General features: G+C 41.3%; 15 protein-coding genes and 2 long non-coding RNA genes across 40 annotated transcripts in view; 10 read left to right on the forward strand and 7 right to left on the reverse strand.

Moving 5' to 3' along the window:
- Positions 1-2,340: 2,340 nt before the first annotated feature.
- neflb (neurofilament light chain b) lies at positions 2,341-4,954 on the reverse strand. The gene is made up of 4 exons (XM_086312858.1): positions 3,849-4,954; positions 3,571-3,695; positions 3,048-3,451; positions 2,341-2,940 (listed from the first exon to the last, which is right to left on the reverse strand). The coding sequence occupies exons 1-4, from the start codon at positions 4,917-4,919 to the stop codon at positions 2,747-2,749; spliced, it is 1,794 nt and encodes a 597-aa protein (XP_086168984.1). The 5' UTR covers positions 4,920-4,954; the 3' UTR covers positions 2,341-2,746.
- Positions 4,955-7,768: 2,814 nt separating this feature from the next.
- cabin1 (calcineurin binding protein 1) lies at positions 7,769-45,299 on the forward strand. 5 transcript variants are annotated; one of them, XM_086313599.1, is made up of 39 exons: positions 7,769-7,924; positions 8,373-8,403; positions 8,516-8,608; positions 8,728-8,841; positions 10,105-10,239; positions 10,334-10,514; positions 10,607-10,736; positions 10,851-11,000; positions 11,796-12,103; positions 12,207-12,384; positions 12,481-12,614; positions 12,706-12,923; positions 13,066-13,138; positions 13,409-13,596; positions 13,685-13,822; positions 14,080-14,268; positions 14,347-14,589; positions 14,705-14,858; positions 14,963-15,078; positions 15,239-15,400; positions 16,285-16,491; positions 16,660-16,805; positions 17,002-17,263; positions 17,483-17,653; positions 19,007-19,096; positions 19,228-19,388; positions 19,486-19,697; positions 21,995-22,060; positions 22,786-22,965; positions 23,864-24,258; positions 25,919-26,032; positions 33,247-33,410; positions 33,497-33,593; positions 33,703-34,389; positions 36,942-37,016; positions 40,656-40,917; positions 43,103-43,264; positions 43,394-43,596; positions 43,679-45,299. In XM_086313599.1, exons 1-39 carry the CDS (start codon positions 7,872-7,874, stop codon positions 43,820-43,822), a joined length of 6,786 nt encoding a protein of 2,261 aa, XP_086169725.1. In that variant the 5' UTR covers positions 7,769-7,871; the 3' UTR covers positions 43,823-45,299. The 5 variants fall into 5 exon arrangements, with proteins under 5 accessions (XP_086169725.1, XP_086169721.1, XP_086169723.1 ...); XM_086313595.1 differs by having other exon boundaries at positions 7,770-8,403; positions 40,659-40,917; XM_086313597.1 differs by having other exon boundaries at positions 7,770-8,403; positions 19,486-19,583.
- Positions 45,300-49,952: 4,653 nt separating this feature from the next.
- tbx16 (T-box transcription factor 16) lies at positions 49,953-54,082 on the forward strand. 2 transcript variants are annotated; one of them, XM_086312860.1, is made up of 9 exons: positions 49,953-50,959; positions 51,066-51,222; positions 51,316-51,418; positions 51,807-51,971; positions 52,216-52,362; positions 52,450-52,520; positions 52,647-52,729; positions 52,815-53,028; positions 53,124-54,082. In XM_086312860.1, exons 1-9 carry the CDS (start codon positions 50,764-50,766, stop codon positions 53,554-53,556), a joined length of 1,569 nt encoding a protein of 522 aa, XP_086168986.1. In that variant the 5' UTR covers positions 49,953-50,763; the 3' UTR covers positions 53,557-54,082. The 2 variants fall into 2 exon arrangements, with proteins under 2 accessions (XP_086168986.1, XP_086168985.1); XM_086312859.1 differs by having other exon boundaries at positions 50,911-51,222.
- A 1,569-nt stretch (positions 54,083-55,651) lies between these two features.
- On the reverse strand, positions 55,652-65,746 carry klhl22 (kelch-like family member 22). Of its 3 annotated transcripts, none has more exons than XM_086313602.1 (8): positions 65,461-65,746; positions 64,940-65,200; positions 62,842-63,007; positions 62,424-62,735; positions 61,903-62,312; positions 60,257-60,449; positions 59,892-60,125; positions 55,652-59,580 (listed from the first exon to the last, which is right to left on the reverse strand). In XM_086313602.1, the coding sequence occupies exons 2-8, from the start codon at positions 65,185-65,187 to the stop codon at positions 59,239-59,241; spliced, it is 1,905 nt and encodes a 634-aa protein (XP_086169728.1). In that variant the 5' UTR covers positions 65,188-65,200; positions 65,461-65,746; the 3' UTR covers positions 55,652-59,238. The 3 variants fall into 3 exon arrangements, with proteins under 3 accessions (XP_086169728.1, XP_086169727.1, XP_086169726.1); XM_086313600.1 differs by having other exon boundaries at positions 55,653-59,580; positions 62,412-62,735; XM_086313601.1 differs by having other exon boundaries at positions 62,412-62,735; positions 64,940-65,746.
- A 9,197-nt stretch (positions 65,747-74,943) lies between these two features.
- LOC147317030 (uncharacterized) lies at positions 74,944-78,799 on the forward strand. 2 transcript variants are annotated; one of them, XR_015131797.1, is made up of 5 exons: positions 74,947-74,983; positions 75,105-75,721; positions 76,080-76,232; positions 76,597-76,687; positions 77,299-78,799. It is a non-coding gene; the product is annotated as an uncharacterized LOC147317030 (long non-coding RNA). The 2 variants fall into 2 exon arrangements; XR_015131796.1 differs by having other exon boundaries at positions 74,944-75,721.
- Positions 78,800-88,540: 9,741 nt separating this feature from the next.
- On the forward strand, positions 88,541-90,998 carry npy8br (neuropeptide Y receptor Y8b). Its single transcript, XM_086312861.1, has one exon. The coding sequence runs from the start codon at positions 88,655-88,657 to the stop codon at positions 89,741-89,743; it is 1,089 nt and encodes a 362-aa protein (XP_086168987.1). The 5' UTR covers positions 88,541-88,654; the 3' UTR covers positions 89,744-90,998.
- An 8,744-nt stretch (positions 90,999-99,742) lies between these two features.
- LOC147317032 (progonadoliberin-1) lies at positions 99,743-100,493 on the reverse strand. The gene is made up of 4 exons (XM_086312862.1): positions 100,451-100,493; positions 100,201-100,351; positions 100,012-100,110; positions 99,743-99,893 (listed from the first exon to the last, which is right to left on the reverse strand). Exons 1-4 carry the CDS (start codon positions 100,459-100,461, stop codon positions 99,846-99,848), a joined length of 309 nt encoding a protein of 102 aa, XP_086168988.1. The 5' UTR covers positions 100,462-100,493; the 3' UTR covers positions 99,743-99,845.
- Positions 100,494-102,434: 1,941 nt separating this feature from the next.
- Positions 102,435-108,875, reverse strand: kctd9a (potassium channel tetramerization domain containing 9a). The gene is made up of 12 exons (XM_086313603.1): positions 108,669-108,875; positions 108,250-108,371; positions 108,126-108,169; positions 107,932-108,028; positions 107,782-107,840; positions 107,559-107,687; positions 107,347-107,414; positions 105,503-105,598; positions 105,268-105,417; positions 104,783-104,888; positions 104,528-104,661; positions 102,435-104,029 (listed from the first exon to the last, which is right to left on the reverse strand). The coding sequence occupies exons 1-12, from the start codon at positions 108,714-108,716 to the stop codon at positions 103,913-103,915; spliced, it is 1,170 nt and encodes a 389-aa protein (XP_086169729.1). The 5' UTR covers positions 108,717-108,875; the 3' UTR covers positions 102,435-103,912.
- Positions 108,876-109,305: 430 nt separating this feature from the next.
- On the forward strand, positions 109,306-112,387 carry ankrd39 (ankyrin repeat domain 39). 2 transcript variants are annotated; one of them, XM_086313612.1, is made up of 4 exons: positions 109,306-109,740; positions 109,880-109,983; positions 110,087-110,290; positions 110,384-112,387. In XM_086313612.1, the coding sequence occupies exons 1-4, from the start codon at positions 109,650-109,652 to the stop codon at positions 110,528-110,530; spliced, it is 546 nt and encodes a 181-aa protein (XP_086169738.1). In that variant the 5' UTR covers positions 109,306-109,649; the 3' UTR covers positions 110,531-112,387. The 2 variants fall into 2 exon arrangements, with proteins under 2 accessions (XP_086169738.1, XP_086169739.1); XM_086313613.1 differs by having other exon boundaries at positions 110,087-110,218.
- An 8,078-nt stretch (positions 112,388-120,465) lies between these two features.
- Positions 120,466-149,930, forward strand: fgfr1a (fibroblast growth factor receptor 1a). Of its 7 annotated transcripts, none has more exons than XM_086313604.1 (19): positions 120,467-120,806; positions 120,919-121,131; positions 124,952-125,132; positions 134,561-134,803; positions 135,366-135,455; positions 136,004-136,176; positions 137,949-138,072; positions 139,069-139,259; positions 139,529-139,679; positions 142,953-143,152; positions 143,751-143,896; positions 145,329-145,450; positions 145,875-145,985; positions 146,508-146,698; positions 146,779-146,901; positions 146,989-147,059; positions 147,165-147,302; positions 148,472-148,577; positions 148,683-149,930. In XM_086313604.1, the coding sequence occupies exons 3-19, from the start codon at positions 124,979-124,981 to the stop codon at positions 148,857-148,859; spliced, it is 2,511 nt and encodes an 836-aa protein (XP_086169730.1). In that variant the 5' UTR covers positions 120,467-120,806; positions 120,919-121,131; positions 124,952-124,978; the 3' UTR covers positions 148,860-149,930. The 7 variants fall into 7 exon arrangements, with proteins under 7 accessions (XP_086169731.1, XP_086169730.1, XP_086169734.1 ...); XM_086313608.1 differs by having other exon boundaries at positions 142,953-143,146; XM_086313607.1 differs by lacking the exon at positions 139,529-139,679 and adding an exon at positions 140,822-140,966 and having other exon boundaries at positions 120,470-120,806.
- Positions 149,931-155,577: 5,647 nt separating this feature from the next.
- LOC147317036 (uncharacterized) lies at positions 155,578-158,484 on the reverse strand. The gene is made up of 5 exons (XM_086313071.1): positions 158,375-158,484; positions 157,555-157,649; positions 156,966-157,012; positions 156,499-156,591; positions 155,578-155,862 (listed from the first exon to the last, which is right to left on the reverse strand). The coding sequence occupies exons 1-5, from the start codon at positions 158,482-158,484 to the stop codon at positions 155,578-155,580; spliced, it is 630 nt and encodes a 209-aa protein (XP_086169197.1).
- A 4,891-nt stretch (positions 158,485-163,375) lies between these two features.
- Positions 163,376-175,503, forward strand: lgi3 (leucine-rich repeat LGI family, member 3). The gene is made up of 9 exons (XM_086313614.1): positions 163,376-164,131; positions 164,917-164,988; positions 165,601-165,672; positions 169,284-169,355; positions 169,497-169,568; positions 169,874-170,043; positions 170,153-170,317; positions 170,413-170,503; positions 173,325-175,503. The coding sequence occupies exons 1-9, from the start codon at positions 163,929-163,931 to the stop codon at positions 174,052-174,054; spliced, it is 1,647 nt and encodes a 548-aa protein (XP_086169740.1). The 5' UTR covers positions 163,376-163,928; the 3' UTR covers positions 174,055-175,503.
- A 203-nt stretch (positions 175,504-175,706) lies between these two features.
- On the forward strand, positions 175,707-179,791 carry chmp7 (charged multivesicular body protein 7). Its single transcript, XM_086313615.1, has 10 exons — positions 175,707-176,298; positions 176,375-176,546; positions 176,865-177,050; positions 177,147-177,280; positions 177,427-177,475; positions 177,591-177,710; positions 177,794-177,892; positions 178,656-178,713; positions 178,812-179,027; positions 179,107-179,791. Exons 1-10 carry the CDS (start codon positions 176,036-176,038, stop codon positions 179,160-179,162), a joined length of 1,353 nt encoding a protein of 450 aa, XP_086169741.1. The 5' UTR covers positions 175,707-176,035; the 3' UTR covers positions 179,163-179,791.
- Positions 179,792-180,697: 906 nt separating this feature from the next.
- ccdc92 (coiled-coil domain containing 92) lies at positions 180,698-189,093 on the reverse strand. Of its 6 annotated transcripts, XM_086313620.1 has the most exons (6): positions 188,956-189,083; positions 188,586-188,773; positions 187,740-187,861; positions 185,802-185,974; positions 185,275-185,316; positions 180,699-182,687 (listed from the first exon to the last, which is right to left on the reverse strand). In XM_086313620.1, the coding sequence occupies exons 4-6, from the start codon at positions 185,935-185,937 to the stop codon at positions 181,879-181,881; spliced, it is 987 nt and encodes a 328-aa protein (XP_086169746.1). In that variant the 5' UTR covers positions 185,938-185,974; positions 187,740-187,861; positions 188,586-188,773; positions 188,956-189,083; the 3' UTR covers positions 180,699-181,878. The 6 variants fall into 6 exon arrangements, with proteins under 6 accessions (XP_086169742.1, XP_086169746.1, XP_086169747.1 ...); XM_086313619.1 differs by lacking the exon at positions 187,740-187,861 and having other exon boundaries at positions 180,700-182,687; positions 188,586-188,723; positions 188,956-189,093; XM_086313617.1 differs by lacking the exon at positions 187,740-187,861 and having other exon boundaries at positions 180,700-182,687.
- Positions 188,616-208,366, forward strand: LOC147317040 (uncharacterized). Its single transcript, XR_015131800.1, has 3 exons — positions 188,616-189,094; positions 189,523-189,753; positions 207,490-208,366. It is a non-coding gene; the product is annotated as an uncharacterized LOC147317040 (long non-coding RNA).
- Positions 208,367-250,244: 41,878 nt separating this feature from the next.
- rflna (refilin A) lies at positions 250,245-258,614 on the forward strand. Its single transcript, XM_086313622.1, has 4 exons — positions 250,245-250,659; positions 250,770-251,113; positions 255,241-255,350; positions 255,454-258,614. Exons 2-4 carry the CDS (start codon positions 250,895-250,897, stop codon positions 255,785-255,787), a joined length of 663 nt encoding a protein of 220 aa, XP_086169748.1. The 5' UTR covers positions 250,245-250,659; positions 250,770-250,894; the 3' UTR covers positions 255,788-258,614.
- Positions 258,615-264,264: 5,650 nt separating this feature from the next.
- The window catches only part of ncor2 (nuclear receptor corepressor 2), a 91,495-nt gene continuing 70,719 nt past the window's right edge, over positions 264,265-285,040 (reverse strand). The window contains exons 21-46 of one of the 4 annotated variants that reach the window (XM_086313626.1): positions 284,371-284,491; positions 283,537-283,798; positions 282,319-282,483; positions 281,722-281,849; positions 281,496-281,595; positions 281,205-281,312; positions 280,657-280,760; positions 277,927-278,077; positions 277,641-277,790; positions 277,450-277,542; positions 277,071-277,276; positions 276,641-276,977; positions 276,270-276,461; positions 275,871-276,116; positions 275,078-275,212; positions 274,696-274,980; positions 274,424-274,604; positions 273,921-274,303; positions 271,940-272,058; positions 271,559-271,728; positions 271,291-271,425; positions 270,260-270,405; positions 270,104-270,157; positions 267,202-267,390; positions 266,288-266,467; positions 264,265-266,197 (exon numbers count right to left, since the gene is read on the reverse strand). In XM_086313626.1, the coding sequence (XP_086169752.1) occupies positions 265,995-266,197; positions 266,288-266,467; positions 267,202-267,390; positions 270,104-270,157; positions 270,260-270,405; positions 271,291-271,425; positions 271,559-271,728; positions 271,940-272,058; positions 273,921-274,303; positions 274,424-274,604; positions 274,696-274,980; positions 275,078-275,212; positions 275,871-276,116; positions 276,270-276,461; positions 276,641-276,977; positions 277,071-277,276; positions 277,450-277,542; positions 277,641-277,790; positions 277,927-278,077; positions 280,657-280,760; positions 281,205-281,312; positions 281,496-281,595; positions 281,722-281,849; positions 282,319-282,483; positions 283,537-283,798; positions 284,371-284,491 (4,543 nt within the window). In that variant the 3' untranslated portion in view covers positions 264,265-265,994. Of the gene's footprint in view, positions 266,198-266,287; positions 266,468-267,201; positions 267,391-270,103; positions 270,158-270,259; positions 270,406-271,290; positions 271,426-271,558; positions 271,729-271,939; positions 272,059-273,920; positions 274,304-274,423; positions 274,605-274,695; positions 274,981-275,077; positions 275,213-275,870; positions 276,120-276,269; positions 276,462-276,640; positions 276,978-277,070; positions 277,277-277,449; positions 277,543-277,640; positions 277,791-277,926; positions 278,078-280,656; positions 280,761-281,204; positions 281,316-281,495; positions 281,596-281,721; positions 281,850-282,318; positions 282,484-283,536; positions 283,799-284,370; positions 284,492-285,040 lie in introns of all 4 variants that reach the window. The other 3 variants (XM_086313625.1, XM_086313624.1, XM_086313623.1) reach the window with 3 other exon arrangements.

The following is a 285,040-nucleotide window of genomic DNA, read 5'->3' on the forward strand; positions in this document are numbered from 1 at the left end:
ACTTAATTAATATTCCATAAAAGACCACAAAAGATTAGTAATGCTGGGATTCTGCTTTGTAGATTAGTGCTGTGCCAGACTGCACATTTTGGTCGTATCAGTCACCCTAGTATTGAGCCGATACCAATATCGGCATTGATATTGAAATTATCGATACTTTCATGATATTTGTAACAATCTACAAACCACTATTACTCCTGAGATTTTTACCCTTTGGAAATTATAATGATAGTGATCATAACAGAAGGTCTATATTCAATTTTTAATGTTGACTATGTCAAATGATCCAGGGTGTTTACACGGGAGTGGATGTATATCTATTGACTAGTAATTTCTTTCTAAATCTGACACAAAGTTGAATCAGTTAATTTCATCTACATCATAAAACAAGAGTTTACACTTACTGTACAATCCTGACACTTTTTTTAGCTTGGTTTTTGTCAATATCTCCTGCTGCACCTCCAGCTCTTTGTTTTCTCTCTCTCTCTCTCTCTCTCTCTTTTTTTTTTCATCAAAGGGATGTAACTCTTGGAGGTCTCCGGTGGGCCCCGGTGATAGGCCTCCCTGCCTCTAACATAGTGTTATGCCCAGAAGAGGAAGAGGGCCATAAGATTTATACACCAGTCCGTTCACAGCCCAAATGTGACAGATGAAACACGAGCTGAAAGTCAGTATCTGAGAGATGAAATGTGATAAAAAATAATACAGCCTTACTTTGATATGCTGCATTTACAGGGGATCTGTGCCCCACTGTGCCCTGAGCTGCTTCACACAAGCTGTAGGCACATACATGCACAAAACCTTGCGAGGCTCCCTAGCTGTATGGAAGGCAAGTGGGAGAATACATCCTACTGGTGGTTTACTATTTCTGCTCCGAGGAGCCTTATACCCTTTTCAGCATTCTATGTGCAGCGTGGTTTGTGTGTTATAATCCACCCAGTGGTACGTAATTAGTGGTCTTTTAATCCAGTAAAAAAAACATTTGCTGTATTGCTCTGTCTGAGTGGTGAAAGGTGTGTGTAACACAAAGCCAAATTCACTCTAAAGTGGAATTTCTAATAATTAAACGGAGTGCTCCTCTGGACCGACTCTACTGTGGCAACCAAGAGCAACATAACGAGGAGGATGGCGGTGTGTGTAGCAACGAGTGAGGTAAATTGAGGACATGGGGGATGGCGAGAGAGTGGCAAAAGATACTGCACAGTGTTTAGGGCATTGCCTTTATACATGCGACACTGAGTAGGAAATCTGCTGAATGAATTAAAAGGGCCATTATGTGCTTAAAATTATATGATGCAGCACTTCTAACCATTTGTGTGTCCCATTTGTGTGTGTGTGTGTGTGTGTGTGTTTGGGGTTTACTTAAGTGATAAGAACTGCATCTCTGCAAATGCCTAAAGGAAGCCCTGAAATCCTCCACCTATTTGCTGGATAAAGACAGTCTGTCCTCTGTCAAGGTTTTAGTGCAGCAAGCTATTCCAATGCCCCCACCCCCCGAGTCCACACTCAATCTGTCTGTCTTTCTCCCTAATGAAATAATGAAATTGCTCTCTCTTTTTCCTCCACTCCTCGCTGTTCTGCATGAGCTGACACTTTGCCAGATTCTTTGGTGCAGCAGACTAGCTGAGTCATAAAGGTTTCAGGGCGCCCTGATTTATGGACAGTGATGTGGATGAGGGTGAGGCAGCAGGGAAAAAAACACCGGTGTCAGCTCGCTGATCAAACACAGACGGGACAGCGGACGACCTGCTGACTTAAAAAGCCTAAAACGCCAGCTTAACACAATTCGTTAACACCAGCCTTTGGTTTCACAAGTTACTGGAAATCTAAGGAGACTTTATTGGCTTTGTCATGTTGAAAAGCTAAAAGATTAATGCTTGCCCGATACACTGAAAATTTATTGTGTCGTGTGTTGTTTTTCATGCATTTTAATTGTGGACTGGTGTGTGTTTTTTTTCTTTTTTTTTGCTGAATAAGACCTAAGATGATCCAGACTTGCTGACCATGCTGGTTTGCTGCAGCCCTCCTCCTCTCAGTCAGTTGTGAGCTGATTTATCGTGGTGAACAGAAGCAAGGCCCTCTGGCTGCCATTTCTGTACTTTTCCATTAACCTCCATTAACATTCTAGTGCAATAGTAGCATTTTGCTTTAAGACTCTGAATGAAAGAAAAAGAAGCTCAGGGGCTAATTAGGAAGGAAAAATTTCCATCCTGACATGTGCAAGTGAGTCACAGGACTTGGACACTGAATATGATTTTCTTTTTATGCGTTTTATTTATGCTAAATGTGACTCGATTTAACACACCATTGCAAATTATTTTTGTATGGAAAAATGAAAATCCAGGAGATAGCTTCTGGTTAAGAAGGCTTCAAGGCTTTATTGGAGTTTAATGCAGCACACGATGGACTTGAAGGCTATTGCACATACAAGGCAGTTACATAAGCATATTTTGGTTAAGGTAAAGCACCAGCAAACATTTCTCCACCAAGCAGAATTCCTACTCCTGACACATCCTGTCTTTGTAAATACATTTTTTTTTTAATCTTTTGCAGAGTGTACCTGTGCATACATGCTTTCAGGTACAAGCTTTCATTCGTGTCGACCACACAGAGGTGAAGGTCACCAGCACTTTTTTAAGATATTTTCATTTGGTTTGAATGAGACATCAGAGCAAATAGGAGCACCAGAGGATTTGGAACATCCTTTTAGCTACAGGCTAGCACTTTGTTTTTAAAATGAGTAAAGTTAGACTTTTTTATCTGTTGTTTTCCTATTTTTCTCTTCAGCCTCTGCTTCCTCTTCTTTTACAGTTTCTTCCTCCTTCTCACCCTCTTCATCGCCCTCTGTTTCTTTCTGTTCGGCATCTTCCTCATCTTCAGGCTGGCCGTCCTCTCCTCCTTCCTCCTCATCTTCTTTTTCTCCATCCTCTGCTTCAGCCTCTTCACAATGAAAATGAGGTGAAGAAAGATAAAAGGTCACATTAGTTTCCCACTACATACACACAGGGACACGCACAGGGGCATACATGGAAATTTACCACACTAACCTTCTGCATCTGCCTCTTCCTCCTTCTCTCCCTCTTCTTCTTCTCCTTCCTTCTCTGCTGTCTCCTCCTCCTCTTCTTCCCCCCCTTCCTCCTGCTCTGTCTCTTCTTCCTCCTTTTCTTCTTCTTCAGCTTTCTCTTCCTCTTCCACCTGCTCTTCTTCCTCCTCTTCGGGAGGGCTAGCCTCTGCCTGCTGTGCTTGGCTTGCAGATATTGTCTCCTCTGTGGGCAGCGATGTAGTATACAGGCGGGAGCTCAGCAGGTATGGAGCTGCAGAGCTCAGCTGAGAATGCATGGAGATCTGCGTTCTTCCATAGGACGGAGCAGAAAACATGGCTTGGGAGTACCCAGTGACAGAAATCGGTCCTGCCACATTCAAACGATTCTCTTCTCCCTCAAGAAGCTTCCTGATAGGATAAAGCACACATTACAAGAAGATGAAATGCCTAATTACCCATTTTATTGTGTATTCCACAATTACCATCCAGTATATAAGACAGTGGGACACTATGTATAAGACACTTACCTGTATGCAGCAATTTCGATATCCAGTGCCATCTTCACATTCAGAAGGTCCTGGTAATCTTTCAAGTAGCGAGCCATGTCATTTTTGTTTGCCCTCAGCTCTTCTTCCAGTTCACATATTGTATCCTGTACAAAGAGAAATGTTATATGTACATAAGTTAAATATCTGCTCTGTGACTCCTCTGAGTAACAGAAAATAACAAAGGATCACTTCTTCTTTTTTTTTTATCACAGGAAAGAGACAGAGGTCACTGCACTTCCTTTGTTTCTGTGCCTCACCTGCAGTGCAGCAATCTCACCACTCTGTTTCTCCTCCACTTCCTGTAGTTGGTTTTCCAGAGCTTGGTTCATCTCGCGGCAGGCATCAATCTCCAGCATTTTGGCTTTAAGCAACCGGCGGTACTCTCCAACTTCATCTTTGGCACTGCGTGCAGTCTCCGTGGTGCGAGTGGCGCCCACTGTCATGACATTCATCTTGTTGCAGAACCATTCTTCGGCTGACTGCAGGTTGCGCTGTGCCAGCTTCTCGTACTGCACTCGGATGTCACGGAGGGCAGCAGACAGGTCCGGTTTGGCAACCTCCATCTCCACTGACACCTCTGCGCTGTACTGGATTTGGGCCTGCAGCTCCGCAATCTCACTCTCACAGAGACGCTTCAGGAAGGTCAGCTCCTCCAGCAGGGTCTCGACTCGTTTCTCAAGCTCGGCCTGGCCCAGTGTGGCTTCATCTGCTCCCTTCCTGGCATCCATGAGCCTGCCCTCGGCCTCCTCTCTGCCAAGCACTTCCTCCTCATACTGTTTCTGCAGGTTCCTCAGCACATCCTCCATCTGATCCCTGTGGTCCTGGGCTGCTTGCTTCTCATGGCGGGCCTCTTCCACAGCTACGCGGAGCTGGCGGATCTCATGCTCATACAGGGCCCGAATGTTGGATGGCTCCGTCTGCCTTTGCCTAAGCAGCAGGAGCTCAGTCTCCAGCAACTTGTTCTGCTGCTCAAGTTCATGGACCCTCTCAATAAAGCTTGCAAAGCGGTCATTCAGGTCTTGCAGCTGAGCCTTCTCCTGGGTCCTTACTGCTTTGAACTCAGAGCTGACTTGGGCTGCTTGGTCAAGGCGTAGCTCAGGAGCAGGTGCAAGCACAGGAGCAGAAAGAATGGTGGAGTAGCTGGAAGTAGCTCGGGCGTATGCAGGATAACTTCTGCGTGAAGATGCATAGGAAGTTACTGGGGCAGAGTGGGTGGAGTAGACAGACCTAGCTGCTCCCCCTCCACCAGTCCCATATCCTCCGCTGCGCACAACTCCCCTCTTCTTGTAAGCAGAAGAAAAGTAAGGGTCAAAGCCTGCGGAAGCCATGACTAGTGAGACGGGCTGCTCTGTGTCTGTGAATGTTGCCGGGCCGACTGCACAGTGAATCTGCATCACTCTGACTTTTATAGGGCCAGTAATGACTGTGACGTAAGCTTTTTTTTTTTCTCTTTTTTTTTTTTTGTTGCAGGCATGCTGACAGAAAGAATTGATAATAGTGCCAGCCAGCCGGTCTCAGCCAAGGAAGAGATGGGGTGGGTGAGGATGAGTGTAGGGATGGAGAAGGCGGGGGAGAAGCAACGAAAGAGCAACAAGGGACTGCAACACACAGGGTCAGTGAGGACAAAGATGATATACTGTTACACCTAGAAGCTGCAGTTTTCTTGCAGTTCGTCATCAGAAACCCTGACAAAGACCTCATCTCTCTATCACATATCTGTGCAAACTACAGAAGAAAGGGGAAACCATCTTTTAGCCACTGCTTTGCATAATTTTATACAATTTGTCAGCAGTGTCTGAAAAGGTATCAGTGAAATTTCTATTATGATCCAACTATCACAGCAAACGTTTGCTAAGGTAATCAGCTCAGCATCTTGGGGTGCTGAAAAAAGGGTGAAACCCCCCCCACACACACTGGATCTTCTCATGATTATAGATAAAAGTTTGCCCTCTAGTGGTTGATTGTTTCCCATGCATGTCACAATGTTGATCACAATGTTCAATTTCCAGAACTTCATTTAGACCCTGATCCACGCCTTTAAAAAAAACCCGAGTCACTCGAATGGTTCTTAGTACGTGAGGAAAGTTCCCATGATGGAAACAGGGTTATAAATATTTAAGCACTAATGTATAACAAACGTTCACGTTTACACCTTGTTATCTCCTGATTTAGGCTGCTGGGGGATTCCCATGATGCATTGAGTTTTTCCTTTCCAGTCACCTTTCTCACTCACTATGTGTTAATAGACCTCTCTGCATTGAATCATATTTGTTATTAACCTCTGTCTCTCTTCCACAGCATGTCTTTTATCCTGTCTTCCTTCTCTCACCCCAACCGGTCGCAGCAGATGGCCGCCCCTCCCTGAGCCTGGTTCTGCCGGAGGTTTCTTCCTGTTAAAAGGGAGTTTTTCCTTCCCACTGTCGCCAAAGTGCTTGCTCATAGGGGGTCATATGATTGTTGGGTTTTTCTCTGTATCTATGAAGCGCCTTGAGGCGACTTTTGTTGTGATTTGGCGCTATATAAATAAAATTGAATTGAATTGAATTGAATTGATTTAGCCAATATGAACTGTATATTTGGTGAATAAATATATATATTATAAATTAATTCAATAATACTCATCGACTGTATGTGGTTGGTGTTACATTCAAAATGAAGCGATATTTTTCATAAAACAACATGTCTCAGTTTCAACATTTTATATGTTATGCACACGTGCTGCTTATGCTGCAACATCCACGCTTTCCAGGAAACGGTTGCATTTTTATCTTGTAAATATGGGGAATTGGATTCTCAAGAACATATGCACGTCCATCCATGGGCAGTCAGCTTTATAGTGCACAGGCCGAACTACAGAACCGGTCTAAAGACGTACTTGGAAAAAAATATGAGATGGCTATGTATTTTACTACAAACTTTGCGTGTATTTCTGTTAGTTTTGCAGTTTACATACAGTTTTGGAGTGTCGCAAATCAAGAAAAAATATTTAATTAATAAATGTTGCCATTATTAATGCATAATTGATAAGTTATGAATGGTGCAGGAGAAACACAACATTTTGCTTAGACATTTTTTTGTCTGATTGTACACAGTTGTTTGAAGATTTAATAGCTTGGACTTTGATGAGAACAAGTAAATGTACAAACAAACAGGTACAAGGCTACTGGTTTTCTGCTCAAAGTATTTGTTGCAATAGGATGTTCCCAAATCCCTCGGTGTTATCTTTACCAAATCTGTGCACTTGCTTACCTATCTAACTGTGGACCATGACACTAGTACACACTAACGAATGGACCTCTGCGCAGACTTGACATACTACTGTTAGCCTAGCTTCTGATGAAGTTATTTTAACTTTGGTCAAGAGGGGATAAGCATATCTCTGCATATTAAAAGTTCATATTCGTTTTTAGGAAGCTGGCACAGGTATTGTAACGAGCCACTCATGCACATCGTGCTGTTTAAATAGCCTGCTGCCCCAGTGAGGCTTTAAGACCGCAGAGGGGCTTTTTAATGGGCTACTTGCTGCGAAAACCGGTCTATTCAATTAGTATGATTGATGATCAATGATAGTATAATTACCAGCAACAGGATAATTTCTTCCCATTTTAATTAACCACTAAAATATACGCACGACACTATTATAAAGATATAATGTTATTTCGCGGAGCATCCACATTTGGAAAATAAAGATATAACCAATAACAAGTGCGCATCCCTCTGACCGACCTGATTTTGCCCCAAACTTTAATTTGCAATTTTATATATAGAGGTTCCTGATTGGTCACCGATGTAGTTTAAAATAACACTATGCAAGAGTACGCATTTGGCAGGTTGGGTTTCTGTTGCACAGATTAGGATAATATACAATATTCTTTTTAATTCCAACAATTGGGCCACCTTAGTGTATTCCTTGGGTAAGGTGTAGCTATGTAATAAATGCTCTTTCAGTCGGCGTGCTCTTTTCCTTGTCGGAACTCAGGATATCCGACACTTCAAATGCCTTGTCGCGCTGCCCCTCCGGCAGGCGTACGGCGATGTAGTAATAAAGCGAACCCAGACGGTGTCACCCAATATCATACAGTATCGTTGGTCATAAGAGTACGCCCACTGGGTATTGACCAATCAGTGACCACGTTACTGATTGGCGGGTGGCAAATGTCATCCAGTGACGCAAACATTCTCAGGGTCTCATCCATATTTGACAACAACAAAGGATGATGTATAGGTTAAGTTTCTAAATTGCTTCGTGCTTCGTAGCCGCGGAGTTTTCAGGGTTTGTTATGTTGCTCGAGTACCTGAAACTTTACAGGTGCAGTTTAATTGAGAATGAATGGTAAGTCGCTGAGCTCTGGAAGTGACGGTCGTCCGGCGGACCACAAGCTACAGTTAGCTCACAAACGTCTCTGCTAATTTCGGCTAGCTGGAGAAACTGTGAGCTACGTTTAGCATCTACTCTCCAGAGTTCTGTATATTTGCTAAGAGCGAAATATCGTTTACAGAGAGCTAAGTTAACCAGATTTGGTTTTGAATGGCGTGTCGGTAATGTGAGCTAGTCGGTCCCAAGTGGTCGTAATCTCCTCTTTAAAGAGCAAATACGTGGCGTGATAGAAACGCCGGCTCGCATTGCTTTTCTGTGTTGTAGGTTGTGTACGCCCAAAGCTCTCACATACACTCAAATGAATAGATAACAGTAAATGGAAAAGACACAGAGGACATACTAAATGGCTTTGCAGTGTATTTTTTGTTTTTCTTGCATTCAACGAAATCTGCGAACCGTGAAGGCAGAAGAGCTGCTTTTCAAATATTAAAATGGTAAGACCTTGAATCACAGCGTCAGCTACATCCTCACTGTAACTGCGCACACTCCCTTGCCTAAGACAGATTACTGCATGGTAAAGCGTTTTCTCTCTGCCCTTTTACACAGATTCGCATAGCAGCACTAAATGCTGCTTCGGCAGCTGCAGACGAGTCTCAAGATCCCCTGAGAAACAGCAAGAGTCAGACAAAAGAGGCTCAAGTAGGCTACATACTATATGCTGATGAATAAGCAATATTAGTTCTATCTGCTGATGCAGTCGTTCATCTCTGTACATCCCATTAAGTCAGTTGTATTCCCCCGTTTGTTTCTGTCAATAGGAAGCAGAGGCATTCGCTTTATATCACAAAGCTTTGGATCTGCAGAAACATGATAAATTTGAGGAGTCCGCCAAGGCCTACCATGAGCTTCTCAAAACTCCACTGCTCAAAGAGGTAAACACACCAACACAAACTAATAATATGGTTGCACAGAACAGCCCATCTATCCATTCTTTTACACTTTTCAGGGTTGTGGGGGTGGGTGGGCTATCCCGGCTATCCCAGGGCAAGAGTCAGGGTAAACCCTGAACAGGTCAGCAATCTATCGCAGGGCTAACACATTGAGACGGTCTCTGGCAGGAAGCCGGAGTACCTGGAGAGAACCCACAAAAACATGGGGAGAACATGCAAACGCAACACAGCTTTCCCCCAATCAGATGGTGGATTCGTAATTAGGACGTAGTAGCTGTGAGGCAACAGTGCTAACAACTGTGGCGCTCCTTAAATTAAAGCTGTTCTAAAATTAGCGCATTACCTATAGAGGTCATTTATTTTTTTCTATAATTCCACCATCCAGTCAACAGTGCGCCGGTATTTTCATCACTGACAGCCATCTCACCCAAGATCCTTGTCTGTTTCCATTCTGTCAGTCTCCATGACTGATTGAATGTGGTGAAACCGGCATCAGTGGATGTGTGCACGCACAGAAGTCCATCGCTTGGTCAAGGATGACCACGGGAGACATAAAGAATGAAGCAGACGCTGCCTCACTTGCTCCGTTGGCTCTCTACGCTGTGATGTTTCTCTTTAAAGAGCTGGAGAAAATCAATTTATCAGCAGCGCAGACCTTAACAACAGCTTTTATAAAGGCAGCGAAGGAGACCCCGAACCTACCCAGGATGCTGTTATCAAAATGTTGGAAAAGAAAAACTTAAAAATGAACTATTAAGAGGCTATAATTTGCATGGCTGCAGATGATATGGAGGAGTTGATAATTGACAGGAAAGTGCCAAAATTCCAGGAGCTGAATGAAAGGGCTCAAGCTCTGAAACTCATCCTAAGCACCCTACCTGATGAGCTCATCCTGCATCCCATGTTTGTGAATTGCAATGAGACCAGTGCAGTGCATTTAGCATTCAAACTGAAACGCCACACGTAGCCAGCTTGGAGGCTCATTTGATCATGAGGACTAAAGTGGTGATCTGTGATATTTAAAGTTTCACACATTGTTGCAGATTTTCTTCCATTTGTGTTTCTCAGGACATACATTTTCATACTTTGTGTCATTATGAACATATCATGTTAACCATTTTCTGTGTAGAATTCAGTTTCACTGCGTAAATAAAATTGGCCATGTTGACATTATTTACCTTGCTTGATCTTATCAAGACCCCATGGGTTTGGTGTTGAATCTAATGTATCCTCTTAATATTTCAGGCCATGCCCTCTGATGATCAGAGAGTGGGCCTCAAGCACCCCGGATTGATGCTGAAATATTCAACTTTTAAAAATCTGGCTAGTATGGCTGCGTTACGGGATGACCTGGAGACCGCTATGGAGTTTTACTTAGAGGTAATGTGTCACTTTAACTTGATTAAATTCAATGACCGAATGAATAACGCTGGCAGGTGTTCTTACTATAAATTCTGCTCTGCTCTGTTCTCAGGCTGTCATGTTGGATTCCACTGATGTGAACATGTGGTACAAAATTGGTCAGGTGGCTGTGCGACTGGTGCGCATTCCTCTGGCTCGTCATGCATTCCAGGAAGGATTGCACTGTAACCCTGACCACTGGCCCTGCCTGGACAACCTCATAACTATACTCTATACACTCAGTGACTACAGCTGTATGTAACATGTCATCATAAGCTTTTCACGGTCAGGTTAAGAGCTCATGTATGGGGGGGAAAGTAGCTAACATTTCTCTATGTATTTCCAGGCTGTTTGTACTTCATTTCCAAAGCCCTAGAGAAGGACCATTGTTACACCAAAGGTCTGGTGTTGAAGGAAAAAATATTTGAGGAACAACCTTGTCTGAAGAGGGATACGATGCAGATGTTCATGAAATGGTAAAGGCAACTTTCTTTTAAGTTCTTAATCTGTTTACGAGTTGCACCATACTTTTCCATGACTGACAAACTTGTCTCCGTCTTTTTTTTTTTTTTTTTTTTAACTTTTCTCAGTGATATTTCTATTCACTATGTGGAAGTAGAAGAAGAGGAACGCAAATCCATTATGGAAGAGGCACTAGAGATAAGGAGGCGCAGGCAGGCTCTCTCTCTTTCTGAACCAAAACCTGACCTTGTACTCATTCAGCCCATCCACAGCTTCTCGTGAGTGCTCTGCTGTTGTTGCTGTCTGCGTCATTTCATCACACAGTCAGCATTTAACCATAGATTATTTGTTTTAATGAGAACAGATTATTGTTAATTATTACAATGCTATGGTTTACATCAGCAGAAAATGCAGAATCTGTTAGATTTGTATTGTTTATTGTCATTTATGCTTAGAAAAATTACTCATATATGCTTAGAAGTATATAATCATTTGTAGATTGAAAGAATGTCTCATCCTAGGAGGTCTGTAACAACTCTGTGTAGCATGAAGAGGGGGGTGCGTTCACTCCTCTACAGAGTGTTCTGGCATAGATCACACACCTCCTAGGAGAGGTCATATCTTCTCTTGGTGATATATGGTATAGCAAACACACGTATATCTGTTTGAGTGTAAGAGCCTTTTGTTTAGATGGACCGCTAGACTCCTGGCACCAGCTTTGGGGAGTCGCATCTTGACCCCACACACGCACACACACATACTTATGCAACGCACAGGCAAGGTACTCTTTGTGTGTATGTAGACGTCTTATGTTAATGAACCTATGTATATTCATGTGAGCTCAATAAAAGAACAATGTTATGGGGGAGCGGACGAGAGCGACTGGGGTCAAGCGAAGGAACGGCGCTTGTTGTGGTTCTCTCCCTCATGCATGAGTAACACAAAGAATTTTGCCTACTTGTGTCTTGCTTTTGCTGTGTAGTAAATTGTCCTTAACGTTCCAGCGAATAGGTTTATGCTACAAACCTATCACCGGACCAAATTTTTTGCTATATCTTCTGTATTTATTGCAGATGGAAACATCTGGGTGAAAGTCTCCTTGCAATGTACAGACATCAGACCACGTGTGAGCTACCACGCCCAAGTCTTGGCCACAGAATTGACTTGTCAGAGTACCGTGACCCAAACGTCCTCCAGAACATCCCCCAGCCAAGCAGCCCTGTCAGTATGGGCCAGACCACAGTGCTAAGCAGCAGCCCCAGTTCATCCCTGCCTCCAGTGGTCTTCACTGAGCCAGCAGTGATGGCTCAATCTGGCAATCAACCTCAAATTGCCACCAGTCAGTCCACTGTAGAGGTCAACACCTTTGTTCCACCTGTTGGTCAGTGCTGTTTGTCTTGCCTCTCAATGTGATTATTTGTATCAATTAAAAGTATTATTGTTGTTGTTATTGTAGCCATTTAAATGTTCTCAAATCTTCACAGCTACAGCAATGGAAGTGTCGCTCACAGATAAGGTGAAGAAAGCGCCGAAACGTAAACGCGTGGTAGAAGATAGCGGGGAAACGGCAAAGCGGCGCTCTGCACGTGTTCGAAACACTAAATGCAAGAAGGAGGAGAAGATTGATTTTCAGGAACTGCTTTTTAAATACCTACCTTCTAGGTAGCCGCTCTTTACTGAACCTTATGTAGAATGCGTAAATCTTACAGGTCTATTATAGTTTTGTTGATGTAAAAGTATTTTTCTGGTTTCTCTTAGGCTAAAGAAATTTGATCCTGATAATGACGATGAGAGCCTCAGTAATCTCGAGACACAGTGTGATGGCAAGGATGACATACAGCCTCTGCATGGGAGTTGCTTACCTGTGGACTCAGTTGAATACATGAAGTCTGGTATGTGGTGCATCCTAAATGTGTATTCACAATATCATATCTCATTTTGGTGTTTCCATCATATTAACACACTGTCCACTCCTTCCTCCAGAACAACAAGATGTCCACAACTTCCTACTTGACAATATGGCCAATGGTGGTATACTGGACCTGATGATGCGCTATCTGAAAGCAGTGGGTCAGAAATTCATGGAGGAGTGGCCCCGGGGCTTGACTGCTGTGGTCTTGGAGGTCTATCAGACCTGGAGGAAGCACAGTAACGGTCTTCCTAATCCTCTCCTTCGGGACTGCAGCAACCAACATATCCGGGTAAATGAAAGTTGGTTAATTTTATGGTTGCTTGAATGTCTTTTATCATCATGCTTATGGCTTAACATTAATTTACTTTAAGCCCTTTAAGGCTTTTCTCTAAGGATCTAGTTTTGTTTTTTTGTTTTTTTAACGTATGCAGGGGATGTTGACAATGAGCTTGGCCTGTATGGAACTGCAGTTGGAGCAATGGTTACACAGCAAAGGGAAGGCTGGTAAGTCTGAGTGAGCTTCATAATTTTTCTCATAGCCTAGTAGATTTTGAAAAGATCAATTTGGACAAATAACACTACTGAGCAAAGCATTCAAGAGCCTGAATGTGAGAAATGTGTTGCCATTTATCTAGCATTTTAAATTTGGCTTAATGATCTAAAAGGTGTTGGAGTCACTGTTGAAGTTGAACATGATGATATGTAGTATTTGTTTTACAATGGAAATTCATTGTTTATTTTTGGCTTGCATTCATATTTTAATTCCTTATCCAGTTACTCCTAGAAGAAGCAGCTGTGGCTCTGGAAACAATACCACTGACTCAGAATTTCCTGGGCAGCACTTCCAGGGTGATTTATTACTTCTCGCTCTTGGTGCATCTCAAAGAGATCTGTTTGAGGATGACTGGCTGGATGTCATGGTGCGAGTATACTGGCTAAAGGCACGATTCCTGGCCCTGCAGGTAAAGTTTATATGTCTATTTATATTTTACTTGATTATTATTGAGTTATTTTTTTCACTCAGTAACAGTGCATTTCTTGTTTTGACAGGGGGACATGGAATTGGCTCTGGAGAGCTATGATGTCTGTGTAGGCCTTTTGCAGAGCAAATCAAAGAGCCCAGATGGGAAACAGTACACAATCAACCTGCCTAACCTTCGTGTAGATGCAGCAATCTCTGTAGAGGAGGTTTGTGTGCTGGCCAGTATATATATTTTCTCTTTTATTAATATATTTCCCATTTCTCTCTTATGGGGTTTATCAGAATCAAAATACTTAATTATGTAATATATAAATGTATGTATATATGGCGTATGTAAAAGAGAGAGGGGAATTTTTAAGCATTCATTTCTTTCATAGCAATTTAAGCTTGAAAATATCGAAGTGCTTATTTTGTAGATGTTTTGACTGTGTTTTTGGTGGGTTTTCTCTGTTCCCACACACAGATTGACAAAAGGCTAAAGTGTCTGGAGCGCTGTCAATCTTTGGAAGAGATCCAGCGCCTCTTTGAGTCATCGGACTTCGACTCAGTGGTGCGTCTGCTGCAGCCCACCCTTAATTATGGGAGCAGGAGCAAACCTCTGGAGTTTGTGAGCTCAACACCTGAGCGTCCCGCACAGTTGACGTTACTACAGGTTAGACAAACTACAGTGATATCAGTGGAATCGCTAAACGATTTGAAATGCGTAATTATTTCTAACCCTGTGTCCTAGAACTCACTATTGAAGCTGCAGGACTACCAGCAGTGTTTGGAGTGCAGCGAGCTGGCCTTGAATGAAGCCCTCCAGCAGCTCAACTCTGCTCCAAGCAGCTCTCCACCTAGCAAGGAGGAGTGGGTTAGCACCATTGTGAAGTTGCTAGATGGCATCGAGGTCTGCTTCAATAAAGAGGCGGAGCTTCTGAGCAATGTCCCCCACTTCTCTAGTATGGCTCGACTGGCAAACAACCTAATCCAGGTTCAAAGAGAGTTTCTGTTCGCCTTAAGTAATGCTTTAATTCACGCAACATTAAGGTACCGATACACTTAATTTTTAGATTGCTAATTTATTGTGCTGTCGGTTTGCGTTTCAGCTGATTGATCTTAGCATGACCATTTCTGATGATCCCAAGGAGCCATTTTTCTTCTCAGTCCTGCCTTGGATTATCCTGTATCGCATTATCAAGCACGAAGAGGCTGCCTTTGACTGTATGCTTCGACAGCATATGTCTGTAGGGGATGATGAAGGTTTGTTGATATCTTGCTTTTATGCTTTTTAGTTTTCCTTCAGTGTACTGTATATGCCATGTCAGTTGTTACACTGAGTGACACTGTCAAGTCTTAATTTTTAGAGGACTCAGACACCCCCATGCTGCCCTCCTCCCTGATGCTTCTAAACACGGCCCACGAGTATCTTGGCCGTCGGTCCTTGTGCTGCAGCTCAGACGGAGCCCTTCTCAAATTTTTTGTAAGTTTGTTTGCTCTCTGCAAATGCTACATCAACACCAAAAAAAACAAAACAAAGTAATGTACAGCCTGACATGTAGGCTGTACATTACTTCGTTTTTTTGTTCTTTTTTTCAAAAACATATGAAAATGTTTTTAAATATTTGTTTTTGTTGGTTTAGGTGCGAGTTTTGGAAAAAGAATTTGCAGCCTCTACTAGCAGTGACTCTCACCCCTACAAGGAGGAGTTGGAAATGGCCCTGGAACAGTGCTTTTTCTGTTTATATGCCTACCCCAGTAAGAAGAGCAAGGCCCGCTACCTTGAAGATCATTCATCTCCACAGGTTATAGATGCTTAAAACACTCTGCTTGATTTAACGTGTTATAGTTTGGTGTTTGATCTACAAGCGGCTCTGCCAAGCAGAAGTTAATTAATTTAATGACATAGTCCAAAAGTCAATACCTGAAGAACAGGCAGAATTGCTGAGAGGTAACTTAAGGTCGGACTATTTTGTGTGATTTCCCAGTGGTACTGACAAACCTGCATAAATAGTGAGTTGTTTAGCTGAGGGCTGATGACTCAGACAGGCCCTCATGACACACAGAAAAAGTCTGTTATATCCATTAATGTTGTTTTGCTGGTGAGGAATACACTTCTGATGTCACTGAAATAAATTGCACCGGTGAAATAGCGTTAATGGCACTGATTCAGTGTGTGAGGAAAAATGCAACCACATTTAGATTAACGACTTACCAGCAGAATTGTGGTTTGTGGGCTTTTAGACTTTTACCGTAATTTAGTGAAATTGTCTTTGAGTAACTCACAAGATAATGAAATATTTAGTATATAACAGCATGCTTCCTTTATTGCTTTGTCACTATAGGAGATGCTTGACAGAGTTCTCTGTAAATAGTTACATTTGATTGAAGATAAAGAGTCAAAGGGAGCGAAAAAGGTAAACTCGTGTTATATTATAAGAGATAAAGTGACTCAGCAGGAGGTTTGTGTGTAAAGTACCCAATCTCTTGTATTTTTGTAGTACTTGCGTTTAGCCACGAGGTGGGGGTCATTCCCACAGTTGTATGTCATTGGTTTTCAGTGGCTGGAGTCCTAACTGTACACTGTAACTAATGAAAGAATAGTCTTATTGGGACCTTTTAGCAGTAATTGCTGTAGCCATGTATGTTACACAGGTATTAATTTCCCGTGGTATTACTCTGCTTTAAGGTTGAGCTTCTGTGGAGCGATGCCCTCTTCATGTTTCAGTATTTCAAACCAAAGTCGCTGCCTGAGTTTGACAGCTATAAGACGAGTACAGTGTCTGCAGAATTGGCCAATTTGCTGAGGAGGTTTGCAAGCATCGCCCCCCCAAGTGACACTCCCGTCCTCACAATGGATGAAGTGGCAGCCTACATTGAGGACATGACAGAAAAGGTCAGTTTGTGGGGCCATGGTGAAGAAGTGAGAAGCACTAAGTGACTTGGACGTTATAAACAGGGTCTTCCTTGCTATAATATTTATATATATTTAATATATTTTTTAAAAGCCTTGAAGTCAGTAACAGTCTCGTCTAATTAAGATTTTTTTGTTTCTCTCTTTAAGGCTCCATGCCTTCCCGAGGGCAGTGCTCCTGCACCTCCGATCATCAATGAGATCTACTACCTTGTGGCGGACTATCATTTTAAGAACAAGGAGCAATCCAAAGCCATCAAGTTCTATATGCATGACATATGTGTTTTTCCTAACAGGTAGCTCATTGCACACAGTAATCAATTTTTTGTTCTTAATGTTTTAAAGTTAAGGTTTACTGTAATTTTTGTTTGAAAAAAGCACAAAATTGGATGTGCAGAGGAATTGTTTGTATTTGTTTGTTTTTATAAAGTAACATAGTGTACTTTTAAATGCAGTGAGAATACTGAAGTGTTTTTCCTCGTCTTGCTTTAGGTTTGACTCCTGGGCAGGTATGGCTTTAGCGAGGGCCAGCCGTATCCAAGACAAGCTCAACTCCAATGAGCTGAAAAGCGACGTTCCCATATGGAAGCACTCCCAAGCAGTGCTTAACTGCTTTAAGAGGGCTCTGGAGATCGACAGCTCCAATCTGTCATTGTGGATAGAGTATGGTACCATGTCATATGCACTGCATTCGTTTGCTTCACGGCAGCTCAAACAGTGGCGCAGTGAGCTTCCCCCTGAGGTGGTTAAACAGGTGAGGCATGCTCTGACATATAACTCACCTGTGTTTCCTATCCGTTCACCTTTTTTTTTTTTTTTTTTTTTTAAAGACATTAACTCACCGATTGCATTGGGCCACTTCTTGCTCATTCCATACTGGCAGTCTTTATAGAGTCAATTAATCTACCCCCTTGAGCTACAACGTTCATGATGTTTCCAACATGTGCATGTTTGTGTGTCTGTGGTGTTTCAGATGGAAGAAAGGAGAGACTCCATGTTGGAGACGGCCTTTCAGTGTTTTCAGGGCGCCTCCCGTTGTGAGGGTGACAGTGACGAAGAAGAGTGGCTGATTCACTACATGCTGGGAAAGATAGCAGAGAAACGTAGACAGCCTCCGGCGGGATATCTGCAGCTTTATAAAAAGGTGAAGTGGTTTGGTGACAAGAAGCTAGACCAGTGGTTCTCCCATTTTGTAAAAAAAAAAATTTAAAATATAAATCGCTAACGTTCAATACGATTCATCAATGTTCCATCAGAAAATCTTACCATCATATTTTCCCCTGGTTTTGCCCCACCAGGGTTGCTTACCCCACAGTTTGAGTATCACAGGGCTAGACACATTGTTTAAATCAGGGGTGTCAAACTCAAATACACAGTGGGCCAAAATTCAAAAGTGGCTCAAACTCGCGGGCTAACATTAATATTCATTGAAAAAAAAAATCTTCCTCCAAATATAACAAGGAATCATTTCTTATGGACTCAAACAAGTTTTGCTGAAAAACTGAATATGGAACAAGCAAAGCTTAATACTAAACAATATATATAACTTATATAAATGTATATATAACTTAATATTGCACACATGCAAAATCAAAATTCCAATTAAATAATACATCAGTGGAATTAATTTCTTAAATAAAAATTGTATTTGCAGCCTTCTGAATTAAATTGTATCATTTTATCAGTTATCAAATTTTCATCATATTCTCCCACCTGTCCAGAAAGCTCCTGTTTTCTGACTTTCTTTTTGCCATTTTGGGATAGGTAGCATGGCAGTATTTGCATGGTTGCTATGACTATGGTCAACAGAGGAGAGGGTGCTAATGGGTCCTGTCATGACTGACGTGCCAAAACACCAACAGAGCATTCTGGGAATTGTATTATTAGCAGTACATGCACTGTATAATACTGGCAGGCCAGCTCTAATGGTAATTTTGTATGGCTTCGCAGGCCAAATGTAATTAGGCTGCGGGCCAGAGTTTGACACCTATGGTTTAAATGATCCTACATACTGTGTGTGTCAGGAACTCTTTAAATAATTGATGTTTAATAATAAACATTGGTATTGAGGTGTGACTAGCCTGGAACTTTTCTAAGGATAGCACAACGTTAAATGTATTCCTTTCAGTTTCATTAGATATTAGTTAAGTAATAACACAAAAACCACGAGGACTGTTCCAGTCATTGTAATCAACCTTTGATTGCCGATGTATTCTTTTTTTTCTTCTCTCTGGTGTTGTTTCATAATCCACCTACAGAAGCAAAGATCACTGCCCTTCCACTCCCGCAAGATGTTTCCTTCTTTTCTTTTTCTTGTCTCTTTCTTCCCTTTGGCAGAACAGTTAGTCATAACTCTGTTGTTCTGATTAGATTGTTGGAAGCACATGAACTGTATGACCCGTGATTTCAGCAGGCATTTTTTTTATGCGTTTAGGAGTTAATTTCATTTGGCAGATGATTGTCAGGTTGGTGACTCTCACCTTTTCTGTGTTTATAGGCAGCAAACTATCTGCACGAAGAAGCTGCCAGATACCCCCGTAAAATCCATTACCATAATCCTCCTGACCTGGCCATGGAAGCCCTGGAGGTATGCTATCTGTGACATGTGGCTCCCAATAGTTTCTAGTTGTGTTACATCAGTGCTGTGTTATGTAAGATTACTGCCTGGAAACATTCACATTTTAAAGACATTCTCTGCATATATTAAACTTCTTCTAGCTGCATTTCCGTTTGAGTGCCACCATCCTGAAACTACTAGAGGCTGATGAGCCAGATCTGGAACACGAGCTCTTGTTTAACTTACTGGTTGAAGCAGCTACAGGACCATTTGCGAGGGGAGAAGAGAAAAGTATGCCAAGCATGCCAAGGGCCCATGAGAAGTAAGTTATAAAAAATACAACACAAGAAGTGTGATATAAGAGTCAAATTTAAAAAAATCATGCAGAAGGACTTATTCTTGTTTTTGATTTATTTCAGGGAGAAACCGCCCTCTATGATGGATGAAGACTTTAACTGTCCCTCAGTCTGTATAGGGAATGTCCTTAACTCATCCATTCCATCAGTTGTCACCCCAGGTCTGACATCACCTCCTTATGTGGCCACGCCGTTTGACCACGATTACGCCAAACGCAAAACACTCCGAAGGCAACAGTGGCAGCAGCAGCGGCATGAGGAGCGGCAGGCTGATGGTACAGTCCCAGTCCTAGACACTGTCTCAGGGGTCGGGCTCTTTGGAGCTCTTTCTGCGCTGGGACAGGACGCCCACTGGGGAGTGTTCCGATTGCTAATCACCATGCTTAATTGCTTTGGTTTCAGTTACAATGATTCCTGTGCACTGGGTGATTGGGATGTGGTGAAATGGGCAATATGGCTACTGATTATTTGACTAATTTGCAGCAGCAGTGTGGAAAGAGACAGATTTCAAGGTTGGGTATGACAGAGCATTAAGGCCTGTGGGTTTGCATATATCTGTGTGTAGGTGTATTGGTGGCATATCCTTCTCTTGTGGCTCTTTATTGCTGGCACCATGTTCTTTCCTAACTATCACTTTGCCCCTCCTAATATGTAATAGTTGTTGTTGTGTTGCAACTTCCTCAGGCTTTTAACATCCAGCATTTGTTCTGTTGCTGATATAGGGGTTGCATACATGAGCTGCTGTTTATCACACCAAGAAAAGCTGAAAATTCTCAGTGATCTGGATTTTTATTAAGACTTGTGACTGGTACTTGTTCAAAGTCTGCTGCTAAGCATAACCAGTTAGTTTACTTTAACCTGGTAGATTCTTGAATTTAAAGTCCTATAAATATTTATGCATGCCTTGCACAGCTCAGAAGTGAAAGGTTAGATTGATTAAGTTGGATGATGTATTTGAGGGTTTTTTATCTGTAATTAAGTGCATTTAGTATTAAATAAATAAATGGAAGTTCAGTATTTATACACACACATTTTTAGACGGCAGAGGTCAGATTAGTTCGGCCTGCAGGTAGAAAAACTTGATGGTGTTTGGATTTTATTATGCAAATAAAAATCTAGTTTAACATGTTCAGAACGCTCGATGTGCTCGACATGTCAGCGCTGATAAACAGAATTGTTTTTGTGAAATGTGATTTTTCTCATGAAGCTGGAAATGAAAGTAGAAAATTTTAATTCTTAAAAAAAAAAATTTGATAGTTCTATGTAGTAATGTGCTAATAGCACAATATTGCTTTCAGCAATGTAAATATACTACCGCGTGTACAGTTAACATTATAAGAGACCTTACTGACTCACGCGAACTAACCATCTGTTATGTTCTTGCGGTGTGTACTGTAAGCCTAACTGCCTTTCTTTTAAATTAAGGGACAACACTTTAAGTATTGCAAGATGGGCTGTTTTTTTTTGTTTGTTTGTTTGTTTGTTTTTTTATTCCAGTGGTTGTTGCATACTTACACAATGACTGTGCAGCAGAGCTGATTTCAATTTCCTGAACTGTAAAGGCCGAGTGCTGTTTGGACCAAAGAGTCTTGGACATTGTTTCCATGTGACAAGAACTGTGACATCTGTCCACCCACCCCATGTATCATGTTGAGCTTGAATGTGCAAATAACGCAGCCATATTGCCCATGTTGCCAGTTTTGTCACCCTTTCCAGATTCCTTCCTACCTACCTACCTACCTGCCTGCTACCTCTTTGCCTGCTTGCTTTTACCACCTGCTTTGCCATTTATATGCATGTAGTTCTAATGGGGTGAATGCCTTCACAACTGGACAAAGTCCGTCCTTTTATCACAATCCACTAAATTGTCTGGTGTATCATATGGTCACATTTTTATGTGGGCTCAGTGTGGGGGGTAATTTTGCAGAAAGTCAAACTTCTGGGAGAGATTTCAAAACCTTGCGTGAGTCATGTTTGCTATTTACCACTAATTGGATCTAATTTCTAATTATGGCCAATTAGTGTGAAAATGTCAAGTCAGAAAGAATGTGGCTGCCCTGTTATTGGCACTCAAAACTGAGACTGAAGCCAGAAAATGCCCCACTATGCACATTGCTGCTTGCAGGTGTCCAATTTCTCTGTCTTGAGTCCTGCTTAAAGTGCATCAGCGTGGTAAAACCGCAGGACCAGATTCAGACATGCATTTATGAAATCTTTATGTTCATTATTGACTCTTCGACACTTTTCGAAGAATTCTTCCTGGACTACTCCCATGATTTGATTTGATTTTTAAAATTCTAATAGTAAAATGGGAGAAAATTTATTCTTGGTTTTATTCATATTGCAGATTCTGGACTTAGTTTGTAACCTGCAGATTTTCTTATAGAAAGAAATGTGTGTCTGAATCAGGTTCTACACTTTTAAGGGGAGTGGCATTAAATTTGCATTCAGTTGTCTAGAAGCATAAATGACTGATTTTTCTCTTTCTTTTTTTAATAATCTTTTCTATAAATTAAGAGGTGCAATATTTGCTTGATTATATCTTAAAACCAGCTCCCCGTATCTTCAACAGCCTCACCAGAGTTTGACCATGATTACTGCCTGCCCAGGTCTTCAATATGGCTGGCTTCCCTGAATGGTACTGCTCTTCAAACCCACCAAACCTTTTAAGAGGCTATATTTTGAATCTAGAGTGAAGTGCTTTCTTGTAGGAAGCACTGAATGCACAGCTGTCAGTTTACACAAATTTTACAGTACCATAGTAACTTGGCTGTTGACTCATGACTGAATCTTTTGAAAAGTCCTTTGTGTGCATTATTCTCTGAAATAGCTAAAGCTTGTTGCCCTCTTGATTCTTATTTACAGTTCTCAGCCCAGGATTATTTTTTCCTGAGACTGCAGAACGTAATTAGGAGGAACTGTAGCATTTAAAAACCAAAACAAAAAACTGTTTTACTTACAAAAACAGACCATCTCTCTTTGTGCGATGCACTAATAAGAATTTCTGGCTCATGAGTTGTTGTTTTTTTTCTCCTAAATATGTATATACCCCCCCTCCTCCCCACATTACAACAGGAAATGTTTGTCACATTACCACCAATTCCAAAAAGGCATCCACAGCATGCTGTTACATATAATGAATTATTATGAAAGTTTTCACTGTACAGTATTTTCACTTGATCTTTATGAAAGATCACTTCACCAGAATTACCTTTTTGTACACAAAAACTCACAAATATGAATAATTCTCCATTTTTATCCCAAATACTGAAGTTATCTGTCTGCGGCCATGCAACTGGCAGCATAACCCTTGTTTTCTTTTCTTTTTTTCCTTTCCTCCCCCCTCTTTGTTTGTTTTGCCAGAACGCAGTCAGGACAGTGAGGTTGTCTTGCTTTCTGACTCCAACTCCACTCAGGATGCCTTCACAGACCCTGCTAGCTCACAAGACAGCAGCCACAAACTCGCCTCCGGGAAAGCAAGCTCATCGTCATCAGAGAGTACAACCCCGGTAAAGGATGGCCAGCCAGCATCTGAGGACACAGGTAATCAGAGATTAAATGAGCCTTTTATTGCTTCAGGCACATGTTGGCCCGTTCCTCCGTAAAGTAGCATTTTGAAGATTTTTATTCAATTAAATGAATGTAGTTAAGGTTCCCAAATGAGGGAACACAAACTTAGTGTTTGATATGAAATAAATTTTATTTGAAAGTTGTTTTCTCTTGCCGTTGTTTAAATAGATCATAACATCACTTAAAAATGACATCTTCCTTCTCTCACTTCGAGCCAACAGCCTGTGGACTTTCAGTGAGAAAGAGTTGAATTTGCTATAAAATTCAGCCAGAATCCAAAGGAAGCAACACTTATGCCCTGAACATTGCAGAGTTCCCAAAAGGCTCTGCTCTTCCACTTCACTCATTTCACCTCAGATAAAGCAGGAAGTGAAGGGGTGGGACTTTTTAGGTCAAAGCCTATTGGTTATCTGCTTTTGACATTGCAAGAGGGGGAAATTCTTTCTAGCTTGTGAAGGTTTTAGGTTATGTAGGTGTTTCTGGGTAGAAAGAATTTTGATATTTTCCCCTTCAAGTTCATAAACATGTCAGAAACTACAACATGGATACTTAACTGCTGGATTTTTTTAATTTCCGTAATCTCAGCTTAGAGGTAAACAAATGCAAACAAACGGCAGGACTGTGAATGTCTTTGAACACTGAAAGCTTGTTGTTTTGAGACTCATAATAAAGAAAAATGCTAATAATTGGCCAGTTTATTTATTAAAACAATCAAAGTTTAGTTTCCTGCCCAAAGAATTGTGTAACCCAAGCATTAAAACCACATTTGTTTCTATCAACATTGACCTAACCAAATGCCCCACAACTGAAATCTTTGAGACTTTTGCGCTAAATTCAGGGTCTAAAGTTTTGATTTTGTGCTGTATCTTAGCCTCACGTGGTGAGCACACTGGCATCCAGACAGAAGAGAAAGTAATCCAGGAAGAAGTCGAAGCAGTGGTGGTGGTTGTGTCTGAGGGTTCAGCTCCCAAAGTCTCTTCGGACCCCTGTCCTAACCTGATGCCTGTGCCAGCCACACCTCCAAAGCCAGCATCTTCTCAGCAGGCCACCCCCCAGACCCCGGCCAGCGAGGGTAAGAAGAAGCCCGAGCCCCCCGCTGAGGTGATAGAAGTGCCCAAAGCCCTGCCTCCAGATCATCCTGATCAGAAACGAATGCTGGTGGAGATGTGTGTCCGGGCTCTGTTTCTCTGTCTGGGGCGCTTCCCTCAGCACTACAAGAGTCTCTACCGCCTGGCCTTCTTCTATGCAAACAGCAAGACCCATCAGGTCAGTCCAGCCCTGTTAACTGATGGCCAAGCCACATGCCTGTTCCAACAGTTTTGACAGATACTGTCATGTGATTTCAATCGTGAGCCCTTCCGTTCCTTCTCTAGGGAGATATTCTTTTCTTCTGCTCATTCTGATCCTATAATCTAGTCTCATCTGTCAAAAATAATATTATTCCAGTCTAATTTGGCTGTTAATTTCTTGATCTTTAACAGTTATTTACAACTTGAGGTTAACCTTGTGCTATTTACATTCATAAAAGGGTTAGGGTCCTTTTGACTGTTCAGTATTATTCTACTACCTCTTCAAGAATGTGCCTGATTTGGTCTTGTAACAGAGAACTGCGCCTTAGTTGTCTTTATATCTTTGGCGGTCTTCCAGGTTCTACTAAGACATCTCATGTCACTGATAGGCTTGTTTTGTTTTTTTCATTTGGATGGCTGCCTTCACCTGAATAGACACCATGTTTTAACATGTTCTTGTGAAAATCAGTGAATGCAACTTCAGCATTTCAAGCCAACACCATGAAATGTCAATAAAACATACCAGGTTTGAAAGTGAAGCTGCTTTGTCCAGTAAGCCTGTGGGAAAACGTGGGACTCAGGAAAAGATGTCACAGACAACACAGCTGTAATTAAAGATGACACTAAAATGAAATGAAAATGAAAAAATGAGGTTCCTCTCCAATTACTTATGTATTTATCTGTATTTCTATAGTAATTACTCCAGAGCTTTCCATTTCTTTGTTTTTCTTTGGTTTTCTTGTGGGACTGTGAGCTCTGCAGTGATACATGAGCTGCTGAAACAGCTTGTGTTGGCTATGAGGCTTTGTGGGCAGAGGTGTGTGTGGGTGGTGCGCAGTGCTCTCTCAGCCAGTTTGGCACAAGGAGACTGCAATGAGCTTTACTTGAGATGGCAACCTTCTGTTACCACTTTAGTTTTTGTTTTCTTAAATAAATACAGTCTTTCCCCAAACTGAATAAAGGTAAATTGGGTGTGGTAAAGTGTTAGGTGTTTTCTATATCCTCATTTGACCTCGGTAGTCTAAACAAGCACTGAAATCAAGTTCAGTAAAGGAAATTTCCATTAGACTCAGTTTAGTGTACAATAACTTTTGATTGAGGCTTACCTAGTTAGTATTAGGCTCAAGGAAACCGTTGGTAAGGTTTCCTTGAGGTTTAACATGGAGGAAAGCAAATGTACCCCGGCACTGAGTGGATGACAGTCACTTGATGCTGTTGCCACAGGTTGCTTAGACACCTCCACAACGTGACACACTGAGTATTAAAAGCCTCTGTTCCATTTACATTGGCTGGTCATTTTTATTCTCACATTTCAAACTTGGAAAGAGGGGAAGCCTGTTAATTTTATGCTATGGGCAGTGGGATTGTGACAGGTAGCATGAAGTGGTGGTGGTTTCCAATCTTGTTTTCAACAGGGCACTGGTTAGGCACTGCTTAGTTTGTGAGTCATCTCGATATGAAAAGATGTTTACATTGCAAATGTTTTTCATGCGTTATTCATATATGTATGTGTGTGTGTGCGTGTGCGTGTGCGTGTGTGTGTGTGTGTGTGTGTGTGTGTGTGTATATATATATTTTAAAAAAACAGATAAATGTTGTACATTCGAATGTATGTTGTTGCTTTTTTCCCGACACAGAACCTACAGTGGGCTAGAGATGTGTTGCTAGGAAGCAGTGTCCCATGGCAACAGCTGAAGCACATGCCAGCACAAGGACTTTTCTGTGAAAGAAACAAGACAAACCTGTTCAATGTAAGTCAGAGTTCACTAAACACACACACACACACACACACACACACACACACACACACACACACACACACACACACTTCCTCCTTTAATATGTCATTAAGCCACTACATGTTTAATGTGTTTTTGAACAGCCATTTCATCACTCGATATATTGCCAACCATCAAGCATTTGCACCAAAGACTTTTTTATTTTATTTTAAAGTTAAAATATTTTACGTGAGTCATGGCTATCAAGGCCAATATTGCATAAATAATGGGGCCGGGTTATGACTGTACAAGCATGCCGAAATTAATTTAGTGAATATTCCACATCGTATTCTAATAAATATAACCTAAAATTTTGAACAACCCACAAAATTTACAGTCATTATCTTTTACAATATTTACAAATGAAAAGGAAAAACTTGAGTGCTATAAACACATCAGAGAAATACGAAACAGACTTCTCCAAGATGCTTTTCAGACTGTAGCACCTGTGTGTAGCTGTAGATTATATACAAACAATGGCCATATCTACCACTAATACTCCATTTTGAACACTTGGCATTTAGTTGTTGTCTTTTGCTGAATGTGAGCATGTTTTATAAGAGGGTTATTATTATGCCATTAAAACAAGCAGCAGCCTCTGGAACTGAAAACACAGAAGTGCAAAAAACTGCAGTTCTTGTTGTGGCCACGTAAGACTTGCTCCAAAAACGAGTCAAGAATCATGTCACATAAGAGATCCCAAATTACTTGCATGCATACCCAGGTGGTTGTTGTCTCATCTGTATAAAGTTTAGCCTCAGCATAAGAACGTAAGAACATTTATTGACATTAAGTGTTCAGATCATTTGGGACTCGGTGATCTGTGCAGCTTGCTGTGAATAATTGGCATTCCATAGTTAGGTTTACACACACGAATCAATTGGATTCACAAAAATCAGCCCTATATATGGATCACTAAAGACAAGCACTACTATAATCTGAGTCACACAGTGGGCCATCACTGCATTATCTGCCTTTCAGAATTATGAGACCTCTGTTGAGTACCAGAGGAGGAGATTACTGTCAGAATCTGTCATCTGTTCTGCATGTCAGTCTGTTTACCTCTTTTCACTTGAAGCACATACTATGCCTTCTCAGCATGTGCAGAAAAAAGGTTACTTTTTTATTTGCTCTTTGTGTGATTTGTCAAAGCGTAAAGACTCTCACTAACATGCCAGATAATACAAACAGAATGTTACATCATGTCAGCACCTTGTATCATTCAGTTGTCAGGCACGTTTTAGCAGTGAACCTTATTTTGGACATAATTGGTTGTGTGGGCTGTAGAGTCAAATGTCGGCTACAGAATGTTAACTGACTGGAAACGATGAGGGCCAGGTCTGAGCTAGAGGAAAGCTTTGCTGCTCTTTGGCTCCCACTGGGTTGTTTCAGAGCCCCTTCTGTAGGCAAACCTGCCACCCTAGCATACCAACTGTTGGAGCTTTACTGTTCACTTTGAACCAAGCACTCTGTATCTGCCATAAGACAATCTAAACCTTTCTAAATATGAATGAGAAATGCCTGTTTTCCCCTAGTCTTTAAGTTTAGGCGCACACAGATTTGCTGGCTTGAAGTGGATTTGAACCGTTCAGGAAAACTATACCTTTAGGTGAGTAATTTTCAGCAGACAGTCAACAGCTGCATTTGAGACAAACTAATCACTTAGTGTGACTTTTTCTTAAATATTCTCTGTGTGTTCAACTCATGTCTTCATCTGCAGCAGGTCTGATGTGCTAGTGTGATTACATCAAACATGTGGCATGATGCGTGGCGCCTCTTGATGTCAAAGAGACTTGACTCTCAGCTGAGTACACACCTCATTGAGCCTGTTGGTGAATACTAAGTTCCCTAATGTAGGTCATGATGCCCTACTTTTCCCTCTCGCATTGGCAGGGTTACATTAACTGCACAAAGTAACCTACATACTGCTGTAAAGAAATGATCCAGATGAAGTTATGCTGCATAATTTATCAGTGTGGTTGTCAGCACAAGTGAACCAGTATAAGGTGGGATGTGATTATGACATTAAAGTAATTGTGATAGAAAGAAAAGAAGAAGCAAAACACATTAATAAAGCACATCCATCTGCAGAAAGAAGCATACATAAGAAGCATAAATGTCTGTCTAGACAGATTCTCTTTTATTTATTCATTTATTTTTAACAGAGCACTTCTCTCAGGCTGCAGCTTTACTTGTGGTTCCTAGGATATTGAAAAGTAGAATGGGAGGCAGAGCATTGAGCTTTCAGGCCCCTCTTCAGCTCCCAGTTTGGATTTGGGAGATGAACACCCTACTTTTAAGATGAGGCTTAAAGCTTTCCATTTGTTAAAGCTTACAGTTAGAGCTGGATCAGGTGACCCTGAATCCTCCCTTAGTTATTCTGCAATAGACCTAGACTGATGGGGGATTCCCATGATGCACTAACTCACCTCTGTGTTTATACACCACTCTGCATTTAATCATTAATTATTCATCTCTGGCTCTTTTACTCTTCTCCTCAGCAGAACCAGGCTCAGGGAGTGGAGGTTTCTTCCTGTTAAAAGGAAGTTTTTCCTTCCCACTGTCGCCAAGTGCTTGCTCAGAGAATGTCGTTTGATTGTTGGGGTTTTCTCTGTATTACTGTAGAGTCTTTACTTTACAATATAAAAAGCCTTGGGACGACTGGTGTTGCTGGCGCTGTATAAATTAAATTAAACTAATTTTTAAAATGTTTGGCTTTTCAGATGCAGGGAATAGATGTAAAATGCAGTTTGGTTTTAAGGGAGCAACACGTACACTTTGTTTTGACTAAGTCCCATGTCAGTTTTATTGGGTTTGAAAATATTATTAGCCCAAACGCATTGCTCGGAAGCTTCATTCAAACAAGGAGTATAACATACTATATGTTTTTGTTGAATAATGATTAAACTTGGTAGCAGATACCAATATATAATTTAGCTTTACATTATTGATGTGTGTATTGTCACACTTCATACAAAGCAGAAATGTTTCCTCTTTAGTCTGCAATTTGTTATTTATGACCCAAGTGATGTCACATGTTTATAATCCAGTGAGCATGTTATAAACTCAGACTCGGCTGCCACCAAAGACTCATTAGTAACAGGATTCAGTATATCGTATTTCAGCCCTTTAAACTATACAGATAATGTGATGTAACATCAACATCACATACTGATTTTTCTGAATTTCCAAATCACCCTGTTTGGTTTCAGTGTCGTCATTACAGGCATGTAGTGGGATTATTGTAGCCATTATTTCCACAGTGGTTTACAGAGTGAGAAAACTGAGTTGTAATGATATTTCTTGTAATGCTGTTGTAACAGCAGGCGGCTTTAGCTACAAGACTACTGTTGAGTAGTCGTGAGGAGTCCCTGAGTATTCACTCAGGCACATTTACCACCTCCTTCCTTCCCCCGCCACACACACGCACTCATCTTACTTGAATATTCTTCCACCCACTCACGTAGCTCCAGAGAAAATGGGCGTGCTTGTTGCTATATTTCAGACAGACGTAACTCCGCTTCTGTCATGTTTTGAAATGATACCCTTTTTTGTGCGTGTGTGTCGGGTGAGCATTCACGTTTAATTCAACCACTTGAATCTAACTTTGTTTATGGGTGAGCTTCGCTGTCTTGTTATATTATAGGGTAACACAGTTGAGTCAGTTGACGTATGACTCAAACATTTGTGTGTTCAGCTGTGCAGCGTGCTGTAGGTGGAGCCTCACTTAGGAGAACCTTGTTGTGTTTTTTTTTTTCTGCCTCTCTTAGAGGAGGCGTGTTGGCCCAATGAATTCATTTTGTACAAGTTGATATTTGGATTTGCATGTTGGAGGGTTAACTCTGGCTGCAAGTCTGTTTTTCATTGCCTTCTCCTGCTCTGTAATTGAGTGAGCTCGATATTTTTCAGCACTTCTTTTTACACTCACAACAGGAAGCGGGAAAAACAAGGTGTGTTTCCTTAGTATGTTTTTGGTGGCCAGCTGGAGAGAGACGACCAGAGTTAAAGGAGAGGAAAACAAGAAGGTGAGGGCTGCTGTTGCTGTGCTGCTGGCTGACTGAGGAAATATGTGTACACAACACAGTCTGTTCAGGCAGCACCGTTCTTCACACTGTTTTGTGTGGCTGATTGCGGGGGGAGGGCTTTACTTACACAAACCTTGAGGGACTTTTTTTTTCTGCTAGTTTTGCCTTTCCTTTCTCACTATTGGTTTGTCATCCTCTTGATGCATCACACTACACAGATGAGGTAGCACTGAATTCATTTTTCAGCCAGTTTATGTTCTTTTGTTCTTTTCCTGTTGCTCTGTCTTCAGGCTGATCACGCTCTACCCCTCCCCCTGGCTCTTTTTCACTCTACTCAACTCCTCACTCTATTGCTCTGCTTCCTCATTACTCTCTCTCTCTCTCTGGCACTCCCCTGTTTGTGTGTATTGTGTGGGTGTGCACTAATGGGCGGGAGTTTCTCCACCAGCCTCCAATTGGCTGGCGTAGACCTACGAGGATTGGATGTATGCTGTGTAGAGTGAGAGAGAGAGTGAGTGAGAGAAGGGGAGGGGGGGGTGGAGAACTCCAGCAGGCTGGGGTCAGGGGGAAAGCGGAGATGGAGTGCGTGGGTGTTTTTGTTTTGAGATGGCAGGGTTTGAAATCAGGAGAAGAACGAGTCAGCTCTACTGTCAGTGGCGTACTGAGCTTATAGACTCCGGCACAGTCTCTCCTCTTGCCATTCTTTCTCTTTTCCTGTTCTGCCATGTGCAGCTGTGCTTCCCTCTTCTCCTCTTCTGCAGCTCTTGCTGCCCTAGCACCCAAATGCAGCCCACCCCTGGCTCTGAGAGCGTGAGCCTCTTTCAGGGTGGAGGCACTGCTGGTGCTGCCACCACCAACAGGAAACTGTCCAAAAGAATACTAACACAGGCGTCGTGGAGTAGCTTTCTTTGGTGATGGTGAGTTGCCTCCTCTCGTTCCTTCTGACTTTTTTTTTTCTTTTCAAAATCAAGCGCAAATTTGTGTTTATAGTAGCTGTACCTTGGAGTAGAGCTGTTTTTAAATCTGTGATGTTTCTGTTAGATTGCACAGAACTGTAAAGGACACTCCTGGAGTCTTTTATTCTTTAGATTCTTCAGATTTCTGCATGTCAGGACTAATGCAGAGAAGAATTTAGGAAGATATAAAATTACACCAACAACCTGCCAAATGCTCATGGCTTTAGCAGGAGACCAGCCATCTTGGATCCCCCCCACCCCTCGAAATCGTACAATCTAAAGTTGTAGTTGGTTATAGTGAAACTGTAGTTGATGTAACATGGGATAGCGTTGCTTTAAGACACAGCAACGCTTAATTTGTGCAACTTTCCTGCCTTTTTACTTTCTTTTTTCATGCCTTTCCTTGTCCATGGCATGTTTACACATGAGAAGATGAAGTAGATAAGACAGCCAGTTTTTTTTAATTTGGCTTGCAAACAAAGAATTCCCCAGTTCAGTATAACTGTAAAGTCCAATAGCTGTTTTTTTGCCTTTTTTCTGCTTTTCCCTTTTAACCAGCTTATTATTTAATTGGAAAAACACATCTAAAGTATGAGTTTGTCTGCTGTGCGTCTTACCCCTTGCCTGATTCTTACGTGATCTACTGGCCACGTCTGGGCTTAAGCTCCAGATATCAAGCAGTGTTCATATTTTCTGCAGCAAAAAGGGGGAAAAAAGATGCTTAAAATTATTGCAGTTAAAGTCTTACAAATCTGCTTTAGATGCTGTGCTGCTTCATAATCTGTGTAAACCCATGGCTCTGCTTCCCTAAACAGATTTGCTGAGGTTGGATGCTACTGTAAAGAACAACTCTTCTCCATGAAATGTTGGAGGCTTATTGAAAGGTTAAAAACCTTCCCAAGCCTGGCCTGATTGCGTCGCATGACATCATAAATAAATCTTCTTGTCTTTGTGCAGACATTTGAGCAATGTTCGTGGGATTTCTTTCCTGACCTCTGTTTTTTTGGGGTTTTTTTTAATTATCATCACAAAAGTTGCTTAAAAAACAGTACAAAAAGATTCCTATGTACAACAAAAATACTAACAGAAATTAGGAATGCTTAAAAACAACATGTATCAGGTTTTCTGGGATTCATTTGCATTTCATTTAATTTTCTAGGTTAAAAGGCTCTAGGTGCATCTTCAAGCATGGATTTTGTTTTGATAGGTTTATCTCTCCTGCTTTGTTCCTCTCCGGTGGATTTGAAAATGTCATCTGACAATCTGGAGCGGTCTGTTAGGAGGAGCGCCATGCTCCCCATGCCTCCAGCAGCTGATAGAGCCATCTCATTTGTTTTTGTTCCATCCTGATATGGTCATCTTTATTTGTCTCTCTCACTCTCTCTCACACACACACACACACACACACACACACACACACACACACACACACACACACACACAGAGTCTGTAACTGTACTATGTGCCATGTGCTTTGCGACTGAAGCCTGTGTGCTGCCTAGGCCACCATCTGCACTCGCATCAGTAGCTTCAGAGTGCAGATCCTCTCCTCAGTTTACCTGCTGAGTGGACATGTGCTCACTGAAAAGGTGGAGTGCTCCATTTAAAAAAACAAAAAAGAAGGGGGGGGAAGAGGACGTTGTTTGTTGGCAGCTAGTCTGTTGGTCTGTTTCATTGCTTGGACAGAACTGAGCACTAATGAGACTGCCCATCATGTGCACCCAGAGAGAAAGCCCCCCTCTCTCTTAATATCTCCTACATGGCAAGCTAGACCGCTAGATCTCTCCTGCAGCCTTTCCATCCCCTCATTAGGGCTTTCTTCTTTGAAAGCCATGTGTTTCAGTCACATTAATTTTTCTTGCTTTCCCCACTACCTTCTTTCCTTTCAGCTTTTCCACATGTCCCCGTTAATTGTTTCCGTTGTGTCATGCCCTCCACATGCCTCTGAGAACTTAGAATAGCAGCAGAGAGCATTTATAAAAACACAAACTTTCAGAATTTTACAAATTGGACTTTTGGAATATTGAGCGGTAACTTTTGTTTGAGCTGCTGGAGATCATTTGGCTTCACTGGGAAGTTTGAAATACTCTTGGGTAACTGCACTGTCTCTTTTGACTGTTCCTACTCCAACTGCTAGCAACAATGATGAGTAAAATAGTCAAACCTAACTGTGCATTTTCCTTTGTTTTCTCCTTGTCTTGTCCAGGGCATCTGGCGTATTCCAGTAGATGAGATTGATCGCCCGGGTAGTTTTGCATCTCATATGAACCGATCCATTGTCCTCTTGCTGGAGGTGCTGTCTCAGCTCAAGGATCACGATACTCTGCTGAAAGTCTCTTTTATGCTGCAGAGAACCCCTGACCAGGGAAAGTAAGCACCACGTTCTGTGTGATGATGTTAATTCTGTCATATGTCTTTTATTCGTTCCATGACATCTCTATTCCTTCTTTCTGAAGGAAGTATTTACGGGATGTTGATCGCCAGGTTTTGGCCAAGAGAGCATTTTTCCTAACTGTAAAAGTCCTGGAGGACAATCTGAACAGTCTCACTGGGGTAAGACTACTACAGCCCACTGTGCACATGCACGGCCGAGAGCCACTCAGTGTTTTACACATCTGGCATGCACCCACTTCATGTTTTGACAGGTTCTGTTCTTTTTCAGGTGTCTGAGCAGCTTCAGAAAGCGCCTGCGCCCTCCATGGGGGAGATGACCACAACAGACACATCCAACAAGCCCAGTTCAGATGACAGCAAACACACCGTGCCTAAGAAGCCTGGACTCACAGAGGGCGCCTGTGCTACTGATCCAGGTCCAAGAGAAGCCTCCCAGGCGCAACTCACCCCATCACCACTACCGTCAATAGATAAAGGGAGTAAGGTTCAGGAGGGCTACCCTGGGAAGGCAGAGACTCCTGGGAATGAGGGGCATAAAGCAGGGCCTGCAGAACCCATGGACCTGGACATCTGCCACTGGAGGAAACCCTCTAATGCCACAGATTCTCAGGGCACCCAAACACAGGCTGAGACCTCAGTGAGTGGCACTGAGCCTCAGCAGAAAGTCACTGACATCAGCCGGACACCAGAACTTTCCCTGGAGGAGCTAAGTATCAGTTCCAGACAGCAGCAGCTTCAAGCCTCAGCACCCAAAATCACCGTGGCAGCGAGTGGGACTGATCAGGGGTTACTACGAAAGCCAAACAGGAAGAGGAAACTTCTAGAGGATGTAGAGTCTGGAAAAACCCTCCTGCTTGATGCCTACAGAGTGTGGCAACAAGGCCAGAAAGTCATGACCTACGACCTGGGGCGCATTGAAAAGATAATGTCAGAGACTTATATGCTCATAAAACAGGTAAACCTCTTGCAGATGTGCCACACCACATGTCTTCACTGTGCACATATAGGTAACATTATTGTTGCAATAACCGCACTGCATTTTTTTTAAATGATATTTTGCAAAGTCATACATTCTTAATGAGAATCCTCCTAAAATAATTTGGACTCGGGAAACCCCTTTTCTAACTGAATTAGTAACAGTACTCCTATTGACAATCAGGGACTTTCCCACTTTGAGTTTTCGAGCTCTGCAGCAAATACAGCTCAAGGTGCGGTTGTTTTTACTCTGAGTAACCCAAATTCAACCTCGGTGTGTCCCGTCCTTTTGCTGTTATTTCTAAAATAGATTGCTGACTCTAAATGTAGTTTGGTATTTTTAAATAGGAATAGCCATATTTTCTCTCTTTCGCTTGTCTCTCTCTCTCTCATGATATATATATCCACCTCTAAAGCATGCAAAAACCACTTTGGCTCAGTCACTGCTGATTTAAAGATACAGTGAAATTTATCACTACATTTCACTTTATGAATTCCTGTGATTGGCCTCTTAACTTTTCACATTGATATATATTGATATCAGGTTCTGCACTGAAAAGCAAATTGTTTTCTCATGTCAGCCCCGGCTAGTTTTTGCCATCAAAGTATAATTGATAATGAAAGATTGTTTTTACACTGCCAGCACAACTGATGCAAAGTGTGCCGTGACAAAGTGCATACACAGAAATGGAAACTTTGTAGGATATTTCTAGAAACAGAAAGCTTCTTTTAATGAATTATGTTAAGATAGTTAAAATAGAATAGCCATGTGGTTTCCATTGGAAAAATATAAACTTTGAAAATACAGCAAGAATGAGATAAAAAATTGAATGGAGTGGTTTACTGTCTGCATCGTTTGCTTGGTTTTTCTGGGCGCTTAGCTTTGCAGCAAGATCCTTTTTCCTGTGCTTTTTAAGAAACAGCTTAGAGAATAATTTTCTCAGAGCCGTACCTAAAAGCCAGAGCCAGGCGCAACATGTTTCCTGTCACCAAATCACGCAATTAATAAGCCTGGACATTTTCCAAAGCCATCTTGTGGTTGTGTACCTACTTACACAAACTGCAAATGCTTTGTTTTCTCTTTTCTTTTTTCCCCCCCAAAACACACCTGCACATGGTTATATTTTAAATCTGTACCTTTTGATTTTTTTTTTTCATTTTTGTTTATGTCAGCAGTGCTGCATATCACACTCAAGACATTTTTCAGTCTCTAACCTCTCTGCTGAGGTGTTAAAACAAAAACCCACTAAGTGTGTATGTAGATTGAGCATTTCCTGCCATCAAAGTATTTCAGCTTGACGAGTAGAGAATACTGGTTGCTCATTACTACCTCAAAAAAGATCCTCAAATGCGCATCATCATGTGAACATTGCGTTGGTTCAGAATTTGTTCAAATGCTCAATTGTTTACAAACACTGTCTGTTAATGATGCCATTACAGTTCTCTAGAAAGTGGCGTTGGTCCTCCATACCTGTCAGATATTTTTTGGGCTTTTTTGTGGTTTTTTTATTGGGGGGGGGAGTTTGCAAGGGATTTTTGAGAAGTTCTAACTGGCAAATAAGCATGCACACACATGCATCCTTGTGTGTTTGTGGGGAGGAAGTTCAACAAGTAAAGAGTTTGCAGAGAGCTACAGATGAAAGCAGAGGGCTGTCCTCTGTGACATGTTGAAGCTTGACTCAATCTGTTTCTACAATAAGCAGTTTGAAAACTCGATTGAGGATGCTGTAAATTCCCTCCCTTTGGGGGTCCCTGAATTGCTGCAGACAGCGAACGTCGCTGTAAACATGCTCACGCAGCTGTTAAAGCTGCCACAGACCAAAATTCGATAGAGGAAAAATAAAGTCCCCCTAAATATTTGTCCTCTCACAGGCCTTACGCCCACTCCTCTGAGTGGAAGTTGTATCCTTAACTCATACAGACAACTATGTCTCGCAGTCACGGAGGACCTTTAACACATGCCTATAAACTGGAAAACATTTGGACAACAAAGACCTGTGATTGCCTAAATTCTCCAATCGGGGTTTAATTTTCTAAAACCTGAAAACAATCAGTGGTAGATTCTAGATCTTTCTCAGAGTACTTGAGTTACAATATGCTGAAAGGTTATTATCCAATTTGTGTCCCCGAAGATGCCAAAACCTGGCTGCCTACTCCAGCTTCGAGTGTGCGGTGTTGTTCTCTAGCTAAGCTTGCCAACTCCCACACATCCACCAGCTGAACTACGCCTTTCTTTACTTGTGCTAATGATCAGATGTGAAAGCTGAGGAGAGAAAAAATCGTGCTGGCTCAGAATCAGATTAAGTTGTTGTCGGTTTGGCGTTGGTGTATGAGGATTAATTAACACTGTATGTTTCTCAGGACAGGTCACTTCAGAAATCTGATGAATTTGTGGTGCTATAATCATTGCTTCTGTATTTATACTGCACGGAAACGTATGTGAACAAGTTGACATCGTGGAATCTGATTATCTGTAGATACACTGCGTTCCTCTGCTCGAAAATCCTTATTCTGCCTTTTCTCCTGTCTCAGGTTGATGAGGATGTGGCTCTGGACCAGGCTGTGAAGTTCTGTCAGATACAGTTGGCCACTTCTGCCCAAAGACAGGTAAGCCTTTGTAACTCAGCATGTTCATCTGCCACCTTTCTGCTACACCCACACCTTCACATTTTCCCTCATCCTTGTGGTGTAGCTCCCTGTAGCACGTGCTTAACTATGGGTCTATTCCTTCATTATAAAAGATGATGCAAAAAAAAAAGAAAGATCCTGGGATGTGCGTTGCATAGCAAAACACAAATTTTAAGGTTTTCTTTCAAAACAAATTAACAGGACACCAGAAATGTCTTATAAACTACAATCGTCTAGCTCACCCATCTGGCGAATCCAGGAAGTTTAATTCTAGTGTTACATGTCTGCTGATTTAGCTCATAATAGCACTTGTTATAATATATGTTCTGTGTTATGTGTGGGGTTAAGTGTGCAGCATCTGTAGTAAAATGTGCTAAAGTGATGACTAACTTGGTAATTCCCAGACTTCAAGTCTAACCTGCTCCTGCCTGCCAGTGCTAAATATAGCCCAAAGCGTGGTGTGAATGCTCCCTGTTGTCCCTTCAGCCTCACTCAGTCGCTGCCAAACTTGTCATCATTTTCAGCGTGACACTGATATTCAGGTTGTTTATTTGCACAGGCAATATGCATATGATGTCTTTCATTTTTTAAGATAAAGTGAAAGAAATGAGTAAATACTTAGTATTTGTGTAATCGCAGACAATCAGCTAGTGCCTAAGCACGTTATCTCAGTTTTGTCTCCAGTACACGGATTCCTCATCGAATCATTACTTGCTCTGCCTCACTCTGGTTCAGTGTCTCTCTTCCCCCCCCCTCTCATCCCTCCTCCTGCCCACACAGTCATCAAGGGTCTCTCTGCCCACATCCTGTTGTCACGGTGATGTTCCCTGAACTTCAGGCTCATGTGTACCACAGTTGTAAGCAAAATAAATCTGTGGGTTTTTTTTCCCCAGTTCAGCGATCGCACCATCTTATTTTCTGCATGATTCCTTTTGTTCATCTTGGTCTTTTTATTCGTTTGTCTACTTTCCACGCGACGCTTGACTCATAGATGATTGCAGAGAGCTGGAAGACGCCATGTGTAAAAACTACAGTTGTTAATTAGTAGCAGTAAATTATATTTTTGTTTTTATCTACATGTATTTAATTTCACATTATTTTGTTTATCTTCTTTTTACCTTAAAGAGGCTAATTATAATGTGCATAAAGAAGTGAATTCCTTATTTAACTTATACTGGGCCTTTGTGCAGCCACCTCAGTTCACCATCTGTCTTTAACTAGGGATCCTCTCCCTTTAAGACCAATGTCCCTTTAAGACATTTTTATTTCTGATTTGCTGCACTTCATAAACAGCATGCCACAGAAATTCAATTTCGCTGACATCACACAGAGCCAGGAGTAGAAAAAACGCTGTAAAGAGCCTTTAGCTCACTTCGGGGACTGTATGCTGACTTATGTTATTTCAGTTTAGAATAATTTAAATGTGAGAAAATTGAAATGATGTCTAAATAATGCCATTATTACGGTTGCAGAAGCCTAAACCCAGATGCATCCACACTCAAAAAGAATTTAAATTTGACCACTTTATTTCATCATGATCATTTATATTGGATGACTAATACTTAACAGCTCATACATGGATTCTTAACAAGACACAGTCATGCCGCCTGACTGCCAGAGCCAAAGGAAAATCACCAGCATTGTAATTTATTTTTTTAACCACCTTCTCAGATTTTTTCCCATATAAGCTAATACAGACGTATTGCCTTTACTATGTGCATAGTCATCTGCCCAAAGGCCCATTGTGAGCCAGGAAAATCAGTGGATTACTCTGATAGGTGGCCTGTATGCACTGGTGAGTGTCCTTGCATGCCCAGGATGTGACAAACGGAGGGTGCTTTTCTACATCAAAGCTCATTCTGTAGTCTTATCTAACTGCTGTTAATGTGTAATTATTGTGGCACCAATACCTGTCATGGTTTGCATTTGCTTACATTTGTATGTGGTGGGTAATGTAGATCGTAGCTTGAGGAATATTTTTTTTTCCCTGTCGCTTGCAGATTCACACATTTCCTTCAAGCCCCCACAAATAGAGGGGGAGGGAGAGGGAGTCCTTTGAGTGCTGAGCTGGAAAATCAGCTGTGTTGTCCTCTGTCTTGTTTTCACTGGAGGAGTCCATACAATTTGCTGTCAACTGGTGAATGTGAACTGAGGGGCTATACAAAAGCCCAGGATAAGTTAAATAAGGATAACACTGAATTGGTGGAGGTATTTTATTAAAAACACTCCTGTATTTGAGCTGGAACATTATGGGTTTACTTCAGTAAATACGTTTTGTTTGCTTCACAGTGAAATGCCAGTATTGCTTCATTTTTGGAGGGCAGTTTAATGGAAAAAGTTTGTTTCCTCTGTGTTGGAAAGATCTGCCGCGGCTCTAATCTGATCGACAGCCCGATCTGTGATGACAGAGAACAGTCTTTCGGTTCATTGTTGGACCTCGACCACACGGGAACGCTCAACCCTGAATACTGGCTTCATGCTACGTGCTGCAATCTAATGTTTTTCTAAGCGCACAGTCCAGCTGACTTGTTGGTGTCTCTATTGGGGATGTTTAATTCATGAGATATGAATCATCAAAGCCGGCTACGGAGCTGCTGCTTGCTTTAAGCTACTGTGCTGCTCTGCGTTGGGCTGGAGGATCTTTTGCTCTCCAAGCTTTGGGAAGGCTACTCTGCTTGTTTAATTTTGCCTGTTCTCTGCTGTGTGAATCCCATGGGAAGCTTCACTGCACGCAGCTGTGAAGCCGAGCACAATTTGACTTCATCTCCCTGCAGACACCCAGGGAGAACTGGGACGAGAGCTCTGTTATTGCCAAATTTTCTTGAGCTAACGTACTATATCTGTCAAAGGCCACTTGTCATGACAGAATATATACTATGACCCTAGATGTCTTAACAGAGCTGTAGCAGATGCAGTTTAGCTTTGACAGATTCTTTTGCAAGTATGAAGTCATATTTGCCTCTTTTCCATCCCTGCATAATTAATGCTGTACATGTCGGTGTAGCCTTCTAGTCAATATGAAATGAATTCATTCCTGAATGTCTCACATTTTGGCTCGGTTTGCACAATAGACCGAGCATCTTGTGTGTCATGTGCTTAGAAAAGCTGTTTTTCATCCAACTTTTTATCCATTTAGATATAAAAACTAGAGGAGAAGGTGTATTCATTCCTTTTAACTGTGCTCCTCTGTGTTGCCATGACAGCGGCTGTGGGAGCAGGGCGGCTGTTGTCATAGGTTGTTTGTGCAGCTCTTGTGTTTATAAGTGGTCCTCAAAAGGACATCCACCAAAGTGGCTCAGATCTGAGCTCACCATAACCCAACACACAGTCCAGCGGGCAAGTGCTGCCAGCCCGTGAAACCCCGAGGAGCGGCATCGAAACTCTGTAAAGGATTCATTACTTGTTGTGTGAAAGAGGCAAAACTAGCACGGCTGATGTGTGTTTGAAAAGTGCAGAAATATCGACTCTGCTTCTCTGAGTCTCGCAGCAGTTCTGTCTCAAGGGGAGAGGATGTACAGTACTCAGAAGTCTGCCGGTGCAGGGGGTGGTTAGCCAAGGTCAGTCACACCTCCTCATGAATGCTGCTTTGTCTTTTTTTTTTTTTTTTTCTGTCTTCAGCAGGCTTCGAGCGATGCCCCGACCACACCTAAGTACACAAAGGAGCAACGAGACCTCTTCTTCCCCGCCTCCCTACCGACGCCCGTCCTGGTCAGCCACTCCACCTGCCACCCGCTGTCCACCCAGGACAGCCAAGCCAAGGTGGTGTACGAGCCCCTGAGCAAGCTGCCCAGACCTCAGACCTCAAGCTTCCACGATCAGCCACAGCACAGGAGAGGAGCCAGCCACTCTTCTGCAGCCATGGCCTTCCTGCCACAGACAGGTACAGCGGCCTCCTCCCACACACATCAAATGTTGCGACGTCCTCTGATTCTGCAGACAAAAATCAATGCAGTTTTTCCATTAAATTCTGCTGCTTTAAGTGGAGCTCCAGTTTCTAATGATACTACAGTGTCCATGTGACCAGCAGAGGGCGCCTGTGGGTTTCAGCAGCTCAGTTACATAACAGCAAGCTCTGGCCTGGTTATGTTTTGCCTTTTGGGTTTTGTCAGTCCACCAACAAGAGTTTGAGAAATTCACATCCTCCAGATTGTGACTCTGTGTGCCTACGTGAGCTCCTCGAAGGCTTTGGCTTAATCACCGCAGATCTCATAATGAATATTCTGCTTATCTCGTGTTTGCTATCAAAACATGTCATTCTTTCCTCTTTAGGTTTTTAGGATGAGTAGAACTGACATTTCTAAAGGCTGAGAGCTTGAATCTGTAGTATGCAAATTCAGTGTGTGAACCTTTTCTTTGTGGTCAGTAGATTTAGCATCAGTTAGTTAGAATAATCATTTGACGACATTTGACGACGGTCATGATGTTGTTGACGAAGTTTTGGGTTTTTTTTGTTTTCTTTTGCCTTTCTTACCTGTTTCTACTCTTAAGACACAGAAAGGTAGTTTAAACGAACCTTTTATTTTCAAGGGGCAAGCTCCCTCAGGGTTACTACACAGGTAGAATAACAGACATGGATACATGGATACATAGAAAATGAATACACATAGGGATGTTTAAGTTGCATTGACAGACATGAATGAAACATTTGATCATTCATTAGCTGTTAACCAGGCGGTAGTGAAGGAGGCTGCCAGTCAGTCACAGGAAAGACCATTATTCACACTCACATTCACACCTGCAGGCAGCTTAGAACCAGTGAATCTTTCATGTGTGTCTGTGTACAGAGAAGAAAACACATGTGGCCAAACCAACTCACAGTAGGAGTTATATTTTCTTAACCATGAACGCAATAACGGAAATATAAAAAGACAAAGGCAACTTGCAGTTTAGTAGTTTTTTAGGGTTTTTTATGTTTGACTAATAAAGCTGCATTAAGTCTCAGAATACCGGGTATTACACTTCTACCACCATCACAGATTTCAGATCAGGGTTCTTTGTGTGTCTCGTCTCTCTGTCATGCCTGGCATTTTGATGAACATTGCTTCCCATCATTGTCCAACCATTTGCAGCAGACAGCTGCCCCTCCCTGAACCTGCTTCTACAGGAGGTCTCTTCCTGTTCTTCCCCACAGAGAATTAGAAATTGTCCTTGAAGTACAAATATCTCTTGCCGTGACACACTGGTGATTATTATTATTACTTATTGAATTGCATTCATCATTCATTTAGCGAGAGCGTAACCAGGAGCTGCATATTATGAAGTTGTATAGCTTCATGTCCATTTCCTAAACTTGCATGACCTTTGAAGTCTGAAAACACATGCAAAAGTGTGTTTGCATGTGCGTGCAAACACACACTGGTCGGTATGAAGCAGCACTGCACTGATGTGTGTTATGTAACGGTTTCCTAGGCAACATTATGGGTGAAGACTGAAAACGTATTAGATAATTTTTGTTTTCATATTTGTGTCCGTGTCTGAGCTGCAGGGGGAATTTTTGCAGTTAGTGTTAGCAGCAGTGTTCCTGCATTCATTACAAATGCTTGTCTAATGAATGAGGCTGTGAGGTCCCAATCAAAGGGAAACTTGTTACTGTCAATTGTCTGCTAATAAATGCCAAATATAAGGAGATTTATTACGAAATAATCCCCTCATTCATCGGCGACCTGTAAACAATCAGTCGCTTGTGAGTGTTCCTGATGACTTTCATGGGACCCCTAGTCAAAAACACATTTCTCTGCGTGTGCGTGCGTGTGTGTGTGTGTGCGCGTGTGTGTGTGTGCGTGCGCAGCCTCTAGTCGTGCTAAAGAAGGAAAGCAGAGAGGAAGTGAAATGGTACGCAACTTTAAATCAAAAGCACTGGAAACCATTCTGAAAAGAAATGTTTCTTGTCAGTGTCCAAATGATTTGCTATAAAAGCTGACATTTTACAATTTGCTGCAATATTTATTCTTTTTATACACTGATTTATTTGTTTTGTTTTGTAAATTGAAAGCACAGTTTTTGCGCACTTGCAAAGTTTTTTGTTGGGTCGAATCGATCCCTAACATGTTATTTGTTGCTCGCAGAGGAGCGGGAGGAGCCTGCAGAGGGACTTTTGTACCGACAGCAGGAGTCGCACCTTTGCCAGCAGATGAAACTCGCCACTGTGTCCCAGCAGGGGCAGGAATCAGCAGCAGGCTGGTTTCAGGGGGAAACTGCCACATGTAGCACAATACAACCTTGCCCAGGTCATTACCTAAGAATCAAAGTGTCTTACAAAAACATGCGTAGATTGGATTCAACAGATAATGCACATAACAGCACCGTTAGTGACTGTGCACGCCTTCTTTCTTTTTCTTCCACGCTCTTTCTCTCAGACCAGCAGCAGTATGCCAGCAATGACCAGTCGAAGCTTCCAGACCCCAGCCGAATCCGCTCCCGAGTCCCGCCCAACATGCCAAAGCTTTTCATCCCTTCCACCGTTACCAAGTTCCCGCCAGAAATCACAGTAACGCCTCCGACCCCCACGCTTCTCTCCCCCAAAGGCAGCATCTCAGAGGAAACCAAACAGAGACTTAAGGTAAGCACTCTCAATTACCACGCATACGGCTCTCTGTTGTCCCAGCACTCAACAGTGACCCCTGCTGTCTGCTCCTGTACAGAACGTCATCCTGTCGTCCCAGTCCGCAGCCACAGTCAAAAAGGACACTCTGACCCAGCCGGCACTGGAGGTGCAGGAGACATCCAGCCAGGAGTCGTCTCTGGAGAGCGAGTCGGACGAGGAGGACGACTACATGGACATCTGAGCCTCGGAAGGCCTCTGAACTCATGACACATCCAGGCCTGACTTTGCCAAACTCCACTTCCCCCAATTCTTAAAAGCAACAACAAAAAAAACAGGATGTTCATACCTCTGCAGCTGTCTGTGTTGATGCTCTTGTCCCCTCACGTGCATTGCAAAACAAAAACAAAAAACCCCGCACTCCCACTGCAGTATTCTCATCGGCTGTCATGTCGCAGTGTTGCTCTGGTGATGATGTATATGACAGACAATGATGGCTTTCGTCTCACAGCATGTCTGTAATGTGCCATTTATGCATATCACTCTTTAGCTTTTTGAGCTCTCCTGTGACAACTTGGGGAAAAAGGAAAAAAAAAATCAGCCTTTAAAGCAAGCCAGTCCCGTGTTTATGCATCTTCTCGTATGTTGTGTGCTAACTATATCGCCAAGCTGCAGCTTTCCAGTTGTCTCACGAGCCCATCGAACTGAGGCGCCTCGGTCTGGATGGGCGCTCAGCAGCATGCACCTGCTGTCCTCCACTCTGATAGTTTACTTGGGCATGAGATGTTCATCTCCAGGACACAATGCATTGCTACACGAAATATTTCAAAGGACACAAGAACAATCGGCTGCGTTTGATGTTCGCCCGTGGAGACAACGAGCCACGCGGCCTCATGACATGTAGCAGGTTGAAAATGTTTACACTTAACATTCGGGATGTTTTTCAGTTTGCACTTAACTTTGCGCTATTTTTGTACTCACTGTATTCCTTGTACTATTTTTTTCTTTCTTTCCTTTCATGTGCATTTGTAGCTAAGAGGAACAGTTCTTACCAGGATGGACCTCCATGTCACCAGCATTGATCTGTATTCATATGGGAAGGGGTTATTGGAAATTAGCTTTTTTTTTTTTTTTTTTTTTTTTTGGTACGTATCAAAATCCAAGTATCTTTCTGACATGTTTTGGCTTTCAGCGGTCAACTCTTAAGCTCGAGAAGCACTTTTCGTGATCTTTCCCGATCTTTGGCGCGTCCCGAGGAGGACTCTCTAATCCCGATGCCTTTCCATTGAAACCATTTTGGTAAATTTGTCACAATCTAGCTTAACTCAGAGGAAGACAACAGAATGTTTTTTAAAGATTGTTTTGTTTTCTATACAAGATGTTAAAGAAAGTTATTTACTGATTATGTTTCTTGAAAGTTGTCTAAAACATAATTTTTCAAAGAAAGCGTACAAGTGAATAATTGTAAACTATCACCCTTGATAAAAGAAGAAACGTTTTGTATTTTATTTCACGATTATTTTTTGGTGTAAGATAGTTTTTCTATTGTTCTGCCGAGCTTCTGGGAATGTAACGCGGCTAAAGAGGGCGAGCGGGTCAAAGGCTTGAGCTCGAGCTTCGCCCAGCTCCCCTCTGGTGCAGGCTGCTGAAGTGGAACTGTTCTCTGTGTCTGGACTGAATGCATTATAGATGTCAAACCAAAAATATATTTGAGAAACACACGATCTGCACTGTGTGTGCTGTTTGTTATCAGGTGCAATGTGTGCATCAAATTAGATGGTTTGTTTGGGGAAACCAGCTGTAACTTACAAGAGTCGTGGATGCAGACTGATATGGTGCGGATGGAGATTCTCATCATACAGTGTAAGTACTTACATGCTGTTGCTTGACTTCACTTGATTGCTGAAAAAGTTGTGACGTCAGAAATGTTGGGATGCTGTGTAAAATGTAAATAAAAGCTGAATGGAATTAATTTTTAAAATTAATTTTTTTTGGTAATTTGCCAGCACCCTGGGGGAGACGGTAGCATGTTGACCGCTCTGTTGCATCACCTGTTCTTTTGTTCTTTTAACACTGCTGACATATTTTCCAACTTTTGCATTATAATGTTTCAGGCTTCAGAGCGTCCTTTGTTCTATCTTTAATTTCTTAAGGCACCAAATGTTTTCACTGGCTGACTGGTCTAGTCTGCAGACAGCCCAGTTTAGCACTCAAGCATGCTGCTGTGACATTTGCAGACTGTGCTTTGGCGTTGGCTTGCTGAAATAAACGATGATTTCCCTGAAAGGAGTCTGCATAATAGAATGTGTCACTCCTAGTCTTGTAAATATTAATGGTGCCTTCTCAAACCTGCTGCTTACGTTCAAGTTTTACCCACATGAACTCTGAGCAGTGAACTCCCCACGTTTACCTCTGAAAGACTCGGCCTGTCTTATGTTCTTTTTATACCCAATCATGTTACTAATTAACCTTATTCATTCTGAGATGCTTTTTCAGGTGATTTCTCAGTGTTAACTCTTGATGTGTTTTCTTTATAATATAAACAGTTTTATTTCTTTTTTTATCATATGCCTTTTGCATTTTACACAGCACCCCAACATTTTTTGAAACTGTACGTTAGTTTTATTTCCAAGTATAAACACTCATTGTCCACTATGTTACCTACACCTTGCTAGTACTGGTTTGGACCTTCATGGCACAGATTCAACAAGATGCTGGAATCCTTCCTCAGAGTTTGGTTCATATTAACATCCCAGATGTTTTCTGTCGAGTTAATATTTAGTGTCTGTGGAGACCATTGGAGTACACGACAACTCATTGTCATGTTCAAGAAACCAGCTCGAGATGATCCGAGCTTTGTGACATGGTGTGCTATCCTCTTAGACGATGGGTGCACTGTGGTCATAAAGGGATGGATATGGTCAGCAGCAATAGGATGTGGGGTTTCAGCGGCATGTCAGTTGGTACTAAGGGCTCAAAACTGTGCTAACAAAATTTCCTCCACATCATCACGCCACCAGCAGCAGCCTGAGTCACTGACACAAGGCAGGATGGATCCATGCTTTCATGTTGTTTACACCACATTTTGACCCTGCGCACTGAAGCTGCAGCAGATATTAAGACTCGTAAGAGCAGGCAGCGTTTTTCCAGCCTACTGTTGCCCGGTTTCAGTGAGCCCCAGCGAACTGTAGCCTCAGTTTTCTGTTCTAAGCTGACAGGAGTGGCACCTGTTGCACTCCTGTGCTGCTGTAGCACATCTGCTTCAAGGTTTAACATGCATTCAGAGATGCTCTTCTACCTTCAATGTAACAAGTGGTTATTTGAGTTGCTGTTGCCTCACTGCTCAAAGCATTCTCCTCAGACCTCTGACATCATCAAGGCATCTTTCTCCCTAAAAACTGACGATTCTCTGTAAACTCTACAGATGGTTGGGTGTTAAAATCCCAGCAGATTTTCTGGCAACAACAACAACTATGCCACATTCAAAGTCACTTAAATCACCTTTCGTCCTCATTCTGATGCTCAGTTTGAGCTTCAGCGGGTCATCTTGACCACATTCACTTGCTACTATGTGAGTAGCTGATTAGATATTGGTGCGAGCAAGCTGCTGTACCTAATGAAATGGCATATGAGTGTCCTTTTAATAATACATTTACAATAGATTACATAAGCATTTATTATTCATGTCAGACAAAGTAACACATTTAGCAAACTGTATTGTAACAAAGTCACGTTTAAGCAATCTGACAACTATGAGTGCAGTTTGAGGCTGTTGCTCTAATGTTGAGTCAACTCTCTGTTTAGTCAGAGGAAAGCACCATAGAAGTGTTAAGACACCTTACAAACAACTCTCATTGGACAGTATAAATGTCCCACACTTAAAGAAAGCACAAACCTTTGGGGGGCACACATGGTGACTTGGATTTCCCACTATTTCCCGTTGTCTGCATTTTATTTTCTGTTGTGATCAAATAACTTAAAACCAAAAACTCCCAAAACTCATTTCAGGACAGCTGAAATTGTGTTCTTTTCATCTTGTGCAATGTCACACATCTGCCTTAAGGAGATTCACAACTGGGGCACTGTGCACCTCCTAAGACTCAGCTCTGGTGAAGATGGATTTCTCCTCTTTGAGTCCTCCTGCTGGTGGTGGAGCTGCACAGCCTCTGAACTCCTGCAGCCATCTGACCACACTGACTGCGGTCAAAGGGCTTGTGCACAGTGGTGTGAAATCTCTGACACAAGGGAAGCCATTAGTCTTCATTAGCAACTTCCAGGAGTTTCTTATGAAGTGCTGTGAAGTTGTCATTTGCCCTCTTTGCCAGGCAAGCTAGATGTGAGATTTGTTTTCTTATGTGGTGGACCAAATGTGAGGTCCCCCAGCCCCAAGTTTGTGTAGATGAGATCACGGCCACTCTGCATTTAGGACAGGGATGTCAGAGGGGGCATGGAAGGATCCTCTCTCCCATTTTTCCTCAACTTTTTTCTTAAAGTGACCAATCATAACACAGCACCTCCAACGATCTAAAGTAAATTGATCGTTCCTCTCATTCGTCGTGTTAGTTGCCGGCTGCTGTCTCTACAAACCACTCAATGTGGCTGATTTAGCATCAAAAGGACTACGCTGCATGGCTAATGTGAGCAAAAGGTGTGAGATTTCTCGTCATTGCACTCAAGGGGGCGTTTTATTGGGCTGCCAGAGAGCCGTCTGATCCCTCGGCCCTGGCTGTATATTGGCAGCTGTTAAATGCTGAGCACAGGGAGATCTGTGCAGTTAAAGCAAATGGCCAAAGACTGACACCTGGTAGGTAGAAGAGCTCTGCTGAAGGTGATCTGGGAGTAGGAGTCACTGCGACACAGCGTATCTCTGATAAGTCTTTTTTTGCAGCGCGAGACCCTTTCTGTCACCCTCGAACATTCTTTAGTAAAAAAGCGTTATTCATGGAGTATATTTGGGCTTTGGCAGCCTCTATCAGTCTTCTCCAGACAGGCTCCCTGATTTGTCATCCAGCCTAAATCTCCCCGGGCTTGCTCTTACATAAGCTCTCTGTCATGGCTCTGTACACCCTGACTTTTTGTCGCCTGGCCCCGCACTGAGGCCTTTAGCAGTCACACCTGTCGCCTTCAGAACCACTGCATAATGGGATTGACACTGCCGCTGCTGAAATGTACACCTCCGCTCTGAAGCTGACATGCTCTCCTCTGCTAAAGCTGAAGTGATCTAAAGAGAATTCAGCCCTTCGCGTTGCTGACAAACAGCCAAAAAAGTTGCGTGACCCCTTCTCTGGTCCCCTGAAACATGACCAGAGAAGAAGTGTGGAGAGCATCAGTGTATTTGTGTTTCACATAAGGTGGGGGGGGGAGGGCCAATTCCACAGAGAGAGTGGAGAGCCCTGCATCAGGGCATTTAACATAGGTAAATTATCAGACCACGATCTCTTAAGTGTATCATTAAAAGCTGAATGTCACCCCTCCTCCTTTTTTTTCTTTACTCTACATCGACCCTCCACAAAAGTCTTAAACAGGCTGCTCAATACTTTCACAGGGGAGACTTTATTTCTCGCGCCTCTTTATGCACACCCAACTGCCAATTCTGCTGTCTCATAAACCCACCTCTGTGTTTCGCTCCTCACCTGTAAAAGCCGCTCGTATATCACACGCAGTTTTGTGCCCGGAGCTGTTATCCATACAGTCACACGTGAACAAAAGACTCCTTGGTGTGTGGGAGTAAAAGGGTTTGGGCCTACAGAAGGCATTGTATGCAGCACACATACATGGGATTACAATTAGAAACCTGACTGGAAGTGATGTGTCTGTGCTAGGAAAAAGAAAAAGAGGTTCAATGAGATGTGAAACTCACTTAATTCAAATTTGTGAGTGTGTGTGTTGGTGGAGGCAAGAAGGGAAACTGTGGTTTTCTCTCTCTTTCCCTTCTATGCAAATACTTGCAGTTTTCTAATAAATTCTTTTGCCTGCAGCGAGTGGCATGATGCAGGAGGAGACGGGCCTGCGAGCAAAGACGCAGCTGTGGATTTTGTCCCATGTGTGGAGGGCTGGAGGATGGCTGGATTGTTGTGCCAGGTCTTTATTCTCTGACCCCTCCTGTCCCATTCGAGGCTGACTTGGGCCTTTGGTGCTAACTGGCTGTTAATTGCCTGGGCTTTCTCCATGCTGCAGAAACGTGCTCATTTCAAGGGGAACCAGTTTAATGAGATTATCTATCAGGGGTTGTCTAGACACCTGAATACACATACCCCCCCCCCCCTTCTTTCCATGCAGTCTTCACTACCTGGCAGGCTTCACACAAAGCCCTCAGGTGAAAGTTACCTGCAGAAAGAGTGCATGTTGTCATCGTCATTATGGGTTTACATAGAGTTTCCCACCCACTGCTGTGGGTGCCTTTGATGGAAAGTGTAAAGGAGATGATGAAAAAATGTATTATATATAGAATATGAAAATACATATATGTGTGTGTATGTGTGCATTTCCAGACCAATATGTCAGATTTATGCAATGTATTTATGAGAAAAGCCTGTGTACTTTAACTAAGCTATTGAAAACACTGCTGATTTTCTGAAAAATGTAAAAAAAAATAAAAATAGACCCTACCTGTATGCACACACAGACCACAGTGCATTAACCCGTTTACACAGACCTTCAGCTGTGTTTCTCTCAGTTGTGCCAAATGAATTATAATGACTTTTTTCTAACCACAAACACACTAAATGGCATTTTCATGAGCAGACTCTGTGTGTGTGTGTGTGTGTGTGTGTGTGTGTGTGTGTGTGTGTGTGTGTGTGTGTGTGAAATATTTACACAGGTTTTGCTGGACTGAGTTATGTGTTCTGCAGCACGGAAGTCCATCTCTATTTGTTTTTAAAGTCTCTTAGCAGTTAATAAAGATGCATTTCTTTCACCCCCCCCCCCCCCCCACCTTCCTGTGGGGATGGTATCAAGCCTCTGTTAAGTCTCTTTGATTTCCAGCACTCTCCAATCACAGTTGGACTCCAACCCATCATTGTGCCACTTCAAAAGGATGGCCTCCCTGGCCCCACCCACTCCTGGGCTACCCTTAAAAGTCATGGTCATCCCATCCTGCAAGGACTCAGCATCTCTGAAACATCTGCAGCGAGGACTGATTTGACCTTCTGACTTCCTTCCTGGGCTGTTGGATTTTTCTTTTGCATGTGTGGAAAGAGACCCAGGAGACAGAGAAGAGCTGAAGACGCACTTTGGATATCACACACCTGGACTGAGTTCTCTGTCTTTTCTTTCTTTCTTTCGTTGTTTTGTTTTGTTTTTGTTTTTTTTTGTTTTTTTTTTAAAGCCTTTTCAGTTAAAAACATATCAAGTTTAATCCAAAGGATGCAGTCCATCAGAGGTGAGTTGATGACTACTTCTTAATATCAGCTTTGCCTCCGTAAGCACACGTGTCTTCTTCTACCAGTTTTTCCAGTAAAAAATGCTTATTCATGTTTTTCTTCTAGACTTGAAGTCCAACTTCAGTGGGCCTCCTCCGGCCCACATAGCTCCCGGACCTGATGCCTATCTCCAGGGCAATATCAGGATGTTTCTGGAGGACACTGAACTGTGGACGACCTTCCATGAAATAGGGACAGAGATGATCATCACTAAACCGGGAAGGTAGGGCAACAGAAAAATAAAATAAAATGTTAAATGTTCACACCTTGCTCCCCCACCTTTTACAGAACTCATTCTTTCTCCCATGTTTACCAGGCGAATGTTTCCACATTGCAAAGTGAATCTATCCGGGCTTATTCCATGTGCCAAGTACGTGTTGTTGGTCGACATGGTCCCAGAGGATGGTTTCAGGTATAAGGTAAGACACCAGTAGCTTTCTCCTTTGTGTATTAATGAGTCATGCATGAGAGAAAATTCACTTCCCAAGGCCTCACTAGAGTCATAGGTTTGGCTGTAGATAACCCAAAGTGGTAGCCACTAGCCCCAGACAAGACATCCCCTGTTTATCACCCACCCCCACCCCCCACACACACCCCCAACATTGTACATCAAAGGATGTTATCTCTTCCTGTTTTTCTATCCCCTGCTGTGAGCCCACTGTACTACCCCCCGCTCCCCTCCCCATCTCTGTGGGTGGTACAGGCCAGCCACCGCTCTCCAGTCTATGGTGGAAAAGGAAGGATTTGAAAATTCTTCCGCTACTCACCTTTTTCAAATTGACTGACTCATGTGTCTCTTTCCAACAGTGGAATAAAAAGAAGTGGGAGGTGGCAGGAAAAGCAGAACCTCAGCCACCCTGCAGAACCTACCTCCACCCAGACTCTCCAGCACCAGGGAGTCACTGGATGAAGCAGTCCGTCTCCTTCCTCAAGCTCAAGCTGACCAACAACACGCTCGACCAGCACGGCCATGTGAGTAAAAGCAACATCTGCAACACTTTGACGTCTTTAGACCGAACGTTTTGGCAGTGCTTTTTTTCTAACATTTGGCTGGAGGATAGTTAATTCAACAACCTTCCGATTACAGTTTCCTCCCACCGGGGATAAAAGCGGATAAAAAAGACAGCGTGGTCTTTAAGTCGACATGTCAAAAGCACACAGTAAAACCGCGTTCAAGGAAGCGAAAAATGTTCAAAAAAATGTTCCTTGTCTGCAGATCATTTTGCACTCCATGCATCGCTACCATCCGCGCTTCCACATTGTCCAGGCAGACGACCTGTTCAGTGTGCGCTGGAGTGTTTTCCAGACCTTCACCTTCCCGGAGACTTCCTTCACTGCAGTCACTGCCTACCAGAACACTAAGGTCTGTTTCTAGCACTGCAAGTATGCCGTGTGCCGAGAGACAAATCACAAAGTTTTAACTTTGACTTTGTGTCTCCCTCTCCTGCAGATTACAAAGCTGAAGATCGATCACAACCCATTTGCAAAAGGCTTCCGGGATGAAGGCACTAATAAGAAAAGGTGAGGTTAAAATGCCAACGCGAAAGCTCCAGTTTGGTCCGTTGACTTGAAAGGATCTGAGCTCATTTATTGTTCAGTGTATTGTAGTTTGTATTTGTTTTTAATATAACTGATCTACTGCTGCAGACGTGCCAACAAGGACCCATCATGCCTTGAGAAGAGGACCAAGGCATCAGACATTTTGAACTCTGAAGAAGACAGTCCACCAGGTACCGTTTTCACACTCTTCTCTCTTCATGTTGATGCTTTTTTTGTTTTGTTCTTCCTCTCATTTGATGATCTGTGGCTCCTCAGACTTCTGCCAGTCTTCGTATGAAGGTTTCGACGGAGAGGATGAAGAGCTGCCCAAAAGAAAAGAAGAGGATGGTGTCAAAGAGGAGCGCTACTCTCCTTGGGATGCTGAGAGAGAGCACAGAGTGAGGACTGACTCTCCTGTTGGGGCAGACACAAGAGATCTCTACAGCACAGAGCAGCTTGTTCCTACTCCAGCTTCCTACCAGTCATACAGGTAAACAGCGATGCAGCAGATCATATTATAATCATGTTGTTTTGATGAATGCCAATCAATATTTGTTCTTTTCTTATTTTTTTTTTACTCCCCAGGTTCCATGAGTATGGAAAGTCCCCGTCCCCCTCCTCCAGCATTGGCAGCAGCAACAGTGGATCCGGACGCAGCAGCTTTGAGTCCAGAGTTCCCGACATAGCCACGGTCCCTGATCACGACTCCTCAAAGGCCCGTGAGGTTGGCCCTTCCAGCTGTGGCCCCCAGCACCTCCCGGGCCCCCAGGACTACACAGGGGTGCTCAACATGTCTGTGGCCCAGGCCAGCAAGCCAGGGGTCATCGGTCACCACATCTACAACCCCTACAGCACCGAGCAGCCCCTGGGCCAGTGGGGCGGCCCAGGTCCTTCCCAGTATCCCCCTCCTCATCATCTGACCACTGACTACACCACGCAAGCTGTGCATCACAGCTATCACCATGGCAACGTGACCGAGTGGAGCCAGTACCCGCTGTTCTCTTATTCGTGCTGGTGAAGGAATCTCCACCGTCAACTGAGAGTTACTTTACCGCTGCCATCTTAACAAAAAGCTGATCCCGGCACTCACAGCTGTGAGAGCGCATGACTATACAAGGCTGAGGGCCCCAACCCTGCAGCCAGAGTGAGAAAAACTGAGAGGAGAGAATAAGAAAAAGGAGTGGCTCTGTCTGCTGCCCCGACTGGCAGGATTCAAACCGGCCATTTAATGCTGAGTGCAACTCAAGTTTGTGGTTTAATTGTTTGAAAAAAGAAAAAAAAACTATTTATTTTGCATTTCACCTCATTTCCCAGTGTAAATAAATATTTTTGTAAAAAGCTAAGAATAATAATGTAAGAGTTAATCATTTGTGTGCAATTATTGTTTGACAAATTGTGGTGTGACATAAAAAAACATAAAAAATAAATAAAAGTCTCTGGACTCGAAGTCTTGTGTGTGAAATCCATATCATTTTTACACTGATGTCTTATTAACTTGAGATACGAAAGTGTACAAAAAGAGACCAATATGAGGTATGAAACAAATATTTTTCTATCCTGAATCTCACTCTTATGCATTTTTCTTCTATTCAAACAAAACTGTGACAACAAAGGTTGTGGAGTGTCTCTAGAATCGTATCCTTTTTATTTACTTGTGACCCTTTAATTATTTCTCACACCAGCATCTGCCCGTTGACTTTGATTTCCTCCCAGTCGATGTTCACGCATGCAGCCAGTCTCCTGACTGAATGGATAAGAGTTTGTAAAAGTGCCTGAACTCCTTGGCCTTCTCCCAGTGGGTGCACATCTGCATGCTTTGTACCTGGCCACCCCTGATAAGAGCCGCAGCCTTTGGTGGTGTTTGTTTGTATTTCCTTTTTGTTGATCTAATGAGGCTATACTCTGTAGTTTCGACAAGCACAGCATGCGTTAAAGACGCTGTATTACTGCGACTCTGGGTCACCTGCTGTGGTTTACCCACCGGCACATAAAGCATCTCCACGGCCCTCGTTCTCCATGTCAATGAGCCTTAAAAAGCATGAAAAAGGGGGAGGCTGTTGGCTCCTTTTCACAACTGAAAAACACAGGCAGAACCCACTGTCTCCACCCTCAGGGGGATATGGGCTGCTAATGACTTTCGTAAAATCCAAGGGGGGTAAGAGGAAGAGTGGTTTGGGGGGGGAATTATCCTTCAGGAGAAACCCAAGTCTAGTGTGGATTTTATCCAGTGCAATTCATTATCCGAGCGCTTCCCTGAACTGGCGTTGTCCACCCACAGGCTTCTCCTGCTGAACACACTTCATTTGCCCATTTAATGAGGACGAGAAGAGGCTGATCTTTACAGGAATCTGACTGCCCGGTGAGCAGGTCGGAGCAGAGGGAGCTCAGATTCAGAGAAACAGTTTGCTTAACCTCTTCCACCCTGGGCTCCGTTGTACAGGAACAGGACTGTATCTGTTTTTTGCTTTCATCACCACATTTTCTACCTCTGCCCACAATAACTAACATTTCTGTTGCATTTTAATTAATCTACAGTAGCAGCTGAGAGTTTTGCAAACAGATTCACGACTCATTGTCACAAAAGGTAACTTTTTTAAAATCTGTCTGACCTGATGATAAAGATCAGGAGACTTGCAAACTGTGCAGCTGCTTTCCATGCAGGCTTTGAGGTTTTCACACTTTAAAGGGTTGAACTAGGTGAATATAGGCTCATACTGCATGGATGAATGCACAAGGGTGATTTGTCTTCATGCCATCTACACCTGCAGGAAACCTGTGTTCTAAGCCAAAAACATGTGCTAAAATACTCGTCAGTGCATTACGTTAATTTGCTTACAGCATTACAGTGATGTCACAGCTGGTCTCCGTTCATAATATGGTCTCATAATCTGTCTAATAACATGTTAACAACAGTAAAATCCCATCTTTCATGCGTGTCATACTAATGAGACCCTCAAGTTGCATACAGTTAAGTAGGTCTGGACTACACATGTAACTTAGACATGCAAAATCAAATAAGTAAAAAAAGAGAGAAAAAATGGTCAGTTTTATTACTTTATAGAAATCTTTTCTGAGTAATTAAAGTATAAATTAATATATACATGTGAAAAAAAATACAAATTACACCTGGGAATAGTTCACGAGGAAAGTGCAAAGCAGGCCAAATGTTCAGCAACTGCATGAAAAAACTTTGTGATACAAAATACATAATACAACTTTTTGCAGGACTTCAAGCAAAAACAGGGGTTACTTAGATACTAGGGCTGGGTATCGTCACTGATTTCTAGAATCGATTCGATTCTGATTCACAAGGTCCCGAATCAATTCGATCCATGATTAGATTCAATTCGATTTGTATCTGGGAAATTTTGCCTCAGACAGTCAGAAATATTATAATTAAGATCAGTACATTTACATATTTTTGTATCTATAAAAAGGAAGCTGACTTTATCAAAGGTGTAAGCATCACAGCAGATGCCTTTGTGTCAAAGTAGCTGAAGATAAAACACAGAAAAACCTGAAGGTGATTTTCCTGGCCTGGGATTTTATAAAAATATTCTGTAGTAGATCAAAAACGAAAGAAAACCATTAATCAACATGGACATTTCCTCTGAAGTTACAGCGGTTTTATCAGAGACACAGCTAAGCGTTTTGCATTTTGCATAATTTAAAAAAGTTTCAATTTGTTCTGTAGCCCATTGAACAGCAGAAATTAGGTTTTCTTTTCAGAAGTAAGTAAAAGGGAAAAAAACAGCAGCCGACAGCGCTGTAAACAACGGCAGTCTTGTGCGTAACAAGCAAGCGAATAATGCAGAAAACAGATTTTTAGACGGGAAACTGTTCTTGAAGTATTGTGTTCCTGCTTTCATTCACTGTTTTAGCTGTTTGGTGGTTGTTGAAATGTTGTGAGGTTTCACCTGAGATTCTGGCATTTCAGGCAAAATAAATTTATATTAAAAAATCGATTCAGGATTTTAATGAATCGATATCACGTTATCTGAGCTAGAATTGATTTTAATCGATAAATCGATTATCAAAACCCACCCCTATTAGATACTGGTGCAAACATAAATGATAAACTCATCGTTTTATGCTCCACGATATAAAGACAAAGCCCCCCTATGACTCTATATGTCTACACTCCAGTGTAATATAGAAGTGAAATCGTCTGCGACACAATGATAGGCAATGTTTTGCAGGCCAGATCTTCGTCTACAGGTGACTTTCTTTGTTATCTATTGAATTGACTTCCTCCTCTCCTGCAGAGCAGGAGAAAGTAGAGGATACAAGTGGGCACTTAGCAAAATCCCCTCGGCTCATACATCCTCAACTCCACTGGGTTTAATCTGCATAACTCTACATCACAGGCTAATGTGGGCCTTTTAATTGCTCTGATAATGGTCCAGCAAAGAGCACCAGATCGACCCGCACTCAGATGTCTGTAACGGCCGCTGACGCGGTTAAGAGCGTGACTGTACGTTTTAAGTGGCCCCGAGGTGGTAGTATAGTTTTAGAACACAGAGATTTGATGCGTAAACACAAACACAGATCCTGGATGTCCAGCGCTGATGTCAGCAGATCCTGCCAGACTACTTGCTGGGGGCTGGCACAATAGTGTGAAAGAGAGGGGTGTGTGGGAGGGAGCACACACACTTAGTGCTGATGGGGGGTAACAGATGTAGATGAAACAGCCTCAGAGAGGAAAGTAGCAGTCAGCCTTCATAAAGCTGATGGAGTTTAGAGCCAAATGGAGAGGAACTGGTAGAGACTGGGAGGAATAAAAGGCAGGAGGCAGCAGTTCAAACAAGGAGCACAATCAACTGTTGGGAGCTGATGTTAGATTTATGAAATGGGCTTTAAATTAAACAAACAAAAAAAGACAAACTCAAGTCAGAGAGTTGTCGAAGCCAAAACATCTGCTTCTTAGTTACACGCCTGACAATTTCCTGTAACTTTCTCAGCAATTACTTCTTCTTTTCTTAAGGAAAAAGCAAAACAAAAACTAATATTTCTTAGAAGTCAGTTTCAGTTCCGTAGATGTTTGATTCCCAAGACATATAAATGGCGCTTCCAGCTCAACGCTGGCACAAAATCCAGTCCATTGTAAAATCCATGTAACACTTTTCCCTATACAACATTCAGACGTGACAAAAGCAGGACATATATTTTTTAATCAAATTTAAAAAGTTATCTTGTTTGCATATGTTTGACAGTGTTTCCAGCAAATCATGTGGAAAAGGCGGGTACATTTACAATTACGTGGGTTCAAATGAAGCGTTAACAGTGGTTGAGTCCAGTGTGAAACAGGGTTTGCAATGAACCATGGCAACACACACTCACACTCTCTCATACACACACACACAGTGCTAAGCGATTCGGTGAAGACAAATATTCTGAAATAAACCATCATGAGGATTCCGATTAAGCTCAAGTGATGAGCGGATCAGTGAAAGGACACACATGCACAAAAATAATGGTTAATTTTCACATTTCATTTACAAATAAATGGCAACTTCAATCTGTAGACCCCTTCCTCTATCTAGCTACAGACATAAATAAATTAAATTATTATTATTTGGAATTATTCATTATTTATATGATGATATCAGAGGCACGATAGCTAAGGCTCGTCTCTGTTCAGACATACGCAGATCACATATAAACTCAGGCTAAGAGTGAATGAAAGCAAGAAAACAAGGCACGATATTTGCAAAACATAACGATCATTCAGAGGTTTGGAGAGATGATAGCTCCACTGAGCAGCTGTCTGGGGGATGGAGACAAAACCCACTTCTTGTATGCTTATTGTTGTGCACTGACAATGCAGAGAACCAGCTGAGGAATAATGAGAGCTTAACTGTGTGACCCCCGCCATTCTTTTCACAGATAAAACACGTGCTTGGGGTTTTTTTTGTTTTTTGCAAAACTGCTTTTATAGTATTTTTGTTTTAGAAACAGGAACTGTTATTACTACAGAATACAACTTCAGTGTGTGACATTGCAGAAAATAGAAATAAGGAAGAAGTCACTTCTCCAATCTCCAAGTGGCTTTGTGACCCATTCAGCTTCAAGTTGTCACACCAGAGCACACTCTGGTCTGGGATATGCCTGGTCATAGTTTTTGCTCTCTTGTTTTGGTAGTTGTGGATTTCGGTGGAGATTCATCGTCGGGTTTTGAGTTTCTCCGGCAGTCTCGCCACAGACTTGTCCTTGATAGCAGTGAGCAACATGTTGCTTTTATGTTTATTTAGCCACACAGTAATACTGTTCCCACAGTAATAACTCGGGGCCCCACAGTCTTAAAGGAAAAGCCCACATTCGTGTCTTTACTCCAAAGTACCATGTTATTGCATAGCTACTAATCTCGAAAGCGTCCTTTGCTCTCTGTGATAAGCGTCGCAGAAACACCGGTGGTTTTAAGGAAATTATGACGAGCGATCAGTAACAAACAGCAGCGTGAACATTTGTTCAGAGAAGAGATTCCCGGACGGGGCAAGAGTACCTAAGGTCAGATCAGAGAAATAAGAAAAAGGTCCTGAATGACACCTTTGGTTCAGAGGCACTCCGAGTTGTCAACATGCATGTGACCCCCCCAAAAAACTAAATACATCCGAAACTCAACATGCAGAGTTAAATGAAAGAAAGAAAGAGATCGCAAGGAGGTCCTTGATGATGATGGAATCCAATTAACACGGCAGCTTCAGTCCACACTTGAGTCATCCGAGCTGTCCATGTCCACTTCTTCCCACGAAGCCTTGGTGCGTTGCTCCCAGCTTCTGGCCTGGGCAATCACAGCGGGGGTCATGAGCGCTACACAGGCTGCCAGGCCGGAGACGTGCGCCTTAAACTTCGTGCCGTTTTTCCACTCGTCTTTGTCGGCGTTGTACACGTGAACGTATTTCATCCTGTTGCCTTTGTCGTGCGTACGCCCTCCCACAACGTAGATGTGACTGTCCAGCACAGCTATGCCGGGTTCTCCGTGGCCCGCAGGGAGGGGGGACATTAAAGACCAGGAGTTGGCTGTGGGGTTAAAGCACGCTACCTGAAATTGAAGAAAAAAATAAAGCAAGCAATAAATGACTTTTTATTTCATAAAAGTGCTGCAGGCAGAGCATCAAAACGTGCTGCTCTGGCTCGTACAGATTTTAATTAGCTTGAGAAGTCAAAGCTTCTGGCCTGTATTAGTATGCAAAATAATGTCAGTCTAGAAAAGGCCGTGGAATATTTTTAAATTTAAATTCATACTATAGGAGGAAAAAACAGAGGTGAGCAGGCTGAAAAAGAGGCAATACTTTAAACTGCATGAGAAGCAAAGAGCCAACGATAAACAGCTGCGATCACTCAGGACGATACCTTCAGGACATCCCTCCTGTATCCGCGCTCGTCATTACTTCCTCCAATAACGTACATGCGGCCGTTAACGGCTGCCATGCCGTGCCACGCCCGCTCCACCGGGCCCTCTGCGCACCCTGTCCAGCGATTGGCTGCTGGGTCAAAACAGCAAGTCTCTCTGAGGTACGCCACGCCTCGGCGCCCACACGTTATATAAATTTTTCCATCCACCACTGCTCCAGCATGGGCATACACCTGAAAGGGTAGACTAGTATTACAGTGGATGTAGGTCTCAGCACAAATGTGAGTAAGCAGCGCCATCATGTGGACAGTAGAAGAATCAGATGCACTCATTTTCAATCTTTCACACCTTCAGGTTTCCATACCTCTCTCTTTAGAGGAGACACAAATTCCCACGTGTCTTTGTGTGGGTCATAACGCTCCACCGACTCCAGCTCGTGGTTGTAGTCTCGTCCTCCAATGGCATAAATATGGCCGCCCACAACACAAACACAGTGGTCGGCATGCTGCTGCTGCAGAGGCTGGATGGTGTGCCACTTGTTGTGACGGGGGTCGTATCTGGAAAGAGCAGACGAGTCTCAGAACAGTGAAGAAGAACCTTATGAAAGATGAGCTCATTTGGAAGCAAAGTGGAAACTCTATTAAAACAAAACAGAACCGTTAGGCTTCTATTGATAACGTTTTAAAAATCTTTAAGGATTTAGCAGCTCTTTTGTTGTTGTTTTTTTTTTCATCTTAAAGCAATGAGCCAATCCCCTTTACTCTAACCTGTACTCAGTTCACTTCTTCAATTTCCAATGTTCATATAAAAAAAAGGCACTGGCAACATTAGTAAATGATTTTTAGTTGGGGATGTTTGTGTGCAAAGTCTCAGCATGAAGTCAACTTTCTTCCCCCCACTTCATTTCTCCACCTCCCACCAGCCCTGTCAACTGGTGTTAAAGCTCAGAAATTACGAATATTCAGCTCCATGACTTTATGATGCGGTGCACAAGTCAGTAAGACATCTGACGCCAGCAAGTAACATCAGTAATGTGTCAGCCAAAGAAACGCCTCCAGAGACCGACAGCTGCTCAGAAATCCTCCACCACAGTAACTGTGAATCAGAGAACACCCCTGGAGCGATGTATTTAGTATCTTTACACTGAATTAAAAGCATCTAAATTAAACTATAAATATCAGTGTCTAGTTTACTTGAATCAAACCTGTATCCCCATTTGCATCTAATTAATGCTTGAGCCCTTTTAATGTTGGTCGCTGTTGTGGCAAACTACTAGTAAAGATAATCTTCCTCACCAGAACAGCAGTGTAAGCACATCATATTGACCATTCAGACCGGTAAACAGGAAGAGCAGGTTTGCTTACTTAAAGAACATCTCTGAAAGACCAGAGAGTTCTTTGCTCGGGCTTTCATGTGAAAGCGTCACTGAAAATAACACCTGAGTATGAGGCAGTCATTCTGCAACATAATGGAGACAGGCCGAGAGCATCAAACATCACCGGAGATTGCTGAGCAAAAAAGGATGAAATCACAAAAGGTGTGTGATTTCAGTCATTTTCTGCTTGTCCAGAAGAAAACTCCCTCCCTGATATTTCTGCAGCTGTGTCTGCTTTCAAAGCTCCCAAATCACCACAGTATTGTGAATGCTAGAGGTGTGGATGTACCTAAACGGATGTTGTCAAAATATAAACTGTGAACACATCATTTAAAAAGCAAACACGGAGAAAAAGTTCTTTAAGATACTGAATAACTGTAACATGGAAAATCTACATTTCCATGACAACTAGGCAAACTCCATCTGCTGGCAAAGATCCTCAAACTCCTTCCTTCCTTTCCTTTTATCGTCTCGAGGATCAAATCATGCAAATGAAAGTCCAGAGCCTCCTGTAAGATTGCTTCCTGTATTTATAATTTAAAAATTCAGTAATAAACTGATTAATGAGATTAATCAGCTGCAGCTTTAACTCCACCACAAAAATGAACCATAAAGGGCGTATGATAGGCTCTCACCTCCAGCAGCGGGTCTCTGCATGAAATCCACTGGTGTTCATGTCCCCGCCAATAAGATAAACAAAGTTGTTGAGCACGGCGATGCCCTGGTTGGACATCCGGGGAGTGTGAGCTGCAGTGAGACTCCTCCACTCCCCCCAGCTTGGGTGAAACACCTGAAACAGGTGATCGGTGTATGCGAGGGAGCTGGAACTAAACATTCCCCCGAAGCCCAGTATGCAGTGGAAAGTGGACCGCGGCTGGGTGAGAGGAGTCTGGAGGACAGGCTGCAGGAGCTCCTGCTCGTGGTAACGCAGTGCAGCTGAAACAGAATCCTTCAGCGGACACTGCTTCAGTCTGTTGTGCAATCTCTGCAACATGTGCTTCTCAATCAGGCAAAATCGCACTGCGTCGAGCATCTTGAGATTGTCCTTCAGGTGAGGGAGACAGAAACATAAATGCAACACTTTAATAGAGTGTAATTAAGATGTGTGCTTTATTTAGATAGATGAGTATAAATGCAGACACACCTTTGGACTGACCTGCAAGTACACCTGGTCAGTTTCCACCTGCTCGGGACTGTAATGATAGTGAAGCGCTGCCTCGTACACCTCATTCTCGCTGTTCACCTGGAGCTCGTCGCTGCTCAGCGCACTGAACACTTCATCCTGGGGCAGCTGTCGGTACACATCTGTTCGGGACAACGTCTCAATGTTGCTGAGCATGAAGGAGTGCACTTTGGCCTTCAGCTGTTGCAGTGCGTAGAGATCGGCCAGGTGATACAGCTCTAAAATGTTGCTCTCGTCCATCCAAGAGAAAAGGAAATCACAGCAGAAGCCTATGACATTCTCGAGCTGGAAAACACAAAAGCTGCACAGGTTAACTGAAAGAATTAAAAAAAAAAAAAAAAAAAAAAAAAAACAGAATAAGAATAAGAAATAAGTAGGAACAACAACCTACTTGTACAAGTGTGGCAGCTATCAGGACTTCCTGCACGCACTCTGGGTCTAAGTCAATCTCTGACGTGTAGATGTAATCAAGTATTTTCTTCATGGCCATGTAGGACACTCCATGAATTGCAATCTCCTTTTGCTGTGTTTCCCGGAGGCCTCCTGCAAACATCCCCCTAGTGGAGAAGGGTAATAAAGTATTATGCTGGGTCATCCTGGTCGCCCAGTAATGATAAGACTCACAGGGAGAGATGTAGCAACTCAAAGAACGTTGAATTCAAATGTATGGGAGAAAAAGCAAAAATGGTGCCAGCAGAGGGAGAAAAGGCCTTATTTTAGGATAAGCCAACAAACTGTTTTTAATATAACTGATTATTCTATATACGCACTTTTAAGGTCATATTTACCAGTGAAATTAAATTGAATTTGACAATGCTTAATGGAAAATCATTATCTGTAAGGGGGTTAGAGGGCAACCTGTCAAGAGCAGAGCCTGGGAGTTTACTGACACGTTGCATTACCCTGAAAATATTCTGCAGTCCTGCACTGACTACAAACAAGCATTCAGAGCAAAAATGTTGCATTGACTCTTGGCTTATGCAAACTACAGGCTGACGTTTTCAGTGAAACGTCTAAAATGTTTCTCTTACAGTTTTAGTTTGAGACATGACGTAGGAAAGAAATCGCAAGTAAAAGTAAAATTCACCACAGACCTAAAACGAAACTGCAGCTATGTCACCTTACTGGTTTAACTAGCTGATGAAACATTTGGGGAGATTAAAACACAGATGCAACATTGGGCCTGATTGTATTGTCAAAATCAGGTGCAATGTTGCAATCAGCTGAACCAGCTGCCCTACATTGAGTGCGAGTGAGTCAAATCACTGCTGACTCCTCACAGCAAGAAGGTTCCTGCTTTTAACCTGCCAGCTGGTTGTGTCTGCATGTTCTCTGTGTGAATTTGTGGCTTCTTCCCACAATCCAAGGACATGCATGTTAGATTAACTATTTAATGTAGACCAGCTCCAGGTGTGAATGTATGTGTAGTTGTTTATTTCTCTTTGTGGGAGTCCTGTGACGGACTGGCAGCGTCCCCAGGGTGTATCCCGCCTGTCACCCTATGACATTTGGGACAGGCTCCAGCCCCAGAATTGGATAAGCAGTTAATAAAATGAACAGAAGGATGGGTTGACGAGTCCATCTTTTTATCTCTGCTTCACACAGACATCTGCAATGTTTCCATTGTTGTTAACATTTCCAGGCTGTTATGGAGTAACTCAAGTGAATAAGAACACTTATGCTCAAACACTGACTGTGATCTGACGAACAGATAGCCAGGAACAAATACCAACAAGTTAGGTTTTTACACGTTTTTGAATCTATAGCATTACCGCACAGTAACTATGCTCACAGTAATACACTCGAAATTATCTGGTGGTGACATTTGTATTCCAGTCACAGTAGCTCTATGGTGACCTTGTAAGCAGTGGACTTAAAGGAACAAGTGACACTGGTTTTATTACCAGTAAATGTTTTCAAGTTTTAGGCTTTAGACGGTAATAAAAACAAACCAGAGTTATATCACAGAGAAAGAACTCTTTAATTTTTTTAAAAGTTAAATCACCTCCACAGAAGTTTTGATGTGACTACAGTACGCAGGGAAAGACTAAATCACAGGTGCAATTCAAGGCCTCTGAGGGCAAAGCAATCATGTGACTGGTGGCAGAACCCAAAATATGCAAACCACTAGTAATCATATGACAATGTTGCTGAGCTTGAGGATACATTTGGTTTCAACTGGACTGTGCAAAATGCCTAGGCTGTGTCTTGTGACACGGGGGTGCCAGAGTAACTGGTCAGATTTGCTAGTGAACACATTAGCATATGTTGTGGTGTGTGTTATAGGAAACAACTTATTCATTCACTAGCCTGGAGGTGGCTGACTATTTTGATGGTCAATGGCATGCATATGAATGCTCTTGTATGATAATTTTGGATCTCTGTGGAAACAGGCACAAAAGATTGCATACAGTACTGTCGTGTGCACAGAGAGAAAACAGCAAAGTGAAGATGAAAGCAAAACAAAAAATAACTCCTGTGGGTTTTACCTGAAATAATCACAGGAGGCTGCCAATATTATACGATGGGCTTGTATTGGGCGACTTTCCACAACCAGCACAACATCAAACAAGGTCCCACTGTGTCTGAGAGACAGTAGGCCGTCCAGCAGGCTGCAGAAATGCTCTGAACTTCTGTAGGACTGTCGGCGCAGGCGGCCTGATGACCCGGCGCGTCCCCCTACTGGACTCAGAGCTCCATCCTCAGCCATGACAGCACAGCGGCGCTCGGGCTTCATCGCGTTTGTCTGCCTGATACATACATCACGCAAAGCTGCCTTCACTTTACTTCTAAAGTGGAATCATACAGCACAGCGACATGTGGTGCAAACAGGATGAAAAATGTAGCTAGAAGCTAAACACTCGGTGTGGGTGGCAATGCTCGCTTGGAAATGGCACTGCACAGTCAGTGTGAAATTACAGAATCATACCACATTAAATGCCCGATAAATACCACACGTGAACCCAAAGAACTGTTAGAAAGCATATAAATTACAAACAAATCTCCCTACCTTCGGCTAGCTGTCACTCCGCGGCAGAGCTGTTAGCTAATGTTACTTTCGTATAAAAGACAGCAACCAAAACAAGCTAGAGGCTACTTAGCGCGCCAGCTAGTGCAACGCACTCTGTATCAGCAGGATGTACGCTTAAAAACACAACCAAAGCGACTGCACAGAGAAGAGTCCTCGTATTGTTCAAAACCAGACGGGTGTCTAATACTACACGGCCTCAGGAACACCTTCACTTCTGCGAACTGAGTTGCACCTGATACATAAAAACAAAGTCTGTTTACTTTTTGGTATTTTGGCGTTAGATCAACTTCCATTGGTCATTGCTGCGCTATGTCCCACCCATTTCTGAAATCAAACCAATCAGAGAAATCTTTCACATTGCCGAGAAATAAAGCGAGAGCTCCACCTTTTCCTTTAAAATGAGTGTTCAGTGTGTAGACATGATCATTTTTACGATGGGCCACATTAAGAAAAAACAAACAAACATCATTTTGAGAATAAAGTCGAAATATCGAAATTATAGTCGAAAATCTATGTGGAGGAAAAAACAGTCGAAATGTGGAAATTACAGTTGAAAAAATGGTGCAGAAAGTTGCATCTGGTCAGACATACCCACACACAAGCCTAGAAGAGTGGATTTGTTCAAAATGAAATGGCTGGTAATGGACAGATGCGATCAATGGTCACACCTTAGTATAACAAGAGGATGTATGTTGTATCACACGACGGCTTCTTTTTCTTCACTAACTCAGCTACACAAGGCATTTTGTAGAGCAGCAGCCGTGGCAGTTTGTCTCAAAACAACTGTATTCTGCACATTTCGACTTTTTTCTTGAAATTTCGACTTTATTCTTAAAATGATCAATAATATTCTTTTTTTTCTGAAAATATCTGCATTATATTAAATCTAGCCGTTTAAAAAAGAAATTAAAATGATATGAATAAAAATTTCTTTAACACTACTTTTAAAGACAAATACATGCTTGTGATATTTTCTGACACAAGATGGCGCTGCTTCCTTCTCAAACAACTTTGAAGCTTCTACCTGTCACACCTGCACCAGGGGCTAGGAATTAGCATATTTACTACTTTGTCCCACTTTTGTGTTTATTTTTCTAAGGTTATTGCTCAGGGAAAATTGTATACAATTTACTTTATTGTGTTTTGGGAACTCTTACATAGACTGACCGATTAAAAAGCAGTAGTTAGGCTACACAATGCAAAAAGATAATATAAAGCTCTTCAAGCCATATCTGTTCTTTTTTTTTTAAGCCTCCAGTATTTTTGCTCTCCTTCATCACAGATTGATTTCCCACAGTTTTAGAAGCATGTGCTACCAGATAGATTTTCCAAGGGAGCAAGTCATGATGCTTTTTTTGTTTTTAATTTATTGTGGCTTCCATGTTTCTTGGGCTTTACAGTTTCATTCATCTTCTGCTGACATTTCATTTTGCATACATCATTCCCCGACACTCAGAGCAGTTATTTTTCCCACCTGCGAAAAAAGAAAGGAAAAAAACACTGCTGGAATAATCCATCACTTGATGTATTTTTCTGTCCAATACACTGTACACAGCAGCACGGTGCACGGGGAAAATTGAGAGTGGGGCTTCTCCGAGGGGTTTCTGTCCCGGGTGTAGAAATGCCCTTTATAAACACCAAATGAATTTTTGTTTGCATATATATTTTCCATCTGGGTGAAGAAGTGCCCTCCCACAGTCCTGTCTATAATAGATCCTGCTGCCTTTGTCTGAACAGCAAGCATAGGCACCACATATACACTACTGTATTTCTGTCAGCGTCATTCTTCAACCGCTAGACCTGAAAGACTCCAGCACTCAGTTAATCAATTAGTTGTTGCAGATTTCCATTTATTTCTCTCCTGCCTTTAGGCTTTGCAGAACTGATTGGACCAAATTGATTAATCATTTCATTAGAGGTACTCTGATCTCTGATACTGTGGTATGACATCACTACAACCCCCCCTCCCCCCCACCACACACACACACACACACACACACACACACACACACACACACACACACACACACACACACACACACACACACAATAAAAATATGTCACCAGGCAATGAAGTTTTTACAAAACCAATATTGCCTTTTATTTGTCCTCTGACTTCAGGCTGATAATGTACAGCAACACTAAGTCTTTTTTTTCATTTTAACTCCTAACATCAGGTGTCAAGCAGATCACACTTATCACTTCAAAGAGACAAGCATTTGCTTAATAATTTTCACATGTCTTGCGAATTGGATTTACATAATAACAGGTGGACACTGAGTAAAAAAAGAGTTTGTGGTGTGAAATATCCAAAAGCCTGCTTTTCTGTATAGTAAGTGTGGTATTACAGAAAGTACAGCATTCCAGTATACCAGCACAGCAGCATCTCCTCACATCAGGAAAAAACTAAATTAAACCGTGCAGACGACGCACATAGGAAGAGGAAGAGAAATGACAACATAATGAAAACAAAGTGGGCAACATTTACAGAATTAACTGTGGGTGTATACCACAAACACTCAGTTAGAAAGACATAAACTGGCCCAGTCCATGACCTTGAGCTTTTATTAGCAACCCTGTTACGCAAATCACGCAACTATTATTAATCTTCATCAAAATAATCCTCGAAGAAGGCATTTTATGCTGCTGTTACTGAATATTGAGCCTGTTTTGCAGTAAGGACAGGCACAGCATGTCTTTTGTCCATCAGCCTGCTGAGATGCAGGCTGATGGACAAAAAAGGGAAAAAGAAAAGTTAAAGTACTATGCTCCACAGCGTGGCCCCCTTATACTTTATCTGATAAGAGAAGGAGCTGGCAGACCAACAGACAATACAGCTGATTAGATTGGGACAGTGGAGCTCCAGTGGTGCCATTCATTCTACCTGCACCCCATCTAAAACAGTTTCCATGCCAACTAACTGCCATCTTCAGTCTGGCGCAGGAGATGTGAGTTGTAAAATGTGGTAGAAAAACATAAAAATAGAAGAAAAGTGAGTATTTCTTGCACACGTGACTTGAATCCATAAGAGCGGGCATCGTTAGGAACGGCTTTAAAGTTCTGATGACTGAGGGCTTATTTAGGGATCCAGCATACGGTTGAGTGCGCCACAGGAAAAATGCATCATATAAAAACATCTTGATGGTGTTTGTAATCCATTACGACTAAATCATATGTCTAGACGCAAGATGCATTTGTTAGGAAGGCTTAGGTTGCCCTGCTTCATTGTACCACACTAACTGCAGGTGAATGAAATCCACAACAGGGTAATCTTTCTTTGTCAACCTTGAGGGCACATCAGATTTTAGTGAGGACCTCTTGTGGCCAGTTGCCCATACTTTGAGAACCACAGCTGCAAAGTTTGTATGAGCTAAAACCTGTCGTAAGAGCACGAAGAATGCATGGCAAGACTGTAAAATCAGACGGCTTACAAAGGAGCAGGAGCAGTGCCAGGTGAATTGTGTGTTTTGTTCGAAAGGGTGGTTATAAACTGACAGAGGTGGCAGGTGCAATTTTCCCAGGGTTACTTGGCTGTTTGAAGCGAGGAATCAATTTTCCTCCACACCACAATCCTGCAAGACAAAACTTTTCAGGTTGTTGTTTGGTGAAGCCAACTGTCTTGGGGCGACGGCTGCTCTGTGATGCACGGCTCTCCCAGAATGATGAACAGCACAGGGTCATTTACACCGCCATGAGAATTGAACAGATCTGTGTCAGTATTTTGTTGTCGTTATGAAATCATGTGGTGAGAAATCACATTTGGACACTGTAGTGGGCTTATTTGGATACAAAGAAAAAACAACAACAATACATTTCTGAGGAATGATTAGAATTAACACAGCATGGGAAAATAGTGACCATATTAGCCGCTGAAGTCAGCTAAAGCAGTGGCACGACCTTCCTCGGGTTTGTCTGTCACTGAGGTCTGAGCCAGCTCTGGAAAAGGCAGAGATATTTCCCTGCCTCACTGGGGTAGTTAGAGAAAACTAATAATGGTGAAATATTTAAGCCTCCCAACTGTGTTTGCTGCTGTGAGTGGAAGGATTTCACTCACTCTCGATAAAAAAGAAGAAAACTGGGAGTAGAAGTCACTCAGTTTTCTGCACTGTTCACTCAGACATCGTAAAATCCAGGGCAGCAGCCTTATAGCTTATAGCGTCTTGCAGTGACAGACAGTGGGTGGATCATCGCTTTTTCACACATGGCCCACACTTGGCAGGAGCTGGGCATTTCCCTGTGGAGAACATTATACAAGACAGCAAGCAGAGGCTTGATAACTCAACTGGACTGTCCTCTGACACATGCTCTCAAAGGAGAAGCACAGCCTGTGTGTCATATTACAGTTTGCCTATACTGCTAATGGAAAATCTAAGAAATAAAAAAGTCTTTATGTCTCTGGTTTAGCATGTGTATGATATGATTTGATTGCATCATGCTGGACACAGCACAATCACACAATCAGTGATGCATGATGCTTTTAAACATTTCAGCCTCATACAGCAACACATGATGACTGGCATCCTCTCCGAATCTTGCAAAGAGGCGATGTAGCAGTGGCCAAGAACCCCCGAGTGGGCGGATGGTCATATCTGCCATGTGTCAGCAGACTCATATTGAACAAATGCTTGAGTGGATCAATAACAACTTGCTGTCCCCCGCTATCATATTATGCTGCCTCTGAATTCAGTTTTCACCTCTTGCCATTGGGGGGAGGGCTATTTTGAGGTGTGACATCTACCATTCTATTTGCAGTGACAATATTAGTGTGAATTAGGAATCCTTCACCAGCAACAAGGAACAGGGAGGCGAAAGCCAGGCGGCAAGAAAGACTGTGCATGCTGCACACAGACACGAGCTGAGCAGAATACATATGTGGCTTGAGAAAGCAGAGAGGAGATGCAGAACATTTATATGAATTACACGAAGAGGGTCAGAGGGACTAATGCCTGCCGCTAATGCAGCTATGATTTAATAGACCCCAATCTCGGGCTCCTCACTTGTCTATTTATTTTTCTTTTCCCTCTCAGTCTATTTGTTTTAAAATTAGGTTAGCGCATGATATGAAAAGCAATTCTATAAGTAGCTTGAATCAAAATTGAAATGAGTTTTATTTTTAGCTTGCCTTATTTGCAGACTTTCCATTATGGCTGTGGCTTGGAGACTGATAAATTAGGTGAATTAAGTAAGGGAAATACCAAAGATTAGAAGATGCAAATATACAAATATTATATGTTACGCTACATTGGGTTTAGCTAAACTGCTCTTAGCTTGAGGCTTCACAACTGACGTGGCTAACAAATTGGTGACATCACATGGATTATGTGTCTTATATACAGTGAATTTTTTATATTAGCTTAAGCTTTTTAGGTTAGCTTAAGCTAATCTGCAACTTGGCAGAAGTTCACAGCTTTATACATTCCCACTTTGTGCACTTCTGCGAAAAACTAAGCATGCCTTTAATGCTTTCATAAAACAGTAAATATCAGCCACATGCTGCATGTCATCAAGTTACTTTCACCAACTGTGAGCACTGCTATAAAAACACACATTTTGTCAGATTGCTGGTCTGGAGCTTTCAACTAATTAGCTCCAAGATCAGACCATGCAACATTCAGAGATAGACAACAGTTACATCTCACACTCTACAGGCCTCAGTCAGTATGTTAAATGTTAAAGTTCATGACAGTACAATTACTGAACAAGGACGACTTGTTTGGAAGGGTTGTCAGGAGAAAGCCTCCTCTCTCTAAAATGAGCGTGGCAGCAGCATGGATTAGGTTTGCAAAGTTGCAACAAATCACAAGACTGCTGGAACAATGTCCTTTGGATAGACCGGAGTGCAGATGCTTGGCCATAATACACAGCACCATGTTTGGTGAAAACCAAATATCAGCACAAACACCTCATATCAACTGTGAGCATAGTGGTAGAGAGGTGATGATTTGGGTTTGCTTTGCAGGTCTAGGATCTGGGCAGCTTGCAGTCATTGAGTCAACCATGAACTAAATCTTTGCTAAAATTAGGTCATGCAATAGGACAATCATCCCAGTCAGACCTGCCTACAACAGAATGACTGAAAAAGAGAAGAATCAAGATGCTGCAATAACCCAGTCAAACCACTCAAATGCTGTGGTTGTACCTTAAGAGAGCTGTGTATACCTGAATGCCTGCAAATCTCAATGAATTGAAGCAATGATGCAAAGAAGAGTGTAAAGAAGTCATACTGCTGCTAAACCTGGTTGAATAAGCTGCTGAAATGTGCACTGTCCTGAGAAAACGTTCTTCATCACATGACCGTAGGCCTATTCTGCACAGATCAGAAAATGTTATCAATGAGTTAAAAGAAACGATTCTCTTTTTAAAACAAAACAAACTATAACTGTGAAGGACAGTAACACTATATTCAAGTTTTTGTGAAAAACGTGTGGTCTCTCACCTGATTGTGAGGCATGTTTATGTTTCAATTACATTTAACAGCTCACCTTTTTCTAACTTCTAACTCTGCCTTAGCTTCCTCTGACTTCCAAAGGAAGCATCTGACTGCTTCACATTTAGTTGAAATCTTTTTGTCCTTTTTAAAATATTATTTTCGCTGTCCCCGAGCAGACCAAAACCAAGGTTGATGATAATAAAGCGAAACTGTGAAAACAAAGCCGTTAGCTGGAAGACACTAACAAACTCGACAGACTTGAGGGGACCGCATGCAGAGTCAGCTGATGATTACCTGTGGGCTCATCACAACACCAGTGTGATCCATCTGTTACAACATAAATGTGTGACTTATTGAAATGCTGAACATTGTACTTGTCAGTGCTGAATAATGTGCACATCTTATATGTACCGCCCACCGTGTGCTGCTCCTTTAAGTCGCATTTTAAGCGAAGAGCACCGGGGTGAGCTCGATGTCAGATGTGATCTGTGCAACTGATGAGGGTTGTTTGTCATCGCAAGCTACCTGAGGCATTGTGGCATTTGCTCATTGCTGGGGTTATTTAAAGCCTCGGGGGATTTGTAGAACTGTGTTGCTGTGATGGTGTCAAGGATCACTTCAGCTTTATTCATGTAAGAGGCTGCGATACTGCAGGGGAGATTGTGTCACAGTTCAGACAGGAATTTAAAAGCACAGCACCCAAAAAAGGCACATTTGATTTATATGTAGTTTACTAGATGTTAGTAGACTTACAAGACGGTGCGAACGAGACAAAGGGAGCAGGCAGCGATCGGGTGTCCAACACAAACAAGCAACGACTGACATGAAAAGCAGACAATAGAGGAGAAAATTGAATATAAATAAAGGTCATGACAGAGTTTCCCTTTGTGGCTTTGACAGCAAAGTTCAAGTTTATCTAGTGTTACCATTTCATTCACATGATAAATATGTTTTTGTTTTAAAAAGTTATAATGTAGGATTGCTTTATTTAAAATATATTAATGTTGGCTATTGATTTTTAGGCCAAGGGTGTCAAACATCAGGTCCTGGGGCGTAAATGTGAAGGATACAAAATGCAAAGGAGTGGATAGACTTTAAGCTTTAAATCAGGAATGTCAAACTCATTTTATATACTGACCACTTTAAGTGGACCAGACTGGTAAAACTTTCTGTCAGTGAAAAGCAGTTCAACTTCATATTTAATATCACAGACATCTCAGTACAAGAAAAACAAGTTCACTTTCATATATCAGTAAGCCTCTACATGATAAAGAAAATGTTTTTGTAGTTAATGAAAGAAATCAGTCAGCGCAACTCTTTGGGCTTACATTGTAAGAAGTGAATGTGTAGCCTGTTGGATTACTATCCTGTAATTATAAAGCAGAAAGTTTTTGTTAATTCACAAAATATTTATTTTATGTTATTTATTTTTACTTTGCAAAAAAAAAAAAAAAAAAAAAGAAATCCCAGGAATTTCTATAGTGGTGAAAATGTTGCAGGATGTGGCATGGTGGAATAATTGAGAGAATCTCCCACTAAACATTGGGTTGGCATCATTTTCCATTTCAATTATTATTGGTTTGGTGTTTTTGTGGATTGGCCACACCAATGTAGGAGTGGAGTTTCCACTCTAGTCCAGCTATTTGGAGTTGAGTACAGGGAGTAGTTGATTGGTAATGGGTTTAGGCCTTATCTATAAAGGAGAAAACAGGAAGGAGTTTTTTCTGTAGGACACAGTTGCAGCAGGGAAGCTGGTTTAAATTTGGAAACTCCAGTGAGAGAAGTGAATATTTTAAAGGAAAATAGTTTTAATCTGGCCTGGAAGGTTTTGCTTTTAAAATAATCAAATGACACTGGAGGGAGGACTCGTTTTAATCAGGGTTCATGTGGATTTGTTGTCATAAAAAGACTGGATTGGAAACTGTTGGTATGCTGGGTTCAAGGAAGAAAAGCCTACTCCGGAATTGGGAGGTAACCAATGAGAGGAAATTGATCAAGACGTGTAGAGGAGGAGCTTGAGAGCTGAAGTGCCAGGATTTGATGTGGAAACCCACTCCCTAGCAAGGCAAGGTTAACAATTCTGACCGTGCCGACTGTGGGCCTTGGATTGCAGGCCAGAACTGCATCTTCAGCCACTAGTCTGCTTCAGAGGAAAAATAAATCTTGTGTACCCCATTTCCAGTTCATTTTCATTAGAACTTATTGCTTTCTTGTATGGAGGCCATTTTTATGGCCCACTTAACAAAAAATAGGAACTTTTCTGTCATTTAATTGTTTTCACTACTTTGGGTGTATTATCACTGTGGGGAAGGTCTTTATCAGAAAGACAAGCTGCAAAATTGATGAAATTACAGTGAAATGTCCAAAATTCCTCCAAAGTTTCCAAAGACCGCATGGGGTCAAAATTCTTGCCCCTGAGCGTCGTGTTTGACAACCCTGTTTAAAGCTTTTCCTATTGTTAAAGTCTCCCCCCTTACTGTTGTGAGGGACCAAGCAGCCAAAGCAAAGAGGACACAGGCAAAAAAATATCTTCAAAAAGGGTTTTCTTTATTTTAACCCTCAAAAAGTCCAAAATTAACAAAATTCAAAACCATACTTAGCAGGCCCATAAAAGAGGTCAACTAAATATAACTCTACAAAAAAGAATTTCCAGAAACTTCAACAAAACAAAGTGAGACACAACTTAACTCACAAACTGACCTAATTACAAAGACACATGAGGGTAACTTTTATAATGATTTGGCCAAACCATTTGAACACAATAAGGGGGAAAAACAAAACACACACTAATATTAACTAAGCACAGAATAACCTAACTAAACCTAAAACACACCTGCTCCTGGTAAGCCCATGGTTGGTCCTGCTGAGCAGGCATTTTGTCCCCAGAGTCCTCAGCCACGCCTTTTGCCCAGACAGGAAACAGCCACCGCCCAAACCCAGGTAACTCAAAGAAAGAGAAACATAATTAATATAACAAAACATTTTAGAAAAACCACACAATGTTACTATGTGCGCGCCTCATAATACCAGTGTTACACTGAAAAAAAGGGACTGGCCATCTCTTGGATTTATGTAAGCATCTTGCATGTATTTAACACAATTGCCTCATGTTTTAAAGTTAAATGTAACTATATAGTGTAAAAACTACATGATATGCAGAAAGGGTGTATTAAATTGTTCATATCATGTTCAGGTGAAGTAAGTCAATAAGATAGCAACGTTAAATCTCGTGAAACCACGCGTGATTTCATCTCGCGGGCTTTGGATCGTGGTTTAAAAAAGGCATCCATCTCAGTCAAGTCGAGCAGCCAACTCTACGTTTTTGGTATGTCTTGATTTTTTGAATTAATATTTACCATATTTCAGACAAATGTAGTTAAACGTCTAGAGTGTCGCCATGTAACATGCTAAAAAAGAGCCGTTAGCTTATTTGCTGTTTTATCTGTTGTCAAAGAATTGGCGCTTTTTCATTTGAATTTGTCTTTGGCACAAGAGCCGTAATATCACATTAAACCTAATTACGAGGCACTCATAACATAATTTGGTTTTCTGTGTGAATAGATTTGCCAACTGACTCTTCAGTTACATTGTGTATTTACTGCACCGTGGTGTTAGTGAGATTTTGGACATTGAACAGCTTTAGCTAATATCATCAGCGGCATTATGCTAGCTTACATCCCTACCCCTCCTGCCCTCACCTGCTGTCCTTTTGTTTTTGTTTTTGTTTATTTTTGCTGCACATTGAGAGACGACCTCTATTCTGCATTTCACCAGAAGTCAGCTGATGGATTGTGGGTTCAAGGTGTTATGGTAAGAAAGTATATTCTATTTTCGTTTCTGTAACTTAATTATAATGGGTTTTTTATAATTATTAGGTGCATGCATACTCACCCTATTAATACAACTGAGAAATCCAAAATCTGCCATAGATTTAACTTATACCTGTATGTATTGCCAGAAAGGTGATTACTGGACTCACATTAATGCACACTTGAACTAAAATGAGGTTGTAACTTGTGGGTTGTTGGGTTGCAAATCAGAAACAAACATCTTTGGATTTTTTTTAATCCCATAAGATCTGGAAACACAGTTTTTATTCAACAAAACATTACTGATTAACCAAGCACAGTGCCTGCTGTTATTTCAAAATAATTTTATGTCATTTCAGATAAAATGCAGCATTCCAGTGCATCCCAACCATGCCTTTACAGTCAAGGTTTCTGACGGAGCTGAGTTTCTCTCTGACAGTCTGCTGAAAGTGTTTGCAAAGTGATCGGGGGAACAGGGCACAAAGCTAAAGGATGTAGCTGCCATTATGACAGTAAGAACTTTAAAATTCTTTAACTACAAAGTGTATATGTATTGCATTAGGTCAGTAAAATTTTTATGCTACATCCATTGAAACAGTCAACTATTACCTGTGAGTAATGATTCCACTAAAAGGATGCCATAATTTTCGTCATGCATTTACTGGCCCACTGAGAAAAATTTATCTTTTTTTAAAAATAAATGTTCTGGAAACTATATATCCATAAAGTTGATGTCAAACAGGAACTTTTGATATTGCTTTGTAGATGCTGGTGTTGCATGTTGACTGGTTTAAAAAGTCAAGAGTTTTTGTCTGGGATCATTTTCTTCTGTGCTACTGAAAAGTTCACAAATCTCTGTTTTCTTTGTTATAATAGTCAAGGATGACATTAATGCTCGGAGTCCCTCATCAAAGTGCTCCGCATCTGTGTGAAAGACAATTGCAACGTCTTGGTGCAGGAGTTCATGGTGAGTGTTTTATGAGTAGATTGTGGATTTGCAACCTTTAAAAATGCATTTAGTTATCCACTTGATCCTCATTGGACTGGTTAGGACCAGTAGTCCTCTTTAATAATTTGAAGTTCACATGAGGCCTGGTAGTGAACTCGGCCGCCGGCCCTTGAGGCCCCACCCCCACCCCTGTATTAGGGGTCACATCAGTGTGAAAAAACTTTAAATTTGTCATTCTAATGAACAAAGGAAAATCCCACCAGTATTTACATTAGCTTTTGTTTGAAAAAAAAAAAAAAAAAAAAAAAAGACCAACTGACCAACAGCTAACCAAATTGTGGGGCTGAAAGTCTAAATTCTAACATCTTCTGAGTGACATAGCCTGGATTTCTGATGGGCCGGTGTCTTTCTAACAAAAACTAATGTAAAGCATTTGAAATTATTATGTTTTTCACCCTCTCTTAGAAACTCTGTTAGACCATGAATGGCAGCATGGCAGGCCACTCTTTGGCTATAGCTATTTACTATGTTGCTTGCATTGGTTTAAATTACTCTAACATTAGAACTGGTAGATTCAAAAGAGATGAGTTTAAAAAGGAATCTTAAAGAAATGTTTTGTGTTTAACCAGGACTTGACTGAGGCCACTGCACAGATTGAGAAAACCACAATGAACATCTGTCTCCAGAGATGCGCCAGGCAATGACTTTTCTGATGTTGTTCTTCAAGATCTGGATAACGTGACCTTTGCAGTAGCCATGCTGTTTGGACCTTTTTTATTCCTTCAACATGAGTTACCCATCACAACTCTGCTACACTTTTGAGGTGATTCAATGGGTGGTAATGGAGTTGGATGCAACTCAGCTCTCAAGAAAAGCTCACAACTAAGACAAAACTGCTCCTGCAACGAAGCTCACTGTTATGCATGTGAGGTGACCAGCTCTAGGTGAGAGGACATTTAAATCTCACACTTGTTCTGCTGCATTTTTGAAGCTCAATTCCAGGAACGGATCGCAGGGTTCATTTTTATATACTCTGCAACTGCCATGAGGACGAGCTGTTTTTTGTTGTTGTTTGTTTTTCCTTTTGCTCTGTACAAGTTCTCTGTCTGTTTGGCAGCATTTTTAAATTTCTCTTTGTATTTTTTCTTTCTTTTACTAGTGAAGAGATGTAGCGTGAACAGTTATACAGTCTAAATATCCCATATGGGTCGTGTGAAATGGTATTTTCAGTTTCATTCAGTTGAAGTAAAGAACGTTGAATATTTCTAAGTGTGCTGTTTTGAACCAAGATGTCACAGTATGATCAGTGCTGTAATTTTTGACAGTCACTGTATCAATGTTATTTTTGCGTCTCTTGAATAAAGTTTTTGACCTGCAAGTGCTAATTTCTTTAGTTATTGGGGTAAAATGGGTAATGTTAATAGGAAGGTGTTTGCCAATTCAGTAACCTAATTTAATGTTAATGGAAACTAACATTACCTCAAATTGTTTAGTTATAATTGTTGTTTAACTGAATCTTGATGTCAGAGGCCTTAAATAGAATGTTTTGTATTGTTCTTTCCCAACATTTTTCAAAAGAAACAGTCTAATTTCTTTGCTGTGATTGATTCCAGAGAACACGGAAGAACTGACATTATTTAACTGTTGATTTATATAGATTCAGTGGAGGAGTAATGTCAGTTTAATTCTTTACCTACTGCAGTGAAATTAGACATGTTGTTTTGAAAGGTTACTGGTGGATGCCAGCAACCATCTTGGAAGAGAACAATACAATCTGTTATAAGGCCTCCATTTGAAAATTGTGTATTTGATACTAGAATATAATAGCAAAATGTAATTTGAAGATAACATGTAGTATTTAAGTGACCAAGTAGTATTGGGTAAAAGTTATTGAATCGTGTTGGGATAACGTGAGAAAATTGTGAAGGATTAAAATATTCCAAGAGCTCAAATTACTTCATCAAAACATGTTTAAGTCACATTTTATCAACACAAATTGCACAGGTTTATTGAACATGAATAAATTGTGTTAATTTAACTCAATGGTTTAAGTTGCTGCCAAAGCAAAACATCTGTGTGCAACAAATGTCCACCATTGAATTAAGTAAATCCAACAACATATTTTTTTCAGTGTAGGTTTAACCAAATGATTAATGAAGAAAACTGCAAAGCAAACTAATAAAGTGAAAAATGGACTAATTTACCCCTGTGTGGCTGATGCCATCACAACTGTTCATAGTAATTAACTAACAGATCAACAATTAAATGACAGGAAAGTCCCTGTTTTCCTTTTATTTGAAAAGTCCACAGTTTAAAATAAAAGGAACATTTTCTGGGAACTATAAAAAACTTTACATTTCATAATTACAGGACAGTCTGAGCAACAAACTAACCACTTTTCCTGTAATTTTTCACAAAAGGTTCATCATGTAGTTTGATGGGTACGACCCACTTAAGGTCACCATGATATAAGTTTGACATCCTTGTTTTAGGCCAGCACATGATTATATGTGAGATTTGCTGTATTGTTTGGCAGCTTTTATCATTTAGAATTTGCCAAAAACAAAAATTGAAAACAAAAGCAAAGTCGTGTGTAAAAACTAAATACACCCATACAAAACAAAATAAGTGTTCCAGATTATTTGCCAGTGATAAGACCCTCCTTTGGAGAGTGACAGGTGGGAGCTGTCTTATCCAAATCTCTGACATCTAAGATGTGGTGTTCCCATTCTTAGTGAAGCATCTGCTGCTTTCCTACCAAAATACAGAGCTCTCTTAACACCTTAAAAATGGCAGAAGCTATGCATGAGTCTGTCAAGATGTCTAAATACTTTGAAAGAAGTCTCTCCCTTTTGAAGAAAGAAAACATTTTCTGCCAAAGTACTTTCTCAATCTGCATGTGGCAGATGCAGAAAGGTTTCAATCATCTGCCGATTTCTTTGGGACCTCTCCGTATTCAGCCGAAGAAGAGCCTCATACCAACTGTGAATCATGGTGGTGGAAATGTTATAGTTTGAGGTTTGCTTACTGCCCTCGGGGACTGGGCAGCTTGCAGTCACTGATTCAGCTAGAAATTCTGCATCATATCAAGTGTGAGGCCATCTGTTTGAAGGCTGAAGCATATCCTTCCTTACTCCTTTCATAAAAGCCGATTACATCTCTGGATATTTTTGCCCCATAAATTAGCTTTTAAAAGCCCAGTTTGCTTGTGGTTATCTTCACTTATGACACTATTATATATGAAAGTGGATCAAGTATTTCATTTCTCATAATGTCAAAACACAAAAATTAAATTTAGATGCATATAAAAAGACTGTAATTAAAAAATAGTCAGCATCCCACTTTCTCAAAAAGTTCAATTTCCCCATCTCTGAATGACAGCATGGGTAGCAGGACAGCTTTTAGTTAGTGCATAGATCACACTTTACAAAATCAGCACATACATGTATGCATAAGGTTCCTTATCACTGCCTGACATATGGATGTATTTATACTAACTAATATGTGCTGCAATATAAAATACTGGCATGGAACAATATTGCTGTAACATGAGTGACTGATCCGTTCTGTCCTGATCATTTCATGCTTACATCATAGGTGAGCTGTAAACAGGGCCATAAACTAATTCCCTAAAAGAAAGACCTTGATCTAACCTGACTGAAACGTGTGTGAAAGGTAAACATGAAGTGTTCAAATTTACGACGGTGTCACTATCAATACACGGTGTGTCTCTAGCACCTTGAGCGTCATTTGTGGAACAAACAATCATAATTCCTTTTAGTCTTACAGATTAGACAGTATCAGCACTACGAGACCGGTTACTACGCCAACAAGGTTAATAAGAATAAGGTTAATAAAGCTGAATAAAAGAAAAAGGAGACACACAGCAGTAAAGAGAGATGCTTGAAATAGCTTGGCAGTGCCAGGAGTTGCACAATCATGTAAATGGAGGTTTGTAGACCTCTATTCTGTTCTGAACACGTGCAGGCTGATTTAAGGAAACCTCTCAATTAAGCGGATTACAGTGTCACACTTATAAAAGGGTGTCTAGAAGTATGTTTGTGCACACAGCGTGCTCAAGCTGCGATTGATTTTACTCCGGGCCAGAAGAAATGCATCAGCAGTCTGTTCAAAGACTTTGACTCCCATGTGTCCCGCCAAGAATCTGCCAGATGCAAAATATCAAAGCGATAAGGACCTGGAACAACAACTTGGCCCAGAGTGGTCCAGTCACCCTCATAAATCATCACATATTCATAAGCACACTGTTAGTGATAAGCTATCGCCGAGAAATATCGGATGTCATCCTTAGCATCAGATCTTAAAATTTACATGAAACTTTATTTAGCTCTCACTCTTCTCTATATTTTGTTTAAACAAAATATAGTCCACACGCCTCCACAGGTGTGGGAGGAGTTCACTCACTGAACTCCTCCCACACCTGAGTTTTTGTTTCAGCTATAGGTGCCTGTGCGACGTTCCGGTTGGCCTTTATCTGTTAGCTCCCTCCAAGGTCCCACAGGCTAGCCAAGCCTGATAGGACTCCTTTAGCTTAATAGCTCCCTTCAGCTCTGATGTCTTGCATCTAGTTTGGAGATTACCACCACGAGAGGTACCAGCCACCTTACAATCCGTTCTTCATCTGTGTCCCTAGTCTCTTTTGGAATACTGTCCAAGTTCTCCCAGTCAGAAAGTTAAAGATTTCACAGGCTGCCAGGCATTCCCAGCAAACCCTCACTATACGTTTAGGTGTGGCAGAACATCAGACTAGCATTCTCCCACACTACCTGATGGGTCTGTCTAGCACAAACCCCTATTGCTGGAACGCCAAGACAATTCTACTATGACAGCAAAAGCAAGACGCAAGTCACCAGAGCTCTTTGTGTTACTCGTGCACGAGGGAGAGAACTGTGACGAGCGCTGTTCCTTCCGCTCAAACCCCAGTCGCTCTTGTCTGCTCCCTCGTAGCACTGCTCTTTATTGAGGTTACATGAATATGCATAAGTTCATTAACAAGTGACGTCTTACATAGGCATACATGTGAACAAAGAGTACCTTGTCTGTGTGTACGTATAGGCATGCGTGTGTGTGTGGGGTCAAGATGTGACTCTGTGAAGACTCCCCACACCTGCTGGTGCCAGAGTCCAGCAGTTCACTTAAACATAAGGCTGTTTCACTCAAACAGATATAGGTGTGTTTGCTATACCATATATCAGCAAGAGAAGATACAACCTCTCTCATGACCCTAGGAGGTGGGTGATCTATGCCAGAACACTCTGAAGAGGCGTGAACGTACTCCCCTCTTCACGCTACACAGGGTTGTTACAGACCTAGGATGAGACATTCTTTCAATATGCAATCGATTATAAAACTCTAAGCATATATGAATATATATTTCTAAGCATAAATGACAATCAACAATATAAACCTAACACTACCTGAACCAACTCCCCACCAGGTGTTCATCAGCTCCTCTTCACCTGATTGTCGTGAACATATAGTCGCAGATCTGATGATACAATTACAGACTCAATCATCAATCTGTGACCTAGGGCGTCCTGGTGCCTCGTGCACTTATAAACATCCTAATATTCGAACATTGTTTTCCATATAGACAAACTGTGATTTGCACAGAACTTGACTCGGTTCAGATCAGACAGGCTGTTCCTCCTAATCGTGCCCCTATAGGTCTTTCATCCACTGGCAAGCTGAGGGGACACGAATACCCACCCCTGCCTCCAACCTCATCATGGGCAAGTCTAAAGGAGGAGACTGGTTCCAGAGCCCAAGTCATGTGTTGAGGTGAACCCGACTATATCTCAGCCTCAGACACGAGCTCAGGTTCCTTCCCCGCCAGAGAGGTTACGTTTCATGTCCCCCTGGTCAGCATTAATAGAATTGCCAGGTCTCCGCCCTTGGCTGCTGCAAAACACACATTGTACCCAATTCCTACAGCACCTCCTGAAGGTGGTGGGCCTACAGGAGGGTGGTCTATGTCTTTTCTTCAGGCTGCATCCAGCTGGGTCCCATGGGCTAAGGCACAATCACCAGTTTGCCTTGGAGACCCTATCAGGGGCAAGCACAAAAGCCCCAAACAACACACCCCCTGGGATCACTGGAACACACAAACCCCTCCAACACAGTGAGCTGGCAATTCGACAATGGGCCTGAGCACCATTTAAAGCTCAATTAAACTCTAATTTGAACCTAGGCTGTAGTCTAATATCTTAAATTATTTTGTTAAGTTATTAAGTTTCTGATTTATGTGGGATTTTTCTAATGGTAATAAAGTGCATGTCTAAGTAATCTGTCGATGTGACTAGTTTCATTTATCAGACTGCCTTGCACAGCAGTATGACTTTCTTTCTTTCTTTCCTTACATACCTACATACAAATGCAACTGAGCAAAGTGTGACATTTCACAGCACCACCCTTCCTTCCTTGTTTTAGCTTGCTAGTGTTAAAAACTACACACACTTGTACACATACCTTATGTAATATAAGCTTTCTGTCCAAATAGGGCCCTATTTGAATCAAGTGTTGTGTACAAGCACAGGGGGACTAAATAGCAGATATTGTGTACCAACTGCAGTAAGTGATCAAAGAGTGCTTAAATCTTTTAAGTGACAGCAAGATGATGTTTCCAAAATGTTTAGAACATGTTGTCTGTTTCTTGTTCTACCTTATCATGTCATGTGAAACAAACCTCCCCCTGCTTTCTGGTTGTGTGCACTGTGAACTGCGACACCATTTTTGGCTGGAGAAGCAATGTTCCCTTATCCACTCGAAGTCTTTTTAGACTGCTCCGACTTCACCGGCCACACTTCCTTTTACCGAATCAAGCTGTCGCTTTTCAATCAAACCGACATGGTGACACATGCGGTCAGGAAACACAATTTCAAGTCATAACAGTGCACAACTGTCTAGACATTAGAGATTTGCTCCAAGAAGTGTTTTCTTCTTCTCCTTCCATCAAAACAGCTCCAGTTCAAAGAAAACTCAAAATGTGACTGACAGCAGCGCTGATTGCACAGAGAAAGGGCGACCGCGGCCAAATAATATGGCAATATTGCAGTCCTGGAGCATTTCTTTTTTTCATTTCAGCAGTCCTGCTCTCCTCTGAAAAATATGTGCATAGATTTGTCGTCTTGAGTGACTTGAAACTCGTGTCTCTATGTCGAGTAAACACCCACAGAGCTCTGGTGGCAAGTCATTACACAGTTCTGCTTCTCAGACAAACAGCTATTACTGTTGTTTCAAACAGGCTCCTCTTCATACAGGAATGTGTGGGGACAGTGTGAAGATGCAGTTAAGAATCTGTTGCACAAGCAAGGGAGGTGCAAAAAAAAAAGGGTTTAAAATAGTTCTAGGTGTTAGCTGCAGAGGGATCAGAGCTGCGAGCTTATTCGTGATGATGCTTCAGTCGGTTTGGGTGAAGAAAAGCCTGTGATAGGTGCATATGGCAGATTCAGAGAACATTGCCCCTGGGTGGTTAGCAGATATGCAGATCTGAGACATCTCACAGACAATCACAAAGGCTGGTGATCTTTATAACTAATGGGGAAGTCAGCTTATGTCTTAATGCAGGCAGTGTCTATCAGTATTCATTATCAAACTCTGGCAGCAGATGATTTTAAGATGCGTCTCACTGGCTTTGGGGACATAACACACAGAAAGTTGTAGGCACATTAGACGCTGACATTCACATCAATCCAAAATTCATTCTGCAGAACTATAATGAGTGAAAATTGTGCCTGAATTTCTCAGTTCCATATACGGAAACAAAAGCACAATTATGATATACAGTACCGTACAAAACTCTTCAACCACCCCTCATTTATTTATAATGGGAAATAGGTGCTGTGCAGTGATTCATTGAAACGTTTGCAACATAGCATATAGGACAAAAACAGAGTTTATACAATTCTAACAAGCTTGAAAGTCAGTACTTGCTATGATCACTATTATTCTTCAACACAGCCTGAACTCTCTTAGCTACGCTTTCTTGTCATGTCTTTAAGGACTCTTCAGACATAATTCTTCAGGCTTCTTGAAGGACATTCAAAGCTCTTCTTTGGATGTTCCTGCTTTTTGTTATGTTCACTGTTGAGATGATCCAACACTCCTTCAATAATAATATGGTTCAGACTCTTGGAAAGACTAATCCATGACACTATCCATGTATGTTTTTACTGCATTAGAAGCGTTTAGAGCAGGGGTCCCCAACTCCAGGCCTCAAGGGTCTTGCAGTTTTTAGATGTGTCCGTGATGTGTCCACCGTGTTTTACAGATGCTATAGACACTTTCTTCATAAGGAGGTGACTTTCACATACTGTTTGTCTGCTGTTTTCTGTGTGTTTTACACCTGCCACTTCTTCTCCTGTCCTCCAGTTGTCAAGCTACCCCTCAAAGTTTTTAAGCACATGGTGAGATATGCCAACTTTTTTGCCTAGTTGTTATTTGTGTATTGCTTTGTTGGTGTAAAAATACTCTTTTATACCTGTCAAACTGTGTTATCACTGTCAAAGGAGCTTGCAAAGAAAAGCGTCTGGACTTCTTTAAGTTACTTGAAGACGTTTCACCTCTCATCCGAGAAGCTTTTCTTTGCAAGCTCCTTTGACTACGATGATCTGGATGACTGAGAACCTTCACAGACATGTGTTATCACTGATATATATTTTTATTCAACTAAAGAAATGGGAACAAATTACATGTTTTGTGACAGACTGCTCTCCATTAGGTACAATTTTTAAAACTACACCTTTGCTGAATTTCTTGTTATGTGTGGACAAAACACTGGTTCATCCCTTAAGTTAATCACCTTTTTTCATGCTTGAATGCTTGTAAGTCAGGGTTAAGTGAACAAAAAAGGGGGAAAAGGTCAGGAACAAGGCCTGAATTCACAAGACTGAAAAACAGTCAGTGTCCAAAGAAAAACTCTGAAATAGTTTCAGAAAGCCTGGAGAACCACTGATCAAGACCACTTTAAAGAATTAGCAGAAACTCAGGCTCCCTGGAAGCCAAACACAAAAAAAGGGACGACCGGCTCAAGACTTTTGCATAGTACTGGATTTCATTCTATACTTTATTGTTATACAGCAAGCACTGTCTGGTTTTTTAAAATGCGCTAAAAAAAAAAATAACACGTGAATATAAATTTACTGTGATATTACGGCAATTCCTCATCTGGGAGACATGAAAGCTGACGTCGTTACGAGAAACCTCCGCGTGCCCCTTTTCCAAGAAACAAAAACGGATCATCTGATGTCACTAATACATGTCTCCAGGCTTCAGGTGGGTACGGCCAGCGTCGGTCTGGCTGAACCAAACCATATATCAAACAGCTGAATTTCCCCATTGGCCCCCGTGCGTGTGCGAGAGCGCGTGAGTGCGCGCGCCTGCGTGCGCGCGTGCCAACCACGGAGAACTTATTATGTAAGATGTTCCCAGTCGCATCTCTGCCTGCAAGTGTGAGGCATGAGGTCGCTTTAAGAGACATCTCAGCTCCTACCAGTGGTCCTGGCAGGACACCACCTACCTCCTCCTCGACCACAAACTCTCAGCTTTGTCTCACTTGATGCACAGCGGCGCGAAGAAGTCCTGGAAGAAATAAGACTCGGTAAGAAACGGTGGCTAATTAGTGTGCCATTTCCTCTGGCTTCTAACTCTTGCAGGTGGCGATGGGAGTGAGTAATTAAAATTCCCAGGACGGTTATTTATTTTTCATCATATGCTAAAAGAAAGCTCTAATGACCTTTTTCTAGGTGATGGCTCTCTGTAGGCTCGTGCGTTCTTGCGCGTAGAGTTTTTAATAACCTGATCGCTCGCGCTGGGATTGTTGATTCCCGTCGCTTGTCGGTCTCCCCAGTCCAGTGGGATTTCCTTCCTTCCCTCGAAATATTTGCCCCCCTGGTCAGACTGATCTCCAAAATGACATGCTTAAAGTCTAAGTGGAGCTTTATATTGGACATTTACCGGTTTGTGATGTGGAAATGATTGACGAGTCTCCCCCCCCCCGGACAGAAAAGCAGTTGGCATCTACCAACAGAGGTCTCCTTCACCTGTCCGGAGCTGAGAAAGTCCGCCCAAGTGCGAGCAGACGCACAGCTGCAGAGAGACAGTGGATCCAGGACAGAGCTACAAAGACCGAGGGTAGGGCGCGCGCACACAATCATACTATCATACTTTTCATTGATTTATGCGTTTCAGCCTCTGTAATAATTCATGTGCTGACTTTGTGTCTTGGCAAAGTTGTTTGGTTTGGTGACAGAGCAGGGATAACAACACAGGGTGGGGGGAATCTACATTTTGCATTCATCTCTATTTCGAGATAAATCCCCACGAGATATAATTTCTCCTTCTGTGTGTTTTTTTTTTTTCCCCCTGCAGTGACTTCACACATTCCTCCCATTCAGACTATTTTTATTGTTTCCCCACCCAGCAGGTTTCCTACTTGTGTGTAATCTGGAAATAATCGGTATAATTTACACATTAAGGATGAAATCTAATGTCAGCTTTTAGCAAAATTTCTCGTTACTTTTGCTTCTACTCCTCCGCCTGCAGACACCGCACAATGGGAAGCACTGCATCGCTTCACAAGTCCAAATTCTGTCATAAATATTCTGCATCAAGGCTCTGAAGGATGGGTCTTGGCTACATGTCCGCCATATGCGTTGAAACAGAGTCAGACTAAGTTTGGCACCCAGAAAAAGATTGTGTACCACAAATGAATTCAAGTCATTTTAGCCTCCAAGTTCAAGTATATACCTGAGTTATTCTGGTTCTATCTGTGTACCGCAGACGAAGCGACACATTCTAATAGGACATCAGAGCTCATTATCGAGACAGCCACGAGCAATTAATGTCCTACTTGTCAACATTTATCATTGTTAAGGAGTGCTCAATTAAAATGATAAATACTTTCCATCCTTTGGTGATTTAATCCTGTCAGCATGTTTGCAAAATTATTTTCTAGGGAACTGAGCTGTGGGCAAACATCTCAGTTAATCAGGGCTCTTTTTACTGCTGTGCATACGCACTTACAATAATTATACACATGCGGATACACACACTACTCAGAAGTCCTTGGCCTTGGTGGAGTGGAATTGTATTTCTGCTGTTTTCCAGTGCAGCCGTTTCTCGGGAACTGTAAGGACTGTGAGGCTTCTGTGAATGTCCAGTGACGATGAAAGCTGTTACGGACAGAATAAATTCCCATCACTTGATAAGAGTGATTGGAGGGGGGGTGATTGTTTCTGAAGGAGCAGTCATTATCACTGTTATTGTGATGGAAATTTGAACCAGCATGCCATTACAGCGACGCCGCAAAAACCTAGATCTGTGCTTTTTCTCTTATGATATTCCATCAGTGCATCATTTATTCTCATTGCCTGCTTGCAAAGATTTATAATTTTAAAAAAAGTGGGGGTCTGTGTTCTGCTCGTGATATCTGCATAGCGAGATTAATTATCCCCTTCATCAGTTTCTGTTTTTGTTATATGGAAACTACCTCTGCTGCGTGCGAAGTTGAATCTCCAATACTGAACACACTCTTTTAAAAAGACACTTGTGGAATGGCATCCTGATGCGCTGCACATTTTAAAATCCTATCCTGCAGCATGGCAATCAGTTCTAATGGGTAAAATGAGCTTTTTAGCGAGCGAAGGTCAATTTCCTGTCATGCTGGTGTGTTTGTGGTTGCTACATTTAAATTTGAGCAATAAACCGAAGTCTTCATTTCTTAAAATTCCATTACTGTGAAAATAAAAAAAACTCCAATGATGGAAAATTTTGTTAAAGGTTGCACATTTCTTTTCCTGTTTTCTTTTTTCCAGGCCACAAAGGAAGACTGCTTTAAAGACTGGCTGAGCTTAAGGATTAGGGAAAACTCTTATATCATTCATAAAATAATTACAGCAGGTGCTGCAAAACAATCTGGTTCGATTGGTCCTCTGTGTTCGAAGCGAGCCTGGGAAAACTATTGCCATGGAGCTGCAGCACAGCACCAATCACAACCAAGCCTCGTGGAATTCGACCGAGGACTGCTTGCTGTCGGTGAGTGGCACCACGTTACTCATCATTGCTTACAGTACAGTCATGGCAGTGGGGCTCATTGGAAACTCCTGCCTGGTGTTTGTCATCACACGGCACAAAGAGATGCACAACGTGACCAACATCTTCATTGTCAATCTGTCCTGCTCAGACATTCTCACGTGCATTATATGCCTGCCGGTCACTATTATCTACACACTGATGGACCACTGGATCTTAGGAGAGACCCTCTGCAAGCTCACACCTTTCATCCAGTGTATATCAGTCACTGTCTCCATCTTCTCCCTCGTTCTGATCGCCATGGAGCGCTACCAGCTTATCGTCCACCCGACAGGATGGAAACCCATGGTAGCCCACTCCTACCTGGCTGTGGCTATCACCTGGATTGTGGCCTGCATAATCTCAGTGCCTTTGCTTTCCTACAACGTACTCATTTTGCCTTTTCAGAACTTCAGCACTCCACTCCCAATAAATGACAACTTTATTTGCATGGAGCAGTGGCCGTCAGTTAAGGAACGGCGAGCTTACTTCACCTCCCTGCTCGTCTTTCAGTACTTCCTCCCGCTTATCCTCATCATGGTCTGCTACCTGCATGTCTACCTTCGCCTGAGGAGGAGGAAGGACATGGTGGACCGCAGCAGGAACACCGCTCAGAAAAAGAACAAGGGCTCCACGAGAATAAATGCCATGTTAGTCGCCATAGTCGTGGCTTTCGCCCTCTCCTGGCTCCCGCTCAACGTCTTCAACACGGTGTTTGACTGGCACCACGAGCTCATCCCGTCTTGCAGCCATGACATCATCTTCTCTCTGTGCCACCTCACTGCCATGATCTCCACCTGCGTCAACCCGATCATCTACGGTTTCCTCAACAGCAATTTCCAGAAACAGCTCAAGTCCACGCTGCTGCGCTGCCGCTGCTGGGCCGTGGTGGAGAGGTACGAGAGCGTGCCGCTCTCCACCGTCAGCACAGAGGTCACCAAGGGGTCGATTTTGAGCAACGGCTCTGTCAGCAACAATACGTAAATCCATACTTTTTTTCTTTTTTTTTCTTTTTTTTTAACTGAAAGACAAAGAAAGCAGCTGGTGCTCTTCAGCCTTTATTGTGTCACTCTCCAGAGATTTTCTTTCTTTCTTGGTTTGACATTTGCAAAAGGTAGACTCTTCAGGACGGCAGTCCAGAAGGAGCAGGCTGAAGAGCCCTAAGCAGGATGGCAGGTTGTCCTCCAATCAGTATGAGTCCACATGTAAGAGGAAAGAGAACGCAGTGATGGTGCAAAGGTTGGACAGGTTTACAGGATATTTACAGTATGTATAGTCTTTTCCCCCACGTGCTGTCGCATATAAAAAAGAGGAGATGCCTTTTTACTCTGTTACACCATGTTTTCTCTCTGCAATGATCTGTTTGGAAATCATGTTTAAATGCATATTAGCACCCCAAGAGAGTGCTGGAAGGACAAAAAAGCAGGTGGGTCGTGGAGCAGCAAATGTTTTTATTTTTATTTTTATTTTATTTTTTATTTTTTTTATCTGGTGTTAATAGTGATGACAAAAACATCGAGGGGTTGTGAACTGCAACATGTAAATGATTATCAACAGAGTAGCTTAGAATACAACCAAAGGAGGGAACATTTGTGCATTAGATGTAGCTCTAGGCGGAGGACTTACCGGCATCATTTTAATGCATTTCTTATTACCTAAACCCGCCACCGTTGTCGCTTTAATGGTCTTTTGCAGAGAACCTTGGCAAAAGATGAATGCATTTCATGCTGTTTGATACGTCCATGCTCCCGTGTGTGTGTGTGTGTGTGTGTGTATATAATACAGATGTGTAGGGGGGTCATAAAATGTGCGACACAGCCACCATTTCTCAATCGCAATAAAACAAAATAGAAGTGGCAGTAAAGGACAAGAGCGGGCTCCTTCCGTTGTATATAAGATAAAGCACAGTTTTAGCGTGTGGTGTGCAATAAAAAGCACTGTGTAGCATAGCACTATAGAAAGTATCTCTAGGAAATGTGTTGTAATATTTGCTTCATATTTAGCTCTTGTACTGACTTTTTTTTTTTTTTAAACTCTTTTCTTTGTTTCTGCCTTGCTTTACATGCTGGTTTGAAGCTGTCATCTTGCAGGTCAAGTTACCCAGGAAAGTAAATGCTACCCTTTGACCAGAAGGCTGGTCATTTAGCGCTGGTTTGATATATTTTTTTGTGTTATATAGTGTACATGGGGGGACCCTCCAAACCCTTCAACTTCTAAATATTAAATATTTCAAACTCTTTGTTTCTTTCTGAGGTCAAATTCTGTGTGCTGCCTCAGTGTGCATTATTTAGAAGGGGGAAGTCTGAGATCACAACACATTTTAGATGCGCTCGTAGTGTTGAATAAATCAGTGTTGTGTTTGGTGCAATAGATGTTAAACAGCACGGGAAGGGGAGGAAAGTGTATGAGAGATCAATGGGAATTAGTGCTGAATATTCATATTCGGGGAATGCCTGCTAACGCTCATGCTTCGTCCTGTCTGAAAGGGAGATCAAAGACCAACTGCGAGAGATTTTTTTATTTTTTTATTTTTTATTTTATATTTATTTTATTTTTGCTGCCAGGTGCCTTGTAGCTTTTATGATATTTCAGGAGGTCGAGTGTAAGATGTTTTCACACTTTACAAAGACCCAAACCTGTTCACCTGCCATGCTGTTTTCCAAAAGGCAGCTTAGCCCTGAAGAGAGCTCTCAGGTCCTTGTCAGCATAATTGACTGCATGCTTCTGCTGGCCTGTGCTGCCCTTTGCTGACTTCCAATCCCCTCTCCTTTCCCATATTTCACTCCTCTAGTCTGTTTCCTTTCAGAACACCAGCCGAGTGAAGCAGAAGTGTTCATTCCCCCCGCCCTTGCAATAAAGGACCCAAGATGCCAGAGGTAGTTGCAAACTCCAGTGGCACTTGACAACGAGTGGAACCTAAATTAGCCCCCCCCCCCCCCCCCCTTTTTTTTTTTTTTTTTATTACATTGTTACCAATTGTAACCCAGTCTACAAGCACATTACTGCACTACGAAATGAAGCTCAGCTGGAGACAAATACTTAATGAGTCCACAGGGCCAGTCTCTCCTTGTCAGTCGAGCTGTTCCAGGAAGACTGGGATCTTGGCTCTGTGCATTTTAATTTAGAGAGATTCTCTTTTTTTTTTTTCTTTTTTTTCTTTTTTTTTTTTTTTTTTAAAGGGAAAAAAAGAAAAAATCTCTCCAGATCACAGGAACAACATGAACTAGTTGGCCAGAGATTTGCTCAAGCTGTTGTTTTGAGCATTTCAATTCTCCTCAGTCATATTCTTGCTTTCCTTTCAACAGTGAGAATGATGTATAATTCATCTTGCTTTACCTTGTGTCAATATTCATAGCAAGAGGATCAATATTACAGTGGAAACCTGAGGGGTTTGTGCTGCCTGTGCCAAAGGATTTGTGAAGAATTACAATATAGATGTGCTACAGAATGATTTTTCAGCTTGTACTCTTTGCTGCAATCTCATGAGACAAAGTCAATGGCACCTCTGATCCCGGCTGAGAAAGAACTAATCTTTAGACTTTGGCAGATGAAAAGGTCAAAGGAAGACCAGCTGCTGATTTTCGAATCCCAGTCCTGGTGTTATGCAAATACCGACATCCGTTAGACATGTAGGTTGTTCATTTACAGGTCAAACACATAGATCGGCTAGGTCAATATTTTCTTGTTCCCTTATCATTCTGCTGAATTGCCCTAATGGTCCTCCCACATTGTGTTCATCAGATCTTGCAGGGAAGCTTTATCGTGACAGTGTTCAGTTTCATCTGCTGATTAGCAGATGAAACTGAACAAACACCATGACAGCGAGAATACATGACCACCTCCAGAATACAATTCTGCGTGTCTCCGGTATTAAAATACATCTGGAAATTATTTTTTTTTCTTTGTAGACTGCAAGATATTTCTTGCCTTCATTTGCCTATGTGTCTTCTGTACTATTCAAAATAACACACACACAGTTGCTTCTTGCATAATGCAAGCAGACTTGACAGCTTGGAATAGCAACTCCCTGATTGGTGTCGGCCAGGTTGTACTCACGATTTTCTGTTGCGTGCATGAAAAGATAGATAGATAGGGTCTTGGCCTCTGCGTCCGGCCTTCCATTTTCTTTGAGGAAAAGACCACAGCCTCTTTTAGTTGCCTGGTTACAGCTTCCTCGGGGTATTCAATGGGTCTCCTTCAAGCTGACACAGAGCACCAAGCTATTAAAGTCACTTTATTAAACACTGACAGAGGAGCTGCACAAGGCGGAAGCAGTTCAGTGGACCCATGTCAGCCAAACAGTCCTACGTAAGACATGATTGCTGAGGATGCTTGATGACGCACAGCAACTTTCCTTTTGACTTGCACTGGCTTGTGATAGTTACATCACAGCAAGCAGGTTTTTTTTTTCTTAAAAGAGCATTTCTGGAAGTTGTAGCAGGGAAAGCACAGGCGTGTGTAGCTACATTCATATTGGCAGTATGTCATTTGCCTGTGTCAAGGCCAGTTAATATTGCATGGTTTATTGCAAGGACACCAGGAGGAAAGGCTTTATTAAAGGAACATTTTCATATTTTGGCAAAGACACAAGAGTCAGGTTGGAAATTTCATTGCAATTCTCACGCCTGAAAAGCAAATATGAGATGGAGCCAGGAGCCGAAGACACTTTAAAATCTGATCCAGATCACCAGAGACAAAACCTTTTTGTTTCTGCTTCACAGTCAGATCACATATTAGCCATGGGTTTGGTTTTGTTTCTGCTATTTTAAATCCCTTTATTATTATTTTTTTTCCAAGAATGGATGATATTGAAGAGTTAATGTGCGTTCACAGACCATTCAGCTGGGGGAACAGTGCACCCTGGAGTAGCGCACTCCCAGCAGACAATATATAAGACCACCTGCAGAAGCTGTTTATAGCTTAAAGACTAGAACATTTAGGTCCTGTTCAAGATTGCCTGAAGTATAAAAATGACCTTTGCACAGAGTCAAGTCTTTTCCAGCCTTTATATAAAAATATAGCAGATAAAACAGAGTTGGTTTCTTTTCTAACTCTTTCCAAGGTTTTTTTTTTTTAAAAAAAGAAAGCTTACTTCACTGTAATTTCTTCGCAATACACTTTCTCTTTAGTTTCACACATAAAATTGGTCTCCAGATTCAAAGCCTACAGAGTCTGCCAGCTCCATGACTAAGGCCCCTGTTCTCTCTTATTAGTTCATCTATTCTCAGGCTGGTCTCAGTGAGACTAATTACAAGTAACCTGGTGGACCTCACAGCTGGTGGGGGGTCCATGCTCAGCAGCAAGGAGCTCGTTTCCTTGTACAGTGTGATTTAAAATCTGCTGCTGATGTTCCTCTTGAGGGAAGCAACAAGAATAATAATAGCAGAAGTTTCTTATAGTCAGTAATGTTTGACATTTCAAATGGAGGGTGGTTACTGTACACGAGGGCATTGATCTCCGGTCGATATTTCATGTCCTGCTGCGCTGTTGCGTTTCATAGATGATTCAGCCCTTATCAAAGCTCTTTAAATAAAGGACAATACTTGACCCATGTGGTGTGGACTGTATGCTCAACCAAAGTAGCAGCAATCTCATCAGTAACTACGGAGACGATTTTCTGTCGTGTGTGTGTGTGTGTGTGTGTGTGTGTGTGTGTGTGTGTGTGTGTGTGTGTGTGTGTGTGTGTGTGTGTGTGTGTGCCCCAGTAACACCAGAGTGACAGACAGATTGAACTACTGTGAGAAAAAACAAAAAACACTTTCCATTGAAGATAAGAGTGCGGCAGCCCCACTCGCTCTTCAGCAGGATATTACAGGCTGCTGTATGGATGTCAAATCGTCGTGATGAATAAACTTCGATTTCTTGTGCAGTTTGTTTAAAATTCGAAGCACACATTGGCCCGGCTGAATAATTGTGCTTATCAAACCATAAATAAGCACTTTTATAATGCAGAGGAGATTGCGGAGTGCACATGAAATGGACTGAGCGAGCAATGAGCTGTTGCGATACAGTAAATTGGCTTCGGGCACATGTCCTGTTGGAAAGCAAACACAGTAATGTACAGTAAATGTCATTAAATGGTGCTCTTGACGGGATCCGGTGCAGTAGGGAGGGGGCGGCAGTGGCGGTCCTAGCCTGTTTGGCGCCCCAGGCAAATAGGGTTTATTTCTGGGATTTCACACAACCCAGGATTCAAATCATGAATAGATAATGGGCTTGGATTTACAACATTATGAATGCAATGTGCTCTATTTGGAAGCAGCAGGTCTCCCTCCCCTTTCGACTGGTTGTGTGTGAGACTTTAAATCATCAAACTGTAAATTATAAATTTTCAATTGTTATTGATCCCTTTACCCCGAGTCCTAAAGTGTAGGCTATATTTATTTTCTTACTCTTCTTATATTTATTGTTTGTTTACTTGCACTGCTGTAACTGGAGCCTCGTCGTCTCGTCTCTCTATATACTGGACTGTATGTGGCAGAGATGACAATAAAGTTTACTTTGACTTCAGCAGCAAGCAGGCATACCGAGGGCTCTCGCGATCACTTTTCGCGTATAGAATTCCGAAAAAACATCGGCGCAAATTACAAGTCTGTATCATGATGTCTGGTGTTTTCGTGTTTGCTGTTTTGTTTTTATTTTGTTTTATATTGTGAGTTGGTTATTAGATGCTGCTCCAGCCAGCCAGAGAACTCCGCCCCCCACCACGATGCCGCCCCGTGTCGCCCGTATCAAAACCCTCACTGGGGGGCGGAGTACAAGTCCACGCAGTAGATAAAACCTCAGAGGTACTTGGAGAGAGCATGCAGACTTTACAAAGTTGCAGCTCAATTTGTGAACATGACAGCTACAAAAATATCACACCGACACTAAAACATGGAAAGATGGACTGTCATGTTGTTGTCTAGTGACCCCTGGTGGCTAGAGACGCTGCATCAGGCTCGTGTGTCCTGCTGGAGCCAAAAACAAGTATTTAAAAAAATAAAAATTTAAAAATAAATTTTAAAAAAATAATTATATATTATTTATATATTTATATATATATATATATATATATATATATATATATATATATATATATATATATATATATATATATATATATATATATATATATACATACATACATACATACATACATACATACATACATACATATATATATATATATGGGTTTTTTTTTTACCACAAAACTACATTAGTACACACGCCCTTATTTTTATTCGACTGACCAACACACACACACTCCTGCTGGATGGTTTTAGTTGTGGGGTGGAAAGAAATGTGTACTGGAGGACCAACTTTTGTTTTAATGCTTACAAAACCTACATGCAAAAGCTGCGTGGGAACAAACTGTGTTACCACACCCTGCGATGCATTACTAGGACAAAAAAAAGACAAGTAACAGCGGAAGACAGACTGGTTGGGCTGGGCTCCTCCCAAAGAGAAATAAAGGTAGGCACACAAATGATGGCAGACCAGCACAGTCCTCAGACTTAAACCCCAGTCAAGCTTGTTTGGGATGAAGCAGACGGATGGGAGCAGCAGTACTGACTGAACTGAAAGGTTGAAAAAAACGAAGAGGAAACAGAAGATGTGAGAGGGAGAATTTAAAGCTGAATAGAAAGACAAATGTATAAGAGTATGAAGAAGTAGGGTGAAGGAAAGGATGGTGAACTGAAGGGATGAGGGAGCAAAAAGACCGCTTAAAAAAAAGAGAGAGAGAGATCCAGGTGGAGGGCACAAATGGCAGGTATAGGTTCAAAGGGTAGGAAGATGACAAAGTTAGTGGTGAGAAACATAAAGGATTATGAAGATGAAGGAAAAGGGAATGATGAAGAAGGATAGGAAGCTTCTTCCCAAGCATGACCAATAAGGTGTAATTTATACTTACATTTGCATATGTCTTTCTGAGGTAGAGAGATGTAAAGGTCAATGAGTGTAATAGAAAGAGAACAGAAAGTGTGGAAATTTAATATTAATAAGGAAAAATATGGCTAAAAGGGTTGAGAAAGATAGGTCGCTCAGCGAGAAGCACAAAGATGACATCAGTAGAAAGAAAAAGAAGAGGGGTAGTAACAGGAGAAACAAAAAGAAACTGGATAAAATGGAAGAAAGATGAATGTGGAAAGAAAAGAACGGGGAACAGACAGAGTAGTCTAATCCACAGAGTAGACGATTAGTAAAACTGATCAGAGAGAAAGCAACTAGTTGGAGGGCTACACTCCTCCTCCTGAATAAAGATGAAAGAAAATTAAAGACAAAGTGAGAGAGAGTGTGGACAAGAGATATTGGAAGATTTTTTTTTTTGGTTTTTTGGTTTTTTTTAAAAAAAGCCAGTAGAAGAGAAAGACTGACAATAGAGAGGTCGAGTTAAAAAACAACAACCCAGAAACGAGCGGAGTGACAGGCTACAGAAAAGTGGATGAAGATCTGTTAGATGGCTTGGTGAAAGATTAAAAAAAAACAAGGCTGAGTGAAAAAGTAAGACAATCAAGATAGAAAGATCAAAAAACACAGAACAGAAGGTGTAGACATGAAAAGAGTGCAGAGGGTCCAAAATAAGGATGTAGGATACAAAGTAGAGAGAGGAAGGAATGAAAGTAGACAGAAAAGGAAGGCAAAGAAGATGAACGCACAAAGGCGGGGAGGGCAGAATGGGAAAAGAAAATGCTAGGAGACAGGAGAGGGTGTGACACAGAGGCAGAAGAAGCTGGAGAAGTGTATTAGAATTACAGAAGGTGTGAGGTGAAGCTGGAAGAAGATGAAGAGGACACAACAATGGCAGAGCGATGGAGGTTAGGAATGAATTGTATAAGCAGAGCAGTGGGGAAGATGAACAAAAGAAAGAGAGGATGATTAAATGATGGAACAGAAGCACAGAGAGGAAAAAGTACAGACTGTGACTGAAAGGGAGATGAGGACGGGCCGATGGTTTTAGGATAGGAGGTGGGGGTGCAGGATGAAGGAAAAGGTAGATAAAGAAGGTGAAGACTCAAGGGAAGATGAAAGAGGGGAAGGAAGATTGCTGAAGGAGCACACTGGAGAGCAGTGGAAGTGTAAAGGAAACGGAGAGCAAGGCAGGGTTCAGAGGAAGAGGGGTGCCAGAGGCCATGACAACTCGATACAGGATAAGACGATGTAAAAGAAAAATGTCAAACAAAAATTGACAGCTGGATGGAAGAGAGAGAAAAGCCAAGGGGGTGGGGGATAGAGGGGGCTGGAAATATAAGAGGGTTTGCATAGATAAGAAGGAAAGTTAGAAATTTTGATGAAGGGAGATGGAAAAAGAGAACAATATGGCTGAGAAAGTTAGAGGAAAGGCAGATAGGGAGATAAGAGATACATCATGTGATCGTCTGTGCCAGAAAACAAGCAATGTTGAGAGAGGGGAGCTGAAAGCAGGAGCCAAAGAAGACAGCCAGAGAGAAAGGCTGGATGGACGAAGGCGGGAGATACTGGAAAGAAAAGAGACATAATAATAATAATAATAATGATAATACATTTTATTTGAGGGCGCCTTTCAGAAACCCAAGGTCTCCTTGCAAAAAACACAATTAATAAAAGGAACAGTAGTCATAAAATACATAAAATAAGTTAAAATTACAAAACAGAGCGTGACAACAGATAAAATCAGCATTAAAGCGAATAAGCCAGTTTAAACAGGTGTGTTTTGAGCTGTGTCTTAAATATGGAGAGGGAGTCAATATTTCTTAGTGCAGGAGGAAGAAAGTTCCAGAGCCGGGGAGCAGAGCGACTGAAAGCTCTGTTCCCCTTAGTGATAAGGTGTGAGGACAGAACGGTAAGATGAGTAGCAGATGATGATCTGAGAGGGCGGGAAACAGTGGTGATATGGAGCAGGTCACACAAATATGAAGGAGCAGATTTATGGATACATTTGAACGTGAGAAGTAAGATTTTAAAATTTATCCTGGCTTCTATGGGCAACCAGTGAAGCTGCTGAAGAACTGGGGTAATATGAGCACTTAACAGAGTGCAAGTTATGAGCCGAGCTGCAGAATACATGGCTCTTTCCTGCTTTCCAGTTGGAGTCAGTCACAGCATCTACTACTATACACATCTACTAAGTCAAAAAAGGTAAAGAGGATTTAAATAAAAAATATATACATATGAAAAATATTTTTCATATTATAGTGCCATAAACATACATATATATATATATATATATATATATATATATATACATATATATATATATATATATACATATATATATATATATATATACATATATATATATATACATATATATATATATATATATATATATATATATACATATATACATATATATATATATATATATATACATATATACATATATACATATATATATATATATTTTTTTTTTTTTTTTTTTTTTTTTTTTTTTTAAACAGAAGAACTGGTAACATTTTATGTTCCAAGAGTCAGGTGTAAGGTGTACAGTAATTAAATGGATTTTCAGTGTATTTTATTTGAAATTATTATTAAATTATTATTATATTTAGATTTAAATACTTCAAGGTCCACTGATGCACCAAAAAGTATCGCGTATTTGCGATATTAGAAGCAGAAATATTGTTTTTAAGCAGAATTAGCAAAAAATACATTAAAAAAATACATAAAATTACTATTTTCTAAAATTATAGTGTTTCTGAAGAAGAATTGTATTGTGTCATTTTTAGTTGCCAATTTGTAACAATCTTCCAAATCCCTACACGACAATACTTACTGTACATAATACCATTAACTATCCCAAATTTATGCATATTGTTGTCATTGAACTGTGGCTGTAAATTTTCTCCTTAGCCAAACTTGACTAAAAGAGAAATTGTCCATTTGACATCAAATACAAAGGGCTTTTTTTTCCTGGTACTGTTTGCTTGGATTTGGGTCATAAGATGAAAATAAATTAATAAATCGAGGTGCTGTTGCATCAAACATTACAAGCAAACTTAGCAGAAAACAAATTCAGTGAGTTGAAAGCTTTTATTTATATTTTAGATAATAAAACAAGAGCAACATTCACAAAAAAATGTTTTATGCTTATATAAAAAATGAAATGTAGAATCAAAGAAATCTTTCATTTCTTGAATGTCCGGTGTCCATTTTCCCTTTCGGCCACACTCGCCTGAAAGGAAAGGAGAAAATTCTTTTGAAAATGAGGTCAGGTCTTTGCCTGCCTTTTGACAGCAATGACAGATGCATCAGTGAATCTAAACATTGAATTATTCAGGAGAAAAACTTACAAGAAGTCCTTTCACTCTGTACATTTTGGCAAAAGGTGATTCCTCTGCACAACCGAAAACACTGCAAGGTGCTTCGACGCGTGGGAACTCTTCAACCATCTTTTGTTGAGGAAAAATGAAGAAACATTGCAGTGAAAAGCAACAGCTGCTAATGTACAGATAAAGAGTTGCTGTTAGACTAATGCTTACATTGCCCAGTGTGTCTGAGAAGTTGTCCAGATCCCTCTTCCCTCCTGGGCTCAGTCCGTATGACCAGTGCTGACAGCAGCCCTGTGGAAACACCGTCCCTGCGAGCAGCAGCCACAGTGCCAAGATTTTTGCAGCCATTCTGAGGATAAAGCTTCACATTTTGCACGTAAGCATGTTAATGATAGAATTTTTCCCCCATTTAACTCCAGATATTGTTTCAGTCCTTATCACATTTCAGATAAGACCTTACCTTCTGTGCATTAGACAAGAACTTCTGATCTCTTCTGCTGTCCTTTGTGAAGTCTGCTGCACATGATTTTCCAAGATTTATATAACTGTGCTTTGTTTCCTCCAACACTTCACTACAGGGGGTCACAAAGTGGGATTAAGCAACACTTGGCAACTCTGGCAACCCACAGAGCTGTTTGAACAATTGCACCTGATGTGTGATTTTTGCAGTTTCTGATCATTTTATGATGTACTTTGAACTGACTTCACAAGATATATGACAGTTATTCCAGAACTGCTTTGGTATGTTTTTCACCTCATGTGTACCCTGATGTACACAAACATCTGTTTTACAGAGCTGCACGTCTCTGGGCAAAGATGCTATGTTGATGTGAGAGAATGGGCAGGCTGCTTTGAACGGATAGTAAGGCAACAGTAACCGAAATAACCAATTATAACAACCAGGGTATGCAGAAGAACATCTGCAGCAGCTGAAGAACACACCAGGTGCCACTACTGTCAGCTAAGAGGAGGAAACTGAGGCTACAGTTTAAACTGGCTCACCAAAATTGGTCAGCATAAAATTTGCAAAACATTCTGATTCACCAGTCTCAATTTCTGTTGCAACATTTGGATGGTAGGGTCAGAATTTGGTGTAAATAATGAAAGCATGAATGCATCATGCCTTGTATCATGTCCATTGACCGTGTTCATCCCTTTTGACCATAATGTACCAGCAGGATTATGCGCTAAAATCTCCTGAAAGTGGTTTCTTTAAGATGAAAGTGAGCCACTGGGGTTAAATGGTCTCCACAGTTCTTTGTTTTGTCCCTAGCTGGCGGTCAGCAGGGGAGGTCGAAGTAAATACGTCGCTGTGGGTGCCGTAGGGTTTCCATCTTGGTCAACAATGCACTTCCAGTCATTGCGATCTGTGTCCTTGACCTTTGCTTGCTTGATGGTTGTTTAAGATCGTCTTCAATTTGCTTGATCCAAGTCGTCTTGGGTGCATCACACTCGATTCTCCAGTGGGCGGTGCACTGCTGCAGCAGAAGGCGATATGGTAGGTGATGGTTGCTCATGCAGCAGACATGGCCAAACCATTGCAGTCGTCACTTCAGGGTCAGCTCTTCCATTTAGGGCTGCTGGTGACATTGACTACGTGTCACGCTGTTGCTGAGGCGGTCATGGAGGGACACTCGGAGAATCTGACGCAAACGGCCCATTTGGGAGACCTCGAGCTTGTTGAGGTTGTGTTTGAGGGTGACCCAGGGCTCGGATCAGTAGAAAAGAATGGGCAATACCAGTGAGCAGTACAGGCGGATTTTGGTGATGAGGGTGACGTTTGTCTTTTTCCAGATACACCATCGTAAGGAGGGGAATGCCGCCGCCGCTTGACCGATTCTTGAGTACATTTCCGCTGTAGATGCAACTTTTCTTGCATCAGAGAGCCGAGGTCTTTGAATTCCCGCAGTTGTTCGATTTGCACGGTGGCTGCATAAGGTCTTCTCAGTTACCAGCTTTCAATCTAACAGAGCATCTTTGGGATGTAGCAGAATGGGAGATTAACATCATAAATGTGTAGCCGACAAATCTGCAACAGTGCGACACTACCACCCTGGTGCTAATAAGGTGTAACTAATAAAGTGTCCAGCAAGTGTATGTTTTCCTAATACTCACAACATAGACCTTTAGTCTTTCCAGCTGTTGGTTGTCAGATGTTGTATTTCAAAACATATTCCAAGTGTGTAGAACTATTCGGCCGATAGGAACATTATCCATTTTGCTCATAAAGACAAGTGCAACTAATGACAGCTCAAGCTGTAGACAGCTGTGCTGAGTCATAGGCCAAAATGTCTAAAAACATTTGCAAATTTTAACAAAGAATGACAAATGCTCATTCAAATGAGCACAAGCAGCAGTTCTGAAGGATGTGACATGTTGTTTAGATGACTGTCATTCGAGAACTGAGCCAAAGCAACCGAGAAAGAAAAACAGATGACAAAGACTTTTTCTTCATAGCAGTTTATTTATAACAGTCATTTATGGAAACATATTTCCATGGTCGAGTGCAATATTCATAGACAGGGATAACTACACAACTCCCTGCCTCAAACAAATCAACCCCAGCCCCATATTGCATTCAGTGAGATGTATTAAAATAAATAACCATAGCTCTTCCATTGGTTTTCACACTCAGGGTGAAATACACATTATGATTGCCTTCATCATTCATTCTCACAGGCCGGGTACCTTCCACTTCATTGAGTGAATAATATTGCATCATTGGTGCAGCTTCGAGCTACAGCTAGAGAAACTTCACTGGTCAAAGACACAGCTTTCCCCCTCCCCCCCTCACATGCAAACGGACACTGTGGAACAAGAACTGAAGTTAGATCCTTCAGAAAACAGCTGACAACACCTCTGTCTACTCTAAGAATTACTTTTTGGGGAAGTTTTGGAAGCACTGGATTTGCTTTACACAACATTACATAAGAAAAGCACCAAACCTTTTTGGTGAAAGGATATACCACGTTACACGTTAACATATACATGTGCAAACAAGTTTAAAGCATGATTAAGTGACATACATAAATACACGAAGCACGTTTCCAGGCAAACCCCACTTTAACAACATGAAAATGGACTCTCCTGCCGTACTGGGGATCGGATAAATAACGGATGATGTGCATGAACATTACGATAAGCTTTGCCACATCCGAATGCATGCAGTTGTGGATCACTCACACCTCGGGTTAATAAGAGGTAGATTCACAGAGCACAAAACCAGGGAAAGCTTTTTTTGTTTTGTTTTTTAGGAGACAGAAAAACATCAAACTAGAAAAACAAACCTCACAGCTATACATCTTGTATTGCATACTCGAGCTGTGTTTAAAACGAGCCTGTAGCATAGTTTTATGTTGCTCTAACAGCACTTTTAGCCTGTTAGACTGTGCTAGTGTATGGCTTTGGCTTGCATTATTTCTTTTATAATAATATGTTGTATATCCAGCAATATTAAGTTACATACTTAAAGAAGAATATATATATTGACACAGTTATTGGTAATTAACCCTCTTCCATTTCTGCTACAGCAGCATGCAGTGAAGCTCAATGCTCTGAGCTTTACTGCTCAAAGGTAAGCTTTGATTCCTATTAACATGTCAAGTAATATGAAATAAAAGTATGAAACTAAATGAGTATAGTCACTTGATTACATCCAGACACATCTACACAAACTAGGAACCTTTTACTTTTTTGGTGATAAACGCAGCTGAACATTCTCAAAACACCCTACCATACAAACATACATAAGACAACCCTGGATAAATTCTAGTGCAATATATTTAAAGCTAACATAATATTGGTGGAATGCCAGGGGTGTGCATACATATACCTGTACTGCACTGATAGGTATAGAGAGATTGAAAAGGAGCGACTTGGGGAAAGCTGTGGCCCGCATTGGACTTGCAGGTGTGGTGTTGAGTTATCTAACACTCTGTGACATGTGCAGAGGGGTCAGCATCTCTTCAAAAATGGCTCCCTTGACATTGGACCCTCTCAGGTTAGCTTCTTGTAGATCGCAGCCAGATAGATCACAGTTCTGGACAGGAGAAAAAAAACAAAACAAAAAAAAACCCAATGAAAATTCCTAAGTAATGAGGCGAGCCTTGCCGTCTTTGGCCTGTGCTGTTAACACTGTGTGGATTGTGACAGATCGACCGGCTTCTTGTAAGTTTAGTGAAGCTTTTAATCATTTACAAATGTGCTTCAGGTCAGTGTCTATTTGCTCCACAATCATTCGAAAAGCACAAAGTTTGAGATCTTCAAGTTAAAATGAACATAAAATGGAGAAAGAGCGATAAATTAAACCTGTTTTTGCATGTCATCTAGTTTTAAGATTTCAGGAAACATAAAAAACAAACAAACAAACAAACAAACAAAAACGTGGGACTTTGCTTTTCGCGAGCTGCATCACATATTGGGAATTTTATTCAGATTCGCAGTGTCATTATTTCTGCTCCTGATTTTGATGTCATAAACAAAACCTGCCACCTGAGCCCACTTTATTCTGTGCTTTTAAAGATAATCCTTGACTCACCTCGAGATCTGTCCCTGCTAAAGTAGCTCCCCGCAGATTACAGTTCTTCAGCTTTGCATTTTTGAGAGTGGCCACACGCAAGTTGATACCGGTCATTTGGCTTCCTTCCATGTCGACTCCTTTCAGGTTAGCGCCTGATTTAAAGAAAAAAATAAAAATGATAATAATAAAAATCGTACAGTTAAAACAAAAACAAAAAATAAAAACGAAATTAAGGCTGCCTCCTTTTTCATCAGAAAAGCTTTTAAAGATTACCTTCCAGGTTGGCCTTCAGTCCAGATGGATCTTCAAAATTGCATCCTTTGAGAGAAGCTCCCTCAGCATTGGAACACAGCATCTTCACCCCTTGTAAGTTAGCACCCTGCAACCAGCAGAGCAAAGAGCAAAAGTTTTTATGATAGTCTGACCTAACCTCTACAAATTATTAATGAAAAGATTATGGAGAAAAAAAGTGCCGTTTTTTTTTAAATAAGCTGAATGTGAGAGGAAGATTTGTAGCAGTATCTTTAAGATATTAAAGAACAGAGTAGTCCTTTTTTCTACACAAGTGAGGGGGCAGCAGATAGAGACCAAAAATCCTAAGACAAGTACATTTTTGCATCACCACAAGGCCAACATTTAAAAAAACATAACAAACAAAAAAATAGCACATTAAGATACACGGAAGGAGGAAGCATTTACAGACGTGAATGGATATGTATAAGATTTAGCCTGAACAACACCAGAGCCGCCACGCTTACATCCAGGTTGGCTCCAGAGAGATCAGCCCGCTCCAGATTGGAGCAGCACAGGTTGGCATGTGTCAGATTGCAGCGGCTGAGGTTAGCCATCTTGAAATTGATGTAGCGCAGGTCAAGTCGGGACAGATCGGCGCCACTGAAATTGAGTCCCTAGAAACATTAAGAGCAATAGGGTCAAGTATAAATTTGATCAGATGATATGAGAGTGAATTAAAACGGTTTCATCTAACCGTACCTGACAGCGGAGCTCTGACTTGGTCGGTGTTGCCAAAAGAAAACGGACAAACTCTTTGCGGGAAATAGGAGAGTGGTCCTCGGGTGGCTGCGAGTTCTGTTTAAAAAGAAAGCATGCAAGGGAGAGATCACATTTTTAACAACCATGTTTCCAAAGAAGCAGAGGTGATATGTAAAAATCAAAATTCTCAGTTAAATTTGGGCTTTCAGTGAGTTCCAAATGACTCCATACTTTCTGCATTTACAAAGACAGGTTATAATTCTGATAATAAAATATTAATGTTAAAACAAATTTTTTTTTATAAATAATTGAAAAATATATTCCGATATTGAATTTCCCAAAAAACTGTGGGGGGGGAAAAAGCAATCACGTGGCAGATCATAATATCAAAAAAAGTTAATTGACAACAGCTCATTAGCATAAATGGGTATTTATCCATTCCACTGCACACAATGGACAAGACCAAAAACTTGTATTGTTGTGTTTTAGTAACACAGACATGGACTCAGGAACACGTCTGAAAACAAATGACGGTAAACTGTTTCCAGGTGCACCCATAAATGGAGCGTCAATACGGAGAGAAATAATAGGATTAGCCGGCTTATTAAGAGCACAGCTCAAAGTCAGCATGTGTGGTGGAGGTGCATTAATGCACATGGCATGGGTAACTAGCACATTTGTGAACGCACCATTTAAGATGAATGGTATACACAATTTGACGTGACATATTCTACTTCCCAGTTGATTTGTTTCCTTTTCAAGGAAAGCCTCTACACCATTCATGTAAGACAATGCCAACCACATTCTATGGCAGCTGTGACTCAGGAGGTAGAGCAGGTCGTATATCAGTCGGAGCAGTGGTCCCAAACCTTTTTTGCACCACGGACCAGTTTAATGTCAGACAATATTTTCACAGACCGGCCTTTAAGGTGTCGCAGATAAATACAACAAAATAAAATGATACAGACAAAAACTGTGGCATTATGTAAATATAATAGTAAATTCAGCTGTGTAATTGTGTAACTTTATTAGCAGCATCCTCCTGAAATGCGCCAACAACATTGAGAGTAACATCCTCCTCTCTGCTTCTTGATGCTCTCTGGTTGCTATAGTAACACGTAAATATTTCCTTCAAAATAAGACACACGACTACAACACGGGAAAAGACCCAGGGAAACCGACTTAACGATAAAAACCATACATTTCACACCCGAGCCTCAACTCTCGCGGCACGGTACCAAACGACTCACGGACCGCTACCGGTCCGTGGCCCGGGTGTTGGGGACGGCTGAGTCAGAGGATTGATTCCCCAGCCGGGGGTAGTTGGGCAAGATACTCAACCTCGATTTGCTCCTAATGCAACCATTGGTGTGAGTATAAATGCTAGACAAAACGCTTGGGTGTAAGAAGAAAAAAAAGAAGTGGTTTTATAGATATATGTGTAACGGGTGAATGTGGCTTGTAGTTATAAGCACTCTGCATGCTCAGTTACAGTTTACCAGCTTCACATATCAACATGGCTGCATAATAAAAAGCATCTGAATGTGAAGCAGGCATGGACTGAAAGACTAAAAACAAAAACATGCACAAAAAGTACAACAATTGCTTTCCCAGAGTGTTGTTTCTTTAAAAAAAAGAAAAAAATAACATTACAGTCATCAAATTCAAAATGAGTATGCAATTTTAATACTTCTTGTTTTTTTTTCTTCTTTGTACTGTTCTCTATCAAATATCGGGTTTAACTGGTTTACAAATTACTTCAGTTTGTTTTTATTAACATTTTTAACAGCATAAAACGTGATTTTATTGTAAACTAGCTTTTTGACTTCCGCATTAAAAACTACCTTGATCGCTACTTCAAGCTGTTCAGCAAGCTGCTCAATTCCAAAGAAGCGAGCCTCCTCGAGGACACCTGGAAAACATTCAGGAGATTGCTACATATCCCTCCATTTTTTTTAACATTTTAGACATTAGATCACTTGCATGCAGGTAGACCTCATCATTTAGGAATAACATTTTTAAAAGAAGGAAAAAAAAGAAAAAGAAGAAAGGTTACCTCGTATATTTATGCCTTCATTGATAATGAGCTGACCGTGTCTCAAGTAGTTGAGAATAGGCTCAAAGTACTCAGGGCTGCGGTCAATGAGGTAAGCCCCATGCTCGTCCTGTTTGTTTCCCCACACATCTGAAAACAGACACAACACAGAGCTTGACGAAACTTACTCAATAACATGGCTGAATAAGAACTGAAATGCTCATTGATCAGCTGGTCTCAGTACCCTTCTCTCGAAACATGTGAGCGAGCATACTCTCCGGCTCCTTGCTGACCAAGGTGCTCCTGATTATAAAAGAAGATGCATTCAGCAACCAGAGAACAGAGAAACAACGAATGAGATATGGCATGAAAGCTGAATTTAAAGCGCAAATACCTGGTGGTGGTGAAAAGACGGCCACCAATGTTAAGGGTTAGCCAGTCAGTGTGAGCTGCCAGCGGATCTGATGTAATCTTGGCTTCATTTTGAGGGTCTGTGATAATAAAGTGAAGGAAGACAACAGAGACATTGAAACCTTTGGACACTCTGACAGTGGATGAGACTCCAGCAGCAGACATGCCAGCACTCACCAATAAATGGATCTCCTTCTGACACATACAGCACGTCGTCATCTCTGGGAGAGGCACAGACGCACATGTCAGAAACATAATGTAGAGAGGAGACCTTCAAATTTGTTGTCACAGCTGAGCTTACCTTATAAGGGCAATGTCATCAATGAGACCACCCTTTCCATTGTACAAACAGGAGGCTTTGATTCCTAACTTATTGCTTGCTACAGATAGTAAGTCAGACAAGGTTCCGTATACTGCTACAACCTAAAGAGAGGGGGGAAAAACGATGGATTAAGGACTGAAAGCAAAAGGGTCACTCCAGCCTAACATACACATGACATAAATGACTCACGGTGGAAATGGTGATTGACCTTAAAGTTCAACGGTAGTTTATTTGTGGAAAAAAAATGTAATAAAGTCAGAGATTAACCCTGTCATCATATGAGTACATGATGTGGCGTTTGAGTATCAGCAGTTAGCAGTGCATCCTGAAACACCTTAGGTACGTACAGTGGAAAAAGCCAGTCATTCTGCGGCCCAAGCTCTCACACTATTACCCACCTTGCCATTTTTACATGTCCCGTTAACAAATAACGTGACTCTTCTCATTCTTCACGCGCTATGGCTGAAGGTCTAGTAAGGCTAAAATAATAGGACAATGACGTATCCTTTCCCAGCTACTCTCCTTTTCGTGTGCCGAAACAAATGAAGCTGACTAGCTTGCTGCATCAGACAACAACACGAGACAAAAGATGCCTTCACAGCTGTCGGGAAAACTAGATATTTTTTGCAAGTGTAACTTGGAGGAATACTTATAGGCACAGCTGAACTTGGGAGTGTTATTATTATATTTAAAAAGCTCAATGTGTTTTCTATTGAGTCAACTGTATTAATTTATTGGATCTGTGCTGTTGTCAAGCATTAAATAGAGCTGATGGTGTGATATGTATAAGTTTCAAACAGCATACGTAATTTTTGATGCTTATAAAATGATAGTGCAAGCGTGAGCAGTTGCAGTCGCTGTAGAAGTGCATCACTGATAATAATTATGTCACCGCAGGTCAAAGTTAACCGCGGCCGCTAATTTGCCTAAACAAATCCATTAATGTAACGCTACCAAATCTGAGAGCATCTGAAGGGGCCTGTAAACAGCTCTGTAATTGGCTGAGAGGCTTCTACGTAAGCACGTTTCGTGCGTAAGTTATTTGTAGCGCTAGCGTTTAGCCATCCTGAAGGTTTTCGTTTCGTGTGAAGAAAAGCGCCACTCATTCGCATCGCATCAGCCTTTATCTTATTTCAAATGTAACATCTCAACTTGTCATCGGGCCAAACATTCATTGGTTCACTAACAGCATTTTTGCGGCTTGTTTGTTGCGACGTAGTCCTGTTGGTGGTGGTAATGCGCCACAGAGCAGCCCAACAATAGCAGTAGAAGAAGAACAGTGTTACTGTCAACAGAGTAATCTTTGACAGCATTTCTGTAACTATAAACTTGCGTTCACCTTCAGGTTTGAATGTTTTCATTTATCGCGTTTTTAAGAAATGTCTGACAGACAGCATTGTTTGTGCTGCTCTCATCCCGTCTCCTCTGCTGGTGTTTACCAGACGCTGTACGAAATGGATTTTGAACGAGGTTTGCATTCACCTTTCAGGCATGTGGTGACTGAGTTAAACCGCACTGCTATCAAATATGTAGACTAGGCCAAGCAATACTATTTTGTTCTGATTTGAAAGATGTGTCAGTGAAGTAGGGTGCTGTGCGTCCTGTGCAGGTATCTGGTCTGCTGCAATGAATGGAGACTTGGAGCGGGTAAAGTACTTAGTGCAGAAGGGGACAGACCCTAATTTGAGAGACTCAGCTGGATACACCGCTCTGGTCAGTTTACAGAAGACACGTTTGGCTGCACAGCATGAGCTCATGTACCTAATGTACCCATGTACCTAAACTTGTAATTTACTAATGCTGTTTTCCTTTTTAGCACTATGGAAGCCGCAGTGGTCATCTCTGTGTGTGCAAGTTTCTTCTTGAGAACGGTGCCTGTGCGTCTCCGCAGACGCCAGGCGGGGCCACGCCGCTCCATCGATCATCTTACTGCGGTCATCTGAATGTGGTAAGACTCCTTCTGCAACACAGAGCAGATCCAGCACTCTGTGATGATGATGGCATGTCCCCTTTACACAAGGTACAGAATTTCCAGCAATAACACAGCCATTCTGCTGAGATATAATCATTTAACTTGTGTCTGCATCTTTTACTCTCTTACATGGTTGAGCAGGCTGCAGAAGGGGGCCACGAAGAGGTCTGTCAGCTCCTTGTTGAGCACTGCCCAGCACTCCGCAGCCAGATGAACAAGAGGCTCCAGCTACCCTACCAGCTGGCACAGCAGGGAGACCTGCAGGAGCTCTTAAAACCCCCCTGTTGATGGCAGATGCACTGAACCTGAGGCATGCTGTGTTACTAAGATCACACGAATGATCTCCCACATTTTCCTTAGCAAGCATCAGCATTCATGTTTGGAAGAGAAAGTTACAGCTGTTGATGAGAACTGAGACATGGTGAGGAAATGGATTCGGAAGTGGGAAGAATCAATCGAACACGCCCACCTTTTGAGCTGAAGTGCTCTTGGTGGCTTAATGTTAAGATAACTGGTGGTGCATTATAAGCTTTGATGTGTATTTGTGGAATTAAGTTTGTATCCAGACTCCTACGTTTGGTACAAGACCCAAAACAGTCACACAACTTAGCAACAGCAAGACAAGGACAACATGCCAGTGCAGAGTACAGAGATCATTTGAAAGGTGCAATGATGTCACAGAACTTGAACACGGAGTGCAGCTTTTAAAAGCTCACAGAGGAAACCCCTTGTGAGTGTTACACAATAGTACGAGTCACCTGTTACAGTCACAATATCAGTTTTTATAATTGGCTCTGTTGAGCATATGGCATGTGTTTCTATTAAAACTGTACGCCAACTTCTCGCCTGTTTTTGGGTCGCTTTTATCTAAAAGTGATCCTTGTTGAACTTTTAAACTCTTAACAGTAGGGGGAGCTGTTGTCCTAAAAGGGCTGGACACTTTCCCTGGGACACCATCTGAATTAGATGGCAACAAGCACAAAGTGACCTCATTCAATCCTCCCAGCACATTGCTGGAGAACTAAACAGCGTAACTGTGAGAAAGAGGGAAATCTGTTACAGCTGATAGCAAGACATCACAGAAGGACTCTAGTGTCCAGGCAGTTTATGTTTATGCAGCTGTACTGCTGATATATTAGTGAACTAATGCCAACAGGTTTTTTTCTGGTTTCTGGTCATTTAAAAAACAAAACATGGGCCAGCTTAAAAAGGGTAAATGGACTGGTACGTATGTCACACTTTTTTACCCAAACTGTGCCTTCAGAGTGTTGTTCACAACAAGCCACATTCACCCATTCCTACAGCACTTTATTCTGTGTATTTAAGTGCTTTCTAACTATAAGGCTCACAATGGATGGCAATTTGGGTTTCGGTATGTTTCCAGGGATAATTTAACACATGAGCTGGAGGTGCTGGGACTCGAACCACAGAACCAATTGGCCGACTTGACCTCCTGAGCCACAGTGGGATGTTCGTTGTTTCTACTTTACTAGTTTTACGACTGTATTTGAGGAAGCTTGTGGAACCTTCTGCTTCTGGTGCAAAGCATTAACACTTTTCTGCACCGAGATGTTGTTAGTTGTGAGTCTCAGGATTTCAGAATTAAGTTAAACCATATGAGTGTCTCACATTCTTAACGGTCTGCTGATTTTTAGCATGTAACTTTTAACAAAAAAATAGCAATTATTAGCTGTTTTTGTTTGTTTTGTACTGAGATTACTTGTTCATTTTTAAGTAATCAGACACAGGTCACATGACTGAAGGAGGCCCGGAGGTGAAAAACCTATGGAAGTATTTCCTTATACTGAAACAGATGGAAATACTTGTGTGACCATTATCTCACATACTTACTTATTCAAAGCATGTACAATAAGTAACACATGCACATAGGAGAGATACATTTTCCTCTCAGCCTCCTACAGATGTGTGGGTATTAGTGCGGTCTGCACAGATACAAACCCATGACAGAAACCTCTCTCTGCAGTCTGAGGAACTTTCATTGGGTCCGCTGGTGGGTGGTGTTTCCAAACTACCTTCAAACCACATCCATGCCGTGACTGGAGGGGTGCCAGGCCACATCTGGAGCTGATTGCAGCTGACGCCACACAGCACAGGGAGATAGGGTGTTGAGGGGTAGATGGGGTAGGATTGGGGGTATTTTAACTCCGAGAGCTAAGCCAAGAGAGCTGTTTATGCTCAGTGACAAGTTCCTCCTTGCACACAGCTGAGGAACTGTATCTGGGATAACCCGCTTTGATTGCCACATGTCTATAATAGCAGGGTGGTTGGCTCGCCTTTTTTCCCCCCTTTTTTCTTTCTTGTCTGAATGGCATTATGGAGGGGAAAAAAGCACATTCTGCTCTTTGAGTTGAACCAGTAATTTTGACTGGCACACAGACTGTCGGACCCACCCACAGCACCCTGTGATTGCTCCCCTGCCAGGCTGTATGGAACACAATCAGAGTTGATGGTGATGCAGATTTGGTAGCAGTGAGTGAGCTAATGAAAACCCTCTGTGTCACTTGATAAAACTGGAGGAAACCTTAAGGGCCTTGGTCTTTAATTTTTCATGACCTGGTTTGAGTTTGAGAGTTGTTTATGTGAGAAAAAATCTGGCCTGTATGAGTGAAAATCAAATGCTTGGTCAAGAAAGACCCATTTTTTGCCACACACTTTAAAAATCTCTTTGAAGCATCTGTGCTGCTTCATTTTTCTCAGATTTTTTATGTTAAAGCAAAGGAAGAATGCAGCATGATTTTAACGGCTGTTTTCTGAGAGGCTTCGCATAGTGTGAGGACTTGGGAAGGACTCCACAAGATGAGGAATTTGGACTGCAGCTCTGTTTAGCGAGATTTATTTGGAAAGCAATGAAACTTCCTGGCTCTGGAACCCACTTCCACCATAATGAGCCCAAGTTAAACCAGGACTGGATGTTATTTTCCTCAGAAATAGAAGGTGGTCTGTGTGAAGGATTTAAAGTTGGTGTTGGGAACTTTTTAGTCTAAGTATTGAGAGCAAATACTCCTCTGTGTATTTTTCTACAGATTGAGAATAATGTTAAAGCTGTAAAAAGTAGTGGTTTCAGTGGTTATATAAATATTATTTTTAATGTTTTTATTTAGATTTCTGTTTTCACAGATAAAAAAGGTCATCTAGTCCTTATCTTTCCTGTGTTCAGCTGAACAAAAATAATGCTATTCTCTTGCCTCGCAGCTGCCCTGGCAGAGCCGGACCTGTCTGAGCTATCCCAAAGTAATCAGGTAAATGGCTGGCAGATGGGCACACATTAGGAGGTGCAGTACCAGAGTCTGGCATGGAAGACAGCTCCATGTTATCTGTTGTGTGTCGCGGAGGTAGGCGTGTGGATGTTGGTTCAGGGGGCGTGTGTAATCAAATATATGGGAGCTGTTCCTCTGAGATGCTGCATAATCCAATTTAGGTCCACTCCCACTTCAAAGAAGCATGTTGTCTGCTGGTTGATGTGATGTTGCAGATCCTACGCTTTCACTTTCCAGGTCAGCGGGTGATCAGATCCATGAGTCCAGAGGCTGCAGCTTAGCTCTTCCAGGCAGTCAGCTCAGTGACCATGGGAAATGTCAGGGTTATCAGGTGATCACCATGTGACACATGCTTGCTAGCTTTTTATTTCTATCTGCAGGCCAGGTTTTTTCAACCACATCATAGATCAGATAGTCATTTTAACATAGGACATGTTAGCAGTGTTTTGGACTAAAATGGAGCTCTCACATCTGGACAATGTCAAAACTTCCTTGAGTAATTGTGTGCAGTGAACTGTGATTTTTGTGTTATTGTCTGATTTTTTTTCTTCTTTTTTATTCCCGGATGTTTTTTCTTTTGACTCTGGGATGGATGGTTAAATTTCTTTTTATTGATTATGGAGATGTAATCTTCTCAAAAGCATGGCCAGTGAAACAACCCTTAAGCTGTTTCCATATGAGTCAGAGGACAATTAATGAAGCTTGTTGGATCATATATCAAGGTTCTATCATAGCAGACTGTTTTGGGAAACCATATTGTAGTGTATCACCTGCCAAATCTACAAATGAGCTCTGTGAATATGCGGTATATGATTTTTTTCCCTTTCCAGCATGTTCTTCATTTGCACATGTTGGCTTGCTGTTGGCTCAGTGGAGGTCTATTTTCCATTATTTTTTTTCAGTTATGTTCAGTTTTATTTTTATAGTGCCAAATCACAACGACAGTCACTTCAAGGTGCTTTATATTGTAAAGCTTTGAGTAAGCATTTGGCAACAGTGGGAAGGAAAAACTCCCTTTTAACAGGAAGAGACTTCTGGCAGAACCAGACTTATGGTGTAAGTCATCTGCTGAGACCAGTTGGAGGTGAGGTGAGGGAGACGGGACAGAAGGAACACTGTCAAAAAAGAGACAGAGTTTCAAAGCTCATTAAACTATTTAAGTTTTAAGCCTAATCTTAAAAATAGAGGGTGTCTGTCTCCCAAATCCAAACTGGGCACAGAAGAGGGGCCTGAAAGTTGAAGGCTGCCTCCCATTCTACTTTTAAATATCTTAGGAAGAACGAGTAAGCATGCAGTCATAGAGCAAAGTGCTCTTATGGGGTGATATGGTACGATGAGGTCTTTAACATAAGACAAGGCCTGATTATTCAAGACCTTGAATGTGAAAAGAAAGATTTTAAAATTGATTATGGATTTACCAGGGAGCCAATGAAGAGAAGCAAATACAGGAGAAAAATGCTCTCTGTGTCAAGTCCCTGTCAGTACTCTTGTTGCAGCATTTTGGGTCAACTGAAGGCTTTTCAGGGAGTTTTTAAGACATCCTGGTAATAACGAATTGTAGTAGTCCAGCCTAGAAGTAATAAATGCATAATGTAGTTTTTCAATATCACTTTGAGACAGAATGTTTCTTATTTTAGAGATACTGAGTCAATGCAATAAGACATAGTTGTATAATATGTACACTGTAAAATAAATCCTGATCCAAAATGACTCCAATATTCCTCACGGTGTTACAGGAGGCCAAGGTAATGCCCTCCACTGGTTAGAAACCATGTTTCTATGGTTTTTAGGGGCAAGTACAACAACCTCAATTTTACCTGAATTTAGAAGCAGGAAACTAGTGGTTATCTATGTGTTTTAAGACATTGCTGTAGTTGAAATAATTGGTTTGTGTCACAGTGGAATGGCATATGGCATGGCCTTCTGATGCTGTTGATTATCTCCTTCTTGGTTCATTGTGTTGCTCAGAGATGCTCTTCTGCATACCTTGGTTGCAATGAGTGGTTGATTGATTTACTGTTGTTTTCCTATCAGCTCAAAGCACTCTGCTCCTTTGACTTCTAGCATCAGCAAGGCAGTTTCATCTTGGGAACTGCCACTCACGGGATATTTTCTGTTTTGGACCATTCTATGTAAACCCTAGAGATAGTTGAGTGTAAAAATCCTGGTAAATCAGCAGTTTCTGAAATACTCAGCCCAACCTGTCTGGCACCAGCAGCCATAGCACACTCAAAATCACTTAAAAAAATTATTATAATTTCTTTAAGTAAATTTCCATGGAAATTATGTTTACTATCCTTTCAAATGAGGAACTTTATTCATAATTAAGCAGCATTGCTAATTATAGAAGCCCTTAGAGGACTTAATTAAAATTATAATGAGATCTGAAAAAAATGACAAGGTTAACTCTACAATAGAGCTACAGTTTCCCACATATGTTGTGGATTAACCTTTCAGTTTTCAAGTTTACATTATTATTTTAATTAAGTTCCTTGTAAACCCTATTTTTATGTAAATCAGTTCAGAACAGAAGAGCAGAGGCAAATGGTTGTGTTTAGTGGGGATCATCAGTCACAGCTAAAGCAATGGAACTGGCACATCATTTATTAAGCACCTCTCTACAATACCAAACAGCAAAAAAAGGAGTCCCAGTGGTGGTGACAACACTTCCTTTCAGTGTGAATGACCAGGGAACGCAACACCGAGCTGCACGTGTAATTGAACAAGATGGTTACGCTGATGAACTAAGACTCACAGAGGCACGCCGTTCCTCTGTCAGCAGGTGCCCTCCACACACTAACCCATTCATATGTGCATTCCTGTCTCTCTGCTCGCAGCCCAGCAGGTTCCTCCTGGCCACTCAGGACAGGGGCTGACACACACAAAGGGTCTTCAATCTGCCTCAGACAACAGCCAACATAAAGGCCCGGAAAGCCACAACAGCATTATGTCAAAGAGCTGGCTGGGGGTGGTGAGTATGAGCTTGGGGGGCCCTGTGTAGAACAGGGGCAATGCTGACGGATGGATGAGGGCTGGACACAAGGCGCTGTAGTGGAAGGCCCGGCTGAGGTTTTTGTGCATAAAGGAGGATATTTGTACTCGCCCGGTAACAATGGAATGCAAACACAAAAAGCGAGGACAATAAAGCCCCACTTTGGGGGCGATGAAGAAGCTGCTAGGCAAATCATCATGCAAAGCACTGATATTATTCACTCGGAGGATTGCATGACTCTGTGTTTGTCCACATGCTGATGTGCGGCTTAGCCTGCCTTCAGTTTGCTTTTGCATAGGGTATTCCCGGCTTTAACAGTGTCCGGAACATTTCCTTACGCTGAAAAGAATTGAGGAGTGATCAGAAATGCCCCACCTCATCTCGGAACAAACTGTGTTTGGTCTGAGCTTTTGCCAGCTGCATCTAGGATCAACTGACTTCAAAACACACACAGTCCTGGCCCTACCTCAGATAATAACTAATTTACATTATCTCCTCCTTTGTGAACAGCTTGTGAGAATTTCCTCATAGATTAAAAAAAACTGAGATGTGTAAATCTTAATAAAAAAATAAAAAACCCATCATAAAGGATATGTCGTCATTTTATGGCATGTGTGTGTTTAATCTGGATGGTGAGCTCGCCTATATTTATTGGGCTACTGTGGCATGTACACAACACTGAGACTCGTTAATGATTAACGAGGCTTCTTTCAAATCAGCCCCACGTAAGAGTTCTGCTTTCATTCTTTTATGTGGTGCAGGGAGGTATATAGACAGAAAGCCTCTCCTACAGTGCTGTAAACAATCAAACACCATCTTTTATTAGTTTCTAGTTCTATTTCCATTTTTGTCTCCTCCAAACCACCTCAGCTCACCCTGGGCTCGGCGTTTTCAACTCCTCTCCTCTAGTGAGTGGAAAAGAATAAAAGCAACCAAATGCATAAATGCTCACCATATGCTATGAATTCTGCCGAGGCCGTCCTGTCCCGTGTTAAACTTATTTTTCTTTAAATCACTCACAGCCTTGTGTACATCTCAGGGGAATTCTTTATCAGCGACACAAAAACCAATGCCTATAAACTATCTGCTTCCAGACTGCTGTTGCATCAAAGATCTTCTGGCTCGTGTTTTGATGCTGAAATCCTAAGATGTGGTCTGATGGCAGCACGTGCATGTCTAACTCTCACTATTAGTTACTCTCATAAACATGCTCGGTGTTTCTCTGGTATGTAATGCAGTCGTCAGACTTACGCTCCATCTGTTTTATAGTTAGCAGATCTCTTTGAAGTCGGAAGCTAATTTGAGCTCAAAGTGCATTTGTCAAAAGAATTTTAAAAAAGTTTAGAAATAATAAAAGTAAGAGTGTCTGCTGGTAATATGAAGCTGCTGTGTCTCTTTTGATATTAAAGTCAGTCACTGTTACTTAAAGGAACAGTTGCTTTCATGAGAAGATGGAAACAACTCTGATGCCCGTATAGCTACAACCTAGCAGGTACACTCCTAAAGATCTCGTTTTTCCTTTGTATAAATTACCAAGGTGTGAAAATATTTGATTACTGATTGTTTTGATTATTCCAAACACATTAAGTCTGCTAAATGGCCTCCAGTCCCCTGATTGATGCCACTTATCAAACTCAACCCAGTTTGTTATGGAGACAGGCTGCATTCAAATGTTGCACATGTGGATTAAAGCTCCTGCGATCCTCCACACAGACTGTGATGTGTGACATCAAAAGACAGTTCATGAAAACGGAACATTTCAAACTAATCTTTTCACAAGTGACAAACATTGGGTTAACACCAACAATGAGGTGTACTGTCTGGATATTGGATTGAGATCTGGTGACTGTGGAGGCCATTTGAGTACACTGAACTCATTTTCATGTTTAAGACACAGGTTTGAGATAATCAAAGTTTTGTGACATAGTGTTGCTGGAAGCAGAAGATGGGTACACATCTTATTTGCACTTAATTCTGACCCTACCATCCAAATGTTGCAGCAGAAATAGAGATTCATCAGACCTGGAAATGTTTTCCAATCTTTTGTTGCCTCATTGTGGTGAGCCTGTATGAACTGTAGCCTCAGTTTCCACCTGGTGCGCTATTTTGCTGCTGTAGTCTATCTGATTCACTTTACATGTCTGTAGTTGTGATCTCTTCTTGCACCTTCTGTCCTTCACCTAAAATTTGAACTGTAATAACAGACTCAAGAAAGAAAGCCTACATCCTTTAAAACCATGCCAAGATCCTCCTCAGTGTTACAATCAGTCCAACGGCTATAAGATAATGTTTGCTTTAACTCCAGAGCATAGGTAGTAAAATAGCAGAGAAGCAGAAGTACAGAGCCTTTGTATGAGGTGGGTTTTTTTTGTTTGTTTTTTAGCACTGAAATTGAAAAACAGATCTTAGGTCTCAAAGAAAAGATTAATTATAAAGTCATTAATTTCTTTTTAAAATGCCCTTAAACTGAAACAAGAATAACATTGCATGTAAGAGGCTAGCACATGTTGAAACACAAATCTGTTTCTTTGTCATCCCATTCTTTAATCTAGCTACGAAGCTGGGCTTCATGTGTCTCAGCAGCTTTAGTCGTCAATCATTTGTCAATTGTGATGTGAAATCAAAGACCACATGAGCTCTTTGGATATGAACTATGTGTTTGATCGGGGAGAACAAACTTTGCGTTTGTGCTGAGTTAGCAGACACATTTGAAATTCTGATGCTCTTTGAAATTCTGCCAAAGCATATGATCCCAGCACAATAAAGCTATTTTATAGTTTCCCCGAACAGGAAGTTGATGAAAGTGCTTGTTTTCTCTTGCTGAATTAGTATTCATGCTTGTTGTGTGAAATCCTGCAAGTTCTCTGTTCAAGAGCTCATGCTAAAGCCCACATTCAGCCAGCGAAAAACTGAGTAACCTTTCCCATTCCACCTCTACAATACAACTTGTGCTGGTGTGGTGTCACCACAGATTTTGTTATGCTTTTCAAGTACATTTAATTTTAAGGTGTACACCAAGTGCTCAGCCTTTTACACTGTTAATGTCACATGGGAAGCGTAGTGCTAAAGTACAGTCAGTGTACAATCAATGCAAAGTCTCTCGTGGCTGTCAACCGGGCGTTTTTCATACATATTTCTAATAATATTTAATGTTTGTCATGTATTATTATATTGTTGGAATTAACTCTTTATTTTATTTAATCAATTGAGGTACTTAAACTGCAACACAGAAGTACTGTAGACGGTGTATCGCTTGTGTCTTGTCTCCAGCTGTGCAATGCAAAGAGCGCAGTATGAGAGTTGGTGCTGCTGTGGAAGGCAGCGAGAGCCGGGAATCGACCAGACCTAATTGTCCTGCATCAAGATGAAAAGTAACTACCGGAATTCCGTCTATTTGACTTTCAAAATTAAAGTTGAATGACGTTTTTGGGAGGCTTTTTAATGCGCAGAAACCTAGCATAAACGTTGAACGAAGATATGTAGAGAATATAAGCTGAACATGTCATGTGAAAAAAGTGAATGACTCAATAAAATCCACAATTTTTCCAGGTGAAGACAAGGTGCGCCCCCCCCCCCACACACACACAAATGCATTGAAGCTCAGCTAAAAGTCTAGGTATAAGCGTAGTCAAAGCTATGCATAGTACCTGCCCTGAACATAACAACGTGACGTTTGCTCCCCGCTGTTGCTGCACTAGCACCCCGCTCCCAACTCCTCTTTTTATCATTTCTAAGAGGTCTCAAAGGGGGTCTCACTTATTAGTCGACCTTCCTGGGTAATAACCAGCAGTAATAACGATCCCTGTTTAGTGTAGTCCAGTAAATGTACCCAGCACATCTTTTTGATACCAGTACCAAGCAACCGCATCTACTTTATGTGAAACGTTGCCGCTTTGGGCTTTTAGTTTCTCAACAGCAGACCGGAAGTTCTTAGTGTACTGTGTGCAGTTTTGACAATGTTCCGGAGGATACGCATATTCTCTGATTTAAGGGGGGAGGTGTGGAACTGCTCGGACTCTCGTTGTTTAGCCGTACCTCTCCGCCGGGAACGGTCGAAATACTTTCTAGGATTGATTTAAGCGCCGTTCTTTTGTATAAAAATAAATATATGTATAAGACTGGAGGATATTTCGTGTTCGGATATTGTGTTAGAGCGAGTTGAACAACTTTAGGACAGTTTTCTGAAGTGGGGAGACTGAATTTCATCGCAAGCGAAGCCTTTTGGGATAAAGGGACTGCTGGAAACTGCTGCATAGCCTGCGCTCTCGTAGTTTCTTCGGACGTGTTTACCCAGGTAAGAAAGGGAGAAAAGACGTTAGGAGTTAAAACTTCACAATTTAACACCATTTAAGAAGTTTTTCCGCTCAATTGATTATCTTTCTCTCTCTCTTTCTTCTTTTTTTTAGTTGAACTTTTTCCCCTTCTTCTGTCGGAAAGTTTGTTTAAAAGAAGAAGAAGGGCGCAAAATATGCGCAAACCTGTTAGCTAAACGTCGAGCTTCGTTAGTGGGATAAGTCTGGATAAACAGTTTTCGGGGAGGTTTTCCTCCATCCAATCTCAGCTCATGAGTCTTCCTTATCTCACCGAGGCTGGCTGTTTCACGGCTCCCCGCCAGTAAGGTGAGCTGGTCGTTTTATTCCTTCACTCCTTGATTTAGCTTCATTTTACTACTTGTTTACGTGCTAAAAGGGGGCTTAGCTGTTGTTTGCTATTGCGCTGTTTTAACGTTATTGGAGGACCCTGAGTGGAAGTTAATTAAAGAACTGGGCAAGCAGACATTTAACCACATGTTACACTTGAGTAAATGGTCTTTGGGCAATAATTTAGTGTTTTGTGTTTTGTTTTTTGTAGGCATGTTTCTCTTTGGTTTTCTTGGGGTGCGACACCCACAAAATCTCCAACCATGCTTTAAAATGTGAGAGTACAAGCGTTAAAAGAGCCAAAACGTTGCCTAGAGGCCTGCTAAAACTGGTTTGGGTTTCTGTCTACAGCCACAGCAGGCGCCTTTAATCACATTAGATAAGTTTCTTGGATAAATTCTAACTACATCAAGGAGAACCCTTAAAAAAACAACAACAGCAAATGCTCAAACTACATGTGATGCTATTATTCCTATTTAACGCGTCGAGTTTGGTTTAGCGGATACATCATAACTCTTCAGTGTAATCTCCAACATTTGTTTGTTTCTTTCCTTTATTGAAAAAAGGTGTGACTTATTTAGAAATGTTGTTTGATTACTTTTTATTGTTTTATTTCATTTTTTTTAAATTTTAAGGTTTTGCCCGTCATTACTTTTTCTGTCATGAAGGCTGGATCTGAAGGGGCCAATTAGATGCAGCGTGGTGCTCGAAATGTTATAAAAGCAGAGGGAGAAGATGGATGGTTTAGTCCACAGGGACTTCACCAGGGTGGAAAAGTTTTTTTTGTTTTTTTTTTTCCAGAGCCCTTTAATTTACTAGGCTGCTGCTCTCCCTGGCAGAATTATTGTCACCTGAGCTGTATGTTTGTATTTGCCATAAATAAATTTGGTTGAGGGATTGCAGTGTTTACCTTGAAACATTTTTTTTAAACAGTGACTTGCTCAACATCTTGTGTGGAATCTGTTGTACTCATGCTGCCATGGTTAGGAGTTTTGTTTCTTAAAATGTGTGTATGTGGAGGGGGTGGCAGAGAAGATAAACAGTCACACATACTGAGCAGCCCTGAGAAGCAGTTTGGGTTAAAGTGTTAACCAAATGGCAGTGTCAGATTCAAATGGTCTTTACTTTTGACTGTAATCTCGTGACACCTGATCTCTCGCCATGGTGGAGAACCTGTGAGTCAGATTGCATGGCTGCACAGAAAATGACGACGACAACAACAACAACAACAACAACAACAACAGCAAAAAAAAGGCAGTCTGTGTTTTTGTGAAAACGGTAGCTTTAGGGTAATGGTCTGATGCTCGTCTTCCCCTGAATTTGCGACCATGTGCAGACTGGCCTGCTGCTGACTGGAAGTGCACACTAAACTGGAAGGGGGGCTACAGAATTTGGGAGCTGAGGAATTTTCTGCATGGATGGACAGTGAAATGTAATTATGGTGTGGGTCATGTTTTTAGGTTTGCCTGAAACCTTTGTCTTAATATAATGAGAAAAGCTGTCTCGTGTGTGTTTTTAATTTGTTTAGTGTAAGTTCTCTCTGCGCTGCCAGTGTTCAGGGAAATGCTTTTATCTTTTAAGAGTGGATAAATCAGTTGGTGAACAAACATTTGGATATGTGCCTTTTCTGTAATGCCAGTTCTCTGGCTGTATTTATTTCCCAAGCAGTCCTTGTTTACAAGCTAAATGTCTTTCTGCACTCCTTTTGAATTTTGGCCTCAAAAGGTATAAAAACTGGTTATTGAATTAAAAGGACCTATGTAAAACCAAATTATTAGACAAGTACTGGTCTTTGCGTGTCAGTTAAATGCTGCTACTACCAAAGAGTGGAGATTTGCATTTCAATCTTGATGTAAGATTTTAAAAAGATGTTTATACACTTTCATCCACCCCAACTATTAGGCGAGTTTTAGTTGCAACAGTACAGGACTTTAGTGTTTGAGAGTTAGTTATTTGATAGGTGTTTTCTTCATTTAGCCCATTGTGCCATCATTAAGACGGAGTTCTTCATTTTTATTTATTAAATGGGGGAATAATTGACATGAATACACTCAATGTGTTCAAATCAACTTTATTTTTACCTGGAAATGATAATTTCTTCATTTTCAAATGTAAATGACATGGGCTGCTTTTTTCTTTTTTTTTTCTTTGTAGACAAATGTCATGTTTTTCATTCTAGTGTGCACTCTAATATGTAACTAGCTCTTTTAAAATATTCACATACCAGATACAAAGTTTATTATTTGTGCTATTTATAAAATATAGTACCAGATGAATTGAAAAAGCACAAAATTGATGGATGAAATTTTTCAAAGGAGGAAAAAAAAATGAGGTGGCATATTTTCCTATTGAGTAATAAACTGAAAATGGTGACTTTGAGTCATTATTGTCAGGCTGCCAGTGTGTGGTTCAGTCTCAAATCGCAAGTTCAAGACCAGCATGCCTTCGGTGTGCATAGTAAGACAGTGCATGTCTGACTAGTGCTCCCAAGGGCACGGACTATGACAAAGTGTCCTGTCACACTTTGAAAAAGCGATTTCCTCCTCCTTCCAAATATTGTCGTAGTGACGAGGGGGCTGGGGAACATGGTCGGCTGCTTGTTGCGGTTCCTTCTGTCCGGCAGCAGAAGCATTTTCTTGGAGGCATCCCAAACACTGACTCACAGCTTGGAGTAGAGATGACCAAGCTTCTTTATCCCTCTTGGACCCCCCCTGACCCAGCTCAGCTGCTGGAACACTAGGCCATTCTTGGAAAGTGAAATTGAATTGGTTTTAGGAGAACACAATGACTGCTTCAGTCAGGGAACACTCATACAAGTGATTACCCCTTAAAGAAAATCACAGCTGCTTCTGTGCTGGACTTTGTGAAAATATTAACCAAGCTTCTTTTTCTCTTTTTTCATCTCTTTGTGTTTTTACAGAACGATTGGTTTTTAAAGTTGGCAAAGTCTGTCATCCAAGTCTTGTCTTTGACACTTATTAGCAGGTTATGCGAGCAAATTGCTGTAGCGGGTGTCATTCCGGGTTTGGGAAATAAAACCAACTGTTGGGTGATAGATCTTCTGTTTCCCTCTCTGGAAATGATGGCCTGACAGTCTTTCTCAATAAGGGTGTCACATAACAGGTTGTAGTATGTTGGATCTTTTTTTTTTCTTCTCCCTTTTGTCTTTAACAAATTCTGTGAAGCTGATTATGAGCAAGTGTTAATCTGTGTGGCCAGATGCTGCAGAGGCAATGATTTAAGCAGATGTGCATAAAGGGGGTACAATACAAGCACCTAAAATGACAAACCTTGCTATGGTGTTGTCAGGGTGCAATGACAATCTTTAAGATTTCAAGACTTAAATTGCTACTTCGAATTGAAAACATCAAAGGCATTACATTCCTGTGAACTGAGCATGACACATCCAACATTTAAGTTATCAGTGGGAGTCTGGAGCACTGCAGTTTCTTATCATGGTTTTCTGCAAGCAGGCCTAAATACTGAATTATCTACCTCAAACCTCTTAAACATACAGAATATTCTCTACTTTTTTTTTTTTTTCTTTGTGGTCATGGAAATTCCTTGTCAACAAACATTTAATGTGTTAGTTTATTTTGCTGTTCTCACATCAGGTTTTGCTAGTTCAGTTTAGCTTCCTGAATTGTTTTACACTGAAATATCTTGGACAATGAACTGATTTTGATACATTTAAAATAAATAAATATTATTACTGAGAACAAACTTGTGAAGAGTTAAAGCTTGATAATGTCATAAATTTATATATGTATTTAATTATTATTAATTTTATTTTTTTAAGCTGTGGACTGTGGATGCACTGCTGCTGATGTCCCAAACACCTGAATGGAGTTCCAGTCACACAAAAGCCAACAGTCGTAGCTCCCTCAGCAGGATGCTGATGAGGCCAAGTATACTTCTGTTTCTGGCTTTATTTGCTCAAGTTTTAAGGACCCAGTGCCGGCCTGCCAGCACTGATGAAGGTAAGATGCCTTACTAAATTAAAGCTAGTTAGTCTTGGGTTTTCTGAAGTTCTGGGTGTAGTATTATTAAAGATTGTGTAACTGTTTGAACTTTATAAACTTATTAAGTGTGACTTTTCCTGACTCTTGGCTTGAGAAGCAGTTCATTGATAAGCCAAAGCTTTGTTCTTTGTACAGGAATGTAATCCTAACACACTCCAGACTTTTGTGAAGCCTGTCCTTTACAGCGTCAGTGCTCCCTCACCACCCCCGTTTGCCTGAGTTTGAGTTGTTTAATCGCTCTCTACTGCGTCATGTGTAATACAACTGTTTCTTACTAATTTATTACTAATGCCTTTTTCTGCCTATTCAAACCAGTTCCTTCAATGTTTTTAGAAGTGGATTCACAAAAAAAAAAATCTTACACACCACACTTAAAATGGCACACACAAAAACAATCTAAACTGGAAACTATTACCATGAGACTTTCTGTGAAGAATTTAGCCCAGTCTTGCGGTTACACAAGCTCTGTTCTGAAAAGGGGAAAGAGGCACTGAAATCAAATCCTTAAAAATGTGTTTCTTGGACACAGTCCAGCGGTGTAATAGCTGCCTCGACTTGTGGGTAAATGGGTTTGGATGTTTACACTCTGAAGTCGGAAGTAGAGAGCAGCAAAAGAATATGATAAAGCCTAGCATTATAATGGAAGTAATTACGCACAAGGGTCTCTTTGGGGTTTTAAGCCCTAAAATAAACCTGGTGTTTCTATGTTTAAGCTAGCAATGGGACAGTGAGGACTAAATGACTTCCATCTGTATTCCAAGGGCAGCTCTACTACCTAGCAGTCCTCCTTTGTAATGAAAAGGTATTTGTTGTCACTGAAAGAGGAGTTAACTGCCAGGGAACTATAAATTAGCCTGTTTTTGAAAAAAGATGCTATGCTACATGAAACCCTTAAGGATGGGCTTTTGGGGAGCATGTTTTTCTTCCAAGGTGAGCCATAAATTTCCACCAGGGTGTGGGGGGTTTGTCTTTCATTTACACTCCACCCATTCTTGATCACCAAATGGCCAGGTACTATCTATGCACCGCATTGCTTCTCCTCTTGCTCACCCACTGACTTTTGCTTGGGTTTGCCCCCCCCCCCCCCGTTTCCCTGCTGGGTTAGGGATGGCTTCAGCTGTCGACGAACAATCACAGCAGAGGCATTTGGTTGCATTCCTTTTGTCTGGGGTGGAGAAACAAAATAGTTATATGGAAATGTTCTGTTTTTTTTTTTTTTTTATTTGTTTTGTTTTTTTTAAATGTATGCTCCATTGTTTGTCTTATTGTGTTTTGCTGGGTGTTGTTCACATAAGAATAGAGTATTCCCTGAACAAACTAAGTTCCTTGAATTTCTCAGGAGGTCATGTGAAGGACTTAAACTTTCCTTCATTTTGAGCACTTGAAGCAACTTTTACTGTTTTGTTTATGTTTTTACACCATCTTTAAAATCATTTGGATCTTATGTTTGTTTAATTGCTCTCTTTCTGACAGTTCACTGTCTGGAAGTTATGTCTTTCTCTGTGGATTTGTTTGACTCCATCTTGTGCTGTCTGTCAGAGTAGAAAAGCACTGACTCTTTAGCTTTTATAAACCAGAGCTGCCACAGTCTTGAGTAAGACTCTTTTCAGACAGAAATGAAAGCCCAGAGGAGCAAAGCTCTGCTGACGCTAGAGTAAGACTAAAGACCAGTTTTCGTGTGAAGTCGCTTTGCATTCATATCAGACTTTTTAGGTATTCTGTTGAGACTGCTGTTCACACAGGAAGTTTAAGGCTACTTCCACACTTGGCACCATTTTCAGTTGAATGTGTATATTTTGTTTGTTAAATAAAGAGCACTTGTACTGTTTCAGAAATGATCTGGCTCCATACTAAGAAGCCTCAAAAAGATCACGTGGTTGTTCATGTACATGCCTCTTGCTCATATAGACAATAGTAGCATGGTCAAATGCTGGATTTAAACAGCACAACAGCCACTAGCATACACTAATCCTGCCAGGCTTTGCCATCCATGTGTCATTAACCAATTTAGGTTGGTTTAGAAACTTGCCAATTACAACTAACATCAATAAAGCTGTGTTGGAAAAAATTAAACCTGTACTAACATTTACAAAATGTTCTGACTAAAAGTATACCTTCATTCAGCTTTCTTCCATAGAGCACTGCTGTGTGTAATGCAGATAAATTTAGGATGGTGTGATTTACCGGGGAAAATAACTATGTAGGGCTGCTCAATTAATCGAATTTTAATCACGATTACGATCTGGGCTTTCAACGATCATTAGAAATGACTGAGCCGATTATTAGCCCCTCCCTCATTTATCCGCGACACCTTAAAGGCCGGTCCGTGAAAATATTGTCGGGCATAAACCGGTCCGTGGCGCAAAAAAGGTTGGAGACCGCTGATTAAGAGGACCCGAGGGAAGCTCGGAAAGCTAAGCAGAAGTTATTTGGAGAGGAGAGTGACTGCCGTTGGCTGAAAAGAGAGGTAAAAAAAAAAAACTTCAGTGGTGTTGCACACTATTTTATATAATTTTTTTAAAGTCATTGTTAACCCTTTAAAGCCGGTCAGAGCAGCACGCTCCGTTTTGTGTAACTATTTTTAAATCCCTGTAGAACCTGAACCGTGTAAGCTAGCGCAATAATTTGTTTTGCATATGAAACCAGAGGAGTTGTACTTACATCTTATGCCATCAGCTTGTCCTCGGCCACGGTTTCCTTCCACATAAAGCTTTGCAAATATTGCATAAAAAGTGCTTGCAGGAACAAAAACATAATATTCCAGAAACACGCTTTGCCGATCCGATCAGCTGTTTGTAGCACTTCCCACAGTGAAACAGACGTCAGCGCGAACTATCACATGTCTGCAATTTGCTGGCCGAAACCGGAAGTGACTCATTTTCACGGAAATGTAGTTTTTTACTTGTAGGCCTTAAAAACCTATACTGGTCATGTTTGACTTTTCTGAATAGTTGCTGGGATGCTTAGAACTCGAATTGCACTGCTGGAAATAGTTTATTTTGATGCACCTGCTGTTTTCTTTGCAAATTTGCATCATATGATTGTTTTTTTTTTTTGTTTTTCCTGCAGTGTATATAAAAATTGGTATATCTCCTCCAAAATAAAACTATGAAGACACTCAAAATAAATTTCCTGTTGTTGTAAACTATTTTTTGCAACTTTTTTGTATTTAAAGTTTTGAGGGATAAACCTCTTAAATTTCTCCAAGTAGAAATATATGTTAAAAAAACGATTTTCAATTGTTTTGTAGTTTATTGCACTTTTTTGCAATTAATGTAGTTACTATGGACTTAATGCATACATATTATTAAAATATGGGCTATAACAGTTGTATAGCAACTTGAAATGCTCCCACAAATGGCACTACAACATGTAAAAAAAAATAATATAAGCTCTGGCGGACTTGGTTCTATGGTACGTCTTAAAGGGTTAAATAAATATCGTCAAACAATCGAGATCTCAATTTCAGTGAAAATAATCGTGATTATCATTTTTGCCATAATCGAGCAGCCCTATAACTATGTAACTAAATAACTGGACTTAAAATTGGCACCACTCAGTTTGTTTTATACAGTTGGATTTGGTAACTGGAATTTCAATGTAAAATGAGAAAAATGGATAAAAGCATGATCTTATTTCTATGTAAAGATGGTAACTGTTAAATAGCCCAGTCCAACTTACCCTAATAAACCTCACATAAGAAATGTTTGTGGCCTTCAATACTTGACTGAAGTGTAATAAATAATTTTTCTATTCAGTATTGTATCTTGATCTGCTTGTTTGGGTTTTGTTTTTCTCTCTCCCAGTTGGGATTTAAAAAACTTGAGCTTTCTTATTACATGAAGTTGGGGAAAATGCCAGGGCAGTTAAGTTCACATGCAGCATCTACTGGAAACCCTAAAAGTTGATTCTTTTCATCTGGACGTAGCATTTTCAGTGGATGAGTGACGAAACGTTTCTCCCACTGAAAATGCTACGTCCAGACAGTAATTTTGGGAATACTTACCTGGATTAAGCATGCATCAAGACATCTACTGGAAATACTAGAATTATAGTTTAGGAGAGGGTACTGACTGTGTAGCACGCGCAGTGGCTGTCCACTCACTAGCAGTGAATTTTTCAGATTGTCAGCTGTGCTATAGATGGACATCACACACACTGGGGAGCTGGCAGGTTAAACAATGTCTGAGCTTAATGTCAGACATTACCTCTGTAGGGTAATGTCTGAGGAAAGCAGTGATTCTGTGAGATTGCTTTTGACCTGAGTAAATTCATAGTGTTTTTTGTTTGGTTTTGTTTTTCCTACCAAGAGGAATTTTTGCTTCCCCCAAAAAGGCTTCAGCCACCCCCATTTTCTGACACAAATTATTCGTTGAGAATATAAAATAAGCCAGTCATATCCTCTCCAGCAGTTTATCAAGCAAGTACTGAGCATATAAAACACTGACACAAATAAAATTTTTTTGACTTCTAGCAGTAAGTTCCCCCTCTCATCCACAGCTACTATATTTTAGCCACAAGATATGATATACTTGATAAGCTGCATTATTTTCTCAAGGCCTGAACTGTGAAGTTGGCGCCTGTGGAGTCTTTTATAATCCAACGTGAGGCAGTGCTGGAATTTCCCTGCGGTTTCAAAGGCAATCTCTTAATTGTAGTTTTCTTTCTGAGCTAAAACATTTGACTTCTTTGCTGATGTTTGGTGATAATGGTTTTGGATTAGATGCTAAAACAACAATGTCAGTCTTTTAGTCTCTTTTGCCTGCATGTACCCCCAATCCTGTTTTATCATGTAGAACTTGTGTAGTCTAGTTAATCAGTCAAGCATGAAAGGAAAATGAATAGATCTCTCCAATGGGGGGGGGGAGAGAAAAGTTATGAAACCAGGGCTGAGTTGTTTTCTTTTTTTTCTTTTTTCTTTTTCTTTTTTTAAAGGAAAATGGTTAAATCCAAACCACTGATAAAAGACAGAACTGTGATATAGGAGAAAAGTAATACTCCTACAAATGGGGGAACACAGCCTCCTTGCGTTTACTGTACATGGACTAATCATGCTCACTTGTTTTGCATGGTCACCCCCCAAAAGGCCCCTTTTAGAGCTATGGAAAGCCCCACAAAATCTTTCAACACCAATAGTAAAACACAGAACATAGCTAGGTTCTTTTGAGATCTTGGGTTTTTGTGTTTTTCTCCTTTAAAGACAATATGAGGCTAAATGTAGCTGAACTAATTTGAATGACACTGCACCAACTTTGCTTTGCACACAGTAACCCTTGTAGCCCCCCACCGTCAATCCATGCTGATTGCCAATGGTTCATTTAAGAATGAAGAGGTCCTCCACTGGAGTGCTTTAAGGAAGGACACTCACTCTTTGGGAGCTTGCTAATGGGCATTGTCCTATTCTTTTGCTTCCTGCCAGAGCTACTATTGTCTCTTATCAGTTCCCTCTCTACATCACCCACCCTTTCGCTCTGGTGTGGTCAAATCAGCAAAGGAAACTTATTTCTGTCTGCCACTGCAGAACCTCAACTAGTCTGACTTTCCTGCATTCAACCATCACTTCAGTGAGAGCAGGAAATCCCAGAAGTCATTCACGCGGCATATTGCTTCCTATGTTGTAGTCAGAGAAAGTTCCACAGACTGGCGCCAACTCGCCCCTTTTAGTTAGTTTTGCATGTTCGGGCTAGTGAGCTTTCCGCCCCTTGTTTAAACGCCTCTCACTATGTTCTTCTTGACCAGAATTCCTTTCATAATTTGTGTAATTAGGCTGATTTTAAATGATGTCAGTCAATTTTTCCAGTTGGGTAAAAGAACCCATGGATGTCTTTTCCAGGTGGGTTGCTTTCTGAAACTATGGCGCTTGATCCTTTTTAATCCAATCATAGTTGCAGGCAGATTAACTGAGATGAAACATCTGCAAATCCAGAGGTACTTACCTCTGCATGAAGAATTGAAACAATATTTTGTGATAGAAGTTCAGCTATGTGGCAGCAAGGCATTTACACAGGAAAATAATGTTGGCTCTGACTTTATTTTTAGAAAACGGTTGGGTTCGTTTGCTAAAAACGCGTTTACATGATTAGTTTTGAGATGGTTGGCAAAGAAGCACACACTGTCCTGACCGTGCCCTACAATAAAACGAGTAAATTTTACAGCTTTATGGGTGTTTTACGATGTCTGCAGTCACATTAACAACTGGGATGTTGACAGTCTTATCAGTGGCATCTCCGTTTGGAGGGCAGGGACAGAAACGTCACTGTGCAGAAACATTGTGTCCATGTGCAAAGCTATAGCTGGTCACTATCACTGTGTCCATATCAAACAGTTTCCTCAGCTTTAATCTTTTATGTAACCTAAACATCAAAATCTGTCTGTTTACAACACTGAATATTTTTCAAACATCAAAGACAACTTTCTGCCTGTTTCTTGGTGCACGAGCATACACATAACGTTCATTTAAACTGACTGGGACACGGCATCTAGAGATGCTTTTCTTTTTCTCTCGCCATTTTAGATTTATAGAAGGTAAACAGCTGGTGCCAATAACCTGGATTATAAAATCTGTATTGCATCAGTACTGTAGTGTCCTAACATGTCATGTTTCTGGTCTGTAATCTGGCTTTATACTTTTTCAGAAAAATGTGATCAAATTTGTTTGTAAAACACAGGACTGTGGTTGAAAAGCAGAGGAGCACACTTAACATAGGTGCAGTGGACTCTTGGCAGAGTAATGCACTGTGTGATGTTGGGTCTCAGACAGGCATTAGATAATGACAGTGGTAAAGCGTAGCTGCACACATATTTGTGTTGGTTTTTATCAGGCAACCTCCCAATTATGAAATGATTATGTTAGCTGTGCCCTAATACATACTTGCTATGATGCAGTTTAAGATAAGGAGTGCTATTTGTCCATGTTCAGTTTTGTCACTATAGAGAGGAGTCTCTACAGATCAACCTCAAATCACTTAAGGCAGGGCTCCAGCACATGAAAACGTGCATAAACATGCTTCTTTCCAATGTTGCAGTTGCTGAGTTTTCAGTAAGTTAGACATGTGACTTTCTTGTGTATAGATGGCTGAAAACAAGATGGTTTATAACCAGATGTTGTTTAGCTAATATTATGCAACACTTGCCAGCGGAAAAGTTCTGGAAATCCTCAAGTCTCCTTAGTGTTTCTGTCATTTTTGAGTGAACTTTATTTCATTGATTTGTCTCCTTTCACAAAGTTTTACAGTCTCCTTCAGAATAAGTAGTTGTGGACGCCTTACACCCAGCATTATGAGCTAAATGGTGATCTGACAGCCTATCCTCAATAGATGAATGCTGGTTAACATATTTATTCCTGATTTATTGCTAAATGTCTTTGTTAAAATATACTGTGTACACAAACTAGTTATGGTGTAAAGAGGGTTAAAGGTCATTTTCTAAACTAGGCAGTTTATGAAGAAGAAAAAGTTAGCTACTTTGGGGTCGTTCACATGACTCGTTGAGTGCGTGCCACCATTGACTAGCCAGTTGGTGGCATAAAGTCTGGCGTTAAATTTTCAGATGATCTCAGCTAGCTTGGAACCTCGGCCGAGCAGGTACTTGATAAGTAACTGATACCAGGAACTACCCCTAATAGAAAATGCTAAAAGTTGAGTCAAGCTGAACCGAGTAGGTACCAGTGGAAAAGAGGCATAATTCCTCTAAATCAGGGACAAGCAGTACATTAAAAAAAGATCAAATATTCATCTCACTGCTACTTTCATAAATGACATCACAGTAATTTGCCACATATGACCAAATAAGCAGAAACTATCTTTGTTCTCTCTACTAGCGTTTTGCTCTCTGAGATCTACACTTACATTAACTTGCATCGTTTTTTGTTTGCTCAATCGGATTATGGTCAAAGCTGCACTTATGTCACTGTGAGAGTCTAGATCCCACAATGCAGTGGAAACTGGCTGAAGCAGCTACATCGTTACTGTAGGGGAAATGCGACTAATGTGAAAGCTAATAGTTCTCACATGAAAACAGCATTTTCAGATTTAGCACGAGCTTAATGTGGACGTAATCTAAATTTCTCCTCTGCTTTCCCCACTTCAGTTTTGTTTTTGAGGAGAAAGTTGATCCTACCCCCTGGCCCCTTTTCCTGCTGGGATTAAGAGCCTGTCAGACATATGTGATCCAGGAAATACCTTAACTAGGCCCAAGTGGGGTCACCATAGCAACTGGCACTAGAACCTGCCATTGCAGGCCCTCTCTTGCTCGCTCCTGTGCACATGCTCACTAGCCTGCTCTCTCTGCTCCCTCTTCCCCTTTATTGTTTGGAGTCTTTTGTTATGCTGGGAGGGATTAGTCAGGTTAGCTGATGTTGTCCTGAGGTTATTTTGTGTAGACGTGCTTCCTGTTTTGATCAGTAGGTAGTGTTTATAAAACAGTGTGCATTGAGAGGTGTAGAATAATCACGTCTTGAGGCGGGGGTCTTTCACCACTCTGGGATAATTCAGTTTCTGTCATAATGCGGAAGGGACTATGTAGAAAATGGAGAAGCAGGACAAGCATGATTACTGTTGTTTAAGCTTTTATTCTTCCTTAGATGGAAGGAGATGCTAATTAGAGATGCAGTGATTGGTCAGTTGTTCGATTAGTCAATTTACATGAATTTAAAAGTATTTAAATAACTTAATGATTTTAATTTATTGTTTCACATAAAGAAAGATGGTAAGATATCATTTTAGGCTTTGAAAAACTGGTATTTACTGACACTGACTCTGTGGATGTGAGAGGCTCAAATAATAAAGTTAACCATTTCACTTAGATAATTTTGCTAGTGTACCTTTTGGCCAGGAAGTGTGATTCTAAAGTACGTTGGTCAGTGACGAGCTTTACCGCTATAACTAGACGGACAACACCACATGATGGACAACATGTCAGCATAATTGGGTTACCTCCCTCCTCCTTGTGTACTATGTAGTCATTTAGAACAGGGGGGCTCAGGTGCCTTGCTTCATGACACCTCCCCTCCCTTCATTCCTCTAATTGAATTTCACCTTCCTCTTCCCAAGTAGCTCCTTGCCTGCCTCAAGATAGGGCCTTGACTGGGATGCAATTTAATTTGGGAGAGCAGTTGCGGAGATGCTATGATGGAAGAAAATCAACTGGTTGTATTTCTGAAGTTTACAGTACAGAGATGGTCCTTTTTTTTTTTTTTTTTCTTTTTTTTTTCTCCCCAATCGAAATAAACCATTGTTTTTGATTGGTTTTGGGGGTTTCAGGTGACAGTTTTATTTGTTTTTCCCTCTTTTCCCCTCTGTTCATGAATCTGTATGATTGAATGACTGAAAGCATAAAGTCACAGTGTTGTATAGCTGCTAAGTAGAACTTCCTTCATTCCTCTGTAGTATCTGTGGAAACGCAAGCCGAGCTGTACACCCTTTCCATTGGGGATCGTCTCGATCTCAGTTGCTCTGCCAAGGACTACCTCCATGCTGTCAACTGGACCAAAGACCATGTGGCTGTAGTGGATGGAGAACATACACGTATCCGCAATGGCCAGCTGGAGATCGAGTCTGTGGAGCTTACTGACTCCGGCCTGTACATATGCACCACCTTTGGCAACCACAGCATCTACTTCAACGTGACAGGTAAGGTTACCATTGTTCTGTGCAGAACGATGGAATAAATGCCCCCTTGGTATGATAGTACTTTGGTGGCTATGTCACAACAGCTAAATGACCAGCAGCAAGCAATTAATCTGTTTTTGCAATATTTTGTTTCAAGAGTTTTGTGCTGTTACATTTTACTACAGTGTAACATGTAGTGTTGAGTCACAGAGCAACAAAGCCAGGTTTCATTTGCTATGACTAGCAGATGATGTGTGACTTATGTCTTCATTAGGAACCCCTGGTGTTTATTCGGCATATGGCACTTTCACATGCTTTTACAATGTATGATATTAATACTATATATTAAAATTACAATCAAATCACAAGAAAGAACTGATTTTATAACAAAGTGAAGTGTTGTACCACTTACTGATGCTACTTGGCATATGCTTTGTTTAGTGTAAACTGTACCCATCATTCCCTCGGTCTGTTAATTCATAAATGTGACATTTTTGAAAAATGTTTTAAATGTTTAATTGCTGCTGAAGTGTTGTGATTAAGAATAAATTGAGTTGTTCTTAAATTACTTCCTGTTTAATAGTTCATATCTCGGCTTCATCTGAGGACGATGACGATGGTGAAGAGTCCTCATCGGAGGAAAACAAACTGCTGGGCAGTCAAAAGCTGATGCGTAAGTGTGCTGAGCTCTTTAGGTGAATCAGCAGTGACCATTTGTTGCAGCAGCATTAGCTACATAAAGTCACAAGCGTATGAGTAATCACCCGAAATGGTCAGTGATTTGAGAGCTTTAAAATTCAATTATCGTACCGCCATGTGTGTGGGTCACATCTGGGCAAATGATTTCACTCTGAATCAGAGGGTTTTTACTACCTCAGTGACAGCTTTTACACAAAAAATAGTCTCTGGTGACTAATCTTGGTTAACCTCAGATGTCCTCCAATTTGTCTATAGAGTAATTAAGACACTCTGGCTTCATTTTTTTGCTGCTGCTGCTTGCTCTGCCCACAAAGAATGCAGCAGCCTCGAAGCGTGACAAGCATGCTGACCTTATTTTGTACTCTTGTCTCCAAGAGCTTTATCTCCCAATGCAATTTGCACATTGTGGTGTAACAGAGGCAAGAAAAATCATTTAGGATTAAGAGTATCAAGACTATTTTTAGATAATTTTTCAAATAATACAATTCCTGCTAACTTTTTTCTCCTCCTTTTTTGTCTTAGCAATGGCTCCACAATGGGCTCATCCAGAAAAAATGGAAAAGAAGCTTCATGCTGTTCCAGCCAGCAAAACTGTAAAGTTTAAATGCCAGGCCAGTGGCAACCCAACTCCAACTTTGAAATGGTACAAGAATGGGAAGGAGTTCAAAAGGGACCATCGTATTGGAGGGTTCAAGGTTAGTAATTAAAGAATTTGGTGAATAGCTATTTCATGTCGATACTGCTCTACACAGTCCTTAATATTTCTTAATTTCTGCATACTCACTCAATACAAATGGAGGTTTCTTTAATTTTTTTTTTCCAGTGATATCATCTTCACATTAGATCACCACCCTGTCCCTTGTACTTAAGCTTTTTCTGCTAGTAAAAAGGAGAGACAGGTTTTCATATCTTGACCCGAGAAACAATACAGGATGAAACCTTATGCTACAATAGGAACTTTTTGTCATAGCAATACTTGGTGGGGAATCCTAGACACCCGTTAGGATATAGGAAAACATTGCCTGTCCTAATTCTGGGTATCATGATCTCAGACTGGCAAAAAAAAAAGTTCTTCTTATAAAACATCACTGAAAATAGTTTTAATTACAAACTATGGTATTATTTAATTACATGTTTTGCCTGATATGATTTCATTTTAAATATTTTCATGGTAAATTGTAATTTTATGGGATTACAGTTCCTTTTTAGATTACAGTGTTGGATTCTCTGTGAATAACTGCATTCAGTGGCAGTTTCCCTCACAGGTGTGGAATGTGTGCATGTTCAGACACTAAGAAACAGCCCTCCTCCTGTCCTACATCTGCTCTTCCCATCAAGGTGTGGGCTAGTCCAGCCTTGTCTTGTGCTTCCCTTGCACATCTCCCTCTCCAGCTGGGGCACATTTAGGAGTTTCCTCTCAGCTGCCTGCTGCCATGGTCAGCCCCACCCCAAGTCCCCCACCTAGCCAAGCAGCACATTTAACCATAGGACTGCCATGCTGGGTTTTTTTTGTGTGTTTTGGGGTTTTTTTGTTTCCCCCCCCCCCCTCCTTTCTTCCTTTTCAGTCAAGGTGCAAAGGTCTGCATCTGCGATTGGGGACGTCTACCATATCTCCCACACTTCTTAATTTTATGGTCGGGCTTCTATTGTTCATATCGTCTGCATGGCGACGTGCAGGAGGGAGGAAATAATGTAGACCACATGTGTATGAACCCAAGCACAACACATCTGGCAGCAGGCAGCTGGACTCCCTCACCACTTTTTTTTTTTTTTTTTTTTTTTTTTTTTTTGCTAAATAGGGGAAACCGTCTGTATACATGCATGTTTGATGTTGCCATTGCCTTAGAGGTTTGTTGGCTAATCACACACTGCCGGTCTTGGCAGATTTATGTAGGGAAAAATTATAACACGTCTAAGGAAAAAAAGGAGCCAGACATCATTTGGCGCTAATAAGACATGTTGGGGCAAAAATATACACACAACCATTTCCAATGGCAGCTGTTGGGTAGGACAAAGATCTGCTGCATTAAAACTTTGTCACAGGAAGAGGGTGTAGTGTTATCTTATTATCATCACATCACACCTCATTATTAGCTATTGCTTTAAAATGAAAAAAAAAAAAAAAGTGATTTATGATCATTCATATTGGGAGAGAACAGATGGGGATTCAGATGAATGTTTTCCTGATCAACATCTCTGTTGCCTCATTTGTAATAACATTTTATTGAATATTTGAGTTTTGAAGTCACATCTTAGAAATTGTGGGATATCACATTATTTTAAGGTATTTTATGGTGGGCTGAAACTAAATCAAGCATTTACTGCAAATTAAAGAATCGCCACCCAGATCTAATGTTTCAGTTACTGACTCATAAAGTTACTACTTCCTTCAGATTTACATTTTAGCCATCAAGTGCTATTTTATAGACATTAAACTAACTTCTTTTTTTCTCTAAATCACTTTTAGGTCCGTGACCATATGTGGACCATCATCATGGAATCTGTAGTGCCCTCTGACAAGGGAAACTATACCTGTGTGGTGGAAAACAAGTATGGCAGCATTAATCACACCTATCAGCTAGATGTAGTCGGTAAGATTCGTAGAAATTGTTAATTGTATGTAACTTTCCAGTAAAACTGCAATTGTTGTTTTAGTCACCTGTTGAACATTTGTGAATCTCAAGTTGGTGAGCACTTAGTTTTCTAACTACTTATCTGGACCGTATTCCACTTGACATTGGGTGTTCCCTGGACTTGTTGCCCAGTCCGTCAAACCACCAGGCACAAGGAGATCATGCAAACTTAACAATTGTTGTCTCAATATAAAAAAAAAAAAAAAATCATAGGACTCATGAATGGCAGCAGGGTCTACAAATATTCCCTGCAGAAGTCTAAAACAGGCATTACTTGTGGCAGAAGTGATGGGTACAAGTAGAAGAGAGAAGTGATTACTCCTCTAGGGCCTACTCTTTGACTCGCTCTTGCACCATTGGGCTTTATAAATCATGGTTCCACTTCCTCCACCACTGGTGTCCCCTGGGCTTTTCCTAGCCTCAGGCATCTGAGCCTGATGAACATTAAGATTGTTCTACAGTGTGGAGAAAGCACTGTCACAAGTGCTTTCAAAGTCCCCCATGGATGTCTCGGTAAGGAAATCCTCCACAGCTGATATCCTGCCAGGTTCTTGGCCTGCAAGTTTACTTTGGAGAGTTATTAGTCATCAAAATGGGTCTGCAAGAACATTTCACTTCACCGTAACTGCACCAGAGGAGGCATTTAACTTGCTTTCCTGCCTGATAACTCTTAATAATTACACAACCAGCATATAGCTGAGGATGCACTCACATTAAATCTCCATTATGGTGTGTAATTTAGAAAGTGTAGCCTGAAAATACAGCGTCAAACCAAATGAGTGAGCCTTCAGTCCCAGTCATTTTCCAGTAATAAAGCAGGTGACAGTAGTTATCAGCTTTTGTTTGAAAATCAGTCACATTTTTGTACACACAGCTTTTTTATATTATGCGCTTGCTTTACTGATGACCAAATGTCAAAGTAACATTTGTCTGTTTTTTCCGGTTTTGTTGCAGAGCGCTCTCCACACAGGCCCATCCTGCAGGCTGGCCTGCCAGCTAATCGCACTGCAGTAGTAGGAAGTGATGTGGAGTTTGAGTGCAAGGTGTTCAGCGACCCTCAGCCCCACATTCAGTGGTTAAAACACATCGAGGTCAATGGGAGCCGTACTGGTCCAGATGGGTTACCTTACGTCCGCGTCCTCAAGGTAGGAGATTAGTCTGTCATCCTGAAGCAACAGGCCAAATTCATCACTTAAAAAATAAAAAGTGAAGTTCCTTAGCGTGGAGTAATTTGTATGTTACTTTCTGTAATACTTTTTTATTTCCTCCAGTCGTTTTCTATAACTGTTAAGAACTGTCTGTGAAGTTTTATTGTTTGCCATTTTAACTGTGAAATAACCCACACAAACCCCTCAGATATCCTGTGTCGACCTCCTTTTATTCTGTGTTGCACATAACTTGTTTTTGTTTCCAGCATTCTGGGGTCAATAGCTCGGACGCTCAGGTGCTGACCCTCTACAATGTGACAGAGGAGGAGAGCGGAGAGTATATATGTAAAGTGTCCAATTATATAGGAGGGGTCAGTCAGTCGGCCTGGCTGACTGTCATCAGATATGAACCCACAGGTAACCACCACGCTGTAGCACAGGACGACACAGTGGAGGCGCTTCTAGGACCACCTGGAAAAACTAGACCCGCATAACTTGAGACAACCTCAGCTGTTTCTCTCCTCCCTCCCTTCCTCTATCCTTGGTGCTCCTGACTGTAAATGACGCTATGGAAAATTCCCAGCAGAACAGTTGAAAGTGTTTAGTCTCAGGTTTATGTTGGACCAATTCTCATTCCTGCCCCAATCCTGTGCTATGCCCTCCTAATAAGGGCCTCTCTTGCCATCTTCCATTACTCTCGCTCCCTTGCCCTTCAAAGTCCTCCGTACATGGTTCACCCCCTCCCCACCCCACCCCCAAATGTTTATAGTTTGTGTGACTGTGAATTTGTAGCTTGATTTATAGTCCTCTTTTAAATCTACGCTGTCTCTGCAGTGTAGTAGAAAACCATATTGTTATCCTGCAGGCACTGCCACATAATGTAACTACATGTTGGGGTAATGTAGTTCATAATATCTGTGATTGGTATGCTTGGCAGCAATGCACTTTGTAAACACAGCGTATTGATCTGCAACAAGATACTGCTGTGAAGCAGACTATATGTAATGGGCTGTAGCTATATCTGGCAATCAGTTCTGATGACTTTTCCGTACTGCAGTAATTTCAGTTAAAGTACCATTGTTATTTTTATTAGTGCCAAATTGAGCACTAGTTTTGGCAGTTGTAGAGTAAAGCAGTCGCACCAGTCAACAGGTATATATTCCCACAATGTTGCTGCAGCGAAGTAAACTATAACATAACATGGATTCAACACAGGGCTATAAATACATTGTAAGTGTGGTCTGTTCTGCTGTGGAGTTTCCATGCCCATCTCTTGCATGTAGAGATGAGACTAAGGTATTTGATGTGGTGATGGTGTGGCCCTGTGTGGGGTTCCACAGTACAAACTTAACATAACCGTCTTTCCACTAACAGATACAGGAGGGCTCTCTCTGAGCAGTCCTCTGCAGGGGCTTTAGGTGTTACCTTTTTGGGCAGATGGTGTTGGATCAAGGAGGAGAACGCTCCTCCATCCACTTTCGCTTTCAGAATCCTTTACTCGTGGTCCCTTTTTCCTTCTTGGGCCTCTTATTGGGTGTGCTTCCTTTGTTATTTTCTAGACCGCTGGCGTTAACACCACGGACAAGGAAATGGAAGTCCTTCAACTGAGAAATGTGTCTTTTGATGACGCTGGGGAGTATACCTGCTTGGCAGGCAATTCTATCGGGTTCTCTCATCACTCTGCATGGTTGACCGTTTTTGAAGGTACCAGTGGTTCTGTCTCTCCTCTATATTCCCATTCCTTCCCTTTTTCAACGCAAGTCTGGCTGTCCACCTTCACATTTTTACCAGTTCTGGTAAAAGTGTAAGGGGAAGCCAGGGCACATTACAAATACTAAAAAAAAAAAAACTTTGCTCTCTCTCTGTGCTCAGCATGGTTCCTGCTCCATCTAAATTCTTTAGATGGGCGAATATGAATCATGCTCTGTTTCTTAAATGATATCAGAACATGCCAAACAATCAAAGCACTGTCCAGGGCCAAAGGTTTTTTGTTTTTTCGTCTTCCAGGCAGGAATACATTTAATGATCACTTTTTTTTTTTTTTTTTTTTAAAGAAGGGTTGTTTGGCAGCTCTGATAAGATTTCACTTCAAACTGTCTCTTCCGTTCTTCCCTTTAATTGGTGTTTGCATTTGGTTTGCTGTTAAGCTGATTTTCTTTGACAAGCTCTACAAATGACATGTTTTGCTGATGTCATTTCCTGCTGTGAGCGCAGCAGCTGGTTTTGATAATTGGCTGTAGTGGATGGTCTCATTCCTAAGGACTGGAATGGACATTTGTCCAATTATCAAGCTGCTTGTCAGTCAACTTCTTCACACAAGTGTAGCTCTCTTGTGTTGCTGGTGTTGGCTAGGGATGTAACTGTACACTTCAGTCGGTATGGCATCTTTGGTTTGAGATGTACGGTTTAACATATGGCGCAGATTATTTGGAGTGGGGTTTTTTTGTTTTGTTTTCCCCTCCTCCTAGCTAGGCAGGAGGAGGCATTTTTCATAGGTAATTCTTAACTTATCCGAATATAAATATTCATCTAAAATACAAAATTAAGCAATTTGGGTAGACGATGGGAAACTAGAGTAAGTCTTTCATGAATTTATATCCACTATGATGAAGCTCTTATTTTGAAAAAATAAAATCTGACATTAAATTGGCCCTTATTTTTATATTTATATTTCTGTTCTTTTATTCTACTAGAGCAACTTTTCGTGCTGTAGCCCCTGAGTTCATCCTCTGCCTTAATCAAGCTATTTTAGCTTTCCCTTTAAAGGCCACCACTATTTTAAGCCAGCTGTATTTTGATTGGCTGTCCTCTGCAAATATCAGCCAACGCTGCATGCCTGAGGTGACCATAGTAAGGATATCCCTCAAATATAAAGAGCCAAAGCAGTTTGAAGCGCAGGTTTTGGCTCCTAGAATTTTCTCCTATAAGAAAAACAAACTCGGAACAAATATCCCTAATGTCCAGCTCCTAACTATAAAGCTACATTCCAAACCAATGTATGATCAAACCGTTTTTTTCTCCTACTAAAACTGGAATCCATTACACCCCTATTTACTGGTATGACTAAAAGTTGGTGTTTTCACAGTTTGGGAGGAAAAAAACAAGATCTGAACCATAAAATTTGTTTAGGTTTTGCCTTTTATCTATTTATTTGCAATGTTTTTCTTTTCTTTTTTTCTGTAAAAAAGTTGTCACAAATACATTTTGTATCGATCAAGTGAAGCAGTTAAATTACCGCACTGAGCTCATGCTTTGTGGTTTGCTGCTTTAAGCCTACAAATAGAAACAGACTTTTTGATGTCGAAATGATGGGCAGTTCTGAAACATTATGTGTGAAGTGCTCTACTCTGTGTGAAAGTCCGAGTCTTTGTCACCGTTACTCTTACATAGTCATTAATACAAAATGGTTCCCAGCTAAATTTCTGCACTGCAATTTATGGTATATCCTCAATACACAAAGTATTTAAAGTAACACCCTGAGTTTGGGGGCGTTCAATTCCCATATGCCTTGGTGTGTAAGGCTCTGACTTTTAGACATAGACGTGTGGGTGGGTGGGTGGGTGCGTGCGTGTTTGAGTAGACTGTTTTTAATTTGTGATAAATGGGTGTGTTTGAGTATGCAGTCAGTTTATTGATGACAGCTGACCTTTTCCCTCCCTGCTCCTTGTCACCCTGCCCCCTTAAACCTAGCGCCCCCACATTACTCTCCAGCCAGCCACACCTACCTGGAGGTGGTCATCTACTGTGTGGGCTTCTTTTTCATAGCCGTTATGATTGCAATTGCAATTATTGTCAAGATTCGCACCACCTCCTCAAAGAAGAGTGACTTCAACAGTCAGCTAGCCGTCCACAAGCTGGCCAAAAGCATCCCTCTGCGCAGACAGGTAACAGAAAGTAGATAGGGGGTTTGGAATATTTATACTTAGCCACCGTATGTATGTATATGTGTATATATATATGTATATGTGTATATGTGTGTATATATATGTATATGTGTATATATATGTGTGTGTGTCTCTATATCTATCTATCTATCTATCTCTCTATCTCTCTATCTCTCTATCTCTCTATCTATCTATCTCTCTATCTCTCTATCTCTCTATCTCTCTATCTCTCTATCTCTCTCTCTCTCTATCTCTCTCTCTCTCTATCTCTCTCTCTCTCTCTCTCTCTCTCTCTCTCTCTCTCTCTCTCTCTCTCTCTCTCTCTCTCTCTCTCTCTACCAGCCTAACACTTAATGTATTTATGGAGCTTTCAGGCTCATTGTAGATCCTTGACTTCCTGTACATCAGGTAAGTTTATTTATTTAAGGAGTGCTTAGACTCTGGACCTGGCATGGTACACAATGCCTGGACCACAAGGGTGGTTTTTACATGGTACCTTTTATTGTTTGTTTGTGTTTTTTTTTTATCCTGTTCTCTGCTATACAAACTCCTAAAAGTGTTGGTTCCACTGTGAGAGGAGTAATGTCTCTGTTTCTTACCTCAGGTGTCTGTGGACTCAAGTTCTTCCATCCACTCTGGAGTGATGCTAGTCCGTCCCTCCCGCCTCTCTTCCAGTGGCTCTCCGATGTTGTCTGGAGTGTCCGAGTGTGAGCTGCCGCAAGATCCTCGCTGGGAGCTTCCTCGGGACAGGTACGTCTAGGGCTAAACATTCAAAGATCAGGAACATGGAGTAAAGTAAAGTTGCAGCATTCACATGGATAGGGATGGGTACCGGTGTTCTGACATAAACGGTAGTAACCAGACCGAAAAGCAGCGCACATTTCGGTGCTTTATTTCGGTGCTTTTTTTTCCTGAGCTGTGATAGACTTCTAGCCAATCATTTTACGTTTCCCAGGATAGTAGGCGGGGCCAGGTACGTACGTTCAGTTAGAGCAGAGCTACAGATTAAAAATGCCCAAGGCGAAGCGGTCAAAAGTCTGGTTGTACTTCACAGCAAAATATGCAAACTCAGCAGCCTGCAACAAGTGCTTTAAGCTGATACTGTGATACTGTCAAAGGAGGTAACACCTCGAAACTGATGAAACACCTGGCGACGCATAGCGTTTTTTTTAAAAGCCGAGAAATGCGCTGTATTTGATAGCTTGCTGCGAGATCTCACACTGTGCACGTTGGGTGGGTTGCCAGTTATCGGACCCGGAGCAACCAAAAACCCGAAGAATAGAGTCCTGGCCCCTAGCCCTGCCAGTGTAGCAGAAATGATGAGGATGATGATGCAGCAGCAGCCGTTCTTCTCTGCGTGAGTCGCTTAATGTTGTTCGAGTGTAATTTACGTTGAGTAGGCTAACCACGTTATTACATTAATGCATGTAAGGTGAACTAGCAAACATCATCATAGCTACATGCGGCTATCTTCTTGTTTGATGGCAGATACTCCCTTCACCCTGGCCAAAAAGGCTAAAATGACCAAAGAAAAAGTGGGAAACAGCTGAACATGAGAGGTTTTTGGACAAAGTTTGTGTTTTTTTTTTTTTTTTTTTTCCATTGTTTAAGCACTGCTTCCAGCCAAGAGTGATACCATATATGCCCCATAGCTGCAGAAAAGGCTAACATTGTTATCTTTTTACAAAAACAAAACAAAAACAGCTGAACATCAGAAATCAGAAATCAGAATGGGTTTATTGCCAGATGTTGAGGTTTACAACATTAGGAAATTGCTGCGGTGCTTCAGTGCAGACAATAAGAATTAAAGTGCTATGTAGAAAGAAAGATATGTGCATGAGATATATACATGAGAATAAGAATTATGAGTGCTACGTAGAAAGATGTATACATGAGAGGTATTTGGACAAAGTTTGTGTTCTCCATTCTTTAAGCACCGGTTCGAGCACCGTTTAAGCACCGGCACCGTTTCAAAAGTACCGATTTGGCACCGGTATCGGATAAAACCTAAACGATACCCATCCCTACACATGGACAAAAAAAAGTTGCTGTCAAGGTAATCTTATGCAACACACTTAAACTGCAGGCCTCAGTTGAGGCAAGAGTTTATCTCACACACAGTCGATTTGGAGGCAAACTGCACTGTGTGTGAAAAACTGTCTGGTGCCTCTTCTCCCCGTAGACTTGTTCTTGGGAAGCCACTGGGAGAAGGATGCTTTGGCCAGGTGGTAATGGGGGAAGCGGTTGGTCTGGACAAAGAAAAGCCAAACCGTGTTACCAAGGTTGCAGTCAAAATGTTGAAAGGTAAGTAAATTGTTCTTCAGTGGGTACACAGTAGCTTGAGGAGAGTGATTTGCTCAACTGGAATAAGTTCTTCACTGTAGAGTTATCAATTTAACTCAAGTCCAGGCAACAGGAATGAGAAGGCTTGAACAAAGTGATTAACAGTGGATTCCAGCCATTGTACAAATTGGAAAGTGAAGTAAAAAATTTATTAGGACCCTTGACATCCTATATAAAATAGTGTGAAGATTCAGAGAAAGTATTGTTTATTCTCTCGCACTTTAAGTGCTTTTCCCCAGGGAGTATTTCACAGGCGGCAGCCAACTCCTTACGAGCTCCAGTGTTGGTGTATATACTTTGCAAGGTGATTATTGTGAGGCCTTTTTGGCCTTTTCGCAAACAGAACATGGACTAATCATTGAAATTTATTTCCCTCATCTTACAGCTGATGCAACAGAGAAAGATTTGTCAGACCTTATTTCAGAGATGGAGATGATGAAGATCATTGGGAAGCACAAGAACATCATTAATCTGCTGGGAGCCTGCACACAGGATGGTAGGTCCAGTTAGGGGGCTGCAGCCAACCTGCCCTGTTCTGCTCACACTCACCCCTCAGATAACAATGTTGCTGTGAACCTTACTCTGAGGGATGTGTAGAAAAGCATGCATAAATGATTCTGACACCAGCTTCCGAGCTCACAGTTTGAATCGACCGCAGCTGCTGTCATTTCTGTCCAATCATCCCTGACGAAAAACTAAAGGAAACTAGTCTCTAATGACCATGCTGTGCACATCGCTCTGTTGCCTTCACACTGCTACACAAAGCTCTTTGTTCATTTTACTCAACTTATCTCATGCTATAAATACACACTCTTGCGCATGTAGTTTATATTGTCCTTACTGCCCTTGCTGTCGTTAGTGTCGCTATAATTTCTGTTGTGAAATCTTCGTCTATAATTGAATAATGCATGGCATCGTTTTATGAATTTAATGATTATGTTTCCTTGTACAGGGAAGCTGTATGAACTGACCCTGCATAAAATCTGACTTGCGCTTGGATTTCTTCCAATCATTTTAGGTCCTCTATATGTGATAGTTGAATATGCATCCAAGGGCAACTTGCGTGAGTATCTACGAGCTCGCCGCCCGCCGGGTATGGAGTACTGCTACAACCCTGACCAAGTTCCTGTGGAGAATGTGTCTATCAAAGATCTGGTGTCCTTTGCTTACCAAGTGGCCCGGGGCATGGAGTATTTGGCTTCCAAAAAGGTAACCACAACTATTAATGCTCACCTTTTCAGAAATGAATAAATCTATTTAAAAATATTTGTCTACTTTTATCATTGCAGTGCATCCACAGAGACCTTGCAGCTCGCAATGTTTTGGTAACTGATGACAATGTGATGAAAATAGCTGACTTTGGCCTAGCAAGAGATATCCACCACATCGACTATTATAAGAAGACCACCAATGTGAGTGGCCTTATTTGTTTCATGTTATATGCACATTACTTTGCCATTTACAAAAACAAAAGGTTCATATGTGAATGTTTCCTAAAGGGTCGTTTGCCAGTGAAGTGGATGGCTCCAGAGGCTCTGTTTGACCGAATATACACACACCAAAGTGATGTGTGAGTATCTTGTGCCATACTCTGCTAATTCAACCTTGATGGAAAGTGAAGTTAACATTTAGTTGTGCAGAAAACTAAAATGGCCCCGCCTATTTCCTCCTCCAGCTGGTCATTTGGGGTGCTGCTTTGGGAAATCTTCACACTAGGAGGCTCTCCATATCCTGGCGTTCCAGTGGAAGAGCTGTTCAAGCTGCTGAAGGAAGGTCACCGTATGGACAAGCCTTCAACATGTACACATGAGCTGTAAGGAATCACCACACACAGAAAACCAGAATGTTCTGCAGACTTTTCTAGCATTTTCATATTTGAAAAGGTAAACCAAACAGGGAAATGTGAAATGGCACATTTATTTTATTTTCTTTAAATTAATAAATCTAAACTATAAAAATCACTACCTTCTTCCAGATTATAGCCCATAAATGTAACAAGGATCTGAGCTACGCTGTATCTGATCAATGTTATTCATGTATCAGTAGCGTAGCGACTGAGGACTGTGGGTTGTTTGCATTGCATTTTGTCCAATTTGCTTTGTCATTTAAAAGTCAAAGCCACTGATAAGTAATGCCTTTTAGTACAGGAAGGTGGGTGTTTAACATGTCTCTCTCACAGCGACTATACCTGCCAAGTGCATTTTGCAGTTTTTATTTTTATCCACATTAAATAATAATAATAATAATTTAATAAACTAGTGGATGATTCCCTCACTCTTATTTTGAAATTTCAGTCATAGCTAACCAGCCAGCACTGGCCCTTCCCATCTCATGTTTCCCTACCGGTGGATGCATTTAGTACCCAATTAGACTCTCTCCCCACGATCGAACAGAAAACCCCAACATTGTAAGCTACTGTTGGTCACAATAGTCTACATTCTGCTTTTCTAGAACCCACAGAACGTGGAACTGATTCATAGCAGAAAGAATGCTGTTTGGTATTTGGTAAAGTGGCGCAAAAGTGCCTCCTTTTGCATGTAAGTAACAGTGCATATAAATGAACAAATGTAGTGTAATTGTGTGGGAAATGATGTTTAAAATAAACACCCTCTAACACTTTCCATGCTTGGTTTAAACAGTTAGGATTTATATTTACATTACCCACATTTTTGTATATCGGAAAAATCCTGGCGTGCCGTTTGCAATGATGCTTTGTGACTTTTTATTTATTCTTTTGCTGTGCTGGTGAAATGAAACTCTTAAACACTGAATTATCTCCAGCTAAAACATGTTGTCCAGCTGCGATGGACTGTCAGCTGCAGCTGCGTTTCAGTTAAATTGAATGAATTTTCAGTCCTTAAAGGTTTAAAATTCAATCTCTGATTTGGAGTTTAAGAATGTAAGGAGAAATGACAGACGGCTAGAACGATAAAACCAAGCGGTGTCATTTTTAAAATGTATATATTTTGCTGATTTCCACAGGTATATGATGATGAGGGATTGCTGGCATGCTGTGCCTTCTCAGAGACCCACATTCAAACAACTAGTAGAGGACCTGGATCGTGCTCTAGCTATGACATCCAACCAGGTCAGTAGTGGTCCTCCCCTCAGCAAGCACTGAACCAGTAGATATGTCTGGGGGGGGGAGTGCAATGCTTAATTTTTTTAATTTTTTTCCTCCCTCTTACTGCAGGAGTATTTGGAGCTTTCAGTACCTTTGGACCAATATTCGCCCAGCTACCCGGACACCCGGAGCTCCACCTGCTCGTCTGGAGAGGACTCGGTTTTCTCGCATGATGCCGGAGTGGAGGAGCCATGCCTGCCCAAGTTCCCTCCTCACTCCAATGGGGCAGCCATCAAGAAACGCTGATACCTCCTGTTCTTTCAGACCAACACTGACACTTTCTCCACTCCCTGCCTCACGGGGTTGGACTCCTCCCCATATTCCCAGAGATGAAGCTAAAAAGAAAAGAAATAATTTTTTTTTTTTTTTTTTTTTTTAAACCCACTGGTGCTTTGCGGAGAGGGAGTTCGGAGACACCTTGTTGAACTTGCTTGGATCACATGAACTGCAGATTGCAGCCATTTCCCACTTCTTGTTGGTGACTGTGTTCATGAGCACTTTGTATTACTGGCTCACAGCACCAGAAAAGAGACTGACTTTTCTCATCACTCTGGGCATTCTGAAGTCGGGCAGGAGGATTGAAGGGACCGATTATGTTGGGGTTTTATATGTTTGGGTTTATTTGTTTGTCAATGTGTGTTTGATCAGAGGTGAAGGGCAGCACTCTGCTTTTCAGACCAAATCAGAGAAGATGCTACAGAGAGATGTGCAGCACCGTGGTCCACTGCACCACTCATTATCATCTTGTACATACAGTTAGGAATTTATGAATACAAATATATATTTACACTGTATTCTTATTTTTATTACCATAATTGATGTACTTTATTTTGTACAAGGATGCTTCTGCTTGATCCATTTTTGACTTTAGTCTTTAGGGGCAGTTGTTCCATGAGGGTATTTTAAAAATTGATAACAATTACATGGCCATTTTTCTTGCTCACTGTGTCACAGCTCTGAGTTACACACACTATACGTGTGTGTGTGTGTGTGTGTGTGTGTGTGTGTGTGTGAGAGAGAGAGAGAGAGAGAGAGAGAGAAGAGAGAGAGAATGGTCTTTTCATTTAACTTCAAGGATGGTCACAACTGTAAATATTTCTGGTTGTATGCCATGCTTGTTAATATCAGAACAGTTTGCTTCAGTCATGGACTTCCACCGTGCGTACCTTCTCATGTGATGAACTTGTTTCCTACTGTAAATGTTTTAACAGGGGTTACATTTGCTGCCATATAACTTCTGACAAAAGGGTTGCAGAACACGTATGTCATCGTAAAAAAGAATTACATTAAATAAAAATGCTGTTGATAAACAAACTAGCGGTGCTTTCAGCGGTTGAACTCTACTCCATAAAGTGCTCTATAAATATCAACATTTTTATGCTGGTGATGTAAATTATGTTTACAGAGATGGAACGATGGCCACTTCAATCTCCCACCCAGTTAACACGGGTTGCTAAGGTCTGATTAGATATGATAATGCGCTGCTGACATCAGAAGAAATGTTGGAAAGTGCAGAGAGCCCACAGCCAGCAGTAAACATGTTATTTATGGCGGTGTGAATGGCTTGGCAAGTGCTGTTGCTGGTCTTCCATCCATCAGCCACACCAACCTTGGTGCCCGTGTCTGCCTCTGGCTTCCTGCCACTGGCTGATGCATCACCTGGATTGCAGTCTCCATGCAACAGGCTAAAATCGGCAGCACAGCACGGCTCATTCGAGCCTTTTTAAAAGCCTGCTCTTACAGCTCGGGTCACTGCTGTTAGCCTCCATGGCAATACTGTGCTACTGCAAAAATGTAGAGCAGTTTATTTGGTAATGGATTAAAAATCTATATTAGTTTTATTCAGATGCTTATTAACAGTTGAACTGAAATGCTGCCATTTATGATGGCTTTCAAGGATACCACCTCATCTTCCTGGTGACGAGGTAGTATCCTTGTGCCCACTTCAAGGATTCAAACACCTCATTGTTTTTCTGACAAATTTCATTCACTCCTGGAAACCTGTCCTTGTATCCATGTGCTGTGGCTGAGGTGATCCTGAAGAGCTGCATTTAAGAATATAAAGAACGTGCAAGGATTGTCATTATAACCTTCTAATGGTGCTGAGTAAGGAGCAGGGGTGCCATTAGGTGAAGGGCATTATCGCGTTCTAACAGATGGCACAGGAAGAGTTTTGGTAAATCATCCATACTCTGGTAAAGCAACAGTTAAACTCTTCAGCGGATGACTGTGATTTACGATCGCCATTAGAGCGTGTCCATATTTTGCTCTAATGACACACAGGAAGATGTTTACCGCTAGTGTCACATTCTCCAGTCATAACAGCTAACATCTAATTAAATGGCTTCTGAGATGAGTGAAGAAGGGGTTTGCTATATCCTGTGTTTGCCTTCGCGGACTGATTTGGGGGGGGCAATACAAACTGATTTGGGAATACCGGAATTTAAACCATCCGAGCACTGCCCAGCTGGAACTGGCATGTTAAAACTCCAGCAACACTGTTGCACAATTCTGGACAGCCTGATGAAATGCCTCCAGTTACACCAGCTGCTTATTTTGAAGACTTTTTGCTGCAAACATCCTGTCCTTCCAAAAACAGGTTAAGTACTCATTTACACTAACTGCCCTCCTCATTAGGTATACCTGCTCGGTCACTGATTAACACAAATGTTTAGCCAATCACATGACAGCAACTCGATGCATTTAGCCACGTAGGTCAAGACAACCTGGTAAAATTCAAACAAAGCATTTGAATGAGGAAGAAAGGTGATGTAAGCGACTCTTACATCACCTTAGCCAATTTTTCCTGCACAACCTCTCAATCTCTATGGTTTACAAAGGATGGTCCGAAAAAGAGAAAATATCCCAACTCTGGGAGAAAATGCTTTGATGAGGTCAGAGGAGAATAGCCAGACTGCTCCAAGGTGATAGGAAGGTAACAGTAGCTTAAATAACCACTACATACAGCCAAAGTATGAAGAAGAGCATCTCTGAATACACAACATGTGGGCTACAGCAGAAGAAGACCACACGGTGTCTGGTAAGAACGGGCAGCTACGGCTACATTTCACACAGGTTCACCAGAATTGTACTATAGAAGATTCAAAAAAATATTGGCTGCTAGAATAAATCTTGATTTCTACTGCAAGATGGGGATGTTAGGGTCAGAATTTACCCTAAATGATATGAAATCATGGATCCATCCTGCCACGTATCAGTGGTTTAGGCTGGTGGTTGTGGTGTAGTGGGGTGTTTTCTTGGCACACCTTGGGCCCCTTAGTACCAAATGACCATCATTTAAACACCACAGCCCTATCTGAGTATTGTTGCTGACCATAACCATCCCCTTATGAGGACAGTGTACCCATCTTCTGATGGCTGATGCCATAACGCACCTTGCCACAAAGGTCAAATAATCTCAAACTGGTTTCTCGAACGTGACAGTGAGTTCTTTGTGCTCACGTGGCCTCCACAGTCACCATATCTCAGTCCAATAGAGAGCCTTTGAGATGGTGAGCGGGAGATTCGCAAGTCAAGTCTGCTGCAACTGTGTCATGTCAATATAGACCAAAATCTCTGACAAAATGTTTTCAATGCCAAGTATTAGCACTACCACCCATTAGCCATGTGGTAGTCGAGTTACTAAACTAAAACAAGATTTAACCCATTAGCCTTATAAGGTAAATCTAACTTTTTAAAACTGTGAACTTTAAATTTGATTCATTTTTAAAAACTGCAGACTCTGTCTGCTCAGAACCTCTTTGGAACATTACATTTCTTTTACTTAGCTGAATACTTCAGTTAACAGCATACAGACACAATAATGTGTGGGCCTTTGTGAACATAGCCATCACATCTTGAAACTGTATACATTCTCTGAAAGTCAGTAATATAAGCAAGATGACTTTTGCGCATATTCCCTTGGTGGCCTGTTAGATGAATTGCACCGCGCTCTTGTTTACCAGAGACGGTTTGATTTATTCCAGCTCGGGATTATCATCAGCAGGGGTGGGGGGGAGTCTGATCATCGCCATTAATCTCCACCCTGTGTGTCCCTTCAGCAGAGACAGATGACCTGCCCTTCACCTCTCCGCCACCTTTGCGGAAGAGGAGATGCCATGTCGATCGGATCATTTCTCAGCTTTGCAGGGTTGGGTAAGAGGGTCCTGGGACTCATGGCCCTGATGATGCATGTGTGTGTTTCTGCTTTCTTAAGCCTCTGGGAAACAAGGGACTGTGACACATCAGGTTCTTCTCAAATGAATTGATTATTTATGGGAGCTGTCAATGCACACGAAAAAAAAAAAGACTGATAGAGGGGTTGAGCAGTACAGTACTGGAACTCATGAATATCATTCTGGCCAGCATCCATATGCAAGGTGAAGGAGACGTGTCTCTTGTCCTGACATTCCTCCTTATGCCAAGTACATAAAAAAAGGAGCTAAGACAGTTCAGGCACTAAGTGTGTGGGTAACCGCGGCAGACAGGCTTAGCTCCAGAGCACCACAGATTGATTTCAACATGGACATGGATTTTAAATTTTCTTGTTGTTTGCTCGCTGTGACAGATTCCCCACCCTTGGAAACAATAGTGAAGATGGTGTACAGCTGTTTTGGGTCTTTATGTGACCGCTGTGGTTTCGGGTGTTGTTTGCTTTTTTCTGCAGAATCAGAAATCTAATATTGATGTAAATATTTTGTCAACAGATTGTGAAAGCACGTAAGCCTTCTGCTGGCCTTCTCAAGTAGAAATGACAGTCAGAGTCCTCATCCGTGCACTTTGGTTGTTGATGTTCCAGTATCCACGGAGGATCGGGGCCTCTGTTTGTGAGAAGACTTGTCTTTATGACAGGTCCCCGGTGCCCCAGCCGCTCTCGGGGACAGACATGACAGACGGGGGTGAGCCCAGGGCACGCCCTGTCACTCACTGCGTGTTTCACTATTTTCTGTCTCTACATCATAAAAAACATTAGGAAAAAAAAGGTTCATGGGGAAGTATCTGTTTCCTATGTGGTAATTACAGTTATAATTATGTACTGCAAGGTATCATTAAAAAACTATTTCTCATCTGGTATAATAAACACAGGGAGAATGTCTAAAGGCTGTTTTTGTGTTTTGACTTTTCATTTAGTAACTAAGCATTCCTACTAGTACTAAAAAAGAAGGAAAACTGTGGGATAATATTCAGACAGGGCTTTTTAATAGCGTCAGTTATTATTTAAATACTGTTACACTTGAAATACTTAAATGTTGGCTAAATGGATGAATGGATTGATAGATGGACAGAGAAGGAAATGATAAAAATAATAATATAATAAGAAAAATAAGTTAGAACAAAAAAAAAATGCTGGAAAGTTTTCAAATGTCAATAAAATGGCTTAATGATTTGTACTATGTACAAATGGTACCATATACACAGAAAGACACAGCATAGAGATGTTTTATATGTAAATGAAGTGAGAATGATGATATGTATTTCATAGCTGGTATTTATCATATGTGGATATTTTACAGTCTGAACAGGTACACCCATTTAACTGCTTGTTAACACAGTCCTCTAATTCGCCATGTACAGCATTTCGGTGCATTTAGGCATGCAAACACATCAAGACAGCCTGCTGAAGCTCAAACAGAGCATCAGAATATTGAATGTGTATCCTAAAACTGTGAAACGTTCTTTCAAACCCAGATTAAGACTATTTGAAATACTAGCACCTTTGGGATGTGGTGGAAAGGAAGATTTGCATCATGCATGTGCAGCCAGCAAACCTGCAGCAACTGTGGGAAATCTCTGAGGAATGTTTCCAGCTCAATGTTGAATTTTTGCCACAAAGAATTAAGACAGCTCTGGAGGCAAAAGACAGTCCAACCCAGCACTAGCACTAAAGTGTCTGGTGATTGTAGGTCTGTTGCCTCCTGCTCTTTAAGTATCTAAATGTCCTGATAACTCTGGAGAAATACGCCTATAACAGCACTTTCCTGCAATTTCCAGTCTGACCTTTTGAACCAGCATTGTTTACATAAATGACCCAACATACACACTGCTGCATGTAAAATGACAGCAACACACTGTATTTAAACAAAAAAATGTAAAACACTGACAGTATTCATTTAGGATCTGCTACAGTGTTTTTACTATATCTATATATTTCATCTATTTTTAACAGCTTCCTGATATTATTTTTAACTGCACACAGGCTGTAAAATAAAACCAGTCTCCTGTTAGCCCATTTTTCAAAGCAGTTATAAAGTGCTCCGTGTGTGGGCTACAGCACTTTATAATAATGCCGGTGATTTACAGTATCACTTTGATGTATGGATCGGGTACTTACTTAGTCCTTGGCGGTTGTTACTGGTACTTAAATGTAGGTGCAGAGGATCACAACAAGACTAATGGCAACAAGTGGATGAGCGCAGGGTTTTAAAGGTAAGGAGAGAGAATGTTGTACACTCAAAAAAATAACTCTTCAAATGAACATAAAAAAATCATGGAAAGAATTTCCACGTGATTAAATTGCTTTATTTTAGCACTATGCAATTCTGTTACTCCAACTTAATGCACTCATGTTGGACCAACTTAATTAAAGATTGATGAATCAACGTATTTACTGCATTTTGATCCAATATATTTCAATAGTGTTGATCCAACTTGAAGAGTTTTGTTCCAACTCAATTCAGTAGGTTTTCTCCAACTAATTTACTAAATTTGGTCCCAGCTTAAGTTAATTGAGTTGAACCAACTCATACAAATTAAGTTATTCCAACACAAGTCTTTAATGCTAATAGAAAGCAATTTAAGCACATGGAAATTCTTTCCATGATTATTTTAAGTTAATTTAAAGAGTAATTTTTTGGAGCATTTAACAAAGTCTAGAGTCTGGTTAACATAGATTTCACTATTACATCTAAAAATTTGTCATACACATCTTTTTGTTTTCTCCAATTTATTGAATTTATAGCAAATTTCACATAACGTATAGTTCGTGTGCATCTAATTCCATAAGAATCTTCTGCAGGACCTCAAAGGTGTACCTGAGTTCCAGAGGGTAGCTCAGGTTCAGTGAATAGACCAGACCAAGCAACATTGTCACTGCAAAAACTACATTGCCCAACTCACCCATCACTTCCACCCCCTCTAGAACAATGATAACATCCTGAGGGTCATCGCCAGGCTCCGCACCCTCTGATCGAAAGACACAGATGCTAAAGACTGTCTCTGCTATGGCAGTGGCGATGCTTTTATCAACTTCCTGTAACAATAAAACAAACAAACAAAAAAGATAAGGATTTCTCACTAATATCCATTGCAAACCGTTTTAAAAGTACATATCTGTTTTACATTAATGTAAAATACCTAAAAGCTTTATTCATTCAAGCTTTATAATAATGTAAATGTAATCAAAAATGACTGCCCGATATTTTTCCTGACTCAAGAGAAGTTCATTCAATACCTCAACAATGTCCTGTCTTTCAAAATCTTGTGATAGGGGTGACTGTGGCACAGGAGATAGAGCAAGTTGTCTACTGGTTTAATCCCTGGCTTCTCTAATCTGATACTAAAACTATCAATGGGTAACATACTGAACCCCAAGTTGCTCCTGATACATCCATTGAAGTGTAAATGTTACATAAAAATCTTGTATGAATGTGTGTATGAATGAGGTTATTATAATGATATTATAATAAGGTTAGTATAAAACACTCAAGAATGGTGCGTGTAGTATCCAGTGAGAAACATAAAGCTCTTACTTTTCCTATTTTAAAAGGTCATTTTTTACAGCCACCGGTAATTTACAGGAAAACCCCATCCCCTGAAACTTTTTGTATGTAGTTCAAGCTTATCTTTGATCGTCTCCTTAGTTAAGGATACAGGCAAGTTAACATACCAGGTAATCCTTCACCAGCTTCTCAGGATCTTCATTCAGGTACACGCAAAGACCTTTGGCGATGTATTCTCTTCTGATTTCAACAGCATCAGTCTTTATACACAGAGGGGGAAAAAAACAAATATATACGGAAATCCATCTCAACGACCTAGCAGTGGGATTAAAGAACTTTTAGTTGAATTACCAGGAATTTGTGAGAAATACAGAGGCTATTGTTTTACAGTCTTAATCTTTTCAAATAGTATTTATGCATTTTAGACAAGTCTGTCATTTTAATATTGTTTTTTACTTTGTGTATTAATTTAATCAAGCCATACCCCCAATTCAAGAAAGTTTAGATGATGTGTACATAAAATCAGAATGCAATGTTTTCTTGGTCTCAAAACTACATGTCACTTACAAATGATTACATTTGTAAGTGACATAACATGGGAATGTGATCATTTTTAAGAAAAATATTAGCTCACCTTGAATTTGATGAACTGGCCTGCCAGCTCTCCAGACCTTTCACCACCTGATAAGATTAAACATTTATTATCTTTACAGGAGGGAACTGCAAGTCTGCAAGTTTATTAAGTAGAAAAATATTTAATTTCAAAAAAATTAAAAAACAGGAAAACATATCTGTTCATGTTTTTTCTTTCCTCCTCAGTGTACTAAAAACACATAAATTGTTAAATAAACCACTGTCCATCAGTTGCAACTTACAAACTTACAAATTTCAACAACCCACACGTAAAATGTAAATTTATCACAACAGTCTCTGTGGTAGAGCCAAACTAGCTTATGTGCAGAGGTTAAGTTATAAACAATATCTATATTTGGAGTAGCTAAGTCTTTCATATTAGGCTATCATGCTAGCATGACATTGTGCTATATTCTTCCAATAACGTGTTAGCTAGCTAGAATGCCATAAACGAACAGATATTTGTTGTTGTTTTTTAAAAACAAAAAAACAAATGTGAATAAATAGAACTGAAAAGAATCGACAAACTAATGATACCTTTGTGCAAAAAGTATTTTCATCAAGATGGATGAAGATAGATTCACTCTTACCTTTCCAAGATGACCACGAAGCAAACCATGTGCTTTCCTGCCTCTTGTTGTTTAGAATCTCACATCGCAAGTCTTTAAGGCAGCTAACCACTCTTGTTAGATTTTATCATGTCATATCAACAAGAATAAATTTAAGAGGTAGTAAGTTGGTAAATTTCATGTAGCTCCTATATGATTTTATTACGTTCACCTTAGAAACATAAATTCATTGTGTTTAAATTACATGTTAGAGTCTTGTAAATGCAATAACCACCAAATTTCACTTTTTTGAGTGTAAGTACCAGGTATGCCTGCACTATGTGACAGAAAGCTGGGAAGCATTATTAGTAGTTTTTCAAGTGTAAGCGTTAAAGTCACTATGATTTGAGTGACTTTAGTCATAGTGTATACTTTACCAAATAAAGCCTGCATTAAAAAAAACTGAAAACAAACAAACAAAATGCAGTCTTTTGTATGTCTGTCATGATTTGTCCAAAGAATATTCATGGCGTCTTGAGGCACAGGTGTGGTCAGGTAAATGAGATGGGTGAGTGTGTTTGTTTGGTGTTAAGCTTGCAGAGGGGTGGAGAGGGGGTAGTGGCAGTGGTGCCTGCCTGACAAGGTGTGTGTGTGTGTGTGTGTTGGCGTCCATAGAAAAACTGACGCCTACAGGCATGGTCCCGCCTCTTTCCCACCAGATCGACTTTCTTCAGCACAGGAATGAGACACAGACACCTCCTCCAGGCTGAGACATATAATCTGGGCCTGTCAGGGCCTTTATCAAGCGAGATCAACTGGCGTGCCGGGTCTTCCTCCACAGTCCCCACAGGCGGCAGGATACCTGCACACGCATTCCTCCGACACATCCCTGTCCCAAGAGGCGTATCGCTTGTCTTTTATGGCAGCTCCGCTCGAAGGGCGGGGGTACGGGGTACAGTTGCTCCTCTGCATTGTGAGGAATGGAAACCAAGACAGTAGCACAGTCTTGAGTTTAAGAGGATTTTCCTGACGCTCAAGGTCTCAATATGACAGACTGATGATAAACTGAAAAATATGTAGCATTTTCTTGTCTGCAGCCGGTTTCCAGTGAGAAGACAATGACAACATGACGAGCTGATTGTAGGAGGTTAGCTCAGCAAGCCTTTTACAGGTCCACCTGGGAGAGCTTAGTTGTTTCAGCACCAAATACCCCCCCCCCCCCCCACACACACACACACACACACTCACACTGTGAGTGACCAAATGAAAGAGGGTATGAATCAAAGCTGCGGCGTCCTCGTACAGAAGACTCTAATCATATCACTTGCCCCTGAGCCATATGTCTTTGTACTCTCTTTAATTGAATTGAGCCTAGGATGAGATGGGCTGACATACCTTCCAGCGACTGTGCCTCACTTAGAGATAGCAGGGCAAGGAATTAGAGCAATTTGGAATGGTTGTTTTCTTGGCACAGTTTGGGAGGAAACCTTGAAAGTATCCAGCCTGCTTGTGCTCTGTCCCTTGCTTTCCATTTCACTGGCTTAGTTGGAGTAGTAACACCTGACTGAGAGCTCTAGCTTTATTGTCTTATATAAAATGATTATCAGTTTTACTGGCATGTTTGCGACTCTGCGATTGGCCGTCGAAGACAGGTTCAAACGTGATATATTCGTGTGGCCTGTTGTGACAGACACTTACTAACTTATTGAATTTTTGGTCACGTGTGAATGCATCAATGGCTCCTGACTCACCAGGCCTGACGTCAGCTTGTCCTCAAATTCAGCCAACTCAGTTACTGGCATGAATCGGCCGACGGCCTCATGGAGACACCTGAAGATGAAGTTAATGATTTAATGCCTCAGAATCCCCTGTTTATATGTGCCCTTGTCTATCTCTGTTAATCAACTCGTGTAAAGAATTCCAGAGGAAGTGCACACGCTGCGCCGTGTCTGCGTGTGCGCACGTTTGACTGAAGCTTTGACAGTTTTGTGAATCCGCTGCCTGGAGCGGCTCTGATTTTCCCTGAAAAGAACTGAGGTGAAGCAAATTTCACCTCTCCTCCTACTCAGTTTTTTTTCTCTTTGCCTTTTCCTGAACAGTCACCATGCCAAACTATGAAAACCAAACAGAAATTGAAACAGAGTGACAGAGAGGTCTTTTCAGGCTGCTTGGCACATAATCAGAATGGGATGTGGGTTTGAAACGGAGGAGAACGGGGACGCTGTTCAAGTTGTGACGTAAAGTTCCAGTTGTCCAAATAGGGTTGATTCCCGGTAAGGCAGGGCTTTGGGGAGAAGAGGTGAAAAGTCTGGATTTTAGAACACCTTCGTGCCAGACAGCAGAGGATATAATGGGATGGTGAGAGTTTGGCAGACGAGAACACTTGTAATGTTCAATGACTAATTTTTGCCAAACTCAGCAAGTGTTCCTCTTAATGTTGAGCTCTCAGAGTGAGTGGTAACTTGGCTGAACTTTCCTTGATTGCCCGAAGGGCTGATATGAAACAAAGCAGTTCAAAAGGCACAGCTGTTAATTCCATATAATTCCTGACTGAGAGATGTGCTAAGGGTGCACTGCCTGTAGAAGCACAGTCCTCGAAGTTTATCCTCGGGGCTGTTAATGCAGTTACAGAATAAGCCTTGGATTATTCATGTTCTACTCGTCTTATGAGAAAAAATATCAAATTATTTATTTCTGCTGGCTATAACTAACTAATTGAAACAAAACTATGAAGAATTAAAAGTGAAAATGATGCGACAGTGTGCAACTTTTTTCTGTTTAATAGTGTTTTATAGACAGTTTTTGCTCAGTGTTTGCTATATAGGCCACAAATGTTATGCACAGCTTCATTTGAACTGCTTTAATCGCAGCCAGAAACAAGCAGACAGGGATATATTCCTCTGGAATAGGCAGAGACCAAAAGGAGGGCTAAAAATGGGTAGAGATGTGATATTAAACAAATGATGACACACACACAAAAGCTGTAGTATTATTTGCTTCTTGTTGAGATTCACAGTGCTGTGTAACACTCTTGACCCACCCCTCGTTTCTTTATATTTTGCTAGGGAAATAGGAAGTAGGTGCGGCAGTTTACTGAAACATGCAAACATACACGGATTTCCATGTATGTATATAGTATATATGTGAAAAAACAGAGTTTGCAAAGTTCTAATAAGCTTGAAAGTCAATATTAGGTATGACCACAGTTATTCTTCAACACAGCCACACTGCTTCAATAATACGTGTGTGTATTTTTCTATAGGTATGCTTTTCCTGCATTAGCAGTATGTTGGGATGATTAGCATGCTGAAGGATGAAACCACTGCCAATCTGACACTTATTGGTACTACATGGTTAATCAAAATCTGACTGCACAAACTATGACAGAGCCTCCACTGTGTTTTACATATGGCTGTAGACACTGCTGTACCTCTCCCCTGACCTCCTCTGTAAATACTGTTGACAATTTGAATGTTTTAAAAACACACTGCACTCCACCCTAAAATCCCGAGCCACGTTTCTGGCTAATATGTCCTCGTGAGTAATCTTGTTGATAAGAAAATAATATTTTAAAGCTGTCAGACTGTGTTATCTTTGGCATTTTTTTCATGGATTAAACTAAAGAATTTGGAATAAATAATTTAGTCTGCTAACAACAAAGATACAATTTAAATTAGCTTCTTTGCCAATCCCTTGATTTAGGTGCCTTTTTTAAATGCTTGATTGATCCACAGGTCAGTGTTAAGTGGCTTGACAAACAAAAAAGATTCCTTTGAGAAAGGGTCAGATACAAGGACTGGACTGACAATGAGTGAAAAAGCAGCCAATATCCAAAGATCAACTTTGCAGTACACCTGGAGAACTATTGCTCAACATCACTTCTCAAAGCAAAATATAAAGAAATGAGGGGCGACATTTTTTTTTGCACAGTACTGTAGATTGTAAGCTCGGTGCCACTTTGATGCACTTCTAAAACTGAGTGATACTTTGTTCTAAGCCGAACTAAAAGCCTGCTGTGGGTACACTCACATCATGACTAAAGCTGACTGGAAGACTTCTCATCTATGTCTTGGCAAACAAAGCAATTCAGTGTTTAATTTTTTAAGGGTCGACTGAATTCACACAGCACATTTTTCCAAAACAGTATTTAAAACCGAGACCTATGATTTACTAAGTACACTTGTATGGGGAGAATTTTGTGGATTAAGCTCAGCGGCATTTCAGATTCCTCCGCATGGGCCATGTTAGGGTTTCCAGCTGCTGTTTCATGCTCCCTTCTTTATGCCATGCAATTATGCTGGTTCCCACCGGAGGTTTCGGATTGGGTGGAGCTCTGCAAGGACTTAACTGCTCCTGACTTGGCATAACTTGCATAAATCTACAAATACAGTTAGCACAAAAAAAATGAGACAAGTGCAAACACGCCACATGGAGTACAAAAGAAAATAAACAATAAAAATAGCTAATGTACAGGAAATGGCGTTCCTAAACTGGATGAGGCACAAAAGAGACACCACCCAACTTTGTAACTGCTTCTCGAAAGCTGTTGCTGCAGCTTCACGAGTTTGAAGATTTTCAAAAACACTACACTCTTTAGAAGCTGCTCATAGATATGAATCAGACTGTCCCAAGGCAAAACAAATATATGCCCCATTCAGACATTTTTTGGTATTTTCTGCTTTTGGACATCAAGTAATGGGTTTGATTGTGTTTCACACAGTAAATCAGAAGAGAATATGGGACTGAAAAAACAAAAGCAAAATCACACTTTTGGTTACATGTGTCTGTTAAGAGTTACCCTCTACTTAAAAAAAAAAGTACAAAGAGCTGCTGCTTTGAATCAGATGATTAAAACCACATGCTGTGCGTCTGGGTTGGGAACAATGTGCTGAGACCTGGACAGACAGCACGTCGCAGGGTCTCTGCACTTGTGACAACAGAGTCGTTGTGCAGGAAAGCTGGTAATGCCTGGCACTGAGGTTGCAGCCCCTGCCACCAGCTACTTGGCCACAGTGCAGCTGACAGCCCTAAACATGCTGTACATTTTATTGACAACAGCACCACCTGGTGTCTGGAGGCAGTACTGAGTTTGACAGGGATTGCGTCTAATTTACGCTGGCAATCTGATGTTTATCAGATATTAGATGATTATCTTCATAATCCTGTTGCTACTTCTTTTGATAAACAAAATGAAAATATTCTAGAGAAAAAAATATTTGTTTTTGTAGAAAGGCACAAAGAGAGACTCTTACAGCTCCCATTGTGCATTTTATTGCATTTAGCAGCATGTGTTTTACAACATTTAAGCAATCAAGATTTCAATTTATTATTTAATTGAAAACGCTTTTTTGAACATCTAAAGCTCACCTAAAAAATTAGGTGATGGAACTTACTTTTAGGGTAATTGCTGTGTAGACAGTGGTTTTAGTTGTGTCAACACAAATAAATAGTACACTTTTCTTATATTTGTAATTGCACATTTGTTTATTCTGATCCCCATTACCTGCATTATGTATTTGAATATATAAAAGCAACGTGTATCACCATATAAACAATCTGTAGCAATAACACACAAAAAACAAGGGTTTGTTTTTCAGCCATTGTTGTTACTGATTACACTTTTTCCTGTTTACTTACACATTTGACTGCCGAGATTGAGAAACTCATTTCAGATTATTTCATAACATAATAATACACTTCTGTATATTGGGTAGCATTCATATTCTCCTTCTCACTTTTTTCTTCCTTCTTTTTGAGTCATGTTTATTTTAATACCTTCAAAATAAGAGAAATCTCAGCACTGGCTGCTGTTTAGAAGCAGACAGAATAAAAACACCCTCCCACACATACAACCACTGACACATGAAGTCATGCACGCACATATTGCCTGTGTCTTTGATGCCTCCTTGTCTGCTCTCCTGACTGCAGAAGCTTGACAGGATTCTGCACCTGATGAGACGTCTTCTACAAGACCCTCTCATCTTTATCCCGTCTCTCCCTGCTGCTGCCGCTGTTTTAGAGGTTTTCTGCATGCGTAATAGTAAATAATTCACTGTCAGCGGCACTGCAAACAGGTCCTGGTGGAGAGAAAGCAGCCTCGCTCATCATTCCTGCAGTGTGCATCCTGGCAGCAGCTCCTGACAGGGACACAGAAAAAGACTGCACAGATCCAGGGAGGCTGCAGAGCACCCACGCCCACCGAGGATACACAGGCTTACCCTTATTCGCCCTCCTTTCTACCTTCCTTTCCTCTCTCACCCACATCCCATCTTATCTCTCTCTCTCTCTTTCTCTGTCTTTTGTGCGCTTGTGTTGTAGGCAGGCTGACCACCGCCTCTCAAACACGCCACTTGCTACTGATCTAAAACTTTAAGAAGAAGCTCACTCAGACAGCTCCCCTTTCCTCCCGACCAACGATGCTGGAAATCGGACCAAGATGGGTGAGGCTAGCCTGCTTGTCGGTTCTGTGTCTGTTTCTCTGCCTGCCGGGGCAGTCAGACAGCAGGAGAGCCCCAAAGATACCCCGCTGCCCTGCAACCTGTTCCTGCACCAAAGACAGTGCCTTCTGTGTGGATACCAAGGCTATCCCCAAGAGTTTCCCCCCTGGAATCATCTCTCTGTGAGTTCTCTGTTTATATGTTTCCCTCTCGCTCAGCAGAAGCATCTTTATCTTAACCTGTGTGAAATCTCGGCAGTCTGCAGGCTGGCACCGACGGCTACATCACTGATGTCACCCTGCGTTATGTAATGATGCATGAAAAACCCCTCGCTTGCCTTTTAGTTACTTTAAAGTGAAGAAAGGTGCGTCTCCTGCTGATGTTTTCACAATGCAGCTCGCCTCTGCATTGGCAGTATTATGTAACAGTGACAATAATGTCCCTTTACGGCGAAGGCATGGTAAACTTAGTTGAGGGAGCATGGCAGTAAAAATCCTATCAAGCTCCAGGGAGGAATACTAACAATAGCTCCCCTCTCTCACTGCAGGAGACCTGCTTCTCCTCTGAGAGATTTAATCTTGAAGAGGGCACAGAGAGCTGCTCGGTAAATGGAGCACAAATAATGAGGAGTGAAAGCTTGACTGGGGCAAGGTTATGTTTCACCGAAAAGGTTACAAGGCGCTGATGATGTTAACCCCCATCACTGGTGTTTGACTGTTGGGTCAAGGGAATTGAAGAGCACGGGCTGGTGGTGGTGCCCTCATTTAGTAAGAGAAAAAAGTAAAGTTCTGTTGGCCTATCGAATGATGCAGCCACGACTGCAATTCAAGCTGCAAGCACATGACAGGCAAAGATGACAGGCTTATAAAATGACAAAGAAATATTAAAAATCTGGTGTTTTCAACCCTTAGACACAAACATGGCGTGTGACACATCTGATGACATCTGCTGTTGTTTGTCTACACAGGACAATGGTGAACGCAGCCTTCACTACGATCCCTGAGGGAGCCTTCTCACACCTTCACTTGCTGCAGTTCCTGTGAGTTGCCTGACCACGCTACACCCTTAAAACTGCACAACATTGCAAACTTTTGACTCACAAGCTCTCAAGCAACCAGTGTACAGCTATTACCCCCTTTATAAAACGCACACACGCTGTCACGGCGCTTTGTCACACAGGTACGCTTTCATACAGCACGCGGGCATCTTTTGTTTAGCAGGGACAATGAAAGGACTTGAGCCACTGTACTAGAAATGAATGGTTATTGAAAACAGTGGTGACAGCGCAAGTAATAAGGGTTAAGTGGCTCTGTATCAGTGTCATTGCCAATGACTGACTCCCTTCACTTGTGCTCTTCTAAACAAAAGGGCCTTTATGTCCTCAGATGCAATCATAAGTAAGGCGCTCGTGTGCACATCTGCATTTGTGCGTCTCCTTATAGTCCTAATGTGTTATTGTTCAAAACATTTGCCTTGCATTGAGATTTACACACTGAAATTGTGACAAATCGTTTTAGGATAGCAGGACATTGGCTTTTTTTGGTTGTTTTTTTTTAACACTTTAAATGGCAACCAGCTGCTTTGTGTCTTCTGTTGTTGGACATGTAGAACTCTAACAGTAAGGTGATTTAACTTTTCCTTCTTTGCGCAGACTCTTGAATTCCAACACCTTCACTACTATAGCTGATGATGCTTTTGCTGGTCTGGCTCACCTGCAGTACCTGTGAGTGTCTCACTTTCCTCATTTGCAAATTACTTTTATTTTATTAATTTAGTCTTTAAAGCAATAAAATTCATTGTAGTATCATATTTCAGTTTACTGTCTTATATGCACTGATAACAAAAATGGTATCTTTGGTTTTTGTTTTAAAACAAGAGTTTGTATAGTACAGAGCAAAAATCTCCAGTCACCCCTCATTTCTGTATATTTTGCTTCCAGATTTTCTTGTGATTTCCCAAAGTGGTCTTGATCAATAGTTCTCCAGGCTTTCTGAAAGTCTTTTGAAAGTTTCTTTGTTTTTTTTGGACATTGGCTGCTTTTTCTCTCATTTTCAGTTCAGTCCTTGTACCTGAAATATTTTGTTTTCTTTGTTTAGTGTTTTATTACCAAACTCACTAAACAATTTTGCTGACCTATATGTAGTTACTCACAGATATAATTTTAATATTAATCTTAATAAAGCTATTGATGCTTCTGGACAAGATTTTATTTTCACCCTGGATAGCTTCAATCTTTGTTAGATCTGTTTGAAAATGTGTTCATCTTCCTGCCCACATTAAGGGCTATATGCTCGATTTAGTCTGCCGTTCTGGGGTCACACCTTTTCATTTTAATGCTGTGGAGTTTCCCATCTCAGATCAAAGCTTACCCTCTGTGACAATATTTTGCCTCTAAAAAATCTCAACAGAAACATGACACTTCCCCCTCAAAAGCATTAATCTCACCACACTCACCAGTTTAATTATTTCCTCACCCTTTATTTCTGCTGCTGCTTTGGTAAATGACTATGATTACAGTTTAACCTGTGCATTCAACTCGCTGGATCTATTTAAAACCCGCACTGTCAGAGTCTTCTTCATGATCAACCTCTGAGCTCTGCCAGCCTAAACCTGTGGGATGACTCAAAAGGCTGTCTAAGAAAATTGAATTGCCTGTGCATGTAGATTGGCTCAATACTTACAGATACTGCCTAATCAACAAATTACTCAGCTTGGATGAGACAAATGGAATAACCTTATATTCAATAACCTCAAACAGCTCTTGTTAAAATCACTGGTGACCTCTTTTTTGGATTAGATCCCATGCTTCTCATCATCCTCATCCTCCTTGACATTCAGTCCCAATTTTGATATAATTCTCCATCCTCTGTTAGAATGACTGCCAGCATTGGAATCCAGGACACAGGACTACAATGGTTCACATCCTACTTTTCTAACAGGAAACAGTTTGTTCAAGGCTCTCTATCAGCCTCATTCACACATGGTGTCCCTCAGAGATGCTGGGACTCATAATTTGTAATACTTTCATAATTTATTCATAATTTATTTATAATTTATTATTTCTAATTTTGGAATACAGTTTTATTTCTATGCTGATGAAACACAACTTTATGTTTCCAAAAACCCAACACATACGTTCCCCCTTTTATCCCCACCACCTGCCTATAAGCCATCACCACTTGGATGGCAATCAATCAGGTCAAACTAAATGGCAATAAAAGTGAAGTTATCCTTATTGGCTCAAAGTAATCTCTTTCAAAAATCTACCCTTTTGTTGTCTCTATAGATAGTTGTTGGGTCCACACTTGTGCAAGTGTCAAAAGTCTTGGATTCATCTTGGACAATACTCTCTCGTTTGCTGCCCACCTCAGTGATTATTTACTGTCAGCCTTCTTCCACCTGTGTGACATTTCCAGACTACGCCTTTTTCTTTGGATTATTTTTAATGCCATTCTCGTCGGTCTACTTAAAAAACTCATTCATCAGCTCCAAATGGTACACAACTCTGCAGAACAGATCATCACTAAGTCTAAATTTAATGGATTGCCATTGAACTAAGCGAAAAAAAATATTTTGCTCATTACTTTCAAAGCTCACAGTCAGTTGGTATCCCAAAATCTCTCAGACCTCCTTTTTCTCACAAACCTTTCTATATTCTACTTTCCTGACTGGTCCCTGTGTCAGTCATAACACTGTGTGTTTCCAGTCATAGCAGACAGTTCAGAAAAGAATTAATTTCAAAATATGACACTTCCAATGCAGTGAAAACATACCTGGACAGGTAAAAGATACTGCAACAGTATCGGTCATGGATTGGCCACCACTGAACCTCAACCTTATTGAATCAGCATGGGATCATGGTGACAGAGATCAGAACAAAAGGCAGCAAACATCCAAAGAAGAACTTTGAATGTCTTTCAAGAAGCCTGGAGAACTATTATCATACCAAATATTGATTTTTCATTGTATAAATATATATTGTGTTTTCCTTATATACTCCATTTCCATATTTCTTTTATGTTTGCCCATTTCAATAAATCGCTGCCCCTCCCATTTCTTGGTAAAACATAAAGAAATGAGGAGTTTTGCACAGCACTGTATTTTTTAAATAGAAATAACATATTTTCCAAACTAATAAACTGAATCTTACTGTGCTACTGTTACATTATGTTTAAAAATAATTATTTCATTGGAGCTGTCAGGGATTCATTAAACTATGTCTATAAAGTAAGTCTTCAATATGGAGGACCACAACGGCAAAACTAACAAATAAATAAATAATTTTAAAAACCCAACATAAAATGTAGGAGACATTAGCAGGTTTGTTTCAGTTTGTGTCTATATTTCTTTATATTTGTATTCATTTCCATATTTATTTTCACACTTTGATTAAAGAATTCATTTTTCTCTTTAGATAGCAAAGCAAAAGTGTAAAAATAAAACACAGAAATACGTTTTATTAACAGTTTTGGGGAAATAAAAAGGCAATGTGAAAATAGTACTTAAGTAGCTACGTAAACAAATTACTTTTAGATAATAATTTGATGGATAAAAATCAATGGAAAAAAATATATAGCTAAATAAATACAGAAGCAGTTTCAATGTTATACAATAATTAACTAATTCAATCCCAAATATATTCATTTAGTCAGTAACGGTCCTCCATAGCGGGCATCTTATTTCTCAGTGAAGTGCATAACAGTAATCTGCACAGAATTCCGCAGTATTGCAAAGAATGCCAAAAGTAAACCAGAAAATAAATTTGCCCGCGACAGCAAGTGTTTTGCTTCTGCAGTGTGATCAAGCTGAATATGCCATCTGTGAATCGATGAGCTTTAGAGAGTCGTTAGCTGATGCTCTGGGGTGTGCAGCTTTCCATGATGGCTATGCCTCAGGCTGCTGGCCTGCATCAGTGCCAGTACCATCGCTACCCGCTGTGAATTCTAATAAAGTAATAATATCATATCCAGCCAGAGAGTCTGCATATGATGTACAGCATGTCCTCGGATATCAATAGACAAAGACAGAACAGGATCAAATGATGCTGAACACAGAGCTCTCTGTAAGACTGTGGGTTTTAATCAGATAAAGCTAAGACGGAAATATATTTTTTAACATTTAGTGTTTCAATTCCTTGCAGTTAATACAAGGACCATTCAATAAGAATACATCCAATACAAAAAATACAACACAAAAGAAAAAGTCAGCCCTTGAAAAAAATTGACTAATCCCTGAAAACCCTGCTGCTGCTACAGCCTCCGTCCAATGACGAATGGCTGAATTTCAGAGTTTAACATCACTGTGTGACATATGAATAATTTGTTCCCTCCTCAGGTTCATTGAGAACAACGACATCCAGGCTCTCTCGAAGCATACCTTCAGAGGACTCAAATCTCTGACTCATCTGTGAGTACTTTTCTGGTAACGCTTTCCAATAAAGAACCTGTTACTTAGCAACACGACCGAGCTAATAATCTATGCATTTATGCAACTAACGCAGCCAACTGCTTACTACAAATCACGACACGATGACAACTGTTTTTTCAGCTCTCTCTCAAACAACAACCTGCAGCAGCTGCCCAGAGATCTCTTCAAACATCTAGACATCCTCACAGATCTGTAAGTGCGCCCACACTGAAATCTGCCTCAACATCTCGAGTGCTTTGACCCTACAGTCTGTCACTATGAACAGTGGTTTGCTCAGATTCCCCCAAGGCCTCAGTGGAGCGCCACACTCCAGCCAAATGGTCCACAGAGCTGTCTGACTGGAGCATGAGCTTTGTTTCTATTTCGGTTCTTGTTTGAAACACACACGTGTTTTTAAAAAATGAACTGTTTGATTTGCACTCTTTGCTGAAAGATTTAAGTTTGAGCTTTCAAGACTGAACTTCACATGTTTTCCCTGATCCCCACCTGCTACTTAGAGACCTGCGTGGGAACTCTTTCCGCTGTGACTGTAAAATCAAGTGGCTTGTAGACTGGATGGAGAAGACCAACACTTCTGTTCCCGCCATCTACTGCGCCAGCCCCTTTGAATTCCAAGGACGCAGAATCCGCGACCTTACACCACGAGACTTCAACTGCATCAGTGCAGGTTTAACCTTAATCTTTTATTAGACTACTAAGACTGAACTCCTGACTGACTACTTAGACTTCTCTTATGTCTCTGGCCATGACGCTGCCTCTGGTTTCTCCTCCTACAGATTTTGCAGTGTACGAAACCTTCCCTTTCCACTCTGTGTCAGTTGAGTCCTATGAGTTCAATGGAGATCAGTTTGTGGCCTTTGCTCAGCCTGATTCGGGGTTCTGCACCCTGTATATATGGGATCACGTGGAAATGGTTTTCAGGAGGTTTCACAACATTACCTGTAAGTTGCTGAGGATGAAGGCATATGAGTGTGTACAGCGCTGTGTTAAGGAACGGGTCCTGATGTTTTTTGACTTCCGTGTGTCTCTCTTGAAGCTCGTTCCGCCGTGTACTGCAAACCCGTGGTGATTAACAACACACTTTACATGGTCGTGGCTCAACTTTTCGGTGGATCTCACATATACAAGTAAGATTTGTTAGTTATTTCTCACATACCACTGGTGACCTGTAAAATGTCTCCAGTATATTAAATATGAGCAGCTAAGTACATAGTGCTTTATTTCCCTTTATTTTTGAGAGAGTAACTCCACTCTAATATCTGCTGGGTAAATTTGAAGCTTGAGTAAATACAGGGAAACAGGGAGAATCAGTGGAGCTTTAAATAGTGCAGGAACGCCACAGATCCACACACACAGGTCAATATTGTCCAGAGGTGTGGACTCGAGTCACATGACTTGGACTCGAGTCAGACTCGAGTCATTAATTTTATGACTTTAGACTTGACTTGAAAAAATGTTCTAAGACTTGTGACTTGACTTGGACTTTTACACCAATGACTTGGGACTTGAATTGGACTTGAACCGGTTTACTTGAAAAGACTTGATATTTTACCCCAAATATAAAATTTAACATGCATATTATATAGAGATTGAAAATGTGACGTCATTCACGGGTAGAACCGCAAAGGATTCTGGGAACTCGTGGCAAGCGGTACTAGCGCACGCAGGCTTTCAATTGAAATCAGTCACACAGCGATAAAAAGAAACACAAAAATGTCAAGAAGCTGTTGTATTATTAACTGCAATAGCCGGTCGCATGACAGCCACGGGAAGCCGACGGGTAAAGAGATCGGTTGTTATCGGATTACGTCGTTGAAGAGAAATTGTTCGAGCCATGTTTCCAAAGTAACAAAGACGCGACGGATGGCCTGGATTGCAGCCATTCAAAGATCAAATATAACGTCCCAGAACACTCCAGCTAACAGGCTAGTCTGCTCCAAGCATTTACACGAAGGTCAGTGTTTTTTAGTACTTAATACGTCATTTTCATAACATAATTGGTGATATAGGTTACAAGCAAGTCTGGCGCTGAACAGAAATTGTCGCGCTATGCTCCTTTGTTTATTGTGCATAAATAATGAATTGTCCTGACACAATATTGCGTTTCGCTTCTGTTATTATGGTACATTGACAAAAACATATACTTTTATTCACAGGATAAAACAGGTTTTTTGTATCACTAATTGCCCAGTACGATTACAGCATACAGTATTATTGTCACTGCTACATTTCTGTGATGGGTACCAGAAATTATTTCCACTACTAATTAATTACCGTTGAGCTCAAAGGTCCTATTAATAAACGGTTAACGAATGTGTATTTATGACGACGATTTGTGAGACTGGTAAACTTATGATACGTACGATGGTCTTTCGTTCTACACGGTGCATTTCAAGGTCCTGCACCCATCCGTCGGTAAACTGTACCTGGGCTTGTTGCAGTGACCGGAAGTTACTAAACTTCATGAGTGTATGCACTCACTCCAAGAACCGTATAATTATAAATATGCATATAAATATGCTAAGATGAGATAGCTGACTTCATCTAACTAGCAAATGTTTTCCAGGCTACGTTGGTGATTCAGTTTTTTTTAATATGTATGATATTTTTGTCATGCGATTTTAAAGCCGGTCCTACAACCGCATCCAAGAATAACATGCAGCTTATCTCAGAACTGTCGGTGAAAATTATTCTTGGAGCTAGGTTTAATTGAGCTGCATTTTAAAGAGGTGCAATTTCACAATTTGTGTATATTTTCTAAGTTCACTATTTTGTCATGTGTTGAGAAAAACACAGATTAAAAAATTACATGGTCTAATATTTACATTTAGCATAACTGCAACATTATTTTTTCGTTTTTGTTTTTTTTTTAAAGACTCGAAGGGACTTGAAATTCAAAGTTTCAGACTTGTGACTTGACTCGGACTTTTACACCAGTGACTTGAGACTCGACTCTGACTTGCCTGACATTACTTGAGACTTGACTTGAGACTTGAGGATAAAGACTTGAGACTTACTTGAGACTTGCAAAACAATGACTTGGTCCCACCTCTGATATTGTCTTTAGAACTTTATGCCAGGTTTTTCTGACACTTGGTTAAGAGTGTGAATGGGGTCTGTTTTAGCCCAAACAATGATTCTTTCTTAACCCTAACCAATAGTTTTGTTGCCTAAACTTATCCAAGTACTTTTGGTTCTTAAACTGTGTCTGAAAACTGAAACACAGATCTTTTGAAAAAAAAATCAACACTAAATTTAGGTTTACTGTGGAATTCAAACCCGCATTTGCCATTTATCCACTATTATGTCATTCTAATGTGGGCACGTTTGTCTCTTTATGTACTACCTCTCCTGTCTTGGCAAAGCCTTTCTGGCAGAAAGCCTTCACACAAGTGAAAAAGATTTCTGAGAGGTAGGTACAAGGATGAAGCTTGACCAAGTTCAGAGTGCAAATGGAGTAGCTCAGGCTCCATTCATTAGACTCTGCAGTCCGCAACACTTGCCAAGAGGAGCAAACAGCTGACCCACCTCTCAATAGCCACACTGCACCCTAGCTAAGGCTGCGGTTAGTGGCTTGTGGCAAGAAGCAGTCGTGTTAGCAGTAAGCTGTCAGTTACAGTGAGCGTTCAGCAGTACAAGCTGCAGTTTGTTTGAAAAATAAATACTGCTTGGCAGGTGTATTTTTACCTTTATAATGTAAAACAGACTCGTCAGATCTGTGATCTGCTGCCAGATGAAGCAACCAGTCACACAAGGTTTTATCAAAATATTTTCACCTCATAGCCTAAAATTACTGATGCTTTGCAGCTTTTCTGCAAGGCTAAGCTGACCTGCTGCTCTTACCTTTATCAAAGATGTGATAAAAGAGTCAGTGAACCACTCATCTAACTTTTTGAGCTAATTGTTTAAAGTTTTGGGAATGCACTGACAGCATTTCTGCTAACACAGGTGGGAAGAGGACCCGCAGCGCTTTGTAAAGATCCAAGACATTGACACCAGTCGAGTAAGGAAGCCCAACTTTGTGGAGACCTTCCAGCTGGACGGCGAATGGTACTTTGTGGTAGCAGACAGCTCCAAGGCGGGCTCCACTAGCATTTATCGGTGGTACAGCAACGGTTTCTACTCCCACCAGTCCCTCCATCCCTGGCATCGAGACACCCACGTCGAGTTCCTTGACGTTGGGGGAAAGCCTCATCTCATCCTCTCCAGCGCCTCTCAACCACCGGTGGTTTACCAGTGGAACCGAAGCCAAAAACAGTTTGCTTTCCACTCGCAGATCACAGAGCTGGCCGATGTACAGATGGTTAAGCACTTCTGGGTGAGGAAAGTTCTTTACCTCTGTCTAACACGCTTCATCGGTGACTCCAAGATCCTCCGCTGGGAAGGGCAGCGTTTTGTGGAAATCCAGACTCTCCCCTCCAGGGGCTCAATGGCAGTGTACCCTTTCATCGTGGGCCTTCGCCAGTACCTCATTCTTGGAAGCGATTTCTCCTTCTCCAGGGTATACCTGTGGGATGACCTCACTCAGCGCTTTCAGCCCTTCCAAGAGCTCAACATGAGAGCCCCAAGGGGGTTCAATTTGGTGTCCGTGGACAACAAGGATATCCTGCTTGCCGCCAGCTTCAAAGGCAACACCCTAGCCTACCAGCACCTGGTGGTGGATCTCAGTGCCAAGTAGACACGTTCGAGCAACAAGAGGTGTTCCTGGATATGTGTCAAACGTGCCAAACGAGTAAAAGACTGTTTTTGCCATGGAAATAAAAGTCTGCTGTTTCCTCTGATGTTTTAAGCGAGGCAATTAATTAAAAGAGTATTTAAACTATTTTTATGCACTATCCCTTGATATCTGAAAGAATAACATGTTCTTTGACTTAATAACACAAGTGTCATGTCATTGCTGCATCACTGCTCCAGGTAATGTTGTTTTTGGATTACGTTGTATATCATACTAATGTGACAATGAGATGCATGTGCATCTACTGGATCATTCACTGGTAATTGTACAATTGACAGTAAATCTTCATCAGTTTTCTAACTTCCAACATCTTGGCTAGCTGATCTGAGTAGCTACTTGCATGACATTGTATATCTCTATAAAACAATGCAATAACATAAATCCTTGACTATCTTTATCTTTACAAATGAGATATTCATGGATCTGTTTTGGATCTGCATTTCTAACAAAGTGTCAGAGCAGATCTGAGGACGCATGAGAAACAAACTAAACACAGAAACTACGTAGACCTACTTGAGCATTGGGCAGTTCGGTTTTCTTATGATGTTTATAAGATGAGTTTACACAGACATTCACTGATTTTATTATGCTGCAGATTTCCCTGCTTTTCATGGCGGAGGTCATGTACAAAACTTTGGGATTTGTGGGAGCAATACCATACCGTCTCTCTTTCTTCAACTTTGGGATTTGTGGGAGCAATACCATACCGTCTCTCTTTCTTCTTCTTTTGGCTGCTCCCGTCACAAAAGCAGCTCATCTGCCTCCATTTCATCCCATCCCTAGGATTCCCCTCTGTCACACCAACCCTCTGTTTTTTTCCTCTTTCACTACCTCTGTGAATCTTCTCTGCGGTCTGAACCTTTCCTCCTGGCCGGCAGCTCCATCTTCAACATCTTTGTCCAGTATACCCACTATCTCTACTCTGCACATGTCCCAACCAGCGTCGCCTTTCTAACTCTGTCTCCACGTATTCATTTCTAATTCTGACAGCTTGCGCTCCTGTCTTTCTGTCATTTCTTGTCTCCAAACTAACTGCCTCTCACACCTCCACCCGCTCCACCCTGCCTTCACTCTCTTCTTTACCTCTCTTGTGCATTGTCTGTTGCTTTGGATGGTAGATCCCAGGTATTTAAACTCCTTTCACGTTTCCCAACTATCCGACACTCTCTATGGAACTATAACAAAATCACTGAATTATAAGACAAGGTCAAGATCCTGTCGCAGTCTATGCTTTGAACAGTCACAAACTGTATTAATTCTTGCTGTGTACATCTGCACATGACTGGGATGGCTGTATAATTAAATCCTATAATTAATTAAATATGGGCTCCAAATAGTCTTGTGTCTTGTATTTTATGTGGTTATGCGTTGGGACACACCTTCATTTACACTGTGAAATCTGGTCCATGATGGGTAATGTCCATAGACTCCATTAAGAGACGTTGCGTACCTCTCGTATGCTCATAAGCGGCGCAACCGTAGCATTCATGAGCAAGTTGAAGGGGCGCTTGCTTTGTTGTTCGGGATGTCCCTGTGGGTCACCCCGACGTTTTTACGCAGTGGAACGACTGTTGCCGCCTCTCCGTACGGCTGAGAATTGTGAACTCATGTTACCACACATTGTTGTTGTTGGAATGTGAAACGATAGCTCGCGTTAGCGAGATATTTTATTAATGGTTAAGCAGCTCAGTTTGCTGTGGCAGGTGGCATGTGAATGGTAGGATTAACCCAGCAGGTGACATCTGGACTTACATGTTATTAAACGTTAAGCGGTGATATTCTGGCTCTTTTTAAAGGGCTCCTGGTGGATGTTGCTAGCTAACCAAACGCTGCTTCGGTTTTAAGCTAGCTGCTTCAGCTGTCCGATTGGCAAAAACAGCAAGCTAGCCGATAAACAGGTTTACTGAAGCTTTGTGTGTTACAAATGTCGAACTCCGCTGAAATTATGCTCCCCCTCGAATGGGACGACGATGAGCGGATGAATTTTATGTTCTCCGACTTCAAGGAGAACCGAGACGTCAACACTACGGACTGGGACAGTAAGATGGACTTCTGGACGGCTCTGATCGTGAAGAGCTGCAAGGACCGCCGCACCGTCTGTGTCAATCTGCAGGAACTGAACAAAATCTTCAAGAGAAAAGAAAAGTCACCGCTTGGCTTGGCTACTGTCATCCAGTCCATGGCCACGTAAGTGAATCTCTGCCCCCCCCCTCCTCACTAAGCCTGCCAGTCTGGGTCAGTCTTTTTCTTTTTCGGCGGACAGATGCGGGAAGATCCAGAGGGAGTCGGAGTTTGCTGCTAATGTGGACTGTGGCTGGTTGTCCTGGGGTGTGGGTCTGCTGCTAGTGAAGCCTCTAAAGTGGACCTTCTCGGCTCTTTTGGGTAGCAGCCGGGTGCATTTGGAGGAGTCTTTTGTCATCATTGAACTAGTAAAGGTTTGTTGTTCTCATTAAAGTTCACATATTCATAGCAGCTGACATCCATACATTCAAGCCACTGAGATCTTTACATTTTTAGTTATACTGTCAATAACTTCTCTAAGTTATTACTGTGCGCATTTCTTATCTTGATCTCCCATAATGCACTTTAAGTTTCATATTGCAGTAGATGTCAAGCCCTGATGCTGCATATTAGTGAGCCAAATTAAATACATCTTGCATATTTTGAATTGCAGCTAGGATGAGGGATTTCTCTTTCCATTTCTCCAGTATTTTGCAGCCATTAAAATACAAAATTCTCTTTTTGTTCCCCAGGAGAAAGCAGCAGAATTACTCAGGGTCTATCGCAGCAGTGAATTTTCAAGCTGCTCCATTGTGTCATTTCAAGATCTCTGCACCCTCTCCTCTAACATCTGTGCTGATGAGGGCACCCTATGCATGGCGCTCCTGCAGCTGCAGAGGGACAAGCAAGTCATGGTTTCGTTGCACGAAGGCGAGAAGGTAAGTCTGCCCACCATTAACAATCTGCACATTTAACATTTTCAGCGACATCTTTATGTAAGGAATCTCTCTGTCCTTGTGTGTTTTCTCTTACAGATTGTTAAGTTTTGTCTACCTGGACAGGACCGCGTGTCTGCGGTTAGTGACGTGGACATAGGCATCTATCAGCTGCAGCGCAGTGAGAAACTGCTTGGAGAGCGAGTTGAGAAATTGGGCCTCGAGGCTGACAAGTAACTCACATTTTATAATAAACGATTGATTTGGTTTGTGTGCTACTCGTGTCATCAGATTTCTTTAAATTTTATTTTATTTTTTAGGAACAGTGATTCAGAAAGACAGATTGTTGCTGAAATTGCTTTACGTGATCTAATTGCAGGTGCAAAGAGGAAGCAAGGATTCTGCTGCGGGAAGGGAAGAAATCACAGGTTATTACTAATGTTGACTGTTTAAAAAACCAAAAAAAAAGTCATTTAACCACTTGCAACCAAATATGCGATGGCAGTCACAGCACCTATTTATGTTTGCTGTCAATACAAAAAGGCACTGAGGTGTTTGAGAGGTCGCAAGAGGGTAGAAAAGAGAGCAGACAACTTATTTGCCAAGCTGGAGTCCATCAGGGAAATCCTGGATCGAATAGCCCAGTCACAGAGTGATAAGATGGTAAGGGCAACACTAACAGGAGCTGCCACAGCCTTATTGTACAGCTGTTTATAACCAAGCTGGTTGTTGTCTCATGTCTTTAGGTTATGCAAGCATATCAGGCTGGAGTGGCTGCCCTGAGGCTCTCTCTCAAAGACGTGACTGTGGAGCGCGCTGAGAGCCTTGTGGATCAAATCCAGGAGGTACACAACTTCTTTTTATGTTCAACTTAATTGCATGTTTTATTATTTTTAAGTAGGACTCATTATGATGTGTTCAGAATTTGCAAACTGATGATGACACACAGCTCTCCCCTACATAAGCTGCCTTTTATAGGTTAAAAGTAGTGGTATCAGTGCTGATATTAGATATACTTAGGGATGGGAATTGATAAGAATTTAGCAACTCTGATAACATTATCATTTCTCATTGGCTCCACTTTGACAGTCACCACCATCTCTAAAGCAGCATAACAAAGCACCTAAAAAGGGAACTGCTTCAAAAAAAACTCCAACAAAGCACAATTCCTGCTAAATATGAAAACAACAAGTAAATGTGTTTTCACTGTACAAAAAACATCACTGAGTACAAACAGGCCATGGCGGAGGAGATGATAGCAACTAGGGATGTGCAACTCTGAAAAATTACTGATGTGATCACATGGTGCAAAAACAGAATACAAAATACAACAACCCAGGTAGAAAATACTTTTCAGTGTTATTATATGACAGCATGGTTAAGTTACTTTAATTATTGTTGGACTAAAGTCTTAAGTGGTTATTTTATACTTTTTCTTAAAATGTACATGTGGACTGACCTCATAACTTGAAACTTTAGTCATAATTAATATGAGAATGCATCACTCTAACAATATATGAATGACAAAAACATAAGGAGAAGGCATAATAGATCCACTTTAGTTAACTCCAGCATTTAACGATCTTCATGTATCCTCTCTGTAAACAGTTATGTGACACTCAAGATGAGGTGAACCAGACTATATCCAGCGGTGTGACTGCTGCAGGTAAGTCATTCTGTTTGAGCTGTATCTACAAGATGCTTTATATCTGATTTTAATAGAGCTCTAAGTTAATCATGTCTTTTTGTGTTTTTGTTCTGTAGATGAAGACATGGATGAGCTGGAGGAAGAACTGAAATCTTTGTTGAATGATTCAAAGCCAGATTCCGTCTCCGGTTTACCCACAGTCCCAGCAACCAATCTGCAGCCCTCTGCTGAGTCCATCCTCAGTTCTCTGCCCGACATACCTCAACGCCCCTTGAATATTAGCACCGAGCAGCTGGAGGAAGAATTAAATCAGTTGACTCTTACAGATTCAGGTTTGCACTTTGAGTTTTGTTCTCTATCCAGCTTTGTTGTAAGTCTTTTGAAATAACACACAGTCATTTCTCTGTCCAGGCTTTCAAAAGAAGAAATTGACATCGCCAGCCAAGATATTAGATCCTGCACAGTGACGGAGCAGGCAAGACGTGGCAAGCCTGAAGGTCTTCATCGCATATCAAGACAAAGTGAAGCTCTTAGAAATTAAAGCGAGTTCGTACAAATTAAAATAATACTCAGTAGTGATTTGAGGGATTGTGAAGCCAATACCACGTTGACAACAAAGCACTTTCTGTCATTTGTCGTTGAAAAAAAAAAATTTCCTTATTGTGGGGGCATGCCAAAAAGGACTTTAAAAATATATATATTTCCCCCTCTGTGCACTTTTTAACTTGAGCGCTTTCAAATGCTCTCAAGTCAGGAGTGAACGTTTTAACCCCTTGAAACTGGTTCTTTGGTATGTCACCACTAGGACATAATTTTATGCTGTTTTTGAGAAGAGTAAGAAAACAAACTGTATTTGTTGTTTATTGTGTGTTTATTATTGTGTGTAAATGTCCATCAATAGCAGTCCTGTAAAGTGCATTAAGTGGCCTTTTGGATTGTAAATATGAACCTAAAAGGAAAGAGAATGTTATGCCAAATGATTTATAAAAACTGCATTTAGTCTCAATACAGAGTACCTGTAAAGACTGAGAAAAGCCTACCTTAAGTGAGTTTAACCAAATATGCCATATCAAAAATAAAATTTATTTTAATCACTCATCTGTGGTGCTCGTGCGTCGGTCCCTGTGCTCAGGCTGTGCAAAGGAGACAGTTAGTAGTTGTTTGGAGCCGCCTCTGGAATAAACGGAGAATAAACAAGTGTAATTTGAATTGGGCAGACATAAAGCATTTTTCTATTAGAATTGACCACAAAAGCACTCTGGACTGGGTAGGGAAGCCCGCACAGGAAGGCCCACTAGGAAATTTACTTCTTGCATCAAATATGACCCTAAATATAGTTGTACTGTAAATATTTAGGAAATTACTAGCTTTTCCAAAACTTCTGTCACACAGTATCCACTCATCAGCCACTTTAACAGGACCTCCTTTGAGTACAGTGAACCTGCTGGAGGCAGCCATCAGACTATAGGTACACTGTGGTCCTGGTCAGCAACAATACTAAGGATAGGCTGTGGCACTTAAAGGATGCTCAGCTAGTACTAACAGGCCTAAGTGTGTCAGTAAATATCCTGCACATTTTCACACCACCACAGGCTCAATGGATATATTCATGCTTTCATGTCTTTGTGCCAAATTCTGATTCTATTATCATGTTACAGCAAAACTCGAGACTCGTAAGACTAAGTATACATTTAATCTTAAAGTAACATTTTTGCCCTAAGAACTGGTTCTTACAACCAAATCATTGAAGTAAAATATTATGTTTTACAAATGTTTTTTTGGTCTATGACTTATGTTTTTAAGGTATTGTTTACATGTAATGCAGTCTTTGTTTTCATACAGTGACTAATATCCCTTCAGTGACATTTTCTTTTAAAAATTGGGACACCTAGTGTCTGGTAGAAGTACATACACAGGTAAGTATAAAAAGGCAGATTTTTTCCTGATGTGATTCAGTTTTTATTTTTGTTTAAATCTAAGAACAACAGACTGTAAATGGGTCTAGCATAACAATGGTATTGTGAGTTATAGTCATGTGACTGCATGGCTGCTGGTGTAGACAGGTGTGCAAAACAGCCACAGTTTGGATCATGGAGAACACTTTCAGTGTGGCCCATCAGCCACTAACAGAAACCCAGTAACCCTTTGAAAAAAATCATTTATTGTTTATTGTACTGTTTTGTATAGTACACCTTACAGTGAAAAGCAGATTATTTAGTGATTTTAATTACCGTCACATTGGTGGTGTAACTACAGTGAATATCTGAGGTGTTGTTGTACTTTCTATTGAGTCCTACAATCAATAATAAAAAAAAAAAAAAGGAATTCATTACAAATGTACAGCTTTTATAAAGTACAATTAATAATATCACAAAAATCCTATTACAGCAGTGTTTTTGAAAAAAATGCCCTTGCATGACAACATCAATGGATAAATGTTGAAACTAAAATTTAGCTGTCACAGTGGCTTACACTGTCTCTCAGAAACACGCACTCGCTGTCGCTCTCTCTCTCACGCCTATTGCTGTTTTTCCCAGTCAGCAAAGGAAAAGATGAGAGTCCAGTTTTCACCTTCGCAACTGCCAATCGTCTAATTGCATATTACACAGCTCATACCTACAGGGCTGTTATTATACTGATATCACAAGCAGATGAAAGACATTCAGGGAGTAATAGTTTAATTATTTCAGCTCTATCCTAAGCAGCTGCACACAGCTTGTTATACAGTTTGTTGATATGTCCAGAGAAGATGAAGAAGACAGAGATATGTAAATATAACTATTAGCCATGACTACATTATGGAGCTCGTGTATGGTAAAACTGGTTCAGCAGGCACTGATGCAGATATTTGGCTAAGAATTTGTTGTGTGCACCATGTAAGACAGAATGAAGTGAAAGCCTAAGCAAAAAGTCAATGTGTGATAGTACAAGGACTCACTGGGGTGTACAGTAAATAAACATTTGGCATGCTTTATAGTAGTCCATTTCTACTGTATATGAAAAAAAACAAAAGTCCTAATGGAATACCATCACCAAATCATAATATACTTTCATAGTTTCTTTTTTAATATTGCAGTGTTGCGTCAAAAGCAGGCTACAAAGTGGTTCAGGCTGCTTCTTGTTCTTGCAGTGTGGTGTGTATACAGTAGATGTGCATTTAAGGTGCAGGTTTGCAGTGCAGTGTTAAACTGTCCTGTCGGCTCCCGAGCGCTTCCGAACAACCTTCTCCTCGTTGACCTGGTCCACTGCCAGAGTCTCCACATCCGCCTGTGGCGGAGCCAAGGGAGGAGTGCCATGTGGAATGCGGTGTGCCACGCCCACGTGAGCCCTGTACTGACGGTCCCGTGCGGGGCTGTGTCGCGGACTTGCCGTAGCGCCCAGTGGAGGAGCTTGTGAGCGCTCAGGGGCAATGGGAGGGATGACAGCAGGCCGCTCACGAACTACCTGTGGTTCAGGAGACTCTCTGCCTGCCTGCAAGAAGGGTGTTGGGTCAGGCATGGCATCCACTGTCTCCCGCAGCACCATCCGTCTACCGTCCGCTCCAAGGCGATACACCTCTGTCAACTCTGGATGTAGAGGCTGGGAGAGGCTCTTCTTCATGCGGCGACGTGGGGTTTCAGGCTGCCTGTCCTTGGCCGGTGGAGGCGTGGGCTTGTACGAGGTGACAGGACTGGCGTTAGGGCTGGCCTCAGAGGAACTGCTGGCTAACAGCTTTTTCTTAGTGGCATGTAGTTGTGAGGTAAGGTAAGCAATGGTACTGGCTCTCTGCTCTAACTCCCCAGACAAAACAGCCAGTTTATGGCTCTTCATCTTAAGCTCCTCCAGGTACTTCTTTTCTCTCTCTTTGATGGTGTTTTCCAGGACAGAAATCATGGCGTTCTTTTGCTCCAGGTCCCTGAGAAGCTCTGTGTTCTCCTCCTCTTTCTTCTTCAACTGGGCCTCCAGCTCCTCACACCTCCTTTGCAGCTCCCTGCATCGGGCCTCGCTGCTGTCTGCACACACAGAAAAAAACCCAACAGCTCTTACATGGAGTACTGTGCAAAAGTCTCAAGCCACCCAACATTCCTTTATATGTTGACAGGAAAATAGGAAATAGTGCAGCAATTACTGAAAGATGCAAACATACATGTAAATACAGAATAAAAGGAAAAATAGTTTGATAATTCTAACATGAAAGTCAATATTTGATATGACCACCTTTATTCTTCAACACAGCCTGAACTCTCTTAGACAAGCTTTCTTGAAATTTTCTTTAAGCAGTCTTAATAATGTTGAGGTCTGAGCTCTAATGAGGCCAATCCATTCTATGTTTTTCTATCCAACTATGCTTTGACTGCATTAGCAATCTGTTTGGGATCTGAAAAATAAAGAAAATAAAGCTGTTGCTAGTACGTTGTTACTCCAGATGGTGCTGCAATGGTATTCTACTTTTCTGCTTTCATAATTGCATCAATTTTGATGAGATCCTGAACTCCACTTGCTGAAATGCAGCCCCAAACCATGACAGAGCCCCCACTGTGTTTTACGGCTGTAGACAATTTCTGTTGTCCCTCTATCCTGAATACCTCCGTACATACCGACAATCATTTGAACAAAAATAAATAAAATAAATTTTAAAGAAATTTCAAGTTTGGAATCATCACTCTGTAAAGACCTGTTGCCACTGACTATCAGTCCAATTCTTCAGCCTTTTGTCCTCATTTCCCTTGCTTAATAACAGCTTCTTGACAGACGCACTTCCACTGACATCATTTCTGATGAGGCTTCAGTGAACAGAAGATGAATCAAATGAAGAGTCAGATGCATCTCTCAGGTCTCAAGACAGGTCTTTCTGTTGGAAACGACTTTCAGATACTGTTTATCTAGTGTAGATCATTTTTAAAACCTAACATTTCTTCTATCTGTCCTCTGCTTGTTCAGTTTTAAGGACACTGCACACCATGCTGAGACATGCCAAGTTTTCAGCTAACAGCTCTTTGGGAATCACTTTGTTGGTGCAAAAATACTCATGTAAATCTTAACTCTCTTAAACTGTGTAGTCTTTGGCATTTTTCATTTACACAACTAAAGAAACTGGAAGAAATTTTGTGTTGTTGTGACTGCTAGTAACAAAGTGCCTAAAGATACAATTTAAAATAGCTTCTTTGCTGGTTCATCCCTTGACTTAGCTACCATTTTTATGCTTGAATGATTAATGACAAAATAAACAAACAAAAAATAACAACAAACCACCACTTTAAAAAACTACAAGAAAGTCTGGCTCCTTGGCAGCAAAATATTAAAAATGACTTAAGAGTATATATATATATATATATATATATATATAAAACAAAGACCACCGGACTAATCATTAGTGCATTAAGTGCAGACGCTGACTATAGGCTGACAGAGATGGTATGATCCTACAGAGACTCATCTGCAGTGGGCAGAGAGCTCCTGTCTCACATTACATCTCTGGTAGACAGAGTACTCCCATGTGATCTCCATCACTGCTGCCCCCACCCAGCCTTGCCCCACCCAGGTACAATCAATGTATAGCTATGTTTGTATATGTGCAAAAAATATGGAATGAAGCACATTTGTGTATTTTTTATTCAGTAGAAATCCTCAATCCTTTGCAATTCCTTCATTTAGTCTAATCAAATACAGGGGTGGTTACAGCAATGTTATATCATTTTTTTCACTTTCTGAAGGAGGGGCTGGTACATGTTTGCTACAGCTAGAACAGCTGGGCCCTGCTAAAGTGAGCATTTAGCAGTGTGTGCATTAGTGCTGTGACACATAATCTCATTTCCTGCACTCCAATCTCTGAGATGTCCCCCACTAACATGATAGTGCTTCTGACTGGAGGCCTTGACAATACTGATTGAGGCTGGGCCTTTAAGGACACCAACTACGTAATGTGCTCCTGGTGACATACTCACTTGCACACATCAGTGTGGCCATCAATAGTTTGTACATAAATTAAATTGTATTCCGCCTATCAGGTGCCTTTGAGGCTGAGCTGTGGAGCAGCATGTGATTCAGACCATGTCATGGCCCTGGTTTTATGGGGGAGGGGCAGGTGGCAATGAGCAATGGGAGCTGCAATAAACAGCAGGGAGGCCCACACTGCAATACTTCTTGGGTGGGAACAGGGAGAGTGCTGTGCTCCCAGGCCTGTCCACTGACACAGACCTCTATTTCAAAGGAAAAAACACTGATTTACAGCCTTTACTGCTGTGGGGGTTTTGTGCTGCACAGTTTGAAGTAGTTACAGAAAATGTAATATATCATTCTAAAACCCAAAAGACAAAGAATAAAAAAATATTTTACCTGGGGGAAGTGAGTATAATTTGAAACAGTTTTTTTAGCTTCTCTTGTCAGAATACCAGTGTCATGTCAGAAGATTGAACTAATAAGACTGACTGGTCTAAAAAGAAAAGGGCTAGACCAAAGGGCTCACACTGGGAAAAACAGTGTGTAAAGCATTAGCAGTAATCACCTTTCCACAACAAATTAATGGCATCGCTAACTCATGACAACAACGCTGAATGCCAGTGGTATAACTGGTGCTTGTGTACTACAAATGATGCTTACCTGAGGGATCGGAGCTTCTGATAGTGAGCTCATACGTCAGGTCTATGAAAGAAAAAGAAGAGGGTTATTTACAATGCCTGCGCTACATGAGGCTAGAACAGGGCAGCTATCTAACAGCATGCTCCTCACATACTAATTAACAGCAAAGCAAGTTTGGGGAAAACATGTCTGTGCTTTCCATATGGCAGTGTCCATTTAATAAGATTAGTGAGAGCTCATCGTCAGCTTTAGTAAACAGGTTAGCCCTGGATACAGGAAGTCAGGGGCAGATCATGCTGTTTTCTCCTTTTCCTGGGCGACCATATTTATGTCTGCTGCGTGTATCTATTACTGCCAGTAAGTCGCCATATTTTTTCAGACATATTTAGCACTGGAAACGCATCATCTTGCTGACCTTTAGTTCCAGGCATAAGCTTAGGTTCAGCAAAAGCCTCTGTTTTAAATTCATGAGCACTCCCTACCACAGTTGAGATTAAATGTGTTGGTCTTCCACAGCAGCGTGAAGTCCTACTTGTGGCCCTTCTCACCTGTGCACTGCTGCTGTAATCTGCGGATCTCTGCATGCAGCCCCTTTAGCGTGTTGGCGTGGTCCTGCTGGAGGAAGAGCAGGTTTTTCTGTGCACTCTGCAACTGATTTTCCAGTGTTACATTTGCTGACGCCATGGTGGATTTTGTTCGGACACACAACTGGCCTCGCAACCTCCAGGCGGACATGACAGAAAGGAGACGAGGTAGAGACAGAGAGAGTAAAAAAAAAGAGAGACAGAGAAGAAGACCATAAAAAAAGTAATCACATCAATTCTCACCCATTTGGCTGTAAACGTGAGATTTAGGATACGGTCTAACTTTGCTTTCTAAGCAAACCAGCCAATACGGGATGATACCATTAACCCCATTTACAAAGAAGGGCATTTTACATTTAAACTGATCATCCAAAGGCAAAAACGGCAACTCTGTTTGTTGTTTGTTATGCACAGTAGCTGTGTCGGATATCATTATTGCCTGGGTCAATGCTAGAATAAGACTATAGCAGAGAAAGGCCAGTAATGGCTTGCTGTACTTAACGACCAATCACTGAAATTAGGCTATTGATTTATAATACAGAGTGGGCCCTGCTGGCCTTAAAAAAGGCATCTGAAAGGTAACACTAATCTAATACGTACTAATCCAATTTACATATTATCTTGTAATTTGATAAAGCGACGCAGTGGAAATGTTTTTCCTCTGTGAGAGTCTTTCAAATTCAGAATATCTAACAGACCCCAACAGTGAAACAGCATAACATATGTCTCTATTACATAATGCTCTCATTAAGTGTCCATAACACCATCAGTCATAACACTAAATCAAAGCTGAACACATTAACAGATGTCACGGTGAGTGACACTGGGTGTGGCTTGCCCCACCTTCTTCCACACTCTCTTCACTGAACATCCTTGTCTCCAGAGGCGAGTCTCAATATCTCCACCCTCTGTTAAACTGTGCTGAGGCTTCAGAGAACACTGATCTCCGCTAAAATCCCCTCCTGTATACAGAGGCAGCCTCTGACTGCAATCATAAGTGTGTTTCAATTAAACATCTCTGAGCTTCCCACTCTTACATCATCTAACTTATATGAATAATACATCCCATGCACCTGACCTAACATGCTCCCTAGTTTTAGCTCTCACGCGCCTGTGTGTTTTTGCCATGAAAACATGTGATAACCAAAACACAGCCTGGCACATACAGCTGGGGGTGTGTCACAAAGGCTGAGGAGATAATCTATTATTGATGAGTAATGTGCGGTCCTTCCGGTAGACCCTGCGCTGCAAGCATATCTCTCATCCCATCTCCTTCCTAGAATAGCTTTGATAGCTTTCCGCTTGCAAAGACGTGACCTCTGCCAACTTTAGTAATATGGCTCATGCCATAGCATGGAGGTGATTCACAAAAAGTGTATGGATGCTCAGTGAATTAAAGAAAGACAGTTCCTCTAAGATGTAAATCCTTGCCATTTGAACGTGTTTACTTGACTCTCTTTTCCTAATGTAGCAACCAGTATTTCCCCACACAGAGAATATAAATAATCAATGAACTGCAGCAGCAGAACGAAACATTAGCAAATAGCTACTATCCTCAGCCATAACTCCTTCGCTGTCACGCCCTGTAATGACGCTGAAACTGCACGCAAACGTGCATCCTTCAACCTTGGATTCCACACTGTAAACAGAAGCTTCCCTTCCAGCATCTTCTCTAAATCTGTTGCTTGTATTTTATGGAAAGATGCAGTCTGGGTTACTCTCCACAATAATCACGTCCTCACATAGAGTCATGTTTATGTCATCAACAAAAGAATTAAAAGGAAAACAGAGGCAGCTAAAGCTTAAGTGGTCTAACTACAAACAACGCCTGCAACTGCAACAGGACAGATAACGCTACGTGTTATTAGACTGCGCTCCACGACACTTTTTCAATTTCAGCACCTGCATTGCGGACAGCACCCCGAAATGAAGCCTCCGCTGGTCCTGGCGGTAGCTGCCAGAGGATCATTGTTTTAACGTTAATCTTCATCCAGAGACTTAATTCTCGACTTGACCTTCTTTATCTGTACCGAAGAATAAGAGAAAGTCGTAAATCAGGCCTGGCGAACGGTGGAAGTGAAAGGCTTCAAAACACCCCACTTTATGTGGTCTTTTTGACTCCGCGTGCTGTTGGATGCCATTGCTGCGTTTCAAGGGGTCATTACAAAGGCTGTCTTGCAACCAATGCTATGTGCGACTGTGGTCCAGGGAGGAGCTGACCAGTGTCCAGCAAACAGTACATTTTCTTTCTCTGGTGGGTCACACCAAACCACACTTTACAATCACCCAAAAACAGCCTGCTGCACGCACAAAGCAACCGACCAATCCTAGCATGAAGATGGGGTTTTATTTAGCTTTGTGGAGGTGGTCAGGTAAATTCGGGATACACTGAATACATCCAACAGGGCTTATCCGTACTTTCGATCAAAGTCCTGCAGCAATGCGCACACATTAGCAGGTGCCATGCCATTATTAACGACATTAAGGCTTTTTCTGACGTGGAATAGACAAAACAATTTAAAAGTTAAAATGTAGTTTTATTGAGTGTGTTTAGATTAATCCCAAATAAAACTGAAGCACACAAAAATTAGCTTCAGATAAACGAAACATATATTTTAATGTGCCGATAGCCTCCTTCGAATAAAACGGGGTAACTACGTAAGCTATGAGGCTTTCATTGATGCTAGCCTAGCTTAACTGCTAACAAGGCTACAACAGTACCTTGACGTTATATGGCGGAGAGCTTACCTTACAGCTAAAAATACTCGGCCGTCGAATATCTTCTAAAATATCGGGAAATGTGGATAAACAGACTAGCCACACCGGCTAAGCGCAGTCCGCCTTGTGGGGCATGTCAAGGATGCTGCTGTCAAGGGTTCGCCTCCGCTGGGTTAAAGAGAGGGGTGGCTGTGTCAGTTTCCCATCATCTCCCCGAGCTACTAGACAAAATAAAGCGGTGCATCATGGGAAACCTGAACGTTAAGCGATACAACCATAAAATGTTCCAGACCAGTGACTTTTGACCAGTTACATTAAAGTTAAAGGTTAGAATCACAGCTTGAATTTACGTGAGCTGAAACTAAGCAGCTCACGTAAAAGTAGAATAGAGTCTACTAACCTTTAAACGTCATTAAATGTGGAAGTAGCAGCTCTTACGGACGTGCCACCGTTTACGGGGAGAGCGTCGTCACCATAGCAACAGAAACTGTCACTTGTTAAGGGGTGAGGCGTACACGCCATCTAGTGATAGAGTCGAAGTAAGTAGTTGTTATGTCAGGTGTGACGTGTCATAACTTCTTGATGCTTATGATAGTTTATTCAGGCGCTAGGTTTGATTTTTAGTTATGTCAAAGCGCCTGGAATGCGTGAAAAAATAAAAATGAACGAAAGCTGTTGGACAGTACAGCTGCAGGGCAGCAGGGGGCAGTATTGCCCCTCAATTACTGTGTAGGCGGTAAAACAACAGCAACAGTTTTTTCCTTCCACTTTTCACATGTTTTGACATTCCACTCTCTCTATCTCGTTTTGGCTGCACTAACAGAGTCACACTCTCTAATCAACAATTAAAATGATCACTACCAAGTTCATCACATTAACACATAAAAACAGAATAAAGGTAAATTAACAAATATCTGTTCAAATTAGGAGAGAGCCAGTTGAGATTAAATGTGTTGGTCTTCCGCAGCAGCGTGAAGTCCTACTTGTGGCCCTTCTCAGCACTGCTGCTGTAATCTGCGGATCTCTGCATGCAGCCCCTTCAGCGTGTTGGCGTGGTCCTGCTGGAGGAAGAGCAGGTTTTTCTGTGCACTCTGCAACTGATTTTCCAGTGTTACATTTGCTGACGCCATGGTGGATTTTGTTCGGACACACAACTGGCCTCGCAACCTCCAGGCGGACATGACAGAAAGGAGACGAGGTAGAGACAAAATGATCACTACCCAGTTCATCACATTAACAAATAAAAACAGAATAAAGGTAAATTAACAAATATCTGTTCAAATTAGGAGAGAGCCATCAATATCAGATCTGATATAATGATTATCAAAGTCAAAGTCAGTGCTTCATGTAGCTTTGTCTGTCAGAAATTTTGTCAATGAATACAATGAAACAAACATAAAAAAGTATTGATAATTCTATAAAATATATTAAATAATAGTTAAATAATAATCTCTTTTTATCCTCAAAATTGAGATCATGTGCATTCCTGTTTCTGATCATCTCTCAGATGTTTGTAAAACTTGATAGTGGTAAATTCAGTTAATTAGACATGATTTGGAAAGGCACACACTTGTCTATCTATGGTCCCATAGTTGACAGCGCATGTCAGAGGGCAAACCAAGCCATGAAGTCCAAGCAGTTGTCTACAGACATCTGAGTGTATCAAGGCACAGATTTGGGGAATGATACAGAAAAGGCCCCAGTCAGCACAGTAGCCTCCATTATCTCTAAGTGGAAGAAGTTTCAAACCACTAGGACTCTTCCTAGAGCTTGGCTGCCCGGCCAATCTGAGTGATCAGGGTAGAAGGACCTTAGTCAGGGAGGTGAACAAGAACCCAGTGGTCATTTTGACATTATTCCAGCATCTGTGGAAAGAGGAAAATCTTCCAGAAGGACATCTAGTTCTGCAGCACTCCACCAATCAGGTCTGTGTGGTCGAGTAGCCAGACTGAAGCTCCTCCTCAGTTAAAGGCACATGACAGCCTGCCAGGAGTTTGCCAGAAGACACCCAAAACACTCTCAGACCATGGTCACCAAATTTGTCTGGTCTGATTAAACAAAGATTAAACTCTTTGGCCTGAGTGCCAATCATATTTGGAGGAAATTTGGAGGCAGCACTATCATCTGGCCAATGCAATCCCTACAGTGAAGCATGGTGGTGGCAGCATCATGCCATGATGTTTTTCAACAGCAGGAACTGAGAGTCTAGTCAGGGTTGAGGGAGAGATGAATGCAGGTTCAGCAAGACAACAACCCTACAAGCTGCTGCAGTGTGGGATTTTCATGAGCTATTTTTTTTATAATAATAATAATAATAATAATAATAATAATAATAATAATAATAATAATAATAATGGATTGCATTTATATAGCGCTTTTCGGGACCCCTCAAAGCGCTTTACAATACCACTATTCATTCACTCTCACATTCATACACTGGTGAAGGCAAGCTACAGTTGTAGCCACAGCTGCCCTGGGGCAGACTGACAGAGGCAAGGCTGCCATATCGTGCCATCGGCCCCTCTGGCCATCACCAGTAGGCGGTAGCTAACATTCTCTCGTCTCCCCAGCAGGCAGGCATGATTTGGGTTTATTTTCTTTCTTTGAAAGGTCTAACCCACTGTGCATTTATCTGTGCAGACTCCACCAAACCCCTTCTATTGTCTGAACTTTGAGTCAGTTCATGACACCCACTTTGACTGATGTTTCTACTCTCACTAGCCACTTTATTAGGTACAGTTGTTCGGCTGCTTGTTAACGCAAATGTCTAATCAGCCAATCACATGTCAGCAACTCTAAATATGCAGACATGGTTAGAATGTGGAAGAAAAATCATTTAAGTGACTTTGATTGTGGTATGGTTGCTGGTGCCAGAAGGCTGAGTGTTTCAGAAACTGCTGAACTACTGGGATTTTCACACTCAATTGTCTCTAGGGTTTGCAGAGAATGGTACAAAAAACAGAAAATATTCAGTAAGTGGCAAGTCTCCAGGGGAAAATGCCTTGTTTCCAGACTGGTCAGACTGCTTTAAACTGCAGTAACACAAATAACCACTCGTTTGCAGAAGAGCATCTCTGAATGCACAATCTGTTGAACCGTGAAGCATCAGCAGCAGAAGATCACACCTGGTGCTACTCCTTTCAGCTAAGAACAGGAAACGGAGAATACAGGCAGCAACTTGTTGAATCTATGGAAGCAGTGCTGAAGCTAAAAATCCAGCCCAGTCCTGGTAAGGTGTACCTAATAAAGTGGTCAACAAGTCTATATTATATTGGCAGAACTGGCAGAATTTCCATCAACCTAACTGCATTTCAATGGTATGATATGTATGTTTATTTACAGTGCTATACCGATAGAAAGTGTGGTTGGTTTGTCTGAAAGAACTAACTGTGGAAACTGTTGTACCAAGTGTGAAATAAATGAAATGAAATTTAATGTATTTTGTTTCATTCGTTAAAATATAATTTTCCAGAGGAATAAATGAACCTTGTCTAATCCCACGTGATATCAGCAAGTTTGACTTAACTTTGCCCAGGGTGTAGTGGGGAAACAGTAGCCTTTTCATTAGTGACCCCAAATATCACTTTAAATTATTTCTGGCTGGGTAAATTCCTCAGTGACACAGCTACTGAGTGAAATGATACAAAACAAAAGCAACAATTTTCATTCCCGACCTGAGAATGAGTCTCGCATGTACAAAAACAAAATATCGTGTGGTATAACTGAAATTATTGTCCAATCTCCAGGAATGTTATTTTTTCGGAAGCGGCCTTTAATATCTCCCTGGCTTTGGCGTGTTTGCGATAGGGATTAAATTTTTCTCATTTCTTTATTTTTAGTGAGTTTGGCACGCTTCCCAGCTTCCCACAGAACGTAACCAATTTAAAAGAAGCAAAGTTATCCTCGCACCAGCAAAAATAATGTGAAAAATAATTCCCCAACAGAGACCCCTATACCTTCTATGTGATTTGTTTTACTTGCACATTGCCTGAGGCCTCCATACATCATAACTGGTAGTTAAAGAATCTCGTTGAGAGAAACTAACCAAATAAAACATGCAGGATTGACTCGGGACTCCTGCAATTCTAACCGCTGTTTTTCTTTTTGGCCTTTGCCTGCGGGGGATCCACTGACCAAGGCGTCTCTCCCACTTGAGGCGTCCACAGTGGCTTTTCCTTTAACAATCATCAGCTGCAATTTCATTTTTTATTGATCATCTGTTTTGTTTTTTAATGACAAAACCTAGGAAATGCATTCTTTCGAACACAGTAATATTTCCAAGTGATGGTGCACAGACAGTACTGGAAGGTACCCAGGCCCAAAATGGCATACTGATGGAAAAGCAATGAACTTCTTAGCACCAATCACACTTATGCTATTTTTTATACAGCGGACAAAGAAATGATACCATTCCTCATTCTTACACGTGTGTTGTTGGTAATGCCTCTGGATTATTAACAGATTGCGCCGCTTCTCATCAGAGAAATACAAATGAAACGTCAACCTGTCTCAAATGGCACTGTTTTACTGCCCCTGCTCTGACAAGCTGCCAACACCAACACTTCTCAGTTTGTAATAGTTTTACAGTTATTATATTGAGGTTGGCAAGGCAAAACGCAAAGCTCTGAAAACCTAATTTGATTTTCCAGGACCCTTTTTTTTCTTTTTCTTTCTTTTTTTTTTGCCTGCTTAAAAGAAGACAGTCATGAAAGTGTGATTTATGTAAATGCTTCCAAATGTGCCAACTGCACTTTTATAATGCTACATTTAACGCTTGAGATAACAGCATCTGAACGTAAAATGCAACCACGCTTATAGTCAAAAACTAGTCTGCATACAGATATATGTAGCCTTACAAAAGCAGTGGTGCAGGCCTTTTTATGGGGCAGATCCCTGTGTTTTACTCATCTATTCAGTCATTTAAAGATATTTGCACTGTTTTTTTTTTTAATCACTCGGTCATAGTGGACCCAGAGGTTTTCCTGCTCATACAGAATGTACAGTGTGAAAATGCTGGTAGCATCTGGACTTTATATGAGGCCATTTGAAAATAAAGTGGCAGAATATGTGAAATGAGCACTTAAAGTAAAGGTTATTTCAACAGCAATCAGCTTCTCTGACAAGTTTAACCGTCCAATTTGTTCATGACAAATTTACTAGCTGACAAAACACAGGTGAACACAGAGAGGAAATTACAGCCAGCATGTTACATAGGACCCTCATGGAAAGCCCTGCTATAGAATCATTACACAGCCACTGCCAAAATGTCACCGCATTCATTCTAGTAATGAGGCTGGACTTCATAAAACTATGTTTTCTATGCAACCTTTTTTTTTCCTTTTATAGTCCAGAGAGAGCAGCGTACTCAGTGCCATTTAAAGTGATACTTCAATTACCAATGGTTAATAGACCCTTACACCAGACTTTGAAGTGGCTGTAACTCACAGTGCCAACTTCAGCAGGAAAAACGTGGGCCATGCATGGTTTACTCCTCCCACTCACACACACACACTCACACACACACTAGTACGAGACAGTGTGATAAGATACAGATGTGACTAAAATGAACTAATGAGATTGCGAGGGCTCACTGGAAAAATCAGAGGGACGCAGTTATGGAAAATGCCCCCCGGGAGTTTTGATGTTTTTTTAACAGTTAAATTAATACACAATATAGGAGTATTTAAAGTTAAGGAAGTTTATTGTTTATAAAGCCACTTTATGGTCATATTTTGTAATGAATGATGTACTGTATTCCAAAGTTAGAATAAACTTCTTTTTTCTCAGACAGGTCACAGTTATGCAGTGATTCTCTGTGAAAACACAGAATCGGTAGCTTCTGAAGAGTCTGTGGTTTTGTAGATAAAATTTAGGCCCCAGAAACTTTCTGGTTTATAGTCATAGTTTGTTCGTAAAGCATTCATATTCGGGTAGACTTTGGCCGAGTGCAGATTAACAAACAGATGATGACAAAAGCATGAAGGGACTGCATTACCATGAGAAATCATCTAACGATGATGTAGTTCTTTTTTAGCCTTCATTTTATTCAGTGGTTTCAAACATCAGGCCCAGAAGTCAAAACTGATCCAACAAAGACTCCATTTGAGCCCACTGGACAGCTTTATGCTTGTATGAATGGGTGAATTACGCATGTTGTGTGAAGTGTTTTGAGTGCACAGGTAGAGTAGAAAAGTTTTACAAAAACCATTTACCATTACCATCTCTCGACAACCATTCATATCGACCATATAAATGTATGGATCCTATATGTTACACCTTTGTGATCGGAATCTAGAAATGGAAATCATGGCCTGAATATCCATTAGCTACAATGAAAGCTTCAGAATGCTGCACTGTGTTATAAAGTAAAAACAACAACAACAAAAATTAGAGTACTTAAATAAAGCTTTATCAAACATAGAATTTATTTGCTTTGTCACATATGAAGTAGCTATTTAGAAAAAATATAAGCAGTCTATAGGCTAACTTTTGTGGTGAGGTTATGTGCAAACCCTTTGTTTGTGGTGGGTACACACTGCTCAGATTATCGCAGTTTGAGTCAACAACCAAAAGAGAAGCAGAAGCACACATGTGTTTCCTGTATTCAGAGCATGTAAAAAAAAATCCCCCAAGCTCCTATTTCGACCACCTCAGTCATTCACTGTACCACCATAATCACTGCTCTGAGATAGAGCTCAGAGATTCTGTTTTTCCAGAGACATAGGAGACTGGCTGTAGGTTTTTCCTGTTTTCAATAGAAACTTTTTATCCTGGTCTTTAGTCACAATAAGGATGAGAATTGTGCTGACTTCTTCATTTCATGTGCCCACTTCTATTCATCCTCAAACCACTGCTGGGGTACGCCAAAGGAGCTCTTACAACACTGGACGTTTATATGCAAACATCCAAATCTTTACCAGGACTCAACTAAACACATCCCCAACACCTCAAAGAGTGATTTCACATGTTGGAAAGTGCATTTATTTGCTCCCTTGCTAAAATTTCTAGAGGTCCACTAAGGTCAGCTGGGGAAGAAAAGACTGTTCCTTTTCTTGGCACCCAAATTCAGGTGCGTATACGTGGTTTTGAAAACAACTTTCCTCAGACAGCTGACATAAAAGGAATGACTGCAAAACAAAAGCGTAATTAATGTGAAAAGACATATGCAGACCAGAACAAAGCGTTAAATCCATAAAAATGGATAAAATGGATTTCACTGGCCCATTGTCTCACCAATAAATATCCACTCCTTCTTCTAGTGACATATTTTAGCACCTACAAGGTCCGCTACTTTAACTGTTAATTCAACTCAAAATTAAGAGAAAGAAATGACAACTTAAGCCAAGCTCAGGCAACAGTTTTGTAATTTTGTTGACCGACTCTGTCTTTGTCATCCTCCACTTTTCCAACAATTTTCATGAAACGAAAATGTTTGTTTTTGCACACAAACAGCAGTGATCCCACAGAATACTGGGTGAATAATCCTCTTTTTAAACCTACATGTGCCATACATATCAGGAGCTTTAATTATATCAGTAAAATCACTCTCATGCTCCCTGAGTCTTGGTTTGAGTTTCTGTTTCTTTATTCTCTTCTGGTTCTTTGTGAAGGGAATTATGTTCAACTTTTGTTTGTATTTTTGTTCCATTTTTCTTTAAACTTAGTGTCATATTTTTCCTGGTGTTATCTATCATTACCTTTCCAATGCCCTGTTTGTATTTTCTCAGTTCCCTGGACACTTTATAAGTCAGCTTCAGAATAGACAATGGTGAAAACTTAGCAGCACCAACATAATGGCTAATTTGCAACCTTTGTTATACATTACAAAAATACAATCTAGGAAATGTCCATTCATCTTCTTCCACTTATCCAGTTTAGGGTCTTGGGAGGGGTGGAGGGCTACACCCCGGACAGGTCACCAGTCTGTCACAGGGTTAACACAGCGACACAACCATTCGCATGTTTGGAGCCCGTTGGAGGAAACTCACAAAGATAGAGGTAGAACATACATACTCCACACAGGAAGGCCCCAGACTGGATTATAAAACCCAGGACCTTCTTCCTGTGAGACACCAGTATCAACCACAACAGTGCCGCCAATAAGAAAACTTTTTCTAAAAATATCTAAGGCAATAATTAGGACATCCAGCTGCTGAATTTGTTTTCCTTTTAGATCAACACTAAACGATTTTAAACGTTTTCAAAATTTTATGTTACTCTGGTAATCTAAGGATCTTGGAAAGAAAAGCATCTGGACTCCACCTGGTTTGAAAGAGGAGTGAAAGAAGCCATTTATGTCCACTGTGAGCGACCATCTTTGAACAGAGGCGGTGGTTTACGACACCAACTGTCTGCCATCTATAATCCAGTTTTGAGATCCCTTCCCAGACGCCTAAACACCTACTCACATGCTGGGCCATCTGACCTCAGGAAATCACATGATAGGGTGGGGCCAGGTTTCACAATTAGCTCACTCGAAACCCTGGCTGATTTTGACCCACACCCATTTTCACACCTTGGCTCATGTGATTAGGTAGAGGATCATCAGGGGGTCCTTTGTCCCTCTTTGGGGGGAAACTCCCACTGGGTTTAGATCTGGGACTCTCCACCATTTGACCCTTAAAACTGAAGAAGCTTCTCGGATGAGAGGTGAAACGTCTTCAAGCAACTTAAGGAAGTCCAAGCTCCTTACGATGACCTGGATGACTGAGAACCTTCACAGACATGTTACTCTGGTAACCACTGCATAGCGCTCAACTTTAACCAAATAAGGAACAGGTGCCTTGCTTGCTGCAGTACACAGCTCATGCAATTGCTAGATGCTGTGGACTCGTTGCATAAAGGCTTGAAATGCAAAAAGACAGTTAGTCTAGCTCTACTCAAACATAACAAAATCCACCTAACCACACCTCTAATGTTAACTATTTACAAATATTGCTTGTCTAATCCAGTGAAGACCTCCATAAAAAAAAGGTTCGTTAGTTTAACAGGTTAGTCTGACTACCTCTCCTTGAGGTTTGTACTAAGCGAGGCAAAGCAGCTGCTAGTTGTAACATTATTAATCTGACATTCATGTGTGATAGTGAGCAAATGAGCACATTTGCCAAATTGTCAAACATTCCTTTAATCTCCACGGACCCGGATGTTGGCCAGAACCTGGCTGCTTGACGTGCTTACATCCTATAACCTCAAAATCTGCAGTAAAATAAGAAGAGCGTGATCAATTATATTCTGGGGAAGTAAAATGACTAAAATGGCAGTGATGTCTGTAAACCTTGCCCCAGCTTATGGTTTCTGCATGTGTTTCTTTACATTACAAAGCCTAGATATGTCAACTCCTCTTTCCAGAGTGTGGCGCTAAGCATGAGACACATGCTGAAAGATCAAATGCTGTAAATAAACACTGTCTGCTGTTTATACATCTCACATATGGATTTTAGTGCCTGTGTGATCTCAAAAGGCCTTGGGCTCTCTCCAGTCAAGCTGGGCTACTCATCCTTTAGTGCAGGACTCCAAATAAAACAGAGCTGCTTAGCCAAGCAAAACCCACTACAGAGCTATTTTCCACCATCTGTGTGGCCAGGCAAAATACGAGGAAACCATTTACCCAGGCCTTCTCAGATCAAGGAACGCTAGATCAGTCGGATTGACAAAAAGGCCCAATCAACGCACTGTCAAGGCCCTTCCTAAAGTTGTCCACTTCCTCTGTGGGGGTAAATGAAAAGCTTCGCCTATCCCTGTGCCTCTCCCAACAGGACAGCTGCTTCACCACGTCTGAGTAACCCTTCTGAACTAAGAATATTTGCTTTTGAACCAACGTCTTTTATTTCTTCCCACCATTTGAGTCAGACGCATTTCACCAATATTGACGACATCCTGAGTTCCCACGTTGGGTCAAGATGTTCCAGTCCACTTGCCAGATATTTCCCTTCATACTGGTCCTGCATTCACCTGCTGCCAACATCCCCACGAGTCTCCCAGAGTCCCTTTCTGCAGGCCTGTTTTTACATCCTTGCAACAAGGACATCTCTCCTCAGTGAGGCTGCAGTGGGTGTATTCTCAGGGACTCACAGAGGGACTAAACTTGACTATCCTCTTTCAAAGAGGGCTGAAGGAGACCACAGAACACCCTAGCCCAGCTGCTTGGATGGAAACTCAACAACAGCTGGCCTCTGTGAGACTAGTAAGCACAGGAAAGCCATGGATTACAGCCTCCACTGCCACCACCGTCTTTACGAACGTCGCTGTCATCCGTGGCTATCAGTCCACTTGAACTCAACAATGGAAAATTTCAAGGTCTAAGTCAATATAAACTGGGGGAAAAAATGTAATTTTGCATTGCATGTAAGTAAACTATCTACTGAACAGAGCTGCCCTGTATAATTCTGATTGTGCCTCCACTATTCTACAGAATTGCTTTTAATAAGCCCCTCCAATCCAAGACTTTGCAGATGATTCCTCCAGTGCATAGTCTGCTGTTTAGTGGCAAAAGTGATTGAGTTTCATTTCAGGAAATTCTTTCCATTCTGTATTTTCATTCAGGCAGGGGCACAGCTCTGCCTTCAAACTCTGTGACTGCCCTGCTCCAGTGCCCCAGAGAGTGCAATGAAAAGAGTCTTTATGTGCCACTCACTCAGACTCATTACCATAAGTGACAACATGTCAGCAACGCTCAGGCAAACAAATGAATAGAGCATCTCTTTGGCTTCACAAATAAACGCCTTTAACGCCGTTTGAAAGCATTTAAATGAGTCTTTAAAAAATTGGCTGTGATTTTAAATCTGATGACGCAAGCAGCTGCTATACACGGACAATAATTTTAGAATTCCATTCGATTTTTCCTGGAGCAATATTCCTGATAAACACACCTTAACTGTTATGTTTTGTTTTTCTTGGAGGACGAGCACTCTTAATGAATCAAATGCTTGGCAGCGTCTCCTGGCTTCGATAACAGCACCATCAGATGGCTCAGTGTTCTGACTTGCCTCTCTAAATACCAAAACATGAATAGGCCAGGGTGACATTGCTGCAGATCTGTATTGGAAAGAAAAACTTCAGTAAGGTTGACTTAGCACATGGTGCAAGCACAACAGGATCTGTTATGTGGTGTGAAGCAACTGTGGACTAAACCGTACAAATCACTCCACAGAGGTGTGGAACTGTGACCATCTGTGACCAGAGGTCTACTGGTGTGGTGTGTGCTGAAGGAAATTACACTGACATGGGTGACACGCATGAAATAAACTGCACAAACGTGATGCAGGGAGAAATTGGAAGTGGGGGTTTGTGTAAACAAAACTGGAGGTTGCGCTGTCAACTCAGTGCCGGCTGAGCAGCTGGTAGGCCATCAAGGTGAAGTGAACAAGGCAGGAGCAACAACATGCTGCCAACCCAGCTCCTGCCCCAGGAGAGGCAATTACCAACAGAGCAAGGTTAGACCAAAAGTTTGGAGAACAAATTTTAAACATTTACTGTTTTTAATAATATATTTATTAACAATAAATTATTGTCAATATGAGTCTTAAGAGTATGGTGAAACTCTAAAGAGTTAACTTGAGTTTCTGTTGTTGGTCCAAATTCTGTAGGAAGAGAGTACAAATAGGTTTTTCCTGCCCACTGTCACCAAAGCACTTAATCACAGGGGGTCAAATGATTGGTGGGGTTTTCTCTGTTTTCTCTGTATTATTGTAGGGCCCTTACCTTACAATATAAAGAGCCTTGAGGCAGCTGTTGCTGTGATTTGGTGCTATATAAATAAAAGTGATCTGGTGTCAAGATCCTGTGGCTGCAAAACAAGCCCAAATCAATCCCTCTCCACCACCATGCTTGACAGCGGGTTTGAGATGTTTGTGCTGATATGCCGTGTTTGATTTTCTCTAAACATCTCCACTTTGCTCTCATCTGTCCGAACACAGTTCCAGAAGTCTTGATGTTTGTTCAGATGCAATTTTTTAAATCTAAGCTGTGCTGCCATATTCCTTTCGGAGAGAAGAGACTTTCTCTGGGCAACGCTTCTGAACAAGCCACACTTGTTCAGTCTTTTTCTAGTTGTAATTGTCCTGAACGTTAACATGCTACCTGGGGCCTGTAGAGTCTGCTATGTGGCTGTTGGGTTCTTTGCTGTGTCTCTGAGCATAGCATGGTCTGACCTCAGGGTAAATTTGTTGTCTTTTTGTTTGTAGACTCTTCCAAGTTTATTCAAATTTGATTAATTTAAAATACTTTAAAGACTGAATAAAGAGAGTCGAGTGTGAGAGCGTTTTTCAGCTCAGAGATTAACTGACCGGCACAAAAGTATCATTTCACTTAAATTACTTTCTTTTTTGTTTCTGTGTCTATTAAAATTTGTGAACTTGAAAGGTGCTTCTGACTGATCCAGACTAAGCTATACTAGGACAAACTAAACAACAGCTGGTTACTTTAAGTCTTAAAAAGAAACCCGACGCATGTATTTCTCCAAATGCTGAACTTTTCATGCAAACATCTTAGCACTAAATATTTGCATGCAACATTTTTCAACTCAGAAATATTAGTTTCATCTGTCAAATGTCTGCAAGCTGCAGGTAAGACAAATGCATTAAGAAAACGGGAAGAATCGGATGATACTGAGAACCAAAGCGAGGCGGAGTGTTTGTGCACATTCCTGAAAGCCACAACTCCTGTTGGCAGGTTGTCCTCCTGTGCCGGTTAGCCCTCCCTGACCCACATGTTTATGTCTAGGGTTTCTCTCCTTCTCCCATAGTTTCCAAATATTTTCTGATGCCACTGAGGAATGCTCTGATGTTATTGAAGCTCAAACTCAATGAGCAGGATCCTTGTTTTTATTTCAGAGGACTCTTTATAAAGAGGCCGCACTTATCTTTTCTAAATCTAAGGACCAAAAGCTCGTGTGAAGAGGTTCTTTTTTTCTTTTAAACTGATGAAACACACACACCAGTGCAAGACTGTACAGTAGCACAGATGTCAATATGTGACATGGTTTATTTCTATAGCTCTCTGAGAAATATTTGCTTTTGGATTAACCTGAATGTCTTCTTTGTTGAGTTGAAGAATGCTTGCTAAAAATAAAACTGTGGTGTAATGGAGGTTTCTGAGGCCCAGTTGGTTCTCCAGCCAGTGGGCTCACAGTGGGTCTGCAAGACCTCTCTAATTCAGCCCACATATATTTCTGCATTTTTCATACATAAATAAACAGAAATCACGCAGTCTGGCAGCGGTGTGACAGGGGAGGTGTAAACTACACAACCACAATATAGGGGCTAGCCTCACAGAACTTTACCATGCCACTCAAGTTAGACTTGGTGGTAGCTGTATTTGCAGCCTGTAGAGGGTAATTACAGGTAAAGGAATATTTTCACATTGTGGAAAGAAAACACATACACTCTGCCACTGAAATTTAGCAGATCTATACCACTCTTTTATCTGTGCATTAAGCCATAAACTGAAGCCACAGATGCATTTAGCTTGGCACAAAGCAGAGGCTGGAGTCATTCACACATGTGCAACTCACAAGTCATAACCTGACAGTTAGAGAGTCTAGCTGAGCTGCTGGAGCGCTTTCTCCTCCAATTTCCATACAACACAACTAAAATCTCAGTTATCCTTCCAGGTGTATGTATTTGATCTCAGATGATTTGTTCTGATCAAAATATCTTATTTTCATGCATTTCTGCAGTCCCGCCTTTTCAGGCAAGTAGTCATGTATTTGATAGGGCACAATCCTAATAACTCAAGAAATGGAGGAAAAGCTTCAAACATAATGCAATGTGATGTTCCCGTGTCGAAAAGGTAATAAATCAGGGTGCACTTTATTGCATTAAATTTTGCTTTGATATGAGCATGTACTGTTTTTGGTTTCTCAGTCTCAGTTATATATAGCCAGTGATAATAAGCACATTTTTAATAAATCAGTTAAACTTCATTAAAAGCAAATGTTCTTCAAGATTATTTGAAAAGTTTTGGAGGCTGTTCACATCTTTTGATATATACATGAACGTGCACATTATTGTGGCATCTAATGACGTGAATGATAAGTGATGGCTTACAGGTGCAGTACATAAATAGCCACAGCTATGCTTGCAGCAGTGGGAACAAGTTTTAATATGCAAACAGGGCAAATCAGGTAATTCTGTTCATGGCAAGTTGCCTCTGCTTAAGTCTGTTTGCTGTGTTTTTAAACAGGACAACATGCTGGTGACATCTGCCCGCTACTCTATCACATTATGTGTGTGCACACAACATACATAGCCGTACCACCCAATCCACTTTCTTCCACTTTTCCTTTTCAGAGTCGCCAGAGACTTTCACAGCTTTCGCAGGTTACACCCTGGACAGATTGCCAGTCTACTGCAGGGCTAACACAGAGAGACAGACAATCATTCTCACTCATAGCCAACTTAGAATCACCAATAACCATAACCCCGTGCATGTCTTTGGACTTTTGGGATCACCTGAGAGATCCCACGCAAGCAAAAAACATGTGCGCTGCACATGGTTGGTGGATTCAAACCTTGGTACTTCTTAATGTGAGGCAACAGCGCTAACCACTGCACCACCGTGCAGCCCATGCTGCTCCATAATGGGAATGTTAAGTCTTTTAAAAAAGACTTCGTTGAATCCACAGATTTGGGAATGTTCCCATTCCCCATTCAGTGGAATAGGTACATTACAACATTTGATCACGTCTCACTCATCCATTTGATTGAAGTTTACGGTCACTGAAAGTCATGATTTAACTAAATAAAAAGAATTATGAGCTTTTCATTCCAGATGTTTTTCTTTATGAGTAACAGCTGTAATATCTGAGAAATTCAGATGATCTATTCTCCATAATACATTCAATAATCTACTTAAAGTTTCAGTTTTCTCTCTGGATGTGTTACTGGATGTTATTTAAAAGACCCAGCAGATTTGCCTGCTTCAAACAAGCTTCTCCCTTTCCCACAGTAACTCTGTCTCCCCTAAACCAGCAGAGACGGAGAGGACACATCTGCTGCAGCTGTGCAGATACAAAGCTGCCTATTACGGCAGGTAAACTCGCTCATTACAGCACCGAAATTGAAGGGCTGTGGCTGCCAACTACAATATTTCAACACTGCACAGTAGTTTCATCACTTGTGATAAACAACATAAAAATGTTCCAAAGGGATAATATATTGAGATATATAAACTGTGCATTTGAGGTTGATTGTATGATTTGTGTTCGCAGCTGGCAGAGTATATTTAGACCTATATGCTTGGCAAATTGTACCAAAGGGTGTCTGCTCTGGAGTGTTTCAGGTGCACTTGGATATTTACCTTTCACCCTTAAGTCGTGGAGGAGAAAGCTTCCACCCAGAACAAGCTTCTTTAATCAGGAGCTGTTTGGTCAGGTGAACTAGCCCCGACTGAGATGTTTTCTGTGTAATCAGTGAACTACTAATAAAGAGCTGTAAGCCTTTGAAGGCTAGTACAAAACAGACGGTGCAAAGAAAATCATACCTATAATGTTTTGTATGTGCAGGAAAATTTGATCTCTCCAGCATTAGCAAGAAATATAAGTTACATTTGATTTATTTACAGCATTTATAGTTGCATCTCATTTATCCTTTGTTGATGCAACATAATGACCTGTATTTTTAAATTAAAGCTCCCTAATTAACCAGCAGTTTTAAGACTTTTAATTAACCTCTTTACGGGAGCTTTTCTTTACGACTTTCTCTTAGTGAGAAGAGATGTTGAGACCGGCTCACAGGTCCAAGCACTTAAAAAAATCCCACAGAATTAAAGAAATGTTTTATGAGAACAAGCAGATTCATAACAGGCAAGCAGTCAGGGAGTTTTTCCACTCGGGGCATGAGCAATGCAGGAAACTGCAATGAGCAACAAAACAGCTGTTAAAGTTTATGGGCTTGGAGCAATTTATTCATACTGTGCATTAAAAGAGCAAAACTTTGAAGAGGGTGTTTACTTGCGGTCATAGAGGACAGCCCATGCGGTAAGAAAAAGACAGACATGGGGGAGAAATAGCGGGGAACCCACCTTTTCATTTTTGAGATCACAAAGATTCAGACAGTGTGAGTAAACATGTAAAATCATTTACTTTTACTAAGGTAAAGGTTTTAAAATCCTAACAAACTAGTGCCAGTCAAGATGCTGGCATACAATGCTACACTTACCAGTGAGTGACTTAGTTTCCTTCCACGTTTTAAATACAGGTAAAAAAAAGAAAGAAAGAAAAAAAAGCCATAATTCTTTTGCCAAAAGAAAAATGAGGCCCAAATTGAGATTTTCTGAACTTAAAATTTGTACATGCCACACATCGGCTATTTACATCCACTCTTGTAACACCAGGGTTTCTGCGGATTGACCCCAGGTATGAATATGACCATTCCCCTGGTATGATACTTTCCAGACCAGCAGACTTGTCTGTGACACCCACTGGTCTGAACCATTTGTTATAGTTCCCTCAGCGGTCTGGAATTCATCAGGCACTGTCCTGGAGTGTCTATCATCTATACTTACTTGTGACATTTAATAAACAAGCATTAGTCTTGCACCACAAGCAAGCCAAAATGTTTGATTTATCCAGTGGCACAACTTCACATCTACAAAACAGACTGGTACAAATTTTTTGGATGGACATTCACAGTTTCCAGAATATGACTCTATAACTGCCTCGAGTACAATCATTTGTTCAGGAATTTAATTTCCACAATTCTTTTTGTATTTCTTTTAAATAAAACACATGCTGAACTAATGACATTAATATCACAGACTGTATAAAAAAGATGGACATAGATTTCAAAACAAAAACGATGCATAGGGACACTCTCGTTTTGAAGCCTCAAGTGGAGTTATTATTCTGGTATGCTTCTGCATTATGATTAAGGTTCGGGTTGTATTTGGTTATTTTTGCCGGTTTAGTTCAGCGTCTTGTCTGTCTCACTCTGTCGAGTCCGTGTCCTAGTTAAGTGTGTCTTGTTTCCTGTTTTACTCTGAAGGTTCATGTTCCTGTCATATGTCAGTGTTTCTAGCTTTGTTCCCCCCTTCTCATTAGGTCTTATTCCTCCCAGCTGTGTTCCCCTTCTGTCTCTAATTCCTTGATGACTTCCTCAGTGTATTTAAGCCCAGTGTTTCTTCGTGTCAGTGTTGCATTGTACCCTCACTTCCTCTGTGTTCTGGTTGCCAGCCTGCCAACCTGTCTAGTTATTCTGTACTCCCAGTTTAGTTAGTGTTTTTCCTGTTCTGCTTCATCCCAGCAATAAAGCTGTTTATTTTGAGTTTCTTCCGCCTCCGTGAGTCCTGCATTTTGGGTCCTCTCTTCCTGCCTGCCTACACAGAGACATGACAAAGTGCTGTTTTTTTTTTCAAATGAATCAAATCAAAAGAACCAAAAGTCAACAAAACAACAAACATGGTCAGTCCTGTAAAGGTGAAACTTAGCAGACAGGGACAGACTGCAACAGCTGTGTGAGCATTTACTTACCAGTAAAGCAGCTACACACTTAACTTAAGCGTATATAATATTTTAACAGGTAAATTATATTAAAAATATTAACCTTGGTATAGCTGTCATGAATGGGGGATTAGCTATGGAGAGAAAAACAGTTTTTATGTGCTCTAAACAGTTGTCTTCCATCGGGGCAAGCACAGCAAATACTGCTTGCCCAGTGAAATCTAAAAATAGAAATCTAAAAATCAATTAATCCCAGAGTGAAACCTCTCTTTCCATCTCAACAGTATTCTGTGCCATTAGCATCTTTCACTGCGTCCTTTTAATTGCTGCTATCATGTGGCCACAGTTGGATATTGTCTGAGAAAGCAGGGTTAATTCTGCTTGCCTCCAGTTCCACTGAAATCTGCAGTGAAGGTTGATTTCATGGGCGCATCCATTTCCTTTTAACAATGGCTTGAGGACTGAGCAAAGTATACAAGCTTGTTTACTAGCACAAGCAAGTAAACAAGAACATTGTGCTACAAATTATTACCTTTATTTTTTATCATTTATATACAATTTGCCAGTAATCCATATGTGTGCTGAGGCATTCCCATAGTGTTTTATGGTGCCTTTAAAATGAACAATTAAGTAAAATTCCTCTAGGATTCATCATTGTTAGCTAATAGCAAATATTATAAAAGTAAATTATAATTGTTCAGTCAGGAAGCATGTGGATGTTACTGTTTAGCTCGAGGCAACTGCTGTGCTTAAGCACAGTCTCACAAAGAAGCAACACAAATATTTTCTTCAAAGCAAGTTATATCTTGTTGCTCTTTAGAAAGACGTCTTTCATCGTCATAATTATCCTGTTTTTTCTTTGTGTTTTCTTTTGATAAAAGTGAAATGACTGCATGCTTTTCTTAACCAGTTGATGAAGACTCCTGCTTTGAGTCTTTTATCCTAACCAGACATTTGACATAAAATAGCATCCTGCTCCTTATCTATCTATCTATCTATCTATCTATCTATCTATCTATCTATCTATCTATCTATCTATCTATCTATCTATCTATCTATCTATCTATCTATCTATCTATATATATATATATATATATATATATATATATATATATATCTTTTCTGCATTCATTAGTTGCAGATTGCTGAATCACATACAGCTATAGTCTCTGAACTATAAAGAGCTATAGCTGAGAACATAAATGCAAATAAGGCAATAAAATATACTACCACTGCGGTCTTGGCTTTGATGCAGGCAAGATCCTTCTTCTGTCTGACAAACAGGGCGGTTACTGCAGACTTTACCAAGTTCGCCAGTGCAAAATTACAAACATAGAGGCTTTACTCATACAGCTTTCATATTTGGTATACTATTTTATAAGTTCATCATTTTGTGTAGCTAAACGTGTAGCCTTGTGCTTAAAAATGTCCTTAAAATGTGTCTTGAATTGAATGTGGACTCTCCTCTGCTTTCCCTCTCTCTGTATGTTTGTACAGGTGCACGCGTGATGTATGCGTTGCAGCCACTGTGTGACTGTGCACTGACCCACTTCCAGCATTTGGCACACTGGCACTACTGCCTCTGTCCTGAGTGGAGAGACGTTGAGGCCCAGCAACAAACAGCCCTCTGTCACTGGGAAGAAGTCGTACTTAGTTTTAATGGCCCTAAATTCTGCTCCTAAATTTATAATTACTCCAAGATTTCTGAAGTTACTGTTCTGCTGGTGTGCACATGTATAAATTTGCACACATGCACAGAAGCTATAAATCTGCACTGTAAGTGTCCTACAGAACTACCGTTGTTATAATTAACACCTGCAGCTCTGCTGATGACCCACCATCACTTTTACAAACCCTTTTACAGATTAAAAAAACCCAGCTAGAGTAAGGTTTGACAAATATAATCAGCATGGCAGCCATCAGCATGATGGGATCTGCGAGGTGAGTGGGGTGCATAGTCTGGCAGTAATGTTATTATAAAACTTGAACTCTGGGGTTGGGTAACATTAACTCCTGAGCCAATTAAAGCACATTAAATGCTGGAGACTCATCGGGCAAATGTACCCCTGTGTGTCCCATACTCTGGCTGTTATTCTTCAATGCTCCCCTGCAAAGTCTCTTTGCTGTTGGGGTTAACGGATATTAAGACATCTAAAAACGTTGAAGAGAAGAGAAGAGAAGAGAAGAGAAGAGAAGAGAAGAGAAGAGAAGATGACGAAGATGTGTTTTCAGCTGTGATGTTAATATGGGCTATGGTTAATATGGGTTTTGTATTAAATCCAAACAGGCCACTAGGTGTCTCCTGTCACTGCTGGCAAACACACTCAACCTCTGGCGCTACATAAATACATGGTGAGTTTCTAACAAAGGTACGCCCAGGGCTAGTTTTACATTTCCCTCAATTCACAGACCTTGAAAGTATTGTTTGCTTTTGTTAAAATATATTTGCCAACCTTTTTTCCATTTTCTGGAACTTTATCCATGTCTCGCTGTGCCTCAGTGAGACAATTTTAGGGTTCATGGGTAGGCTTTATGAGACTTACACCACAAATCCAGTCACACAGTGTCATTTCTGGAAGAACCAACAAGTCTGACATGGGTGATACTGGCAGACATGGCAAAGTGACAAGTAAAAACGCAATAAAATATACGTATGCAAATAGATCATCTAATTAGTTGGCCCACTGTATTGCTGTCTGAGTGAAGTGGAATCTGTTAGGAAGTCCAGCCCATCAGGCTGTCTTCACTGAAGCATCAGCCCACCTCAAAGCCTTGACTCTTTCATGCTGGGAGCAGTGTGTGAATCTGTCCCCCTGCCAGTTCCCTCTACAAGAACTCTACTGCATCTTAATGCTCTGAATTACAGTCATGCATTCGATGGCTGTCTGGCAGAGAGGGGGTTCCCACACCTGGAAGCTGACAGGGCAGCAAAGCCGATTGCTCCTGGCAGAGGTTAGGCTGCCACTACAAGGAACAGTCAGTTCTGTCATAGCTCGGGAGCTTTTTATTCAAGGTCATCTCTTCTCTTTTCTGGAATTAGACCAAGGATTTTGGGTGTGTGCCTGTTTTCATTACTTGAAAAAGCAATATTCTCTCAAGCTGGCATGCCTGTCCGAAACACAAATGACAGCTGGGCTCACACAAAGTTTGGTGGGGCTGCAGGTCTTTTGGTTCACTCCCTTTGACCTTAAACTGCAGGCATGTAGTAAAGCAGGTAAAGTTTCCCATCAGTTCTGGGTGTTCGCAGAATGTGAGGGTGCATGATATGATTTTATTAGCAAAATTCAAATACGTTTGCATTTTAAAAATAGTCCCCTTAAACTAAAACTTCAGCTCGAAACAACAGCAGATGTTGCATTTCATGAGGCAATCACAAGTTCTGAGAACGTGTCCAGTGGCTGAGATAGAGCGCTGCCACTGGACATTAGCACATTTTGATGTGCACGGACTCTTGATCCCAGCTTCACAGATCCTGACTGCGCATTTGTATGAGCTAAAGAAAACTCTGCACTGGCACCCAAATTCTTGATCTGCATGCAGCTCGTCAGTGCAGCTACCAAAACCACCACCACCAGCTCTCCAGCAGATGGAGGTTCTGGATTGTCTTCGCTGAAGCACGGGTGAGCCTATCCAAAAGAAGCTCAGGGAAATTAGTAACAGCTGTTGAGATCCTTGCAGATTTGAGATGCATCTTTGAGGACTGATTTTAATTTGTTTAATTCTGTGTATTTGCTTCAGTCTGACAAGAACAGTGTGAGAAGTAACACAGTAGCAAAGGTTTTTCTGAAGGTTTCTGGAGCACAGATTTTGTGTCTGGGGCTGCAGTATGAGCAGAGCTCCTTCCTGTCTCTCACAGGATGTGGGGTGTCCTGTCTGGCAGCAGCAGAGAAGGCCGCCCGGCTTCAAAGCCATGAGGAAGTGGTCAGGAGATGAGAAGAGGTAGGGAGGACGGGGAGGAGGCGCCAGAGAGCCCTAGCACTGCTCCGATGAATACCTCCAAAGCCCTCTGATTTGAATTCAGTATATTTCCACATGAACTCAATAAAGACACAGTATAAACTTCATGGAGAGGCTGATATATATGGACGTATAATTTATTTTGCACACAGATGTTTAGCTTTTGCGATACTACTTGTAATGAAGACACACGTCCAACCTGCAGTCTAACAGTTCAGATATTCATGCGGCGGATACACACTGTATTCTACTGAATGCTGTTAATAGCTCTAAGTGGAGTTCAGTTTCCTTCCTACAGACCCTAGTTCTGTTTACAAGTGAGGGGGCTGTCTGAAAGACTCTTGCAAATCTTGACTTCAGAAGTATGTGCAGTTGGTTCTGGGAGACGCACCCTGTTCCACTGGCATCTCAGTCAGGCCATAGTCAGCAGCGAATGTGTCGAGAGGCATGCGTGCTGCACACACAAACACAAAGCAAGCAAGTAGGAGATAAACCCGGAGTGTCAAGATTTTTCTTGACACTCCGGGTTCATCAAAGAAGAGAGGAGAGGAGATTGAGAGTGAGATTTAAAAAATAGCAGCAAGAAGGGAAGGAGAGAGATGTCCTAATTAGACACATAACAGTAGGGTTTTTAACATCATTACACTCTCTTGTAATTTTATGCTTGTCTTGCAAGCTGACTTGCGTGAGATCAAAGGCTAATGCCAAGAAAAGCAGAATAGGAATCAAGTAATTATCACTTAAAAGATGAAGCATTTTTTCCCTCTCCACACGTGTTTGACATTAGCCGTTCTGTGCCCCATATTGGTAAAGACATTCTGACACGACCATCGGGACCTGACTAAAAGGAGGCCCGAGGCACAGGAAAGACTATTTATAGACCTTGGTCGAAACATGCTGCCACTAATTAGTCAGGTCCATCGTGGGACGGGAATATAGTGAAACACAGTGGGGGGATACGCGCTGTAAGGAAGTTTGTTTACAATGTTGGACTGAATTTCAATACACAAAAGATAAATATCATGGCAGAGACTCTTAAATTGAAAATTTACCATTTATTTATTCATTCATATTGTCAGTAATCAAGAAAGTGGTAAAAAAAACAATATTCAGAGTATACTGTAGGTATAAGTATGTTTTGAGCAACCCTTCATTTCTTTGTATTTTGTTAAGAAAATGGGAAATTGATTTACGGGTGACCGTGCTTCAGGGGGTTGGGAAAGCTCATCTTGTAACCGAAGGTTGCCGGTTCGATCCCCAGCTCTGTCTGTTTTGGTCGTTGTGTCCTTGGGCAAGACACTTCACCTACTGCCTACTGGTGATGTGAATGAATAGTGGAATTGTAAAGCGCTTTGGGGGTCTCGAAAAGTGCCATATAAATGCAATCCATTATTATTATTTATGGAAACAAGCAAACGTATAAAATACAGTGTATAAAGCGAAAAGAGGTTAATATTTGCTATGAACACCTTTATTCTTCAACACAGCCTGAAATTTACGAGCTACGTAGTCTTTAGGGATACTTCTCCAGGCTTCTTTAAGGACTTTCAAGGCTCATCTTTGGATATTTTCTTTTGATTTTTTCCCTGTCAAGATGATCCCACACTGCTTCAGTGATGTTGAGGCCCATCCATGAATGACTGTGTTCCATTGTGGGATTTTCTATCCAGGTATTCTTTACTGCATTGAGATCATTGTCATGTTGAAAAATGAAACTTTCCAGACGGTTTCTGTGAGAGCCTTCACCACGTTCTAAAGAAGGCTGTAGACACTCAATTTTGCACCCCTCTCTTGACTTCCTCTGCACATTTTGACAGTCTGAACAAAAAAATGTCCAATTTGGGTTCATCGCTGCATTGTTGGCACTGACTTTCAGTACAGTTCTTGTGCAATTTGGCGTACCTCAGTGTTTTCTTCCTGTTTTCCTTCATTAAGAACAGCTTCTTGACAGATAACCTTCCACTGAGACCATTTCTGATGAGGCCCCAGTGAACAGTAGACAGACTAGCTGAAGGTCTGGGTGCATCTCTCAGGTCCTATGTCATGTCAAGTTTTCAACTAATAGCTAATCACTTTCTTGGTGCAACAATATTATTAAAATGGAAAAATATTTATGTGTTTTGATTTTTGGTTTTTCAACAAGCTTCCAGTAGCCTGGATGCTAACATTCAGATGCTAACATTCAGATGTTAACATCTGAGTGAAAACATCTGTATATTATCATATTTTGGCACATGTATGAGCAGATAAATGTCCAAGGTTGCTTATCTGCTATATTCTGCATACCTGTCAAAAGAATAATGCTTGCTGTCCATGCTATCTTGGCTACATGAGCTATAAGTTGATACTCGATTACCTTTAACTGCATTTAGCATGTGTGAATGCACTGTGAGAGTGAATTTGCTTGTCTTTGTGACTTACAGGGTATTTCAGTCAGTCCTCGCTGGAAATTTGCCATACACAGTCTGCACTGCAGAGATCTGTACCACAGCGAGGCTTTAGGCATAAATATAAAGAATACATTGGGTAATAAACTTGACTGAGCCGGAAAAGTAATAATATACGTCCTTTCACTAGCAGTTCCAAAATCCACTAATGTCATGTGGTGCGACTGAAATACTTGGCTGATTTCTTATTTGGTCTGTGGCTCTGAGATGGAGAAGTTAGTATTCACAAGAGCAAAAATGTTGGAATAACAAAATGCCGCTGATGCCAGAACCTCCTCATAGATCCTGCCAGGGTGTCAACATGCCCCGCAAAAATGTGCTGAGCTCTACTTTCACCAGGGGTAAGTAGAGTCTGTGTGTGTGTGTGTGTGTGTGTGTGTGTGTGTGTGTGTGTGTGTAGCACTTGTATGTGGATATATTTCTATCTGTGGGATTCACTATCTGTGCGTAAGCATGTGTGAGAGGGGTTTAGGATGAGTCAGCTGGACCGCTATTTGAAGAGAGGCTGCAGACGGGAGACGAGCAGCTCAAGTTTAAGAGGGTGTTGGAGGACAACCGCTGACCAACAGTAACCAATACAGTCAGTTGCACTTTAATGCAACATTGTAGCAGCTGTCACTACATTACAGGGTGAGTTTTGTGTCAGTAGGCACCCGTGCCGCTGAAGTGTCCTCGAGAAAGCAATAAATCTCTCTCAGCTCCAAATCTGAGCTTTGACCTTCCTGTGGATGGGGAACATTTTCCAATTATTGTCAATAAAAACTTGCGGTTGAATGCTGAAGAATATAATCATCTCTAATGTGGGCATTTCAAGCTCCCAGATGCACCCTTTGTGGGTTCTTTAGTCATGCTAATTGTAGTTAAGTATTGTGCAAGCATGCACACATGTATCTGAAACACACTTGCCCTTCAGTAAGGTGTATAATTTTCTTCTTGTCTCACAATATGTAAATCACATCTTAGTCCTGTTTATGGGAATGGGGAGGTGGAATTTTTCATCTCCATTTTGTTCGGCATCTGTTGCCCAAAGCAGCAGTCGCGTCTGCCTGCCTGGCAGTGTCTCCGCAGGCCAACCTGGCCCACACACTGTGTGGATAAGAAATGGCATAGTGAACTCGCTGGACTATCCCATAATCCCCCTTGGTAACAAGGATCAGTCACAGTAGAGGCAGGAAAGGTAGAGGGATAACCTCTATTCTTTGTGTTTTAATGTCTTAATGCCTGTGTCCGAAGTTTTCATTGCTGGGGAAATTCTCCCACAGAGTGAATTTTAGGTTCCCACTGGAGTATTTGCACCCATTTTGCACCAATGCGGGGAGGGGAGGGGGTTGTTAAGGTGCTTTCAGTCAGATGGAGAGGTGGACAAGGTCAGTGTTTGTCACAAAGGGGGAAATACAGTTAACTGCTGTCAAGGATGCTGCTCAGAGACACAAAGACTGCTTTACAGGCCTAATGGGAACATGTGTGCAACACATGGTGAAGTTTGAACAGAGCGAGAGCCACGGGCTTGAGAGGCCCACAGAGACCTGGCTACAAACAACCACCGCACACGCACACACAAACGCGTGCACAAATAACCATGTTCTTGTACATTCTCTACTTTTACAGCGGGTCGAAGGTTCATCTTATTACTTTAGCTTCTAGGTAGGACTCGGTGTGAGTGCGTGTGTGGGATGTGGTGATGAGAGATATCCGGTGCCAGCGTGTGAAAGTATTGTAGAACACCCAGGGAGCTCAGAGGGGCTGATTACAGCTAATTGCCTAGGAAAAAGCACAACAGCAGGATGTACGCTGTCATTCAAAGACAATCACGCACAGACCTTACCTCTCCTGCACATCAGTGATCTCCCATGGTTTATATTTGGTCAGAAAAGAGCTCCCTCTTTGCACCTCACTCCACATTCACCTGGCTTTCTGACTCTTGGCAAAGATCTGCAGCTCACAGAGAGCTCTGCGAGATGACTGAAAGGTTGTTGGAGTCGATTTGAGCTGGCCACGATTCAGACTGCTGAGCCTGCTTTTTTCAGCTGTGGGGTTTTCCCCCTTGCTGTGGTATTGATGGAATCCTAAAGATGCTTGCAGCCAGATGTCTCAAAGACACAGAGAAAATGGAGAGAACCAATCAGCATGCACCTCACAAGGAGCCTGCAACATGCTTGAGCGCTCTTTGGACTTGCACAGCCAGAAAAACAAAAAAAAGGATCTTCTAGAAAATTAGAATATACACAGTTTTCTAAATGTTATATCATTCTTTCCTTTGACAGACACAAATGCAGCAACAGCCAAGTCTGCTGCCATTGTTTGAATTATAATAATAAATGCTGGAATCGACCTGCATTCTGTTTCTGACAAAGTGTTATTGTTTCAGGAAGATTAGTGGTTCCAAAAAAGATGAAAAGAACAATTTGTTTATCGTAGCTTCAAGCAGATTTGGTTAATGTGTGTAATCACATTACATTTAAGAAAGTGATCACTAGCAAAGTCATACATCACATTCTTCTACACTGCTACACTATAAACCAACTTTTTTGTTTTCTCTCACATGAACACAATCTCGCTCCACATTTTCATGCCTCATCTACCTCCTCTTTCTGTCTCCCTGACCCCTTCCTGTCAGTCCTCTGGTCTTTCTCCTGTAGAGTAGCCCTGGGCAGACAGGAAGTGTGGCCTCTTCTGGGCTGGGTCCATCACTGCAGTGTTTATTGTTCTAAGCTCAGAGAATTAGCATTGTAGACACCGAGTACAAAGTCAAGGGCATTGGTGCATTGGCTGGTGGACATTGCAGGGGAGGTAGAGGAAACAAAACAGGGCCTGACTGAGTTGTATATTTGTTTAGTGTGGGGTGCAGGGCTGCTAACAGGCTGTGAGATGTTTAGGTGGTTGAGGAGGAGGTGGAATCGTGCAGGAGGGATTGCTCTAATTTAAAAATATCTTAATGAGCTGGGAATTTATTGCATGCATTTTTCCGATTGCTGCACTCCTGATTTAAAAAAAAATGAATTTCCAGGTTCTTAATGACTTTTAAAACAGGACTTTACATCACTTTACATTATGTGCAAAATAGTCAGTGGACGATAAGAATGAAAAAGCACTTCCTTTGCTACTTTAGTGGAAAGCTAACAAATGAAAGTGCCTGTTCCTCCTTTGTAAAGTGCCAAGTTAAGCCGTTAAAGTTCTTCGCCTCCTTATCAGCAGAGAGTAAAAGGCAACAGGAATGTGCTCTGTTCACACAAAGGGAAGAAAGAAATACGCAATACAGTGAAGGAGAAACCTGTAAGGAGATACCAGCTTCCACCTACACAAAGAGTGTAGTAGAATTCCTTCAATTCTCTTTTCTAAAGTCAAACATATGTTTAATATAGCCTGAACTGATTCATATGCAATTAAAAAAAACTACCCAATATATATAATTAACTCATTTAATTACCCTTAAAATTTTACAGTTAATCAAATAAAATTTCGTTGGTACACTACATTCAGTTTATACCAATTACATTTTTCTTAATGACTGATTATTTGAATAAATAAACATTTGATTATACATATTTCAGTTGTATTGTACTCTGAATTTTGTTTCTTCTTTTTTGGGGGGTACACAGCTAGTCATAAGGCAAGACTGTTGTTTCACAGGCTGACAGTGTTGGTGTAAGACATTTCAAAGCAAAGCATTACTGTAATCACATGACATTTTTCAATTACAGAGTAATATAATGGTTTATTGTACTAAATTCAGTAATTACATTACATTTACAATTATGTCACAAGCTATCTGTAACATGAGTGGTAACATGCCTTTCCTCTGATGCACTTGTTCTGCAACCAGCTGATTTCAATTTGTGTGCAGGGAGGAGGAAAATAGTGGAGTGGTGTACAACCTTTGAGAAGTGGAGATTTGGACACGACTTTTATTTTTATTACACAAAAGAAAAAGATGGTCAAGTGCAAACTGTGTCCAGGACAGAAACATCTGCATTATGCTGCTAAAATAACATCAACTTTTTGCAGCCATCCACACAGACAGCATGCTAACACAGAGTTAGCCAAGAACCCAGATTAAGTGTATGCAGACCCCAGCACAGCAGCCAGAGCCTGAACTTTAACAGGTAACAAAGACAGTTAGGCTTGTTGCCTTTCTACTTATTCATGTTACTAAAGTAGAATCTCCATTGCAATAGTGCATTACAGGTCATGTTACAAAGTAATGCAAAAGTAATGAGTAGTGTAACAAAATATCTTCTGTAAAGAGTAATTATGTGAGGCAATGCATTTCATTTAAGAAAAGTAACAAGTATTGTGTAATGCATTAATTTTTTGAGTAACAAATCCAACACTGCAGGTTGAATATCTACAATTTCTGACTTACACAATTTTAGCCCAATAGCTAACAATATTTGGCTAAAATAATATAAAAAATATATTTCAACATAAAGCAGTCTCTGAATAACTAGCAGTTGCACATGCATTCTGATTCACTGATACAATGTGTACGCACTGTATATGTTTTATGTTGTCTCCTATCTTATTATTATAATCTTATTATTTGACATGTATTTTAATAAATGCACTATGTGGGTATTTGCATGTCCAGATGCAGACACAGACACATAAACAAACAAACAAAAAGAAAATGGTCAGCCACAAGGGCTGGACTGAAAGAGAGTGAAGAGCTGCTAATCTAAACAAAGCCCTTCAGAAAGCCTCAAGAACTATTGCCCAAGACCTCTTTTCACCAAAGTCTGGCTCATTGAAAGCAAAATTTAAAGAAAAACTTTCGGACAGTATTGTTTACAGTTATATTGTTTGTTTTGTACATACATATTATTAATACTAATAGTTAATAGCTAAGCCATAATAATAAAGCGCGAATTATTAACTAGAAAAAATTAGAAATCAGAGTAAATATTTTTATCAGAAAAACATTTGTCTATTCGGGTTCTTTCGGGTTCTGTTTAGCCTTCACAGTTTCCACCATGCATTACATTTACTTTCATCATATCATACAGAGATTATTTTGGTTTTACCTGCTGGGGACATGTAAGAAGCTAGCAAAAAGCACTGTCATATGGTTTGTGTTGGCATATAGTATGTATTTTGTTACTTTCAGCAGACCTGGAACAAGATTTGCATACAGTGACACTCATATTTCTGGCCACCTGATCAACTTTCACTCTGCTTTTACAATAAAAACCTTCATTTTGTTCAACAGCTATTTATTAACTCTGCGCAGCTCGTGGTTTTTTATTTTTTGTTTTCTGCTGGGCATGATGTGTGCGTCACTTTATCACAATCCAGCTATTGACAATGGTTAAAAAATGAAATGCAAAATAAAAAAGAACTGTGAAAGGGTGCAGTAAAATAAACGGAGCTGAAAAATGCAGTGCTGGGTCACAAAGTCCCTGTGGGCTTATTAGTATGAACAGAACTAATGAAGATAATAATATAAAAAACTGGTTAGTGCATCCTTAAATTTTCGGTTTGCTTTAAAAAATTGATTTCGTGCTTTAAATGTCACATTCATTAATATATAACAGGATTGGCTTAAATATAAACTTTTTTGTTTATTTACCTCGATGAGAAGCATGTGGAGGATCTTTTTGTTGAGATACTGCCGATTCACGCCGAACAGAGAAGCAAAGGAACTTCTGTGGCATTTTATAAACCAAGTCAAATGTCAATGGCTTATGCAGTTAAAGCTAATACCCATAGTTTGTGGTACTGAAAAAACGCCAAACATATGAAGCCAAAGTGGCCAATAAGACAGAGTTATCCACATTTCAGTGTGATCCAAGAAATTATCTGTCTCATTAGATGAAGAAAACTTGTAATGACTTGCAGAGGAAAAACTCAGTCGACCAAGCTCCTCTCTGGTGAAATAGAAAGACATTTTTCTCCCTGCAAAAATCCAAATGGAGAGTAAGCGACAGTGTAAAGAAGCAAAACACCGGCTATTAGTTACGCTGTGAGCAGCCAAAGGGAAAGAAAGTTGGACGTACCATAAGAAATTAAGTGAGTTACAAATAAAAACCAGTGGGGTAATATAGAGGTAATGGGATAATAGATTTGTCACCTGTTTCCAAAGTAAGGTGGTTAATGAGGTGAGTTCAAAACACACAGCAGTAGTTTGGAGGCTCACTTGCGCCTGCTTCCATTCAGCCAGCTATGAAGGGAATGTGTAAGTAGATGAATTCTTTAGAGGTGATTGGGAAGTTGTCCTAATCAGATGTCACACAGAGTTTATGCGTGTGCCTTTGTCAGGAAGGGAAAAAAATCACAGGGTGCGCCACATCACTCCAGTGTAATCAGACTCTAAGGAAATGAACGGACACACAGTGTGACTTTGGGAGAGACTTGTTTTGGCAGGATTAAAGCTGCAGTTGTTTTGCTTCAGGTTAGGACCACAGCTCAGTCAGCCATGCATGACAAATCCTATAGATGTAGCTGATAGAAAGGATTTAGCCGCATGGGGACCGAAGGTCTGGTAGTTGGTTAAAGCAGGAAAGCCTTGGCGATTTCAGTCACTGTGCTCTCTGATGCTAATCAGGAAAATTTTGATTTATTTACACAGCACCACATCACAACAACAGTAGCCTCAAGGTGCTTTATTTTAGGGAAAGACCCTACAGTTTTCTGGAGGTAACCCCACCAATCAAGCAACACTCTGTGAGCAAGCAGTTTGAAGCCATGTTTGTGCCATGACTGGTTGAGTGTGAGGAGTAAGAGAAAAAAGAGTGCACACAGGGAGACTGGATAAAACCCACACTAATGGAGAGAGAAGACAAAAAATGTAATGACATGCTGCAGTGGTATATAAACACATTTGGAGTGAAAAGAGGTGAGTGGAGAGCTCTCAGTGCATCACAAGTCCCGGAGCAGTCGCAGCCTATTGCAGCGCAACTGAGAGATAGTTCAGGGTCACCTGCTACAGCCACAGGATGGAAAGTTTAATTTCTCCCCAAAGTAGAGAAATTAAGAAAAGAAAACACAAAATGTTTGAATGACTTGACTCCACAGTGAGAGCTGCTGTAAGGTAAGATATGGCAAACTGCCCCGAGCTTAATCTTGAAAGCAGAAACGGTTATGAGGGAGTGCCTGAGATAAAGGCGCTGATTATTGTAAATATAGGCTCCGGTGTCTGATGAATCAGCCCGTCTGGCTTTCAAAACACATTTCTACGCCTGGGAAAAAGAAAAATCTGGTGGTGGAGAACAATAACTCAGGACCTTTAAGCATGTGTGGTTCTGTAACTTTTCCCTCAGCTCTCCTACCATTTTCAAATCCCTTTGGGTTGAACTGGCGAGAGCATGCTTTAAAACTGCAGCTTGGGAGCTTGAGTCGAGGCATTAAAAAAATTCAAGGCATGATTCTAATTTATTTAAACTCATCTGTTTCCCATAAGGGAAAGCTAATTAATGAGCACGGCTGGTGGAAATGCTAGGTTGCACAAATGAGAGGCAGAGAGAGAAAGAGGGGAAAAGAAATGATTGTGTGGCTTGGGGAATTAGAGGACACGGAGATGCTATACATTACTCACTGTCCCATGTGTCAAATAGGATTACTTCTTAAGTTAGACAAAACGGCTGCATTCAAAAACCATTTGCACTTTCACAATGTTTTGATTTAGACCAATTTGGCGCCTTTGTTTGGCGACTGGGAAAGCAAGGTAAACAAAAAGAGGCCGAGCTTCACTTGTGTTTACTTTAACGTTGCGGTGAACAGCGTGTGTCTGCGTACCACTCATGACAGCAATTTTCTCAATCCCTGCAAGACGCATGGAAATGATTAAAGGAGAAATTTGCACTGTGGTGGCCACAGTTATTCTGGCAACAAGCACTTGGCAAAAGCCTCAGCTGGTTGTTCTTGACTTTTTTCTTGCACCTGCACGGATCCTGTTTAATAAAGAGACGCTGAAGATTTTCCCTTTCTTCGTTCTTATTTCAATAATCACATCCAAGTGGAAAGAAATGCAAAATCCATCAGCTTCACATGAAAGCATAGAGTACCTGGAGATTTCCCATTCAGACAACCATCAGCCTGTTCTCATATCATGACAGGAGGAAGTCTTCTTGATCCCATGTAAGATTAAATCTGCAGCTAAAGTCTGCAGAAGGACAGAGTCAGCAGTGCAAAGAAATTCAGGTAGTGAAAAAGACTCACACCCCACCTGCTGCAGGCTGCTCGAATTCTTGTTTGCACAGCTGCAGCTTTTAGACTTTCTCATACTAAACTATTTCATGCACTCCTATTGCATAAGAAGAGCATTACAGAAGCCTTCCCGCAAGTAACCGAGCTCCTGGATGACCATAGCCTGACCGACCCACCGGACGTCCGCTCTCACATTTGCACCGGACAGGCTGGTGTTGACAAAGAAATATGAGGACATCTTAACTGGAAATGTGGTTGTTTTTTTCCACCAATCTAATAAAAGGCTCAGATTCCTAGAAAAGCACTAAGTCTTGGTTGACTACACAGCTGTCAGCACTTGATTTCTTACCACCCACCAGCTGAAGCATTATATATATAAAACCTCTACAAATAGACAGTTTTTGATAGATGTGATGTACCGCATGAGATAAGACAGGATTTTAAATAGAGAAGATTTTAAATAGAGAAGAAGTTAGTTAAGTAGAAATCCATTTAGATTAACCCGTGTTTGATTACCTGCCTGTGCAAGTCTCTGAGGATGAAGTTCTTTTAATTGAGTACCATGAGGTTTCAGTTTAAATATGCTGGACCCCATCCCAGATGTCAGTTTTGGTCTCCATCCATTCATCCGTTTCCTTCTCTTATCCAATTCAGGGTGGAGGCTAACAGCTAGGCTATCGTAGTGGTTAGTTTGGGTCTGTCTATAGCTAATTTCCCAGTTAGATTATTTTTATAAGTCAAAATGTACAAAGGAATGAAGTTCGAGCATGTGTAGTGTGAATGACAGTTAGGCGTTTGTAATCATCAACTCGCTGAACTGGATCTTTCAACCTCATTTGCTGTGTCGGTGCTTTTTTAAAGCAGTTATTTTTCCAAAAATCACGATTTTACGTGTGGAAGCTTACATCTACTAACAGCATATAGAAGAAGTCTGTTCTGTGCGGGTGAAGTTTGTTGACCATGAGGGTCTTTTTGATGTTAACATGTAATTATGTAAAAATCCAAATGCTGAGTTGGCTCAGACGCATCAAGTTGGAATCCTGTACACAAACACACTGGATAAGAGTGGGAGTGATCTGAACCCATTAAGATCATGCTTTTTCCATTAGATAGGTCATCTGCTGCAGGGTGAGATGGTAATGCCGAAGATAAGACATATTGACATAAAATGTGCCAAATCTGATTTAAGGGTGTGTTTGTTGACTCTGGGTTTTTTTAACACGGCTGTGCCACACCAGTTCAAGGTCATGGTGAGGTTAGGTTTCCTCTCAGTCAACACTGTTGATAAGCCTGGGATATATAAACACAGTTTCACTCCCACTCTCACTTTTGTCTTTCTCAAACAAAAGAACGCTGATGCTATCGCAACAGACACAAAGGGCAAATATACGAATACAAAAAACACAAAATGTGCCAGTGTTTTGTAGCGCTGTTGAAATCTATGTTTGATTTATCTGTGCGAGATTTCCACATTTTACCAGGAAAAAATAGTTTTGGCAGTTTTACTGAACCTGTTAATAAACTAGAAGTAATCACATACCCACCCAAACATCAGCCGCATATTGTGCACTATGTATTTTTGGACAGTGCCACTGTTCCTATAGTTGGTGGTGTCTCAGGATATTTTCAGGGCAAGTCCCTTTAAGTATTTTTTTCTATCTCATATTCACCGGGTGTGTCCCATTGCCTTTTTTTTTTTTTCTTTTTTGCCTCACTAGCAGTCAGTTACAGTCTACAGTAAAAGGCGGCAACACTAGCTATTACGGCCGTAATAAAGGTCCAAACTTCACAATTGGCAGTGAGCTAATTTTAGCCCACATGTGCTAGCAACAACCAGGGAGGCCCAGCAACAAACATATAGAGGGAAATGAATGTGACAGGGCGAGCCAGAAAATGTCTCTGTATGAGAGTCAGAGACGTAGATTTGTCATCTAATCTGTCACCAGCCGACAGCCAGCAGTGCTGTGCCACGCTATCACGTCTCAGTTTCTTTCTTTGCTGTTTAAAAGTGGTACATGTGACTAATATGCACTTCTGTCACTGTCTAGACACATTAGAGTACAATGTTCTGTGTCTGCGAGTGAAAACTGAGCCTGTGTTTTATTTTAGTTCAGTGCAAACACATTTCAAATGGCACAAGAGAGCGTGAAGCCTGTGAAGTATGGTTTCAGTTCAAGTACATGCAGTTCATATGTTATTCTGCCATTTCTAGCCCACTGTAGTTCACTCAGTCACTCTGTCTGTCAACCCACCACTAAGATATTATCTCAGCACTGTACTGTGCTGAAGTTTGTGATGGTCTTACACAGCTAATCTAAGTTTGCACATTTTTATTTTTGCCAGTATTTAGTTGGATTGCTGCTTTGTTTGGGGCAGATATTTATAGAGCCTGGTGTCGGTAACATGTCTGAGATTATTTATGAAGCGCACGACTCTATGTCTTATACGTGTCCTCACTGTTCTTCTAGTGTAAAGTTGACATTTGTGGTTTTGACTGGTTATCACATACAGCACTCACATTCACACCTAAGACCAATTTAGATTCATCAATTAACCCAACCACATCTTACTCGGACAGAACCCACGCAAACGCATTGAAATGCAAACTCCACACAGAAAGACCCTGACAAGGTGGTGAAGTCAAAGTCAGGACCTTCTTGCTGTGAGGCAACAGTGCAACTGTGCTGTTCTCTCACCCTATCGGTCTTTAAGTGATGACGTGATAAACCCTGCTTCTAGGTCCAAAATACTCTGTGTTTATTGAGGCTGTTGTGTTTTTAACACGTTTTAATGCTTTGTAACTTGTTTTTTAAAATCTGAACAAGCCCCTAAAAAACAGTCAGTGGTCACTTTTGATCTCTCTCGGTTTTTATTACCACTGTCATTTAAAATCTCAGTTTTTAAAACCTTACAATGTAACTACAGCCCAGCCCATGCAGCAGTATATTAATGCCTAACCTCGTATTGTGGATAGATTATCTCAGGTGTTTTCCTGACTGAAGTTTGGTCCGTTTACAGCATCCTGCCATGCAACTACATGTTCTCCTAACCTTCAGGAACCCTCGGGTTAACTTTTATCAAGTGGAAAAAAGTTAGCATTCATCCTTGCGCTTTGTGTGTTTATATTATGCTAACCATAGCTGTGTAGCCAGCCACCACATAGCACATCATTATATACCAGCTAGCCCAACATCAGTAACCCTACAAACGTTATTACTGTTTAGTTTTCTGTCTTTGTTTATGTCAGAAGCGATGGCAGAGCTCTACAATTCAATTTTTTCAGAAATCCCTCAGTCATAACATGCTATATTATGTTTAGGTGGAAACTAGCGAGCTAACTTCCTGCTAACTTCTAACTGTGTTAAATTTCATAAATTCTGTTTTCATGGATGCCTGGATGTTAAACTTAATTGTTACACCTGGTAGAGCAGCAGCACTGATCATCATTTTATTAAACATGAAAGAATTTAGACAGTTTTTAACTCTCAGTGATGCCGCAGTGTTACTTTGAATTTGGGACCTGAAGCAGAGGTTGGAACCAGAAACGACTAATGACGTCAGACTTAAAGACAGTAACGGACAAGGTCTAGCACCCTCCCCTCCCCCCAGCCACCCTTGACCCAGATAAGGATAAGTGGAAGAGATTGGATGTATGGTAGGAACACATACAGTTTGCCATGATCCTTGTTCCAGACATTCATATCAGCCTTGTGATAACTTGGAATAATTTTCGTGATCCTCTAACAACTTTATCCTCATGCCAATAGAGAAGTTTATCTGTGGTGGACTCATTTCATGTTTTTGTGTCAAACTTTTGCATCTGGCACCAGACACATGCATGTGTTCTAAGCTGTAGGTTGGACTTCTATCCATCATCCACATTTTATTTGCACAGACCAACCATCTGGGATCCTGAGTCACATTTACAGCCTCAGTCAGAGAGATACCGGTGTTATGGAAAATATCCTGGACAGTTCCTGTACCGAATAAGTCGATGCCATCAGAGCTTAATGACTTAATGACCAGTTACCCTCACGTCACATGTGATGAGGTGCTGGAGAGAATAATTTCTTGACCATCTCATCCAATGTGTACATAAACCAAATCTGGAAGTGGATGATGCCATAACCTCGAGATTGCACATAGTTTGCTCCCATCTAGATAGCAACACCTTAACCATGAGGTCCATCCAAAGCAGAAAGTCAATACATTTCTTTAATAATGCAAAAGTAAGAAAATTCAAGCCTGAGTAGCACTAAACAACATTTTATCTGATTCTGGAGTCCTTCCTGGCCTGCACTGTTTTGTTAAGTATCCTCCTCAAAACATCCACCTCCTCCTCCGGGTTTGTCTTCAGTCTTTTCACCTTCTCCTCCTTGCCAAACTCAGACATGCCAGGAATAAAAGAAAGCATTTATCGAAGCAGCACTCACAGCAATGGATGAATGAAAAATATCACACAGAAATAAATCACTGGCTCAAAAATGTGGAAAAGAATTAAAAACTTTGACTCTATCCTTACATGCAACTGTAATGAAAGTTTGTCAAGCTTTAAATGCATTAGTCATTAAAGATAAGAGTAAAAATGATTGTCTGTAACAAGACTATTTAGATGAAATGCTCATTTTGGTTGCTTTAACCCTTTCATGCATGGTGTTCCCTAAACTTCAAGTAAAACCACATTATTTAAAATAACGTCTCTAAATTAGCAGAAAATGTGATCCCAAAGGTTCTCTGAGATTTTTCTAAAGGGTGCTTGTTTTACTCATTACATCATTTTTCACAGATGTCTAATTTTAAAATAGGAAAACTTCACATAAATTAGTTCTTGAGAGTCTCTAGTTTTACAACCAGGATCCAAAAACATTCCAGCTGTATCTTATCAGTTTGTGTTGTAAAAATGTTACTCACACCCAATAAGTGATTCACCAGAATTGTGCTGTCAGTGTTGGTGGGGATGGTGAGTTGTTATGAAGGTGCGGTTTCTCTTTCTTAAATTTTCTATTTCAAACTCTTTGTCACTCTGCTTCTCTCCCTACATCCCGCTGTCTGGCCCGAGAGCAGCAGTGCATGGTCTCTGCTTCCAACTTTGCGGGTCGAGTCTGAAACCCAACACTGGCACCAGGAGTCACCTTCCACATGGCTCAAATGCCCACCACCATCTTTGTGCCCCGCAGTCACAAGACTGAGGTGGAACAGGAGGTCACACACACACACACACACACCCAACCACCCCACCACCCTTGTGGCGCTTGCATAACTTTAGAACTTGTTGGAGGTCGCTGGATGGGGGACCACCTCAAGGCATATGATCAAAGTACACCATGTTTGCATGTGTGATCAGTGCTGGGCCCGACCGTTAGGTGAGCTCTGCTGTGACCTTCCATAAACCTGCATGACCTCCCTCAAGCAGTCTGCTCAGTCTCCCACTCCCATTCTGAGGATTCAGTTTCAGCACAACCATGCTTCAGATTCCTGCTATCCACACAGGGGCAAACTGGAGAAGCAGTGAGTTTTAGAAAGGGAATAGATGCAGTGACGAAGTGACTGAGTAAGTCTGAGAGAGCAGAGGTAAAAAGGTGTAAATAGGCGGATGAAGTGGCAGCAAAGACATCACACAAGCTGGTGCTTTTCCTGGAAGTCAGTGCTCCCAATTAAGTTACTGGTGCTCACAAGGGGCTGTCTTTAGGTAATGTGGTGTCAGTGTGGGCAGAGGGTGTTGGGCTTGCTGACTTTGCAAGAGGACATTAGAACCTGAGCCTTGTCAGACCACCCACACTACCTCCAGCCTGTCAAAATGCTGGCCTTTAACAGAGTTGTGCTGCTACAGGTGGTCCCTTGAGCATTTCCAACCATGCCATACTTGCCCTAAAATGGTTTCTTTGTAACTGGGATTTATAATAAATTCCTTATTACCAATGTTTATGAGTGTACTTAACAAAATAGCTGCTGACATAAGAACTTGCTACAGTTAGGCCTGACCATGGAGGAAAAACAAATGTCACATTATCGGATAACTGCAAAAAGCAGTTTACTTTATATTACCTAAATAACCTAATTTGGAGGTCCCCCTGCAACTACACCAAATTACTAAATGAGTAAGTAATTCTATCATCTTTATGCTTGAGTTTACACCAGAAAGTCTGATGCAAATATCAGCAGTTCTGATACGAACCCTGGTATTGGATTGATACTAGCACGATTTGTTGCTATCAGTATGCAACCCACTGAACTGTGTTATATATATATATATATATATATATATATATATATATATATATATATATATATATATATATATATATATATATATATATATATATATATATATATATATATATATAACACAGTTCAGTGGGTTGCATATATCTTATCTTATATATTTGTAAATGTAACAACCTCAAAGATTGCAGTATGAAAAATGTCTGAACCTTTTTGTGCCGAATATCATATCTACTTTATATTTTTAGTCTTTACCACAAAGCTGACCCAAAGTGCTTTAAAGGTCAGGTCTCCAAAATTCCCAGCTACAAAATACATGAAAAATTAAAAGTTGTGTTGTAAAAGTTTCAAAAAAAAAAAAATCACAGTGATGTAGTGGTCCTTAGAAGTGTTCAGAATTTGCAAATTGATAATGATTCATGTCATAAATCATGACACACTGCTCTTCCCTAAATAAGCTGCCTTTACAGGTTAAATGTATCTGTATCAGTGGGATGGATTATCTCAATATAGCAGATGTGCCCACTACCACACATTTGGACTGATTTGTGACCACTGTTTGGGAGGGATGGTTATATTGTGTATCTGGAATGAATTTTAGGTCTCTACGTCCATCCCATGGGGAATGGGAGCAGTAACAAAGGTGTTGCGTTTATATTTTTGTTGAGTGTATATTTTTTAACTAATTTCCTCTATAAACCTGACAGTAACTCACTTTTCATATATGGCTCACATAAACTGCTTTTATGCATGCACCCTAAACCTGCACCCTCTGTGACCTTGCAGCCAGTAAAGGTGACACACGCTGTCACAACATGAGATTGCACTCAGTCACAAACTCGAGCGAGTGGCCTCTGATGTAAGCTCGCGCACATTAAATTCTTGGTAACCAAATGCCTTGGGCAGCCATGCAGGAGCCAGCCTCCGTGAATCCGCAGAGAGTTATAAAAAGAGCAGAGTGCAAGCAACAGGGCACGCCCTCTTTGCTTTGTTTGTTTGTTTGTTTGTTTGTTTGTTTTCATTGTTTCATCTCATGTTTGTCTGTTTTGTTTTGTTGGGTGAGTGTGTTTGTGGGAGTGGGGGTACGTTTGTTTCTTTCCTGGGCACATCAGCTTCCTCCACTCAGTTAATTATGATAACTGCTTACACATCTGTTTAAATAAATGTGTCATATCACATTACAGTACATGTATGTTTGAAAAGTTATCATTAACACTGTATCGCCACGTGTGCAGGAATAATTCGCAACAAAAAATATAATTTTGGGTTCAAGCTATATTTTTAATCTAGCTGAATAAATAATTAGAGCCACCCATCTTTTGCCCTTGGATCATCTTCCTCTGGTACACTGTAACACCTCTTTTTGGTCCCTTTGTATACATGAACATTATGCTTATTGTCTCAGTTATAACGGTTATTTTCTGAGAGTGCACAGATTTAACCTGCACTCTTTGTAATGGCCAGCAGGGGAAGACACTGTAGTTTCAAAAAGAAGTCAGGTTGCATAGATGTCCAACAGAAAATAACCCTTTTTCTTACTTGATCCATGATCTGAGTGAACACTTTTCCAATATGTTTATGGTCTCAGTCGCTGGTTTCAAGGCTTGTGTTATAGAGCAACTGTGTTTATGTGACATATGTTTATCCATCCCTCACCAAAACATTCAGCTGAAAGGTGAGAAAATGTTTAGGGTTTTTATGCAGTTTATATAACATAGATTTACTATCTAAGCTTTTGGTTTCTTGACAACAAATTTCCTTTTTAAAAAACAACAACAACAACAATTTTCTTGTACTGAATGCACAAAATCATCATGTGTTACACTTAGCTTTTAGCCAGACCTGATCAAACATAAACAGCTGTACTTCAAAACACAGACACAGGGTAAAAGAATGTATAGCGCAGCTTTAGCGAGGTGTTAGCAGTCCTGTTGGGATAGAGTGTCGAGGTGCTGAAACGGCCCATTGAGCCAGAATGTTAGCTATACAGAGCCGATAGGATGGAGCACTAGTCTGTCAACAGCTTAGAGCTGCTGCACTGCTCTGCACCCCCCTCCACCCGCTGACAAATCAGGGTCAGTGGAAAATTTTGCAGTGCGCGTACAAAATGCACATACATGCAACAATTCTGCAAAGAGGAAGGAAACAGATAAGTATTTAGTTAAAAGCTTGTAAAGAAGATCAGTATACGTATACTGTTTAACTGAGTTTTGAGCGTGTTATACCTTTGAAGGCCCATTTTGCAAACAACCCACACTTTGAAACACAAAAATCCACTGCCATTGTGACACATTCAAAGGAATCTGTTTCTCTGAAATGCCACGTCCCTAACAGAAAACTCATGGAAACCCTTCACAAAGCCAACATTGTTTCTCAGGCCTGTTAGAAATGCACATGGAGACAATGCTGAAGGAAAAGCACCCCCGATGCAGCGCTCTGGGTAAAAGTACGGGCCACTGACTGATCACTGGAAGTGGGTGCACAACAATCCACTTTTATGTATGAGTTATAGTATTAGCACATACTTTAACAAAGTGACACTGTTGTATGTTGTTTGTAAAATAAATACAAATAAACTACTAAATAAAAATTACCTGAATAATCACTGGCATAATATAAAAACTTTGTAAGTTATAAAACAAACCAGTTGACAGAGGATTTAACAGGAAAAAAATTACTTAAGATAAGATGATAAGACAGAGCAGCACACACAAACTGACACATTACTCAACCTCAAGGGTAAAACAGCCTAGGAGAAAGAATCCAAAGCCAGATATGAATGCTCTACTTAGCATTCCCCAATCATAGGTTGTGACATGATTTCTGGGTAAACAGAGATAACACATAAAGACAAAAGAGCTATCTGAGAGCTATCAACAGAGCAACTATCTCTCAATCAGTGAGTGAATGCATCACCTAAGCTCATCATTAGGTCCTGTGGGTCACTTAAGGCAGAAAGAAAAAAAACTTTGGGCAAAGCCCGGGTCCTGACTGTAAAGAAATGTAGCCAGTGCTTCAGAAAGACGATAACAGCTCCTCCCATGCTGGTTGAGTTTGTGGTGTGTCAGACCCCCACGGGTGTGAGCCCCCCACCCCCACCGGCACCATCCTCCCATCGGGAGACACGGACACGTCGACAGAGTTCACCTCCCTTTCAGTGCATTGGCAGAACAAACACAGGAACCACATCAAAGCAGCTGAGCCAGGCCACAGTGTGGACTGGTTTGTTATTCTCCTCCAAAGGTTAATTACAGTGGGGGATTCAAAGGCCTGGCTTGGCCATCTGTAAGGGATCTGAAAGTTAAAGTATGAAATTCCTGTCAGGCAAAATGAAAAAATAAACAGACCGATCAATCAGCACAGTGCTTACTCACACCCTCTTCCACTGTGGTCAGTGGTGGTGGTAATGATAAGTTAATGTCTTACTGAGAAAATAGCTTGCAACTATTAGGGGGAGCTCTGACACCTTTACCATCCAATCTGTAGAGAGGTTCACGTGACAGAGTTACATAAGACAAAATCAGTGTGCACAAGCACCGGAAGAAGCAAAACACTGATGGAAAGCATCTTTGTCTACGTGAAAACCCCTTTCTTATTCAGGTTGTGGCACTGATGGCCGGAGCAAAGTTTGTGTGAGGGGAAATTACAGGGTGGAGGAACAAAACAGAGTGTTTCTCTTTTCACAAAGAGAAGCAAATACCTTTAAAAAAAAAAGAAGAAGAGGAAGAAGAAGAAGAACAAGAACAAGAAGAACAAGAAGGGGAGACAAAAACTAAAACTCAATGGAAAGGAGAAGTTGTAAACAAATGCCTTTGTTTACCTAGCACTTCAGGCAGCCTCAGTTCCTACCCTGTCATAACTCCACAAGTGGCGATAGTGCATTTCAAGGCCCTCTGGTGTCCCTGGAAGCTCTCATTGGGGCTATGAATAGTCAGCTATTTGTGTTTATGCAACTGAATCCTGGGTTATTTTATGACTGTTTACCATGGAGGGAGTCATCCGCGCTGTTGGTTGTCACAAATAAATGATACCCGCTGCCAGGAACGAGTGAGACTGTTGTTCAAATAAGCTTTTGTTTTACCCCCTCTAAAGAAGACCACATTGGTGGGGTGGGGGTTGTTATTGTATTGGCACTTTTAAAATAGGGGCTGGTCAATCACAGGCGAGCAAACCAAAGTCAATTTAAAATGCACCAAACTTTCTCACGCTGATTGTACCGCCAGGCACACTCACACTGTACAAACTGCTCCTGTGGTCAGCTTAAACAAACCACGAGATGTATGTGAGCTCGCCTACAACCCTTTGGTCTGTTTGCCACTCGTCAACTTTTTGCCAAACCTGCACGCCACTTCTGTTTATTCTAATAAGGTACGGAGGGCTAAAAGAGATGCATTAACTGGGTATAGTGGGGCAGTACCCCTCAGTCTGTATTTATTATTCCAACATGGAGAACAGGCGTGCCTAATTGCTTGAACAGCTATGTGTGTGTGTGTGTGTGTGTGTGTGTGTGTGTGTGTGTGTGTGTGTGTGTGTGTGTGTGTGTGTGTGTGTGTGTCCCTTTTTTGGGCTGGGAGCACACAGGCTGAATTGAGAAGTGGGTCCCTTGCAGAGCGAGCGAAGCCAGGCTCACATGGTTTTAATGCTTCCTGCTTGTTGTTTTATGTGTCTGCATTAAATGGAGCCACATGCTATCAATAAACTTATACACATGTGGATGAAATATTCATCCTTAAAAAAAAGGTGGGCCCATTTATTTCAACACATTTCTCAGGGTAATCAATAGATGAATCAATGGAAACTTGCCGGTGCAGCCATAAAATTACATTTAAAAAAACAAAACAAAACTCGTAGGCCTACAAGGTCTTTCTGTGCCTCGAGGGGCGGACAGGCAGGATTCATTTTCATTCATTTTCATTTGCCTCGTTTGCGTCAGAAGCTGAGGTTTTTTTTGCGCAAGCAGGGTGTGTCTCGGTGACATGCGATGGCCCGGACAGTGCGGGTGTCATGTTCACGGTGTGAGTCACAGTCTGCATCCCTTACTGCACAGTCACTCTAACCCAGCGGCTCAGGTGTGTGTAGGTGTGTGCGCGTGTGTTTGTGTCTGTGTGGCTCAGCACCCGCTAATAATATCAGACCTGCTCGGCCCGCCACACTCCCTCCGTGCCTGTGCGAGCACGTTCAAATACGCATACTCACACGCCATCAGTGAGCAACCACAAAAGATGACTGTTACACAGTGTTTGTGTGTTTTCCGTTGAATAATGTGTCATATTTTGAAATAACCAGACAACAAAAACGACTGTGCACATGCTGTGGTGTCAAAGGATCAAATTATATGTTATTACTTCCTGCTGGATAGAAGCCTGTGCCTGCTAACATACTGTATATGATCAGTTTTTCTTTATAGCCAGCAATGATTTGTTAACAAGACAAATGTCTCCATGTAGTTAAGAAAGCACTGATAAATGTTCTATAAATGTTCGATCTGAGGAAGCAGAGATGTCACCTTCTTTTATAGACCTCCAAATACTAGTGACACCTATTTTTATAAGATAGAAAGAATGAAAGTATCCTATTTTTCTTCTGATCTCAACTTGATATATGTATATTTAACATGTGGATTCTCAGTGAAGGTGCAGAAAGAATCACACAAGGAATAGGTTGTAGCCAAGCTCTTATCAGCACAGCCTGTTCATACACGTGAGTAGGGGAGACCGGGGATAGTTGTAACGTGGGTCAGTTGTAACACTTCCAATTTCTCCAATCAGGGTAAGTTTCAAATGATGTGACTCATCCTGTGCATGCCCATCTCAGTTCTGCTATCACATGTGAAAAATCAGCACATTTTGTCAAACACAGACAATTTAACATGAAAAAAAGTAATTTGTATACCAAAAAGTAATTTTTTCTACTTTATTTCAATTTCTAATAGCATTATCTGCTTTGCAGTTAAAGTCATCAAACTTAAATTATGTTATTTGTATGTCTATGGGGATATATTCTGTGTAGGTCTTTAGTGCTAATGTTTTAGCCATTGCCTGTAATGTTAGCGAGTTCATGGCTATAGGAGTCTGGGTCAGTTGTAACAGCAACAGTCTGGGTTAGTTGTAACAATAATGTATGTTACAACTTACCACACTATTACTTTAACTTATATTAAACAAGTTGGGGCAACGACATCAGCAGAGAGAGGTTCACTGGTCGCTTTTGTATATGCGGTTAATGCCATTGGCAACACAATTCCTCCACTGTTTGTGTTCCCACACATACATTATGCAGACCACTGTGTCAGAGATGGACCAGTAGGAAGTACTGGTAGTGGAAATAAATCAGGATGGGTGCAAGAAACAGATTTCCTCATCTTTCTGAAGCACTTTGCAAACCACACCAAGGTAAGCCATGATAAAAAGTAATGGAATTGCGATGCTGGTGAACAACTACATTTTTTCAGCTTCATTGTTATGTTCAAAGTTGGTGCAAGAGCTGTAGGTTATAATGCCCACTGAGCCAATGAGGCCAAACTCAAGGAAGACCAACCAAAATTAATGAAATATTCAGTTGCAGAAAATTCCATAATTTGTCTTTTTTGGGGGGTTGGAATATGTTCAAAAGCTAGATTTCTGCATTCTGTCACACACACACACAGCTACATAAATGGCTCTAAGTGCATTCATGTGTTGAATAAACAAAGATTACATGTTAATATTTTGTTAGTACCCTTATTTCATTGTGTTACATTTCACCCCAGGATATGTTACAACTAACCCAGACTATGGGGTTAATTGTAACATTTCACTCTTTGTGTTTGAGACCATACCATGCAATGGGTAATTGTGCTGCAGAGAAAATAGCTGCACGATTTAATAGCAGAGACATGTAAATACTTTGCATTACATTTTGAATCCACTACCTTAAACGAGCTCCAAATTACAGACAGAAATGTCAAAAATGTTACAACTATCCCCGGTCTCCCCTACGTAACGATGCCATTTACACATAAAGAGCCAGGATTGATGGAGCCTCAGTATGAACAGGAACACCATATGTGCACACAGTGCTATACAGTAATATTTTGACTCACTATTTTCCCTTCTGCGCAGCTTTGAAAATGGTTAAAGTGCTTTTGCAAAATATTATGATATCCAACTGAAAATGACCTTTGACCTTTCAGATGTAAAAATGCCTTCACTTCCTGCTTGAATCCTTTGAGACATTTGTGTGAAATTTTGCAATAATCATTGCATGGATTTGTGAGTTACAGCTAAAGATGTGTTTTGTGTGGTCATCCCAAGTTCCTCCCAGTTTTTAAAAAAAAAAGTTACCTCAGGGTGGATTTAAGAAACAAAACAAAGAAAAATAAACTGAATGGATAAAGGGCAATCTAAAAGCACGATGCCTCCAGCTACACCCGTCGCCCGTGTGGCGTAAAATCCCTCTGCTCTCTGCTAGACTTCCTGTCAGTTATCACATCATCAGCTGAGTTTAGATAAATCCCTGTATGACATCCAACCCAAACATCATGTCACTCGGCCCATGGAAGAACCTTCACGATGAGTTGGCAATGAAAGAGTGATGGTTTTAAATATATCTGTCAGCGACGTTGGTGGCAAATCTTCTTCATCGGGGATTTTTGCCTCCCAGTGCTGAGAGAGTAAAGAAGGAGTGTTTTGGGGAAACTGTAACGTGACGGATCAGATGCAGAAGTTCATTCTGTAAAAACTAAAACCAACACATGAAGTCTGAGAGCCAACTACCCCCAAAGCTATTTTTTACTTGACTATATGGGATATGTACAGCAATAAAGTTGTGGCAGTCAAAATTTTCAGCATTGTGGCAAATTTTATATATGTATAGCTCTAAGTGCAATATCTATGGCAACGGTCCACATCAGGCAACGGTAATAATCGGCACACTCAGGGCAGTAACCACCAAAATGGGATCCCAGGAACAACACCTGAGATCTCTGTCCAGAAGATTGCAGTCCTAGGAACAGCAAAGATACTGCACTGGACCCTCAAGCTCCCAGGCCTCCGGTCAAGCACCAGAGCCTAAATGATCAAGTAAAATAAGAGCAACAAGCTTTACAATACATATAAAGGTCTGAGGTTGAGGTGGGACCACCTCTGATGATAAGTGGCACCACTTTCCTTACAGCTGTCCACAAAAATTTTCACAAAGACTCAAAATTACAAAGCGGATGCAAATGACGTGCTCCAAAAGTAAAAAAAAAAAAGGTGCCATTTTCAGTGAATAGTAAATAATTACATGCAGCAGGCAGGTTGAACCTTTCCAACCAGCAGCTGCAGACTTTTAGACTCACATTAGCAGAAACGTGTGTTTAAATCTTCCTTCTTAGTCTTCATGTAACTCCCTTTGAACTTGATGCATTTTTTTAAGCTGAGGAACATTTCTCTAAAAGAAAACTGCAAAATAATTGGAAATAAAATGAACTCCACAGACCTCTCATCTTAAACCTTATGCACTATACAATGATAGCTCTCGGTCTATCAGCCTGAAATTACAACTGAAGAGCAATATTTCCCTACCAGCCTGTATGTAAAATGGTAAACACAGTCTGATGCAGTGGTGACGCAGACAAGGGAAACTAAAAAAGCGTAATAAGACGGCCGCAGGACCAAACAACCCAGAGTTTCCCTGCAGCTATAAATCACTCGTACGTTTTGATCAGCCAAAAAAGCAAAATGAACATCCTATGCCAAAAACTGCACATTAAATTCATTAGCGGAGTCCTTACAGTAGGGCAGCACATACAGAGTGGCATTTAAAAAGTCATTTCTAATTCGTCTCAACATAAAACTTTTGAGCTGTCGTTTGAACTCCGCCCCGTCCCATTTTCCTTGCGGTATTTGGGCTTTGTGAAGGATAAAAGCAGCCTGTGAAAGTGGATCGGGGAAAATGGACCAGTTGGCTCAGAGCTCAGAGCAACGAATAGAAACACATCTCTCCAAATCCGTCCTATCCAACGCAAATACTGCTCCTGGTTTAGAGGCAGGCAGAGCTGCACTTGCCCCACCACTCACTGCTCTTTATAGCTTACATATGCACAAATCGCAGATCCCTGTTTTGGATGCTCAGGGGCTAATGGATGCCGTAAATGTGAAAATAAACCATTGTGGAGGGAAATGGTCCGTGACTGTCTGACTGAACAAAAATAAATAAACCTTTGTCACGTTTGTCTGACCTGCTGTTCCTGCTTGACGGCCTTGCAGGTCAGCTTAGGGAAGCCCGAGAGGCAGCTGCATGCTGTGCTGCTGTTGGCTGCATGTTGGTTGGTTAGGGTGAACGTGGACTGGTGGGACAAGCGAGTCTTCAGTCCAGCCCCGCACAGCTGAACAAACTCACTGCCAAAACCAGGCTGAAGCTCAAGTTTGAACCATCGTATCCTGTGTAAAAATGGGTCACGTAAAAACAGAGAAGCATCTCCAAGTTTTAATCACTGCAGGTGGAGTTCTAGGAAACTAAATTGCAGCGGCCTGTCTAGACAGGACACCAGAATATTTTGGGCTTTTCTTAAATCGGTGTACCAAATGATTTGCCACTGTTTGTGCACAATATACTGTACTACAGCAAAGGGCGTACATTTGCATGAATGCTTGTGTAGAATATGTCTGACACTTGTTGAAACCACCTGTTGCCAGCAGGTTAAAAAAATGCATTGTTTCTACACTGAATCACAGTATCAGGGGTTGTGCTTAGACGATATCAGAAGCTTTGAGTGGCTCCTTTTAGGAAATAACATTGTGGAATGTGGCCCGCCTCTCTGACTGATCACGTCCTCCTGACAAAGTGTAGACACTTACAGGAAAGAAGCCGCCATGTTCTGTAATTGTATTAACCAGAACTGAGTGGAAAGTGATTACAGTGATAAAGGAAGATATTTTGAGGTGGCAGCATAGTGCTACATGTGTTCAGGAAACTTGTTCAGTTTTGCAGGGAGTTCCTTTCTTTGTTTTTTCTACTTCACCTACTGACTTCCATTGTGTTACCCTGTTTTTGCTGGATATACATTGTGATGATGTACTGAATTATGTCTGGATGGACGCGGCAGTAGTTATAATTCCCTCGAAGCACAGGCAGACGCAAGTGGTTTTCTGTCACTGGTTTATTTGAAGACTTCATACAATATCATCATGCCAACAGTTACAGTAGTGGTGTGCGATACTACATATTTTGGTATCGATCCAATACCAAGTAAATAGGGGCCAGTATCGCCGATACCGATACTTTTCAATAAATACGGTGGATGCCTCATTGAATTGCTAAATCTCAATTTTCATGACCTTAATTATTTTTTGTGATGTTTCCTTTTTTATTATTAAATAGCTGAAACTCAGGACACTAAATACAAAATGCTTATAGAAAATGAATGTTATCAATTTTTTTAGAAAAATCTTAATTAAAAAGTGCACGCAAACTAGTTAACAAATTAAAAACAAACAAGTACTGTTGAGAAACTATTATACAAAAAGTACAATTAAAATTCTCAACAACAAAAACAACAACTGGTGAAAATATAAATAATATGTAAACATATTACATAAATAATATGTAAACAACTAAACACAAGAGGGGGGAGGGGTAGCAAAGTATGGGATACACTCCAGGGACATCCTGAGCTAGATGAGTTTAGGTTTTTAATAGCTGCTTGTTAATCTTCAGTGTGATATCAGCCTATGATGTGAGTAATGACAGAGTCACTGACTGTGATTAGAGCTGTCTGTAGGTAACATACTCAGTTGTGGTCTGTTAATATGATGGTCGATGTTAATATGTTTTAATTTGGTGGAATTATACATGGAAAGACACACACCTTGTTTTAAAGGAAAATTTTGATATTTTGATTTAATAGGAGGTCACTGTAAAGCGTTGTCAGATATGCTAATTATCTTTAATGCAATTATTTTTACAGACTGTTCTGCAATGGCACAGTTTCTGTAAAAGTATGAAACAGACATTTCTTTTTCCCCTGTGTACAGTATTGCCTTTCAGTGAGTTATCCCCCACAAAAACGTCCTTAAATGATGTTTACTTTTTCCGCTTTCTGACAATGAGCTCGTTTAGCGAAACCGGCTTCAGATTACATACCACTCAGGATTAAACGCTGTTACTTTCCCTGCTTAGAAGCCCTACATCTCTCTGCAGTGTGCAAAAGATGCGTGCATGTTATGCTCTATAGGTGTGCAAGAGTACAATTTCATTCAGTCTAACAAGTTGTGGCAAGAGTTTTTGGTGTGGCACTTCGAGCACACCCACTCTGTATCGGTTTGTGCGCCTCTGCGTCCTCGCGTGTCTACAGGTTGAGACACGGGCATCTAAACACAGCCTGTTTACCCACAGCTGTGTTAAGCAACAGCTCAGAGATGTACCCTCCCTGAGGCCAGAAGCCAGACAGGGGCTGCAGAAAAAAACAACCTCAGTCAGCATGTGTCACTATAGACAAGTCTGATTCCAGTCTACCATTAACCGGAGTCTTGAGGCACTTCCAGCTTTGATCAATTATCTAATAATTTTACAGCCTGCGTCTGGTTTTTCTAAAGAATTCCATTTAATGATGAAGCGCTGTTATTGGACTGGATGGTAAGTTGACCATTTGGCTCTTTGGCAGGGTAAATTCTCCCAGGTGTTCAAATGGTTTTTACTTTGGATCTCGGTGCTGAAAATGTAACGGGGGGAAAATATGAGGAATTTGCTTCTCTTTCATGTTGGCAAGGCTTTTCCAGATACCTCCAGCCCCGCATGCAACTGTAAACCATCTCCGCACTCTGCCACTGTCAGACAACAAAGGAGAATTTCAACACGTGCTGTAAACCACAGGCTGACATATGAACAGTAATTCACAAGACTATCTCCAAACACAGCCGCACACTTCTCAAGTCATGACCTGGCCAGGAAGGTGGAGAGGGAAGGAAGAGGCAGGCAGTGGAATGAAATCAGAGAGTTCAAAGGTCAGCGCTTTGTTGACGAGGTAATGCCAGACTGGAGAGGGGAAAACAAAAAAGATGTGAGGGAGTTCAAGCATGCCAGAAAGAAAGTGCATGAGTAAGTGAGTGATTAACTGAATGGGTGAAACTGGGTGACTTTGAGTGAAGGAGAAAGAATGTAAGCAAAGGTAAAAGAAACTGACAGAGACGAGTGAGTAAGAGCAACAGACGCAGATTCAACTCACCCCTCTGTGTACAAATAGTGGCACATTAACATCCGTGTATGTCAGCAGTATGATGGTAGGAGCTTTCTTAATTCTGACTAAAATTTTCATCTAAAAAGCCTATTTGGATTTTTTTTTGTGCTTTTCTTACTGAAAGGTTGTCATTACTTTGAGAAGCTCTCTGAGTTACCTCTGCTATTCACTGAATGTTTATGCCCGTTGCTTCCAGTCCTAAATTACCACTTAACCTTGTGTTTAGATTTGTGTTCAGTACACCGTCATCGCTTATTTCCTGTTTTTCATCTTCATATCCATTTTAGTGCCAGTTTACCTGCCCAGTATTAATGTGGTCCAAAGTCCAGATGAATGTTCTACCTGTCCAAGTCTTATAAGACTCACCAGCTTTGTCAGCTACACCTTACCAGGACTGGGTTGGACACCACGTTTGCCTTCAGAACTGCTTTAATTCTTTATGGCACCGATTCAACAAAGTGCTGGAAACATTCGATCTGCGTCCAGCAGACATTTGGGTACTCGACATCACAACAACATTATTGGTCAGTTGTGATGTTAATTCTGGACAAGACAACCTCATTTCTACTAAGAAAGGGAAGGTTTACAAGGTTTGCAGATGGTGGCAGTGACAAAAAGAGAGTAGGTGGTGTTGGAAACTTTGAGACTTTCATTGGGAGTGACCAGAATGTATAGATGAGTACAAGAGAGGGGCAGCTCATATTGAGCATTTTGAAGACAAAGTTAAATAGGCAAGGTGGAGATGGTTTGGACATGTGCAGAGGAGGGATAGGACAAAGGATGCTGAAGATTGTGCAGCCAGGCAGGAGGAAAAGAAGAAGACCACACCGAAGGTTCATGGATGTAGTGAAGGAGGACATGTGGAGGGTTGGTGTGACAGTGGAGGAATCCAACGAGGGGGTGAGATGGAGGTGTATGATCTGCTGTGGTGATCCATAAAGGGAGCAGCCAAAAGAAGAAGAAGAAGACAATGCATAATGCTACTGAAAAGAGTACAGTGTTCCCTAATAATAAACCATAGGTGACAAGAGAACACAGCCAAACCTTCAAGAAGAAAAAGAGTTTTCTTCTTTGGTTTACAAGCTGATAAAAAAGGAGAACAGAGAGGCCAGGCGTACTTTAAGAAATCTGCCAAACATAAATGCAGCGATAAAGTGGAGCAAAAATTTAAGAGCAGAATTCTTCGCTCTGCCTGACTGGATTTGAAGAATTTGGCACCTGTGAATACAACCTAGTCCTCCCACGAGTTTATTCAGGTTGAAGGCAGTAGTCCAGCATCAAATCTTAATGACCTTTCACATCAGATTTGAGCAAGATAGTAATTGCCACTAAAATGTTACCATCTCCCCACTTAAACCTGGAGACGCAGCCCTTGCAGTAACTACAGAAGCACTCAAGAAGACCTAAGATAACTCAGCACCTGGGCCAGATAACAAGAACTGTTTAAAGATTGTGCTGAGCAGCTAGGAAGAGGCGTTCCTGCTCTTGTTCCTGAATTCTATCAATGGCTCCACTGTACCATCGATGTATCAGCTATGGCAGCAATCCCTGATTATTCCCATTCCAAAGAAGAGCAGCAGAGGGGCTGAAGATTCTTGTGGATGGACACCATTCACAAGTCCCTGGAAACCTCTAACACAACAACCAGGCTCCTGTTTGCAGATCTGTCTTTTTTTCATTTAACACATGTAGCCACATATTCTTCCCCAGAAAGTCTTCATTCTGTTTCATCTATGTAACCAACAACTCAGCTTGTTCCCCACAGACTTGTGTTCTCTCACCCTTTCTTTTTATTCTATTTATTGTAGGGCCAAATTCCTTAATGTGAACAAAGAGATGGTCTTGATGTTGTTGTTTTTTAAAAAAAAAAAAAAAGAGGCAAGTGGCTGATATAATCATAAACACCATCCAAGGGGAACAGGTAGAACTGGTAAATGAGTAAAAGTATTTGGGGCCAAACTTTGAAAAACAACTAAAATTCAACACCAACACAGAGAAGACTCAGGAAATGCCAGCAATGGGAGTGTATCCTGAGAAAACTCTTTAAACAACATCCTTGCAATGCTCTACTATTCCTTCATAGAGCGCTTTATGAAGTTCTCTCCTATTATTGGATTCCCAGTCAGAGTCCTCTCTTTGTGAGCAGTAGATCAAAATAAAGCTGTCAGAATCACGCATGACCTCTCCCATGTGCTGTGGCCCGTTCATTGGATACTTTTTAGACGCCGGCTTCGCTGCCCAGCCTGCAGGTCTCAGGTGACACCTCCATGCCCAGCTTTTTAAAGCATAATCATTCCTCACCCAGTCCTTCTGTGTGTTCACTCTGTCTGTGAGAGTTATGCATTATGCTAACAGGTGAGTCTAAATTGACTATATGTGAATGTGAGTATGAATTGCTGTCTTTCTCTATGTGTGAGTTCAGTCACAGACTGCCACCTGTCAAAGGTGTACCCTGCCTAGATAGATGAATGGATACTTAATAATCCTTTATAATAACTGAGCTCCACAGCATGTGAAAAGCATGTCACTATAAATGAGATTTCTTTACCCTCTTTCCAGGATGCTTGAAGCTAGAAACCCATGTGAGTCATTCAGCAGACAGATACACATGGAGAACAGTTTGTACCCCAACAATGAAGCCAAGTCAAGATGTGTGTTTTTTTTGTCACCAGAGAGCAGCAAACCGTTCTGCACAGCAGGTCCTCTGACCTCTGGAGAATGGGCAGCTCATGAATAACTCTCTGCCCGAACTTTACAGGGAAGTCCTGTTACTGGTGCTCGGTTCTGGCCCTCCTTAAGGCTCAGAGAGAAAAGGAGAGAAAGAGTAATGGTAATGCTGATTGCATTTGACAGAGGCAATGAGAAATATTATACATTACAATGCAGCACACAGTGTTAAGTAGGAAAAATCTGGCAAGGGTCTGTCAAATCATGCTGTCCGCTCCAAGCCACGTGTTCAAAAAAGGGAACATTTAACTGTCACTTACAAACAAACAGGTTATTGTTAAACTCGAGCAGTGCCGCATCATTTAAGCGAGCATTTTGAGAAGATTAAAAGTAAACCGATGAAGCCAAAAACGATTGGCTCTAACTTTCCCAGAACAACAGCGTATTTACACCACCTGTCAAATAAGTGTTTGCTTTATGTAATGAAAAAGAAAAGAGTCAATTATCAGTTATTACGGTGTGATCTCTTTAAGTCTTCATGTCAGCCTTTCAAAATAAAGGGTCATGATGCTGCCCAGGGTGCAAGCATGCAAACATAAACGAGGGATTATGGTTTCAAAGACACATGCGCGCACGCACAAACTCAAACTGGGGAACAGTAAGGCAAAAGCACACATGGGTGGTCCTCGCTTGTCATTTCACTCCTGCAGGCTAGAAGGCAAACACAAAGCACCATGGGAAGCGCAGCCATGCTCTGATGGCAGAGGGGCTGTCAGCCTGCAGGAGACGAGTCATGAGAAGTGACTGGAGCACAAATCACTCTGAGATGAGAGTTTAAACTATCCCCCAAGGCAGCAGAGGAAAAGAAGCTCTCTGGAGAAAATGAACTGTAGAGAATAAATCCCTGCGTCACTGAAGAGGAAGTCCCAGATTGTTTCTTCTTCCTACAACCTGGGCTAAATTGCTTTGTTCTAATTGTGTGGTAATAAATATCATGTTACTGTGGTGAGCTGCTTGTCGTTGACATCAGTCTCAAATTGTTGCGTTTGATTCGTTACTTATGCACAGCTTACGCTCGAACCCAAACCGCAGCCCTGTGCAAACATGTTGAGCAAATAGGCAAGGCTCCTGTCACGGCCCGGGAGCGGGGCTTGTTTATGCCTCCAGAGCACAGAGCGCAGGGCCGGGTGTAGAGATGAATGGAGAGGAATGGGACAGGAAACATAAACAGCTGTTATCGCTCTGTCCTTTACACATGCCGTGACCTTTTCTTGTCTTCTTTGGCTCACTCACTTGGCTGTGTTTGCTCCCCCGCTGAGCCCAGCTCTCCCTGTGACCACTGCACACCTTGTTCGGTCAATAAATGCCACTGAAAATCAATAGAGTGTCACAAAGCTCAGATTGTATCTCTGTTCGCATTTCTTTTTTCTGAGGGTGGATACCACTGACACTCCTGCTCCCTGCTATTTGTCTTACAGAGTTTTGTGACTCACGTGGACCATGTGCATGTCATATCTATAAGCCAGAGACTGACTATCGACTGTCTGCGCACAATGTCAATTTTTTATGACGTTACACGTGTTTAAATTGTCACTATGCAATTACCTCAGCAGAACATAGATCCGCATGTGTGCTGATAAAAGACAATGCTCTAAGTCTGCATCATGGAGTATATCGATAAACACAGTTAGCCGCTGTAACTGACATGTTAAACAAAAGTCAGCTCGTGTGTTTACCTACTTACTGTTCACACAAAGCAAAGATGTCAGAGGAAGAAGAGTGCAGGTGAATCACTGATTACAGCTGAGAGTGGATGAGCTGCTAACATGCAAGGCCAACAGCTGTGGAGCGCCGGGGAAGTCCAAGTAAGGGGGTAGCAGAATGTGCAAGACTGCACAGAGCAACACAAACACTAATCAGCTCAGTCCAAGATCAAGTCAAGACATATTCATGTAGCTTCCTCTAAAAACAAGACTCTCCAATGGACAGAGCTCAAGGCAATATATGTATATATGGATAGATCGATACAATACATCAGGGTATGATTTAGGGTCCTGCGCACATTCAACATTTGTACCGGCAGCAGATTGATGAAAGCATCCTTTAGATCGAGGATGTCATACACATTTTGCATTGTGGGCCTTACAGCTCACTTTGATGTGGGGATGTGAAATGGGTTGGACTCATGAATCCGCCCTCTCTCTCAATGTGAAATTTAATTACAACCCGAATACCACAGATATCTGAATATAAGGAGAAGTGCAATTTCAACAGTAAGTCTGTAGTACATGAGACATCTGTCAGCACGACTCTTTGTGCTTCAATAGTAAGAAAAGGGAGCTGATTGGCCACACTGTCCTGGAATTATACACAAGAAAGCTTTTGTTAGCTCACAAAAAAACTACAAGCATTTTTATAGTAACTACTCTGGTGTCGTATGATTGACCATGGGGGAGGTCATTATCAATAGGGAAAATGGTAAAACCTATAAAGCATACAGTAAAAAGTCCAAAATGTATGTAGGTCATTTACCAAAGCCACCCAGTGGGCTGAACTGAAGTTTTTGCCAGGCCAATTCGGGCCCCATTGGCCTTGTGTTTGACACCCATGCTTTAGCTCAGGGGTAGGCAACTCCAGGGCTCAAGGGCCGGTGTCCTCCAGGTTTTAGATGTGTCCTTGCTCTAACATGGCTAATTTAAATGGCTAAATTACCTCCTCAATATGTCTTGAATTTCTCCAGAGACCTGGTAATGAGCTAATCATTTGATCCAGGTGTGTTGACCCAGGGTGAGATCTAAAACCTGGAGGACACCGGACTTTGAGGCCTGGAGTTCCCCACCTCTGCTCTAGCTGTTAATACAGTGACTCATAACTGCGGAACCGATAGCTTGCTTCTACGTATTGAGCCATTGTGTTGAACTTTTGCTTCCTCCTTTTAGAGTTGACAGGAATTTTACACTAAATGCTTTTACTTTAGACATGTTCCCTGGGGGTCCAGACACCATTTAAAGGTTCCAGGAGAGACCATGGGTTAAGAGAGTGTGGTGAATCTTTTTGTGCTTGGGTTTTGGGGTTTTTATAAAATTGGGTTTGGTGCAAAATTAAAGTGTGAAATATTTATTAATATAAAAATGTGAAATGTATTTATTTATTCAAATTGGTATATTGTATACTGTGGTGGAAGGCTGGCATTTAAGAATTTACCTGAGAGTGGAATAATAGTTTAGTGTGTGAACGCTGAACATATTTAAGGCTGCTGGTTGTCATTAGAGAAGGTTGATTGTGCTGTGAAGAAGCTCGACGAGTGAATTGTTTGTAAGGAGAACTGTATGGCAAATAAATGCTTTCTGTTCCACTACATTTGCCTTGGTCCATCTCACTGTGTTTCCAGCCGCTAAGGGCCACCCTGTTACATCAAGTCAACATGAAATTGTGGGGGGAAAATCCACACAGAGCTAGACTGACGCTCCAGATTTGAACCTCTTGTTTACATTTTTCTGTAGCTTTATGAGGTATCTTTGAGTTGACCCCTAGTAAAGAAATATTCCAATTTCAGACCATCTATATAGAAAAAGAGTTTAGAAAGAATGGAAGGAGAAGAGATTTAGTGGAGATAGAGGAAGTCTCTGTACATTAATAAAACCAGATGCAGCCAGGCTCCTGAGAAGTGCATTTCACATTGAACTCTGTGGTTTGGATGGCACACTGAAAGTCAGCCAGGCTCATCAATCATCATGTCAAAAACTGTTTCTTTTCAAACGGGCAGGGGTAAGGCTATCAGAGGAGAGGTGCAGCGGGGCCACATGAGTCTGCTGAACGAGCAGCCGCCGTTTACGTCTATACTGTGTGAAAGGCAAACTGGAGAAATGGTCACCTATCTGCAACATGGAGAAGATTCACAGCTGAGTCTGTGTGTGGAAACAACTCTGACGTCCCCGTCAGCTCAAAATATTCGTCCTGCTGGGAACTGCCCCTCTGTGCCTTGTTTACACTGAGGGCTGCGCCGAAGCAGGCACACACCCCGTCACGAACAGTGAGCTGCACACATTCGAGACAATATGCGTCTCAAAGGTGTCACAGTGAAAATGTGAAAAATTGGTCACGGGGGCTAAATGCCTGTTGCTCTGTTGTTGCATGCAAACAAACTCGCACAGACACACCTACACCAACCCCCCTCCTCGTCCTGCTGTTACTCTGGTGCAGTTCGTACAGCTGGCTTGGCAGGGTTGTGTGACTGCGGAGAGAATGCCAGAGATTTCTGCAGATCAGGAATGTGTAAGAGAGCGAGCCTCTGACTCTATGCAAACATGTTTGTGTTCTCCCATGTGTGTGTGTGTGTGTGTGTGTGTGTGTGTGTGTGTGTGTGTGTGTGTGTGTGTGTGTGTGTGTGTGTGTGTGTGTGTGGCAGGATGTGAGGAATGATTGCCCTGTGAGGGGGAAGGATGATGGAGTACTTAAAAAAATGAATCATCAGCCGACAGCTTGACTTTCCTCCCCCACTGTGTCTGTATCAACGCCTCCTGGGATCTCCAAGCACTCAGAAACTCAGGAAGAATATTGATTGCAGAACTCTTCAATCAGCTCCAACAGAATTGGGTCAAAATGGTAAAGGTGCCTGTTAAATAACATTTACTGAATAAATTGAAAGGATAAAACAGGTATGCAAATTGCCGTCCCAAACATAATAATGGAGTTAATCATCTCCCTGAACATGTGATGAAGGACATGGAAAATACATTCAGTTTGGTCATAAAGTAACCTCCTTCTTGTCAGCTGAACTAACTTCCTCTTTGTAAAACCTGTAAAACCAAACAATGGGCACTGAAATATGCCGGGGAAATGAGCTCTGATGTGGTGTTTGCGTGTTAGAAATGAAGCTAAACTGTGTCAAACTGTCTCAGATTTATTTGTAACATAGATACACAAAACAACATTAATGTAATAGTCATAAAAGTCTATAAGAACCTAATCAATATGTTTCTAAAGAGGATGTTTAATAACTTTGCAATCAGTTCATCCAAATAACAACAAGGTTTTCTGGTTGCTATTTAGTTATACTATTATTATCTCACAGTTTATGCCTTTGCAACGACTTACAAACTTGAATTTGAACAAACCACAAGACTTCTGTCTGACCATAAACACCTTGTTATGCCATGCACAGCAAATTAGCATAAACACTTTATATCAACTGTCAAGCACGGTGGTGAAGGGATGATGATTTGGGCTTGTTTGCAGCCACAGAACCTGGACACCTTGTAGTCATTGACTTTACAATGAATTCCTCTGAATACAAAAGTATTATAATCAAAGATAAGGTCATCTGTCTGACAGCTAAAGATTTTCCAAGACTGTCATGCAACCGGCAAATCTACAGCATTGACCCAAAGTCCATACCTCAACCTGAGAACCCAGTTCTCATGAAACTATTCGATTCCACATTTCTATATGTAAGACAGCTTCAGATATTCACTTGCACACTAGAATTAGATAGGCTGATTGTGGGTTTGAACTGATCTATCAATGCGTCCACGTGCAGCATGGAGAAACCGACCCATGTGTAAAATACCAAGATAAAATTCCACCATGCTCACTCCTGTTATTTTCACAGTTCTCTGGGTTATCCTTCGCTGAGGTTGCAATTGAGCAACTCCTCCTTTCGGCATGCTCACAGACATGCCTGCACCCACGAAAGTGCTCATCATCTGGGTCCCAGTGTTTTACGGCTAATCTGTACCAGATCTCCACACTAATCCTTGGAATGTCTGAGGATCAGCATCACTGGGCTCTTAAGGATGGACACGATGATACAAAAACACACCTGATGCGGGGAATGCTAGTAAAAACCTCTCTCCACGGTTTCCTGCTGCGGCTTCCAAACAGAATACATGGAGGAGGGAAAACAGTTCTCAGCAAACAAGATTACAGCTGTGCAGGCTTAACAGGCATGCCATTAAATATATCTTCCAGACAACAAAGGCAAACACAGAGTTATCTCAGTTTTTATGAGAACTGAAAAAACAAACAAGGAGGGGGAAAAAACCATCATGCATGATTTCCTGGAAATCTGTGGTAATCACCATGAAGAGCTGCTGGACCATCAAAGATACAATCAGCCACTTAAGAGTCTGTGCAGTTCTACACTGGCTGTTATTTATGCTCTGATTTCCCTTTTGGCAGAGCTGCTGTTTGTAAGAGTATGAACAGAGAGTGCAGATGTTAGTCGAGGGAATGATCAACAAGGATTCAATTCAGTCTCCTCTGCCTGTTCACTCAGGTCTGCTTTGTTTGTGTCTGTGTGTGTGTGTGAGAGCAACTCATTTGGTTGCTGCTGGATGGAGAGTTACCACCCGTCTCCACCCAGTCCTGAAATATACCAGGAAGGATAGCTACAGACACGCAGACACACAGATCTCCTGAAAAATAATGAATCACTCTTTTCCTCACTAAATGCTTTCCAAACAAAAGCAAACTGCTTAAACAAAGCAGCTGACTGAGCATTTCTTCACTTAACTAAACACGACTGGCACAAGGATGCTTCTTGACGGGACAGGATTATCTTTGAATATATCTGGGGAACTTTTGAATAGCTTTGTGTGAAAAGCTTTCCATATTTGGAGGTTTCAGGTCTTATCAGAGCATGTTTTCAAAACAGATTGTGTCAAAAACGATGGTAGATAACTCTATTTTGTTTAGCTGTCCGACTTCTTTCTTCTTCCTTTTTGCAAATGCATGCCTACACATGTCTACATCCACAAAATACTTTGTTAGATACATCGCTTGGACCCCCTGTTGATTTCAGAACTGCTGAAATTCTTCATGGCATAGATGTAGTAAAGTGCTGGAAACATACCTCAGAGATTTTGGTCCATAGTGATATGGTAGAGTCTCACAGTTGATGCAGATTTGTCAGCTGCACGCCCACAACACAACTCTCGTATTCCACCTCGTCTCAAAGGTGCTCTATTGGCCGTTTGAGTACAGGGAGCTCATTTTTATGTTCAAGAAACCAGTTTGAGAGGATCTGAATTTTGTGACATGGACTGTCATCCTGCAGTAAGTAGGTATCAGAAGATGGGTACACTATCCTCATAAAGAGATAGACATGGTCAGCAACAATACTCAGGTAGAGTGTGGCTTTTAAATGGTCCTCAGTTATTAGTAAGGTTCCAAAGAGTTGCAAAAATATATCCCACATTCTTACCCCACCATCATTCCTCTCTCCAAGGTTGTCTTTAAGATTGCACTGATGTGTTTCACATGAAGAGGGTTTTATTCATCTTCAACCTAACTGGGACTTAAAATTCAGAGAGGTCTTTTTTTTCTAAAGCTATAAAGGATACTAAACATTATATGCAAGTCTCAAAGGCTAAAAGTCGGCGTTGTGGTTGGTTTAAAAAGTTTATAAAGCTTTAGCATGAAAGTATTTAGAAAGTTTCACAGTGAAAAACAAGATTATGGGGAAAAATATTGTAACAATACCGGCATTGTGTGTTTGAAAAGGGTTGGAGTGGGAAAAAAAGACTTTTGAAGTTATCTAAAATACACTTGAAAAAAATATCTTTTCATGTTGGTGAAATTGCAAGAAAATGTCAGCAATACAAGTTTCAACCTGATGAATCACAGCAGTAACACAAAAAATGGATAACACCCAGTATACTAACATTGCTAACAGCAAACTAAACTACAGTGCTGACTGCTCAGTGCACAGACAGGACTTACACCAGTTACTCTTTATGTATGAATGGCTACTGGGCCCTGCAGAGGCCTGTGACAAAATAAGCTGGCAATGGTGCAGATGATGAAGGAGAATTTCTAAACGCATTTTTATTTAACTTCAGTCATAAATCAATGAGTGATTTATTGATTTGCAAAATATGAGCAGCATGTATTAATTGTAAATGACCAATTCACAAGTACATATTATCCAAATACAACTTAATCTCCAAAAAATGATCTAAAATAGTGTTGAAATTTTATATATTTATTCGTTTCTAATGACACTTTTGAACTTTTTTCATGACATGAATGCCCAGAGACAGGAAGCGAGGCCTCGTGGGGAAATGAATGGGAAAGAATTTACTGTCAGAAATTCTTCCATTTTATTCTTATGCTTACATTTTTTTCACTCTCTCTTTGGTTAGGGTGAGGCAACAAAACTATTTGGGTGAGGTCTCCAAAAAATACAAACATGCTTCCAACCGAAACAGTCCTGCTGAATATCCATGCATCCTCATAGACGCACAAAATCGCATTTTGTGACTACTACATGAATTGCCACGAAACGGTGCTAATAATTAATAAAAGGGTTGCTTTGCTGAAGTCGTATATCATTAACTTACAATTAATTATTAGTTATAACCAAGTGCAAACGCTGAACAAGTGCCAGAACAATTTGCTTATTATACTTATTTGTTTTTAATTTTTTCTTCTTCGCCAACATTATAAAACGACTCCATCACAGCATCTGTTCTCGTTACTAGCGGATGATTAATTACTTGTCCCTACCTACTAATTATAATATATCTAAGCAGCAGTCAGGAAATTAGATAATTTGCTTAAATGCGCGTCAGCAGGTTCGCAAAACACACCAGCCAAAGTGTACGGGAGGAGCAGGGAGGATGTGCTCGCCCCTGTCGGTTGTACATGGAAGTGATCCAGATCATGAGGGCTGGACTAGATCCAGGTACGAAGGGGGGGCCGAAAAAAGCCTGGCAGGATCATTAAGAGGGAGCTCTCCAGTGAAGAGCGCGCACACACAGGGCGCACACATACTGGAACACACGGTCAGAGCAGAGGAGCTCTCATGCAGCTCGGTGCCAGACGCGCTGTCGACTCTTTGTTTTTTTGCGCGAGTTTTACTACATAGTTTTTTTTTTTTTTGTTTATTTGGTTGGTTTTTTTTTATTATTATAAATCACATAATATTTCACGTTGGAGCTGAGTCCGTGGCTACCGTGTGTTTGTTTCGGACGTCTTCGCGCATATTTGGAATATCTTTCCGGATTAAAGTGGATACTTGACACCGAGCAGGTACAGTAAAGTTTGAAGCTGAGCTGATATCAATCTGAGGGTTTTGTCCAAAGCCTGTGGCCAGTGGTTAAATGTCATTCCCTGATTTTTTTTCTTTTCCTCACTTGCAGAAGTCTTCTTGAGAGAGTTCGCACAGGATTGTTTCTGCTCGACTCAGGAGCGCTTCAAGGAAAGAAAAAAGTATTGTGAGTGCGACTGGGCTTCCTTTTTTTTAAATAACTGAGCCGTCCCAGAAATGGTGGGGCACCTACATTTACAAGCGATGGATGACAGCCTCAAAGGAAAGAACCGGGAAGGTCTGCTCGACAGTCCAGATTCGGGTTTGCCCCCCAGTCCAAGTCCGCCCTTCTGCTCGCTTTCTCCGGCTCTGATCGAGTCGCGCTCGGGCAGCTGCACGACGCCCGTCGAAAGCCATCATGGATATTATAAGAAGGAAAGCAGAGAAGGGAAACTGGTAAGAAACAAACTGTTGCACTTTATTGTTTTAATACCGCCGTGTGAGCGGAGAGCGGACACTTATTCCTGCTCTTTGTGCCCAATTTTGCACTCAGATGCTTCAGTGACACAATGAATTAAAGGACAAAGGAGTTCATCTTCAGTAATGACGCTGAAGGAAGAGAAACTGAAAACCTGAAAGTCATTTTAGCTTTTGGCCAGGAACAGATTTCACATCAGTCCCCCTCACACAACATCTGGAAGCTCTCTCTTGCTTTCTCTATGAGTGCGTGTGTGTGTTTCTGGAATTCAGTTGCAAACTTATGAATTTGCACTCTTGCTACTGGGCCCTCCACAATACAGTAAAACGTTTTTATTTTTTCAGCCTCGTGCATCAGCTGGGCCCTGAGTCTAACCCTGTTACGAAATTAGGGCCCAGGGACTCCCAGGGGTCCTTTCCTGAATTCCCTCAGAACGATGACACTTATTAACACCGTTACTTCATCAGCATGAATGAAGGTGGCAGGCTGAGCAGATCAGTAAATAGTCAAATGTGATCAAAATAATAATGGTATTTGAGGATTTGCATATGAAAAACCTTGGATCAGGCTTTTACTCAGAGTCTGCTGTTGCTACAGGATCGCGACTGTGAACTTGTAGACAGAAAACCAGACTTTTAATCCTGTAAATTAACCGTCAGCAGCAGGTCAGTGCCCTCTTTTTGAAACCTGCTGGTTCAAATTAGTTGATTTTTAGGGCAGTACTTCAACCTGTTTTGCTTGTTATCCTAAAGCTATGTGCAGTATTAGCCTTCACAGTCTGTCATGTTGCATTCTCATGGGGGGTGGGGGATTTAGAAAAGTCAGTAGCACAAATATGTACAGACAGTCCCCTACAGGTGCAAAACTGTCCATTTCAAACACTCATTTATTTGGCTATTTTACTCTGACTTTGATCTCTTGCTTAATATTAATATTTTTGTCCATATCTTGCTAGTCCTGCTCAATCTCTGAACACTCACAAGCCCAGCTCCTTAAAAAGAATAGAATTAGAAGCATCAAAATGAAGTTGCAGGGTATCCAAGAACCTCAAAAATCACCAAAAAGATCACTGAAGTCTAAAAAAAACCATCTGGACATCTGGAAGCCAGCATCTTTCTGCATTAAATGCTGTTCACAATGAGTTTAAATGTGGAAGTAATAAAAACTCTGTCTTTATATAGCCTTTTTGATCTTTGCTGTTTCTTGTCTTATCTGAAAATCCTAAATAGCTTCCTGCCTATATGATAAACAAATGTGCAAAATGAGTCAGACATTGCAGTTTAAGGCAATACTTTGTTTTTTGTTTTGTTTTTTTGCTGGGTAAGCAACATAACATGAGACATTGTCTCTTCTTTCAAGGCAAACGCTTTTCATTGGCACGTCCTGCAGTGAATCACATGACGAGACTGATTTGATTGAAAATCATTTCCAGGTCACTCCCAGTTCCAAAAGTCTTAAGAACATGTCTGCACAGGCTGAGGTGGCTTTTAAAGTGTTTCAAAAGAGGCCTCAGAAATGCAGCGCTGCATCCTGGGAGGTGCACGAAACTGGTGTGTGCTGGGACGTGAAGCAAAAAAAAACGATCATCTAATCCTCTGGAGGTTTGGATTAGAGTGACTCCTCCGCTTTGTGGTTTTTCCCTCTTCTTTTTCTTTTTTTAAAGAAAGGAGCTGCTCCCGCTTCTGTCTGTGGGCCTGTTTGAATTAAAAGAGTCAAATATTTCTATCTAAAAAACAGTTTCCCCAAGTTTACTGAGTATAAATCTGCTGGCAGGATGAAAGGAGGTGTAACTATGCGCCGAATTTTGTTTGTTTGTTGTCTTTTTACTCCTTCCAAATCTATTTCTGTGTTGTTTTTGTATGCTACCTAAGAATAATCCTCTGGTTCTATTTCGAAGGTGCAGGGGCGAGGGGGGCTCGCTAAAGCGACCTCAGGCCATTGCACAAGTGTTTGATGACCTCTCACTTCTCAAATTAAACACAGATAAATGCTCAGCCAGCTTCGTCCGTTTTCAAACGTGGTTCAAATTCATGCAGATGCAGGATAATTATTCCTATATCTGCATCTTTTTATGTGTGAAGAGATTTACAGGAGCGACAGGATGCATGAAAAGCACATGCGTGGTCGTGTAATCGCGTGTATTTCAGAGGCTGTGGACGTGTCCAGCTCAAGGAGGTGGCTCCAGCTGCTGGTGGATTAGACAGGAAGGACAGGAAGGAGACAGATGACTTTTTCTTACATTTGGCTTGCTGTGGGACACTGATGAGCCTGGCTCTGCCTCTAATGCCTCTACTGCTGTGCAATTCAGCAAATTTTGGTATCGATCAGATAGCAAGTGAATACAGGGTCAGTGTCGATACTAATACCAATACTTCAAATCTATAAAGGTAGCTTATGTAAAGGAGAGCAGCGTGTCATGATTTTAGGACAATGCAGTTATTTACGTTTCATAATAATTAGTTTAGACAACATGCATTTTGAAACTGGATGTTTTTGGAGACTACTCGGCTGTCAGCTCTCCAGCTGTCCGTGTCTGTGTCTGCAGCCAAGTAGAATCTGGGCTTCAGAAAGTAGAAACAAAGTATCGATCCTACCGGGCTAGTATCAGTCCGATACCAATACCAGCACTGGTATCAATACTATTGATATTTGGATAACATCCACACAAACACAGACTTTGCTGCAACAAACAGCCTACAGTTGGAAGTCTGTGTTTGGGTTGGCGTTTCTCTCCATAGCTCGGCATTGTGTGGGTTACTCAGTTGCACACTATTTCTTCTTACGTGGATATGTGCTTCCAGTGGGGTGGTGGTGGTGGGGGGTGCTGTGCTGTGTGTACATGCTCGGGGATACGGCGCCTGGAGGAGGCCTCCCCTCCATTCACAACTGTTTGCTTTGCAGACCTTGCCAGAGCGCACCGTCTGCGGCGAAATACCTGGAATGCTCTCCACGCTGGAGCAGCGGTGGAAAGACAATCAGACCCTCGCGCGCTGTTTCCAAGTCACAGAGCAGAAAAACGAACCAGGCTGAGGTTCGGCTTTTTGTTCGCTGCTGCGTGGCAGCTGTTGAAGCGCGGCGCCGTCGTACAGACAGCCCCGCGCGGCAATGATGGTAGGCTGTAGGTAAGACGAGCTTCTCGCGGTGATCTGCAGCGCCCTTGGCCTTCTCTTGCTCGTCCCCTGTAGCGGCATGTGCAGTCCAAACCGCAGCATGTGACAGCTTCTCCTGTGTAATGTGAGAGGGAGCAGAGCTGCGGTTGTGGAGTGGTTTGATTCAGACGGGGTTAGAGTTTTAATCGCACGTGTACAGAAAAGGGTTCGTTGCATTGTTGCTGTACCAGCTTTTGTGTCCACTGAAGGCTCCAGAGGGGGCCAGTCTTGTAGGTCAGAGGTCAAGTCACAATCAGAGCTTCAACAGACAAATTATACAACAAAACCAAATAATGGGGGTGTGCTTAAAACAATACTTCAAATTTGTATTGCATGATATTTGGAAGAGAAGTGTTGTAATCCACATGTCATAACAACGTGAACAACCCTGTGTAGTAACATATAGCCAATAAACTGTACAGGTATTGATTGGAGCGTTTTTGACTTCAGTAAGAAGTCAGCTTTAGCTTCAGGAGGATATGGGGACAAATTTGTTAATGGATTAAAAGAAAATGTCTTCAATCAACATAATTAATGCATGTGAGGTAGTGCAGCTAACCTTTTGTAATCTAAACTCATTTTTTAAAAAGCACATTGAGTAACACGCTGCATCTCTACCAGCAGTGGTGTGGGTGTGTTAACCTCCTTAGAGCTGGGATGTTGGAACATAAGGGCAGGAAAAGGAGGGCTACGTTTTTGAACTTTTAAATGTATTTTAACACGTTTTACAGCTTTTCCTGTTGATAAAGACAGGCTGGAGAGTGAAAGTGTTGTTGTCGTCTTTCTGGTCTAATTGTTGTAGTACTGGCCTGTACCTTTTAAAAGGAGAGTTGTTGCGAGGTTGAGAAGAAACAGGGTGGGGACTCCAGTGATTTGAACTGGCTCTTTTGGGATTTCTTATCTGGGATGATTGTTTGCTTATATATGAGATTGTAACCTGTGTTTTCTCTGCACAGCTGCCCTACCTGCTGCTGAACTCCACGGGAACCGACCCCAAGACTCGCATGCACCCCGTGTTCTTTGGAGAAAGCATCGAGGTCAACCCCAAACCAGAGAAGGAAATCAAGTAAGGGCGCATGTAAAGATGTGGCACTGTTTTTGCATCCTCTTTCATCTCTTTATTGATCCACTTCACGTGAGTTTCTTAACAGCCACTTTGTCGTTTTCAGGTGTAACTCTGAGGTCAAGTACGACTCCGACAAGCACTACCGCGACCGGGTGTTTTGCACCCCCGTTCCCACGGCTACGTCCTTCAGCGAGACGGTGGTGGCGGTGCGGAACTGCACCTGGAGGAGCTACAAAACCCAGGTGTACCTGGAGCCCCGGCAGAGGCCCGTCAGCTACCAGAGCACCACCATAATCTACCCAAAACATGCCAAGAACACTTACCGCACCACGCTCAACTACAACGCCACAGGCTCCCGCCGTTGGTATGTCTCCACAGTGAAACTGGAGTCAAGTGAGGATACTAGTCCCTGCATCATCTACACAGAGGACCTGTAGGGTCTGGACTGCATCAGCCTGCACAGGAACAAAAGCTATTTGGTGATTGTCCTGGTTCTTTTCTCTTTTTTTCTTCTTTTTTTATTTCAAGGACAAAAAAACTCACAAAGGCCCACACTGAGAGGGAAATACTTCAAGCAATATCTGGACTCCATGAAAACCCTGCTCTGTTCACCTTTACTGGCCATGGAAGAAACTGCAGTGGCATTTAATAACCTGATTATATTTAGATTTTCTACTGTTGCAGTCTCTAAAAGGAAGGGCGCTGGGTTTCTGGCAGCTCAAAGCTGCGCTTCGGTGGTTAATGTCTTATTTAATTACAACGCTGACAAGTGGCCTTCGCACTACTTCGGGTTCCTTTGCAACCTCAGTGATGGCAATGATCAGAATGTAGATATCTGTGTATATAGAGAAAAATCAAGAATGACTCGTGTTTTGGATTTCAGCCGAGCCTTTGAAAAATCAGTCACACACAATGTAAAGCTTTCTAAATAATGGCTTTATTGCACTTGTTTTCTATATATCACAGTTCTCTCCAAGGGCTTTTGGCACAGCACGGGGGAATTTCAGGACTGCGTATGAAAATTTGGACCAAAGAGCATTTTGAGTGAGACTGCACACTGAGGCAGCGCACTCGCTTATCATTGGACACTTTCAATTCAAGCTTGTGCAGTTTGATCGAGAGAGCTAAGGCTTTTATCAAAACAACACAGTTAGAGAGGATATATGAGGAGACATGGGATCTCCATAAAAACTCTCTGTAGCATTATATTTAACTGTGTCGGACCACGACAGCTGTTCATATAAAACAAACGCGCTGGTGAGTGCAGTCAACGATGCAGTTTTGGTGACTGGTCCTTGTTTGCTCTCTAGGAGGTGCTGAAGGGCTGCAAAACAAAAATGAATAAATAAATTAGCAATAAATTAAGAGTTTAATGCTTAAAAAGTGAATTAAAGTGTGGGTAAAGGACCACATCATCTGTAGTTCCAGTATAACTGAGATCAGGACCTTCAACAGTAATTCCCTTTTTTCCCCTGTCTTTTTCAAACAGTTCACTTTTAACAATCAGATTGAAGTATGTAACACTCCCTCGTCATAATTCTCAGTACAGAACAAACTGTACAGTGGCGCTCACTCATCTGCTTCTCTGTTAGGCCTACAAAACAAGAAGCTTTTCCAAATTCACTCTGTGCAGTGATCTTACATCTGTTTTAACTGTTCCTCGTGTTATTGCCAACACTGCTCCACATTCAGTGGCAGCGGACACTATGAAAGACAACTCGTTAAGTGATTTCATTTAAAGATTGAGGAATACCTTAGCGAGTAAAACCGTCCATACTTTTAAGTGATAATAAGAATAATAATCGATTTAATCTCTGATGTCGAATCACAACTTGTAGCATACCTTCCAAAAAGCCAGTCTTACACAACAAGCTAAACTAGAGTCCTGCCAATACTGTCAGCTGATATTAGCAGACTTATCTGTGATAAACACATTTGAAAAGCAAGGAAGAAACGGGAGAAACGCTCTTAAGTTGAACTCATGTTGTGGTTGTTGTTGCACAGTTTGTCCACCAGAGGGCAAACTATGTCTGCAGCTTTCCTCCAGGCAGGGCACTGGATCAAACTCCACAACCAGCTGATGTGAGCAGTCAGCAGACAAGTAAATAAATAACTACACAGGAAAAATGTGAAAAGTTGGGGGGGGGAAGGAAATCTGCGAATTTTGAGAAAGTTCTGTGTCTGAGAAGAAAAAAAATATTGGCCGATAAATCGGGATATCTGATATTTAAATCACCCGATACTGGTATCAGTCTTAAAAATCCGGTATCAGTCGGGCTCTAAGCTAAAGTAACATTTAATTAAGAAAACAGAGCACTGTTTCTGTTTATCAGATATTTAGTAAAAACTAGCCTGTGAAATCAAACCTCTGTCACCGATGTGCAGACTTTATTTAATAAAATCTAATTAACTAGGCGAGTCTAGAATAAACTGAGCATTTCCTTTTTTCAGATCCATGGTAGCACAAAAACTCACAAAAGTGAAGCAGTGAACCCACGCCACATTTCTCCATTGAGGGTTTCATCTATTTCTTTATGTGTGTCTAATATAAATATATGTACATGTTTTAATTATTGAACATGGCAAATATTGAAACTTCAGACTTTACCTCAAATTTTCTTAGGTATCAATTTTAAGTCATTGCCAGTGTGTGTTGTTGATTGTCAGTTTAGGTTTTCTTGTATTTTCACAGTTTGAAATAGCCTCCGGGTTAAGTGTCAAACGGAAAAGTAAGGCGTGCACGAAGCCGAGGCAGTGCATCAGTACTGTAAGATGGGGGTATTTTTAGAGAGGAAGAAACAAATATAAAGGGCGAGAAGAGACGAGACAAGCAGATCTGCTCTTTTCAAAGTAAAAACATAGAGAGCGGCTGAGGAAATTGTTCAGGAGACGGTTTTTTTTCTACAAAACAAAGCTCCTCGGGAAGATGTTACGAGTTTTGCAACGTGCAGATGGTGCGAGAAATGTCAGAGACAGCCTGTGAAATGTCAGAGGATAATGAGAGACAGTCGACCAGTGTCGAGTGTAATACTTTGGTGGCTTTATGTGAGATCCTTTGTGTGTTTTCTAACACTTGATTTTTGTTACTGTAAAATATTTTCCTGTTGTATATGTGGTATCGAGGCACTTCGCAATTCTCTTTCTATTTTTGTACGCCAATCATTGTTGTTATTCTGATCGAAGAAAGTAATTTAAAACAAAAGATGATTATCCTGATGGAATAAAAGACAAGCAGTTCCCAAACCTTACTTCTGTTGTTTTTGTTGCTCGTCTGTGATCACGGGAAACAGAAACAGGTGTTTCTATTTGACAGACTGTACCCCATTAAAATAGAGTCGAGGCCTGTCCATCAGGCAGAGTGTAATGTTAATGTTTTTAAAGCGTTGTCCAAGAGCAGAGGCTGTAAATCAAGGTGGCGATCGTTCCGCATGTTCATCCTCGGCTGGTTTTAAATATCAGACTGCAGCAAAAATAACATAAGCTGCTGCTGGCAGTGTTGGTGCAGGTTTTTGGATGGGAGTCTGCTGCAGCCCACATCATCATTCGGCGCCTCATCCGTCTCTCCCGTGGCGAGGCAGCAAACGGGGCCTGACCACACTTTCACATTTAGGACCTCATCTATAAAAAGCTTTTTCTTTTAGTGTGTTAATCCAAACTGTACATTTATTATTTTTAAACAAACCACCAAAAGGGAAGGCTCACCCCAAAATTAATGTTAGAATACAGTTTTTCCTCTATTTGTTTCTAGCAGGGTTTTAATAGTTTTGCAATTTTCATTAGTTTTTATTTTTATTTAGTTTTGACTTCAGATTTTCAATTTTATATCAGTTTTAATTAGTTTTTACCAATTGTTTGCTAGTTTAGTTTTTATTTTTTTTGAAAATCCTTAGTTTCAGTTTAGTTTTGATTAGTTTCAGTTATAGTTTTAGTTGTGTTTGCAATAATTAAGTGCAACAAAATCCCAGTTTCGTCATATCAGTCATGCTCTTCTGCTTATCCTTGGGTATGTTGCTATTCCAGCTACCACACCCTGCACCCTGGACAGGTCGCCTGTCTGTCGCAGGGCTAACACGCAGAGACAGACAACTCACATTCCCACCTATGGGTTCTTTAAATAAATAAATAAATAAAGGCAGATGAACAACCATTGATACCAGGCAACTATAAAATGTATATCTTGGCCCCAATGAGACTATCAACTCTTGCAGCACCGAGTGTTCGTAATTTTGGTTCAAGTGAATTGATAAACTTTTTGAAGGCAATTGACTCACACGGTTATGTAGATGTCCCCGTCCTGTTGTCTCGGGATGCATCACGCTGCCTTGCCTGGGGTTAGCTTCTGTTTTCTGGGGATGAGGGTTGAGTGTGCTCCCTTACCTTCTCAAGGTAAGCTAGGTTAGCCTTCTTGTGTGAGCTTTTCAAGAGCACTTTAAGGTTTGTGGGATTTTTTTCCCCTTTAGAAATGTCCCTCATAATTTGTCTCTTTCCACTACAAGACACTTGCTTTATCCAAAACACAGTCATATTCAAAGTAATCCCAAATTGGACTCTGGCGCTTTCTCTCGACTTTTCCTGACATGATTCTGCGCGTGGACGGAGCAGCAACACAGACGACTCGACTAACGTACTGCCACCTGCTGGCATAATGAGACACAGCAAGACAAAAATCTGGAAACTAAACTTCATTTTCTCCCTTGACTATTGTATGACACGCACACATCTACGAAAACTGAACACATTTTTGCTATAAATTCAGTTAATTTTAGTTTTGTGAACACTCATTACAGTTTTCCTTTTTTATTTTTATTTCCGTTAACGAAAATGTTTTTTCACTTCTAGTTTTCGTTATTTCGTTAGTTTTCGTTAACGATAATAACCTTGGTTTCTAGTGTGTGTTCTACTTTTGTAGACATCAATAGTTGTGGAAATGTCTGCTTCCTCTTGAATACAATGTAATTATTATCAGCTGGCTTCATGGTGCTTACAACCTTTTAGTGTCAGCTTCCTGTAGGAACTACTTTATAGCTGCATCTCAGTAAAAGAAAAACTATCATTGTGACTAGAGGCTTGTTGTAGTGAGAGCATGCCCCACCATATCTGAGCCATTTTGGACGGCTGACAAAATAGGAAAACCACAAGCAGGTAAATATTAGGGGTGCAACGATACACAAAATTCACGGTTCGGTTCGGTTCGATACTTTGGTGTCACGGTTCGATATTTTTTCGATACAAAAAAATGTTCATGCCTTTTTAATTTGTCATTTATTAAAATTATAAATATATATTTTAACTCAAAAGTACAGTTTTTAAATTTAACCCTAACCCTTGTGCGCGTTTTTTATTTTGACAGCGAATGCGCACCTGCGGACCACTTATGTGCACCCCTGGTTATTTAGCTCGTCATATTGCAGCCACAGAAATTCTTTTGTCCATGAAACCATAAAGCTGCACTTTCTTTTTGCCTTATAGTCTCATTTGTCATAACTTCTCCGTTTTGTGGTAAGCTTTTCTTTGGCTGTCACTTCTTCACCCCGACCTGTCTTATTTGGCTCAGCAGAACTAAAATATATATACTGCTACTTTTACACATGCACTCACATAAGCTCAGCGATTCTCTGCGCGATCAACCTCTCACATGTTTAAGCTTGCTGCGGGAGATTTCACTTGTCATGTTTGCATAGTAAGCTAACGATTAATAAGACGATGTCAGAGGAATTGGTGCACAAATTATCATCACTCACAGATCAGTGCTGTCATTGCAAAGTGAAAGCAAAAAAACAAGCGCAAATTCAAACGCGATTTCAATATGTCACATATTGACAGTGGCTCACCGATGCCAATGACATAATTACCCAGCTACATTTCTGAAAGAATGCAAAAGCATTGACATATATTTTTCCTACAATAGCCCGACGGGCAGGGCAGAGAGATTTTCATAGCCCGACTGGAAAGATCGCTAGCTCCGGGACGTCGGGCTAGCGATTTTGCAAGCCCTGTATCTGATTGAGGAATCACTCATCTTTGGAAAAGAGAGTTTATTACAGAGAAATGGCTCTTTCCAAAATAAAAGCTATACTATCCACTTCTTCTGGGCTATATTCTCAGCAGCATAAGGAGAATCACGTGCTAACAGCTGTCTAAATGACTCGGCTAAAGTTAGTAGCATGCTTGTTGTTTTTGTCTTTGCACTAGGATGATGTCGGCGTAAATGTGCAGTCATATTCGTTGTGTTCCCACTAGTGCTTTCAGGTTAATCTCGTTGAAATGACCTTAACGCCACAACATGGCAAATCTCCGTTAACGAGCTACCGCCGATCGCCCCGTGCATGGGGCTAGACGGCCAACACGTTAACGAGCTAACTGCGCTAACACACTAGTTCACACCAATGTAATTAAGCATTGCATGGCACATCCAACATACTGTTTTACTTTAGTCCATGACTCGCTTACCTTCAGGGTCATACGTCACATGAAAACCAAAATAATTCCAAACGCCAGATCTGAATGAGGGTGGGGGAGGTCCATCTTGCAAGGAGAGCTTAACTTCTGTCTTGCTAGCTTGCCCTGCGCTCTTCCTCCTGACTATGCTGTCTGTGTTGAGCGCTCAGTGGATCTGCGCTTGACAGTGCAGCCTAGGCGGAGTAGTCGAACGCAGATTCACTGAGCGCTCAACACAGACAGCATCGTCAGAAGGAAAGTTGATAAAATAAATTACAAATGTTGTATTGTTCGATACATATGCCTACCGAACCGAAAGCACTGTATCGAACGGTTCAATATCGATACGAATATCGTTGCACCCCTAGTAAATATACTCTCACTTTATTGTGAAACTTCAAACTTCGCCTCAAATTTGATTTGTTATCAATTTTAAGTCCACCAATGAGGTGCTGGAAACATTCCTCAGAGATTTAGTTCATTTTGACGTGACGGCATCACACAGTTGGAGATTTGTCGGCTGCACATCCACGATGAGAATCCCCTGCCCCACCCACATCCCAAAGGTGGGTTGAAATCTAATTGGAGAGGCCATTTCAGTAAAGTGAGCTTGTTCTCACATTCAAGAAACCAGTTTGAGATGATGCGAGCTTTGACAAAAGAAGATGTGCACACTGTGGTCATAAAGGGATGGGAACGGCCAGCAATGCTCAGGATGGCTGTGCTGTGTGGTGTAAAAGAAGTGATTTATCGCATCTTAACACCACCAGCAGCAGCACCAGCCTGAGCTGCAGATGCAAGGCAGAACGGATCCAGCCTTCAGAGATGCTCTTCTGCATACATTCTGGGTCTAACAGTGGTTATCGGAGTTACCGGTGCCTTCCTATCAGCTCAAAGCAGTCTGCCAGTTCTAACCTCAGACACCAACGATGCATTTGTGACCACAGTCTCTTCTGTCAGTCCTAATAATTATATAGCAGATTGAACTGGAACTGTGCTGCTGATGCTTACCGACTCTCAAATCTTATATATCATATGATTACAAAGTGAAATTGCATTCTACTGGTCGGTTGATTTTAGGTTTTATCAGGGGTTTGTTGAATTCGGCAAAATCTCCGCAGAGCACATGAAGCAGCTTTACTTTGTAGCTGCAAACTTAAATTTAAAATGCAGCTCGACCCATTTTCTTCAATTCTTCTGTTTAAGAAAGAAGAAGAAAAAAAAAAACCTCACAACAAGACATTCAACATGCAACTGAAATATTTGCTTGTACCGCCCCCTGCTGTAAATCAACCGCCATTACTTTAGGCTCCAGTAATAAGTACAAATGGAAAATGGCAGCCCCTCAATCAAAGCCCCTGCCAATAAATAACAAGACTGAGACCATGAATGGCAATAAGCTTTTTATTTAAACATTAAGGCAGTGTCTCTTTTGTTTTTCATTTTTACACTGCTATCCACAAAGCTTGCTGGTGGGCATGTAGAATTTAACCATGTGAATATGTCTTCTTTCTTTTCTTGTAATACCAACCTTGAAGCAAGCCACATAAATATTTACATCTCTTCAGTTGTATATACAATCCTTGCTATTATACAGTGGGTTATAATAAAAAAAAAAAATGCACAAAATGGTTGAACAATGTGTTGTTTGTCAATCCCCCACCCCTCCCTATCCCACCCCCCCCACTGGACAGTCCAGGGAACACCATCAGCAATCACCTTTGTCCTTTTAGGTTTGAATGATTAATCTGGTTTCCAAATGAAACAGGCGTGCACTGAACAAACAGTGAGAACAAAAAACAAACTGGATACATGTTAAAATTCATTTTTAGTATACTTAAAAAAAACAAAAAAACATATTAGTCAGGGAACAGCTGGATATGGCTTAGTCTGTTTAGCGTCACATTCTTAAATTTCATCAGTGGATAAGTGATATACACGCAGAAACTGTTTCTGCCGTGCCTGATCAAATAAACCATCCATCAGTCTTGACAGAAAAAAAACTTTAAAATAAAAACTAAAAGAAAGAAAAGAAAGAGACCTCAAACACAGCTGAGATGAGCTTTTTGCAGGTAAGGCCAGCTAGATGCTTCACCGTCAACAAGGTAGGATGAAGGAGGGAGAGGAGGTAGTCCTATAACAGTCATGTTTGTGTTGCGAGTATTACGAGCTTACTGCCGCTGCTTCCCAGTCCCAGGCAGGGAAGGAAAAACAGAAGCTTTTCACATCAATTTACAGAGTTAGGGTGACCTTTAAAACGCTGCACGAAAATGTGCTAAAATTGTGAGAAATCGTCGTGTAAAAACTACCAGGATGCTTCTGAACGCCTCGCCCCTCCACCTCCTCTGACTCGTACAAACTCAGGAGCTGCAATGAAGTACACTTGAATTAATTTGTCATAGGTCTGTTGTTTAAGAAAGCGTCTGATGAAGGCCCAGGTAAGCAGTCGTTTGACACAGTTTTGTCTTGTTTAGTGTACAAATCGAATGAGTGAAACATTTAAAAGCTAAGGCAGTGATGGATTGGGAAGGGAGGAAAAAAAGATGTTTCATTTGTTTATTTATTTGTTTGTTTCTTGTTTTACATTTCCCTGTGTGGACAGTATAAATCCCGGCATGTGGGGGCTAAAAAGAAAAATTGTGCGTCACTTGAGTACTGTATATTGTAAAATAAATGGCACTTAACACTAAGAATATCTCATAACTGTACAAAATCTGCCTGGATGAGGAGTCGAGTCTCAGTGCCTCTTCTGGGCAGCAAAAGGTCAGAGGTCAGATCGGGATTCTAGCAGGCCAGAGGAACCCGACACTGCCATGGACCAAGAGTCATAGAAGGATGGCTTCTTTTTTAATTCTTTAAAGTCAACTTTTTTAATGCAAGGAAACTCGAGTGATGCTGTGGAATTCGCCTTTAAGCAGCTTTAAGTTTGGTCTGCAAACTGGCTCGAAGCGGCTTAAGTCATCGATCACCGAAATGTGATTGTCGCTTTGAGTGCGGGGGAGCTACACAATAGAGGTGGCAAGACCAAAGAACAAAATGAGCAGATGTTGAAGGAGACCTCCACAGTGGGATTTTCTACGCAGTTCTTGTGTCCATTATTTTTTCCCACCTGACACAGGAAACAATTTCTTAAATGCCATTGTGAACAGATTGACAACTAAGTGCTTAATATCCAAAAAACCGTTTCAACAAACACAGACATGGTTAATATATATAAAAAAAATAAAAAAAAAAAAAACAGTGAGAGTGTCACTTGTCTCAGTGCCATCCATCTGGCAAATCATCTCTCCGCACATGGATTCCTGAAGTCAAACTAGGGCTTTGCCTTTTCTCCAGGGCCCTCCCCACTATGTGACGACATCAGCAACGAACAGCATGTTTACCCTGTAAACCAATGATATGACCCACCCACATAACAATCTCTGCCTGCGCCCCCCCCCCGCAAAAAAGATACATCCTTACAACAAAATGACACCATCAAAAGTTCACCATCAAAATGTACTAAAGGTCTCAGCTCACCAAACACAGGACTGGACTGACAGAATTTAAAGTAAAAAAAAAAAAAAAACAAAACCAACAAAAAAGAAAAAAACCCAAGGAAAAAACAAACACGTCGATTCTCCTCCTGTCCACCCTCGCATGTGTTCTTGTAGTGGTAGCAGTGCTCAAGCCACGTACACCTGGAGTTCACCATGAAGAAATACGAGAGGGTCATCCGTGTGCATGCCGCTGCTCTCAGGTCAAATCATCTGTCACTAGAGCAGCAGTCATCGGCCTCCTGACCGGACCAACGACACAATCTCAGTCCCCTCCACACAAGTGTAAAAACATTAGACCAGGATACCCGCAAAGGGTGGAGGTCCATGTGTGTATATCGATAAGGCCAGTGAGGAAAAGTAGTAAATTAAGAAGAAAAAAGAAAAAAAAAGAAAAAGTGATTTGTCCTTTGGAGCAGTCCTGGAGTGAATGCATAACATGTAAGCGCAAACATACATACACGTGCGTGCACACATGCATGCACGGGGGGTGCAGCAGTGCTCCACTTCGTCGCTGTTTGGCATATCAGGTGCATGAGAGGACGCCGCGATCCATTCTCGATGACTGATGGAGGAAATACGTGTTGGAATGGTGTGGGAAGGTCTGCGGATGCCGTGTTTGTGGAGGTGAGTGACCGTACGCAGGTCCTGTTTAATCTGCCGTTTCCAGTCACTCGCTGTCGGACAGGGTCTCGTATTGAGACACAAGCAGAGGTTTGTGCTCCTCCTCCCCCCAGGAGGGGCGACCCTGTCCGGGTCCGGACCCTGGTCCCTGGCTCCCTTGTTGGCCAGAGGAGGGTGAATGAGCAGGCATCGGTCCGCTGGGGTAACGCATGATCAGCGGGTTGCATGGAAACGGAGTTGGTGTTGAACCTGCAGAGAGCAAAACCAAAGAGTTGTTAGCAAGTGTTCACACTGCACCTACAGGATCTCATATGAAATCAGTGTCACAAAGGTTTATACCTGCAGACAAAGGCCGGTCCTCCCAGACACGGTTGGTGAGCGGGGTTCGCCTGTTGCAGTCTCCCTCTGAGTGGACCGAGGACACTGAGGAAGGTCTCTCACCTCCTGAAAGCCCTGGTCCTGGAGACTTTGCCTTGCGCCCATTAGAGCGTCCACTACCCTTCGAGGACTTTGTGCCTCCTGCAAACAAAGGAGATCAAGCGCCGATCTGAGTCTACAGTATACTCCGTTTAAAGATGCTTATTCTGAGCCACCTTTGGCCACATAAACTATAGCTTCCAACATTAATGTTTACGTGTATGGTTCTGTTTGTCACAGCAACACATCAGTAACGCCTAACGTACTCAGGAGCAGGTTTAATCAATGTAAACAAGATTACAGACAGAGCTAAACCGTGTCATTTCAGGAAAATTACCAAGCACCGCTGCTCTATTCTTGGGTTGCAATCAGTGTATTGATAATGACAAGAGCATCGACATGTGTGATGTGTATGCTGAATCAGCCAGTTGATTTCGTAACTTTTAGGCAACAAACAGAGAACTCCATAGTGCTTCCTTTATGACTTAAAACTTGCTTTAACCCAAAAATACACTTCGGTACGGTTGCACAACAGATCATATAATTCAGCTAACTGATAATATTTATTACTATAGATGAGAAGCATGTTAGACCAATTGTTAAAATGGAGACATCTGTTTAAGTAGAAACACCACTCCATAAATAGAAATGCTGGCCACAGAGATTTCCATATATATGCCAAACATTAGGTAACATGATACAAGGACAGTGCAAGGTGCCATTGATCAGATGGCACGGATGCAAATTCTATAAAAATATAGTGTAGGTGTAAAATTTGAACCTTTGGATTCAAATCCAAACCAGATAACGTATGAAGGTTTCTTAAGTGTTGGCACCTTGTGACAAAGAGTCTTCAACTCGCCCCTCTGCAGACAAACCGGAGCTCAGCGGGGTAGCAGCGTTGGATGGAGAGCGCTCCTCAGATTGATCATAATTGCCCATCAAAGCCTTTCTTATAATGGCCTCCAGGCCTATTGAGTTTCCAGGCGTTTCTGGGGCTGGGTTTTGGCGGATGTTTACAGGTACTGTGAAAGAAGAGATCATTATAAAGGTTAATAGTTGGCCGAAAATCACAACAGTGAGATGCAAAATGGTCAGAAAAGTAAAAAAATATGTAAAAACGCTGTTAGGGAGGACGAAGAGCATCAGCAGTGAATAGAGTAAGATATCAAAAAATACAGGATTTCTACTTGTTGGTATACACCAGCCTGAGTGTTTCACACTTGTACTTAAATTCAGTTACAGATGTAGCGTTGAGTGAATAAATAAAAATTAAAAAAAAATGGTTGAGCTGCAGCCTCTTCTCCGCACACGCACGCACGCACGCACGCACGCACGCACGCACGCACGCGCACACACACACACACACACACACACACACACACACACACACACACACACACAAAGAGACAGCACATCAGCAGAGGCAGTGAAACCAGGTTAAGTTAAAAATAAATGTTCTGGCAACAAGAACCTTCGTTACTGAAAGAGCAATCAAAGCCTTGGTGTAGGCCACTATGCAAAACACCTGTTAAATTTAAAACCACTGAGCAGCTTCAGTTCACACTTGTTAGCACCTGTATTAGAGCGCAGAGGACTGTGGAGAAACCAGAAAACTCCACTCAGCGTTTACTAAAGCCAATTTCCAACTCTGTCCTGGTTTTAGATTTCTAATGGACTTACTAAAACTTGTTCTTTATCTTCAAGATTAAAAGACAAAAAAAACCCTTAAAAATGTATTTAGGAAATGGCAGGAGATGCACTGTTTGGAACCAAACTGACTCAGAGAACAAAATTAGTGCAAAAAATTACTCCAGAATCAAAGCATCCTTTTAAATTCGTGATAGATTTGCAAAATCTAGAAGACTGGCTGAGAGAGCAAGGAATGCACACAGAGTATAAGCGCAGATTTCAAGCATGTGTTCCTCTTCAGTAACAGCACGGCAATTTAGATCAGAGATCGACAGCCGAAGAAATATTTGCCCTGATATAAAAGCGTGCTCTTCTGTCACAACCTGACAGGTAATGTTTGGAGTTCAGCAAAATCTGAATATCCTATGACTGATTACTAGAGAGGAGTATATATACACATGAAGGTGTGCTGACTAAAGGTTTTCTTTATGCACTGAATTCTGTAGAAATATGACAAAACCTGAACTCTGTTACTGCTAAAAGTACCTTTGCTGCCTGTAATACATCTCTGTCATGTATACTTCTTGTATCAGGTAATGTTTTCCTCCTAACAGCTCACTTCAAGCTTGGCTCAGTTACATTAAGATACCAGCCTTTTTACACAGCAGAAATGTGTGAGGATCAGGTCTAAACGTTCTGCAGGACCGAGCCAAAGCAAAGGCAACACACTCTTGAACAATCCACCTGTGCCTACAATACTGCCAACATCTCCCACTTGCATTCCAAATAAATTAGCACTCCTAGTGTCATATATCACAGCTATGTCAGGCACAAACTAAGACATGCTTTCCTCCCCTGGCATTAAAGATTGATGCAGTAAAGTGTTTTCTGTGGTTAGTTTAAATCATCTCCTTCCTAAATATTGTGCTCTGAAAGGGAAACTACGGCAAATACATATTCATTCAGTCCACTACTGTTTCAGTTGCAAACTGCAGCTATGGCAAAAACAAGCAAACAAAAAAAAACCCTCAGGATTTTTTTTGTTTGTTTTGTTAAACACTTTCAGAAACAGTAAACAGAGTCATAATTGTCAGCCCAGTTATATGAAAACTATGTGTTTAAATTCAAGTTAAGCAACAGAGGAATTCACAGGCTAGCATAAAACTGCAGAAGATGATCGTCTCACAGAGATATGGAGCCCACCACCACCCACAATGCTCTCAGACATGTGCCCATTCCAACCACACCCATCTTTGACTGATTCTAGCGGTGCATTAAACTGCACGTCTTCAAACTTTCGTGGCTGCCTCTTGCACGGTTGTGATGTGCCAAAGTACACAAAACTGACTTTGCGTAACAGTACAAGTCTCCAAGAGCACAGTTTGCTGATACAGTCTTAAGTACTGTGGTTGGTAATTAGCCAAAGCTAGCATTCAAATCAGAGCTTTGTGTCTGCACACAGAAATGGATTGTTAGCTAACGCTTCCTCACCGATGGTGAGACTGTAGGAGGAATTTAAACTGTAAAGGTAACATGTATAGATGCTCTCATACATTTTCTCATATCTAACAAGTAGGAGACCAAGTCAAGCCTACACTGCACCTGCAGCACACTTGAGCAGAACTTGAAAACATGCAGCTAGCACTGTTCCCCAGTGAGCAGCTGATAGCTGTGATCCATGACAGATTAAAGTCTGCCAAGGTGGTGGACATCAATCTTCTTAAACCTAAATCAAATGTGGTGTAGTTGTGTAAGTACAAAGACCGGTTTTTCAAACAAAACAGAGCTAAAATGAAATTTCTGCACTTGGTCAACAATATCAACATGACTGATTTCTTTCTACATTTATTTTACTTCACACTCATGTAGCATCTGCCTCTTGCAGACCCTGTATTAACCACACAAAGGAAGATCAAGCGCAAGTTGCATTTTGAATGTTTGACTTTATGAAAATGCAAAGTTATTTTTGTTTGTTGATGATGCCAGTTATGCAATTCTTAGGTAAAGCTGCCGATCCATTATTATCAAGAAGGCACGGGTATCTCGGCCTAAACGTTCGCTCATTGTTCTGCTGTTTATTAATAGCAATGTGGCTTAAATGATTACCTGCAGTTGTAGATGCTGGCATATTGAAGATTTCTGTTCCAGGCTGACCAGCATCTGAAAGTGTAAACAGGGTTTCTTATTTACGCTCCATTTAAATTAGAATAACATTGTTTAGTACTGAGCACTCGGTAAGACCAGTCCTGATGTCAGACTTACTGAAATCAGTTTCACTTCCCACTACTGAAATCATCTTCTTGATGATTTCCTGTTTTTTTGATTTCACAATAGCCGAGTTGCTCTCAGTCAGTTTGCTGAAGAAGGCAGGAGGCTGGGAGGCATTTGGAGGAGAGTGGGAACCCATCCTGTAGAAGAGAAAGTACTATGATGTCAACATGCACACAGACACAAACTAACCCGACTCCTGTGACAAGACAATTTAATAAGCACACATGTAAATATAAGGGCTTCATCATTTTAAAATTGCAAAAAACTTCCAAAACAACAACAACAACAACAACAACAACAACAAAAAAACACTCATTTATCCAACCATCTACTGGTGTGCACTGCTGTGACGACAAGCCCACATTTTTTGTACTCAGCTGTGGTACCTGCCTTCTATACTGAGAATTTCCTAAACAGTTAAGGTGCTACATTCAAGGCATCAGGTCATGCCACCTTATCAAGGAGCAGATGCTCTTTATTGACGTTAAAGCTCCTCCTTTCTCCTACCTCAGAGATGAAACACAGCACAATCAGTTGTTAATAAATGCTGAAACCTGGCAATCACAATTTATGGCCCAGAGGATTACGTGACAATCATGCCACCCACTTCGGTTGTAAAAACTTTTTCAGTGCAACAAGGCTGCCAAACAGATACGCAATCATTAAAGTTTCCTATTTCTCTGACTGAAGAAAATAAAAAGTAGGTTTATTAACCCAGAAGCAACTCTGTTATCTGGAGCACAAACTCCGGAAACCACAATCCAATGTCAGAGTCTGTCACTGTCCTTTAAACATGACTAAACTACACATACACATGTGACAGGTACAGTATATATGCAAGCACAAAACAGTGGGCTACTATTTCATGACCAGGACCTAAATTTTGACATTGTGTTACAGAATTTGCTCAGTGAAATAATCTAATTAGTGGTGCTAAATGTAAATAAACTGTGCTCATAATGGACTTTTTGGAGCGGACTCTTGATTTTCATGCTGCTGCTCCAACCCAAATCCAAACTTACCCTTGCTCTCCCTGCTCGCTGGGGTAGGAGGCTCCTCTCTGGACTTCAGGTTCAGAGTTGGCTCCAGCAGGAGACACCGGTTCGATGCCGTCAATAGAAACACTGACAGGTGATGTTTTAGGCTGAGGTGGAGATCTGGAAAACAGCATGAATATCATAACTTTGATTATCCATTACATATATTCTATGACATAAAAATCTTTTTATCACTTATTTAAGATAAGACAAAAGGTTAGATGCACTAATTGCACCCAACAGAGATTCCTACCGGTCTCTGTTGCGTTCTCCACCAGGTCCCTCGGCATAGCGGGTCCCCTGAGCAGACTCCTGTGAAGTGGGAGGGGGCTGGGAGGCACTGGGTGGACGGGTCAAGTCCAGGACAGGAGAACCGTGGTAGCTTTGCTGCTGGCTCTGCCTGTAGTCTTTAGTTATCACCTCCTGTTTGGGTGAAGATTATCAACATCAGACATTACACAACACTGTCTGAGATAAACTCTATCAGGAGACCCGTGTGTAAGGATTTTATTTTACTCTAAAGAAAACTAAACACATTCGACATGCATGCATTTGCTTTAATACAAACGCCAACTTCTTTTATAAAGCACTTCTAATTATTAGATTATTTTATGCAGTAGTTGAGAGGGCTTACGCTGATGTGCTGTGCCAGAGTGACCACCCTTTGGCTGCCTTTGACACAAGGGGACTGGGGCTGCTGGCCTGGAGACAGTCTCTCTTCAGATGGAGAACGGTAAAGACCGTGTGTCATAGCTAAGAGTCGAATCCAGAAAACACACACACACTTTAAAAATTAGTTTGGATTTTCAGGTTAAGGTGACATAATTCCAAACCTTTGGAATGTCCTAAAGAAAACAAGCATTTTTTTTCCTGAGATGTCTCTACACTCATCCAGACTTTTGTAGGCTCAAGGTGCAAGCTTTGGAAAAAATAAAAGAAGAAGAAGAAAAAGAAAATATATCTAAATATGAGTAAGTGTGAAGAGGTCTCAAGATATTTTCAGTGCACACTTTGCATACAGCCTTGGCAAACTCATCTTTGACCAGAAATGGTGCTAAAATTGACAGGTTTTGCATCAGTAACTGAAATGAAGAAGTTCAAAAAGACACTTTTACATCCTCCTTTATATCACTTGAGGGACTTAAAAAGTGTGTACTGCATGTTATGAATAGAAATAGGCTATTACTATCATACTAGAGTACAAAACCTAACTCCAGAAACGCCATTCAGTCGAGGGTCTAAAACATTCTCCCTGTAAGCTCTCGAGAGCACTACAGCACATGGATTTCAAGACTTTGTGTCCTTTGTGTGTCATATCTCGCTACGTGTTTTTCTTACACAACTCTTACACTACATTATTCATTTCAGAGGATGATGTAAGTTGAAAGAGGGGACCAGGATTGACTCTGTGAATCCCAGAGAGGGAATGAGTGATCCTGTGGGGACAGCAAGCTCTGCCTTTTGTTGTTAGCTAGAAAATACATGAGAGACTGGGTTCATTTCAGCAGCAGCTTTATAAGCACCTGTATTTCTCTCTGTGGATCCATCTACTGTTTTGTGAACAACATCATCCTGGTGTTGTCATCTAGCTCAACCATCTCATCAGCTTTGACAAGCATGCTTCTCGAGTACATTAGCTCGCAACATCCAAAAAAAAGAAAACCTAAATAAATCAGCATAGATTACAGTGAGCAGTAAAACAGGAACATGCACAGATTTGGAAGGCCAGAAGCTGTAGTACCCCCTCCCCCTGATTCGCTGAAAGTGTCTCCAGTCTTTGCCGTGTTACTTCCCCTTCCCACCTGCCTTCTCTGCAACACTGGTGCACTCTGGGACCCCAGGGAGTGAGTTTGGTGGATGGTAATGCTTTTCCTGTTTAATGAAACTATCAGACCAATTTTCTATTTCAATGTTCTTTTTCATCTGAGTTACATATGTTTGAATTACAGCAGTCTTACTGAACAGAGGGTATAAAAATACTACTCTGATGATCTAACTGTCTGTGGTGAAATATTTTCTTAATGTAAGCAGCCGAATGACAGGGAGGAGGGTGCCACATGTTAAATTCAAGTCACATCCTCTTAGGAAATAAAATGAACATAAGCAGCAAAGGATGCTCAACCTAAATGTCCCACCAGCTTTAGCTACCTTAAAGGACACCTAGGATCTTCTTGGAAAAATCAAGTTTTCACAAAAACACTATCAAAACTCATTCAAGCTCGCCAAATTCTTTTAAAAATTTAATCTAATCAAGTATTGTCCAATTTGGGAAAGCTAGAAGTAAGGCTTTCCAGAGGGCACCCTTGGTGGACTTTAAGTCTATAAAAGGGAGAAACTGGGAAAAAAGGCAAAAAAAAAACAACTACAGCATTGAAACAAAAATGTAAATGAATTCTGCTGATCTGATAATGCCAACCACCACAGCGTGCAATAGGCCACACACTGACGGGGGAGTGGGTCTGGGTGATGAGGGGGGACCCCTGGGATCCAGAGCGTCTTACCATTAGTGGCGCTGCTGGCAACAAGCGAGCCCATCTCTGGCATCCCCGTTTCACAAGAAATTTGACGCATAATAATTGCGTTTATGAAGTTGGCCGCAGTCATGGTGGTCTTACCGAGTGATCGGAGCTCTTGTTCCTGAATGGACATCTGTTTGTTTTGAGTCTTTTCCCTACTAGGTGTACCGCTTTCTCCACGGCCAGGAGGGTTGTCTGACTGCAGAGGCAGTAGGTGCTGGGGACGGCCTGAAGCAGAGGTATAAGACCCGGGGTATAGTCCACCTGGGCTGGGGCTGGACAGCTTGGGGTCAGATTTACTGGATGGGCCATGCTGGTCCTGAAAATGTTTGGGTAGACCTCCCCTGTTTTTGCCTGCATCGCGACTCTGCTCTTTGGGTGCATTTAAATCCATGGCAGTTGGGTAGGCCTCAGAAAGCACACCTGTCCTTTGGAGATGGCTAGGGTAAGCTTGGTAGTGGGATGACCCTGAGGGCATGGACCTAACAAAGCAAACACATTTAAAAAAGCGAATTGTATTTATAAAAACAAACAAACAAACAAAAAGCGCGTACAACTTTTTATCTGTTTATTCAAATTTTCTGTGTTAAAGTTCAGTTTACCGTAACACAGATGAGCCGGAGTGTTCGTTGACAGAAAGACTTTTCCCCCCAGTGTGCAGGACACTTGGCCTCTGCTGGACGTTTTCCTGGGTACGAGGCGACACTGGGGAGTGCTGGTGGCTGTGCGGCTGGGACGCAGGTCTTACGCTGCTGCTGCTGCTTGACAAGCTGTGCTCTGTACCTAAGTAGCAGAAACAGACTCGTATAACTTTGCAAATTCCAAACTAGATTCGTAACTTAAATAAAAATGAAGAACACCATATTCTCCACACCTGGTCGCCAGATGGGGGCATGCTCCACATTTCCAATAGAGCCGCCCTTGTCTCTCTCACGCTCTCGATCCCTCTCTCTCTCCCGGTCCCTTTGCCTTTCGCGGTCCCTCTCGCGCTCCCTTTCCTTTTCCCGATCTCTCTGACGGTCCCGTTCGCGCTCCCTCTCCTTTTCCCGTTCCCGCTCCCTCTCACTTTCACGCTCCCGCTCCCTGTCACGTTCACGGTCTCTTTCACGCTCTAAAGATGAGGCCGTGCCTTGCATTTTGCTCATGTGTGAGGAGCCAACTGCACATGCAAAAAATGGGAGAGAAAGAGAACTTTAGAAATAAAAAGAGTGCAACATATTTATTGTGTGAGTCTGCTTGAGTGAAATTAACTGTACCGGGTGAGATGGGAGAGGTGGTGTAAGGTCTGCCAGGGAAGCCGGTGCTCGTCCCAGGGATGTAAGGGATGCGATCCACTGTCCCTGGAGAGGGAGGGACCAGTATGTGTGATACCTGAGAAAGATCGATGATCCCTAGAGGACAGAGAAGGGTCAGCTGATTACAGGGCATAAAAATAATGAGAGGCTGTCAACAGTCATGCAAATGTTTTATGAGGGAATGTGATATTTATATTTATTAAATCTGAAATGATGGACTGACTATGTGAAATTCTATATTTCTGACAGATAAATGGGAAAGCAGAAGCAAATTACTAAAACATAAACCCTTAATAGATTCTGCTCTAGTGTTCTAAGACAAAGTAATAAATGAGTCAAGATGTGTTCCTTCAATGCGTTATATTGGAAAATAGTCTGACTGGCAGCTCCCTCAATCATCCTACATGACAAATTTTCAGCAACCACTAATGCAGTTCAGTTTTTTTCTATTATATTTATTTGTTTTTGTAGGAAAATCGTGGAAAATGCCATAATAAAGGACAATAAGACTCTCCCACAGAGTGTGATGACAAAATCAAATGCTGCTTTATTACTGTACATCAGCTGACTATAAATAAACTGTCCACCAAATTGATTTAAATAACTCCGAGCATGAACAGCACTAACATTAAATTTTGGCTTGCAGGTGCTTCTATTAATAACAACCACCCTGCTGTTGTTTCATACTCCTATTTGTATTCGTAGTGCAGGTGCAGCACACTTGACTGCACTTTCAGTTAGTGACTGCCCTTACCCCGAGGAGGGTAGGGCAGGGGGACAGCCTGGTCACGTGATGGAATGCCCCTCATGATGTCAGATGAGCGCTGTGCAGCCATGGCAGCAGCTGCGGGCCACTGATGCATCTGCTGAGAAGTGATATAGTCGTTGAGCAGCGTCTGCCGGTTCTCCAGGGCGGCGGTGTCAGGAAAGCCACGGATGATGTAGGGGTAGTGGGGAGAGTATGGAGCGCCGGAAGCAAGGGGCCTATGCAAGTAGTATGCTGCTGTGTATAAACAAGAAGATGATCTATCAGGAAGTCACTCAACTTGGAGTAAAACTCTCATCACATTATCACACAAATGCCTTGCAGATGATTAAACTGTTCTCTAATGAGGATGGGGGCAACATGTACACACTATAATGGACACAGTACCTGAGTCGATTGGGATACTACGACCCATTGCAGCAGGATCAAAAGCTAAGGAAATGTGACGGTACATTTCATGTCCCAGACTCGGAAACAGGGTCTGCTGATCTGGAAGAGTGGAAAGTGGTGATTTGGTGGTAGTCATCTCTCTGGGGGTTGGTGTGGCTTTACGCTCCTGAGTCAGATTCTTACTGGAAACTGGTGGGGGAAATAAAAAACAAAAAAAATTAATAGGAAACAGAATAATTTTTAGTACAGAACAACTCTTTTACATGCCTGTCACACATATACACGATTTATGCATTTTCATATACTTCTTGATTCTTTTTTCGTTTAAATTACAAACTCTCAATCATTTTAGCATGTGATATACTTACCCTCATGCTGCCTTTGACCTGCCTCCCTGGACAGTGGGGAGCTACGATGTGAGGATCCAGGGTAAGGTGTCCTTAAGGCTCCTTTATCATCGTAGCCCACTGGGCTGTGATGGGCTTTGCCACCCTGCTCTGACCCCAGCGTCAGTGGAGAAGAGCGCGATATGGGACTAGCTGTACTGACCACTGCACTGGGGCGCCCTTTAGGTGCGTCTTCATATCGGCTTCTCTCAGTACGCATCTCCAGGTGTGACTGTGTACCGTGATAGGGACTGCCCATGATGGAGCGGACATCATGACGTTTCCCTGAACTAGCCACCTCCTGCTTCATGGACGATCCCTTCAGAGACCACAATGGGAATTAACTCAGTTAGCAAGCATGAAGTGTTTGATTGTCTCTACACGTGTCATTAGCATTATCTTTAGTGTGTACCTGTACAATGATGCCCTCCTTTCCAGGCTGTCGGAGCTCTTCCCTGGGAATGAGGTGGATAGAGCGCCCAGCCTCCTTCACTATGGTCTCTCGGCCTTTCATAGAATCAGACAAAGAGCCAGGCCCACGAGGTGGGGGGCTCTCTCTTTTCATCTGTTTAGGTTCCCTCCTCATGTAGGTATCCTGATCTAGATGACGAGGTATACCTGAAATTTTAATATATGACTATTATTGATCTTCAAACAAGAGCAGGAAGCCTAGTGTTCTCATTTCTTTTCATAATTTAGCCATACGTGAGCCAAAGGATAAAGAAACATGAGCGACAGACACAAAGGTTTTATAAGCTTAGCTGAATAATCTGGGGTTCGAGATCTGCTACCTTGTGAGATGGAACCACGGATGTGATGAGAGTCCTTGTAAGAGGCATGGTGGGGACTGTCACTATCATGAGGCATGGCTCGTCCAATCAGTCCTGAGGTGGAGGGACCAAGGAGGGAATGGTAAGGTGTAAGACTATGGTGAGTTATTTCATAAACAATCAAAGTCAAACCTCTATATGTCATCTGTTACCTTCACAGTTGGCAGCAGACAACGATTCCCTCATAGGCAGTCCCCTCGAGATGCCTCCTTCCATTACATCATAAGGACGCTTGAGGCCCAGGATTTCCCCAGACTGCCCTCCACCTCGGCCCTCATCTTTAGGAGTCTGGGATGCTGAGCCTATAAATGACAAAGATCTCAGTAAATATACTGACAGTATTTCTTAAGGTATGTGCAATTTGAATCAATATTATTTCTAAGATTAACTAAAAGCAACACAGCAAAAAGTAGGACAATACGGCCAAGTGCTACTTACGATCATATGTAAGAATGTGCCCACTAATGCCCTCATAGAGCACATGTCCTTTAGACAGGGCCTCATCGCGCTCCCTCTCAACTCGGCTGGCACTGTCCTCAGTCATTAGTCGCGCTATGGTTCCCTTATAAAGCGAATCAGCCGGCGTCCCCTGTGGAAAACAAAAAGAAGAAATGAGACCTGTACTTTGTACCATCAGTGTGTTGTAACAGAGAATCAAAAAAAAAAAAGAAGTCTGATTAGGATTTTGATATACAAATGACAGTGAAGCCTGACAGCAGACAACCTTGACTACAAGCAGACTTGGTTAACAATCCTCATTTCGGTAAAACTAAACAGTGCCAACGTCATAACAAAAAATGTTACGGAAATGACAAACTTTATATCACGAGTGTTAAACTGTTATTTACAATTACTCCACTAATTAAAAACAACAAGAAAAACAAGTGAACAAACATCTATGGAAATTTAAGCTGACTGTTCTTGAGTCTAATCAGACTCAACTATGTCAAAGAAGGAAAACACTAAGTTAAAAATAAGTACAGCTTGAGGTTAAACATTTCAGAGGAATCATCAAGTGAACCCACTCACACAACTTGAGTCACGTCACTAAAGTGGACATGAAAAGTAGTAGCTTAGGGAACATTGTTACTGTGTTGCTTGCAGCTTTTCCAAGAAGACACTGAGGAAGGACGAGGCCAGACTAGCATGGTTTCTTATTATAGGATCAGATGGCGCTGACTTAAGTTACCCGCACCTACCCTTTAAGAAGAGGCATCAATGCTATATGGATTCGTGCACTGAACAGTAGCCTGCACACTAAAAAGGTATCGCTCTAACAATGGAGATGTTACACTTTCAGCCATCTCTCCTTTTACTAATCCACAACAGCAGATAGAAGCCAGTATGGCAGCTGGATATGATATTACAGTGGGCATATCAATGACTGGTTTTGCCCGCGCCTAGAGTAAATAGATAAAGTAAAGAGGGAACAGATGCGGTACATTGTGTACCTGTTGCTAAGGTGACGGGGCCACCCAGAGCTGCAGTTATGTCACAGCACCACGGAAATCCACCAGCCTTATGACCTCTAACCAGCTCTGCTGCTCTCGTTTCCATCAAAAGGACAAAGCTCAGACGCATGAAGGCTGCTAAAATTGACTGTGGCAGGTATAAAGACATAAAGCCTTCAACTTTATGAGCAGAAACCAGTGATGGCATCAAAATGAACCAATGAAGTACTGCTAACAATGCGTGGCCCGTCAGTGTATGAGCTGTACATGCTGCTGTCGCTATGAACCTTGACTTAATTTAACAGTGTTAGTTTCAGTTCAGTATTACAAGGGGAAATGGTGAGCTAGGGCTGGGCAATAAAACAATAAAGATAATTATTGCAAAAAAATTCTCCCCTACAGAAATATGAGACATGGTCAATATTAACCTCCTAAGACCCGAACTCTTCCACTACATGCTTTTTAAATTTTTCATTGATATTTGGACATATTGGGGCCCGATGAATGTAAAAACAAAGAATTACCAGATTTTTTTTTTTTGCCTTATTTTTGTTTTTAAGAAAAATGAGAGCCACATATGAGCATATTCGTTTAAAATCTTGATAGAACAGTAGCAGTATAATGTCCTCATAAGTGGATAATCAGGCCCTTGTAGAGCAAAATTCAGTATTTTGGTCTAAATAACCCAAAATGTGATGGCCACATATGTGGACACCAGATCCTAGGAGGTTAAAGTCAATAAAAGCCAATTCATGTTTTGAGATATAACACGAAAGGGTCAATGACATCAATCATGTGGTTGGAATTGAGTTGGAGCCAGCATGCACCTTGCTAGGTGGAGGCAGTGTCAAAAATGTGTGACATAACAAGACCGTGGGCTGTTGTTGGCCCATCAGTCAGAAGGAAGAGCAAAGTTTTAACATACAAAGACTCCTGCAGAAGCCGTCTTTGCTTTTCATGTTGTATTTTTTTCCCCCTATCTTTGATTTTCTCGAGATCTCTGCTGTCACTCCTTTCCCTTTCCCAGCCTGTTTATTAACAAATCGGCATTCAACCAATGCACAGTGTCATCTATGTCGAGCAATGTGCAATTGAGATTTTGGAGGACTGCACAGGAGTAGCGCCGCTTGAAAAGCACTCTCCTTATATCTTCACTTAGGAACAAAAATGAACTTTTAAGCTTGACTTAAGAAACTGATTTGATTTAGATCCTAGCCGTACGTGCTAGTTATGATGTCAAACAAAAGCAGGTCACTTCTAAACCTGCATACTGGGGAATTATTTATAAGCGTGTTCAGTGAATTTGAAAGGTTGCTCGGAGGTTCCTCGAAAAGGGGAAGAGAACAGTTTTCCAGTTGTGTTGTAATGCACAACTCAAACTAGAACAGAGTCAGCAGAATATTATTAACAAACACGAGGATTGCCCCACCCAACAAACTGTACATATGGGAGACTGTTGCAACGAGAGTTGTAACAGTGGTCAGGGATTATCTGTAGGTTACATCATCAAACCAACAGCCTATGAGTATTTTCAGTGGAAACAACAAGAACCTTTACATGAGTAAAATTCTTTGGAAAATACAAATAAGCCTGTTGTTATTTTCTGAATAGAGTTTGTCTCTCCACTTTTGTACCAATTTTGAACTTTATACTGGAGCATTTTTAACTCCAGTATAGCAGCTATATTACAAGGACTACTTCAGCGGTCAGCACTCACCTGAGTAATGGAGCCGCCTCGATAGGGAATTGGGGAATCAGGATGCAGTCTGGTCCCTGGGATGCCTTTAGTGATACTACCCCCCTGAACAGCTGAAATAGACGCTTTAAGGACAGTAAGAGAGAGACAGCTGTCACTATAATCCAACATGTAAAGTCACATTAAGAGTAAAAAAGAGGAATGCATTTAACTGGAAATAAATATTTGAAACTGTTTTGCAAGACCACCCGAAAAGAAAAAGTTGAAGCATCACCGAGTACAATCACTTCTGCACATACAGATTTGGGCAGTTTCTCTCAATCTTCACATTTTCCCAACATCAGTGAACTCAACTACCCACTGACTTTATAATAAACAGATAGATGAATGACCAGACAGAGAGAGATTGAAAGTCTAGCCTAGGTTACATTCAGTACATTTAGAAAAGTCACTCCAATTTGGTGTGTTGGAATAAAAAGCAAGTCATGATTTGACTTTGTTCAGAATCTGTGGCTTATTGCTTGTAATCAGTATGGCAGTAAAACAGTGGGAAAAGACAGAGCACCCACCACGTCCAGCAGCACTATCATGAGATGGCCCTTGGGCTGACAGGTTATCAGCTTGGGAGGACGAGCTGTGAGGGGACAGCTGTTCCTGCTTTACTATTGGAAAACCACCTGCTATATATTAGATTACAGAGAGAAAAGAGAACAAAATGAATAGGGACAATTTTATTATCCTTTATTTATCCAGGTAAAAGTCTCATTGAAAGTAAAATCTCATTTTGAAGACAGACCTTGCTGAGAGGGGCAGGGCACAATAATGAGAGAGTATCAATCCCCTCAGCCAGATTTACTCACCCCCTTTCCTCTGATCCATCCAAGGCACCCCCATCGGTGCGGAGGGCATCTTCCCATGGTCCAACCCATGAGCTGGGCTGTGCAGCTGTACTGGTGTGCCCTGTTTATTTAATTAAAAAAAATGTACATGGTCATAAGAACAATATGTAGGATCACTGATCAAAACAATTACATGATTTCTACTCTCAAACTATGTCTACTTAATGTTATTGGTGTGGTGCTGTACCTGTGTGATAGAGCCTCCTGGCTTGGAGGAGGAAATGAGAGGTGGAGGCTCTGGCATTGTGAGCGGTCTCACTGCTGCTAGCCTTCCGCTGTCCTGCGGCAGTGAGGGGTGGCCTGATGGCTGGAACGCTGGCAGATGGATGAGATTGTGAGAATGAGATTTGAGCAAGTGATCTTTAGACAAAGGCTTAAAAAAGCAAGTTAAGTAGACATGGATTTGCTAAATGTTCTCACAGTACAGATAAAAGATTATGTAAAGCAGCGGTCCCCAACCTTTTTTGCGCCACGGACCGGTTTATGCCCGACAATATTTTCACGGACCGGCCTTTAAGGTGTCGCGGATAAATACAACAAAAAAAACTTAGTACCGGTACCGAAAAAAAGAAGATTTATTCATAACACACGTGAAAAGACCCAGGAAAACTGAGTTAACGATAAAAACAATAACAAAATAATGCTGAAAACCGATAAAAACCCTGAAAACCATACATTTCAGACCTGAGCCTCAACTCTCGCGGCCCGGTACCAAACGATTCACGGACCGGTACCGGTCCGAGGCCCGGGGATTGGCGACCGCTGATGTAAAGAGAATGCTCACAGTTGAAGTGGATCAGGTGCTGGTCATGAGTGCTCTTGGACATGTCTCGTGGGGACACAGGGTAAGGGGATAGAACTGAGCGCCCCAAGTTAGAGGTCCTCGGGTCATCAGGGCCGAGCGCCTGCTTCTTAGCTTCACTGTGTGGAGAGAATGCTGGGGGCTTTTCTGCAACAGTGACACACAAGGAGAGTCAGGACCAGGTAACAACACACAAATGGTTATCCACTAATCCAAGAAGTTGTCCTTTGGCCATTACCAACACACTACTGTCCACACCTTCATCAATGTCATCATAAGAATTACAAAGAATATCTCATGCTACCTCCCAGACAGAGTGACACGCCACTGAATTAGTACCCTTACTTAATACAATCACACCATCCCAGTGCTAATATTTAAAGTGAAATCCAGCTGAGGAGAAGTTAAAAGGCAATGGATGAACCTACTTAATCCCTGCAGGAGGAGCAGCAACTGCTTCTCATTGCTCTGAATGGACATAAGCACACCACAGATCATTAAATCCTCACAGCATTTTTACAATCATCAAATCCTCAATTTTTTAAATCCCCACAAGCGCTTACTTGTAACTATTACTTCCCCCACACGGTGATTAAATGCTGAAAAATATCAATAGATATCAGCTGGAATACATGTTTATATCTGTCCTTATGTTAGCATAAATGAATGAAAAAGGACTTTGGAGTTCACAGCTGCCGTGCACATGCTGGTTATAAAAGACCTCTCTTTGTGTGGACCTTTAAAAGTCCATTCAACAAGCTTACAGTAACTGCACTGAACCAGACTGTATTCCCTTTTGGGTCAATAGCAATACCAGATCATTTATCAGTTCCCTCTCCCTGAGTGTCCCAGAAACACTTCAATGCCCTAAACACTAGAGTACACAGACTCAAGGTTACAGGATGTAGCAAGGACCAACAAAGTAAAACTAGATCAAATGCAACTAGAACAGCATGTTGTACTGCATTTTCATTAACCTCATTTTAAAAAAATAATTTCATTAATCCTCTAATCTTGTTTTCATAAAACACCAAGCTGTACACCCTGCAGTGGAGTGACACTAAGGTCATACAGAACAGTGATAAAAAGGATCCAAGCTGAAAACCTAAAACTGTGAAGAACTTGTGTTTGCAACTTCAGCAGGTAAATATAGTTTCTAGGCAATAAGAGAAGTTTCTGTTGTGATGGAGGTGTGCATACCATCCTTTTCGCCGGCAGAGGGGCTGCGCGGGCGAACACGTGGGCTGTTGCTGTGCAGAGCCTCCCTGTCTCTGTCTGCCTGTGGGGTATAAGGCTGCTGTTTGCCTGGCTGGCCTGGAAACTGCTGCTGCTGTTGCAGCTTGACCTCCTGGGAGGACTCCCCATGAGCCATGGTGATCTGTTGCTGGTACAGTGCCAAAGCGTGGGGAGGCAGTAATGCCTTCCCACTCTGCTGACCCCCGTGCACCGAGGCTTCTTGCATCTGCACACAGGGCGACAAGAAAATAACAGAGTTACATATGTGCCACACATATAACACAAGCCCACTCCTATCCAGGAGCTGACATATGGTTAGCCACATAAAATATCTGATAAGCATGTCAGCTAAGACGCATCTCTTATTTCTTGACAAGCTAAAGTTTCCCTAATGGTCATTATCTAATTTCTCGTTATCCTCCATCTGGTTGGCTTATCTTATACAGTTATGACTTAACAATTTCACCTACTATGGTGTTAGCCTTGTAAGCAGAGAGACTTTGATAGGATTCACAACTGCAATGAAAGATTGTGAGTGCGTGAGTTCATCAGTTTTATGTGGCGAAGACACTTTCAAAGGCTGGGAAAGCCACGATGCTCTTCACTTAAAAAGGGACATAAAGGTTTATAGGGACACAATAACAATGCTCATTATCAAGTCCATATGTGTATTCTTGGATTCTAGCAAAGTAGTTCTGCATGAGTCATATTAAATAAAAAATAAATAAATACATAAAAAAGATCTGTAACTGTTTGAAACAAGAACTAAAGCTAGCAACTTTAAAATTAGCAACTCACAATAGGTGGTATAGCAGCTGCTCTCTGTTTCAGCTGTTTCAGATCCATGGGCTTCTGTAGTGGGGATGATATGACCCCATCATGAGTGTAGTTCAGTAGGCTTGGCCGTGGAGACATCATTCTACACAGACGGACAGAAATAAGTTAGTGGGAGTAAAGAAGAGGTTGAAAAGAAGAGCATACAAAATCACTTGTTTAGTTTTTCCACCCACTAATGTAGTAGGATGTGTGCTGACATAGCCTGAGACCATGGGAAAAAAGTAAAGATTCATATTGATGTATTACACATCTGTCAAAAAACACAACAGACTCTGAATTACAGTTAAACACACAAATCGATGCACAGAACCACGCATGCACACCCCCCCCCCCCCCCCCCCAACCCTCCCCCTTTTGTTTGCCTTGGCAGAGGGCAGCATTTCCCTGAGCTCTGCCAGTACATGCAGTCTGCTGTCATGGAAAAAACTGAACAAGTACCGTGCAAACACGACTAATCAGTTCTCCTACGCACTCTGACACCAATTTCTAGCGGCCTCATTCACAGACACATACGACATGTTTTATTAATATTATTATTTAAAAAAAAAAAAAAAAAATATATATATATATATATATATATATATATATATATATATATATATATATATATATATATATATATATATATATA

Source organism: Aulonocara sp. 'chitande type north' Nkhata Bay, linkage group LG12 (assembly GCF_057382095.1).
Source record: "Aulonocara sp. 'chitande type north' Nkhata Bay isolate Kocher_YH1m ecotype deep benthic linkage group LG12, A_spYH_male_GT1.1, whole genome shotgun sequence".
NCBI classification, from domain to species: Eukaryota; Metazoa; Chordata; class Actinopteri; order Cichliformes; family Cichlidae; genus Aulonocara; species Aulonocara sp. 'chitande type north' Nkhata Bay.

Bases quoted from the DNA above. Each gene is read 5' to 3' on its own strand.
- ankrd39 (XM_086313612.1), top strand. From the start codon at position 109,650: ATGTCTGACAGACAGCATTGTTTGTGCTGCTCTCATCCCGTCTCCTCT. The intron at 109,741-109,879 runs GTTTGCATTCAC...CGTCCTGTGCAG, and splicing joins CGAAATGGATTTTGAACGAG to GTATCTGGTCTGCTGCAATG. The intron at 109,984-110,086 runs GTCAGTTTACAG...TTTCCTTTTTAG, and splicing joins CAGCTGGATACACCGCTCTG to CACTATGGAAGCCGCAGTGG.
- LOC147317036 (XM_086313071.1), bottom strand. From the start codon at position 158,484: ATGCAGAGGAGCAACTGTACCCCGTACCCCCGCCCTTCGAGCGGAGCT. The intron at 157,650-158,374 runs GTATCCTGCCGC...ATAAAATCTAAC, and splicing joins TCGGAGGAATGCGTGTGCAG to AAGAGTGGTTAGCTGCCTTA. The intron at 156,592-156,965 runs GTGAGCTAATAT...CTGTGTATAAAG, and splicing joins GCCAGTTCATCAAATTCAAG to ACTGATGCTGTTGAAATCAG.
- lgi3 (XM_086313614.1), top strand. From the start codon at position 163,929: ATGCTGGAAATCGGACCAAGATGGGTGAGGCTAGCCTGCTTGTCGGTT. The intron at 164,989-165,600 runs GTGAGTTGCCTG...TTCTTTGCGCAG, and splicing joins CTTCACTTGCTGCAGTTCCT to ACTCTTGAATTCCAACACCT. The intron at 170,318-170,412 runs GTAAGTTGCTGA...TCTCTCTTGAAG, and splicing joins GAGGTTTCACAACATTACCT to CTCGTTCCGCCGTGTACTGC.
- cabin1 (XM_086313599.1), top strand. From the start codon at position 7,872: ATGTTGCTCGAGTACCTGAAACTTTACAGGTGCAGTTTAATTGAGAAT. The intron at 12,615-12,705 runs GTATGTGGTGCA...TCCTTCCTCCAG, and splicing joins AGTTGAATACATGAAGTCTG to AACAACAAGATGTCCACAAC. The intron at 24,259-25,918 runs GTCAGTCCAGCC...TTCCCGACACAG, and splicing joins CAAACAGCAAGACCCATCAG to AACCTACAGTGGGCTAGAGA.
- kctd9a (XM_086313603.1), bottom strand. From the start codon at position 108,716: ATGAGAAGAGTCACGTTATTTGTTAACGGGACATGTAAAAATGGCAAG. The intron at 107,841-107,931 runs GTATTTGCGCTT...TTTTATAATCAG, and splicing joins CGTCTTTTCACCACCACCAG to GAGCACCTTGGTCAGCAAGG. The intron at 104,889-105,267 runs GTAAGCGTGGCG...TGCTGGTTGCAG, and splicing joins TCTCTGGAGCCAACCTGGAT to GGTGCTAACTTACAAGGGGT.
- klhl22 (XM_086313601.1), bottom strand. From the start codon at position 65,187: ATGAAGCCCGAGCGCCGCTGTGCTGTCATGGCTGAGGATGGAGCTCTG. The intron at 62,313-62,411 runs GTGTGTCTGCAT...CCTCACCTGAAG, and splicing joins ACTTGCAGGTCAGTCCAAAG to GACAATCTCAAGATGCTCGA. The intron at 60,126-60,256 runs GTATGGAAACCT...CTACCCTTTCAG, and splicing joins TGTCTCCTCTAAAGAGAGAG to GTGTATGCCCATGCTGGAGC.
- tbx16 (XM_086312860.1), top strand. From the start codon at position 50,764: ATGTGTGGAAAGAGACCCAGGAGACAGAGAAGAGCTGAAGACGCACTT. The intron at 51,223-51,315 runs GTAGGGCAACAG...CATGTTTACCAG, and splicing joins ATCATCACTAAACCGGGAAG to GCGAATGTTTCCACATTGCA. The intron at 52,521-52,646 runs GTGAGGTTAAAA...CTACTGCTGCAG, and splicing joins GAAGGCACTAATAAGAAAAG to ACGTGCCAACAAGGACCCAT.
- neflb (XM_086312858.1), bottom strand. From the start codon at position 4,919: ATGGCTTCCGCAGGCTTTGACCCTTACTTTTCTTCTGCTTACAAGAAG. The intron at 3,452-3,570 runs GTAAGTGTCTTA...TTATCCTATCAG, and splicing joins ATCGAAATTGCTGCATACAG to GAAGCTTCTTGAGGGAGAAG. The intron at 2,941-3,047 runs GTTAGTGTGGTA...TTCATTGTGAAG, and splicing joins GGAAGAGGCAGATGCAGAAG to AGGCTGAAGCAGAGGATGGA.
- ccdc92 (XM_086313616.1), bottom strand. From the start codon at position 185,988: ATGTCCGCCTGGAGGTTGCGAGGCCAGTTGTGTGTCCGAACAAAATCC. The intron at 185,317-185,801 runs GTGAGAAGGGCC...TTTCTTTCATAG, and splicing joins ATTACAGCAGCAGTGCACAG to ACCTGACGTATGAGCTCACT. The intron at 182,688-185,274 runs GTAAGCATCATT...CTGTGTGTGCAG, and splicing joins CAGAAGCTCCGATCCCTCAG to ACAGCAGCGAGGCCCGATGC.
- fgfr1a (XM_086313605.1), top strand. From the start codon at position 124,979: ATGTCCCAAACACCTGAATGGAGTTCCAGTCACACAAAAGCCAACAGT. The intron at 139,680-142,952 runs GTAACCACCACG...CCTTAAACCTAG, and splicing joins CATCAGATATGAACCCACAG to CGCCCCCACATTACTCTCCA. The intron at 148,578-148,682 runs GTCAGTAGTGGT...CTCTTACTGCAG, and splicing joins TAGCTATGACATCCAACCAG to GAGTATTTGGAGCTTTCAGT.
- LOC147317032 (XM_086312862.1), bottom strand. The intron at 100,111-100,200 runs GTAAGCATTAGT...CCTCAACAAAAG, and splicing joins TCTCAGACACACTGGGCAAT to ATGGTTGAAGAGTTCCCACG. The intron at 99,894-100,011 runs GTAAGTTTTTCT...CTTTCCTTTCAG, and splicing joins ACAGAGTGAAAGGACTTCTT to GCGAGTGTGGCCGAAAGGGA.
- rflna (XM_086313622.1), top strand. From the start codon at position 250,895: ATGGTGGGGCACCTACATTTACAAGCGATGGATGACAGCCTCAAAGGA. The intron at 251,114-255,240 runs GTAAGAAACAAA...TTCTCTGCACAG, and splicing joins AAAGCAGAGAAGGGAAACTG to CTGCCCTACCTGCTGCTGAA. The intron at 255,351-255,453 runs GTAAGGGCGCAT...TGTCGTTTTCAG, and splicing joins AAACCAGAGAAGGAAATCAA to GTGTAACTCTGAGGTCAAGT.
- chmp7 (XM_086313615.1), top strand. From the start codon at position 176,036: ATGTCGAACTCCGCTGAAATTATGCTCCCCCTCGAATGGGACGACGAT. The intron at 176,299-176,374 runs GTAAGTGAATCT...TTCGGCGGACAG, and splicing joins GTCATCCAGTCCATGGCCAC to ATGCGGGAAGATCCAGAGGG. The intron at 177,051-177,146 runs GTAAGTCTGCCC...TTTCTCTTACAG, and splicing joins CGTTGCACGAAGGCGAGAAG to ATTGTTAAGTTTTGTCTACC.
- npy8br (XM_086312861.1), top strand. From the start codon at position 88,655: ATGGAGCTGCAGCACAGCACCAATCACAACCAAGCCTCGTGGAATTCG.